Below are 270,701 nucleotides of genomic sequence, written 5' to 3'. Positions count from 1 at the left end.
TGTTAAGATTTGGTTTTCATTGAGCTGCTTATACTGATAGTGATAATTTCGGATGTGTGCGACTTGGGACTGGTTGTTTTCCTCATTGGATATGATCTGGATGTCTTTCTCCTTCGGCCATGGAGTGCAAGCAAACAGGAATTGTTCGTGGAGCTTCCCCTGGGCTTCTCTGTTTGGGCAGGACGCTGGCTGACCGCAGGTATTTCCAGTTGTTTCCCCAGATCTCAGTCATGTTACTCCAGTCAAGACTGAGCTCCTCCAGCCTTCACCATCCAGGGACTTCTGCAATGCTGTGATGTGAGCCAGTTTCCAGAAGGATGGGGTGTTAAGATCATTGTGTGCCAGCGTCACTCCTTATCTTCAGACTTCAGCCCCAAAGAACCAAAGGGCAGACAGGAGTTGGGGAGGATGGATCCTCCACTGTTGAGTAGGTGGGCGGTCCTTCCTTCCTTTCTGATCTCAGGGTTTTCATTCACTCTTCAAATGCTCCTGAATGAATGCTATTTCCCAGCAGCTCTCTGGCCTCTAGTGTGATCTGCCACTAAGTGAGAATGTTTAGTCTGGTCCTGAAATATCTATGAAATTAATCTCCTCAGGGCCAGGGCTACCTGAGTCTAGTGGTGCAGGAAACACAGCTGCTGTGCTGTGTAGGACAGTTTTTACCTTTCATTCAGTGCTCCCAGATAGCCTGCAAACCTGGAGCCAAATAGCGCTGATACTCCCCGCCCCACGGCCCCCCGCAAGTTTACAGCTAATGTTTGGCCTTACTCTGGCACCCTAAACAAGCCTTTCATGAAAAAGCATCTCCCCTCACTCCTGGGCATGTTAGGCGTCTTGGAATTGTAAGAAGTGCCCTGCTGGCCTGCGTTGCGTGTTGACCCGGAGCCAGAGAGGGAAATGGAGGCGGGCCTCTCAGCCTTTGCTGACAGTCCTGTTGCAGGCTAGCTTTGCGTTTGATGGGAGTGCAGTCAGTTCCAAAGGCTATGTTGACTTGCTGGCAGGCAGACACTGGCAGTTGAAACTGACAACAGTTGGTGGTCACAGATTGTGGTCCCTGAGAACATGTCCTGTGGAAAACTACTTGAGTGTGTGTTTTCACTTTTGGGGGTAGATAGATGTCTCCGCTGCAGGTAGAACAATTGGTTATTTAGCTTGAAAAGGACAAGGTTTTTTTTTTTAAGTCTAATCAAGGCCTCACTGAATGGCTGCTCCTTACTTCCATGTATCGTGAGGCTGCGTGGAGAAGTATGTAGTATCATGACTCTGTTGTTGCTCCTCAGTCTCCCCACTTCTCCTATCATTCCAGAATTGTTAGCCTCCCTCTTTTTTGTAGTCCCTTCTTCCTTCCCTCCTGGTCCCTTATGTCTGGTCCTGTCCATTGGAAGGGAAATACATAGCTCTCTAGGAAAATTACCCTCCCTCCTGCCCTGATACACAAGGTTTACATTCACAACTAAAGATTCAGATGCAATTTTCAACTGAAACCAGCGGACACACCTGACTTTTAATAGTTTCCTTAGCTAAAATTATAGATGGTTTTTCAGTTTTAACTTATGAGAAAAGTTTATCCAATGCATTTTGTGTTGACTTCCCCTTAGTGATTTATTTTGTCTTTTTCTGCCCATCTGTCTACTAATAAAAATGTGAAATAAAATACACCTGTATTGCTACTTCCCCATGGGTCCTTAAAAAATATATTTCACTGTCACCTCGACAATAGCCAGGTCTCAGCTAAAATATTAAAACTAAAACCTAAGCCTTTTCATAGACACTACCTTCACTCAATAACCTTAGTTAAGGCCACTCGTTTAACTTGCCTGAAGGGCAAACGTTTGGTTTGGTGTTCACTGTCATAGTCGCGCAGGAGAGCATGGCACTCATGATGTGGAACAGGGATGCCACAGGAGACAAAACGCGTGTCTGTCTCAGTTGGCCAGGATCCTAAGCTACGGGTCAAAAGCTGCAGGTGTGTGATGGCTGACCACTCTCGACTGCAGGAGAAGACACTGGTCACTGTGATCCCCAAACCATCCAAGCTTCAAAGATGGTCGGTCCCAATGAAATAGATGTGGCCCACTTCAAAAGCACTAACCCCAATTCTGTCTGGGTCCCGGGTCCCCGCCCCCCAGCATTTTAAATAAAGTACACAGATGTGGAGTTGAAATGAGCTGTGACACTTGAGGACACTGAGCACTGACTCAGCAGCTCCCTGTCCCACCACTGCCTGTGACAGCAAAGGACAGGCACGCACAGCTCAGGCCTTGAGCCCTGGCACTTGGCTTTCCTCGGGATCCTGGGTCAGCTGGCGCTTGGACAGCACCACCATGATAGCTAGTGGACACAGCCTAGGCCCTGAAGAGAAAGACAGCAATTCAAATGGCCATCCCTGTGAGGTCCGGTGACTCTCCCAAGCCATCCTTAGAGTACACAGAGACCCAGCGTGCTCTCAAGAACTTTATTAGGTGGAGTTTGGGTGAGAGAGAACCCTGAAACAGTTGCCCGCCTGGTTCAGGACAACTGGAATAGAGGAGCCTTTGTTTGGAGACAGGCTTTCACTGAGATGGAAGCAACCTTTGATTTCTTCACAAGGGAGCTGACTGGCTGAACATCTCTGAGACCCAGTTCAGATTCTTTAAATGGTTGGTCACAGGTAAGGCCGAGGGCAGGACCAGACCAAGAGCAGGGCGCCTGGCTGTACAGACAGGCATGTCACCTCTGCTATCCCAGATAAGATTTGTTAAAGGGGACCATGACAAATGACAAAAGGATCAATTTCTCAACAAGTATGAAGTAATTACAGAGGGAAAAACAATGAGATAAAGAAAAGTCGTGATTCTTCATTGGTATCTGACCCCAGTCCCCAAACCACCGTCCATCCCTTCAGTGGCATACCAAGCAGCCACTGGGCTGGGAGCCGCGTGGAAGGCCCGAAAGCAGAAGGGGCGGGGTGGGGCAGACGGCTACAGTGAGGTGTCCAGACGGGGAGCACACTTGCATGCTACCCGGTAGCCACACCCCAGCGCCTCCAGGCTTCTGTCACATTTACAAATACATACATAAATACATTACATACAACAGTGGGTCTGGGAGCAGGCTTCCCACAGAGGCTCAGCTGACAGTTACGTCTCAGAATTCTAGGAAAGGGCACTGGGCTCCCAGAAATGTGCTCCATGGTTTTCTCCTGCACAAGAGCCCACCCTCTCTTTTTTCAGGGTCTAGTTTGTCCAGTACGGAGAGTTGCCATAGGTGGGTTTGGAGGCTTGAGACTTGGGCTGCATGGAGCTGGGCTGGCTGCGCTGACCAGAGCCACTCTGAGGAGGAAGAGGAGAAAAGGCTATAGAGGCTGGCATACAAGCCCAGGCCCATGGCAGGGAGGCTGCCTCCATGACTGCGCTCACCGGGGTGTCCTGGGGGAGGTGGTGCAGCAGCTGGGAGTGCGGCTGCTGGTGGGCAGGCATGATGTGCAGGAATGGTGCGGCTGCGTAGCCGGGGGCGGCCCCAGGGGCCAGGGGCCCAGTGGAGCCCAAGGCAGAGGGCAGGTTGAAAGGTGGGGGTGTCCCTGCGTGAAATCCCTGCTTGTCAAACGTCTGTAGGACACAGATGACAATGAGAGGCCAGGCTGAACTGTAAGTCCCCCGCTTCCCAACTACCTACCCGCCTTTGTTTACCCTCACCTGTGTCTTGTTGTAGACAGACCCAGTCATATCTGGCAGGCCAGTGGTGCCTGAAGACACTGATACTCCTAGGACAAAAAGCAGTTGTTCCCCACAGCATTCAGCCCCAGTTCCAGAGACCCTGGGCTAGCCCTGCCTCAGAGTCAGACAGGAGACAACTATTCCAGGTGAGGAGCTGATACTACCTTTGCCAGGCCCAGATCCAGCCGACTTGTTTGGTGCCTGTGATGATCCACCATAGCCACCCTTGGTATAGTCTCCTGCCGCTGTCCCCTGGCTCAAATCATCATAACCTAGCATGGCAGGGTACAAGAGAGGCATGTATGGGCTAAGCAAGTTTGTCTCCCCCTGCGCCCCTCAGTAAAGGGGGGATGCCCTTACCAGTGCTGTAAGTGTGTTGCCCATAGCCACTGGCCTGCTGAAAAGGGGGAGTGCTGAGGGTCACACCGTGCTGCTTCGCTGAGGTTGGCGGGACCTAGTGGACAAACAGGTGAGGTCTGAGTATAATAAGGCAAAGAGGAGTCCAGGCAGCTTCGGCCTGAGCAAAACCAAGTCACAGCCAAGAGAGTCAGTCTCTTCATGAGGAGTGCAATCCAAGATGGCTCGAAAGGCAGCTGGGGAATGGAATCTGACCCCTGAGCAATCCTCAAGGCCAGATGGTGGAAAGCATGTCCAGGGTTTCACCTTTGAGGAGCCCACAGCCCAGGGAGCGACTTGGAGAAATACTCACAAACATAGTGGGCCCATACTGGAAGGCACTGGGCACGCCTGTGTAATAGGGGAGGCCGGTGTAGCTGTAGCCAGGGGGCAGAGCAGGATTCAAAAAGGGCTGCTGTGCCGCGTGGTGGGTCTGGGATTGGCCCTGCTGTGCCTGAGCTGGTGTCGTTGGAGGTGCAGGGGATGCAGAGTCTCCTCGGCCAAACTTTGTGATATCACCTAGAAGAACCAGGTGGCTGTTGCAGACATGAGCGGGTCTAACTGCCAGCTCAGGACTCACACCTTCAGCACCTCAGCCCTTCTGGCCTCCCACTGCTAGCTCCAGGCCAGCCCATCCCTCCCACTCCCGCCCAATGTGCAACTAACCTGAATACGGATTACTAGCTAAACTCCCATCTCGGCTGGCAAGGGCTGTTGGTGCTGCAAAGGGAATTCCATAGTAATCCTAGAGAAGACCAAGGAGACTCACTTAGCAAATGGTCTGCCTGCCCCACCCTCACAGAGAGCAGATCCAGCTGGCAGACAAGCATGGGCACTCCGGGTGATGTCACACTCAAGAGTGACCATTGTGGGCAGCTGTCCCAGAGAGCTGCAAGTGTGACAATCCCCTTGGTGTGTGCTGCACACAGCCCTCAGCTGACAAGGTGTGGCAGACTGCAAACCCTAATGCTTGTAACAGACATAGCCAATCTCACACACGGAGCCTCGGTAAACGGTACAGATGAAAGCAACTTTACCGCTCTTCACTGTGTGAGACCAGGAACAGTGACTGGAAAGGAGAAGGGGCAGAGCCTGGAGGCTTGCAAGTGGGCAGGAAGCAGCGCCAGGTACAGGACCTCAGGACACTGCAGAGCTACAGGAGGTGGAAAAGGTTGTAGTCTATGGATGAAGAAATCCTGCCCTAGCCCTCATCACGCAGGGTTCTGAGCTGCCCTAGTTCTGAGGTCAAACCAGACAAGAGCATCAGAACTGGCAATGGCACTGGAATCCTTTGGTCACAAGTCTTGGTAAACTCCAGGAAAAACATGGGAATCTCAGAGGCACAGAAAGCTGCCAGAGCTTGCAGAAACCCAAATGGAGCACTGCTGGAAAAGCAGACAGCCCCATGCTTGCCATGCTTGGGTAGAAGTCTACATTCTGTGCCTGTCACCGGCTGATGCTCTAGAGAGCAGTGGTCTAAGACTGGCTAACCAGAGGGCAATCCTGCTTCATACGGAGCCGGCCACTCCCTGTTGCTCTGCCCATCACTGGCTTCCCTACAAACCCATCGTTTTATCCCGAGACTCAGGGTCAGAACAGACAACCCAGAAAGTGAGCCAATGGTACCAGGGCCAGCGTTCTTGCAAATAAATGTGAAAGGCTAAACCCATATGACAGTTTAATGACGTCACTCAAGCCCTGCCCTTACTCTCCAGCAGGGAGAAGAGCAGTGTTGCAGCCATGGGCACTACAGCCCAAGGAAACACTGGTGCTCTGACACAACATTGTATTTCAAGTGCAACTCTCACGACTTGGACTGTATGATATCTGTTCTGAGACAGGATCTTGGCATATAGCCTAAACTGGTCTAACTGAAGTTTAGCCTCTCAAATGCTAATGGACCTCCATGTTCAGCTATTTTTAGTTTTCTAAGGAAAAAAAAAAGGAGCAGGAAAATAAGGGACTAAATTTGGTACAGGGCATGGTTTATATGTACTCCTGGTCTAAAGTCTCTCAAATTCCTCTGAGGATGAACACTGCTCCCTATCCGTCCATTCTGCCCCCCCCCAGGTGAAACCAAGCATATCATTACCAGACACAGCTTCTCAAAGGTAGAGTGGGAGAGTGTCATAGCTGTGGTCTTGGAGGTCCGATGTAGTGGCAGTCAAGCAGGTTAAGGAGCCCCAAGAGTCTGGGCTGCCCAGGTTCACTTTTTTTTTGGTTTTACGAGACAGGGTTTCTCTGTGTTGTTTTGGAGGCTGTCGGTCCAGCCCAGCCTCGAACTCAGAGATCCGCCTGCCTCTGCCTCCCGCTGGGATTAAAGGCGTGCGCCACCACCGCCCGGCCCACTTCGCTATTTTGTACTCACCATCGGCAGCCGCGACTGCAGCATCTGGAGCTCGTCATATCCATAGATCTGCAGGAGATTCACAGATATATTAGGGGCCACTCACACCAATGCCATCTTGGGGGTCAAAACAGACACACTGAGGAATTGGACTTGGGTCAGGTGCTACAGAATCTGTCTACACAGTCTAGACCGAGGAAGATACACTGGGTATCAGGTGGATAGAAACAGGGAGATAAGCTGCCTCAGGTGGGCAGTCCTGTCCTAAGTCACAAGCCCTTACCAGGTCCTGCAAGGTACCACGCCCTGAGGCAACCAGGAGCTCTACTATGTGCTCACCGGGTAAGCAGGAAGCAGCCCTCCAGGGCCCACGAGGTACTGATTGTGTAGCAGAGGAGGCACCCCCTGAGGCAGGTTTGGGGGTGCTTTGCCTATAAGAAGAACAAAGCAAACACGATAGATTACACACGTCGCTGTGGGGCAGCTCAGCTGCCTGGAGGTGGAGCACATGTTTGTAAGTTCACTGCTGAGGGTAGGTAAGGGGCCTGGAGCACATACCTGAGGGTAGGTAAGGGGCCTGGAGCACATACCTGAGGGTAGGTAAGGGGCCTGGAGCACATACCTGAGGTCACCAAGGCTGTGGCCCTGGTGCTGTTGCCGGCCACACTCACAGTGCTCCCACCCAGGCACAGGCTACTCCCAGGCAAGACAACCCCCGAGGATGCGGCATTTGGGGCAGAGGTGGCAGCTGTTGAGAAGGTGGCTGAGGATGGGGTGCTCTCCACACTGGCATGCTGGCAAAACAAAAGCCAATACATGTGGGTTTGATCGCAAGCAGCCCCTGGGACAGCTAGGACTCCTACGGCTCAGCAGGCAGTGAGCAATGCCAGAACTCGGCGACTGAAGATGAGTGAGACACCTGTCTTAGGGTCAGTGCAGCCTCTAACTGCAGGGCCAGATTCAGCCATGACTCACAGTCCACACGAAAACTACGGAAGCTGGGCTGGAGGCTGGTCTCGAGAGCATACATCTTTATTCCCATCACTTCAGGGACAGAAGCAAGGCGATCTCTGGGAGTTCCAGACCAGTTTGAGACTGTCTCAAACAAAAGCCCCAGAGGTTAAGAGCACACACAGCTCTTCTAGAGGGGGAGTATGTCTGCCCCATCCCACTACCACTAAACGGCACCCACATCAGAGGGCTCATAACCGTCATGCCAACTCCAGGGGACCCGACACCCTTTTCTAGACTCTATGGGTACCTGCAGTCACACACAGACACAGACAGATGCACACATATAGATAAGAAGGGAGCTTCAGAGGATGGTTCAGTGATTAAAAGTACTGGCTACTCTTGCAGAGAACCTAGATTTGGTCCCAAGCACACACCTGGTGTCTCATAATCATCCGTAGCTGTAAAGTGAGGGTATTTAAGCCACTTCCTGACCTGTGTGGGCAACAGGCACAAATGCCATGCACGTCCCTAAATGTGAGCGCACACCTAAGGGCAGTCCCTAGCTGACACCTCCACTTTGAAACTCTACTAGCCGCTGGGCGGTGGTGGCACACGCCTTTAATCCCAGCACTCGGGAGAACTCTGAGTTCAAGGCCAGGCTGGACTGCCAGCCTCCAAAACAATACAGAGAAACCCTGACTCGTTAAAAAAAAAAAAAAGAAACTCTACTAGCCTACATTTCTTGACGTTCTAAAGCCATCTCTCCTCAAACTGTCTGTCTCTTAGCAGGCAATTTGGTATGAAGGCCAATCAAACTGGACTAATCACTACCACTAGCAAAGTCCCAATAACATCACATAAAGGAATGTAATTTAGTTATATCTTTTAGGCCACGAGGCAGGACAATGAGACACAGGAATAAGAAACAAGCCTGTTCTTCAACAACAACAATAACAAAAACTGTGAAATAAAAAAGGGCAGGAAACAAAACTGTCTCTGCAAGGAAAAGAGCACTCTAAGTCCTTGAAGACAAGCACAGCCCGGACATCTGTGTGAGAAAACGCATAAGGGTCTAAGGCAATGAACAACCATGAGACTCTGGCTCATCTCAGATCAAAATTAAGCAAGTTCCCCACTAATCATGGGAGATCTGGGTGCACTGTGCAGGAGATGCGGGCACTTACTGTGTGGGGCGAGCTTGCGGGACGCGCTGCATGTGCAGAGGACAAGCTGTTCTGGTGGCTGGAGAGAGAACTGCAAGATAAAGAGGAGCACCGCATCTCAACACGTCTCTTCAGGGAAGCCTGACCTACCTGGTTTAACAGGCTATAACCAAGGTCAACCCAACCCCTAAGGATGGCTGGGCATTGGACTTCATGCCCTTAGAATCCTGTGACAAAGTCATCCTGATGGTCAAAAATGGTCTACAGAGTTAAATATCTGATACATCTTGCTTCAATAAATTATAACCACTTTGGCTATAGAAAGAATAAAACCGCCGGGTGGTGGTGGCGCACGCCTTTAATCCCAGCACTCGGGAGGCAGAGGCAGGCTGATCTTTGTGCGTTCGGGGCCAGGCTGGACCGATAGCCTCCGAAACAATACAGAGAAACCCTGTCTCGTAAAAACCAAAAAAAAAAAAAAAAAAAAAAAAAAAAAAAGAATAAAACCAGGACTGCTTACCTGGAGAGCTCAGAAGACTGGGAGTCAACAGAGGTTCTATGTGTAGCTCAAATTCCCATCAATCCAGAGTTCAAATCAACCATGTCTGCTCTTAACTAAATGGATCAAAGAGCTCTACCCAGAAGGCATGGGTGCCAAGCTAACCCCCTTTCCGGTATCCTAGCCCAGCAATCTGTCTGTGGAATCAGGACAGGCGTTAAGGCAGACACAGACTCCCTGCACATTCAAGTATGTCGGGCAGTCAGCCGGGCAGTAGCTGCTTGCGTCTCTGCAGACCTAGGGCTCTGCTGCAGAATCCAAGCAGCAGCTAGGGCTTCATATCTAGTGATGTCGGGATGGGACCAGGGCAAAGTCTAAACTAGTGTACCACAACTGAAGTCTACATGACACTCCACCAGAGGTGACAATTGGATTTTGTTCGTGGCACCGTGAGACAGGAGCCCCCAAGTCTCCGCCCCTCTTTTCTCTTCTTGCTGTCACCACATACCTGCTGAGCTGAGAAAGGGGGCTGCTGGGCAGGTCACCAGACTGGGACAAGGAGGGCAGAGCGGCCGTGTGCGGGGATGAAGAGGGCAGGAGCGCGGGGCAGCAGCTGGTGCTGGGCAGGGAGCCCACGGACGGGAGGGCGGGGGGGTCTGTCGTCTTTGCAGCCGGAACGCATGACGGGGCTGCAGGAAACATCTCTGTTTAGCCTCAGAAGCAACCCTCAGGACTACCTGGTCACATTCACATGTGCTACGTGACATTTTCCTAGGATAGAGCCTAAGCATGTCACCAGACAGCTCCATTTCTTGCAAATAGGACTACACAACCAGATTTGAAGGGTATGAACAAAAACAGAGAATGACACGCAAACATAAACTGTCATGATGCAGACATTTCTCCCATTTTTAGTCACACCCAGAAAAAAACGATGGGTCAAAACATGTGTATGTAGTGAAGTGAGACAGATCTCCCTTAAAACGCATGGCAGGAGGGAGTGAAGAGAGAAGGCCCCCTCAGAGCGTTTCCATCCACTTGAAGCCAGTCAAGGCCCAGGCTCCAGAGTGCACTGGAACTTCAGGGGAAATGTGGGAATTGGTTCATTACCGCAGTAAGAATTCACATTAACGTCTACTCGCAGATGCACAGCGGAAACTTCCTTGGTATGTGTTTCAAAGGGTTAATCACAGAGCACAAATACAAGTTTTACGTCTCAGAGATGACACAGACACAACTGATGGCTTTGGAAAAGACTCAGTTTGATTGTCATCCACACATAAATCAGATATGTGCTTGGAAAAACATCATCGTCTTTTCCCTCTTGCAGAACTCCCTGTGAGGAAGCACTCCACTCTAACAGGAGAGGGTACAGCGGGCAGGGAACAGGTCGGCCTACAGTTTGGCCAACTTGGTTTCTTTCTGAGATAAAGTCTCATGTAGCACAGGCCAACCTTGAACTCCTGACCCTTCTGCCACCGTGACCTCTTGAGTGCTGGAATTGAAGCATTCGTGCATAACAACACACTGAGGAGCTTCTGATTCTCGTGCCTGCCTTCCAAGTGCTCCCATTACAGGCTTTGCCAGCGCTCCTGGTTGCATGCGGTCCTGGAGACTCAACTCAGAGCTACATATAGCCTAGGTAGGCACTCTACTGACCAAGCTAATATAAACAGTGTAATGGGTGTTTTAATTCATATTTGTGAGAGGGAAATAACCAATGTCCAGGAGCAAAAGGAAAGGGGATAAACACTGAAGTTGTCAGGATAGTAATCATTGGGCTAAGGAGCACGAGAGTTGGGTTGTAAGGAAGGGCAGTAATAGTCCCACCCTATCTGGGAAATGGAGGAGCGGGCTTTATCTTCCCAGTTGGGTCTAGTTGAAGCCTTTCAATCTCTGATATGATCTGATACGATTGTGAAAAAGATGACTTAGCTAATGTTGATTATGGTTTGCCAGACAGTGGAGGCACACACCTTTAGTCCTGGCACTTGGGAGGCAGTGGCAGGGATCTCTGGATTCCAAGACAGTCAGGGCTACACAGAGAAACCCTGACTTGAAAAACCAAGTACCAGTTTGGAGTGCAATACCTTGTGTTATGTTGGGAAATCAGGAGAGGAATGGTGCCAATCTGAGATTAATTGCTAGGAAACTAAAGGATAGGGTTGGGGGAGGTGGGTTTGCAGTGAATCACATTCCTAAGACTTTTTGCATCTGATTCTGAAAAAGAAATTGGTTCTTAAAGAAACTGGATGAAGACTCCAGTGAAGCATCTCACCCCAAATTAAGAGGCTAAAGGTCAGTTCCACAACCAAGGGTGACTTCATAAAGGACTCCCAGAGAAATGAACCCTCAAAAAAGAAGCATGGAGCATGGGAGAGGCTCCTGCATGCACTGGGATTCCCAGGTAACTTCACATTCAGTGACTAAAACACCCCCTCAGAAAAGTAGCTTTGGGGTGTAGTGTGGTGGTATACATCTTTAATCCTGGCACGCAGAAGGCAGAGGCAAGCAGAGGTATTATGAGTTCGAGGCCAGCATGATCTACATAGCAAGTCAAGTCAGGTCAATCAGAGCTACTAGTGAGACAATCTCAAAAATAAAGAAAAAGTGGTTTCCAGGGAAAAGTCAAGTACTGATTTTGGAGAATTAGCCACTAGTCAATGAATTGGTGTTTTCTGAATTATGTTAGTCTTTCCCCAATTGGTTTTCACTAGTTGTAATGAGAACGTAACACTTACTGTCTACTGTGTGCTGACTTCGGCCACCACCATGTCCATTCTACAAAGAACAGAGAGAGTTAACACATGGACGTTTCCAGACAATCACCAGGGTGACTCTCACCTGGGACTGCAACACCCATATGAACAGGTTAACAAAAGAGCAATTATTTCTTTTCAAAGAGTTTACCCACGTGTGTGTATCATCAATGTGAGTGCACGTCACTCAGGTACCAGGTGGTGTCATAGGCCTAGGGAGAATGCAAGAGCAGGGAGGCTCTGAAAACTAAGCAACATCTCCATCCGCATCTATCTCATTCCTTTGTTTTCATGGAAAAGGAAAAGGAAAATAAAAGAAGGGGACAAAACGCAACTAGCTTAATAAATTACAAGAAGCGGGCACAGGAGGCTAAACACTTGTAAAACAACTATCAAGTTGTTAAACTGAATAAGGAAGAGGAAGTCTCATTATAATCCAATCACGTGATGCTTCCCATCTCTCATGTAAATTCGCTAAGTAAGCTTCTAAATTAAAACAAAAACAAAAAAAGTCAAGCTCCTTTTTAAAGGAAGGGTAACGTCCATACCAGGAAACATCACACTTTGAGAACTATTTTGAAGCTGTGACTATGCTCTCCACAACTGTAGACCCTAAGTCAACTGGCTTGAACCCAGCTAACACACTGTGGTGGGACTGACTAAAACACTAAAATGACACCTGCCCTACAGGCTGGGGAGGAAGTCACAGAACGTGACCCACAAGGCTAAGACACTATGTCCAGAACAGAGCAACAGCAGGGAAAAGCTGACGCACTCTTGCATTAAAATGTCCAACTAGGACCGGAGAGACGACACAGGAGAAAGGGGCCTGGTTGCTTCTCCATAGGGTCCATATTTGATGGCCAGCATCTACATGGTGGCTCACAGTCTATTGCAGTTCTAGGAGATCCACCACAGCCAGCTTCACACACACTGGGCTTCACCCCCACTTCTCCAGAACCATCTACATGGTGGCTCACAGTCTACTGCAGTTCTAGGAGATCCACCACAGCCAGCTTCACACACACTGGGCTTCACCCCACTTCTCCAGAGACTCCTGTCCACAGCTGCTTGACAACCTCTCCCCTCATTCTTCTCTATCTGCTGACCAGCAACTGCCAAGATTTAGACCTTGTTTTGCCCTGGTGTTCTTCTCTCAAATTATTAATAGAATGGTGCCTCAGTTTATTTGAATGGAGATGTCCAGTATTCTTAGAAGCAATAGCTTGGAAACAAAATCCTCAGTCCTGGAAGCTGGATACCCTATCCTACAGTTCTTGACCAAGGCCCCTAAAGCAACACGAGCAATTTTCATTATTGTTGATGGATCTCATCAGAGCTGGATTCTAAGACACTATTGCTATGGCTCCATGTGTTATCAACAGTCTTACTTAGCTGTGGACCTCGTATATATACAACAATCCAGACCAACCAGGCAAGAAGAACTCTGGGTTAATAATGATAAGCCTCTTATGGGAAGAAGCAATGCTTTTCTGTTAGATTTGATGACTGTTCCCCAGGAAACGCTTCTGGTATTGTACATCTGGTACTGTAGAGCTCATCAAAAGCCAATGTCTGGCCAGGCGGTGGCGGCGGTGTACACCTTTAATCCCGGCAGAGGCAGGTAGGTGGATCTCTATGAGTCTGAGGCCAGCCTGGTCTACAGAGCTAGTTCCAGGACAGCTAGGACAGTCACACAGAAAAACCCTGTGCCAAAACAAAAACAAAATAAACAAAAAAGGCAGTGGGGTAGGAAAGCACCAGTCTTTGGTTTGCTAAAAGCTCTAGGAGCAAAGGCACCAGCTGCCAAGCCTGACACCCAGTGTTAGATCCTGGACACAAGACAAAGAGAGAACAACTCCTGCAAGTTGTTCTCTTGACTTCTACATGTCTATGTCTCCCCACACACACTCCTCATGGTTTCTGTTTAGTCCTGGGTGTCCTGGAACCTACTCTGTAGACCTGGCTGGTCTTGAACTCAGAGATCCACCTGCCTCTACCTCCCGAGTGCTAGGATTAAAGACGTGTGCCACTAATGCCTGACTAATAAATACATTTTAAAGCATAATTTTCCAAAGTGCACATCCCAAGAAAAGAAGCCCATGCCAGGCGGTGGTGGCACACACCTTTAACCCCAGCACTCGGGAGGCAGACGGATCTCTGTGAATTCGAGGCCGGGCTGGACCGACAGCCTCCAAAACAACACAGAGAAACCCTGTCTCGTTTAAAAAAAAAAAAAAAGAAAGGAAGGAAGGAAGGAAGGAAGGAAGGAAGGAAGAAAGAAAGAAAGAAAGAAAGAAAGAAAGAAAGAAAGGAACGAACAAAGAAAAAGAAAAGAAGCCCACGAGAAGCACTTACAGCAACAGAGCCTGGAGTTGAATCCGGGGGGTTCGCAGGGCTTTGGTATGCAATCCTTGTATGTACAGAACTCTGGTCATAAGAGGAAGACGTTGTTACTGGACTAGTGGAGCTCAAGGACGAGCTGGTCAGACTGGAGGAGGTAATGACTGAAGTTGTGTAGGTGGAGTTCTGTACAGCACTGGTCATTGGTAAAGAGGCATTCAAAGGGTCACTGAAAAGAGTACACTGTGTTAATGAGACACACACTGGCATCATATGACAGCCTCACTCACCAGGCCAGCTCAGTATCACATTCTAAAGTGACATTAACTACAAAGCTGCACTACAGTCTTTAATTTATAAGGTTCTCCCTCTAGATATGGAAAAATCTACAATAAAAAACTCAAATCTTTCTATTAGCAAAATATTCCTCTGAGGTGTTGGAAAGCGGTGCACAAGCTGGGCCCCAGTAGACTCCTGGGGAATGAAGTGCTGCTGCTGTTACCCTGCAAGGCTGGCCACAGCCAGGTGCTTATCACATGATGCCGCTGTTCTGCTACAAGGAGCGTTGTGATACAACAGCGCCATTCACCAGAGTAAAGAGAGAAAAGAGCCTAGAAGTCTACCAACTAACTACGAATGGGGCACATTTGCTCAATGAAATGGTTGGCAATAGAAGCCATGATGGATAGCCTCTGAAAACTTTTAAATGAAAGTGAAGAGACACAAAAGCCACATTTTGCAGGATTCAACTTACATGACACATGTAGATCATACAAGTTCTGATATACACTTTATCAGAGGGAAGGGGCAAGAGAAATGAGTGCATGTTACAGCAGAATCTGTGAAACTCAACACGGCGAGAGCTGCACAAAACCATTAATAGGTTGTCTTCACCAATTTCTTAGACTCTGTTTTGTTTTACTTTGCAAAGAGGGGACAACGTCCTGTCAAACTAAAATGTGAGGTCTGTACCTTAAAGTCTTCGGGTACAAGCTGACAGGCATCTGATTGTTTTTTTCACTGGCTGAAGCTGCTGATCCAAAATCAGAGAGAGATGGCTCTGTCCCAAATTCCAGGGCCCCAAACTGAACATTCAACCCTGTGACATCTGCAGAGCCAGGCATTTCCACTGCTGAAGCAGGAACCTAGAAGAGCAAAGCATCAGGAAGAGAGGCCATGGCTCCAGGCCTCAGGGCTTACAACAGACTGGATCAAGTAGCTTCCGTGGGCTGCAATGGCACAAACAGCGGGAAAAACAGGAAAAACAGAACCTTTCAAAAAGTGAGGGAAATCGAGCCAACTTATTGGTTTGCAGGGGAATGGTCCACGTTAATACTATAAATTAAGTGGCTTTAGAGTTGTGGGGGGATATAGCAGGGGAGTTGGTAGATGAGGACATTCAGCTATTTTCAGGGACACAGCATGAAAAAAGGCATTATCTGGTCAGGTAGTCACACACCTCCCCACCATGAGATGCCAACACTATAACAAAAGTGCTTTCAATTAGACCCTCAGGTCTGTACTTGAACTAAGAGGCTCTGTCTCCCAGTATGAATGCACTCTCTCTCTAATAATTAGCCTAGTGCCTGAGAAATGGCCAAATCCTCCCAAGCGATGATGAGCTATGCTTGAAGACACTGTATCCCAATGTCTAATACTCAGTTTTCCAATACTTGAGCTAGTGTGAAATAAACCCTTTGGGACAAAGTTCATGATGGAACGCTGCTGACCTTAGAAGCTGGAGGTATCCGGCGCTTAGGGAGTTTGATGTGTTTGGGCTGTGGTTGGTGGGCAGATACGATATTTTCAACAGCCATGTTGGGAAGCTGCAAAAGTCTGTTGACAGAAGACGAGCCATCTCCAGGTGTTGATTCTCGGTGTTTTGCCTGGGAAGCAAAGGACTCCAAACCAGGAGGAGGAACACTGACTGCCGGGGTCTGGTGTTGCTGTCGCTGGCTCAACTGGCTAAGAACTGGGGATGGCTCGGGCTGAGATTTGAAGTCTATGAGATGTGGAAAGAAAAGATAAGCGGCAATGAGTAATTCTGCAACACACCTGGACTTCTGTCCCTTTACTTTCAGGAGGCTTCCATTACTACCAGGTTTTGAACCATCTACTGGAAAAGAGTGAAGAGTGTGGCATCGGGAGGACAGGAAAACAAATGCACACTTGGTAACTGGAAAGGTGCCTGAATGGTTTGTTCCTTATTTTTCATCAAGAGTGAGTGACTCTCTGCCTTCTTTTGCTCTCTCACTGAACCTGGAGGAATCACCATTCATCGAGGCAGTGAGCTCCAGGGATTATTAACCTGACTGCCTCCTCAGTGCTAGGGTCCCAGATGTGTGCCACTGCACACGACGCTGACATGGTGGAGAGCCACAGACATGTTCCTCCTCACACAGCAGGTACTTTACACACTGAGCCATGTCCCCAGTCAATTTGACACATACCTCTAAAAAACTATTTTGATTACTATATATCATGAGTAATACTATAAAGCTGTAAAGAATGTGTGTGACAAACACATTGCACTCCACTGCATTTTTGCTCTAGAGAAGCACCTTTGTACCTGGGTTCTTGACTATGAAAACCACACAAACATAATTATGTAACTTCATTTCCTTTCCCAACCCTGCTCAATTTTAATGTGCACATAGCATCTACTCTACCTTTAGGGCATTAAACTCAGCATATAGTCTATTTTTTCATACTCATATGGATGGGCTATGAAAAACAAAAGGGTAATGAACGAACACACAACTCTTTTCTCACTACAACAAAAATCAACTATTGGAACATGCCAATTGCAATTTGTTTTTGGTGGTGAAACTTGGTTTCTCTGTGTAGCCTTCACTGTCCTGGAACTCACTCTGTAGACCAGGCTGGTCTCGAACTCACAGAGATCCACCTGCCTCTGCCTCCCGAGTGCTGGGATTAAAGACGTGCACCACCACTGTCCAGCTCCACCCAATTAGTTTTCTAATTTTACTGAATAGAAATCATAAATGAAATACCAACTGCCAGGCGATGGTGGAGCACGCCTTTAATCCCAGCACTCCCTAATTAATTTCTCTAGTCCCAAATGTAGGGGAAAGGGACCAGCCAAAGAAACACACCCTGAGCAGAGCCAAAGAAACACACTTTGGCCCTGCAACCAGAACCTGTGGTAGTCCTTGGCTCCCGAGCTCCAGAATACTTGTCCCAACCCGATCCGTCTGAAATGCCTACACCAATTGCTTAATTTCCAGCTTTTTTTTTTTCCGGCATTTGTTGTCGGGTATAGTCCTGGAATGCAGAGCAGCTGGGCTCAACAAACTGATGGAGATCAAAGGCATGTAACAAGCCAGCCCAGAGAGGCTGGTGCTTGTTTTTTTTTTGTTTTTTTGCAAGATTCTTACTCTATACTAGGTTGGTCTCAAGCTTATGCCCCACCTCCTGTGTGTTGGCATTCCAAGCATCAATCGCCATACAGCACTTTTGCTCTTCTCTTCTAGCTAGGAATCCTAACCCTAACCCTGTGGATTGTACAATAAACAAATGGAGGCACTTAATAAGACAACTAACTTGGTTGTTCCTTCATACTGTTCATATACAACATGAACTGCTAACTGCCTCAATACAATAAACCAGCTCAGAAAACATACACTTACCAAAATGATTGAGGACCGAGGACTGGGATGCTGAGGGCTTGAGGTCCCAGGAAGCAGTAGTGGCTGGGGAACTTGTACTGTTCTGCTGTGCAGTTGAAGTGGCAGCAAATGCACTCAAACTTGGTGCTTTCAACTTGTCCAAAATCTGGGAGCTGGAGATATTCACCATCTTTGATGGGGCCAGTTCTCCAAATCCCGAGCCCAGGACGGATGACTGTAAAGACATGGAAAGAGCGCATGCTCTGAGCTTTCTTCCCCTCCAGGCTTGCAAACACCGCGGTCTTCAGAAGTAAGGACACTGCGCTTTGGATCATCTGAACATGCAAACCTTGCTTTCGAAAACAGTACATGAAAATGTGGCTATGCCTTATCAACTAAATAAAGCAGCATTCCTCCCTGGTTCTGATGTGAGGTTAAGAGAACAAAAGCATTTACTACAATCTTGAAAAAATTTTAAACTATTTTATTTAATGGTACTAATTTATTATTTTTAATTCATTAGTACTGAGAATCAAACTTGGATCCTCTGCAAGAGCAGTAACTGCTTTTATCTGCTGGACCTTCAACAAACAACTAATGACAAAAATATGCTTGATAGACCTAAACTGCAAACAGTAATCTCTAATGACAGGAACAGCAGAGGTCAATGCTGAGTGCTCCCTGCAACATTAACGTGAAGTGAACGTTAAAAGCTCATAGTTAAAACCAGACACCGAGACACACAGGAGGCAGAGTAAATGCCAACAGTACTGTGCTCGGGTTGTTCAGGTGACTAAGAGCACCAATCATTCTCCTTAAGAAAGTAAAAGCAAAAACAAAAAACCCAAAAACAATGATCCCCTCCTCCAGAGAGTGTGTGCATCTTACAGAAGTTAAATAAAAGAGGGGTAAATTGTTACTTTTATTATCAATACTCTTTGTTTGTTTTTGAGACATGGTTTCTCTGTGTAGCTGTGGTTGTCCTGGAATTCTCTCTGTAGACCAGGCTGGCCTCAAACTCATGAGAGCCACCTGCCTCTGCCTCCCTGGTGCTGGGATTAAAGGTGTGTGCCTTTATGCCTGGCTATTATCAATATTCTAAGGTGTGGAATAGCAAAACACACTAGGTCGTGGGCAGCTGAGGCCCATCAATCACAGTCCTGCCTCTAAGTGCATCTGTGCAAATGGTTATTTCGCCATCAAGGCCCCACTCAAACCCATCTGGCTCAAGTCTACTCAAGCGCTAGTTTCACTGACACAGCATCCACCATCTATCCACCAGCTCCTATTACCAAACACTTTTCCTCTGCAGCCACTGCTTTGCTCTCTGTAACACGCACTACAGTCTCAGTTCCATCTGCTTCCCTGAACCAGCGAGAAACAAATGAGCATATATTAATGTACACGTGTACAGAGTCCAAGTCCTAACCACAGATTTGACTCATTCTGTCTTATGTTAACACATGCTTACTAGATTATTATTGTTGTTATTTAATTTCACCAGTGATTATAAATAGCAGCAATGTTTAGAGCTACAACACAGTATAGTACTAACTTGCTCTCAATACAGTGAGGTCCAGCTTTACCTGTGACCTCTGTGACCAGACACTTTAGATGTCAGAAATACCATGTCAGCAGCAAATGGAAAAGCGGGGAAAGCACCCTGACGGTCTTTGTATTTACTTCGCATTACAACAGACTCTAGCTGTCCCCTGTACCTGCTTTCCTTCCCTGGCGACACTCCAGCTTGTAGCCCACCTGCCAGTGTCGTTCACTACCAACCCTCAATGCTTCCTATGGGAACTCACTGAAGCACTGAGAAGTGACAGTCACTGTGCCTGTCTAACAGTGGTGACATCATTTCAAGGGAAACATACTGAGTAAGGGACTCTGGCAATTTAAGAGAAAGGAGTATATTTTAGGGGATAGAAGGGAAGCACACAGCAGGAACCCCTGGACAGACAAGACAAACATCTGCATTTTATCCAATTTTTAAAACATATTCAATACAGAAAAAAGGCTTTAAAACAAAATCCAGGGGAAACTAATCAGAGTGGAACTGACTCCATGTTGTCTCCGACTTCTTCAAGTGGGTCATGGTGTGCACACGGGCATACCTGGGAGCACACCCACAATAAATAGGAAATTTAAAAAATCATTACTACGGATACCTTTATCCCAGTTATCACTCATTGACAAGGACTCATAAAGGAGTTCTGATCTTGACCCAGGAAACTCAGTAGCTGAGCTCTGCACGGAATCATCAGATATGTGCTTGGAAATCATCACATCATTGTTTCCTGGACAAGGATCTACTGCCAGCTTTACTACTTGTGAGAAATAACTTCAAGGCAAGAGCCCTAAATTCTTCACGACTGTTGCTAATGGGTGCATTCCTGAAGACCCCAACTTGAAACAAAAGTGAGTTACCAGTCTCTGAGGAGAGTAAGCGTTGGCAGAAGTGGAGCCGCCAGTCCCTTGTGCCGTCTGATGGCTATGTTGAGAATTTGTGAAGACAAGGGCTTGGCCAAAGCCCTGCTGCTGGGATGCTTCAAAGGAGTTGGCTTCTGCGGCTTGAGTGGGAGGGACAGGCTTCTGGAGCAAGGCCACCAGATCAATGCTAAGCAGACGAGACACAAACGAGCAATCAGCTGTCATGAGCAAGTTGCACCAGCTAGCAAACTGAAGAGCAAATCAATATAAAGGAAACCTAAGCCAGAGATTGAATAAGCAAAACCACGAGGAAACGGAGTTTCAGAAAGAGTAAAAGAAGCCGAGTAGTCACCAAACAGGTTACAAAGCCAGAGTGAACCTACTGAGAAATGGGCGCTCAGGGATCCGAGGATAGCATGAGAGGAGCGGCGTGTCTTACAGATGCCATTACTTGACTTCAGGTTTCTTCAATTCTCTTTTCAACTCTTTGATTTTTGTTTGCTTTCAGACAGGGTGTCACTATATACATCAGGCTGGCCTCTAACTCAAGAGTTCCCCCTGCCTCTGCCTCCTCAGTGCTAGGATTAAAAGCATGTGGCACCACCCCCAGCTTCAGTGTTCTTGAAACAGAGTGAATCAATATTCTTAAAACGTCATGTCCCGACCATAGAAGCTCATGTCTTACATTTAAATAGCCATATAAATTCTGTATTCTATCCCATAACATATATAGCCATGTATAACTTTCTCTCTAAAATATGTAAGAATAAAGGAGTAACAAACTAATAAAGCCTTTCAAGAAAGGATTTCTTTGTATAGTCCTGACTAGCCTAGAACTAGTTCTGTAGAATATGTTGGCCTCAAACTCAGAGATCTGCCTGTAAAGGCATGCAACACCACACAAGATTATCTTATAATGTCCCCACACCCTCCCCAAAAGTCACCAAATAGTTCAATTTAAGAGCATGGCCTCGGGCCGGGCGTTGGTGGCGCACGCCTTTAATCCCAGCACTCGGGAGGCAGAGGCAGGCGGATCTCTGTCAGTTCGAGGCCAGCCTGGCCTACAGAGCGAGTTCCAGGACAGCCTCCAAAGCCACAGAGAAACCCTGTCTCGAAAAACCAAAAAGAGCATGGCCTCAAGAAGAATGAAGTTTGGGAAAAATGCTTCCTACAACATGAATGACTTACCCAGTAGAGTAGGAGCTGCAGAAGAGTTTGCCAGGATGGTACTCCGTGAGTCCTTACAAAGTGCTCCCAACACTCTAACTGAAACTCTCATCACACCAGTGAGACGGGCTCTGAGTAGTTAAATTATTCAGGCTTTGTTCCTGTTACAGAGCAATATCCTAGCCCAAGTTCCTTTCCTTATACAGAAACATTTTTACTATCCTGAAACCAATTTCAATTTTGAGGCTAATAGTCTAAAGCCTAAGTTAGTGTTCTAAGGTGTGATATTCCAATTCCAGTGATACAAATAGTTATGTGTATTACATACAGTGCTAATAAAACTTGCAACACTACTAGAATCAAAGAGAGTTCTATTCCAAAGGTAAGATTCAAGTGAGAAACAGCACTGCAGGGTCTTTTGGAAAAGCACTAAGCCCGCTGTGGTGATACACATCTTTTATCCTAGCATTCACGAGGCAGAGGCAGGCAGCTCTCTGATCTACAATTACTTTTGGTACAGTCAAGAGCTATGTAGAGAGAGAACCTGTCTCACAAATAAATAAAAGAACTACAAAAAAGTTCAGGTTTTGACCAGTGAGACAGCTTAGAGAGTAAGTAAAGACACCTGTCACCAAAGGCTGACAAACTGTCTACCTGCAGGGACCCACATGGTGGAAGGAGACAGGCAAGGCTCATAAACTCTCCTGACCCCCACTCATGTGTGGTGGCACATCACACCTACACCCAAAATGAAAATAAAGTAAAATGCACACACACACAATGAGTAAGAAGGAGTCTTTCATTCCAGTTATTGCTCACTGATGAGTAAAGGATTTCTGACCTCAGCCCAGGAAACTCAGTAGCTGAGCTCCGCACGGAATCATCAGATATGTGCTTGGAAACCATCACATCATTGTTTCCTGGACAAAGGTCTGATTCTACTGGCAGCTTTTTACTATTGCTGCAAGAATTTATGAGCCATAAATTCTTCATGACTGTTGGCATATTCCTGAAGACCCCATACTGAATGAAGTATGTCACACTTGGAGGCCACACCTTTAATCCCAGCAACTGGGAGGCTGATGCAATTGGACCTTTGAGTTCAAGGAACCTGTGTATACCTAGGTTCCAAGACAGCCATAGGGTTACAAGGTGAGGCCCCATTACAAACAAACAAAGGCAAACACACACGGTACTGAAGTAAGAGTGAGTGGCAAATGCTAAGGATAATCATCACTGGCAGCATGGAGTTTGCAGTCCCTGGTACCATCTGATCAGGTGTGTTGAAAGTTTGTGGAGACAGGGCCTCCCCAAAACAGCAAGTTACTTTTTGTTTGTTTCTTTGAGTATTTTTTATTTAAGAGGTTTTGGTTGGGTTTGTTTGTTTGGTGTATTTTATGAGACAGGGTTTCTCTGTGTAACAGATCTGGCTGTCTTGGAACTTATAGACCAAGCTGGCCTCAACTCAGAGATCCACCTGCCTCTGCTTTCTAAGTGGTGGAATTAAAGGTGTACGTGCACTACCACCTGAAACACAAGATATCAGGTAGTCAAGGTTAGTTTCACATTTACTCTGTATGTGAGCCTTGCTTTGGAACTCCTGATCCTTCTACCCCCCCTCCTGAATATCAAAATTAAATGCATTTAATATGCCTAACTCAATTATCTTTTCTTCATAGTCACTTATTTTATATATGAGTATTTCACTTTAATGTATTATTTATCTGTGTGCGACATTTATGCCTGGCGCCCATGGAGATCAGAAGGAAACAGATCCCTTGGAATTGGAGTCATGGACAGTTATGACCAGCCATGTAGGTGCTGGAATCTAACCTGGGTGCTCTTACCCACTGGTTCACCTCTCCAGCTCTCTCCATTACTTTTTTGAGAAATTAAAGTACCAACAGTAAATTAGTCATTTTTCACTTAGTCATAAACTCAATGAAGGTTTATGAACCTTTTGTCTCCTATAATAAAGCTGTCTCATTTAGCTTGGTTTTGAGAAGCTAGATTCAGACTCTCATACTTCTTAAAGATACATACACACATATCTAGGATTTAATCTTTCTAGCATTTAAAATGTTTTTAATTTCAAAATTTACTACCTTTAGAGCATGTGTACACACATGAGTTTACTTGCATATATTAAGGTCAGAGAAGAAGCTATAGGAACCAGTCACACAGACTCTTACAACCAGTATCAAAGGGTGTGGTGAACCACATCTGTAAGCCTAGGGGCTGAGACAAGCCTAAGACAAAATTATGAGGAGGAAAAGAAGTAATTCAGCCACGTATACATTCATTTTGACCAGTCTCACTATATAATACAAATTATGTTTAAACCCATGACCACTCTGCATCCTCATACACACAAAGAATTTTAACCACAAAGGCCCTTCTTTTGCTGGGATTTAGCTTATTATAATAACATGCACATTTAAAATGGCAAGTTTGAATTAGGTTAGAGACCATCTAAACAAATGCCTGAAGAAACTAAAGAATATAACATAGTAAGTTTATTCTGTAAATGAATTGTTTTAGCCAGGAATAGTGAAATACACCCAGAACTCCAGAGGCAGAGGCGGGAAGATCTAGACCAGCCTGGACTACATATATAGTAAGACCTCAAATCCAAGGGCAAAGTCAAAACTTTACTGAAGAGTAACTGCACTATAACTAGGTTTGGTGCAGTCTCTGGCCGACTGCCATTCAGTGATCACAGACACAACTAATACTATGTGAATAGAGCTGTGAGTGCTGCAGAAGGAGAAACGAAGGCTAAATTAAAGGAACAAGAGAAGCTGAAAGATGAGAATAAAAGATGCAAATAGTTGCCCTAAACAAAGTTTCAATTATGGTTTGAAAGAAAAAACTCGCAAACCCTTACCTTTGCCCAGGGGTGATGTGGTTCTCTGCTGGAACGGACGAAGCAGTGAAAACCTTGGTTTCAGAGAGCTGTATGGGAGTTCAAGAGAAAGACTTTACTCTAGGTCTCAACTACAAGCAAGGCATATTTAACCTTTTCAGGCAGCAGTGTTCTTATTGTCACCTAGAGGGTGTCTGAAGGAAATAAACATACAAAACCATCAAGTAACCCTCGCCAGGCAGGGCAACTGTGATCAGGAACAACCCAATACAAAGGGGACCAGCCTTCAAGCGCTAGTTAGTACTCTGCTTGACACACCACCGGGCAATGACCGTGCTAAAAAGCAGGAAACTTTGAAAAGGTTGATGATTTATTTCTCTAAAGAGAGATATCTTTTCTACTTCATTGATTAGTAATCTTTATTTCAAAGTTACGGGCTTATTATCCTTAGATTCATTTTTATTTTATTTGAGTATCTGCCTGCACATGTATGCCTGAGGCATCAAGTTTGCCCTTGACATAACACTTGAACGCTCAGTTCTTCCTCCACCGCTAAATAAAAAAATGTTTAAAAAACAAGCCAGTATCTCAAGCCTTTAATCCCAGCACTCGGGAGGCAGAGGCAGGCGGATCTCTCTAAGTTTGAGGACAGCCTGGTCTACAGAGCGAGCTCCAAGACAGCCAGTGTTTAAATTATGACTCAGGTTGAGCAGCTTCAACATTTTTAAGAGTTCACTTGACAGGCAAAGGCAGAAGGATCTCCATGAATTTGACCAGTACAGAGTTCCAGGATATCCAGGGCCACATAAAACAGTGTCTCAACAAACAAACAAACAACAACAAAACCTGAAAACCATTTGCTGAAAAGCCAACTCTTTGAGAAGCAAGAGACAGATGTCAAAGAGGAGGGACGAGGAGGGGGAAGCAGGAGCAGCAGCTAAGATAAGATAAACGGCACTGGGCTTTTTCTGAGAGATGCCGAGGAATACCAAGAGGAAGAAAGGTCTGAATAAACACTTACATCTTCAGTCCAGTCTTCTGTTGTCCACTCTTCCACAGAATTTTTCCAGGCACCTGACAGGGAACAACAATAGTAGTACAGTCAACCATGCTGCTAATGTGGTGGGGGATGTTCTTCTGTGTGTATGTTTCTCTTATTGGTTGATGAATAAAACACTGATTGGCCAGGCAGGAAGTATAGGTGGGGCTACGAGAGGAAGGGGAAGGAGAGAGAAGGGCGGAGGGAGACACCATGTAGAGACTGGGAAGATAGGATGCGCCAGGTGTTCTTGGGTAAGGTAAGGCCATGTGGAAATACATAGATTAGTAGTTATGGGTTAATAATTAAGACAGAGCTAAGCCAATAAGCCCTAGCCATCAGTCATCAGTTTAACAATTAACATGCCTCTGTGTGCTTATTTGCAGCTGAAAAGCGGCAGAGGGACCTGACTGGAAAGAAACTTCAAGCAACACTATGAAAAAAAAATAATTCCTCATTCCTCATTAGCATTTACTTAGATCTATTCTCATCTTAATAAAAAATAGATTCTATATAAAATATCCAGAGCTATATACACTGAAATCAGATTAATGCCTCAAACTGCACTTTAAGGATATTTTAGCAACTCTGCTGTAACAAAATGCAAACATGCTTAAAAAACTAAGACAGTCAACAATGGATTCATTCTATTCCTTATGATACATATTATTTTACAACTGAGACATGGTAGTATATGCCTTCAATTCCAAGAGAGTCAGGAGGGATATTTTTGAGTTCTAGGCCGCCACCCTGGCATATACAGTTGCAGCATAGCTAGGACTATGTAGTAAGACCCTATCTCAAATATTTAAAATAAAAAAAAAGCCGGGCATTGGTAGCGCAAGCCTTTAATCCCAGCACTCAGGAGGCAGAGGCAGGCGGATCTCTGTGAGTTCGAGGCCATCCTAGTCTACAGAGTGAGTTCCAGGACAGCCTCCAAAACAATACAGAGAAACCCTGTCTCGAAAAAACAAACAAGGAAAACCAATAAAACAACAACAAAAAAAAAAGAAGAAGAAAATGGAACATCAGGGCAGGTTACAGTTTAATAGAGTGCTTGTCTAGCATGCACAAGGTTTAATTTCCCATAATGGAATAATAATAATAAAAGGAGCTGGTGAGTTAGCACAGTCAGTGAAGTGCTCACTGTGGAAATAGGAGAACTTGAGATCAATTCTCAGAACCCACTTCAAGGGTCATGGGGAGAGGTAAGAGTATTTGGCTGTGTAAGCATGGAGAACAGAGCTTGAATTTCCAGTAACTCATGTAAAAGCTGAGCATGGCCAACCCAAAGTTGGGGAATGGAAACAGGCAGATACATATTTGATCCTTAGGAGGTGATGACGGGAAAATCTCCGAGGCACACAGGCAAGCCAGCTTGGACTATTGGAGGCCCCAAGCTAAGTGAGAGATCTAGTCTCAAAACACAAAAGGTATGGTTCCTAAAGAAATGACACCCAAATCTGACTTCAGCCTCCACATGCATGTGTGTTTGTGCATGTGCACCACATGAACATATAATTAGATCTGCACCAGTCCCTTTTTTAAGTAGATTACTGATTATCAGATATAGAGAACAAGGTTAAAAAATATTAGCTATACTGCACAATTTCCAACCAGGTACATACAATGTCATTATTGTAACTGTCATCCTGCTCAAGGTTCAGGAGCAGGAATATAATTTTAAAATTACATAAAAGAAGCCGTGCATATGCAGGTAAGAAAATGAGTTTGTTTTGCACAATGATAGTTGTAGGCAGGAGAGATGTAGCACCATGAACTGGTGTGTTCAGAAATGCGAAAGCCAGAGGGCAGGTGCAGTAGCATGCCATACACGCTAAATCGCCACACACTGGCTATGGAAGGAGATGAACTCAGACTATTCTTTCCTCCAGTTTTTTGAGACAAGGTTTCTTTATGTAACAGCTCTGGAACTTATTTTGTAGACCAAGTTGACCTCAAACTCACAGAGATCTGCCTGCCTCTGCCTCCTGAGTGCTGGAATCTACCATAGCCAGATTTTACAGCAAATGATTCAATTTCCTATCTATGGTCCTATTCCCCAAATAACTTTGATGACAAACAATATGTCTCAGCTGAGCTGACATCTAGTCTGACGGTAAAGTATTTGGATAGCATATAATGTTCTGGCTTCAGTCCCAGCTCGTCAAAAACTGAAAGCCCAGAAGCAAGAAGCATAAGGGAGAGCCACAGGGAAGAAAAGAACAAAGTAAACACATACTTGTTCTATAAAAATGACACAATCTCCCTCGCTCCCACTCCTTCTTTCTATCCCTTTCTTTCCTTTTTGGTCTTCTGAGACAGGGTCATACCACACAGCTGTGGCTGTCCTGGAACTCCCTATGTAGACCAGGCTGGTCTTGAACTCAGAGATCTACCTGCCTCTGACTCCAGAGTGCTGAGATTAAAGGCGTGCAGTACTACACTCAGCCCCAAAACCCATTCCTTTGCATAGGAACGGAACAACTTTTAAGTTTTCAAAATTTTATTAGTTTTATTTATTTTGTGGTAGAGTAGGATGGGTTACAGGTATCACAGCATGAGTGTGAAGGTCAGGGGTCAATTTGTAAGGGCCACTTCTCTCCAATTATGGATCCCCAGGATTAAACACATCAGGATTGGGAACTTTACCTTTACCATTACTTGACTGGCTCACAGGATTCTTTTTTTGAGTTTAACCTCAAACTCTGCACTACCTGTACTCTACACCACACCTATTTTATACAGTTATAGGATTCTTTTCTTATCTACCCAAAATAAAAAAAAAAGGGGGGGAGGCGTTGGTGGCACACGCCTTTAATATTAGCACTCGGGAGAGTTCGAGGCCAGCCTGGTCTACAGTTCGAGTTCCAGGACAGCCTCCAAACAATACAGAGAAACCCTGTCTCGAAAAATCAGACAAACAAAACAAAAACAAACAAACAAACAAACAAAAAAAAACAGGAAAAAAACAAAAAGGCTCATCATACCTTTGAGTCCATAAGACCTTTTATTTGGCAGCTCCTGAGATATACTGTGAGGCTTTCCCATCCCTTCTGTAGAGCAAAAGGAAAGCTTTTAATGGATGAAAACAAGAGAAATGTCAGCACTTGAGTTAATGTATCACAGCAGTCACCCTCAGGGAGAGACCAAGGCCCAAAAATATTAAGTGGAAAATTCTAGAAACAAAACATCAAGCACATTCATATAATACTTACGGTTTTTACTTCATTGAATAAGTTCTAACTGTTAAGTCTCTTACTATGCCTGATTTACACATTAAACTATTGGGGTCGGCAAGATGGCTAAGAGAGTAAAGGTGCTTGCTGTTAAGCATGATGTCCTGAGTTCATTCCTGGAACCTACTGGTAGAAAGTCTCAAGACCTCCTCACACCCATTCACACAGGAAGAAAAAACTGACAAGTAGAGAGCAATAAAATAAGACACATGGTGCCCAGTTCTGGTTTCTGCAGGTGTACACATGGGCACAAGAACCCACACCTACACCCACACCCCTATACACTCATACCCACACCCACACCCCCCCATGACTAAGCTTACTGGGATTTTTATAAATAGCTTATCCCAAAGCTGATAAGATTTGTTCCTGTCTCCTTTGTCAATGTGTGTAAGCCTCACCTGGGCCGTCTTCCCACTCGGGTCGCTTTGCTGTATTCACTGTAATAAACAACCCTGAACTCATGGTTCCGGTAGGCTAAGTTTCTCTGTGTGGCTCTGTAGACCAGGCTGCCTCAATCTCCATAGATCCGCCTGCCTCTGCCTCCCGAGTGCTGGGATTAAAGGCTGCGCCACCAATGCCTGGGCTACATGAGTTTTCTTAAACAGTTCATTATGCCACCTCCAATTTTCCCCGATTTTAAAATATTTTTCTAGATAGAAGTTTGCTAGTCCGTTGTTGCCATTAGGTTTATTACTTAGTACTGATGTTTTCTGTTTGTTTGATCTGATTTTTGAGACAAGATCTTACTATAGTCCAGGCTGGCTTAGAATTTACATAATCTTCCCATATCAGCTTCCTAAATACTTTGAGACATTAGGTATGATAAACTGTCCATCACATTTTATGAGGTTATTACAATTGCTTTCATTTTCTGTTTGCTGATACTCTGTTGGGGATGGGAATACACCTCAGCTGGTAGATTATTTGCCTCACACGTACAAAGCCTAGGTTCAATCCCCAGCAGCACGTTAGCCAGGCTGGAGCAGGAAACATGAAAGTCCTGCTGCAGGAAGTCTATGAAGCTGCCCACATGTTACCAGGAGAACAGCAGCCTCAGCTAAAGCGCCAGGTGTGGAGGAGGAGTTCACTTGTATGCAAAGGCTTCTGGGAGCAGGAACGCAAGGCCCCAGGACTGCACTGTGACTTGGAATTGGTTACCTGACACAGGCATTTCCACACTAAAACACACAAACAGGGAGTGGAAGGTAATACCCTCAAGGGTGATCTACTCTGTAGTGTTTATCCTGCATTGCTTTTTATGCCTAAAATCTCACTGGTGGGTACTCCTTATTTTGGGTTATAATTCATTCGTTGCATAAATTATATAACATATATAAACATAGCTTCAGCAGCTAGACTACCATGAACTTGACAGCAGATGATCTCCAGGTAAAAAAATAGTTAACAACCATTTACTTATATATTTCAGAAAAACAATACAAAAAGGTAAGCATGGTGGCACATGCCTTTAAATCCAGCTACTCAAGAAGCAGAAGCAGGTAGGTCTAAGCTATAGGCAAGCCTGGTCTACAGAGCAACTTCAGGACAGTCAGGGATATACAGATAAATCCTGTCTTAAAACACCAAAATAAGTAGCCAGTTGCTGGTGGCACATGCCTTTGGGAGGCAGAAGCAGGTGGGTCTCAGTGAGTTCCAGGTCATCTGGGGCTGTTATACAGAGTAGTAACTCTACCTCAAAATAAATAAATAAATAAGAAAATTTTCTGTTTAATTTTTATAGTTACCACCCAGAATACTAAGCACTTTCAGTAAACTCTTCTCCTAGGGACAGAAAGATGATTCTACAGTTAAGATCAGTGGCTGTTCTTCTGGAGGACCTGAGTACAATCTGAAGTTCCTAAACATCAGTGAACCAGCACCTGTAACTCCAGTCCAGGGGATCCAATGGCAGGACTCTTCTGGCCTGCCTAAGCATTGACACATGTGTTCCCCAAACATATATGCATGAGAAACACCAATGAACATTAAAAACTGATTCTAGCACTTGAGTGGCCTGAGATAAGAAGACTGGTGGTTCAAAGACAGTTTATGATACAAAACAGGACTTCATCACATCCTTAAAGTAAAGGCAGGGCTGGAGAGATGGCTCAGTGCTTAAGCACATAAACCTAACTTGGATTCAGGAACTAAATACAGGTCATGCCCCATCATACTCAGATAAAACAAAACATTTTAAAGCCATCTCTAGGAACATTAAGGATTCCCAGCACACAAGTCAGGTGGTTATCATAACTCGAGGAATGTGACACCCTCTTCTCTCCTCTCCAGGCACCCAAACTCTCAGACAGACAGTCTGTCTCTGTCTCGCTCCCTAAAAAAGTCTTTGAAGACAGTATAGATGGCTAAGTCTAGTAATCCCAGAGTTCTAGAATGAGACAGGAGGACCAAAGTTCAAGGTCAACTCAGACTATAAAGTGAGATCATTTCTCAAAAACAGGAACAGAACAAAACAAAGACTTCAGAGAAAAACAAAACACTTACCAGTGCCCTCATCTGTGCCATTCTGAGCAGCTTCCCAAACTCCCGACTTTGTCCCATTGCTATCTGTAGATGCGGACTCTGAATAGTCTGCAGGGTTGAATGTCCTGGGGTTTGAAGTAAAGAAACAGGCAACTAAAGCAAGCATCAAAATCAAAATAAACATTATGTACAAAATTTTCCATACAAAATATTTCAAATTTGGCTGGGTGTGGTGGCACACACCTTTAGTTCAGCCCAGGGGAGGTAGAGACAGGCAGACAGATCTCTGTGAGTTACAAGTCAGCCCAGTCTACACAGAAAGCATCAGGACAGCCAAAGAAACATTGAAAGGCCCTGCTGTAAAAGGCTCTTCCCTCCTAGCATTTGATTGAAGACAGTTGACATTTTAAGCTTTTGCAACATAGACTCTTTAAACATTTTTTAACTTTATGCATACAGGTGTTTTATCAGTGCACCACATACTTGAAGTGCCCTGAGAGACCAGAAAATGAGGATTTCCTTGAAATCACCAGGCCAGGACTTCCTGCAGGTGGTGGGTGCTGGGAATCAAACCCAGGACCCTCTGGATAAGCAGCCAGTGTTTTAACTGCTGAGCCATCTCTCCAATCCCTATAATGAAGATTTTGTTTGCTTTGAGACAGTCTTGCAATGTAGCCTTGGATATCCTGGAACTGAATAAGTAAACCAGGGTAACCTTGAACTCACAGAAATCTGCCTGCCTCTCAGATGCTGGGATTAAAGGCTTATGTCACCACAACCAGTCTGATCCAGATTTTTTAGGTGTTATTCGGTGTGTGGAGACGCACACGTTCAGAGAACAAGTTCTTTCAGGAGCAGGTTCTTTCCTTCCACCATTCCACCATAAGGGTCTCAGAGACACAGGTCTTGGCAACAAGCACCTTTACCCATTGGGCCCAATGATGTGAATATTTTATTTTATTGTTTTTCAGACAGGGTCTCACTTTGTATCACATAAATATGAGTGCCTCTGCCTCCCAAGTACTAGGATTATAGAGATGAGCTTTCACCCCTTTTTATCATTTTTGAAGATAGGATCTGCCTCATGTATCCCAGGTTACCTATAAACTCACTCTGTAATCGAAGACGACCTTGAACTCCTGATACTGTTAACAGGTCCCCAAACCTTAAAACAAATGATACCATGATAGAAGTACCATTCAAGCCTTGGAACCCAGCACATAGGCAACACCTGCCAAAACAAGAATAAGACCTAATCCATCAAATCCAGTTCCGGGAAGACTCTAAATGTACTAATCTTGTTTTTCGGCGTCTGTGGTTCCTTGTTTTTTGGCGTCTGTGGTTCCACTTCTGGCTAACTGATGTATGCCAACCCAGGGTGTGGTTTTTATGCTTAAAAGCTCAACCTGAGAAAGGCTCAGGGCTGCAATGTGTCTCAAATACCTAGAGTAGTTGCTGGCTAGCTAGCAAAGACTCTCTGTTGGTGTATACCTCATAAACACACTCCTGGAATTACGAGTTTGTACCAGCATGTCCAGTTTTATGGCGTGCTGGAGACTGAACCCAGGCCTCTCTTTGCCTACGCTAGGGAGGCACTCAACCAACTACATCTACAGCCAAGCATGCATATCTTCTACAAAGAAAAGGCTACTTCAGGAGCCTCTATCTACTCCTACAGAAATGGCTCTCAAGTTTCTACAGTTTGGTCTTCAGCATCCTAAGTAGTTATGAGACCTGGAAGCTTTTCCAGCCAAGAAAGAACACCAGGAAACAATTTTCCAAGGTAGAGACTAGAGAGATGGCTCAGTAATTAAGAGCATTTGCTGCTCTTGCAGGATGTGGCAGCAGGTTCAATACCTAGCACCTACATAACAACTCAAAATGGGCAGAACTCCAGTACCTAGAAAACATCTTCAGGTCTCATAGGCGCCTTCCTGGACATGGTACACAAATAAGTACTGAAGGATCAAAAAACATCTTTTAAAAAATTTACAATCTCTCCCTCTCCCCATACTTCTTCTAAACAGGCCTGTACCCTTCTCCCTTTCCCACTCTCTACTAATAAAACTCTTAAGAGTAGTTAAAAAAAAAACAAAACAAACCCTCCAATGAGCAGTAATAGCAAGAGTTAATACAGCTCTTTTCCCTTGTGTCAGACTCTAAGCCTGGCAGGTTTATTCGAGGGTGGTCAGTTTTCTGAAATAAGGTCTCTTGATGTCACTATGACTGTCCCAGAACTTGCTATGTAGGCTAGTGCCATGTACATTTTTAAATGTAGAAGTGTTTGACCTACATGTATATATATGCACCATATACATGCTCCCTGCCCATGGAAGCCAGAAGAGTGCATCAGATCCCCTGAAACTAGGGTTCAAATGGCTGTGAGGCACAATGTGGCACCTGGGTACTAGAACCAAACACAAGGTCCCTCCAAAAAAAGCAGGTACTCTTAACCACTGAACCATTTCATAAATACTCCCAATCTAGCTTTGAATGGAATTACATTCTTCTTCATGTATAGCTATGTTTTGTTTAGCGCTTCTCTCTATTTTCAATCCTAACTGAAGGGTTGGTGAGATGGCTCAGCAGGTAAAGGCCCAGCTGCCGAGACAGACAGGCTAAGTTCAATTATGGGACACAAATGGTGGAAGGAAAGGACGTCCTCAAAAGTTGCCCTGATTCCATATGGACACCATGCATATGCTCATAAATACATAGTATATATATATCTATATACATAAAAAAATAAATTCTAACTGAACATCCATAAGGCATCATGATCAGGTGATTAATGAAGAACAAAATAAATCCAATGTTACAATATACAAAGAATATGAAGTAAATTTAAAAGAGAGCAGAGAGAGAGAGAGAGAGAGAGAGAGAGAGAGAGAGAGAGAGAGAGAGAGAGAGAGAGAGAGAGAGAGAGAGAGAGAGAGAGAGAGAACCTAGAAATAATGGCGGTTAATTGTAACACCTACTTGGAATGGTCAGCCTTTACTACTATCACTCAGGATAAAAGTATTATTTTTACATGAACATATTGTGTATAATGACTGGATTTAGCTGACTTTCAACTAGGCAACTCAGGATAATTATGCACATATGCCTGATCCCTAGAGGACATTTGGCAGTTGTCTGCAGACATTTTAATAACTTCATGGGGGAGGGGTTATACTAGAAAAGTCGATGCTACACATCAACATGCATGAAATCTATCCTCCCATAAAGCATTATGCAAGCAAAACCACCAGGAGTACAAAGGTTAGGCCCCTGACTATTAATCTCTGGCAATATCAACACTCCAGGTGTGATAAATAAATTACAGACAGGTCACAGGGAGAGAAAACTAGAATAACTAGGAAATAGCTACAACAGGATGGCTGTGACTTACCCCATGCTTTGAGCAGAGAACCTTCCTGCCCCTCTGCCTCTGCCACGTCCAAATCCTTTAGAAAACACAATTGTGGAATACAGTAGTATTTATATATGTATATATTATTGAATGATTTAATCACGAAGAGCTTCAGGCCAATTTGAGCTACATAGTGACTTCCAAAACAACCTAGAGTATGAGACTCTTTTTAAAAAAACAAAAATAAACCACAAGTTGCTAGGAGGTGGTGGTGTACCTCTTTAATGCTAGCACTTTAATCCAGAGAGACAGGCAGACCAGTAAGTTCTAGGATAGCCTGCTCTACACAGTAAGTTCCAGGACAGCCAGGACTATTCATACAGAGAAACCCTGTCCCGAAAAACCAAAAAAGGGAAAATCACAAGTGCTAGAGAGAGGTTCCAGTGGTTAGGAGCACTGGTCAGGGGATCTGAGCCCAATCCCCAGCACCCACTGGGTAGCTCGTAACCAACTGTATGGACATCAGTCCCCAGTACCATCCAATGCCCTCTTATGGCATCCACAGGCCTACATACACATGGCACATGGATATATATGCAGGCGAAATATCCATATACATAAACCATTTTAAATAAATATTGCCCAGTGGTGGTTTAATCCCAGCAGAGGCAGGCGTATCTGAGTTCAATGTCAGCCTCGTCTACATATGGAGTTCTAGGACAGCCAGGGCTGCACAGAGAAACTGTTTAGAAAAAAACAAAACAAAAACAAAAACCCACAAAAGCCCAAAATAAAGAATAAACTATTTTTGCTTTGTTGACAGTCAGTCTATGTATACTAGAACTGTCCATACCGCACCTGCCTGACTCCCACCACATCTGACTATCAAAGTAGTTTTCAAAATCCATGAGGCAATAACCAATAGGATTCCAGGGTCTGGGTGTAGCTCAGCAGTAGAGTACATTCTTGTCAGAGATAGGCATTGGGCTCAATCTTCAACACCAAAGTAACGGAACCAAAGTAAAAAAAAAAAAAATCTGGCATAAACTAAGCAGTTCCATCACAGGCATCAGTAGCTACATCAAAACATCATAATGCATTACCACACAATCTCAAAGCCCAGTAAAGCACCAGCCCACCTTCTCCTCTGGTGGCCAGCGTTCCTTTTGGGTCATTCTCCCTTACCTCTGCCTCGGCCCCGCTTGCCTCGCTCTGAAGGCTTGTCTGCTTGGTTGCTATCAACTCCATTCTCCTCACCTTTGACTGAAGAGGAAAAAGCAGAAATGCCAACTTCTCATTCATTTCCAAGCCTTTGTGCCTTTGTATCAGGCACTTACAAAACCAAATGCATAAGGAACAAAAAGTAAAAATGTGAAGTATGGTTGTACTCTCCTCTGGTCACACAAATTGAAGGCCAGCCTGGTCTACAAGGGAGACCCTGTCTCCAACAGCAGGTTAGAATGTAAACAACATTTAGAAACTAGGAAAAGTACCACAAAACTGGAAGCATAGGACAAAACACTTCTCCATCATTGGGATGAGGAAACAAAGAGAATCATGAGTAGAATCATGAGTTCAAGGCCAGTTGGACAACACAGTGAGACTTAGTCTCAAAGGGGGGGAGAGGGATGACACAAAAAACTGAATGGCAACATATGCCAGATATCACAGATACACAAATGAAATTAAATTAACATGGTGCTGGACATGGTGGAACATGCCTTTAATGACGGCACTCAGGATACAGAGACAGGATCTCTGTGAGGCAAGCCTGGGTACATATGGGGCTACAAGACATTCAATCTACATAGAGACAGATAACATGGTAATTTTACTTTCTCTGTATGGATGTGCCTTCATCTACAATATATTTAAACAGTAAGAGCAAAACAAACATTCATTATGTAACGATGTTATACATCACAGAATGTGTTCCTTAGTTAAGCTAAAGGATGTAAAAAGTTTTTAAATCAATAATATCACATAGATAACAAACACAGATACAGACAGGCATGCACGCACGCGTGCACACAATGTTAGCAGGGGAGAAAGTGACAACCTGAAGTTGTTCCCTGAGTCCCATGTGTGTGCTATAGCATGTGTGTTCACAAAAACATATTAGATATTTTATATATATAAATATATTAAAGTAATTTTTATTTGTTTGTTCTGTTTTTCGAGACAGGGTTTTGGAAGCTGTCCTGGAACTTGCTCTTACAGACCAGGCTGGTCTTGAACACACAGAGATCCTCCTGCCTCTGCCTCCCGAGTGCTGAGATTAAAGGCAATCGCCAACACGCCCGGCTACAGGTAATTTTTTAAATTAAAAATTTAAAGTAAATTTTTAAATTAAATTAAAGGCAGTGGTAGTGCATGCCTTTAATCCCAACACAAGAGGCAGGTAAATCTATGTGAGTTCAAGGCCAGTCTGGTCTACACAGTGAGTTCCACGACAGCCAGGGCTACACAGAGAAACCCTATCCTCATAAACCCAAAACTAAAATTTAGAGCAATACATAGTGATAGGTGTCTATAGGTGTCCACACTACACAACAAGTAGTTGCTAAATATCAATGGAATAAAACTAACTATAAAATGTCTCCTGGCTGTCCCAGGTAAAATGGTGTCGATATGGAGTCACAGGAAACAGGCACGGCACACATGTGGACCTCAGACAATAACTTTGGGTTGTCCCTTTCTCTCCTTCTACCTACCCACATGGACTGAACTCAGGTCATCAGGCATGGCAGGTGCCTTTACCTACTGAGCCATTTCACCAACCCTATTTAGAAATGGAGGTTAAATTAAATAAAAAGCCCTACCTATTAAACTTATCTCCTTTAGTTTTTTCTTTTTTAGTTTGTTTTTTCTGTTTGGGGGGGGGGGGGAGACAGTATCTCACTATATAATCCTAGTTGATCTGGCAATTATGATGTATACCAGGGTGACCTCAGACTCCCAGAGATCCATATGACTCTGCTTAGGATTAAAGGCATACCTCGCTACCTCTTATTATTTTGATCTATGTCTATACCATGAGTGTCTATAAATGGAGAAGAAAAACCAGCTTCATTTATCAGTGACTGAACACCTATACCCACTCCAATCCCAGTTCACTTGATGTCTAACAGAAACCAGTTTTGTTTTGTCTGTTTGGTTGGGTGGTTTGGTTGTTCATTGACAGTGTTTCTCTGTGTAACTTTGTAGAGCAGCCTGGCCTCGAATTCAGAGATCCTCCTGCCTCTGCCTCCTGAGTGCAGGGATCAAAGGCGTGCACCACCATCGCCTGGCCAGAAGTCAGGGTTAAAGGCTGCAAAAATGAAGTACCTGCAGACCAGGCCAGTGCTCACAGGAAACCCTATCACAGCACCTAACAGACACTGTTAGTGACTAGGACAAGAAATTTTTACAGACAGACAGATTGGTGGAAGTTGTCTGGGCTGCTCCTCGGCTCTCGGAGGGAAGGAAACGCTAAGCAGAAAGGCCGTACTCACACTCTCTGCCTCTGCTGCCACCTCTTCCTTTGCGGGCGCTGCTTCCCCGTCCACGACTTGTTTCTCTCTCAGTTCTCTTCTCTCTGTTTTCTTTGTTTTCTGAGCTTTCTTTTACAAAATTCTTCTTCTTCCCCCCTACAGTCTCCCATGATGTCTACCAAAAAGAGTTCTACAGTCATTAATTTGTCATACACCTTTCAACCCCTACATTTTAATTCTTTCCCATTTAGTTCTACTTTCCTGGAAAAGACAAAACTTGGAGGGACGGCTCAATTGCCAGCACCCACATTGGGTGGCTCACAGCTGCCTGTAAATCCATCTCCCAGGGAATCTGACACACACACAAAATACAAAAAAACAAATCTCAAAAAAGACAAAAGGAAATATACACATATTTCCATATATATTTCTGTTTTAAAACTATGTGTGTATAGGGGCTGGAGAGACGACTCAGCCTAAGGGTACTGAATGATTCCCAGCATCAGAGTAGTAGCTCACAACAGTATATAACTTCAGTCCCATAGGATCTGACACCCGCTTCTGGCCTTCACAGGCACCAGACAAGCAAGTAGTGCACATATACACATACAAAGAAACCTCTATACACACCGAATACAATACATAAATCTTTTAAAACAAAGTCAGGCTTTTGTGCATGTGTGCATGCGTACATGTGTAAGTGCATTCAGAAAAGGTGTCTGAATCCCTGGAGCTGGACATATAAGCCACTAACTCAGGTTTCTTAACCACCAAGGCAACTCTCTAGCCAAGAAAGTCATTTTGGGTGCAATCATCAATAAGCTTTCTTTTAGGTGAAGTATTATATGTTTTAACTTGCTCTAAAATAGTTTCCTCAATTTACAAATACAAACCAAATATAATCCAATTTCAACATAGAGATCAAGGGGGAAAAGCTCATAACTGCCTGCTACAATTTTCTCTGTGTATTATAAGTCTTATGAGAACTTGCTTATGGAATATTCATTAATTTAAAAAAGTTATCAGCAAATCCTGGTTTTCTGTTAGTCTAAAGATGTAAGTAGGACAGAAGGGGTTGGAGAGATGGCTCGGTGCTTAAGAGTAATTGTTACCCAGCACTCTAGAGGCAAAGGCAGGCAGAACCGAGTTCAAGGCCAGCCTAGTCTACAAAGGGAGTTCCAGGACAAACAGGGCTATACAGAGAAATCCTGTCTCAACAACAAAAAAAGAAGAGTACTTTTTTGCGGGCACAGTGGTGGCAAACGCCTTTAATCCGAGCACTCAGGAGACAGAGGCAGGTGGATCTTTGTGAGTTCCAGGATAGCCTCTAAAGCCACAGAGAAACCCTGCCTTGAAACCTGCTTCCCCCCCCAAAAAGAGTACTTGTAGGATTTGCAGAGAATCTGGATTCAGCTCCTAGCACCTATATGGTGGCTTACAAACACCCAAAACTCTAGTTCCAGGAGATAGAATGCCTTCTTCTGACCTCCTAGGTTATCAGGTACTTGCGCGCGCGCGCGCGCGCACACACACACACACACACACACACACACACACACACACACACACACACACACACACACACACACACACACACACACACACACACACTCCCCAGCCCAACATAAATCAAGCATGGTAGTGGATCCTATAACCTTAGCACAAAGGAAGCGGATACAGGCAGATCTGAAGTTCAATGCCATCCTCAGAGCAAGGTTGATTCTAGCCTGGGCTAAAGTAAAAAACCAATAAGGGGTGAGGGGAGGTTAGAGGTGGTAATGAAGATGAAAAACTGTGAGCAGTCTGAAGCCAGAGGTTTTCAGCTGGTGTTAGTACCCACAGGCTGGGGAACTCCAGGTGGTATTAGTGTCCACAGGCCCAAGTACTGTGGGTGCTGTTAGTGTCCACAGGCAGGGTCTTCTAGGCAACGTTAGTATCCATAGACCAGGGTACTCTAGACAGTGCTAATTAATGTCCACGGGCCAGGGCACTTTAGGTGGTGTTAGTACCACAGGACGGGGTGATTTAGGCTGATGTTCATGTTCACGGGTCAGGGTAGTAGAAACTGTTTTGCTGAAAGAATACCTAAGTTACTGCTCTTGCTGGAGCTTTCCTGTAGTGCTTGTCTCAAATATGAATGACCCTAGATTTATGTCCCAGAACACCCCCTCCAAAACACAGCATGCCCCAACCACTCTACCACAACGTCCATACAAGGTTAAACGTGGGGGAAATGATACTTACTGTGTCTGAGTCTCCCTCCAGCAGCACATTGATGGCTTTGTTCACATCCCCATTGCAGTCATGAAGGGCCACTATGCTCTCATCCTGATTTTTCCCTGTCACTTCCATAAGCTGCCAAAGTATCAGAACACGGTTAAAGGGAACCAAAAAGTGGCATTCAATATTAACGTTGCTAATTCTTCTACTGAAATACACAATCATGCTATTCTTCCACATAAAGGCCTTTTCCAGACTCCAGTGGGTCTAGGCTCTAAGTGCAGGTTGACTTTCCCATGTTCCTCCTTAATACTAGTAGACTGGCCCACAAATCAACTTCCTCAAAGACAAGTCACTTTTTTTTTTTTTAAATAGAATCCTATTATATAGCTATGGCTGGCCTGGAACAATTTACTATATAGACAAGGCTGGCCTCAAATTCACAGTGATCAGCCTATCTCTGCCTCCCGAGTGCTGGGATTAAAGGTGTGCACCACAAACCCCAGCCTACTAATCAGCAACATATGCACAGACCAACATCTCAGAACTCCTAGATCATGTTCAAACTTAGGTCAATAGCATAGAACTTGCAAAGTTTTGATTCCTAAAACATTAACTGGGACTTCATTAGCAGATGGTCACTATTCACAAACTGCGTTAGAATACCCACAAGCTACTCTCCTAGACATAGTAATAGTATTGTCTCTGGAAACTTAAGCATGCATTAAAGCTGAAGCCAAAGGAAATCTCAGCCCATTCTCTTTATAATCATATTCCTCAGTAGAACAGTCAAATATCAGACATAAATTCCTAAATTCAGTGAACAATCTATATAATGTAAATATTTTGTTTTAATGGAATTTAATGTACTTAAGTTCCAAACAGTCTAAGTTCAACATTTCACGAGCTTTGTGCCTGTGGCCCAAAAGCTAATTAATAGGAACACCTGTCTAGAACACAAATCTTGTGGGCTACAGCTGTACTTTAGTGGTAGTATTAGCCTAGTACATATGAGGCTTGATCCCCAGGACAGTAAAAGTAAATAAGTAAGTGAGAATGCAGACTTCTTGGTCTAATAGCGATAAGCACAGCTCTTTGCATTAGACCACTGGATCTCCAGCTTTAACTACTCTTCAGTTTCCCAATGCTTTATGTTCAGTTTTTTCTTTTCTTTCACTTTGGCTTCTGCCTTCCAAGTAGCCAGGACTAGAGGACGCAACCATGTGAGTTCTGTGGATTTTAACTGATTACTTTCAACAACTTCAAAAAATTACTGTGTACCTGATGGCAGCAACTGTAAACACAAGGGCTCCACAGGCATAAAAGCACACTGTGGGGCATTTGTTCTCGACGTTAGTACGAGAGCACAGCTAGGACTGAAATCTCTGACATTGGGATAGAGGGTAGTGTCTGACTTCTAGACACTAGAAAGGTGGAAAGCACTAAGAAGGGATTGGAATTAAAGTTAACAAAAAGATTTCCTATTGGAATTTGAAATAAAATTATCACTCTTTAAAAAAATTATACTTTGTCAACTTAAATTTGAAATCACACTGGTATCTGAAAAGGCATCTCTTTCCTAGAACAAGAAATAAATAATGAAAATGGTCCTCACATCCCAAAAGTTATTCTTTCCAAATACAGGTATACAAAAAATAAAATAACAGCGAGCTTTCATAAATGTCTAGCTGAGGGTCATGTGCAAACACACTAATTACTTAGTGTCAAGATAACCATGCTGTATTTCATCATCTGGTTACCAATATTAGGTATTTCTTCACAAGCCCAAAATTCATTATCAAGTACAAATTCAGACTAGGTAGTAAGAGTATTTCAAAACTAAAGCTCTCTAGTAAAATGATCTCCTTAAGATTATTGAAACTCAAGTGCAGGGGCTGTAAGGTGTCGCGGCAGTTATGAGCACAGGCTGCTGCAGAACACAGGCTCAGTTCCCAATTCATAATCATCCATAACTCCAAGCCTGGGAAATCTGATGCTCCCTTTGCCCTCCCTGAATAACAAGAATGCATGCAGTGCACATATATACTGTAGGCAAAACACTCACATTCATAAAGAAAATATTTCTTTTAAATAATTTATTTTTTGGCTGGGTGGTGGTGGTGCACACCTTAAATCCCAACACTGGGAAGGCAGAGGCCAACCTGGTTTACAATGTGAGTCCCAGGACAGTCAGAGCTATTGTTACAAATGGAGAAACAAAACAAACAATATTTATTTTATGTGCATTGCTGTTTTGTCTGCATGAATGTCTGTGAGGTGTCAGATCTCCAGGAACTGGAGTTACAGACAGGTGTGAGCTGCCATGTGAGACCTAGGAATTGAAAGCAGGTCCTCTGGAAGAGCAGCCAGTGCTCTTAGCCCTGAGCCATCTCTCCAGCCCCAGTACACAGTATACTTTCCTAGAAACATACCTGCTTAACTTTAGCTTCAAAATCTGAATCATTCTTATCAAAGATCACTTGTGCGAGCCGCATCTGTTCAGCTGTTGCCTAGGAAGCAAAAAAAGTAGTGGATTTCAGCAGCTAAAATACTAAGATATTAGAAGGCAACAGTCAAACAGAACTCTCCATCACCAAGTATCACTTTGAGAAACACTGATTAACCAAGTGTGGTGAGCACACATTCATAATCCCAGCACCTGAGAGGCAAAGGCAAGAGGATTAAGGTCATCTTTGACTACAGGAGAATTTGAAGACACCCTGAGTTGAGGGAGGGAGAGAGGGACAGGGAGGAAAGAGCTTCTGAGCTGGGCATGGTGTTATGTACCTTTAATCTCTAAGTTCAAGGCCAGCCTAGTCTATAGAGAGGGTTCTATCTAGGACAGCCAACGTTACACAGAAGCCCTGTCTTGAAGAAGAAAAAAAAAGAAAGAAAGAAAGAAAAAAGGAGAAAACAGACTTCTAAATTTTTAAGGTTTTCTTCTATATTACTTATAGCAATTAAATATTAGCAGCATTGTGCAGTGACACACTATAAAAAGTTCATTTGGGGTCTGTAGTGATGATCTGATGTTTTGCTTCTGTGTCTTTTTATTGTAAAAGAAATTGAATCTAGGACCTCCTACATACATGCTAGGCAAGCACTGTACCTCTGATAAATAGATTATTTTCCCTCTCTGTTGTTGTTTTTGAGACCAAGTCTTACTCAATTGCCCACACTGAAGCCAGACCTGGTGGAACATGCCTTTCCCACTTTAACCCAGAACTCCAGAGGCAGAAGCAGGAACAACTATGTGAATAAGATGTCAGAGGCCTACTTAAAGAATTCCAGGACAGCCAGGGCTGTCTCCAGATCCATAGTAGATACATAGCCTAGGTTGGCTGTAAACTCACTCTGTAATGCAGGCCTTTGAACTCATGTTAGGCCCTGAGTAGCTGGTATTAGAGGATTGTGCCACCAAGCCTAACTAGATTTTCCTTTATTTTCTTTCAAGATACCTTGCTGCATAGCCCATATAGAATTGAACTCTTCTTTCTCCAGCCTCAATCTACAAAGTCATGAGATTATAGGCATATGCACCACTATGCTTGGCTCCTATAGAGTATCTTAAATTTGAGAAAGAGAGACCGGCAGTGGTGGTGTACACCTTAAATCCCAGCACTCAAGGAGGTAGAAGCAGGTGGATCTGTGTGAGGAGTTCAAGGCCAACGTGGTATACAGAAATTCAGGACAGCCAAAGCTACACAAAGAAACCCTGTCTCAAAAAACCAAAATATTTAAGAAAAATACCAGGATTAGGCCAACAAGTAAATTCTCTACACAAGCTTTTAGTAAACCTAACATTACTCCAAATGTTCTTCAGTTACTTGTCTGTTTGGCTGTTCTGGGGCATGCATGTATGGTGTGGTGTGAACAAGGCGAGAGGAGGAGTTAGCCTCTCCCCGACCTGGGGCCCATGTCTCCTTGGTTAATGGAAGCCAGAAAACACCAAAGCTCCAGCCTCTGACCCCTCAGAGCTAGGGATAGCCATGTGGCCGGGAGTGCCAGCACGTCACATGGGTGCTGGAATCCGAACTCCAGTCCTCATGATTGTACAGCACGTACTCTTAGATGCTGAGCCATCATTCCAGGCCCAGGGTATTGTCATGAAGGGAAGTTTTGTTGCTATTGTTTGTCAAGTTGATTTTGGGGCAGTCTTATTATATAGCCCAGCCTGGGCTGGAAGTCACTACATAACCTAGACTGACCTCAGATTCAAGATAACTCTCAGGCCTCAGTCTTTGAAATGCCAGGTCTACAGGTGTGAACCACCTTGACCAACGAAATGTCTGTGTATTTAGAAGCAGCCGATGGCACCCATGTGGAGACTGTTTCTCTCCTCCCACCATGCAGTCTTGGTAAGTGAACTCGGGTGAGATTTTGTCAGAAGCACTGATCCTAAATTACCATCGGTTGTCCTTGTTTCTTTTCTTTTCTTTTTTTGACAAGCACACCAGGCTGGCTTTGGAACTCTCATAGATGCCTGTGCCTCTGCTTCCCCAGTGCTGGGATTAAGGTTGTGCACCACCATGTCTGGCTAAATAAGCATTCCCAACTGAAGTCTGCATGAACTCCTGAAAACATTTAAAACCTAAACATGTGGTCAAGTGTGGCATGAGCTGTGAAACCATGACTGAGGATCACAGTTTAGGAGTCGGCCTAAGTGACAGAGTAAGACACATTCTCAGTCAGTACAGCACCAAAGCTTTCTTAGGTTTGTTTTAAGAATCAAATAAAGGCTACAGCTAGGCTCTAACTCACTATATAGTCAAAGATGATCTTACACCTCTGACTTTCTGCTTTTACCTCCCAGTTAGATTACAAGCTTGTGTCGCCACGCCCAATTTATGTGATACTAGGTCTTAGGCATATTAGGCAGGCACTGTACCAACTGAACTACAGCCCAACTCCATTCAGCTTTTATTATATATTTCACTCATTACAAAGAACACTAATCAAGATGCATGGGGGAACTGGCAGGTCCGCATCATAGAGCACCTTTCACAAGGCTTTTCCATTTCCTGTAGGTGGGTGGTAACAATTCCAGCAGCTGTGACCTATTATATCCAATCTAAAGGCCAATCCTGTCATCCTGATCTATGCATGCTGCCAAATACTACTGCATTACACCCAGAAAGATATCTGTACAGAAATTCAATGCCCATACTTGCCAACAATGTTAATGCAATCTTTCCTAGTATATACAAAGACCAAATACACTTTCATTTATTCCTACTACACACCAGATAACCATTCACTGGATCCACCATCAACTGAGAAGTCCCAGTACTGTAGACAAAGTGCCAAAAGGAGCTGCAGCCTCTGAAACGGAGCTTTCATGTTGCACCGAATTTGGTTGAGAGTCATTTCTGAGCTAGACAAAGCCACGAGTGCTCCTGGTCCCGTTTCATTAATACAGCACCTTCCACTGCTGCTCATAGAAGATCTAAACATTGTCTTATCACTTTCAGTTTAAAGTGGGGTAGGAGAGAGGAACTGGAGAGATGACTCAAGAGACTATGACCAATGGATGCTCTTGCAGAAAACCCAGGTTTAGTTTCCAACACCCACATGACAGCTCACAACCATCGGTATCTCCAGTTTCAAGAAACCCAATCAATATCCCTTTCTGGTCTCTATAGTACCAGACACATACAGTACACACACATACATGCAAAAAATAAATAAACCCACACATATAAATGAAAATAAAATATTAAAGATTGCCATGGGGCAGAGAAGACAGCTCCTTTGGTAAAAGTTCTTGTGCAAGCATGAGGTCCTCAGTTTAATACCCAGAAGCAACAGAAAAAGATTAATATAAGACAGGCTTATAATCCTCCCACTGAGGCCGAGGCAGGCAGATCTTTGTGAGAACAGCTTGGTTTACATAGTGAGGTCAACATAGTAAGAGCTACGCAGTGAAACCCCATCTCGAACAAAACAAGGAAAAAACCAAGGTGAATGCACTAGCACTATGTTTCAGCAGGTAAAGGTATGGTGATTATATGAGCCTAGTAACCTAAACTCAATCCCCAGAACTCTGATATAAAGGTAAAAAGAAGGGAACAACTCTACAAAGTTGACCTCTGACCTCCATATTCACACCATGACATGCTTGCCTTGTGTACATGCATATGCACATACAAGCTTTTTATGCCTTCACGCACTCATACCCCCCCACACGATTCTTACTTTTAAAAATAACAAAGTATAGGGTGGGAGGGAGGGTGGAAGGGGAGTGCGGGAGGAGGGGAGGGAGAGGGAACTGGGATTGACATGTAAAACAAGCTATTTAAAATTAAAATAAAAAAAAATAACAAAGTAGAATAAAATAAAATACACATGATGGCAGTGCTGGTCTGAAATCTCAACACTCAGGAATTGAGGGTAGGAGGAGCATGAGTCACAGCCAATGAAGTTATGAAAACCCCATCTCAAAACTAAACAACAAAAACAGAAAGAAAAGATTACTCCTTAAGAAACCTTTAAAAGCTGGACAGTGGTGGCACATTCCTTTTTCTCTCTCTCTCTCTTTTTTTTTTTCTCTGTATTGTTTTGGAGGCTGTCCTAGACCTCGCTCTGTAGACGTTCAAATAGCCACCTGGTTTTTTTTTTTTAAGTTTCTTTCTTTTTTGGGGGGGGTGGTTTGTCAGTGGCTTTGGAGGCTGTCCTGGTACTAATTCTTGTAGACCAGGCTGGCCTGGAACTCACAGAGATCCGCCTGCCTCTGCCTCCCAAGTGCTGAGATTAAAAGCGTGCACCATTCCAAAAAGAAAAAAAAAAGCCTGGCATTGGTGGCACACGTCTTTAATCCCAGTACTTGGGAGGCAGAGGCAGTCGGATGTCTGGGAGTTCTAGGCCAGCCTGGCCTATAGCACCAATTCCAAGACACCTATAGTTGTTACACAGAGAAACCCTGTCTCAAAAACAAAACAAAACAAACAACAACAACAACAAAAAAAACCCAGCTAATAATAAGCCAAAGTCAAGCAGAGAAGTAACAGAAGACAGAGAAACTAAAATAAATGAAGATTAGAAAGGGGGATGTCAACCAGGCAGTGGTGGTGCACGCCTTTAATCCCAGTACTTGGGAGGCAGAGGCAGGTGTACCTCTGTGAGTTCCAGGCCAATCTGGTCTAGTGAGGAGTTCCAGGACAGCCTCCAAAGATACAAAGAAACCCTATCTCAAAAAAAGAAAAGAAAGGAAAAAAAAGAAATGGGGATGTCAATCAGATTAGAATTTAATTCACAACTGGGTCTGGTCACTCACACTTTACTCCCAGCACTGGTGAGACTGAGCAGGAGGATCTTGTCAAGTTCAAACCTACCCAGGCTGTGTACTGATTTACAGATCAACTGAGTTACAGACTAAGACTCTGTATTTAGGGAGGGGGGTCTTTGCTTTTTTTTTTTTTTTTTTTTTTTTTGTCCTAGACAGAACCCAGAGCCTCTAGCAAGGTAGGTGGTCACACTTTTCCTGAGCTCGCTACAGTACTACTGCCTGCTCAAAAGTTGACTCAAAGCCGGGCGTTGGTGGCGCACGCCTTTAATCCCAGCACTCGGGAGGCAGAGGCAGGCGGTTCTCTGTGAGTTCGAGGCCAGCCTGGTCTACAAGAGCTAGTTCCAGGACAGCCTCCAAAAACCTCGGAGAAACCCTGCCTTGAAAATCAAACAAACAAACAAAAAAGTTGACTCAACATGGAATGGAGACAGGAGGTGAGTGTCACTAATAGATAAAATACTCAGCTATAAACAAAATACAAGATTTAAGAGTGGTAGTATTAGGGCTGGAGAGATGGCTCAGAGGTTAAGAGCACTGGCTGCTCATCCAGGGGTCCTGAGTTCAATTCCCAGCACCCACACGGTGGCATGTAGGCAGAACACTGTATATGTAATAAATAAATAAATCTTTAAAAAACAAAAAGAGTAGTAATATTAGGAGTAAAAGAGAAAGGAACATTATTACTAGAGAAATTGCAAGGCATGGCCACACCATGGAGTGAAGCAGTAGTGAGTTCAGGGACAGCCTAGCAAGACAGTGAGACCTCATCTCAAACAAGTAACAATAAAAGTGAAACTTTAAGGCTTATAAAAGAAAACCTGGAACATACTTGTGTCACCAAATTAGACAGCCTAGACAAAATAAAAAAATCCCTGGAATGTACATAATCAGGATGCAATAGCATGAATCTATAACCCTAGCATGTCTACCAAAAGATGTGATGGGAGAACTGCTTAGGAAGTTCAAGGACCCGCCAGCCTGCAGCAGTGCAAACATGTCCTGTCTCAACAAGGGGATGGACATCCAAAGATGCCCTACATATCCACACCATGGCTTGTGCCTGCCCACTTCACATCCTACAAACACAGAAAAGGGGGGGGGGGGGGTGCCTCATCTACTAAAAAGGGAGACTCATAATAGGTTAAGTAACTAAACTAATCAGAAACTAGAACACGGTGGCTCACACCTATAATCCCTAGCACTCATGGGACTGAGGCAGGAGGATTGCAATGTGTTTGAGGGCTACCTGGGCCACAGTGAGTTCAGCCTGGTTTACAGTGTAAGACCCTATCTCAACGAATTAATGAATGAATGAGTAAACAGATCCTGAAAGCAAAGCAAAAGCAAAACCATAGTCAGTTTTCTAGTTATCCTAATTCACAAACTCTGAAAACTGACAAGAGACACTTTCCAACTTTATCCAAACCAGGACTGTAGTAACATCAAAGACAAAGACATAAAGAAGCATAATTTATCAATAGAAAAAAAAAAATTATCAAGCCAGGTGCTCGTGATCTGTTGGGGACTGCTAGAACCTTGAACAAAATGGAGTCTGTCAACCGTTTCTTGGCCTTCCGCCTACGTGACTGCGAGCACACATGCCCTTGAGACAAAGGAAAAGGCTAACCATTAAAGTTAAATTTACACAGGGCAGCCCACCCACCTAGCCAGGGGAAATACCCTTACAGAGCAATTGTCTTTGTTAACAAGATTATAGCGTTCTGCTGTACACTTCCTACCCCTCCCTAATTCCTGCACCTGACTTACGCTGACAAGCATTTGTGGAATGTAACTAATGACTGATGGAAAATTACAGCTTTGTCTTTACCGTATTTGGTGTATATTTGAATTGAGACTTGATTGACATGCTTGTACCACCCCTGAGGTCCTTCCTCTATAAATTCCAGCGCCCCCAAAAATAAAGGCTCTTGATCAGCGAATGTTGTCTTGAGCCTGTTTCCATTAACCTCTTGAAGTTCACTTTCCAGATCGGATCTGCTCGTGAAGGCCCACCAAATTAGTAGCGACCCTCATCACCTCACCCCCGCGGGTCGGGGGTCCCTTCCCGGGGGTCGCAACTGGCGCCCACGTGGGACACGAGTTACAGACCACCGATCGGACGGCAGAGGCGCGACGAGTCCGGAGCCCACTCATAAGGCGTCAGGTAAGCCCCATCCGGGTGGCGCAGAGTAGGGTTAGTCTAATGACCTAGGTTAACACCGCCGTCCCATCCGTCCCGCGAAAATGGGGACTAGTATCAGCACAGAAGCTAGATTTATTAAAGGAATTCAGAAAGAATTAAGAGATAGATACACTGAGGTTAAAAAAAATAAGGAAGCCATATTTATTAAAGGAATTCAGGAAGAATTAAGAGATAGAAACATTGAGGTTAAGAAAAAGATTTACTTAAGTTTTTGCTTTTTGTACATGAAGTCTGTCCCTGATTTGTCATTACCTGTCCAAAAATAGTTTGCAGTACTTGGGAACAAGTCGGGGCCGAATTAACTAATTATTTCGAAACCAAAGGCTCTGAAAGCGATAAAAAGATTTTGCAGCAGTATTGGGATCTCTTAAAAAGTATCATTGTTTACGCGGAGGAAAGCCCCCAAAATGAACAAATTCTTAAAGATGCCCAACAACATCTAGAGGTCGCTTCCTGAGGGTGTTCTAGTGCAGCTCCAGGGCAAGTTCTGTCGCTGATCTTTCTAAAGATTGTTCCTCTTCCTCTGCTAACTCTGACTTTGATAAGCTTCCTCCTTCTCCTTCTGATCAACCTACTTCATTTGCCCCTAAAGTTCGCTCTCTAGCCACCTGTATCTACCCCTCCCTACGGGCTGTCGCCTCTGCTCCTCCTGAGGAACCTCTCGATCCTGGGGACGCCCAGGAGCTAGAGGAAGAGGCTGCCGCATACCTTCGGGTTCGGGCGTGAGGTCTCTCTGGCCACGAGACCTTCTGCCTACGATCCTTCCTAGCTCCCTGATCTTCCTCAACCTTTTGCTCCCAAATACTCCTCCACTGTTGATTCTCTTGCTTCCTCTCTCTCGTTCAAGCTCTCAGCGACAAGTTTTCACAGCTCCTCTCCTCGGCATCACGTAAACTCCAGTTCCCTCTTTTGGCCCTGAAGGGTAGGGAGCTGAACCGCCTCTCCCTGCTAGACCTCTTCCTGCGGCACAGGGGCAACCACGCACTAGACAGGCGGCTTGAGCCGAAGAAGCAGCTCGCCAAAATCCCGATGATAGAGCGGGCCTTGGCTATAGCCCACCTGCTCAAAATTTTCAGTAGTGGTTACTACCTCCCCTGTACCCCACCCCACTCCACCCCCGCCCCGGCAGATAAAATCACCTGGATAAAAGATGATCCTGTCTGGGTAGGGCAATAGCCTCTAGTCAAAGAAAAATTAGAAGCAGCCCAGCAGCTTGTGCAGGAGCAATTCAATGCTGGCCATATAGAACTCTCCACATCTCCTTGGAATACCCCTATTTTCGTTATCAAAAAGAAATCAGGTTTGTGGATGCTTTATTTTTGGAAGCCACAGATGTAGTTTTTCTGGATGAATTGTTTTTCTTATAGATGTATCGGTGTGGTATGCTTTTGCATTGATCTACAGGGTGATTTAAATTTTATTTTTACAAGCAGTTTTTCAATCAAATTCTATATTTGATACAATGTGTTAAAGGTAGATCAGCCTAGAGTCACACAGCTAACAGCTGGGACCCCTGAGTGTCTAGGAGTCCTTAGAGGCTAGGTGGCCTCTCTTGGTAGTCCCTGTGGTGGTAGCGCTGGCTGGTCACAGGAACGAACCTTCAGGGCCCTCAGCATGGCCCTGAACTCTTGGATTGTTACAAGGATTTTTCATGGGCATTTTGCTACACAGGCAGTGGACAATCCCAGTAGTCCCTGGCATGCCATACGCAACCTTTCTGTGATCTCTTCCTAACTCATTTTTCACACCTATGAAAAAAGGAATGTGCCCTGAGTAGATGTTACTCTCCCTTGGTGTTCATATGCCTCATTTGCAAATGCAAACATTTTGTTTATGTTTTAAACCCTTCCCCAAAGTAACTGTGCTGGCTGGCTCACCATAGACAGTACACGTGTAGCTCTGTCATGGGCATCCTGTGGCAGGCATGTTGATCCTGTAAATTGCACTGATCTTGTGCTGGGACATTGCCTTGCTTTTACGATCCCAACACATTTCAGTATTATATGTTAGAGTGTGCGGACTCAGACTCTGCTCTCTCGAGCTCTGTGGACTGGCCTTGTCTGACTTTCCAACAAAAAGTTTTCCACCTCTGAACAGCATGCTCTTTAAGACCTAAAGAGAAGGCTTGAATGTAAATGTATTAGTTAGGAGTCTTTGTGGCACTTTTGGTCTGTTTAGTTTTCTTGTGATCGGCCAGGCCCCCAAAAGTATGCTCATTCTAATTCCATGTGACCTTTGTCAGCTTGGACAGCATCTAAATGGCCCAGCTAGTGTTACCAGGCCATCGCTGCATTTCTTTAGCCAGTCCTAAACTTAAAGCTGTGAGGTCACTGCTGTGTCACACTGTCGTTTATGATACATCCATGGGTGGCAGGGGCACCTGAAGCCTTGTGACCCTGCTGGGTTCTAAGTCCATGCTCTATTCAGCCCCACACAAACTGTCTGTGGTCAGGGTACCCAGTGTCTGAAACTAAAGGAGCTTTTACACTCAAACCGCTGTATGTGTGTGTATGTATGTGTGTATGTGTGTGTGTGTGATCAGTGCCATTACAGAGCCTTCACTTTATGTCTTTGGATTTGTTCTGCCATTTTATTGTCTCAAGTTGAATGTATCAGCTTAGCCAAATCACTACAGAAGGTGGTTTCTAAAAACCTTTCACATAGATGCATAAAAGCTACCTCTGACTTTTCTTTGGTTTGTGTTTGATCAGTCTAACTCTTTACAGTTAGCACAACAAGCTCATAGATTACATCACCGTAATGCACAAACACTTAGGCTACAATATTCCATCACTCGTAAACAGGCTCGAGAGATAGTTAAATCATGCAAAGCTTGCCTCTCCCTTTTGCCTGAGCCTCATACAGGAGTCAACCCCCGTGGTCTTGTGCCTGGTGAGCTTTGGCAAATGGATGTTACTCATTATTCTGCCTTTGGCAATCTTAAATATATTCATGTTACAGTGGATACCTTTAGTGGCTTTGTTTGTGCCTCTCTCCAAACAGGAGAGGCCACCAAAGACGTTATTGCCCATATTTTACATTGTTTTACTATTATTCCTGTCCCTATCGCCATTAAAACTGACAATGGCCCAGGGTACATTAGTTCTAAATTTAAGTATTTTTGTAAAAAATTTGGCATTACCCACAAAACAGGAATTCCCTTTAACCCTCAAGGACAGGGAGTTGTAGAGCGAGCTAATCAGACCTTAAAAAATATGCTCTTTAAGCTTTCTTCCGAAAGCGAAACCCTGTACGCTCGCAAAGGCAAGCATCGCCTACTTTTAAATCATGCACTTTTTGTGCTCAATTTTCTCTCTCTGGACAACAATGGCCGATCAGCTGCTGATCGGCTCTGGCACCCTTCCACCCGTGAAAACTTTCGACAGGTATTCTGGAAGGATGTGCACACGAGCCAATGGCTCGGTCCTCACCCAGTCCTTATCTGGGAAAAAGGACATGCTTGCGTTCATAACACCAGCAATGGAGAAACGCGCTGGCTTCCAGACAAACTGGTCAAGCTTTATAACCCTCCCAGGGAAAGAGCCCCTGAGGAATCTCTTGTTTTCTCTTTCAGATGCTGTTGATAACAAAACTCCCAGTAAAGATAACACCGCATCGCCTGCTACTTCTTCCATTTCTCCTTTTGAATTTTAGTTTCCCTCCTTACATCCCCCGGCCAGACAGCTTAATTCTGGCCCACCACCACTTAATCCCCTTTGTTCACGCAGTTGGTACAACCTCTTCCATATCCAGTTTACAGCTGCAGGAAAAAGGTTCCTCTGGGAAGGTTCCCGAGGCGCTTACTGGGGTCTACGCCTATATGTTTCTGGCACGGACCCAGGCCTCACCTTTTCCATTAGACTTTTGAAGGAAATCCCTTCCTTTAGCCCTATTGCTGTTGGCCCCAATCCTTTTTATACCCCTCTGGTGGTGGCTCATTCCTACCCAAGGCTGCCGCCCTCGCCCTCTTCCTAATCTCCATTCTCCAGCTCCCACTGCCGCCACCACTGTTTATCAACCCACCATGCCCGCCGGTCCAGTCTCCACCGCGGACCTCATCCTTCAGATGGTCAACGCCTCAGCCCAGGCACTCTCCAACACCACCTATGAGCGCTGCTGGATTTGCTATTCGCCCATCCCTCCATTCTACGAAGGTATTGCAGCCTTCGGCTCACCCATCTACACCAACGACACCAATCTGCTTCGCTGGGGCACGCAGCCACAACCACGCGGCATGACCTTAGGACAGGTCGTGGGATCTGGACTCTGCCTTTTGGGACCACGTATGCTTCCCCCCACCCCGCTGTTAGAAGCATGTACTCAAACCATGCAAGTTGCTACTCATGCTTCCTTCCTTATTGCCCCCAACCTCACCTTTTTTGCTTGCTCCACAGGGTTATCCCCACATATTATTGTAGATGTTTTTCTTGCGCACAAGGACTACTGCGTCCTTGTTGTACTTGTGCCCAAATTGACTGTTCGCCCTGAATCTGATTTATTGCCCCAAAGTGATCTAACTGTAACTCTCTCTCGCCAAAAAAGAGAGCCGGTCATCGCCCTCACATTAGCCATATTGGTTGGTCTGGGTGCAGCAGGTGCTGGCACAGGAATTTACTCCCTAATCCACACAAAGGACTCTATTAATGCTCTAACCCGCACTGTTATTAGAGATGTAGATGAGCTAAAAAGAGGTTTAGATTACTTAGAACAGACTGTTGGTTCCTTAGCTGAAGTGGTACAACAAAACCGCCGAGGTCTCGACCTCGCCTTTTTGCGGGAGGGAGGAGTTTGTGCCGCCCTTAAAGAGGAATGTTGCTTTTTCAAAGACAAATCAGGATTAGTTAGAGATAGTATCAGAAGAGTTGAACAGAGTCTGGAAGAAACAAAAAAATTTGGATCAAAGTGAATCTTGGTACAAAAATTGGTTTTCTACCTCTCCCTGGCTATCGACTTTGCTGCCTAGTTTGTTAGGACCTTTTATTGGCCTTATGTTACTTATTTCCTTTGGTCCTTGGGCATTTCGTCGCCTTACTGGTTTTGTTAAAAATCAGGTTGATGAGGCTACCAAAAATTCAGTTCAGGTTCACTATCAGCAGCTCTCTCAACAAGACCCCGAAGAACCTGAGGCTGTAGACAAACCTACATTCCAGCCTTTGAGCTTTCAGGAGTTTGAGTACCTGGCCAACCGCCCGCGTTCACTCTGCTCCAGGCTGTGGAGATGCTTAAGACGGGGATAGCTTGGTGCCAGAATCTGGGAGCAAACATGGCTCTCTAAACATTGCCGGCAAAAACTTAATTCGTATCCTCTCTCGCCATGTCCAGAACTGGAAGCCCACCAGGTAACCTAAGCCAGGCACTTCACCCAACTGCTCTCTTCTTTTACTATATAGAAAAGGGGGAGATGTTGGGGACTGCTAGAACCTTGAACAAAATGGAGTCTGTCAACCGTTTCTTGGCCTTCCGCCTACGTGACTGCGAGCACACATGCCCTTGAGACAAAGGAAAAGGCTAACCATTAAAGTTAAATTTACACAGGGCAGCCCACCCACCTAGCCAGGGGAAATACCCTTACAGAGCAATTGTCTTTGTTAACAAGATTATAGCGTTCTGCTGTACACTTCCTACCCCTCCCTAATTCCTGCACCTGACTTACGCTGACAAGCATTTGTGGAATGTAACTAATGACTGATGGAAAATTACAGCTTTGTCTTTACCGTATTTGGTGTATATTTGAATTGAGACTTGATTGACATGCTTGTACCACCCCCTGAGGTCCTTCCTCTATAAATTCCAGCGCGCCCCAAAAATAAAGGCTCTTGATCAGCGAATGTTGTCTTGAGCCTGTTTCCATTAACCTCTTGAAGTTCACTTTCCAGATCGGATCTGCTCGTGAAGGCCCACCAAATTAGTAGCGACCCTCATCACCTCACCCCCGCGGGTCGGGGGTCCCTTCCCGGGGGTCGCAGTGATCCATGCCTTTGATCCCTTCACTCAGGAAGACCTCGGAGTTCCAGGCCAGCATGGTCTACAAAGTGAGTTTCAGGACAGCCAAGGCTACACAGAGAAACCCTATCTCAAAAAAAAAAAAAAAAAAAAAAAAAGTTAGGTAATGGTGGGCACCTTTAATCCCAGAGACCAGGGACAGAGGCAGGTGGATCTCTGAGTTGAAGGCCAGCCTGGTCTACAGAGTGAACTCCAGGATGGCTCCAAAGCTACACTGAGAAATCTTGTCTCAAAAGAACAAGGGAAAAAAAAAAGGCCAGGCATGACACATCCCTTTGATCTCAATAGAGATAAGTTGATCTCTGTGAGCTTGAGACCAGCCTGATCTATGTAGTGATTTCCACAACAGCCAGTGCTTCATAGACAAACCCTGTCTCAAAGACAAAAACAAAGAAACCAAGGATATCCCTTCTTAGCACTTACCTAAATACTAACAAAGGGTAAAGTCAACAAAAAAGGAAATTAGGCAAGAAAACTAAACAATACGACATGATCTAATTCCACATCTAAAGATATATTGTGTTTATGTGTAAACAGAAAAATGAACCCTAAAAAAAAACCCTCAAATATGCATAGCTTCTTGAGAATAACATTAAACGGTTAAACAAGGTAGAGATAACAATGATCTGGTATTTCTAGAAAATAAGGAAGTACCTATCTTTACTAATTACAAAACCAAAAACAGAACTTCTATTTCACTGATAGACAGGATCCTGTAACTCATGTTTGGGCTATCATGCCAGACCCAACTGACACTATTTGTTAATGGCTCAGATCTTAATGTACACAGCAGAAAATACATTAATCACCATGCTCCCTGCTAGGCACTGATTTTAAACATCTAGCAATGAGTCAACAGGAACCTGGAGTAGTACAGAAGGCTTAATAAGGAAGCAAGGTATACAGCGTTTTGTTTTTATTTTACTAGTTGATTCTGTGTGTATACGTGTTTCTGTCCAGAAGTCCACAGAGAACTTCTCTCGATATTCAGGTGATGACAACAGAATTCATCAAGTGTCTCTACATGAGCCACCTCACTGACTGAAATATGAAATACTTCTGGTATTTAATACTGAAGACTGAGTAAAGTGCCTCTATAAGGGCAAAGACTGGGATCAAAAACCCGCAAGATTATGAAGTGAAAAGGAAACAGAAGTGATGGCTGGAGTTAAGAGTCTGGTAGGGAGAGAGGTGGTTGCACAAGCATGAAGACCTGAGTTCAAATTCCAGCACTTACCCTTTGTGTGTGTATGTTTCCACACAAAGTAGCCCTGGCTGCCCTGGAACTCACTCTGTAGACCAGGCTGGCCTCAAACTCAAAAGATCTGCCTGCCTCTGCCTCCAGAGTGCTGGGATTAAAGGTGTGAGTCACCACTGCCAAGCTAACTTCTCCATTTTTATGAGGGGCAGGGAGCTAGAGGTGGGAGTTTAGTATATGGAAATAGCTCTGAAGGAGGCTACAAGAAAGGGGACAACGCCGGGCGGCACGCCTTTAATCCCAGCACTCGGGAGGCAGAGGCAGGTGGATCTCTGTGAGTTCGAGGCTGGGCTGGACCGATAGCCTCCAAAACAATACAGAGAAACCCTGTCTCGTAAAAACCAAAAAAAAAAGAAAGAAAGAAAGAAAGAAAGAAAGAAAGAAAGAAAGAAAGAAAGAAAGAAAGAAAGGGGACAAACAGGTATTAAAGAGGTAGAAGAGATGAGCCCTGGCTGAGCTACATCAATGTCCCATCGGGAGGAAAAAGGGAAATACAAGAAGAAACAATTTTAACTGAGTAAAATAATGGATCACTTGGAGCTCCTCACTGGCAACGTGATGAAATTATTATAAAATACACGTGGTGGGGGCTGAAGAGATGGCTCAGAGGTTAAGAACACTGGCTACTCTTCCAGAGGTCCTGAGTTCAATTCCCAGAAACCACATGGTAGCTCACAACCATCTGTAATGAGATCTGGTGCCCTCTTCTGGCCTTCAGGCAGAACTCTCCATATATAATAAATAAATCTTTAAAATATATGTGTATGTGTTTGTCTGTATGTGTATGTGTGTATATACACACACACATACACAGCTGGTGCCAGGAAGGAGGACAGAGAGTTATAGCTATGTTACAAACTGACACACCATCACAAAAAGTAAATATGGACTGGGAATGTAGCTAGCTCACTAGACAACTTAATCTAGCATGCATGAAGCTCTGCATTTGACCCCCAGCACCACACAAAACCAGAAGAAATGAGCGTGCAAGTATATGCCTGTGATTCCAGCATTCAGGAGGTGGATGAAATGGGTTCAGGAGATCAAAGCTAGCCTCTGCTACAGAGAATTCAAGACCACCATAGGGTGGATAAGACACTGTCTCAAGGCTGGGTGTGGCGGCACACATTTTTAATTCCAGAACTTGGGGGGAAGAATCAGGTAGATCTCTGTGAGTTTGAGGCCAGCCTGGTCTGGAGCAAGCTCCAGAACAGCCAGGGCTACACAGAGACACCCTGTCTCAAACACCCCCCTCCAAAAAAGGAGAAAAAGACACTGCCTCAAAATAAATAAATAAATTTGTGGGGGCTAGATAGATGGTTCAATGGTTGAGAACACCTGTTGCTCTTACGAAAAGGACCCTCGAAACTGTAACTCCAGTTCCAGATGAGATTCCCGCTTCTGACTCCACAGGCACTTCATAAACATACATGCAGGCAATACATTAATGTTCAAAAAAATACATAAATCTTAGAAAAAGGGAGAGGAGAAACAAATAAACTTAGCATTCTACCACTTGGAAGGCACAGGGAGATGGAACTCTATGAGTTCAAGCCAGCCAAAGCTATATGCAGAAACCCTGTCTCACAAACAAAAACATATATACGTGTGTGTGTGTGTAATACATGTTAATACTCTCTATCTGTGTGTGTATATATGTATACACATACATACACACACACACACACACACACACACACACTGGTTTGAGAGTTTCCAAAAAAATATTTCATGGGGTAATGTTAAAATGTCAGTGTGCAAGGGGCTGGAGACGTCTCAGCAGTTAAGAGCACTTGCTATTTATTCTTTCAGAGGATCAGAGTTCAACTCCCAGCAACCACCAGACAGTTTATAACCACCTGTCACTGCAGCACCAAAGGACTGGACATCCACCCCTGCCCATGCTCCACAGTTGCCTGCCAACACTTCAATGTGCACATACCCACAGATAGACACACATGCACCATGTTTTAAAAATGATAAAAATAAATCTTTTGCTTTTTTTAATCTCAGAGCCCAACAATACAAAGGATAACAAACAGAGCCATGAGATGTGGGTTAGCTTTCTGGAAAGGGGCATTAAAAACTAAAGGAGTCTGAGCAAACAAGAGCGGCCACTGCTGGCTCCACAGAGAATGCTAATTTGTTTTGTGGTGCCAGGGAATGCACCACGGGCTAGGCAAATACCCCTCCACTGGCTATGCCTCCAAGATAAGGCAGCAACATTTAAGCCTAAAAATTCCTTAAGGAATGTCCACTGTCTGTAATTATAAACAACTTACAAAAAACCTTCTATTCCTCAACCCTATAAAAATATCATATAAGATATTAATTTTGGGGGGCAGAGAGATGGCTCAGCGGTTAAGAGCATTGACTGTTCTTCCAGAGATCCTGAGTTCAATTCCTGGCAACCACATGGTGGCTTACAACCACCTTGAATGAGACCTGGTGCCCTCTGCTGGCATGTAGGCAGAAGATTGTATATATAATAAATAAAATAAAAAATACTAATTTTGGGCTGGAGAGATGGCTCAGAGGTTAAGAGCCCTGGCTTCACTGCCGAAGTTCTTGTGTTTAATTCCCAGCCAACCATATGGTGGCTCACAGCCATCTGTAATGAGAAATGGTGCCTTCTTCTGGAGTGCAGGCATGCATGCATGTAAGCGGAACACTGTACGCATAATAAATCAACCTTTAAAAAACATATATAATTTTTAGCTGGGCATTGGTGGCACACGCCTTTAATCCCAGCACTCGGGAGGCAGAGGCAGGCGGATCTCTGTCAGTTCGAGGCCAGCCTGGACTACAGCATGAGATCCAGGACAGGCTCCAAGACAATACAGAGAAACCCTGTCTCGAAAATCAAACTTTTAAAAAGGCATCTGCATCAACAAGCATGGACAAAGATTCTCAGTAAAATAATTACCAAATGGCCTCAAGCATCATTTGTCGGTAGGTGTGTTTCTGTATTTTCACTTTGAATTCATACATTTCTAACTATAAAGACACTATTCCTTGTTTTACTCATAAGCATCAACTACTGATCTATGAAGACTTGGCCTTTATAGTTTAAGTATTAAGTACAGACTAGACAACTTCTGAAAGCACAGCTGATACACTTAGCAGTTGTTAATAAGCACAGTATTACAACAGTAATGCTTATACATCAATAGTCTCAGTCAAAATGTTAAATCGTGTTACCTTTTATAAACCTTATCTACAAACCTTAAGATACTTTATTCAATAAACAGCTTAATTATTCAATAAACAAAGCACCAAACATAAGAGTATAATAGGGAAGTTACCAGGCTGAGCTCAAGAAGTGTCAAGAGGTCTGTACAGCTTAGGGAAAAAAGAGGAAAAAGCAGGGTCAACTAATAATTCCAACTTAAAACAACGTTTGTGCTCCCTCCCCAACAGTTTGTAATTCCAGTTTCACGGAACTCTGCTGCCCTCTTCTGGCCGCCAAGGCAATAGGCACACAAGTGGTGCATAGATAAATATGCAGGTAAAATAACCATATACATATAGTTTTTAATTTGTAAGAAAACTATGCTGGAAGATTCCCTAATGAACCCTTTTCTTTAATTGGACTGTTTTCCAGAAATCTTTGAATACTTTATTGATATCTCTTTGGTTTAGAATTTTTGGTTTATCCAGGAGCAGAGGTTTAGACAGGTCTCTATAACCCAGGCAGCCAGAAACTCAATTATGTAAACTAGACTAGCCAGGCACTCACAGCAATCTTTGCACATCATCCTAATATTAGACAATAAAACATTCAGTTGGCCTATTTTTGACTATTTTAATTTTTCAATTACATGTGTCTATTCTTTGTGTATGTGCCCATTCACATACATGCACACATGTACATACACAGACAGTCAGCTCTCTCTATCCACCATGTGGGCCCTGAAAGCCCAACTCAGGTCATGAAGATGGGCAGCAAATAACTTTACCACTGAGCTCCTATTTTATTTTTTAAATCATCCTTATAGATGGAAATGGGGAACTGGGGGGGGGTGGGTGTAAAGGCAGAAGGATATTAGTAGTACATTTAAGAGCAGTCTTCTCTAAATAGTTGACACTGCCTCAAAACAAAACAGAAATAAAAAAATCTATAGGCATATTATTTTGCCTAATTATTATTATTAGTGTTATGTAAATACATATTTTCTTAAACAGAAGCCACCTGTTTTCTATAATATTTGATATTTTTTATTGTTTTTTGAGGTGTACGTAGCGTGGAAGTCCTAGAACCCACTATGTATAAGTAGAGCAGGCTAGCCTCTAACTTGCAGAGGTCTAGCTGCGCTGCCTTGCATGTGCTGACTGAGATTAAAGGTGTGCACCAGCACATCCTGCCATCTTGTTTTTTACATTACCTTATTTACTATGTGTACAAGGGCATGCATGTCCCCCAGAGCACCCACATGGAGGACAGAGAATAGCCTGCAGAAATGCACCCCTCCTTAGTCATGTGTGGCCCAGGATCAAACTGAGGCTATCAGTCTGGCAGCCAGGACCTTTACTGGGAGAGCCTTTTCGCCAACCCTGACTTATAGCTTGTGACCCTCTACCTTAGCCTGCCAGTGCTGAGTTTAGAGGCATGGATCACCATGTCCTCCTCAAATTACAAACAATAATTTTATAATTCATGTGGGATATACAACAGAAATTACCACTTGTTGATAGCAATTGCATATAATTTCTAATTCTTTACAATAATTCTGCAAAGAATTAATATTCTTTTGTTATTTTAAAACCAGTTGGCCTCTCCAAGACACTGGAGGAATCCTAACTACTTTAGTCAACCTGTAAAACTAAGAACAAACTCAGACCCTATTACACCATAATATGATATGTTAAATACAAACACATCCAGTTGAGGCTATAGCTCATTACCTAATATATGCAAGCTTCTGAGTTTGATGCCTACCACTGAAAAGGGGGGGAAAACTAATAGATCACATTTACTTATGTCAAAAGTATGTAATTAATTCTAATCATAAGGAAGTATCACATAAAGCCAAATTAGAAGACAATGCAGAATGTAACTATCCTATACTCTTTAATATGTCAACAAGAAACAGAAGAACAAGCCTATCCTACTAATAGCAGACCTGAAACTCCAGCTATTCAGGGGAGGGGAGGGGAAAAAAAGGAGGGAGAAAAAGAGAGATGGGGAGGCAGCCAGTCAGACATGGAAGAAACATGAAAAGACGTACAGAATAAGAGAAAGTTAAAAGGCCTCAAGGTAAAATGTAGATACAGAGAAGTCGGTTAATTTAAGTTATAAGAGCCAGTGGAAAGCCGGGCGTTGGTGGCGCACGCCTTTAATCCCAGCACTCGGGTGGCAGAGGCAGGCGGATCTCTGTGAGTTCGAGGCCAGCCTGGTCTACAAGAGCTAGTTCCAGGACAGCCTCCAAAGCCACCGAGAAACCCTGTCTCGAAAAACCAGAAAAAAAAAAAAAAAAAAAAGAGCCAGTGGAGCCAGGCGGTGGTGGCACACACCTTTAATCCCAGCACTCGGGAAGCAGAGGCTGACAGATCTCTGTGAGTTCCAGGCCAGCCTGGTCTACAGCCTCCAAAGCCACAGAGAAACCATGTCTCGAACCCCCCCAAAAAGAGCCAATGGAATAAGTACAGGGCCGAGCATTCATAACTAATAACAAGTCTTTGTGTCATGATTTGGGAGCTGGCTGGTGGCAACAGAGAAAGCCTGTTTTTGTTTTTAATGATGCCATTTCTTTTTAAAGACTAGCTTTTTTATTATCATCATCATCAAGCCTTCATTTATGGTTATTCTAACCTATATTTCTTCATTAATACAAGACAATTAAACTTAAAAAGATAACCTATCCGTAACAGTTCTGTAGCAACAGGGTTTCCTACATTGTTCTGTTTTGGCTAGCCTGAACTTGTATGCAGACCAGGCTGGCTCAAACTCAGATCGGCCTGCCTCCACCTTGCTGAGACTAAAGGACTGTGTTACTACACTCAGCATGGCAGTCTTTCTTTGTGAGGAATACTAATCAGAGTAAAAAGAACTTAGGGGTTAGCACTAACATAGCAGATATTTATCTGTTAATAGCATCCAAACAGAAAGCTAATTTTAAATAAGGGGACATAACAAAACCCTGTGTCCCAACCCCAATACCAGAAATAAAACAAAGTATCATCAAAGTGAGCCACAGTCATCCAAGTCCGAGATACCCCAGCACCTGGGAAGCTGAAGCAGAGGAACAAAGAATTCAGGGCCTGATTGGCTGACCTAGAAAGACCCAATCTCAAAAAGAAATCAAAAAGAGCAACAAAAATACATCAAGCCACGGATCTGAAATTAGAGTGGACCAGATAAAGTTCATTTTCCTCTAAGAGAATGCTTCTGAGGAGATGGCTCAGTAGCTAAAGGCTGTCATGGCCACCCGACACCTGAGCTCCATCCCTGAACTCACATGGGAGAAGAGAGAACTAGCTCTCTCCAGCTGTCCTTTGACCTCAAAAAGCTAGCGATATATGTGCGTGTGCACACACAAGCTTGCACACACCGTTAGTAATGAAAGGGTAATAAATGCTGGGCGGTGGTGGCGCACGCCTTTAATCCCAGCACTTGGGAGGCAGAGGCAGGCGGATCTCTGTGAGTTCGAGGCTGGGCTGGACCGACAGCCTCTAAAACAATTCAGAGAAACCGTGTCTCGTAATAGAAAGAAAGAAAGACAGGGTAATGAAGCATACGGGGGGAGACACTGCTTCTGTTAAGAAGCGCGCCAACTGGATCAGTATAGTACAGACACGCTCAGGGCTGCGCTTGAGTTGTCTCACTTCATGTGAAAGAACAAGAGGAACTAACTGGGCGTGTGGTTCAGTAGTAGGGTGCTGGTGTAGAACACAAGGGGCTCTGGGTTTAATTCCTGGCGTTATGAACTAGACCATAAGACAGAGAAGGAAACTGCTGAAGCAGAGGGTAACCACTGAAATTCAGGACTAAACAACGGCTCTCCGGGAACAACATTCGATTGCCCCATCACCCCATCACCCATCCTACACTACTCACCCAGTCTGTAAACACAATGCTAAATCCCAGTTTCCTAGGAAGGGGACTATTAAAACATCCCTCCTCCCTCACCCTTTTCTTCTAACCAAGACAGAAGCTCCATGAGACTTACCTGCACCACTTGTTTCTGTGGCTGTGCTACATGTGTTGTTGGCATCTGTGGTTTTTCCCGAGCACCTCGGCAACGATCGTTGCTCACCGAAGTCATCATATACAGAATATACAAAATAATGTATGTACAAAATACAAAATCTGCAAGAAAGAAGGCATTGTAAGCAAAACTTCCAAATCATGGCAAAAAAAAAAAATCTAATGGGGGTGACACAAAAATAAAACATATTCAGAATATTTTTTTCAAAAATAGTAAGTATTGTAATGCACACCTTTAATTCCAGCACATGGAAGACTGAGGCTGGCAGATCTAAGTTGAGGCCAGCCTGATCTACACATAACATAATGGCTATAGAGAGATTCTGTCTCAAAGAAAGAAGTGGGTAGAGGGAAAGAAGGGAGAGGGAGAGAAAGGAAAATAAAAAGAGAGACTAGAGAGATGGCTCAGAGGTTAAAAGCACTGACTGCTCTTCCAGAGGTCCTGAGTTCAATTCCCAGCAACTACATTGTGACTCACAGGCATCTATAGTGGGATCTGATGCCCTCTTCTGACATAAAGTTGTACATGCAGATACACTCATAAATTTAATTGAAAAAAAGAAAAAGAAATATCTAAAGCAGTATGCAAGTACGCATTATTATTTCCCTAGCAGTTTTCCCTCTCCCTTATTCCCATGTTCCTGTAATCTTCTCTTTGATGTGGGGTTCCAGTATGCTGCCCAGACTGACCACAAAACCAACTGCTTTGCTTTAGCCCTGGTATATGATCGAACTCTCCTTGTTTTCCTTTGGCTTCTTCAGGACTTGTCTTCATAATCCTAAGTGTTTGTGAGACCAGAGGGCTGGGGTGCAGCTTAGTTGGTAGACTACTGCTCATCTAGCTGAGGATTCAATCCTCAGCTCCCTAGAAAACTAAATATAGTGGCATACATATGAACTCTGGGCCTGGAGAGGTAAAGACATCAGAAATTCAAGGTCATCCTCAGTTACACTGAGAGAACCAGGCCAGTCTAGGAAAAATGAGACCCTGAGAGACTGGCTAGAGCAATTATTCTTCCAGAAGACAACATCCTGAGTGCTGCTTACCAGGCATTGAAAGCTCAGAGGCTACTAGGAACAGTGTCCCTATATCTTATCTTAATTTACATGGTTCAGGCCATAGAAACATCACTGCACCAACCAAATACTTCCAGGTATCCTTTAGATCTGAGTATCATAAATTACAAGAAACTGATGGTTTAAACGAGAGTGGTTCCCACAGAGTCATATGTTTGAATACCTGATCCCCAGTTAGTGGAACTTTGGGGAAGGGTTAGGAGGTGCAGTGCAGCCTTGTTAGAGAAGGTGTGTCACTGGGGATGGGCTTTGAAGGCCCAGTGTCTCTCTCTGCCTGGAACTCGTGGATCAGATGTGAGATCTCAGCTACTTCTCCAGCACCATGCCTGCTGCCTACCGCAATGCTCCCCACCATGGTGATAATAAACCATCCCCTGAAACTGTAGAGCAAAAAGTAACTTTCTAAGAGCTGCCTTGCTCATCCTCTTTTCACAGCAATAGAACAGACACTAACCAAAACTCATTCCACTACTTCAGACACTGCTAATAAGATGCCTTTCAAATGTGTTACACAGACACCCTGATATTTACTTTCAATGGCAGGTCCTGTACTAACTGGATATGTTACTGTACAGCTTTTTACATTATGACAGCAAATAACAAACTAACCAGAACTCTCAAATACCCTAATGGCCAGCTTAAACATTTTATCTTACTTCCAACTGCCTTTCAGTAGTATGAACCACACTCTACATCCTATCTTGTGCTTAACAGCTTTCAGATTGTAAACTTGGTTGTTTTCATTATACAGAGTAAGTTTGTTTTACCATAATTGTATTACTTTAAATTTTTATTTTACTACGTTTTTGTGTGTGCTCATGCCTACAGGTGTGTTAAACCCAATGTGTGGAGATCAGAGAACAACTTTTAAATGTCAGTGCTCCTTCTACAGTAGGATCCAGGAAACTCAGGTCTCAATTTGTGTAGCAAGTGTTTTTACCCACTGAGGCATGCTGTTCTCTGAGATTGAAGACCTCAGTAGGAAGGCAGGTAATCCCAGTACTTGGGAGGCAGAGGCAAGAAGATTTCTCAGAGCTACACAAAACCCGAGAGAGAAAGAGAGAGCAAAGAGAAAGAGATAGCCAGCCTGGGGACTGAAGCTAAGGCATATAGAATAAGCACTCTACTTCTGACCCTCTACTTTTTTTTGCTCTGTTTTTCAGTAGTTGTTTTTTGTTTTGTTTTGTTTGTAGACAGGATTTCTTTGTGTAGCCCTGGCTGTTCTGGAAATCCATCTGCCTCTACCTCCCGAGTGCTGGGATTAAAGGCCCCCAACTATCTCTTTTTTTGTTTTGTTTTGTTTTGTTTTGTTTTTCGAGACAGGGTTTCTCTGTGGCTTTGGAGGCTGTCCTGGAACTAGCTCTTGTAGACCAGGCTGGCCTCAAACTCACAGAGATCCGCCTGCCTCTGCCTCCCAAGTGCTGGGATTAAAGGCGTGCGCCACCAACGCCCGGCCCCCAACTATCTCTTATAACTCAAATTAACCTGCTTTTATTAATCTACACTCTGCCATGTGGCCTTTACCGTTCCTCAACATGATACAGACTTGATCCACGTCTCCCTCCTGCCTTGATTCATCCCTCTGACTTCCTCTGTGCAGAAGTCCTGCCTATTCTCTCTTGCCTAGCTGTTGGCCATTTAGCTTTTTATTAAACCAACCAGAAGGTGCCTTAGGTAGAGACACATCTCTACAGTGTAAATAAATATTTCATAACAATCTTGCTCTTTTTAGGAGGAATAGGGTCTCCTGTATTCCAGGCTGGTCTCAAACTTACTTTGTAGGTGAGGACGGCCTTAAATCTGAGGTTTTCTCTCTCCTGAATGTAGAGTAACAGGCATGCTTCAGTGTGCCCTGCTTTATGTAGTGCTGGAGCATCACTCGGGGCTTCATGCAATGCTGGCTGAGTATACTACCTGCTGTGCTACATATATATCCTCAGCCCCAATTTTTAAAAAATACTCTTTAGGAAAATAAAACATTTATTTTATGTGTGCCATATTGGAATGTCATAGGAAAGCTTTCAGGAGTCAGTTCTCGCCTTGCATTAAATGGGTCCTGGTGATTTAACTTGGGTTGTGAGGTATGGTAGCAACTACCTTTAATTACTGAGGCATTTTGCTGGCCCCCAAATTATTGCATTTTGAGTTCCAGGATAGGCTCCAACTACAGAGAAACTCGGAAAGAAAAAAAAAAAGGAAAAGAATGAACTAGTTGGGGACAAGTCTAAAAGTCTAAGCTAAAGGCAAAGCTTTCATAATTAAGATGTCTCTGTGTTGGCTAGCGGTGAAAAGACAGTCTGACAACAAAGCTAACTACATAAGATGGCTAAGTAAGAGTGATTGCTGAGAAAGCCTGACACCTAACTTCAATGAGGGTGGAAGAAGAGGGCCAATTCCCTATAACTGTCCTGGCCCACAGTAATAACATTTTAAATTAAAATTAGGGGCTGCTGCTGGTGCTGTCAGTGGCACAGGTCTTTAACTGTAACACTTGGGAAACAGAGACACGTGGATAGCTAACTTCAAAACCAGCCTAGTCTCCAAAATGAGGTCCAGGACAGCCAAGGCTACACAGAGAAACCCTGTCACAAAATAAATAAAATAAAAATTAGGGGCCAGCAAGATGGCTCAAAGGCACTTGCTGCCATGCCTGACAACCTGGGTTCAATCCCTGGAACCACAGGTAGAAGGAGAGAACCCACTCCCACAACCTGTTTTCTGCCCTCCAAGTTTGCAGCACGGCACGTGCCCAATAAGCATACAAATATTAACTGCACTATTTTTAAAAACTAATTCAGGGATGGAAGGACAGCTCAGAGATGAGGCGCTCAGACTGCTCCTGCAGAGGAACCAAGTTCAGTTCCAAACTACTTACAACTGCCTTAACTCCAGTTCTAGGAGATCCAACGCCTCTGGTCTCTAACGCACCTGTACTCCCACACACAAATCCACACATTAAATAAATAAATGAATGAATAAATAATCTTTTTTGAGTTAAGTCCTGCAGAGGCAGGTGGATCTGAGTTCAAGGTTGGCCTAGTCTACATAGTGAGTTCCAAGCCAAAAAGGACTATACAGTAAGACCCTATCACAAAAACAAAAGACCCCTTCATTTAATTTCAGGTCTGGTGGTGTTGGCGCACGCCTTTGATCCCAAGCACTCAGGAGGCAGAGACAGGCAGATTTCTATGAGTTCAAGGCCACCCTAGTCTACAGAGCTACTTCTATGACAGGCTTCAAAGCTACTAAGAAACCCGGTCTCAACAAAAAACAAACATTATCATCATCATCGTTTAAGGGCTGTAAAGATGGGACAGAAATTAAGAGCATTGGCTGGATCAACTTCTGGCTGGTGTGGGGTCTGCAGGGCTGGTGGGGCTGTGGGGACATTTATGGCCTGTGGAGATGGCTTGGGCAGCCGACCAGGACAGGGTTATTCGCATCTACCCAGCTTATCTGAGTAATAAAAACACCATAGCTGAGGGGGAGGCGGATTCCCATACGTAAGGCTGTAGAAAACCCTACTGCTACAGAGATTCAGGATGTCTGCTTGGCAGTTGGACTGAATGCATTTCTGGAGAAAAACAAAAATGTACTCCAGATAGTGGAAGCGTGACGTTCAGTACAGAGGCAGAGTTCGGGTACAGCTCAAACAGGAAGATGGCAGCCTGTCTTGCACAGTTCCCATTGGTGATGCTGTATGTAGCAGAAATGATACCCAAGCTAAAAACAAGGACACAAAAAACGGGAGGTGCTGACCCAATCTTCAGCAAGGAGAGGGGAGTAAAACAGGAAAGGGAAGAAGAAATGATGTGGCGTGAACATGAACACAGTCCTACTGTGAGAGACATGGAGTCTGTGTCTGAGGGAGCAGCTTTTTGTAAGTGTGTCTCCCATCTTCATCAACAGAGTTAACAATGAGATAAGTTTACATCAAAAGTTTGCATCTAGCTTTTTTATACTGTAAAAAGGAAATAATGACTGCCCCATAAGTTACTTGAAATCCTGTATCTCTTTCTCCTCTATGTAAACATATATTTCAGGTAAATAAGTTTAATAAAATTTAAAATACACATTTTGTTCACTTTCTAAGTTAATGAAAAAAATTTAAACTGGAAAAAAAAAGCATTGGATGATCTTTCAGTTTCAGAGGATCTGACACCCTCTTCTGGCCTCCATTGGGCATTGAGGCACATGGTGCACAGACAAGCCTACAGGAAAAACATCTATACACATAAAACAAAATTTTTAAAAATTTTCACTAATTCACTGAGTATAAACAGTAAAAAAAATATTTCGTTTGTTTGTTTTTTGAGACAGGGCTTCTCTGTGTAACAGCCCCATCTGTCCTGGAACTCACTTCGCAGACCAGGCTGGCCTCAAACTCACCCAGATCCACCTGCCTCTGCCTCCCAAGTGCTTGGATCAAAGGTGTGCGCCACCACAGCCTGGCTTAAACATTAAAATTTTTTATCTCCACTTTAATCAGCAAGTAAAGCATCCTTAATGAAGATATGATTATTAGATAAAAAAAGTCCCTAGTTCCAGGAGCAAAATGCTCTGTTTTGAGGCAGGGTTGCTCTAAGTCCTGACTGTCCTGGAGCTATAATTTTGACCAGACTGGCCTTGAATTCAGAGATCTTCCTACTGCTGCCTTAAATACTAGGATCAAAGGCATGATTAACCACAACCAGCCAAAATAGTTGCTTTGTAAAGAACACCACTCAATTTAGAGATTATAGTTTGTTTTTGTATTTATTTATTTTGTATTTGTTTGTTGGAGGTAGTCTTACAAACCACAGGCCTGGCCTCCAAACTCCATTATGTAGTTTAGACCGACCTTGAATTCTTGATGCCTCTTCCTCTCTAGTACTGGGATTATGGGTATGTGCCACCATCACCAGCTGTTTTTAAGTTTAAGATGTTTATGTGTGAGCACTTTACCTGCATGTATGTGTATTCACTTGTGTGCCTGGTACCCTAGGAGGAATATTGCCTGGAACTGAAGAGTGGTTGTGAACTGTTACAAGAGTGCTGGGGGGCCGGGCAGTGGTGGTACACGCCTTTAATCTCAGCACTCGGGAGGCAGAGGCAGGCGGATCTCTGTGAGTTCCAGGCCAGCCTGGTCTACAAGAATTAGTACCAGGACAGCCTCCAAAGCCACTGACAAACCCCCCCCCCCAAAAAAGAAAGAAACTTATATAAAAAAAAAAAAGCCAGGTGGCTATTTGAACGTCTACAGAGCAAGTTTTAGGACAGCCTCCAAAACAATACAGAGAAACCCTGTCTTGTAAAAACCAAAAAAAAAAAAAGAGTGCTGGGGACTCCTCTGCAAGAGCAGTAAGTGCTCTTAACAACTGAGGCATCTCTCCAGCCTGGGCTTTATTTTTTGAGATAGGCACTTGCAATACTATAGCTCAGGCTGGCCCAGAACACAAACAATCCTCCTGTCTGTCTCCCAAGTGCTGGGATTATTGGTATATACCAGCACTCTTAGCTTTATATTGCTTCCTTTATGTTTAAGTATTATTTGAAAAATGACAGGTCCTTTTTTTTCTGTTTATCCTCAGGCATACACATACACGCATGCATTAATTTGCTAAATTACACAGCTCAGTGGCAGAACTCTTTCCTAGCATATGTGAAGTCCTGGGTGCTATTCCTAATACACACACACACACACACACACACAACACACATGGCTACAATTTTATGAGATTTAGCAAAACAAAATAGAGGTGGAAGGGGCTGGAGATGGCTCAGCTGTTGAGAGCACTGGCTGCCCCTCCAGAGGTTTTGAGTGCAATTCCCAGCAACCACATGGTGGGATCTGGTGCCCTCTTCTGGCATGCAGACATACATGCAGGCAGAACAATGTATACATAATAACTAAATAAGTCTTTAAAAAAAAAAGAGGTGGAGGGCGAGACAGCTCAGAGACTAAAAGCCCTCACCACCCCAACTCCTCCAACCCAGCTAAAAGCCATCTGTAATTGCAGCACTGTTATTCTGAGATGAGAGACAGACAGAACTAGCAGGAAGATCAAGGCCAGTCAGCCTGAAATACACAGCATGACAGGACATGAGACTGCCTCAACAGGTGGGAAGATAAGAATTAACTCCTACACAATGTGTGCGTGCACACACATACACAAATATCACTCACACCTTTCACCCCCCCATACACACCACAAAAGGGAGGGAGGGAGGAGAGTAATCACCAAAACCCCTTAAAATTGCATACAGCTTCTAAACTGAAAACAGAGGGAATGGAAACCTGATTAAGAAGAAACACCTTCAACTAACACACCAAAACAACACATGGGGAAGCTCTGCCTTCCTTTGGAAATAGAACCTCATGTAGTAAACAGAGCTGTATCTGCAGCTCACACCCAACTGCCAGGCATAGAAGCTGCATTTACACTGGTTTCCACCAGCTCTACTACTCTGGAACAAGTTCCAAGAGAATTCTTAGAATAGAAACAGACAAGAGCAAGACTTCTAAAAATAATCTGTCAGGGACTCTTACATATCTTAGGTTGAGCTACAGAAAGCATGAGGTTACTCCCATCTGACCAGTGAAATTTCAAAACACAAATGAAAAATAAGATAGAAAATCAAACACCAAATGAAATTTCTTTTACCTTATCTTATTCAAAGTAAACTAAAAATGTGATACATTGACAGATCTTAACTTAGAATTGCTGATACATTTTTAACTTCTTTAAAAGAAAATCAGAAATTTCCTCTATTACCTAAAGTACAAATGGTCTACAGTTGTGATATACGGAGAGTGCACATGTGTGGGAGTCAGGTCTACTTTGGGGAGTTAGGTTTCTCCACCCACCATGGGTTCTAGGGGTCAAACTCAGGTCATCAGGTTTTGAAACAAGTGCTTTTAACCCACTGAGCCATCTCAATGATCCTAGAAAAAGTTTAAACTGATAATTATTTTCCTTTGCAAGTAAGGTACTTCAGACAAACAACTGTTTCCAAGAGATCCCAGCAGAGATAATCCAGCTCAGTGACAGATTGCCTAGCATTCAAGAGGTCCTAGGTTCAATCCCTGCTGCTGGGGGCAGGGAGGAGGGAGTCATGAAGACTCTTTAAGGCAAAACTTAAAACTGCTATCATAGCACACCTTGTTAACAACTCAGAGCCTATGTACAGTAGCACACACCTATAATTCCAGTACTAAGAGGCAAAGACAAAATCAGATATACATAAGCAAGGTCTAGGCTAGCCAGGACTACACAGCAAGCTCATCTTAAAAACAAGCCTATGAGCTGGGTGGTGGTGGCGCACGCCTTTAATCCCAGCACTCGGGAGGCAGAGGCAGGTGGATCTCTGTGAGTTCGAGGCCAGCCTGGTCTACAAAGCGAGTTCCAGGACAGCTTCCAAGACAATACAGAGAAACCCTGTCTCGAAAAACCAAAAAAAAAAAAAAAAAGTACTTGCTGTTTTTGCAGAGGACATGTTTGGTTCTTAGCACCCACATCAGTCAGCTCACCTTTAAGACCAGTTCCAGGGCATCCGATGCCCTCTTCTGGCCTCCTTAGGAACCTACATACATAGAGTGCACATATGTCCACTCAGGTATACATACACACAAACACATAGAATACATACAGTACATTTGTCTGTATATTTTATCTGTACATGCCTGACCAGAGGAGGACAATAGACCCCTTGGAACTGGAGTCCGAAACGGCTGTGGGCCATCGTGTGGGAATCAAACCTGTGGAAGAGCAGCAGTGCTCCCTTCCAACAGTAAGGAGGTCAAATGAGGCCTGCCACAAGTGCCAGGCCGTCCTGTGAGTTCCAGGCTGCGAGGGATATACAGGAAGACCTCTTTCCAGCAACAATGCTCAAAGAGGAGCCGGGGATATGGCTCGCCTAGTGCTTGCTTGTCCCATAAACATGGTAATGCCGGAGTTCAAGGCCCAGGACTCACATAAAACCAAGCATGGTGGTGCACACCTGTAATTCTAGGGCTGCTGAGATAAACATAAGAATCTCCGGGGCACGTGGTCAGTTAATCTAGCTAAACTGACAAACTGGGTTCAAGGAAAGACTCAGATAAAAATTAGGTGGAGAACTAAGGAAGACATCCAGCATCAACTTCAGGCATCTACACACAGAGACAGCATTAACTCAGTTCTGAGTCTCTTTCTTTGGAAAAGATGATCCCAAATGGACACTCATCCCCCAACTTGGCCTCCTCCTTCTACAAGGCAGTAACTGTTGACATTACCTGAATGTTTCATCCCAAATCCAATCCTAGTCTGGACCAGAATTCCACCAAGATACAGTCTTTAAAATACCCAACCAATACTCCCTTTGTGACTTTAACATTATACTGAACTCTTGTGACCAATTCTGTTTTATTACTTTCATCTAACATCCAATCTGCATTTTTGCTTTTTCTATCAGAATCCATTATTCGTAACCTCTCACTGCTTGGGAAATTAATTTGGTAAAAAAATCTCTACTGGTTTAAAAAGTCCAGGACAGACAACAAGAAGAAATCAACACTGCCAATCTGGGACAGAATATGGCAACGAGGGTGCCAAACACTCACTTATGAGACCTAATTCCATGCAGCTCAACCGCTAGTGTTCCCGTGCCAGGAGCTGACCAAGCTGATACTTTTATTCTCCACAGCTGCAGAGGGCAGGGTCAAGCCTCTAGCAGCTGGTGGACAAGGATGAACTCCTACACCCACACAATGTTACCAGCAGGGCTGTGCTTATAACCCGCTTGTGAAAAAGATGAGTGCTGGTGAACTCTTGAACATTAGGGGGCATCAAATTCTATCCAGCTACCCACAGTCAAAGAAGGAAAAGTATTTCATTGCCTGTGGCTTCTTCCATAAATGTGTCCCATTCCTAACCAGCTTTCTCAGCTCTAAAACCTCATCTTTTTTCTAATTTATTGCTCTCATCTTTCAGGGTGCTGGGGATCAAATCCAGGACTTCATATATGCTAGGCAACCATCCAATACTGAGCCACATACCCAGCCTTTAAACCCTCTCTAAGGAGGATTCGCTGCCCTTGAAAAGTCACTCATTATTCATACCAATCTTCACCCCTAGTTCTAACAGACCTGTCTACAAAACAAACAAAAAGCCCACATATACACACACGGTATTTCACAGGACCTATGATGCAGAAAGAGCCTTGGAAGTGTATTCACTCAGCTGTTTATTTGTTCTGAGACAGGATCTCTCTTTGTAGTGCTGACTCACCTAATACATATATCTGACTGTCCTCAAACTTGTGGTGATCCTTCTGTTTCTTTGACAAAGTTCCCAAGACAAAGTTGAATATAATCTTCCTACAGCATGCATGAAGGACCGAGGCCTGGGTTCAAGTCACAGCATACACACACCCACACACAAAATTTTATATTCACTCAAACAAACACTTCTCAAATAATATCCAAATGGTATTGTCATTAGAATATTATATTATGCTGGGCACACTGGCCTGTGCCTAAAATCACATCCTCCCTTGGGAAGATGAAACAGGATGAGTTCCAAGAATATGAGGTCAGTCTGAGCTACACAATAATTCCAGCCTGAGCTTCAGAACCTACCTTTAAAAATAAATAAATAAACAAATAAGGTATAGTGAATTCAGGTGTAGTAACTCCTGCCTGTAAGTAGTGAGAAAAACAGAAGGATCACCACAAATTTGAGAACAGTCTGATGCATGTAGTAGGCCAATCAAGGCTCAAAGAGAGATCCGGTCTCAGAACAAATAAACAGCTGAGTGAAATGTACTTCTCCAAGGTTCTTTCTGCATCAAAGTGATGGCTATCCATAAATAAACTAAAACATAAGCCAGGCAGTGATGGTGCACACCTTTAGTCCCAGCACTTGGGAGGAAGAGGGAGAGGCAGATGGATCTCTGTGAATTCAAGGCCAGCCTGATCTACAGAGTAAGTTCCAGGACAGCCAGGACTACATAGAGAAACCCTGTCTTGAAAAAATAAAAAATAAAAGTAAAATATAAAAGCAAAGTAGCATTATAATTATAGCACCTTGGGGTTGGAGAGATGGCTAGAGGACACAGTTCAGTTCCCAGCACATTAAGACAGCCAACAGACAATCACGTGTCTCCTGCTCTAAGGGACTTGATACCCTCTTCTGACTTCTGCAGACACCAACACACATAGACATATCTCATAACTAAAATGTATAGCAAACTTCAAAGGAATCCTAGCATTCAAGAAACTGAAGCAAGAGATGGTAAGCTCCAGGCTCACCTGTGCTACACAGTTAGATCTATCTCAAGAAATAAAAAGCCAGGCCAGCAAGATGGATCAAAAAGTAAAGACCCCTGCCACCAAGCCTGACAACTCAGTTCAGTCACTGGGACACGTGGTTTTCTGATTTCCACATATGTGCCACGGTGCACACAAGCACACACTCACTAAATATTTCTTTAAAAAAAGAAAAGCTGGGCATTGGTGGTGCATGCCTTTAACCCCAGCACTTGGGAGGCAGAGGCAGGCGGATCTCTGTAAGTTAGAGGCCAGCCTGGTCTACAGAGAGAGTTCCAGGATAGCCTCCAAAACAATACAGAGAAACCCTATCTTGAAAAAAACAAATAAATACAAAAAAAGAAAAGAAGGAAGGCAGGAAGGCATAGGCAGGCGGATCTCTGTGAGTTTGAGGCCAGTGTGGTCTACTGCCAGACTTCGAAAAAGCCTCCAAAGCTACAGAGAAACCCTACCAAAAAAAAAAAAAAAAAGAAAAGAAAAGAAACAAACAACTCTTGTCTAGTTACATAGCCTTGGCTGGCTAGAACTCCCAATATAAACCAGGTCAACCTTTAACTCACAGGGATCCACCTGCTACTGTTTCCCAAGTATGGAGATTAAAGAAAGGCTTGCGCCACCATGCTGGGCCCAAACTTTTTGGTCTCACTCTTTTACAATACAAATTCTTTCAAAAAGCAGTGTTGGCAGCCAGGCGTTGGTGGTGCACACCTTTGATTACAGCACTTGGAAAGCAGAGGCTAGTCCCAAGACAGCCTCCAAAGCCAGAGAAACCCTGTCTTGAACGCCCCCTCCCCAAAAAAGCAGAGTTGGCAAGCATAGTTATGCATGCTGCCTTCAATTCCAGCATTATTGAGGAAGAGGCAAAAGCCTCCATGAGTTTAACACCAGGCTGATCTATCTACAGAGTTAAATTGCAGAATAGCCAGAACTATATAGAGAGGAGACCCTGTCTCAGATAGACAGACGGACGGACGGACGGACGGACAGACAGGCAGGGCTGGTGCAGTTTTTTCCTTCCTTGGCAAAACAGAGTATTGCAAACACTAATTTTAAGACTCCTACTGGTGACACACTCCTTTCATCCCAGCATTTGGGAGGCAGAGGCAAATGGATCTGAGTTCAAGGCCAGCCAGGTGTACAGAAAGAGTTCCACAGAGAAACTGTCTCAAAACACACACGCACGCACGCACGCCTTTAATCCCAGCACTCGGGAGGCAGAGGCAGGCGGATCTCTGTCAGTTCGAGGCCAGCCTGGTCTACAGAGCGAGTTCCAGGACAGCCTCCAAAGCCACAGAGAAACCCTGTCTCGAAAAACAAAAAAAAAAAAAAAAAACACACACACACACAAACCAACAGTAATTTTTCTGATTCATCAGTTATTTTAACTTGTGTAATGAGTGACAAAGGAAATAATTCCATATTTATTTGAAGGCATACCTAAGAACTTGCTTTCCTAACATAAATTCATCATATCTTGTTTTCTTATCCTCAGCTAATTTCTCAAAGTGGCAGTACTTATGGCTACGTAACTTCTGGGCAGCATAAAGTGGCTACTTTCCAAAACTAAAATTCCAAACTCAAGGACAATGCAATTCTCCAAATGGTTTTCCTGTCATGCATTTCTTAATCATCTTCACTGTCTTAAATCACTGATTCACAGACCTTTCTTAAAGTAGGAAGGGTATTTTTAACCCTAACATTACAGAGCAAGCCTTCAAACAATCAAAACACCTCTGATTTTCACCAAGTTGCAGAATGAATTCCCTGCTGATTTGGATAATTAAGCTATCTTCCTGCCTGGCGTGGTGGCCCCATACCTCTGCTTTTCTTTCTTTCTTTCTTTCTTTTTGGTTTTTTTTTTTGAGACAGGGTTTCTCTGTGGCTTTGGAGGCTGTCGGAAGTAGCTCTTATAGACCAGACAGGTCTCCAACTCACAGAGACCTGACTGCCTCTGCCTCCTGAGTGTTGGGATTAAACGGTGCTACACAATGTCAGCTAGAGTGGGGACCTTTTCAGGACAAAAGTATATAATCTCTAGATAGTACTATAAAGTTAGAATTTTTTTCTCTTTTCTTTTTCGTTTGGTTCTTCAAGACAGGCTTTCTCTATGAATCCCTGGCTGTCCTGGAACTCACTCTGTAGGCCAGGATGTCCTTAAACTCTTCAGAAATCCACATGCCTCTGCCTCCCCAAAAATGTATGGTTTTTTTTAAAGGAAAAATGTGTTTATTCTATTAACATCCTTATTACTGTTTCACTGTTCCAAAACCAATTTTTAAAATGTCAAGCTAAAGAATGTGCCAATCAAGTCATGTGATCCATTTAAATATCAACACACCTGCTACTGCTACTTATATACCTACCAGTGTCACATTTTACTAAAACACCAAAACACAAAATCCCTTAAATAAGGAAATGTCCCACCACACTACTCATAAAAAGTATTCCTGACCTATTTCCCAGATGGTAATGTAGAAAGACCTGCTAAACTGTTATCTAGGTGCACATTAACCTCAAGAATGAAAGCTCAAAGAAATACTTCCTTCCTTTCACTAGTGGAAACTGAATGCTCCGCTGCAAGCAATGACTGCTTAAAGAATACAATCACTGTCTCCATTCCTCTCTAACCACCTGCATAATCTTCACCTTATCACTCCAACAGAAGAAACGCTACCTCCAGGTTATGATCCCTGTTTGCAGACTTCCCATTTTTTGTCCTCAAATACTCAACCCTATTTCATTCTCTTATCCCTGAATAATAAAACTCAGTTCTTGAGTGTGCCCCCTCGCCACACTCTGTAATTACCTGGGGAAGAAAGGTAGCTCAGGATAAGGCCAGTGCTGGGGCATGAGCAAGGCTGCGGTGGATTGGAATGCCAGCATGTAAAAAGAAATGAAGAGGGCTGGAGAGATGAGTCAGAAGTTAAGAGCACTGACTGCTCTTCCAGAGGTCCTGAGTTCAATCCCCAGCAACCACACGGTGGATCACATTCATCTATAATGAGATCTGTTGCCCTTGTCTGGTGTGCAGACATACATGCATGCAGAATGTTGTATTCATAATAAATACATAAATATTTTTAAAAAGAAAAGAAGAAGCCTGGGAGTACAGCTCCTTTGAGAAAACAAAGCCCTCCTCAATATATGTGTCTGACCACTTCATAGGATACATATGAACTGGCACAGGGCTTGGAGATCAGTTCACCACTGATCTCAAAAGCTACCAAAATCAGAATGGAAAAACTGAAGGAAAAGTTCAACTCTAAATGCCTCCACATAGAATAAATAAGACAGCAAAAATAGACGTGTAAAGTCTAGTGAAACTCTACACGGTTCAAGGACCCCACCTCTGTATCCAACTCCTAGTCCGTACGTAGGATCGAGACACAGCCTTTTACACTAAAGGTGTTAAATTCCCTTTCCTTTGCTTGCTGGCTTTGATTTATCAGCTAGCACCTGGCTGTACTCCCAGATAGCAGTAATTCAGACAAGCAAAGTAGTAAAGTAGCATGATTAAGACTCAGACTTGAAATCTACTAATTTTGAGATTAGGAAACCTTGATCAAATACTGTTTCCTAAGCCTGTGGGGAACCTAAAAAAGATAATGGACTTCTAATGCTTGGTTATCATAACTGGTAATAATTATAGGCTAATTTAGCTTTTTGAATTTTTTGTTTATCTGTTCTATCTGCTTACCTCACAATATCTATTCCCAAAAAAAAAGTTGAGTAATTTTACTGGGGGACAGTCAAAACATAAAGTCCATAAAGTATGTAATTAAATGACTTTCAGTGTATTTGCTAAGCTTTGCAATTATCACAATCTAGCCAGCAAATAAAGCCGGCCACTTCCTTCCGGCTCCCAGCCAGATCATTAGAGCACCTGCCTCAGTTTAGGTCCACCTCACTGTGCCAGCTCTACCACATCACGGTCTTTTGTGTGTGGAGGTGTTCTCTGTGACTTTGGAGGCTGTCCTGAAACTAGTAGCTCTGTAAACCAGGCTGCTCTCGAACTCACAGAGATCTGCCTGCCTCTGCCTCCCAAGTGCTGGGATTAAAGATGTGCGCCACCAATGCCCGGCTGCACCTCCATCCTTCTGTTACTTTTTTTTTTTATTGAAATAGGGTCTATGTAGTCCTGGATGTCCTGGAATTCCCTATGCAGATCAGGGTGACCCAAACTCTCAGTGATCCCATGCCTTTACTGCCTCTCGAAATGAGACTGACACCATTAAACAAATAAATAAATAAACAAAACAAACTTATAAAATAGGCATAGTAGGGCATGCCTTTTATCCCAGCACTTCGGAAAACAGGAAGATCTCTAAGTTCAAGGCCAGTCTGGTATATATAAGGAGAGTTACAGGCCAGCTAGGGGGACACAATTAGTCTGTCTCGGGGGAGCGGGCTCCCCTCCTCCTACCCCCACTAGAAAGACAGCTCAGCAGTTTAAGAGTATGAGCTCCAAGTTTCCAGTACACTTGTCAGGTGGCTCACAACTGCCTGTAACTCCAGCTGGCCTAAGGACAAAAATGAACAAAAGGTAACCTATCCACAGTCCAAGTGCACACACACAGCATATACTTATATAAGCAGATATACGTTAAAAGTTTTTTAAATGTGGAAAGAGTCAGATGGTTGTGATCCACACCTTTGATTAATCCCTGCACTCGGGAGGTAGAGGCAGGCAGATCTCTATGAGTTCCAAACCAACCTGGTCTACAGAGTGAGTGCCAGGTTGGCTACTGCTATTATACAGAGAAACCCTGTCTCAAAAAACAAACAAAAATGTAGAATACCAGATATTACTTAACTGTGTATACACAATAGAAATTTAATATAAAAAGGTTCTAGTAAATACAAGTTAATAACACCAAAAAGGTTTCAGCAACAAGTCTAACACAGTGATTCTCAACTTTCCTAAGGCTTCTACCCTTTCATACAGTTCCTCATGTTGTAGTGAGCCCAACCTAACTTTCACTGCTACTTTATAACTGTGATTAATTCTGCTGTTATGAATCATATGTAAATCTGCTGTTTTCTGATGCTCTTAGGCATCCCCTGTGAAAGAGTCCTTCAAAACACATAAGTCCTGACCCCGGGGTTGAGAACCACTGGTCTAAATCCAAATGAAATCACAGGATTTGGAGCACTCTTGTGTCCCTGCACTTGAGATACAGGCAGGAGGAATGCCACAAGTGACACACCCGAACCTCCTGCCTTCCCCTCTTGCCCTGAACTAGAGTAGTTCAGCCTGGTCTACAGAGTGAGTTCCAGCACAGTTCAGGCTACACAGAACTATCCTGTCTTGAAAAGTCAGAAAGGGGGAACATCTGGGGGAAAAGTTTGATGGTTCAGAATTGCTTGCTAGTCCTTCCTCTCTAATTCCACTTTCCTCCCCATTTCCTTTGTACACACACCCTTTTCCCTTTACCTCCTATACAAAAACACTCCAAATAGTCACTGAACCCAACCTGAGAATATTGTTGGCCCCAGTATCATTGTGAAATGTGCTCTGACATTGTAATTATCATAGCATGCTGCTCCTTTAAGTTAAGCATACTAACACCCAATATTTTTCAATCTCACAGATAGAAGCAGTATGCTTAAACGCCTAGATTATATGTGTCCATCAGGTACACTCTAAGGGGTAGCATTTTTTCATTGTAAAAGTTTTGGCACTGTTCAATTATTAAACAAGAAAATAAGTAGGCTTCTGCTTTGGTTTGTTTTTTTTTTTTTTTTTTTTTGAAACAAGGCTTCACTATATAGTCATGGCAGGCTTGGAACTCAAAATGTAGAAAAGGCATCAGCAAATTTAAGATGACCCTCCTGCTGCAATCACAAACTGGGATTACAGGTGTGTATGACATCCAGCTAGGAGGCATTTAAAATGCAAATTTTAAAACAGGTGTGGTGGCACTTGCCTTTAAGCTCAGCCAGCATTAAGGAGGCTGAGACAGGAGGATCACTATGAGCCTAAAACCAGCCTCAGTTACATAGTAGTAGGCTCCACGTCAGCCATAGCTATACAACAAAACCCAGACTCAAAGGGCTGGAGAGACGGCTCAGCCGTTAAAGGCTAGGCTCACAATCCTCACATTTTAAAAAGACATTATTATTTTATTCATGTGTGTGTGCACATGCCACAACGTAAAACAGGAGCCCAGTCTCCTTTTCCCATGGGATTCCAGGAATCAAACTCAAGGCATCAGACTTGAAGAGCTCTTAATCTAAGCTACTTCTCCAGCACTCCTAACACTTTTAATTGATGGTTATTGTGGAACTCATTATGTAGACTAGGCTGGCCTGACCACACAGAGATGGCCTGCCTCTGCCTCCAAGTGTGCTGGAATTAAAATCGTGTGCCACCACACCCAGGCCTCTAACAACTTTTCTTTTGCTTTTTGGTTTTTGTTTTTTTGAGACAGGGTTTCTGTGGCTTTGGAGGCTGTCCTGGAACTAGCGCTTGTAAACCAGACTGGTCTCAAACTCAAGAGATCCTCCTGCCTCTGCCTCCCGAGTGCTGGGATTAAAGGCGTGTGCCACCAACGCCCAGCACAACTTTTAAAAGAATATTGCCTAGTCTTAACCAAGGCATTTCACTCCTCAACACAGCCTGTTCCAGGCCTCAATTCTAAATACTTAACTGGGTACCAATTAAAACTCAAGTCAGTCCACAAGCAACTATGTCCCACAGCCAAAAATTCATAAAGTCTGGTCTTGAATGCCCATATCAAAGAATCTCTGAAGTGTCCCTGTGGAGCACAGCTGTAGGAGGTAAAGGTGGAGGCAGGCAGGGAAATCAGTTGAAGCTTACCCTGGGCCACCCAGCAAATTCAAGGCCAACCTGCTTTACTTGTAGGCCCTGAATTTAAAAAGACTTTTTTCAACAAATTTCCTTTCATTAAAAAGTACAGGGAGTTGAAGGTACAGCTCATTTGCAGAGTACATCGTCAGCCCTGGATTCAATCACCAGCACCCCCATCACCCCCCAAAAAAGGAAGAAAAAAGGTAACTTTGGAAGAAAACAATGCCAAAGAAGACAAAAATTGTTATTTTTTAAAAAGGTTTTAAAAAACCCACAAACATAGGCTGTTTGTGGGAACTCAGAACTGATAAATTTAGTTTACTTTGTAAAGAGAAAGATGAGAGATGGATTTCTCAGTCAAAACTTGCAAAACTCTACCACAGGCTTTTTGGTGACATTTCCTAAACAAATCTTCCTTTGACTTCCTCTAAGTTCATCTCCACTCCCCATTTTGCAAACAGCAACAGAACAGCTGCAAAACTCTATCAGATGCCGAGCACGGAGGCTCAAACCTAGAATCCCAGCACTTGGGAGTCTGGAGAAGAGAATGCAACAACTTTGAGACTACACCGAGTTGGGAACCAGCCTGACTACAGAGTATGACTGTCTCAAACATCAAGGCTGCATTCCAGGTGATTATCTCTGAATTTCAGGCCGGTCAGAGCTAAGTAGTGAGAACACCTCAAACAAACAAAAGCAATGTCAAGGCTAACATTTTTAAAGTAAAATCACTTTAGACCATGTCTACATTGCAAGACAGGATTTCTCAATGCATTTTATAATCTTAAAAGGTAAGCATCAAAACCTAAAACCAGGCCAGAATGGTATGCCACGTGCCTGTAATCCCAGCCCTCAAGAGACTGGGGTAGGCAGACTTTGGGTTTGAGGCCAGCTTGGCTTCACAAACTTCATCCCAAAAAAATAAAAAGTTCATTAATTAAAATAAATGCATTCTTGTAGTCATGTTCTTCCACCATTCCTCCCAAAATAATAAAGCTCATATAATTCAAACTAATATAAGAGACTCCTGATGAGCACGTCATATGACTATAGCTAGCCCAATCCACATTTAAGGAAACCAGAGCAGCAGGAAACAGGCCGGAGAAGCAATTACCACAATCCTTTCTCATGGCCTCATTCTCCATGCTACTACTTCCACCCCTGTTTCAAACAAAACAATCTCCCTTTCTGTGAAATGTTTAGTTTTTGAAGGTCAGAGACAGCAAGGAAGCAAGTGGGGGAGGGGGCAGAAGCGTGAGAAAAACACAGGTCAGGCCCTGAGGGGGAGGGGAGAGCCTTACAGACATGAATGAGCCCAAGTAGGAAAACACAGCAAGACTTGAAGTCCGCAAACAAAGAGTGGAATGGGAAACTAAACACCTCTGTTCAGTAAGACAAACTTCGCAGCAACTGGAAAACAGGCCTAGCCAAGAGGCCCTGAAGACAGGCAGTGTATAGTGGATCATCATTATTCTTTCCTAAAATAGGTGGAGAAACATTCCAATGTCTAAGCTACACTACTGAACTTAGGTGTGATATTCACCTTCACTAAAAGAACAGGCACCAAGAAGTTGTGATACAGGCCTATAATCCCAGCACTCTGGAGGCAGAGGCAGGGAGATCTTGGTGAGTTCAAGGCCACCCTGATCTACAGCGCGAGATCCGGGACCAGTAAAGGCCACAGAGTAACCCTGTCTCAAAACACACACACACACACACACACACACACACACACACGCACACGCACACGCACACGCACACGCACACGCACACACAAAGAACGAAAGTAAGAACAGGTAATTCCGAGGGAGTGTTACACTGGCAAATTCATTAGTTTTTACCGAGCGGGGCGGTGGACGCCTTTAATCCCAGCGCTCGGGAGGCAGAGGCAGGCGGATCTCTGTGAGTTCGAGGTCAGCCTGGTCTACATAGTGAGTTCTAGGACAGCCAGGGCAGTTTCACAGAGAAGCCCAACCCTACCCCCCCACCAAAAAATGAAGTTTTACCAATATAAGAGAGATGTATAAACACAACTCACTTAAGAAAAAAAAAAGTTCGCCGGGGATGGGGGTAGGTACGCGACTTTAATCCCAGCAGAGGCAGGATCTCCAAGTTTGAGGCAAGCCTGGTCTACAGTGAGAGTTCCAAGCCAGGTTCCAAAGCTACAGAGAAACCCTGTGTCGAAAATCAAAATAAATAAATAAACAGGCACAGTAGTGCTTTCCTGGATTCCAAGCAGCTTGAGACCCCACCATAGAAGAACTAAGGTAAGGGGATCTTGAGATGGAAGCCAGCCTTGGCTTAGTAGTGCAAACCTCTCTCAAGACCAAAATATGCCACCCTCTTCAAATAAAAGATGATCTCTGAGTATCTCATGGAGAGACCTTGAAAGCTCTAAATTGTTACAGTACACAACTGCCGGAGAAAGTCAAAATGTAGGCAAATGTGCATCTTGAAAATAAAGTAGAAAGGTTTAGAGGTGGTTGTAAACTACAGGGTTATATTAAAAAGGAAACAGCAGGAATGATGCGAAAATCAACCCCAAGAGAAAACAAGAGTCCTGAGTGGAGACAGTTGGCATGCCTGGACAACGAAAACTTAGAATTCAGGGGGAAGGTGGTAACGAAAACTGGGTTGGAATTATCATTTGAACTCTATAACAGCACGCTTTACAGTTTACAAAGTACTTTTAACTTACGTTAAAGAATAAACTGTGACACATCCAGACTACAAGAGCAGGGCATGAGGAAGAAAACTAACATCAAGGCCCTCCGGAATGAAAAGAAGTAAAACTGAGCTATGCCTTCAGGTTAAGTAGGGAAACAGTGGAGCGCAGAAGTTGGGCTTTAAGACCAGTCCCAGGACCGGAGCCAGGCGTGAAAGCGGAAAGGTGGTCAGAATGAGGACGACAGCGTGGCGGGGGAGCTCCAGCCTACACACAGGGACCGAGGTGGGAGAGAAAACCACACCCTCCAGACAGAAACCCGGAGGGGGGGAGGGGAAGGCGCCCCCTGGGGCTGGGTGGGGCCCGGCCAACTAGGATGGGGGGAGCAGGAAGCACCGGGCAACCTGAGCAGCAGGGGAAGGAGGGTGCCCAGGCCTGGACACACTAAGGAAACATGAAGCCAGCGAGGGAAGCTCGGCCGGGTCCACCCGGGTAGACCCTGGGGCATTCCATAGGGGGTTGGGAGTTCAGAAGACGTTAGCCCAGGTCTAGAAAGCACACGCTGCAGGTTCCGTGGCCCTGGAAGAGCGACCAAAGGGGACAGGGTGGCAATTACCGCTGCTGCTCTCGTTGGACTCGGGACGCGCCGCCGCCGCCGCCGCTCGTTACCTGCCAATGTGCCTCTTACAAAGCGGCGGCGGCGGCAGAGGCGGCCCTGCCCGTCACGTGATCCCTACGTCACGGGAGAGGGCGGAGTCATTACTCGAAGTTTGAGTAGGTCTACCCAGCTGGTGAGTACTGCTCTGGAAGCTTGGAGAGATGGACTATATGGAGGCGGTGGGGATGCTGGCATTGCTCGTGGTTGGAGTTTCAGGGTCGTTTTATCCGCTAACTACAAGGAACCCGCTAATAGAGCGTGCTGTCGCGCTGTGATGACGTCATATAGTTGGAAGTTGCTCGCATGCGGTCGCCTCTGCCGTCACGTGACATGGTCCAACCACTCAAAGCGAGCCTAGCCTCTAGACGTTGCCGGAGTGGACTACAACTCCCAGCGTGCTGCGCGGCAAAAGCACTCTGTAAGGCCGCCTTTTCCCGTCGTTGCAACTCCGGACTCTGGCTTCTACAAGTACAGTAGGGCTGGCTTCCGGGCTAGTACTCGTGGGTACCACCTGCTTAGCGGGCCAGCGTGGTTCCTGCTGGGAGGTGTAGTCCTGGCGGAGAGTGGGTCCAGCTACCACGTTGCGGGACTGGTGCTCCGCCCTGCCCTCTGCGCGGGAAATCGCCAACGGCCAGCCGCTTGGTTGAGACACGGAGAACGTCCTCCGGCTGGCGGGCCTCGAGACCTCAGTGTAGACAAATGCGGATTGCTTTCTGGGTTACCAACACTCTTCTTCAGGAAACGACTAACATTGTCAGAGGTTTATAAAATCGTATTCTAGCCCAAGAGGCTGGGATCGACCCGGTTTTGCGATAAGGAAAGGGAAAGTTACTTCCTCATGTAAGAAACCCGAATCGGATTTTGTGTCTGTGGAAGGTACCTGAGCCACCTCTTAGTGAAGAGGTTAACCTCGAAGGATTAAGCACAAAGAATTTTTTTTGGGCGTGGGGGGGTTAGTTGGGTGGTTTTTGTAGTCCTTGCTGTCCTGAAACTCCTTCGGTAGACCAGGCTGGCCTCGAACTCACAGAGATCCGCCTGTCTGCCTCGGTAGCGCTGAAGTTGAAGGCGTGCGCCACCACCACCCGGCTCAAATAATGATTTGTGGTTTTAATATATCTTTGAAGGCGGGCGGTGGTGGTGCACGCCTTTAATCCCAGCACTTGGGAGGCAGAGGCAGGCGGATCTCTGTGAGTTCCAGACCAGCTTGCTCTACAACAGCTAGTTCCAGGATGGACTCCAAAGCCACAGAGAAACCCTGTCTTGAAAAAGCAAAAAAAAAAAAAAAAAAGTTGAAAACAGTTTTGCTTCAGCCCAAGCTAACCTAGCCTCATCATGCAGTCCATGATGGACTCTTACAACAAACTGCCTTGGTCTCCCAAGGGCTGGGATTACACGCAAGAGCCACCCCCCATGCCTGGTTAATAAAATTAATTATAAGTAATTTTAAGAACATGTTAATATGTATAAATTCCTATATGCACTATGTAGGTGCCCGGTCAGAAAATGGTATTGGACCCACTGAAACTGGAATCAGATCGTTGTAATCCATCTCTGAGTGCTGGGGATTATGCCAGTTTCCTCTGCATGCTTGGCAGGCAAAAGGCCAGGGTTGCAGTGCCTAGCGCCAGAAGTTACACATTTAAATGGAACACAATGAAAATTCTTGTGTGTAGTTTACTAAGTTAGATATATCCGCAACTTCGGAATCCAGCAAACATTATGTCCATTTGAGTTTTCCTAGACTGTGAAAGTTAAGTTAGGTATCGGTGTGTGTTACGATGTTCAGGGGAACCTTGGCGGATTCCATGGCGGGTGAGGGTGACTGAGACAGGCAGACAAATATGTCAGGCAGACAGCTTAATGGGAGGCGGAAGGAAAGAGAACAGAGGTAAAGAGACAGGAAAAGTCCTATCTGCCCCAGGGGAACAACAGGAAAGAGAGCGCAAGTGGACAGGGGTCTTTCTTTTAAACGGACCCTTATGCACCTGGGCTGACCGGCATACCTCCTGAGTGCATTCTGCCAGATGAGAGGGGCAGGCCAGCTTAATGCCTGAATCATTACAAGCAGGGCATGATATCGCAAGCCAGGCAGAGAGGCAATCTCAGAGTTCAAGGCTAGCTTGGTCTACAGATCCAGTTCCAGGACAGCCAGGAATATACAGATAAACCCTGCCCCAATCCCAAAACCGAGATATGTAAAGTATCCTTGTGGCTCACAACAAGTCCTCATCAAACAGAATTATGTTCACATCATCTTATTTGTACCCATAAGGTGCAACTGGTTTAAATAAGATAGAAAAGAAATTAGCTTATACTGAGGGGGGTACAGTGCTACTTACTAACTTGCTGGTTACTAATAGACTTGTTCTATTTAAATTACTTGTCTAAAACAATTGAAATTTTAAACAGTCTTGCCCAGTTCAAAGGAAGCCTTTGTTTTTCTGCCTGAATTAATTAAAGAATGCTCAGGCTGTACCTCTAACAACAAGAACTTATTATCCTGATTATTCATGTGTAACTGTATCATATTTCTCTCGGCTGGTGATCTAAGATTGTGTCTGGTCCATTCTGTCTCTTTTCTTGTTTTATAAAAATGTTTGGGCTAGGCAGCAGTATTGCATGCCTTTAATCCCAGCACTTGAGAGGTAGAGACAGGTGGATCTTTGTGAGTTCAAGGCCAGCCTGGTCTACAGATTGAGTTCCAGGACAAGCTCCAAAGCTAAAGAGAAACCCTGTCTCAAAAGAAAAAAAAAAAGAAAGAAAGAAAGAGAGAGAGATGTTTGAGTCAAAGATTAAAATAATTAAATAAAATCCACTATTGAAAATCAAAGGCTTAGCCAGGCAGTGGTGGCACTTGTCTTTAATCCCAGCACTCAGAGGCTGGCAGATCTCTGAGTTCGAGGCTAGCCTGGTCTACAAAGTGAGTCCCAGGACAGCTAAGACTGTTATACAGAGAAACCCTGTCTGGGAAAAAAGAAAGGAATAGCCCCCATAGAGTGGCATTAGTTGTGGAATTGTTGAGTAGGCGTGGCCTTATTGGAGGAACTATGTCACTGGGTATGGGCATTGGGGTTCTAAATGCTCAAACCAGGTCCAGTGTCTCCCTTCCTGCTAATTGTGGATCTCGATGTAGAACTCACCATGCTTGCCTGCTGCCATGATTCAAAACATGACAATAATGAACAATGAATTAAACCTCTAAACTGTAAACCATCCCCAATTAAATGTTTTCCTTTATAAGAGTTGCTGTGAACATGGTATCTCTTCACAGAATGGAAACCCTAAAAGCCCCACCTTAAAAAAAATGCAGCTGGGCCTTGGTGGCACACGCCTTTAATCCCAGCACTCGGGAGGCAGAGGCAGTAGGATCTCTGTGAGTTCAAGACCAGCCTCATCTACAACGGCTAGTTCCAGAACATCCAGCCTCCAAAGCCACAGAGAAACCCTGTCTTGGAAAAACAAAAAAGAAAGAAAAAAATCTTGGAGGGGCTGAGCATGTGGCTGGTATAACAGTACTTACTTAATACGCCCAAGGCCCTAAGTTTGATGCCCATTACCACAGACATACACACAAAGAAAGTTATAAGGAACTTTTTATTACAAATAAAATATTGTTCGAGAGGTGCTAGAGAGATGTTCTGCCAGTCAAGCTCTTTCCTTATAAACATCACAGATAGATAGATAGATAGATAGATAGATAGATAGATAGATAGATAGATAGATGAATAAGTAGAGTCTGTGAGATGGCTTTGCAGAGCTTACCAACAAGCGTGGCACTTGAATTCAATCACTAACCCACATGGTAAATGGAGAAAACAGGATCCTGCAAGTTATCCTTTGACCACTTCCATATGAAGTATGTGTGCATTACATATGCAAGAAATAAATTCTTAAAAACAATTGGGGAGGCTGGAGAGATGGCTCAGTGGTTAAGAGTACCATCAGCTCTTCCAGAGGACCTGGGTTCAATTCCCAGCACCCACATGGCAATTCACAACTGTCTGTAACTACAGTTCCAGAGAATCTGGGACCCTCGAATGCAGGTGAAACACCATTGTACATAAATAAGAATAAATAAATTATTTAAAAAAAACAATTGGGGGGGAGGCTCTGTGTAGCCCTGGCTATCCTGAAACTTTCTATAGACCAGGCTGGCCTCCTCAGAGTTCTGCCTAGTTCTGCCTCCCTCCCAAGTGCTAGGATTAAAGGAGTGTGCCACCACTGCCTGGCTATGCTAAAAAAAAAAAAATACATATATATATATTGTTTTGTTTTACCAGACAGGGTTTCTCTGTATTGTTTTTGGAGGCTGTCTCCAGCCCGGCCTCGAACTCACAGAGATCTGCCTGCCTCTGCCTCCCGAGTGCTGGGATTAAAGGCGTGCGCCACCACCACCTGGCCTATGCTAAAATATTTTAAGAGCCTTGACATCATGATACAATGTTTTATGTGCTAAATGAAAAAAAAAAAAACCAAGACTGGGAGAAGATGGGTTAGCAGATATTCCTAGCAGGGGAAATTTTGTGAGCCCCATGCAGAAAAGAATTCAGTTCAGTTTATCCAAAGGGATAGTGCTTTGGGAGTCAGTGTAGTGCAACCTAATCATAGGGGTTGGTGTTATCTGTGCCGTGTTTTGCATGTCAGGCTAAAGAATTTATTTCCTTGTTACTAATCCCTGCTTTTTCCATAAGAACTTTAATGTCAGTAGGGGTCCCGAGAAGCAGAAAAAAAAAAAAAAGCTCCCTAGAGACACTGGGGATTAAGCTCGAATGGCAGAGTGACAGGTGTGGTGTGTTTTAGATGAGGAAGTCACCCCCTCAGATCCTCTGCTGCTTATATCACTGGTTCTGCCAGCTTGAGGGTAGGCCAGCTGTGATCACTAAAGAAAACATATTTTCCTTGACTGCTTGTAAATTTTGTTCAAACTGAAAAACTTTTCTGTTGGATTTCTAAGATTCCCTAATGTTACTGCCAGAAGACAGCTGCTCTGATCAGGGTGAGCCATTTCCAGCACAACTATAAGATAAAAGGGAAAGAGAGGCTCTTGACAGTCTGTTGAGTCTGCCCTTGACACTCCTCCAGACCAGTGCTAATCTCCCAGCACCTTGGGACCAGCTCCAGGCCAAAGAATAAAGTGGGTACACCTATCTTCTTCCTAAAGCAAGACCAAGTGCCTTTTAGTTAAGGGTAAACCACAACACTCTCATCTTTGCTGACAATGGGCTTACTCTGAGGGAAACTGAAGTAGGTCATCCATGAGGGAGATGAGGAAGGAAACAATGTCCTTTTTTTTTTTTTTTTTTTTGGTTTTTCGAGACAGGGTTTCTCTGTGTTGTTTTGGAGGCTGTCCTGGAACTCGCTCTGTAGACCAGGCTGGCCTCAAACTCACAGAGATCCGCCTGCCTCTGCCTCCTGAGTGCTGGGATTAAAGGCGTGCGCCACCAACGCCCGGCAACAATGTCCTTTTTTAATTTAGTGTGTGTGTGTGTTTCTTGTTTTGTTTTTGAGACAGGGTCTCAATATGCAGCCCTAGCTGTCCAGAACTCAATATGTAGACCATCCTGGTCTCTCTGTTTTTTGTTTTTTTCTAGACAGGGTTTCTTTGTGTAACAGCCCTAGCTGTTCTGGAACTAGTGCATACCAGGCCAGCCTCGAACTCAGGAGATCTGCCTGTCCACACTCCCACACCCCCCACATCCATCTCCCCGCCCCCTGCCAACCCAGGGCTGGAATTAAAGGCATGCACCACCACTGGTGACCAAGCTGGTGTTAAATTCACAGAAATTCACCTGCCTCTGATGCCTAGTTCTGGAACAAAAGGTGTGTCCCACCAGGTCCAGCTTTGTATTGTTTTGAGACAGGCCAACCTGGTGTGGAACTGTCAGCAATCCTCCAGCCTGGGCCTCAAAAATACTGAGATTCCATGTGTGAACCATAAACTACCTTTTGAGATAAGTTTTCATGTATCCCATCCTGAAACTTCAGTATGTAACCCAGGGGGATTAACTTGAAACTCTGGTCTCCCTACTACCACTTCTCAAGTGCTGAGATTATGAATGTGTACCGCTACAGTTGGTTTTATGTGGCTCTGGGATCAAACCCAGGGCTTCATACATGATAGGTGGAGGCTGTTACCAACTGGGCTACATCCCCAGCCCTAGCTCCCTTTAACTTTACAGAAGAATGTGCCACCCAGGAAGGCCAGTTGTTATTCCTGCCTTTTTGCTAGCCCCTTGGACAAGAAACTGCCAAATAAATGACAGAGACAAATAATCACTGTCTCTGAGTTATACACATGCATGTTTGTTTGTATTATCAATCAATCACTGTCTTTGAGTTATACACTTGCATGTTCGTTTGTATTATCAATCAATCACTGTCTTTGAGTTATACACTTGCATGTTCGTTTGTATTATCCTTTTTCTTTTGAAACCAGGTATGGTGGTCTGACCTACAATTCCAGTTCTTGGGAGACCAAGGGAGGATTGCTGTTCACTCAAGGAAAGCCTGGGCTATCTAATGAGTTCCAGAGCAGCCTGAACTACAGAATATGACTCTCTATCTCAAGGGCTGGAGAGATAGATGGTCCAGAAGTTAAGAGCAATGGCAGTTCTTCCAAGTAGCCAGGTTCAATACCTAGCTCCCATGTGGTAGTTCACAGCTGTCTATAATTTCAGTTTTAAGGCATTCAGTGCCCAAGCAACTCACAGATACACACCCATAAACCTGGAGGGAAGGTGGCACACGCCTTTAATCCTAGCACTAGTGAGGCAGAGGCAGGCAGATGTCTGTGAGTTCAAGGCCAGCCTAGTCCACATAGTTCCAGGACAGCCAGGGCTATGTGGAGAAACTTTTTTCCCCTTTATTATACAGCTAGATTTTTTTCTCACAACACATTACATTTAAAAGTGTAGGCAGCAGCAAGAGGCATCAGAAGGGGAGAATGTGGCTGAAGGAAGTATTCTAATGGTACAAACCAAGAAGTTAACACAGGGCCTTTTAACTACTAATAGGTTGGCTACTAACTTGCCATGTGGTCAAGACACGTCTCTCTTCTGCTTTTCATTTTATGTAACAAAGGGATTTATTGTAAACAATCTTAGGGTCATCCATAGCTCCAGTTAAAAAATTGTAGTCTACATCTATAAATACCATTCCTTTCAGGAAATCACAGGTATATGACACCTGGGTGGCTCAGGAGACAGCCAGGCGGATTGTATCCAAAGCAGACTCAATCCAAAGAACAAAGTTAAACCAATTGTCAGTCTTGGCTTCACTCAGTCTGGGAAAACTTCTCTGGGGCCAAAACTTTGGGTGGGATTCTTTTCCTTAGAGTGACAGCCCCAGGTGCTGGTCAATTCTGGCTACTTAGTTTAGAAGCAGGCCAGATGGTGTGCTCAGGGATTTACTTATCTCTGGTTAAATGGGGCACCAGGAGAGGGATGCCTTTTATCTTTCCTTTACTTTGCTTAGTTTTAATGGTGAGAAATGGAAAAAGAATTGTAGAGAGGTAGAAGCATGATTCATAGATATCAATAAAAAAAAAAAAAACAAGCTTCCTGACATTGTGTAACAGGAAGAGATAAATGCTAACACAGCTGGATAAAAAAATAAAAGCTAGCTAGTTTCAGGCCTAGAAGGTGGTTCAGGAAAGAAGGTAAGCCGAGGGGCTGGAGAGATGGCTCAGAGTTTAAGAAGGTAAGCCGGGCAGTGGTGGCGCACGGAACCCCAGCACTAAAGAGGTAGGGACAGCCGGATCTTTGTGAGTTTGAGCTCATCCTGGTCTACAGAGAGAGTTTTGGCACAGACAGAACTACACAAAAACCCTGTCTCAGAAAACAAAGGGGGAAAAAAACGGTAAAGGCACTTACTGCCAAGTCATAAGACTTGGGTTCCTTCCACGGACCCATGTAGTAGGAAGAGGGTTCCATCCGTGGACCCATGGTAGTAGGAAGAGGGTCCTTCAAGTCTTCTCAGACTGTGCCCTTGCACATCTCAGTCCCCAAATATGACAATTTACAATAAGTTTACTAAAAATATTAAGTTTTTTTTCCAGCTGAGACAGCGAGAAAGATGGTTTATTGAACACGAGTTACACTTGGCCACAGTGAGAACAGAATGAGTCCAGAAGGCCACTGGTCCGCGGGCTGGCAGGGCTATCTGGGTTGTAGGTTGTGAGGAAGGCAGGCAAGTCTCAGAGGTGTCTCTGCGAGCAGACGGTGAAGTTCCAGGTCCATGGAGACTATGCCGACAGTAGCACACAGTACCAGCATCCGTCCTGGCCTTCGGCATCCCTCACTTCCCCGCGGCCTCGCTGTGTGGACCAGCCCGCTCACTTGGACCTCTGCCTCATCTTTCTTTTGCGCTTCAGCCTGCGCATTGGCTTCTCCCTCCGATTCGCTCTCATGGCGCAGGAGTCCCAAGGAAGACATCACTAAGGCCGAGAGCTAAAGCATATTTTTTATAGCTAGAGAGTTTCTTAGAAACGACTATGTCGGAAATGAATATACATTGTAGCACAAAAAGAGGTATTTGTTGCCTTTCCTCTACCAACTCTTTTTCTGAGACATTGTCTCATGTAGCAAGGATTGGAATTTTTTTGTTGTTGTTCTGTTTTGCTTTTCCAGACAGGTTTTCTCTGTGTAGCTGTAATTTTGGAGCCTGTCCTGGAACTTGCTCTGTAAACCAGGCTGACCTCAAACTCACAGAGATCCTCCTGCCGCTGCCTCCCAAGTGCTGCTGGGATTAAAGGCGTCCTCTACCACCACCACCACCCTGATGGCCTGGAATTTCTGATCCCCCTGATTCTACCTCCTAAGTGCTGGAATTACAGGCATTCTCGACTATGTCTGGTTTTCTAAGGAACCCAGGACTTCTGCCTGGTAAACTCCTTAACAACTGAAGTATAGTCCCCAGTATAAGGATTCAGGCATCATACTGGCCTGCCCCCGGTCACCTGGCAGAATGCACTCAGGCGGTACTCTGGTCAGCTCAGTGTTCCATGAGTACTGGTCTGCATGTAGGTGCAAAGGACCCCTTTAAAAGACAGACCTCCACCCGTTTCGCTCTTTTTGGCTCTGCTCTTTTCTTTCTCTGCTCTTTTCCCGCTTTTCCCCTGGGGCAGACAGGACTTTTCCTGTCTCCCTCTTTTCTTTTCTCTGTGTCTCTTTACCTTTTTTCTTTTCTCCCCCCCCCTTTTTTTTTTTTGTTTTGTTTTTTGAGACAGGTTTTCTCTGTATTGCTTTAGAGCCTGCCCTGCCCTGGAACTCGCTCTGTAGACCAGGCTGGTTTTGAACTCACAGAGATCCACCTGCCTCTGCTTCCCGAGTGCTGCTGGGATTAAAGGCGTGCACTACCAACTGCTGGCCTCCCTCCCTCCCTCCCCTTTCTAATAAAACTTCTCTCTTAAACTCTGTCTGCCCGGTGTATTTGTCCCTCTGCCTCAGTTACCCTCTCCTGCTATGGAATCCGCCATGGTCCCCTATCCAAGGTCCCCCTTCAAGCTTTATCCTAACACCCAGCCCACTAACTTTTATTTGTTTGTTTGTTTTGAGACAGGATCTCTCTATACATAGCCCTGGCTGTCCCAGAACTCAGTTATGTAGATCAGGTTTGCCTCAAACTCAGATCAGAGATCTGCCTGCTTCTGCTTCCAGAGTGTTGGGATGAAAGGCTTGCACTACCAACCTGGTTTGTTTTGCTATGTATTTCTACCCCATCCACCCACTCACCCCAGCTGAGGACTGTACCACGGGCCTTAGGCTTGCTAAGCAATCTCTACCACTGAGCTAAGTCCCCAACCCCCCCATTAATTCTTAACACTGAGATACTTTGAACATGTATACTCCTTCCCCCAAACCCAAACGTTCCCACAAGTTAGTTGTACTTAATTTTCTACTCAGGCCCATGTTCTTGTTGAGTTCTTATCATTTTTTTGTTTTTGAAACAAGATCTCATGTAACTCATATGTAACCAAGAACTCCTGACCCCCATATCTCTGTCTCCCAAGTGCAGGGATGACAGGTGTGGGCCACAATGCATGGCTTGGTTTGTTTTTTGACAGGACCTTATTGTGAAGGCCTGGCTAGCCTTGAACTCACTATGTAGGTCATCAGCCAGGTCTTGGATTTGCTGCCATCTTCTTGCTTCTGCATCCAGAATGCTGGGATTACAGGCATGCACCATCATGCCCAGATCTTCGTGGCTGAATTCGGTAAGAGTTAAATAATCACCTTGTTACCAACTTAGAACCAAAGATGACCTTACAGCACCCTCTCCTCCTGGGGATATTTACATATGAGGAACAAAAGCACAGAGAAATGGGTAACTTGCCAAAGTCCGGCTGACAGATCTCTGGGACTATATACATCCTACCAATCAGAGCCCATCTAAACATTGATGGATAACTGATGTGTTTGATGAAGAGAAGTCACAAGATTTGGTCCAGTACCTCAGAGCCGTTTTCCAGGGAAGAGACTAGATCACTATTGGGTCAGAGGGGACAACACAGAGAGAGCAAAGATCAAACGGGAAGGGCCTCCTGATAGGGAGGTGGAGGGATCAAACGGGAAGGGCCTCCTGATAGGGAGGTGGAGGGATCAAACAGGAAGGGCCTCCTGATAGGGAGGTGGAGGGATCAAACGGGAAGGGCCTCCTGATAGGGAGGTGGAGGGATCAAACGGGAAGGGCCTCCTGATAGGGAGGTGGGGTATGCAATGAAGAGAAATAACCACAGATGCTCTCCTTACTCCTGCCCCTGGTCCTGACTCCCCTACCTCCCTAGTGCTGTCTTTCCAGGCTTGCTGAATTTCAACCATTGCGGTTTACAACTTTAGTTTGGCCTTGAAATATGTAACACAGTAAACTTCTGGGAAATAAGATAACAGAAAAAACTTTAGAAACTTGCAGGGTAGGGAGCCAAGTCTTCATGTACTAACAAAATCAGAACTAAGACAAGCATGATGCCTGTAATTGTAGCACTGGAGAGGTTGAGGCCAAGTATTGCTATGAGTTCCAGACTTGTAAGGGCTACACAGGGAGCCGTTTTCTAAAAGAGAAAAGGAGACTGTCAGGATGGGATTTTTGAGAGACACTGCTTACTCCATGGCCCAGTAACATCTCCGCACACCTGACAGATTTAGACAGAAGCTCAGGCCCTGCCTTCAAGAAACCTAAATCTAGAGCGGGGCAATGATGGCCCACGCCTTTAACCCCAGCACTAGAGAGGCAGAGACAGGCAGATCTCTGTGAGTTCCAGGACAAGCTCCAAAGCTACAGATAAACCCTGTCTCAGAAAACAACAAAACAAGGTCTAGTTGGGAGGTGGTATCTCACGCCTTTAATCCCAGCACTCAGGAGGCAGAGGCAGGCAGATCTCAGAATTGTAAGCCAGCCCAGGACAACCAGGGTTAAACATTGAAACCTAGTCTGGAAACCCCACTCTACCCCACCCCACCAAAAAACAAAAAACAAAACAAAGAATAGCAATGGGAACCAGAAACAGATATGACCTGAGACCTGACTTTGAAAATCACTTCTCCAGAGACTTCCTAGTTAACAACAGATTTCTTTCTTTCTTTTTTTTCTCTTTTCTTGAGACAGGGATTCTCTGTAGCTTTGGAACCTGTCCTGGAATGCTCTCTGTAGACCAGACTGGCTTCGAATTTACAGAAATCCACCTGTGTCTGCCTCTCGAGCACTGGGATTAAAGGCATGCACCACCACCACCTGGCACAACAGATTTTTTTTTCAGATTTCTTAAGAATAGATAGATCTCTTAGGTTATTTTGGGTCTTGACCCAGAACCCCTCCACTTCCCTTCCCCCAGGCTTAAGGAGTCTGAGGTGAAGTCAAGACTCTCAGAAGCAAGTTAAACCAGTTCTTGCAGGCCTGGACCTGCCCTGCTAGAGAGGAGCCCTACTGTAAACTCCTTTCAGCCTTAGCCAGAGCCAGTTGCTGAGGCACAGGGAAGAGATACCACAAGCAGCACACAAATTAGCGCCCATCTCTATAAACAGCCAGGAGCCCAACTGGATCCTTAGCGCCATGGTTCCCATGGGGAAAATGGACACATTGCCTCTGCCTTGCTCTGCACAGTGGTAGCTGATATCTCCTGTGAGTCCCTGATCTGCTTCATGGTGCACTGTGCTTACTAGATAACCCAGCTCCTCAGGGAGCCCAGTTTTCAATTTCTCATACCAAGTTGCTCAGGTCCCCTGAGTTCTACAGACAAGCCATATATTTTCCTTCAGTGGCTGCCCTCTTGCCTAACTGTGGTTATATGGGGTAGACTACAACCAGAAGGAATTACGAGGCTCCAGGTCAGAGGCTGGATAAAGTGCCTGGTGGGAGCCTTGAGGGCTTGAAGCTGCGTGTTAGTTATCTCTAATCAGTCCCTCTGTTCCTTGCTGCTCATGGTTACTCTGGTTGAGTTAAAATAAAGAGCTGCCATCTCCCCAGGACTGTAAAACCCACTCTAAAATCTCAATAAATGACTCAGGCTGTTCAAAGCTTGAAGAATGCCTTTGGAAGCAACTTCATTCCCTGATCAAAGACGGTCATATTCATACAGAGAGATCTAATGAAATGCTTACTTACAGTCAGAGAGATCTAATGAAATGCTAACAGTCAGAGAGATCTAATGAAGAGCTTACTTACAGTCAGAGAGATCTAATGAAGAGCTTAATTACAGTCAAACAGCTGCGTAGAGCCAGCAGGCAGGGAGACTTGGGAGACTGAGGCAGGAGAGTTGCAACTTGAAGGCCAGTTAAGATAAACCAAAGCTGGGCATAATGGCATACACCTTTAATCCCAGCACTTGGGGAAGTAGAGGCAGGAGGAACTCTGAGTTTAAAGCCAGGCTGGTCCACATAGTGAGTGGACCAAATAGACCCTTCTTTAAAAGAGGGGGGGCACCTGAGTTTGTCCCCTGGAACCCACACAGAAGGGAGGGACTGACACCTACAGGCTGTCCTCTAACTTCTACATGGGCGCCAATAATGCTCCCTCTAATAAATAGTGTAGTTAAACAAGCAAACTGCAAACTCATCACACTTACCAATAAAAGAACATCACCCAAAACCCAACTGCTGGAACCAGCCTCTCGAATGCAGTACTATTCCTCCAAAATGCTACCAACCTAACTCCTACAAAATTCCATTCGTTGGAAGTGGTTAGTAGCCCATTCCTTACACGGTAAGATCACTCTGGCTTTATTTTCTAATTTTCATTAGTGCTGTTTTACAGTGCAGGGCCCTAGGGAAGTACTCCAGCCTGGAGCTCACCCCAGTACCCATCTGGCATTGGGGGGGGGGGCAGCATAATGCAGCCATGGAAGACTCAGGACAGCGTTTACATAGGTTCTGCTGTTTTTACCTCTCAACCACCTTGCTGGTCCATGTTTTACATATCTGTTTTCAGACAGGGTCTAATGATACATCACAGGCTGACCTCAAACTCTTGGTGACCCTCTCTGTTACAGGTTCCTGTGTGATGGGATTACAAGCATGTCATCATACCTGGCTTCCCATATGGCTTCAAATTTTACACTTTTTTTTTGTTACACACTTTTGAGAAGCTGTGTGCTTCTTTTTGTGACACAGTAATAGGGTCTTGCTATGTAGCTCTGGTTGGTCTGAGCCTCTAGTTATGTAGTCTACACTGACCTTAAGAGTATGACAATTTTCCTGTCTCTTCCAAATGGGATTGCAGGCCTGTGCCACTGCACCCAGCTAAAGGTTGGCAGAAGTAACTTCTGCCCAGAGACCAAGTATTGGCAGACCTAGTGATATTTTAGGTTTCTGTTATATGTATAGATATGTATGATTCTGCAGAGTGCAGAGAAGGAGGGAAGAGGGACAAAGAGAAGGAGAATGCTTTCATTGTACTCATTTTACACTGGGGGGGGTGGCCTGATACAACCAAAGATGACCTTGGCCTTTTTGTTTTTCCAGACAGATTTTCTCTGTGTAGTAACCCTGGCTGTCCTGGAACTCAACTTGTAGACCAGGCTGGCCTATGCCTCCCGAGTGGACCTTGAATTTCTGATCCCTCTGCCTTTGTATGCTGCGCTACAAGCAGGTGCCACCACCACAGCACCCAGTATGCTATACTAGGATTGAACTCAACTTACAACCCCTGCCTCAGTTTCCCCAGTGGTAGAATTACAAGTGTGTGCCATAGTCCTGACTTATTTGGGGGAACTATTTACTGTTTAGTTTGTTTGTGCTGGGGATTAAACCTAGGCCCTTATGCATGTTAAACAAAAGTGCTTTACAGGGGTTGGAGAGATGGTTCAGAGGTTAAGAGCAGTGACTATTCTTCCAGAGGTCATAAGTTCAATTCCCAGCAGCAACATGGCAGGTCACAGCCACTTATAATGAGACCTGGTGCCCTCTGGCCTGCAAGCATACATGCATGCAGGCATAACACAGTACTAAATAGATAAATATATTTCTTTTATTTTTTTTAAACTTTTTTAAAGATGTATTTATTTATTATGGATACAGTGTTCTGCCTACATGTCAGAAGAGGGCACCAGATTGAATTGCAGATGGTTGTGAGCCACCATGTGGTTACTGGGAATTGAACTCAGGACCTCTGGAAGAGCAGGCAGTGCTCTTAACCTCTGAGCCATCTCTCCAGCCCATCTTTTTTTTTTTTTTAAGTGCTTTACAATTGGGCTATATTCCTAGCACTTGTGTGTGTGTGTGTGTGTGTGTGTGTGTGTGTGTGTGTGTGTGTGAGAGAGACTCTATGAAACAAGGTATCACAATATGGCTCAGCACTCACCACGTAGACCAAGCTAGTCTCAATTTGTGAGATCCTCTTGTCTGTTTGCTCAGTGCTGGGATTACAGGTGTATGCTACCATACCCAGCAGATTTTTTGAGCCTATCTCCTGTTACCCAATCTGTCTTTGAACTATATAGCTACTCACAGATAACTAACTGTTCATCCTGCCTCAGCCTCCGTGCTGGGATTACAGGTGTGCACCACCATACCTGGCTGCTGGTCCAAGCACTTCCTTCTTTACAGACATGATCTGCACATTGTTGCTGTCTGGCTAGCACTAGACAACTAACCTTAACCATCTGTGCTGGCATGCCTGCCTACCTAGAGTATCTGCCAATTCCCAGAAATAAAACATCTGGGTTGATGGAGACATTTTCTACATTTTTGATAGGCTAGGAGGTATTAGTAAAAACCCTAACTACCAACCCTCACCATTGCTTATGTAAACAACCCTCACTATTTCACTAAAATTAAACATCGCCCAGTAACTAGTCAAAGGAGTAGTTTGGAAACTTAAAGTCAGTGGTCCTCTAGCGTCCTTTATCTTTTTCAGGCAGGGTCTCATGTAACCCAGACTGGCTTCTGAGCATGACCCTGCTTCACCCTCCCCAGTGCCCAAGTGTGGGATTGTAAGTGTGTGCTACCACACCCAGTTTTGTTGTTTTTGTACTAGGGGTTGAACCCAGTTGTGGCGGTTTGAATAAACATTCCCACCCCTCCCCTTTCCCTCTCCACTAGCACTTCTAATGTGTTAATGACAACCGTTAAGAAAATTCAGGCAGAGGCAGGCGGATCTCTGAGTTCCAGGCCAGCCTGGTCTACAGGGCTGGTTCCAGGACAGCCAAGACTGTTACACAGAGAAATTTGGTTTCAAAAAAGAAAAAAAAATTCAACTGGGAGGAGTGGAGGGAGGGAAACTGCAGTTGGGATGGAATGTACGACAGAAGTACAAGACTATGGGGCCCTCGAGATGGCTCAGTGGGTAAAAGCACTGGCTACAAAATCCTGTCCACCCGAGGTCAGTCTCCTGTACTCAGAACCCACAGTGGAGCAGGACAGACTCCACCCACAGACCACTATATGGATACATGCACACACAATTCAAAGGTAAGAGACTCTGAAGCCAAGGATAGTAGTACATGTCTGTAATCCTAGCACCTGGAAAGGCTGAGGAAGCAGTAAACCTGGGAGTTCAAGGCCAGCCTGAACTATATGAGACTCTGTCCCCCACCACACACACACACACACACACACACACACACACACACACACACACACACACACACACACACCTGCACCACCAAAGAAAACAAGCTCTTACCCACTGAAGGGCCTCCTTTTGCCCTAAGCAGCTGTACAGCTAGAACAGCCCCTTCTCTCAGTCCGTACTCCCTGTTGGCAGACGGCACCTCGGGTGGGCTCCTTTCTCAGGAATCTGTTACCACTCCACATCTTTAACGTAAAAGGCCCAAGCCGGGCACACACACAATCTCAGTACTTGGATTCTGGAGGCAGGAGGAATTAGTTTAAGGCTAGGCTAGCCATGGCTATATGAGATCTTATCTCAAAATCTATGATAGAACTCTAAGTGTGATCATTAAAGTAATAATTTTGTATTCTTAGGGTAACAGAAAAGTTGCTATGAAGATGTTTATCAGGCAGCACCCTGAGGACCCAAACCTGCCACACACCGCTCAGCAAGGCAGTCAATCATGCTATTGGCAAATGCCCTCACCACAGAAAAGCAGACATACAGCATTTATTGGCCTGACAACTTGTGTTTTGTTGTTTTAGATGGAGTCTCACTGTGTAGCCCTGGCTGGCCTCCAGCTCAAGGGATCCATCTACCTCTCTTATACTGAGATTGAAGTTGTATATGTCCATGTCCACTCTTCTGGCATCATTGTTTGTTGTGCCGGGAGACAAGGTATCATGTAGCTTAGGCTGGCTTTGAACTATGTAGCTGAGACTTCCCTTGAATTCCTGATCCTTCTGCTCCCATCTCTCAAATACTAGTTACACCAAACCTGACTTGTTTAATTTAATATCATTTTCTTCTTTGAAGCTTTTGGGCATCCTTTTTTCTTGAAGCTACTCCATGGGCAGCTGAATCCACAGTTTTAGGCCTATGGCAAAGCTGAACATCATAGCTATGATTGTGTAGCGGGGAAAAACAGATGGAGATTTGAGATTTGAGTAGAAAAAAAAAAGAAAAAGATAGGCTGCTATATCTTCAAGTACAGCCCCATGATCTAGTTTCTTTCCACTGCCTAGAAGACCCTACCACATGTCAATAGCCTACATGAACCTTGGGGGGCACTCGGAGAACAGTTACTTCATTATTTCCAGTCATACTGGGCTGTCACTCATTAAGTGAAGGGAGGGCTGGAGAGATTGCTCAGTGGTTAAGAGCACTGGCGGCTTTTCCAGAGGACCCCAGCAACCACATGGTGGCTCACAACCGTCTGTAAGGAGATTTGACATTGTCTTCTGGCCTGCAGGCATGGATGCAAGCAGAATACTGTATACATAATAAATCTTTTTTAAAAAAAGTGAGGGGATTTTATAGAAGGCTGTAGCTGACAGTTGGTTTTCTTCCTGCCCACAGCACTAGGACGTTAATTACAGATCTAGATACAGTTAATAAGTAGCTCAGCAAACATGTGCTCAGCTCAGATAATAATAGTTCTATTACCCTCAAAAAATTCTGAACTGGTTAGGCATGGTGGATCATTCACTCCTGTAAACCCAGCATTGAGGGGGCTAAGGTAGATTACTTTGAAGTCAGTCTGTGCTCTTCAGTGAATATCAGACTGGAGAGGACCTCAACCCCCTCAAATAAGCCTGTTAGGGGAAGGGGGACATGATTGTTGATGGGCTAGCCATTCTTCTGCAAAGGACCCAAGGGATGAGCCAGCAGCTCATCTGGAATGAGGCAGGCAGCACGTGGCTTGAAATGAACAAGGAGATTCTCTTATGGCAGGAGGCCCACAAAGCCCTTCTGGGCTATGTACTTGGCTACAACGTCTGACTGGAAAATGGAAGTAGGACTCCATGGAGGCCAGAGCGCCAGGAAATCCACTGTTTGCCTTTCTCTGAGCATGTGCCATAGAACTGAGTCCTACAGCCACATACTAAAAATTCAAGAGTAAGGTAAAAGCCGTGTATGGGGTACATAGTAATCCCAGCACTTAGGAGGCAGAGGCAGGAAAATCAGACTTCAAGGTCATTCTTGGCTAGATAGTGAGCTCAGTGCCAAGGTCATCTCATAAAAGCAGGATCTTTTAAAAGACTTATTAATCTTTGTGTGCATTGGTGTTTTGCCAACATGTATGTCTGTGTAAGGGTGTTGGAACCCCCGGAACTGGAGTTACAGACAGTTGTGAGCTGCTATATGGGTGCTGGGATTTGAACCCAGGTCCTCTGGAAGAGTAGCCAGTTTTGTTAACCGCTAAGCCATCTCTCCACTCCCCCCCAGTGATCATTTTTTTAAAAAATATTTTTAACACTTATTTGATGTGTATGTGTATTTTGCCTGCATGTCCATGTATGTCTGTGCACTGCATATATGCAATGTCCAAAAGAGGACATCAGATTCCCCTGGGACCAGGGATAAGACAATTGTGAGCTGTTGTGCGGGTGCTGGAAATTAACCCTGGTCCTCTGAGAGCAGCCAGTGCTCTTAACAGCTGAGCAATCTCACCAGCCCATCAGTGATCTTTGTGTGTGTGTGTGGGGGGGGGGGGGCTCGAGACAGGGTTTCTCTGTAGCTTTGGAGGCTGTCCTGGAACTCATTCTGTAGACCATGCTGGCCTTGAACTCAGAGATCTGCCTGCCTCTGCCTCCAGAGTGCTGGGATTAAAGGCATGTGCCACCCACACCTGGTGTCAGTGATCATTTTTAAAAAGTAATTTTTAAAAAGAAATTAAGAAGTTTTTTGTGTGTAGGAGTGTTTCACCTGCATATATGTGTGCATGTGACATGTGAATGCCTGCTGCCCTCAGAGGTCAGAAGAGGGTGTCAAATTCCCTGGAACTGGAGTTACAGATGGTTGTGAACCACAAATGCTTTTAACTACAGAGCCATCTATCCAACCCCAGATGTTTGTTTTATTCTTCATTTCCTCCACACAATAGAATATTATACAAACACCAACATTGTTCAGAGTCTTGTACTCCAATTCATCTTAGGAGAGGCTCGTTCCAGGTCTGGTCCAAATGTCATTCTTTTCTAGGAGTATTCTCAAATTGCTTCAACTAATCCTCATATGCTTTTCCATCTTGCAATCTTTGACCATTGAGGTCCCAATGTGAGACTGGTCTGAATTAGCCTACGGTACAAGTGTGAACACCAACTGTAGCTTTTTTTTCCTCTCGAAACCAGTTAAATGCCATGTGGCAGAGGACTAGGCATCACTTCTGAGGTTCAGTGCCCTAGTGCTGCTGGGTCTCCCAGAGTTAGCTGCATGAAGCTGGTATGGCTTAGTCTCCCCCGCCCCAGTTTTGAGAAGACCATCTTTTACTATGACCACTGTGTCCTACCTTATAAAGAACATTGAAGATCCACGGCTCCAATTACAAAAAAGGCCACTATGAAGACACTTCCCAACATTCTCGGGGCACCACCAGTGAGGCAGACAGGGCCCATCACTGACCCCGACTTATACTGGAGCTGGTCAGGGTTTGTTTCTTTCAGGTGCTACGCTACTCCCCTGGCACAGCCACCCTCAGCTGTACCCCAGAGACACCAGTGTTGCCCCAAAGTTGGGGAGCAGGAGCGAGCCACTCTAGGAAGGTACTCTAACCTGGACAAATCCCAGCATGCCCTCAACCAGTCCTTTGGGGTCTCTTCCCTGCAGCTTCCTTGCCAAATACATTCACTCAAACAGCACTGCACTAGGACAGTATTTATTTTTCCTTGGCAAAAAGTCAAATGCTACATTTTTAAAACAGAAAAATCTCAAACAAACACATCACAGGAGACGGTCTGGCCACGGCACAAAGCATCCTACTCAAGATTTTTGTTTTTTAAATATACAAGTCAGTTTTAAAATGACAAGTTCTGTGAGAACTAAGAAATCTACAGCTTGTAGTTTAATAATAGAAAAAATTAAGACAAAAGATTCATAGCATCCAGCATTTTGCTTAATTTCCTGTTCATAGCACCTATTTATCTAGATTATAGGATGATTATTCTAAAACCTGTGGCATATGCTGTGTACTTACACTATCAAGGAGGCTTGCTGCTGCTTCCCTTCCCAGCAACCCCTGCCATTATGAGGACACTCTTTGACACAAGGAGAGAACGGGAAGAACTGGGAGCAATGAGACACGGGCAGCGGGACTCCATTTCTCAGGCCTGGGCACGGCTGGGACAGCGCTGCACGTTTCCGAGCAGGTGGGGTGGGAAAGTCCCTTTTGACATGATATGTGAAAGAGGACAACTGCCCTGACGCTCAGTGCCTGTAAGTTAAAAAGCCTCAGACTAAAAAAGTTCAAGAGAGGAACAAGCAAAGTACGAATCACATCTTGGCTGCCACATGCAGTGACGCTGTCACAGCCACCCTGCCGCTTCCCCAGGTACGAGCCAACAGAGCAGGAGGGTGACTTCCAATGCTAAGCTCCACTGTACTGAGAAAACGGATCTCCCCCACACAAAGTCCTCACTACAGATCACACCTTCCTGGACAGAACCAATTAGAAAATACCAGCAAAACCCAAGAGCAGAATAGTTCCTCCTAGAAGTCCTAGGAGACTATGAATGGCAACCATGTCGAGCTCGGCCAGATCAGACCCGAGCAGAGGCAGGAGACTGGGCAGAGGATACTCTTTACCTAAAGCAGGAAGCCTTCTGCAGTCCCCAAAGAGGCACCTGAGGTTTAGCCAAGTGGCCTGGGCTAAACAGACCAGAGGTTAGGAGTAGAAGTAACACACACACAGGCATTCTTAATGGGGATACACAGGAAGGACAGGCAGGGGCGGATCACTTTGGAATCCTGGCATGCAGCCGACCCTCCTGCTCCAAGTCTGCTACTCTAACTCAAGGGTTTTCCTGGTGGACTTGTTTCTCTATGTTTTCACTTCCTACAATGTCAGACTTTTAAAAAGATACAGGCTAGTCCCAAAGCTAGACTCTGAGTAGAACTGTTTCCTTCATAAATACTTTATACAGATAACCCTCACGCTGAGTAGTATCAGTGACACAGTACCATCAGGCACACAGGTTCACACGCACACACGCTCACGGCTCCCAAACTTTCACGGAAAGTCTGACAGCTACCACACAGTTATAAGGGGCCCTACCTCTCAAGTGAAGGAAGGGTGAGGATGACCTTTCATTTCAGTGTAAAGAAGCCAGAGAAAGGAGATCTGTATCAGTCAAGGGAAAAACAAAAAGGGGGACTTATAACAATGTTCGGTGAGAAAGCTGGGAGTATGTGTGTAAAATTCTGATTACTGAAAGGGGAAACAACAAAAACATCTACCAAACTAATGAAAAACCTGCCGGTGGTAGTGGTGGCGCCTGCCTTTAATCCCAGCCCTCGGGAGGCAGAGGCAGGCGGATCTCTGTGAGTTCGAGGCCAGCCTAGTCTACAAGATCGAGTTCCAGGACAGCCTCCAAAGTCACAGAGAAACCCTGTCTCGAAAAACCAAAAAAAACAAAAAACAAAAAACAAAAACAAGAACAAAAAACCAAAAACTAATGAAAAACCCAAAGCACCAAACCACTAACCAACCAAAGAAAAGCCCCACCTTTTGGATTTCTGCACAGCTTCCTCCTAGTAACTGCCCGAGCCACATGCACTACACAGGAAAGCTTCCACAGTGGGGGAATCAAAAGACCAAACAAGGAAACGGAGGGTGGAAGTTAGTGTAAATCTGCATTTTTGGGAGAAAGTTAGTTGTCATTAACTCCACAGTCCAGCATAGTTTCCATGGAGCCCAGAAGGGAGGGGACCTCCTGCCACAAAGAGCTTCGTTCCGGACGAGTCGTAGCAGTGGGTGTAAACAGCATTGGGGAAGAAGTCAATGTCCGAAAAGTAATTCCTCCAGGTTTCATCATGGTTCTGTGGGAAGAGAAGGAGACCGTTAGCATCAGTAGCAGAGAGCAGGCAGGACAGAATGCCTTCCGGTCTCTGCCTGAGGAAGGCTCCATACCTACCACCTGATGTCACAGGACTATGACATTGTGTCATTTTCCCAACTAAACAGGGTAAAGAATTATTTCACTGAAAGCAAGTCTTCACCTTCAGCTTTTCAGAAGCAAACTTGTCAATGACAACTCACTGGCAGCAACAACAGAAGTTCCTTACCCTTCCTGCTGTTGTCACTTGGAGAAAATCTTAAGGCACCAGCATATTTTAAGGTGTCTTTCACTTTTGTGTTGCAATCCTCCTTCAGTTTATAGAATACTGAGATTACAAGCATTTACCACCACTGCCAACCTCTTTCTCCCCAAAGGACAAGTCAGGGGAGAGCTTTTCTTTGCTCTAAGGAATGTCAGCAGCAAGAAAGTGAGAGAGGAGGGCGAGCCGAGGGAAGACAGTTTCCCTCCCTGTCAAGCAACCATTATCTCAGGTTGGAGCTTACTTACCAGCCAGCCCTTGCCAGTAGTTAGTTTCAGATTCTCCCCTGTGAGCCTGGGCTTGGACCCATAACAAGCTGAGAGCCTCTCTTCCAGAAATCTCTGCGCTCGGATGTCATAGAAGAGCAGGGAGCCCTGCCCTGTGCCCACAGTGATAATGTGTTCATAGAAGCTCACTGATCGGATTCCTGAGAGAGAAAAGCACATAGCAATCACAGGGATAGTACAACCCAGACACCAGACAGAACTATGCCAATGGCTACACAGAGCTCATGGTGACTAACAGGACTCTCTGCTAGTAAGCCAGATTACTGTTTTCTGAAATTCTCTGTGTGTCACAGCCTTGAGTAGCACTGGAGTCATTGTTCATAGCTATCAGTTATTGTCCATCACACGTTACTTACACTGCAGCTCACTAGTCTCTTCATATTACCAGCATGGCCCTACAGGAAGTATTTGGTGCTATGTTTTTTATGGCAAGTTACCAACTACTTTGGATTAAAGGGAAATACATCTAGCCGGGCGTTGGTGGCGCACGCCTTTAATCCCAGCACTTGGGAGGCAGAGGCAGGCGGATCTCTGTGAGTTCGAGGCCAGCCTGGTCTACAGAGCGAGTTCCAGGACAGCCTCCAAAGCCACAGAGAAACCCTGTCTCGAAAAAAAAAAAAAAAAAAAAAAAAAAAAGGGAAATACATCTGCTGCATCTATAGATTAAGTAAATACATGGGATACATGTGTCTCTCTTGGCATCTGTGTGGAGCTAGGGACCTTTGTGAACTAGGATTTCCTTATGTAAGCTACCTCCATTATTAGTAACCAAACCCTTTAAAAGCTAGGAATGGCAGATCTCTGTGAGGTGAGACCGCCCTGGTCTACAAGAGCTAGTTCCAGAACAGCCTCAAAAGTCACAGAGAAAACCTGTCTCAAAAAACCAAAAAACAAACAACAAAAAAGTACTGAGCATAGGTGCTTGCTTCGGTAGCACGTATACTAAAATTGGAACCACACAGAGATTAGCGTGGCCTCTGCATAAGGATGAGATGCAAATTCATGAAGCGTTCAATATTACAAAACAAAACAAAAAACTGGCCATGGTGGTGTTTTCCTTTAATTCCAGTACAGGGGAGGAGGAGGGCAACAGACCTCTGTGAATTCAAGGCCAGCCTAGTCGACAGAGCAAACTCCAGGCTAGCCAAGGATGCTAGTGAGACCTTGTCTCAAAAACAAAGCAATATAACAATAATGATATAATAAATAAAACTTTTCATTGCACACCATCCCAGCTAAATCTTTGTTGTTATTGTTTGTTTTCGAGACAGGGTTTCTCTGTGGCTTTGGAGGCTGTCCTGGAACTCACTTTGTAGACCAGGCTGGCCTCGAACTCACAGAGATCCGCCTGCCTCTGCCTCCCGAGTGCTGGGATTAAAGGCATGCGCCACCAATGCCCGGCCTAAATTTATACATCTTAACTACTTAAAAATAAGTCTTTGACTTCCAATTAGCATCATGGTACCCACCTTCCCCAACAATAAACAGAAAAACAAAAACAGCTTTTGTAGCATCTACACAGAAATAACACTATTTGGAAAAGAGGCTAAATTGTTCCTTTTTCCCACTGTTTCTTTTTGTTTGTTATTTGTTTTTCAAAACAGTTTCTCTATGCAGCCCTGGCTGTTCTGGAACTCACTTTGTAGACCAGGCTGTCCTAGTGCTCAAGCAGTTTTGCCTGATTTTGCCTCCTAAATGCTGGGAATAAACAGGTCCACCGGGGCTGGAGAAATGGCTCAGCAGTTAAGAGAATTGGCTACTCTCCCAGACGACCCGTGTTGAATTCCCAGCACTCACAAGATTGCTCCAAACTGTCTATAACTCCAGTTCCAGAGGATCCAAGACTCTTACAAAGATACACATGCAGCCAGGCGGTGGTGGCGCACGCCTTTAATCCCAGCACTCGGGAGGCAGAGGCAGGCGGATCTCTGTGAGTTCGAGGCCAGGCTGGACCGACAGCCTCCAAAACAATAGAGAGAAACCCTGTCTCGTAAAAACCAAAAAAAAAAAAAGATACACATGCAGTCAAAACATCAATGCACATAAAAAAAGTGTGCACCACCTCTTTGGTTTCTACGTGTGTAAATATGTGCATATGAGTGCTGCTGGCCATGGAAGCCAGAAGAGGGTGACAGATCCCCTGGAAGAACAGTAAGTAGTCTTTTTTTTTTTTTCTTTGGTTTTTTTCGAGACAGGGTTTCTCTGTATTGTTTTGGAGGCTGTCCTGGAACTCGCTCTGTAGACCAGGCTGGCCTCGAACTCACAGAGATCCACCTGCCTCTGCCTCCCGAGTGCTGGGATTAAAGGCGTGCGCCACCAACGCCCGGCCAGTAAGTAGTCTTAATCATCTGCTTTCCACGGATTCTTGGTGAGAGGAAGAGTTCTTAGAAAAAAGTATTTGAATCCTTAATGTAGTACCAGCACAAGTCTCTTCCACTAAACAAAGTGAGTGATGGCTTAGAATACGCTATGTGAATAGAAGCTGGGGTCTATTGATACAGCTCAGAAGCAGAGGAGTTCAAACAAGCACAGAGCCCTGAGTTTACTCCCCAGCAACAATCCAGTGTTAGGTGCTGAGACCTTGCACCCACTGATCAGAACTAAAACAAGTACTTTCTTCAGCTTCTTGAGGTGAAGCTGTCTGCCCCTTACTACGTATTTATCATCACATCCAAAAGTGACCTCATAGTCTTCTAACTCCTCCCCCAGTGTCCGCTCAGTACATAAGGATTTTATCTCCTCACAGTGGATCTACCAAAGGTTTCTGCAGCCTGGACATTATGTTGCCTCAAGCATGTAATTAAGTTCCTCTCTTCTGTCACCAGATGCTTCTACAAGCTACACACTGTTCTTGTTTGGAAGCCAAAGAAGAAACAAAAGGTGAAAACCCTTTTGTTTTGTAATGTAGCAGTAAGCCTGAAGGAGCACACAGGGACTTACCACTGCCTCGCTCCCTGGAGCAGACAGACTTGACGTTGGATGATGGCTGCCGTGGATCCAAGAATGAGACATGTGCTTGAGAGCCCACAGCATACACTGACCATTCACTACCATACGCCAGACACACATTCTCTCGGCAATATGGCAATTTGGTGGAAAAGAGCTGAAAGAGACACATCCGTAACCAGCATAAAATGGGCACTCTTGTGCTCCTCCCTCTGTGGCTTCCGTCACACATGAATTACCTACCTAAGCCAGGGACAGGACAAAGGAAATGAAGTAACTTCTGGGTCAGGGAAAAGGTAAGGCTGGAACTGAATAATCAGAATGCCAGGAAAAGCCAAGAGCTGTAGTTTCTCGCCAGGAACAAGTCCAGGGCACTAAAGACTAAGTCTCACCCTGTTCATTCTACAAGATGACCACCACTCCTTGTTGCTCTTCAGATAAGGACTCATTTCTAACTACCTTCAGCCAATTTCCCAAAGAAATGAGAATTGTACACCAGAGACAGTATACTGCCTAGGACTGACTCTATCCTAGCTAATCTGAGTCAGCTTGCATCTTTGACCCTGTGAACTAGCAGTCTCTGCCTGCTATCTATAAGACACTATGTAGGGCTGCTGTGATATAATGGAACTATCCATTCCCAGAGCTTTGCTTTCTCTTTAGAAGAAGCTAGTCACAGCTGGGCGGTGTTGGTACATGCCTTTAATCCCAGCACTCGGGAGGCAGAGGCAGGCGGATCTCTGTGAGTTCGAGGCTGGGCTGGACCGACAGCCTCCAAAAACAAAACAGAGAAACCCTGTCTCGTAAAACAAAAAACAAAAAACAAAAAAAAAAAAAAAAGAAAAAGCTAGTCACAGATATAACTACAAGCAGCACAGACAAGACATGGGCTAATGACCCACATATACACTTTATTGTACCAAAAAGTTGCTAGCAGGTATTATTGATAAATCTATTTTCTCCTAAGTTATGTTATTGCAATCTTGGGTCTTTTTTAAAGAGACTTTCGTGTCTGTGACTCTAGCACTGAAGGCTGAGAGAGAACCCCGAGTTTGAGACAAGCCAGGGCTACCTAATGAGATAATCTTTTAAGAAAGAAAAACAAAACAAACAAACAAAAAAACACATTTAAATGCTGGGTGGTGGTATCACAAGCCTTTAATCCCAGTACTTGGGAGGCAGAGGCAGGCGGATCTCTGAGTTCGGGGCCAGTCTGGTCTACAGACTGAGTTCCAGGACAGCCAGGGCTACGCAGAGAAACCCTGTCTTAAAACATAATAAAGTCCTTTTCTTGCTTAAGCATGGTAGTAGCTTTCAGTTTTTCCAGTCTTTGAGAGGTATTTTACAAGGGAGAAGATCCCAATTTTAAGACCAGACTGGGCTACATTAGAGATCATGTTTCAAAAACAAACATAAAAGATACGCAGATTTTTCCTCAAGAGAAGGAAGATTTACAACTTCCTGTACTATGCAATTCTATTCCCAGACCTTGGGATAATGATGTTTTGGACAAATCCAACAGGACTCTGGGAGAATGACAGTGTCTAAACCTATGATAAATTATACAAAACTACTAAGTCATGTTCACACCTTAGACAATGTATTTTCAGCCTTCCAGAGATGAAAGTAGCCATCCAGTGATACTGCTCCCAACTCCTACAAAAGCAAAGAAAAGGAAGTTATAATATGATGTGCAGCAAACTAAAGTACCAGAACACACAGGGGAAGTCAGGCAGTGGTGGCGCATGCCTTTAATCCCAGCACTTGGGAGGCAGAGGCAGGCGGATCTTTGAGTTCAGGGCCAGCCTGGTCTACAGAGTGAGTTCCAGGACAGTCAGAGCTGTTACAGAGAGAAACCCTGCCTCAAAAACAACAACAACAACAACAACAAAAACAAACAACAACAAAAACCATGCAGGGGAAGAACTCGAGGGATGGGTTCTCTTGTCCTCCACTTCTAACCCAGTCATCAAGGATGCTTTCACCTCACCCCACAGACTACAGCGGGCAGTGTATTCAATTCCACAAAACAAGTGTAGCCTCTATCAATCACATGGACACACATCTGTGGGTGAAAATGTCCTTCCTATGTCACTGAGTACCCTGACATCCTTAAGACTGTCAGAGCAGAGCTCAAAGTGAAAGGCTGTTTTTCTCATTCCCAATGTGGGAGCTGTGGGTGCAGAGAGGAACCACTTTCTGGAACCATCTTTCAAATCATGGTACATACACCCATGCGACATGTGCAGGCCACACATACACACCCATGCACAGGTGCAGGCCACACACACACACACACACACATGCACACATGCAGGCCACACACACACACACACACCCATGCACATGTGCAGACCACACACACACCAATGCACAGGTGCAGGCCACAAATACACACCCAATGCACATGTGCAGGCCACACACACACACACCTATGCACATGTGCAGGCCACACACACACACACCCATGCACATGTACAGACCACACACACACCCATGCACAGGTGTAGGCCACACACACACCCATGCACAGGTGCAGGCCACACACACACACACACACACCCATGCACATGTGCAGGCCACACACACACCCATGCACATGTGCAGGCCACACACACACCCATGCACATGTGCAGACCACACACACACACACACACCCATGCACAGGTGCAGGCCACACACACACACACACACCCATGCACAGGTGTAGGCCACACACATACACACCCATGCACAGGTGTAGGCCACACACATACACACCCATGCACAGGTGCAGGCCACACACACACACACACACCCATGCACATGTGCAGGCCACACACACACACACACACACACCCATGCACAGGTGTAGGCCACACACACACACACACACACACACCCATGCACAGGTGCAGGCCACACACACACACACACACCCATGCACAGGTGTAGGCCACACACACACACACCCATGCACAGGTGCAGGCCACACACACACACACACACCCATGCACAGGTGCAGGCCACACACACACACACACACACACACACCCATGCACAGGTGCAGGCCACACACACCCATGCACACATGCAGGCCACACACACACACCCATGCACATGTGCAGGCCATATACACACCCATGCACAAGTGCAGGGCCACACATATACACCCATGCACATGTGCAGGCCACACCCACCCACCCAGGCACAGGTGCAGGCCACACACACACACCCCCATGCACATGTGCAGGCCACACACACCCACCCAGGCACAGGTGCAGGCCACACACACACCCATGTGCAGGTGCAGGCCACACACACCCATGCACATGTGCAGGCCACACACACACACACACCCATGCACATGTGCAGGCAAAACACTCATACACATAAATAAAATATTTTACACAATAAATCAGATTGGGGCCTTTTTCAGATTTTGCAGAAGCCTGTCTGCTTTCTGGGCTCTGGGTCTAGTCTTAGATCCTGCTTACAACCTCACTGTTAGGAGACCTGGCAGTGATTTAGGTGACACTCAGTGGCAAGTGTGGGATAAAGGAAGCAGGGGAAAACGAGAGTCTTAAAAACAAGTGATGGCTTTCAGAGGTATGAAAATCGAATCCAAAACGAGCACATAAAAAGGCACATGCAAATGAGGCAGTGTCAGGTTAGAGTGTCTCAGGAAAGATGAACCAGCCACAAACATGGTCTACCCAAACAAACACAGCAGAGACAGAGCCCAAGCTTCACAGCCCATTAGAATTTCTTACCAGTCTCTAAAGAGTGTCCTGTGAGTTTAAAGCAACATCACGCAGCAAGCAGTGCCTTGGAGGAGAAAGGATCCCCCAAAATAAAGTCAGTAAGTCTGAGATCCCTTGCTGAGTTCATACCTTGTTCTTGTTGTTGAAGGCTAAAGCCCGCACCTTGCAGTTGTCTGGGTTTGTGTCCTCCTTGGGGATATCCTTTAAGGCCTTGTGGGTGATGTGAGCGTACACCGGGACTGGTGACACATTATGTCTTGCATCGCTTTTGGTCAATACATCATCTGTCACCTCCCAGAGTCCCATAGAACCATCCCGTGAGCCTGCAGCATAGGAGATTCACAGGTGTCAAATAATCTTAACCCTCTATGAGAAAACCCACAGAAGACTACACAGGCCCTTACTTTTCAACACACTGCCTGGCACTGAAGCTTGGCTGCATGGTCCACCCGGTGTATTAGTAGCTTTGTTTTTTTGTTTTTTAAGACAGTGTTTCTCTGTGTAGCCCTGGCTGTCCTGGAACTCACATGGTAGACCAGGCTGGCCTCCAACTCACCGAGATCTGCCTACCACCTGTGTGCACCACCATTGTCACCTGGCTGGTATACGGTAAGACCGATCTCTCTCTGTAACCTAGGCTGGCCTTAAACTTGTAGCATTACTCTTTCCTCAGCTTCCTGAGTGCCGGGATTACAAGCAAGGGCCATCATACTCAATTCAGATTTCTTCATCTAGACTTCTCTCTCTAGAAATGTCTCTTTATTCAATTTTAGGGAGGTCCATGAGCCAATTTAAAGAGATCCGCCTGCCTCTGCCTCCCTGAGTGCTGGAACTAAAGGCATGCACCACCACACCTGGTCAAGAATGAATTTTTAGTGCTGGAGACATAACTTGAGAGCACTTGTCTAGCATGCAGGGAAGTTCTAGACTCAATCCCCAGAATCATAGAAAACCTAGTATCATGGTATATTCCTATGATCTAAGCCCTCAGGATGTGGAGACAATTGGATCAGGTGTTCAAGGTCATCTTTAGCTACACAGTGAGTTTGAGGTAAGCATGGACTATATGAGACCACCTCAGGTTTTTAAAGAAAGAAGAAAAGGAAAAAAGACGGCTGGATTCTTTTGTCGTTTCTTTTAGATTTTATGCTCATTGGTGTTTTACCTACATGTATGTATGTGCAAGATGTCAGAAGCCCTGGAACTGAAGCGACAGGCAGGTGTGAGCCACCATGTGGTTGCTGGGAATTGAACTCAGGACCTCTGGAAGAGCAGCCAGTGCTCTTAATCTCTGAGTCATCTCTCCAGCCCCGAGATGGCTGTTTTTTGTGCTGGAAATGTAACTTGAGTTCTGTTCATCTGTCTATCTATACTTATTTATGTATATTATTTATTTTCAATAAAGGCAGGGTCTCACTCTGACCCCCTAGCTCTCCTGGGCCTCTCTGTATAGAATGAGCTAGCTTCAAACACACAATGATCTGTCTGTCTCTGCCCCAGGAGTGCTGGGATTCAAGGTGTGCCCCATTATGCTAAATTTAATTTTAAATGCCATATGCCAAAGAAACCCATTAATTCAGCCGGGTGGTAGTGGTGTACACCTTTAATCCCAGCACTTGGGAGGCAAAGCTAGGCAGATCTCTGTGAGTTGGAGGCCAGCCTGGTATATAAAGTGAGATCCAGGCCAACCTCCAAAGCTGCAGAGAAACCCTGTCTCAAAAAAACCAAAACAAGCAAACAAAAAACCCATTAACTCTTCTCCTTAGCAAACAATAATGAACAAGACGTTTTCTTTTCTTTATCACACTGCCCCGTGCTGAGTTCATTCCCAGGGCCTCACACATTCAAAGAAACCTTGTCTTTGAACCTATCCCTGATTGTTTAACAAAATAAAATGATGTCATCTGTGGCACCACTGAACATTAGAAACAATTCACAACATTGAAACCCATATTTATTCACTTACGTTTCTGTTCTCTCACTCTTCTCTATCACTTCATGTTTTTCTAAGATTTATTTAATTTTATATATGAGTCCTTTATCTACATGTATGCCTGTATACCAGAAGAGGGTACTGGATCCCATTACAGAGGGTTGTGAACCATCATGTGGATACTAGGAATTGAACTCAGGTCTTCTGGAAGAGTAGTCCATGCTCTTAACCACTGAGCCATCTCTCCAGCCCTATTTTCCTATTTTTTAATTTTTTTTGGGGAGGGGTTTCGAGACAGGGTTTCTCTGTATTGTTTTAGAGGCTGTCCTGGAACTCACTCTGTAGACCAGGCTGGCCTCGAACTCACAGAGATCCACCTGCCTCTGCCTCCCGAGTGCTGGATTAATTTTAAAAATTAAGGTGAAATGATTGAGGAAAACACAAAGTCCCTTAACCTGGTCATAGTACATTATACCCATAGTATCACCAGAGAAGAGGCTTAGGCGAGGGACTGCTGCAAGCTCAAGACCTGTCTATATCACATGAGTTCTCTACCAGCCTTGGCTACAATGTGAGACTCTCTAGCCCTCAAATAAAAAGTGGTGGTGAAGGGGTGACGTAGGAGAGTCTGAGAAATATAGCTGAGTGGTAAGGGTACCCAATCAGTATACCCAAGGTCTTAATTTCAACCTAATACCACCTAAACAAATGAATAAATAAAAGTAAGAAAAGATAAGGTACCCTGGTCCCCATTATAGTTAGTTGGTTACTTTATATCATACTACTATAGTTTTTGTTTGGTTGATTTTTGGTTTTTTGAGACAGGGTTTCTCTGTGGCTTTGGAGGCTGTCCTGGAGCTCACTCTGTAGACCAGCCTGGCCTCAAACTCACAGAGATCCACCTGTTTCTGCCTCCCCAGTGCTGGGATTAAAGGTAGGAGCCACCACCACCCAGCCACACTACTATAATTTTTAAACTTCCTCTGTTTTTTGTTTGTTTGTTTGTTTGTTTGTTTTTGAGGCAGGGTTTCTCTGTATTGCTTTGGAGGTTGTCCTGGAACTCGCTCTGTAGAACAGGCTGGGCCTCGAACTCAGAGATCTACCTGCCTCTGCCTCCCGAGTGCTGGGATTAAAGGCATGCGTCACCAACGCCTAGCTTTAAACTTCCTCTTTGCCACACCAAATCTTCTTAAAGGAGGGCAACCTTACCAGACACTGCCATTGTATCGTTGATCCATGCAATGGAAAAGATCCAGTCCTTGTGTCCATCCTTAGAAGGGTACGTGACATGTACAGAGAGGAAAACACAAAAACAACAAAAAAAGATTCGTGATATAAGGATCATAATGATTTTTGAAAAGCATAGAGGTTTGACTAAAAACACTATGTTTTTAGTCAAGTACAGAAGCATGGTTGCATATGCTTATAATTTAGGAAGTTCAGACAGAGGATTCCAAATTCCAGGACAGCATGAGCTGTCTATGGGGATCCTGCCACAAAACAAAACAGGGCCGACAATAGCTCAGCAAGTAAAGGTGCTGGCTGTCAAGTCTGATGACCTGAGTTTGATCCCCAAAAACCCACATGAAGGAAGGGGAGTACTGCATAATTTTTCAATGTCCTCTGACTCCACATGCACACCAACATATGTACCCATACACATATACAAGTAAATGTAAAATAACAACAAGCAAACAAAAACCTGGTCTCTGATGATCTTAACCTGTAGGGTAAGATCCAATAACATCTGGGAGAATCAAAGATAGGTCCTGAGTTCAATTCCCGGCAACCACATGGTGGCTCACAACCACTTTGAATGAGATCTGGTGCCCTCTGCTGGCATGCAGGCAGAAGGCTGTATACACAATAAATAAATAAATAAATAAATAAATTAATTAATTAATTAATTAATTCCAAAAAGGAGCTCACACCTTTAATCCTAACACTGGAGAGGCAGAGGCACGAGGATCCCAGTGAGTTTGAGACCAGCCTGGTCTATAAAAGGAGTTCCAGGACAGCTAGGGCTAAATAGAAACCCTGTCTCAGAAAACCAAAACCCAAAAACAAACAAACGAAAACCTCACAGCAACAACGACAACAACAAAATATCCAGAGGACACAGCTTCTAGTCTTCTACCTCAGAGTCTTATCTTCTGCTTGGAACATTCCCATGCAATGCCCATGTTTCCTTCAAATCTCCTTGCTCACATATCTTCCCAATGAGGCTTCCTGAGTCCCCCCGACACAGCACCGTCCCCTCACTTTCCATCCCTCTGCCTGCTGCTACCCTCTACGGTGTATGTCACACATGCTGCTTCACAGGTCACACTCAGCACTATACTAAGGGCGAGCGCTTTATTAATTTTATTCATTGCTATGCTCCTGGAGCCAAAAACAATGCCTGATTGTAGATGGATTGATAAGTTTACTTTCTGACGGCAGTCAGACACATGGACTCTGTGAATTGAAAAACAACCCACCATTAGCCACAGAGATGTGACATCTGTCCCTCCTATCAAACACGTGTCTCTGCTTCTTACCTATGGCCTCCCAATCTCCACTCTGCTCTCTTTCACTCCTCACCCTCATGCCAGGGGAAATCGAGAGAAAACCACCCCTTTCTAGGTTAGGAGAGCATCCATGTTTTAAAACAAGGCTAGTTCTCACGAAGACCAACGGAAAAACTTACATCACCCACACACACAGGATCTAATGTAGGCAGCCGATAGATGGCGAGGCTGTTTGGGTTGTCTCCTCCAGTGGCTAGGAGTGTTCTAGAAGGATTCAGCTCTATTGCATGGATACCACAGCCCTGCTGAGACACACCTCCGGGTTCCCGGTCTTTCAGAATGGGAATCTTGGTGATCTGGCCTGTCTGGACATCTACTACAAAAAGCTGTAAGAGAAAAGAGACACACAAAACATAGTTGCTACTTAATGTGGTCAACACTGGGCACAAACACCCATCTGTTCAATTATCTGTGGAACGTTTAATGAGAGTCTACTATATAGCAGACCCTGGGGATTTTCATTGTTGTTTTCTGTCTTGAAACAAGGTCTCACTATGTAGCTTTAGCGAGTCTGGAACTCACTATGTAGAACAGGTTGGCCCCCAATTAACAGAGATCAGTCTTCTGTCTCCCAAGTACATATACCACCATGCCTAGCATTCATTTATTTTTGGGACAAGGTCTCACAGTATAGCCCGTAGTGGCCTGGAACTCACCGAGACCAATCTGGATCTACCTTCCTCTGCTGAGATTCAAGGCATACACTGCCAAACCCAGCAGGACTCTTGGAGTTATTAATGACATAGCTAAGGCCATTAGTCAATGGAACATGAAATAACATAAAATGATTTAAGATTAAAGTTTAACATTTTATACCAACAGATTAGAAACATTCTGTCTGTGGTCAAACCACTCTGAATTCACCCGCTCTGATCTCATAAGCTAAGCAGGGTTAGTACTTGGATGGGAGATCACCTAGGAATACCAGGTGCTGTAGGCTTAAAAAGAAAGGACAGAGGGAAGAAGGGAGGAAGGGAGGGAGGAAGGAAGGGAGGAAAGAAGGAAGGATTAAATTTTGTCCAAGCTTAACATGGTACTAATTCTCTCCTGTTCTGGGGGGTTCAGCCCAGCGGTGGTGGTCCTCATCTTTAATTCCAGCATTCATGATGCAGAGGCAAGTTGATCTCTGTAGGTCAGCCTGATCTACAGAGCAAGTTTCCAGGACGGCCAAGGCTGCACAGAGAAACCCTATCTTGAAAAAAACCAACTCCCCCCCCCCAAAAAAAACCCACCAAAGCAAACGAACAACCACCCACTCTGGGTGGATTGATCAGGTCTGTCTTCACCCTGAGACGCAAACACTTTTACCCACTCAACTTTCTTGCTGGCCCCTCAATCTTTCTTACTGGCACTACAAACACTTGGCACATACCTAGAATCCTAGCACTTTGCAAAGCAGAAGCAGGAGGTCAGACTGGACTACATTAAGAGCCTATCACAGAAACAAGGAACAAGGGCTTAGAGATGTCCCAGTAGTTAACAACACTAGGAACACCAGCTCTTGCAAAGGACCCAAGTTTGGTTCCCACCACCCATGTAAGGTGGCTCACAAACACCTAGAACTACAGCTCTAGGGGGCATTAATTCCTCTGGCCTACATAGGCATCTTCACTAACATGCACATATTTATAAACACACACACACACACACACACACACACACACGTAAAAGAAATCTTAAAATAGTAGTATACAATTATTTTATTCCTTCCATAGGGTATTAGAACGGCTTAAAAACCAATGAAAAACTGAGGTAACATGGAATGCAGAGGGCTCAGAAAAATACAATCTTTTTTTTTTTGGTTTTTCAAAACAGGGTTTCTCTGTGGCTTTGGAGGCTGTCCTGGAACTAGCTCTTGTAGACCAGGCTAGTCTCGAACTCACAGAGATGCACCTGCCTCTGTCTCCCAAGTGCTGGGATTAAAGGAGTGCGCCACCACCGCCTGACTCCGAAAATCAAAATCTTATCTACATCTTCCCCTCACTGTCCTGCCTTTTCACAGGGAAGCCTGAGGATGTGGGTAAAACTGGCAGAGAATTGCTTTCCACGTTTGACACAGGCAGAAGCTTCAGTGCAGATCCCTGTTACACGCTCAGAGTGGGCTATTCCACACTAACTTACTGGGACAGTGCCAGGGACTGGCAGCACATCGAGAGAGGTTTCAGGCTCTGGCTCCCTGAGTCTTCCCTTCTGGGACAGGGGAAGAGCAGGCAAAGGCTGTTACTGAGAAAGACGTAAGATGACGCAATCACCCAGGTGGGGGTGTGAAGACACATAAATACACCCACAGGACAATGGTTTTCAAAGTCACTAGAAACAGTATTCCATTTCTAGAACGGAACCTACTACAGAAAGAAGGCAAATGTATGCCAGTTTCCCAGACACTAAGATAAACTGCATCGGGCCATCCAGATTCCAATGTCCACGTGGTGGAAGGAGGGAATCAAGTCTCACAAATGTTTTCCTCAGAACTCTACACCCACGAATGCAAATAAATAGAGTTCTTGATACTGACATTAAAGAAAAAGTTAAATTATCAGGTAGAAAGGCAGAAGAATTCAGTCTTTGTATCAAACTAAGACAACAAAGAACAAAGCTAAGATCAAGAAACAACAGTGTGTGCCAAGAAGGAGAACAGGCTGTGAGTCACGTGACTCATTGCTGCAAGGAACCACCCAACAAGAACAGCACAAGGAAGGGGTTTCTCTGGCTGCCTGTTCCAAGGTCCTGTCTTACGGTGATGGCAAAGTCATGGCAGGAGCCTGTGGCAGCTGGTCACACTACACCCATGGTCAGGGGACAGAGACGATGCTAGTGCTGCTCACTTTTTTATCCTGTCCTAACCCATGGAGTGGTGCTGCTCACAATTAAAGTAGGTCTTTCCACCTCAATTAACCTAACCTAGATAATCCCTCCCAGTTATGTATCACATATGTATTTGTGCTCATGTTTGCATGTGTGCGCTTGTGCATATACACACAGGTAACACGGCATACCCTTGGAGGTCACAGGACAACCTGCATGAGTTAGCTCTTTCCTTCTTCCAGTGAGTCCCAGGTATTAATAAGTGCCTTTCCCTGCTGAACCATCATGCTGGCGCACCACGGTTCATTTGTGTATGTCTATTCTGGATCTGAACCAGGGCTTCATGGTATTTCTACACATTTGGGGGGAAGGGTGGAGTGTCCTCAGACATTTACACTGTCCAGAGCTAGCCTTGAACATTATATAGACCAGGCTAGCTTTTATTTTGTCTTTTTTTTCTTAAGACAGAGCCTCAGCTAGGTGGCAGTGGTGCACGCCTTTAACCCTTTAATCCTAGCACTTGGGAGGCAGAGGCAGGTGGATCTCTGTGAGTTCTTTAACGCTCTGCCCAGTGCTGAGTTCACACCCAGAGCCAGGGCTACACAGAGAAACCCTGTCTTGAAAAAAACTGGGGGGGGGGGATGGGGTGGTAGACTAGATTGGTCTCGAACTCAGACAGCTGCCTCCCTCTAGCTCCTGAGTGCTGGGATTTTAAGCCTATACCAACAGATTTTAATTTACTGTTTATCTCTTTTTTTTTTGAAGCAAGGTCTCATGTAGCCTCTTAGCCTCAAACTTGCCATTCAGCAGATGACCTTGAACTCCTGATTCTACCTCCCACATGCTAGAAACATAGGTACATGCCACTATTCCCAGCTTTCTAGTTTTTCATGGCTATAAAGTACTTTACTGCATATATAAACTATCATTTAATGAATAAATTCCCTGTTCTTCAACATCTATGCTGTGTCCAAATTTTTATAATATAAATGTAACATGTATATGTATTTGGTGCTTTGGTTTCTGCTTTCTTAACCAGTACCTCATCTGGGAGCACTCATTTGATGAGTAGACAGAAGTTTCCACACCCCATACAGTACTCAAGGTGTGTGTATTGCCAAGGACCAAACTCTGAGCCTCATGGACTTTCCTGAGACACATTCCCACAAACAAGGTATTTTTATACTAATACAATGACAAATACACATTCACATATAATAGAGCAAAATATACAATAATTTGTTTTTCGAGACAAGAGTTTCACTGTGTATCCTTGGCTGTCCTGGAACTAACTCTGTGGACCAGGCTGGCCTTGAATACAGAGATTGGCCTGCCTCCCTGAGCACTAATTAAAGGTGTGCACCACCACTGCCTGGCTTACAGTATTTTTAAGATTATCTTAGAACTCCAAGGCTATTTCACAGTCAGTCTAGGGGTCTTTCAGTGAAAGGTCTGATAAGTATGGTTTAAAGAACCCTGACTATCCAGATAATGTTTCTCAAGAGCAGGAAAAAGCCATTCTGTGCTTCAGGCTCAGGAAGGGAATACTTGATGTCCCAGGACAAATTCTTATTTGTGTAAGCTCCCATTCACTCTCTTTTCATTTTCGTTGCTGGTGTCAGGCATAGTAAGTCCATGTTTGGTCACTGAGCTATATCTCATCCTAATTTCTTCAACCCACTGGGATCCAACAGAAAAATATCCAGCTGCTCGGTGGCACACCTGTGATCTGGTACTGACTGCAATGCCTACCAAAGATCCATCTTGGATCAAGGCTATGAGCACCAAAGGGGTCAGGCAACATGTTTCTTCTCTATTCAGTACCCAGCAGCTGAAACCACAAATAAACTACTCCTGAAATAACGGGCTCAGATCAGATACAATTATACAGATGTTATTTATCAACTGGAAGTACCCGTGTTTACAAGCATCTAAGCATTATAACTGGAGATGTGGAGAAAGAGATTTCTGTCCCTGCAGAGCCGAGGTCTAACATCTCCTGCATTGTGGCACAGTCCTGGACAACAAAGAAACCATCAAAATCCCAAAGGAGGAAAGCTGCCCTAAATACCACTTGTCTCCTTCCTCCTACTCCCCATGACCAGACCCTACCTTAGTTCTTTGCAGTGTTGGGGACGAAACCAGGACTTCATCATGCTAGGCAGAGCTTTTCCGAGCTACATGCCCGGCACACTGGGGAACACAGGAATCTCATTAGTTTCCTTACATACAGAGGATGGCCTAAAAAGAGCAAAGCACTACACTAAACGTCCAAATCTCATCCAAGCCATGCCTTCCAAAAGACCAAAGGCAGCAAGAAACAAGTCTACTGCAGAAACTTAGTGAGTACAGAATAGGGACATTCATGCACACCAAGAGAAATAACTTGCCAACCTGGCAACCCTACACCTAAATATCCTCCCAATAAAATAAAACTGTCTGCTCTAATTCCAGCACTCAGAAAGCAGAGGCAGGTGGATCTCTGTGAGTTCCAGGACAGCCAAGGTTACACAGAGAAACTCTGTCTCAAAATACAAAAACAAAGCAATCAAGATCAAGTTGTCTGACTGGAAGTGGTAGCACATACCTTTAATCCCAACCCCAGGAAGGCAGAAGCAGGAACATCTCTGTGAGTTCTAAACTAGCCTGTTTTATATATCAAGTTCAAGGCTACCCAAGACCACTTACACCCTGTCGCCAAAACAAAAACAAAATTAGTTCTAAAAATAAGGAAGCCACTAATTTTGTAATCGAAGAGGGAAGGAAGAAGGATAATTAGGTTTCTTGCCTAACTATAAAATATGCTCACCTGATTGTACTGCTGTGTTAGCCTGTGGGAGTGGGGGGGGGCATAAAGATACATGCCTGGTGGCAAAGCCCAATACAATTGTTTAAATGTCTGCAGAGGTGCAGTCTGTATCACCCAGGCTTTCTCTTAGAGAACCTCCTTCCTCACCTCCTGAATAGCTGGGATTACAAGCGTGCCACCTTTTTTCCTAGGGGGTGGAGGATATTATACGGGTCTAAATCAGGGCACTGCATTGCACTAGGCAAGCACTTTCTCTTGAGCTGAGCTGTTACCATAACCACCTGTCCCTCCAGAGCCCATCAACTGCACTCAAGTGCTCCATCTACACCCGCACCCTCTCTCCAATGCTGGGAGACTGAAGCTCAGGTTTTGCATTGTACGACCCAGAGTGAGTGTGATGGCGCACGAGCGCGCGCGCACACACACACGCACGCACACACGCGCGCGCGCGGCTGTACACGTGGAGGTCAGAAGACAACACTAGGAAGTTGCTCATCACCTACCTTGTTTCCACTTGCACAGCATGCACTGTACCCACTAGTGACCTCAACAGCCCTTACATTTTATCTGCAGACAGGGTCTCACTAACTTGCCTGGGTTGGCTCAGGCTAACAATGAATTTTTACCTTTTATTTATTTCTTTGTTTGTTTGTTTTTCTTTAAGACAGGGTTTCTCTGTGTATCATTGGCTGTCCTGAAACTCACTCAGTAGGCCAGGCTGGCCTCAAACTCACAGAGATCCACCCGCCTCTGCCTCCCAAGTGCTAGGATTAAAAGCATGTGCCACTATCATCTGGCCTTATTTTTATTATTATTGTTTTCTTTTTTTTATTAATTTATTTCACTCCCAGTTCTCCCTTCCTTCTCTCCTCCCACTCTCCCCTCCCATCTGCTCCTCAGAGGGTAAGGCCTCCCCTATAATGTCTACTAATTATTAATTTCTTAATTTATTTTTATTTTATGTGCATTGGTGTTTTGCCTGCATTTATCTCTGTGGGTGTCAGATGTTGGAGTTACAGACAGCTTCGAGCTACCCTGTGGGTGCTGGGAATTTAATCCAGGTCCTCTGGAAGAGCAGTCAGTGTTCTTAAGCCCTGCGCCATCTCTCCAGCCCCTATTTTTATTTATTTATTTTTTAACAATAGGGTCTAACATCATCTAAATTGGCCTCAGATTTGCTATGTATCCAAGGACTGCCTTGAATTACAGATGTTCCTGTCTCTCTCTACTAATACTGGCATTACAAATGTGCAATACCATATATAGTTTTAGAAGTGCTCAGGAGGCAGAGGCCAGCCTGGTCTACAGATTGAGTTCTAGGACAGGCTCCAAAGCTGCAGAGAAACCCTGTCTCGTAAAATAAAAAGTACAAAGAGAAGTGCTGGGAATCAAGGTCAGTGCTTCCTGCTGATAGGAAGGCACATGATCTAGCCCTAAACTTTTCACAAAAGCAGGCAAGTGTTCTTAACCACTAAGCCATCTCTAGCCCTGCTGACCAAAAACTTTTCATCTTCTTCCCTCAGTCAGTCTCTGAGGTAGTTGAGATTATAGGCCAGCACAGCCACGTCTGGCCAATAAACCCTGCTCTAAAAGGATGTATCCCACTATTGCACACGCCTTCAATCTCAGCACTCAGGAGGCAGAGGCAGGCAGAGCTCTGAGTTCAAGACCAGCCTCATCTACCTAGCAAGTTCCAAGCTACCCATGGCTACACAATGAAATCCAGTCTCAAAAACATTAACAACATGCGCGCACACGCGCGCGCCCACAAACACACACACACACACACAAGGGAAAACTACTTGTACTATTTGTTGCATGTGTCTCAGTGACTTCCATGTTATGCTTTTATGATTTTGGTTACTCTGAGCAGATAATCTCAAAAATCATTACTATTACAGCCACTTTCTCAGTCCTGATGCTTAAACCATCCTACCTCCAAAACTGGCTGCAGCAACTAATTTGTATACTTCATGACCATTTGTGAACTCAGCAGTGTATCTATGACCATGACTTTAGAAGACGTCGAGAAAGAAAAGCAGCCTGAACCGCACAGCTGGCCTGACATCTGGCTTGGTGTTCATCAGCATCAGAACAAGCTGTCCTCTACCCATCAAACATGACTACTGTCAGAGCCACAGCAGATTAGCCGGTGGGGGAGAGCGCCTGCTTCAGCATTACCAGCTATAGCTTTACCTTCCTTCTAGACAAGATTAGAAGGAACTCACCTTTCACTTCCCAACAGTATCCCATCCGGAGCAGAGTATTTCCTTAAGATTTCCCCCCAAAGCACCTGGCACAAATCCTTCCCAAGTTCTTTCTGTTACCCCTTAGGGGGAGGCCCTCTCCTGCTACGTACAGATTATCTCTACCTGGAGAAATGATGTTACCTCACTTGTTCTACTACATGGCTCCCTGGTAGTTTTTGGCTAGAGGGCATCATAATGAGAAATGAATTCTGCTCTAACTTAAATCTCTCTGCCAGGTATGGTGTCTAATCCAGAAAGCAGGGGCAGGAGAACCACTTTGAGTTATAAACAACCTCGTCTACAGAGGAGCACGGGCTACATTGGAAAGGAAACCCCAACTCAAAAACTAACTAGCCCCACATGCAGTGACTATGCCAATAATTCCAGTACTTGAGAGCTAGAGCCAGGAGGCAACCCTAACACCACAATAGTTCACAGGTCATCCTAGACCATATGAGATCCTGTCACAAACAAACAAACAGCCACAACATAAACCTTTCTAAATAAACAAAACACCTCTACTGCACATCAGACCCTTCTATTTCAACACCTGCCCTCCCCCCTTCCTGACTGTTGTCTGTGCTCTATTTTCCAGGCTCCTGGTCTGCTCTGCAGTAGTTCTGGCCTTGTAAATACAAGCATTCCCTCCAAGGTTATGCAAATAACTCCTCTTTTAAAGATCAAAGGTCCTTAATCATTTTGTCTCAATAGTGCTCACCTTTGAAAAAAAACTCACAAAAAACAAAAAACATCTTGCCCAGAAAATACACATACAAAATAAATTTTGAAATTTTAAGTAAGTGTTATGGGACTGAAGCCAAAGGAGTCTTTTCATCTGGATTCAGTCCATTCTCTCTCATAGTAAAATTCATGGCAATTCCTCCTGGACTTTTCTCTCCCTGGAGCAGTACCCTAACTACATCGTCCCCATGTCTCTCAAACCCTATAAAGTAAAATCTTAGATGGTCAGGCTTTAAGTCTAGCCCATTCCAACTCTCTTTAGATACCTGAAGCCTGTCATTCTGGAATCAAAATCTCCCTCACAGATCATAGTTTTCTTTTGTTTTCAAACAGGGTCTTACTATGTACCTCTGGCTGGCCTAGAACTCAAGAGATTCACCTGCCTCAGCCTCCCAGATAGTTTGCAACCCTGAACTGGCACACCAGATAATGAACCCCTCAGGAGACCCATGCGCCTCAGCTTCAAGTGCTAGGGTCTCACCCAGCGGGCTTCCAGAGGACTAGCAAACCAGACAATGCTAACAAATGCAATACCCACTTCCAGCCCCCAGATGCTCCACACACACACACACACACACACACACACACACACACACACACGCACGCACGCACGCACGCACGCACGCACGCACGCACGCACGCACACACACAGGCGCAAAGTATCCATACACATAAAAAGGAAAAAAAGAAGTCAGCCAAGTGTGATAGTACCTGCCTATAATCCCAGCAATTATCAGACAGGATTGGGATTTTCAAGGTCATCCTTGGCTATATAGCAAAATATAAGATGCCAACTTGGCCTACATGAGACACTGTCTCAAAACACAACAAAAGAAGACAGTCTACACTACCCCAAGCATGAAGTCATGAAGGTATGGGAAGACAGAAATAGGTATTAGGTCTTAGGGGTCAGGAGTGATTACACACACCTGTGATCCCGGGATTGGGGAGGCAGAAGCAGACACACCTGTGTGAGGTCAAGGCTAGCCCGGTCTACACACTTCCAGGATAGCAAGGGCAAACAGATGAAGTCAAGAGAACAAGCAAAGGGCAGATGAAGTTAGGAGGGTACTGAGCTCAGTAGCCTGAGGACCTGAGTTCCATCCCTAGGGCCTACATAGTAGAAGAGAACCAACACCTATAAACTGACTCCCACACGCTCATTGTGGAAAAGGTGGCACCCACCAACACACATGAAAATCTTAAGAATGAAAGTTGTTTGTTTGGCTGGTTTTGGTTGTTTAAGAGACAGGGTTTCTTTGTGTAACTCTGGCTGTCCTGGAACTCAGAGATCTGCCTGTTCTGCCTCCCGAGTGCTGAGATTAAAGGCCTGGGCTACCACCGTCCGGCTAAAATAGATTTTTAAATTAGGAAAACAGAAAAACAGGTATTAAGAGTAAATTTTTAAAAAAATTATGTATGTCTAAACAGCAGCATGGGCCTGGTGCCCTCACTGGCCAGAAGAGGGCATCAGATCTCCTGGATGTAGAGTTAGATGACTGAGAGCCACATGTGGAGCTGGGAATCAAACCTGTGTGTGCTCTTTACTGCTGAGCCATCTCTTTAGTCCCGAACAAACTCAATTATTAGTTAATATGGTCACCTTCAAAATATTGTCAACAGATTAAAGAAACAGGAGACACTTTTTCTACCCCAAGAGTCAACAATATCAGTTTCCTAAATCACAGGGACACAACGGTAATCAGAAAAAGGAAGTTTTGAACAGACTTGCTACCAGCACCTAGTTTTGAAAGTGTTATGTGAAAACAACCATTAACAGAAGTGAAAATTTGGCCCCAACCACCATAGTATTATTTCCTTCCTCAAAATTAAAGTTTTGCCTATGGTCTTTATAAAGACACTCAAGGTACTTAAATAGTTTGTTTTATATTTGGCAGTAGGTACACATGCCACAGCAAGCATGTGCAATTCAGCCCATAGAAGTTTGTTCTCTTTCCATTTTATTTTTATGTGCATTGCTGTTTTTCCATGGGTGTTGGGTCCCCTGAAATTGCAGTTACATACAGGTGTGAGCTGCCATGTGGATGTTGGGAATTGAACCCAGATCTTCTAGAAGAGTAGTCAGTGTCCTTATCCCCTGAGACATCTCTCCAGACCCATCACATGAGTTTTGAGGGTCAAACTCAGGTTGGCAGGCTTAGTAGCTTTTGCCCACTGAGCACCCAAGATTTTCTTTCTCTTTAAAATATATTATTAGTGTTTGTGTTGTCGGGTGTGGTGTGTCTCTGAGAGTGTGTGCCACAGCAGGCATGTGGCAGTCAGAAAAAAATCAACTTTAAGGAACCGGTTCTCTTCTTCCACCCTTCATGTGGGTTCTGAGGATCAAACTCAGGTCGCAAGGCTTGGGTGGCAAGCATCTTTCCATTGAGCAAGGTCACTGGCCCAAGATTTTCTCGCTGTAGAGTAACCCCAAGCATGTTGTGGTGCAGTCACCATATAACTCACTGCAACATCACCTGTCTATTCACAAGGGAGGAGTTAAAAATGGAGGGGAGGCCCTCACTCTTCCAGCACCCACCATTTCTGTAATGTCTTGCCACTTGTATCCTTCTACTCCAGTCACCCCAAACACTCCCAGATTTGTGTGTAAACCTGGTGCGGGGACACGCTAACCTCTGTAGCATCCAATTTTAGTACACACAATCAGGCAAGCACCACCCACTCTCTTGGTTTTTTTCTCGACTGTAACCATATTGGCTATATAGCCTACTGGTAACATTTCCCTTCCAATTATAACTGCTACTCTCATGTCAAATTTAATTTTCCTCTCTTCTTGACAAATGCTCGTACCCTAAAATATACCACCAGGTCCCATTTCTTGTCCCCCCCCCCTTTTTGTTCAAGACTGGATTTTTTCATGCAGCTGTGGCTGTCCTAGAACTCTCTTTATAGACCAGGCTGGCCTTGAACTCCAGAGATGCACTTTTGCCTCTGCCTCCCAAGTGCTGAGATTAAAGGTGCAGTGGCACTGCTGCCCGCCCCCCCCACCAGTTCTTTCTTTTTGTTTGTTTTTGTTTTCTGAGACAGGGTTTCTCTATGTAACAGTCCTGGTTGTCCTGAACTTGATTTGTAGACCAGGATAGCTTCAAACTCACAGAGATCCACCTGCCTCTGCCTCTCTAGTGCTGAGATTAAAGGTGTGCCACCACCGCCTTGGCTTGTCTTTCTTATAGGAAACTACTCATTTTTTCCTTTTTGTTTCTTCAGAGACAGGGTCGAAGTATACAGTCCTGTCTGGAACTTAAGCAATTCTACTCCCTAGCCGTCCAAGTGCTATGTTTGGATTCTATTACACGGAAAAGATATTTGCCTCATCTACTTTCAGCCAAGTTCCAAACACTTCTGCATGTGTCAAAAGCTGACACACAGCAATTGAGTTGTCACTACCATGTATCCTGAGCATCAATTTCTGTCCTTGCTTTGGGGTCTCTTGCTTAGAAGGCGAGGCTAAAACACCAGAAGCAGAAGCAAACACAGAGCCAGGGCCTGAAGACACCTGCTCATCTGCCGCCATCAGAAGTTGCAGACGTGAGAAGGAGCAGAAAAAGAAGGGGTGAGATCATTAAGGAGGAATGGAGAGTAAGGCGAAGCCGTTCTAAGGAAACGGATGGGGTGCTTCTCCCTGAAGAGCCCAGACCCACACTTGGGTTTGTTCTTTCTCTGTCCTAACACTTCTGCCGAAAACCTCCTAATAAATTCCAAATCTGCTTACGCAAAAGAAATGTAGACAAATGCGGGGGATGCACAGAGAAGAAAGCTCTAGAGAAGGTGAAGCCATGCACCTCAGACCCAGGAGAAAAGAGCCCTCGGGCCACTTACCGTGTTGCATTTTGTACCACACACCACTTGCCTATGATTCAACCACTGAGAAGCAAACACTTTATTAAGGGTCCCAAGGTGAAACTCCCTCTCCTTCAGGAGACTGGGAAGTTGTTGCGCTGCGTAACCATGTAACACTCGAGAGTAGTTGGTTTCACTGTGCAGCCTGACCTCCCGGTTCTTCAGGTAGTACACTAAGGATCTCTTCACTGGGGGGAGTCTTTTCCGCTTGTGCAGTGAGTGATCCCAGCCAAACTGTGGAAAGCAACATCAGAAATCAGATGTTTGGCCACTTCCCTCGGTGACAAGAAATCCCACTGTATTAGAGAATAACAATCAAGAATTCGTCGTCCTTCAGGATTTACACAATCAAAAACGTAACGGAAGATTCACAACCCAGAAAGTATAGCCTAACTCGTCTTGCACTGAAATAAGGTTCTCGCGGGGATGCCTACTTGGAAAATGGGCAAACAGGATGAACGGTTTACTAGACCTTTGAGGAAAGCGGAGGGCTTAGAAACCCTATATATTCAGGTGTCATTGAGAGGGAAGGAAATGAGGTGCAGATTACCGAACCCACCTGGGCTGCATTTCTACCCAGCCCCCTTCTCCCTCTCCGCCTGTGCTCCCCGTAGATCATAAAGGGTATTCAAAGAGCCGGAGTGGGATCCCGGATCTTCCAGGGATGTAGACTCAGTGGCCGCTCATCTGACACCGCGCGACTTGCGCTGCGGGCAGTTTTAGAATTCGAAAAATCAAATACCAACGGGGTGAAAAGAGTAACCAGCGTCGGAAGTCCGACGGGCCCTCCTCTCCAAAGGGGGCAGTAGAGATGACACCTGGAGTTTCTTCTAGGTGTCTAAAAGGACCGGCCCCCAGCTTGGGAGATGGTTTCCTAGATAAGAGACAATCGGGCCACATTCTCGGTGTGCCACTGGGAGGCTGGCTTCGGTCTCCTTCCCAGATTCCCCTTGAACTCAGTTTCCTGCAGGACCGAGGTGGTCCTGGCTTCTCCTCCAGCTCTATTCCTAGCTGCAGACTTTCAGCGGAAGGCGTCATTTTGGAGTTTCCTTTTGGCTCTTCACCCTTCCGGCCCGCCTGCACGTCAGTAAACTGCAGAAGGACCGGCCACGGCTCTACAGTCCCGGACCCCGGCTCTTGTTCCACCCTGGTCCCTGGTTCCCGTCCCCAGCTGGAACTCCCTAAGCCTCTGTTGGGGTTCTGGCCATCGCCCTAGCCTGTAAGCCCTCACCTGCGGGCCCTGAGCGTCGCTCCCGGCTCCAGGCGAGGCAGGCGCTTTCCGCTTCCTGCTAACTGCTTTCCGGGCCATAGTGGGCAGCGCCGCCGTGGCTCCGCAGCCACATGGGGCGGAGGAAGCGAGGGGCGGCAGGGCGACGGGTCATATACCGGGCCCCGGGGCCGCGCGCTTTCCTGCGCCCGGCCCGGAAAATGGCCCGGACCCGGGGCGGCAACTGATCAAAGAAATGCGCGTAAAGGGAAGGAGGAAAAATCCGGGTTGGGAAAGGGAAGGGAAAGAGAAGGTAAAGCAGAATCAAGCAGCTTTCAGACAGCCAGGTCTGGAAAGGACGGCGAGCGGCGAGAACCAAAACACCCCCTCCTACTCGCCCGAACCCCGTCACTCCTGCGCAGCCGCACATCGCAGCACGTCGCCACGGAGACGCCGCCTAGATCAGAGGGGTGGGACTTAAGGGCTGCAAGGAGAATTGGCGTCGTCGTCGAACTTCCGCTTGCCTCTTTGCCAATGGTGGTGTAGCTGTGGTCAAGCTGTGGCCAAAGGAATCCAGCCTTCTGGCGGGGCATTTCCGACCTCAGCCAGCTCATCCTCTGGCATGCGGAAGTAAGCTTGAGCTACCTCGCTGCGGGTAGGAATCCCTTCCAATCTTAAACCTCTAACCACCGTGGCTGGATTAAAGATATTCTAATATTCTAAAGATGGATGCCTCTTTGCAATCCGACTATTAAAACTGGACTCTCCAGAGATTGCAATTTCCCTGGGAGTCTTATGCAGGGAGAAGGAAAAGACTCCGTCACAGATGCCAGCCAACAGAGGAACTTGACTCCAGGAAGGATATTTCACAGTTCCGAAAACTTGTCAGACTACCTTACCAGAGAAACTAGAAATGAAACCATGATGGATGCGACCACACCTTGACAAAGGACTGCTTAGTTGTGTATACCTGTTGTTTTCTATGTAAGCTTAAACTAAATCACTTATCAGAACCCTGGAAATGGACTTGGAGTAGAGAATGCCACCAGATGTCATTGTTCTTTCCAATTAGAGTATCTCTTTTTTTCCACTTCAACTTTTGTCTTTTTAATTGACCTGTTAAAGATGAGTGGCCCACCCTGGTTAGTTAAGGCTGCCAAGGCTCAGTCAGGTTCCAACTCTGATAACAGTTTATACTCCTGCAACTAGTTGTCTTAACAAGCACATTTTCCCAAATCTCTCACAAGCTACCATTGGGCACACGTGATTGGGCACCTTGAGGGAGGCAGAGAACCCTATTTCACGTTGCTTCAAGATGGGTTCAGGGTAGAAAGCCATAGCAGCATGGTCAGATTTTCCCACGTCCAAGTACCTGACCAAAGCTAACCCAGGCTGCCTCACACACTGGTGACACAGGTCACCCACATGCAGGGGAGTTCTCAGATTCCATTCTCCATTTCTTCTTCCTCACTCCCTAGCCTCCTCTCCATCCTGACTCTTTACTGAATCCCAAGTCATTTCCCGCCCCCCCCCCTTTTTGACAGAGTGGCCTGGAACTCACTATATTATTTAGGTCAGACCAGACTCCTACAAAGAGATCCATCCTCCTGCTTCTGCCTCCACAGTACAAAAGTGAAAGGTATGTTCCACCAGGACTGGCAAGTCACTCTCCACTCAACATCACCGCCTTTTAGGTACCCAAGATCTGTTGTCACAGTTACACTGTCCTTGTGCTTCAGGAAACAGGCCCAATGCTATAATTCATGTCATTGGCTGCCTCTCTTGGAGCCCAGGCTCTGTCTCCGTTAAGGAGTGAAATCCTGAACCACAGAAAAGAGTTGGTCGTTTTGGTGTGTCGGCATGGTTTGCACTGGCACTGGTCACCAGACAAAGTGGGTAGGACTTCAGGGTCACCCTTGCCTCCATTTTCTGAAGATCCTGAAGGAATGTGAGTGCCAGCTTCCACTTTCCTCAGGCAAAGAAACCCTTGGAGGAAGCAGGATGCTCTTGCTGAGACTGACTGGCCTCAGGCTGTGGTGCCCAGTTACCTGCTGGTCCCTTCAGACTTCAGGCCTCACACCTCCAGGGAACTGTGTTGGCCCATCTGCAGTTCTGCCTACAAGAAGATTTTATTTGTTTTCCAGATTGAAATGATGTACCACCATCCCAAATCAGCTCTGCAGCCAGCCCCTAATACCACCTTGGGAAGGGCAGTCCCATCTGTCTGCTTAGTTCTGTCCCCGCAGAGGTAAACACATTGTGAATGGGCAGGGCCGTGGCAGCTTCCTTTTTTGAGTCTGTTGTTCTGGTTCTGCCTTGTGCCTCACAATGCTCTGGATGACCCAGGAGTCCACTCAAGAATCTGGAATCCTTTGAAGATCTCTCTCTAGACTCAGACTGAGTGGGACTGGGATCTTGATGGCTTCGGGCCTTGTTAGGGCACACTGGGCACTGGTGCAGCTTTGTTCTATAAGGCATCCTGCACACACAGGTCATTGTCTGTGTGGAAATGAGCAAAGGCACTCACTCAGAAGAGTGAAAGTTCATAGTTGCTGATTGTGCTGGGGGCTCAAACTCAAGCCGTTTTTTTTTTTTTTTTTTTTTTTTTTTTTTGGTTTTTCAAGACAGGGTTTCTCTGTGTAGCCCTGGCTGTCCTGGAACTCATTTTGTAAGTCAGGCTGGCCTTGAACTCACAGAGATCTGCCTGCCTCTGCTTCTAGAGTGCTGGACTTACAGGCACGATCCATCACTCTTCTTAGGCCTTTCTTAGGCTATTCTTACGCAAGGAAGTTCTTTTCCAGGGAGCTATGCCCTCAGCCTTACTGATCAAACCTAAGTTTTCTTGCACAGAAAACACTATGACTGAGCTACAGTCCAGACTCCCCTTTATTTTAAACCTTTCATTTTTCTTCTGCCTTCTTTTCTACTTCCTTTTTCTTCCCCAACCCCCTGATTCTCTAGCCTGGAATAGACTCAGATTCCCTATGTAGCCACGGCTGATCGTGAGCTTGTGATCTATTTTTTTTGTTTGTTTGTTTTTGTGTTTCTATTTCTGTGATCACAGACATAAGCAGCCAAACCCAGTTTGTACAGTTCTGAGGATCAGACCTTGTGTGTGCTAGGCAACCTCCCAACCAACTGAGCTAAATTTCCCTCTTGTTTAGTTTTAGAGGGGCTCATGTAGGGCAGGTTGGCCTCGAACTCCAGGCACTCTTCTGACCTCAGCTTCCTGAGAGCTTGAATTACAATCATGAACCACAATGCTTGACTTTTCTTCCTAAGAAGTACTGTTTTTGTTCCCTGAGCTGGCCTTAACATTTCCACCCTTCTTTTTTTATTAAAGATTTACTTATTTGTTTATTTATTATGTATATACAGTGTTCTGTCTGCATTCATTCCTGCAGACAGATGGTTGTGAGCCACCATGTGGTTGCTGGGAATCGAACTCAGGACCTCTGGAAGAGTGCTCTTAACCTCTGAGCCATCTCTCCAACCCAAATTTCCACCCTTCTGTCTTAAACATCCCAAGTAACTATGATTATAACAATGCCTGGCTACCCACAATATGTATGTACATAAGTATGTATATAGTACATGTGTATTTTATGTGTGTATGTGTGTACATGTATGTGGACACATGGGTGTTGCCTGTTGTGGTTTGAAGGAGAATGGGCGCATACATTGAATGCTTGGTCTCTAGTGGGTGGAACTGTTTTGGGAAGGATTGAGGGGTGTGGCCTTGTTGGGGGAGGTGTGTCACTGCAGGGGGCTTTGTTTGAGGTTTCAAAACTCATGCCAGGCCCAGTCTCTCTCAACTACTGCTCAGTGCCATACCTGCTGGCTTGCTGGCTTGCTTCATGCCATGATGGTCATCAACCTGCCCCCTGAAACTGTAAGCAAGTCCACCGCCATGGTCATGGTGTCTCTTCACCGCTGTAGATAAAGACACACATGGATGTGCCTGGGTATGAAGACCCCAGGTTGATGTGAGAAATCATCCTCCATTCTTAGCACCTTATTCAATGAGGCAGGGTCGCAGTCAAGCTTGCTGATAGTGCTAGTCTCACAGGCCAGCTTGGTTTGTATAAGATTTTCTGCCACAAAGTGGTGGCACATGCCTTTAATCCCAGCACTCAGGAGGCAGAGGCAGGCGGATCTCTGTGAGTTTGAGGCCAGCCTGGTCTACAGAGCAAGATCCAGGACAGGCTCCAAAAGCTACAGAGAGAAACCCTGTCTGTAAAAAAAAAGTATATAAATTCTTACAAGATGAGGAGGTAAAAGCATTTTAATTCCTTGTCCTAAACACAAGATTTAGTGTTGTGAAATAATCCTTTTGTACACTGTGAAGATGTGTCTTTGCCAAGGTGCTTTCTGATTGGTTTAATAAAGAGCTGAGTGGCCAATAGCTAGGCAGGAAGAGGTTAGGCAGGACTTCAGGGCAGAGAGAAAAGAAGAGATGAACCTAGGAGTGGGAGAGATGCCAGAGGACACAGAGAGGAAACAGGAGGTGCAAGTCAGAAGAGAAGTAAAATGCCACAAAACAAAACATAGATTAATATAAATGGGTTAATTTAAGTTATAAGAGCTAGTGGGACAAGCCTAAGCTACAGGCCGAGCCTTCATAATTAAGAAGTCTCCATGTGGTTATTTGGGAGCTTGATGGGAGATGTCATTCTGAAATCTGTCTCTTATTGGTTGTTGAATAAAGCACTGTTGGCCAATAGGGAAGCAAGATAGGTGAGACTAGGAGTCAAGGAGGACTCTGGGAAGGAGAAACACAAGGGGTCATCATGTAGCCGCATAGGGGTAAGAAGTCTGGACCTTTTCTCCGGTGAGAGAAATACTTAGATTAACAATTATGGAATAAATACTTAAGTCAGAGCTAGCCAGTAAGAAACAAGCAAGGCCAACAGCTTCATAATTAATATAGTGTCCTGATAATTTGGGATTGATGCGGCTCTGGGACCAGGCTGGTGGGAAGGCTTCTCTCTACAGGAGCTGACTGCTGGTACAGAGGAAGACTCACTACAATTTATAGTATTTGATAAAAAAGACTCCCATTTGTTATTTCTTACATGATGCAGAGACTTTAGAGTTTTTTTTTTAAAGAAAAGGATTTTTTAAAGGTTTATTTTATTTATTACATATACAGTGTTCTGCCTACATACCAGAAGAGGGCACCAGATTGAATTGTCGATGGTTGTGAGCCACCATGTGGTTGCTGGGAATTGAACTCAGGACCTCTGGAAGAGCAGTCAGTACTCTTAACCTCTGAGCCATCTCTCTAGCCCCAACTTTAGAGGTTTTTGAGGCATGGGAATGTAATTACTTCACCCACCTAGGAATACTTCTGAGGCCCTGGGCACAGCATATTTAAGGTGAATGTAGTTGGGTTTAGTGGCACATTCCTGTAATCCCAGCACTTTGTAAACTGAGGCAGGAAGGTCTGTAGCTGGAAGTTTCTCTCCTGTCTGCCAGTTCCCAAATAACCACTCTAAGACTTAATGTTAATTACAAATGTTTGACCAATGACTCAGGCTTATTACTAGTGAACTCTTACATTTAAATTAAACGAGACCTTACCAGTGATGCTCTGGCAAGATGTTCCTTGGGCAACTGGATAGCATCTTCCTAACTCCACCTTCCTTCTCTTGTATCTATCTCTGTTTGGATTTCCTGCCTAGCTATATTCTGCCTATTTATTGGCCAAATCAGCTTCTTTATTAACCAATTGTAATAAAATATATTCAGAAGGGCATTCCACATTAAAGGTCAAGGTTCCAGTCCAGCCTGGCTATATAAAGAGAGTCTGTCTTTTATTCTTTCATCTATCTATCTATCTATCTATCTATCTATCTATCTATCTATCTACCTACCTACCTATCTATCTATTTCTCTGTGTAACAGTTCTGGCTGTCCTGGAACTTGCTCTGTAGACCAGGCTGACCTCTAACTCACAGAGATCCACCAGTTAAGAGCTAAGGCCAAGCTTTCAGTATTAGTTATAAATCTCCATGTCATTATTTGGGAACTGGTGATTCAGAGAAAGTCCATCTACATACAGGTACTTAGAGTTTGTGACTTCTTTTTCTCTCAACACTAAAAATGGAACACCATGGTACACAGAGCAGTCCGTGTTCTTTTTTTTTTTTTTTCGAGACAGGGTTTCTCTGTGACTTTGGAGGCTGTCCTGGAACTCGCTTGGTAGTCCAGGCTGGTCTCGAACTTACAGAGATCCGCCTGCCTCAGTCCGTGTTCTTAACCTATTCTATAGTTGAAGTCTGTCCTAGATTTATTTATTTATTTATTTATTTATTTATTTATTTATTTATTTATTGGTTTTTCGAGACAGGGTTTCTTTGTAGCTTTGGAGGTTATCCTGAAACTTGCTCTGTAGACCGGGCTGGCCTTGAACTCACAGAGATCCGCCTGCCTCTGCCTTCTGAGTGCTGGGATTAAAGGTATGTGCCACCACCGCCTGGCCCATCTAGATTATTTTTATTGGGTTTTATTTGTTTGTTTTTTGTTTTTGGTGGTGGTGGTGGTGGTGTGTGTGTGTGTGTGTGTGTAGCGGGAGGGGATCTGAGACAGGGTTTCTCTGTATTACAGCCTTGGCTGTCCTGGAACTCACTCTGTAGACCAGACTGGCCTCCCACTCACAGAGATCCACCTGTCTCTGCCTCCCGAGTGCTGGGATTAAAGGCATACCATGTGCCACCACCCCAGCTATTTTTATTCTTTTAAATCATGTATATGCCTGTATCTGTGTGGCAGTTGTGCACATGAGTGCAGGTGCCCTTTGTGGCCAGAGGAGTCAGATGCTCCTGGAGCTGGAGTGTGCAGTGAAACCACTGACCTGGACCACTCCGTGCCTACAAAGATGTGCAAACTTCCAGTCTGCTTTCATGAATAGAGGACCGCAGCTTGGGAGGAAAACAAGCAAACTTTATATGATAGTCAGCAAGATGGGTCTTTCAACTAGTGAAGCTTTTAGGATTAATAAAGGATTAGATACCCTTGCCTGAGGTAGGTTGGCCTTCATGGGTGAAGAAGGGAGGTAGTGGTTTTTCTAGTAAACAGAAACTTACCCGTTGAGATCCTGAGGAATGCTGAGTTTAGGTTTCTGTTTACTCAATAACAATCCTGTTTACCTGAACAGAATCCTTCTGTTTAAGACACCAGCACTGCCATTTTGTAGGTCGGTCCTCTTTGGACCTAACAGGAAGCAAACTCAGTTCTTTTAATCACTTAATCATTCATCTAACCCCCCTCACCTCCTTATGTGGATGGATGGATGGATAAAGTAGATAGATATCTAGATCTCTGTATTTAGACATAGTCGTGCTACTTGCCATTGTGTGGGAAAAGTTCAATTTATCCTTGGTCATAAGGATAAGTCATCCTAGCAAGTAAAATGACTGCTTATTTTCCTCTTGATTCCATGGCAGTATTAATTTCCAGTTCATTGGAATCTTTGATGCGTCTTCTATAAAAAACCTGTTTCTGGATAAGCAGTAGGTCATGGGAACAGAAAGAAAAAAATATTTCTGCAGGGTGAATAATGGATTAATGGATCACTGTCATTTCTATCCCTTGATTCCTAGACCTGTGGCCTTTGGCTATTTAAGAAACAGCATCATATATTAGATGCTGACTTAAAACATGGAGGATGTCCTAGGGAAGACAGAAGAAACCTCCAGTGCTACAGGGCACACATCCAGAAATAAGAATACCATAATAGGCTGGGCATTGGTGGCATATGCCTTTAATCCCAGCACTCGGGAGGCAGAGGCAGGCAGATCTCTATGAGTTCAAGGCCAGCCTGCTCTACAGAGTGAGAGAGGCCACCATTGTTAGCACTGACTTTAGTTGGGCCTGCATATGTCCAGTAGGTAACTAAAAGCAGAACAAAAGCTGGTACCTCATTTCCAGCTTAAACTTTGAGTCAGAGCTGGGATACAGGCCTTTAATTCCAGCAGGAGGGCAGAGACAGGCAGATCTCTCAAGGCCATCCTGGTCTACAGAGTGGGTTCTGGACAGTCAGGACTGTTACATAGACAAACCCTGTCTCAAAAAAAGAAAAATGTTCATAGGCTCAGGGATCTATACAGAAGAGGAGGTGGGAAGATTTCGAGAGACTGAGATCATGGAAGACTCCATGGATACAGTGTTTTCCAGACACAATAGGACTGACACACATAGGAACTCCCAGAGACTGTGACAGCAGACACAAGATCTATACAAGTCCAAGCCAGACAGATTCCCAGCACAGAGAGTTGAAATGAACAGACCTAACCAAGAAGCTATTTGAAATTAATAGCCGCAGGACACTGAAAAATCAGTTTCTTCAATGAGGTGACACTGAGTATTGGGTTATGGGTATTGGCCAAGATAAAGCAATTCCATGTTGTTCTGTTTTGTTTCTTTGGGGTGTGTGTGATTTGTTTTGTTTTGTTTTTGAGACAGGGTTTCTCTGTGTAGCCTTGGTTGTCCTGTCCCAGAACTTGCTCTGTAGACCAGGCTGGCCTCGAACTCACAAAGATCCACCTGCCTCTGCCTCCCAAGTGCTGGGATTAAAGGTATGTGCCACCACTGCCCGGCTGTGTGTGTGTTTTGTTTTGATGTTTTATTTTTTTTTAAGAGGGAGAAAAAACATAAAGCTGAGTGAGTGGGAAATGGGGGAATAGGAATATGATCAAAATATATTGTATAAACAGTTTTTTAAATTAAAAAATAGTCAGGCCTAGTGGTACATACCTTTAATCCCAGCTCTCTCATGGTAGAGGCAAATGGATCTCTATCAGTTCAAGGTCAGCATTGTTTATGTAATGAGTTCCAGGATAGCCAGAGCTACTCATTAGAGAGACCCTGTATCAAAGGGAATAAATGAACAAATAAAAAAGTGATGTCCAGCACAGTGGCACATATCTTTAATCCCAGCCCTAGGGAGGCAGTGACAGACAGAGTCTGTGTTTGAAGCCAGCCTGCCTCAAACAACAACAACAACAATAAGAGAATAGTTATTAAAAAAAAGTGTTCAGGGGGCCTGGGGAGGTGACTCTGTTGGCAAAGTGCTTGTTGCACGACCATGAGGACCTTTGATTACCAGCATCAACATAAAAAGCAAGGTGTGTTCGCCCACCTGTAATCTCAGAACTGAGCAGGAAGAGACCAGAAGAACCCTAGTTGAATCAATGAGCTCCCGATTCAGTGAGAGACTCTGCCTCCAGACAAACACACAAACAAATAACAAACTGTAAAAGCAGGGCAGAGAGTGATTGAGAAATATACAGGACACCCACTTCTAATCTCCAGATGCATGTGCACACACAGGTGCATGAACATTGACACACACACTTCACACACAAACACACACAGCTAATACACAAAAGAAGTAGTCATCTTAAATGTCTAACCCTCCCCCACAACATCAAGACACAGGGATATAGCTCAGTTGGTAGTGATTGCCTAGCATCACAAAGCGCCGCCTTCTATTCTAGCACCACATAAAACACATAAAACTGTGCAGCAGTGCAGTGCAGCCTGCAGACCTAGCACCTCTTTGGAGATAGAGGCAGGAGAATCAGGAGTTTAAGGCCACCCTTGATTACATAGTAAGTTTGAGGTCAGCCTGGAATACACGAGACCCTGTCTTAACAAAAGTGGCATGGGACAACCATTCATTTTCAAGATTTGTAGCATGATGGTTAGTGTTAACTGTCAACTCAACAGGATCTACAATCGCCTTGGAGAGGGACCCCTGGCCTCCCTGGGGGTGGTTATCTTGATTGTGTAAACTGATGTGGAAAGAGTCACTGTAATTGCACAGAGAACCATTCTCTGGGCAACAGATCCTGAGCTCTCTACAATGAAGAAAAGCTGAGCACTTGCTTGCATTCATGCCTCATTGCTCCTGGTAGAGTTTGATTACCCCGCCATGACAGACTGCATCTTGAACTAAGAGCTAAAAGAACCCTTTTCTCTCTGAAGTTGCTTTTTTGTTGTTTGTTTTTTCATGACAGAATTTGTGTAGCTCTGGTTGTCCTGGAACTTGCTCTGTAGACCAGGCTGGCCTGGAACTCATGGAGATCCACCTACCTCTGCCTCCTGAGCACTGGGATTAAAGGCATGCGCCACCACCTCCTGGCCTGAAGTTGCTTTTTCAGGGTATTTTATCACAATAGAGAAAGGAACTAAGCCTTGGGGCACCCAGATTACCGCTTACCAAGGATGACTCAGGCATTGCCCAACTAACTTCACTTTTGTGTCTTTGACCTTGCCCAATGGTATTCCTTCTTTATCCAACCCCAGTACTTTTGGAAGCATCATAAAAGGCAACTCCCAGTTGCTAAAGTCCTCTCACTGCTTTGGACACAGCTGTCCCTGCCACCATGCCTTCTGTGACATGGAACACTAGACTCCCTGAAACCATGAGCAGAAATAAACTTCCCATTAGTTGCTTCTGCCAGGGATTTTGCCATGGTGATAAGAAAAATAATGAGTTTGAGCTAAATATGCCCTACAATGTGCCTCCCATTTTTCCTTGTTCAACATCACTTGAAACTAATCATATCAAGAACGTGCCTATCCATCAAAGTACTTCCCTGCATGAATGTGCACAGAATCTGCCAGCAAAATCTTTACCTTTCCTTTGGGGATAGAATTGCTTTAGAAACAATCCCCACGAACTCCTTCAGGTAATCATTTTTTTCTGTTGCCTCATTTCTTGGCCATGCCATCTTTGTTTTGTGAACAGGCTGTGCTTGGTTATAACTAAATTGTGCCTCTAGGACCATAATCCTAGTACTAAATAAATGGTTATAAACATTTTAAGATTAATTATGCCAATTGTTCTCCAGAAACAGCATATCAAGGTCAACTCTTTATTTAGGGATTTTTATTTTAGATTTACATGAATGAATATTTTGCCTGTATATATATGGATGTGTACCTTAAGTATGTCTGGTGTATAAGAGTATGCCAGATTCCCTGGTCTTGGAGTTATAGAAGGTTGTAAGCTACCATGTGTGTTCTGAGAACCAAATCCAGGACCTCTGAGAGTAACAAGTACTCTTTACTACTAAGCCATTTTTCCAGGCCCTGTTTGTTTGTTTCTTGAGAGAGAGTCTCAAGATAACTCTCTGGTGATGGGGGATGTTCTTCTGTATATGTTTCTCTTATTGGCTGATGAATAAAACACTGATTGGCCAGTAGAGGCAAGAAGATAGGTGGGGCTAAGAGATGAGGAGATTGTTTGGGAGGGAGGGAGAGAGAAGCCATCATGAGGACACTCCATGTAGAGACCAGGAAGATAGGACATACCAGGTGTTCTCTGGTAAGAAAAGGCCATGTAGAAATACACAGATTAGTAGTTATGGGTTAATAATTAAGCAAGAGATAGCCAGTAAGAGGCCCTAGCCATTGGACAACAGTTTAATAATAAGTCTCTGTGTGCTTATTTGGGACTGAAGGGTGGGACCTGGTGGGACAGAAACTCCATCTTCACTCTGCTGTATAGGAAATTCAAGGGCAGCCTAGGCTACAAGAGACCCTGCCTCAAAAGAGAAAAATAAAAGTAGTGTAATATTAGCAACTTTTTGCATAGTGGGGTAACACACCTGTAACCCCAGCTATTGGGAGACCCAGGAAAACTCCAACATGGTTTCCTTCTGGGTCTGTGAATTTTCATTTGTCTCCAGTTCAGTTCCCATGCCACAGTGGTATAGTTGTGACCATAATGTTATGATCAGATCATAAGTAACAGGACCTGACTGTGGCTGACGTGGAGGACACAGAAGTGTTCAAAGTCTTGATAGCATAGCTGAACCTGCAGGCCTTAGAAAACAACAAAAGGTTGGTGTGCTGGTGATGCCTATAATCTCAGCACTGGGAAGGTGGAGGCAAGAGGCCCAGGAACTCAGGGTCATTCTCCGTTATGTAGTGAGTTTGAAATCAGTCTGCGCACTAGAGACCTACGTCAAAAGAGTGAGGGAAGGGTGAGGCAGGCATGCCTTTTGTCCCAGCATTTGGACTAAATCTACAGCGTGAGTTCCAGGACAGCCAGTGCTCCCTCCTGCAAAATTGATTGTTATTTATTCGTGTGTATGTGTGGGGGGTGGTCAGAGGGGCATCAGATCACCTGGAGCTGGAATTACAGGTAAGTGTGAGCTGCCATTGTGGGTGCTGAGAATTGAGCTCAGGTCCTCTGCAAGAATAGTGTGGGCTCTTAACCACTGAGCCATTTCTCCGGCTCTGAGCCCTCTCACATTCATCATGAATCAAGAACATATCCGGTAGGCTTGCCTACAGGCCAGGCTGATGGGGGAATTTTCTTCCCAGATGACTGTAGTTTGTGTCATTTTTTTTATTGTTGTTTTTGTTTTTTTGTTTTGTTTTTACGAGACAGGATTTCTCTGTATTGTTTTGGAGGCTATCGGTCCAGCCCGGCCTCGATAGTTTGTGTCATGTTAACAAAACAAACAAGTCAAGACTAAAGGCCTGAATTCAGTCCAAACTACTCCTGCAAGCTGTTCTCTGACCTCTGCATGGGTGCAGCAACTATTTTTCTTCTGTCCTGACACAGGCTGATTGTTAACTCAGTGCCAGAGATGATTCAGAGGCCTAATTAAAGTATTATGCAACAAAAAAAGGACAACTTCTGACTTAGTCACTGTTCTATTGCTGTGATGAGACACCATGACCGGTGCAACTTTTTTTTTAAATAATTTATTTATTCTTGGAATTGCAGACAGTTGTTAGCTACCATGTGGGTGCTGGGAATTTAACCCAGGTCCTCTAGAAGAGCAGTCAGTGCTCCCAACCTCCAAGCCATCTCTCCAGCCCCACAGAAACTATTATAAGGAAACATTAAACTGGATCTGGCTTACAGTTCAGAGATTTAGTCCATCATTGTCATCATGGCAAGAAGCATGGCGACAGGGAGGCAGACATGGTGCTGGAGAGGTAGCTGAGAGTTCTACATTTGCGGCAGGGACAGAGTGACACACTAGGCCTGGTTTGAGTAGCTAAGACCTCAAAGCCCTCCCCCTCTCCCTACCCACTGTCTTCAACAATCATGCCACTCCCTCTGAGCCGTGAGGTCCATTTTCATTCAGATCGCCACACCTCCCTTGTGCCTGATTTGCTTTATGAATGCAGGCATGCCCTCAGTGAACTGGTAAAATCATGGTCCTTAAATCTATTTCTGTTCATGCTCTTTTGATGCCTTCTGAAGTCAATGCATGTCTCTAATCTCTTTTTTGCTGGGTAAGAATCTAGGATAAGGGATTAATTAACAGTTCTGTTCTAAAATACAAAGGAGTTGTGGGAGAGAAGATGGGTAAATCACATTCAGTTCTCTCTTATAACCCTTAAGGATCTCTCTCTCTCTCTCTCTCTCTCTCTCTCTCTCTATCTCTCTCTCTATCTATCTATCTATCTATCTATCTATCTATCTATCTATCTCTATCTATCTATCTATCTTGAGATGGGGTCTCTAGTCCTGGCCGTTCTGGAGCAGGCTATATAGCCAGGCCGGTGTGAAACTCAGAGATCCACCTGCCTCTGTCTCCCAAGTGCTGGGAATAAAGATGTGCACCACTATGCCCGGCCTTAATGCTACTTCTTTCTTTTTCCAGAGATGAGGGTTCAAGACAGGTATCTTTGTGTAGCCCAAGATGTTTTGGAACTTGCTCTGTAGACCAGGCTGGCCTTGAACTCGGAGATCTGCCTGCCTCTGCCTCCCGAGTGCTGGGCACACACCACCTCGTGTACCTCTGTCTCTGTGTTCTGGTGTGTGGTTAGGTTTTCACATGAGATACAAACAACATGACAAGTGTGGGGCGGTGGTGGTGCACGCCTTTAATCCCAGCACTTGGGAGGCAGAGGCAGTCGGATCTCTGTGAGTTCGAGGCCAGTCCTGTCTACAGATAGACTCCAAAACTAAACAGAGAAACACTGTCTCAAAAAACAAAAACAAAAACAAAAAACAAAACAAAATAACAGCATCTGGTTTGAGCCTTCCAAAAATCCCCACAAAGAAAAATTATCATTGCCATTCAAAGGGGAATTTGAGCCTCAGAGGCTAAGCAGAGGTCAGGCAAAAGTCAGGCAGCAACAAAAGGTCAGTTGTCACGCCAGTAGCATGGTGGGATCAATACTAGAAATGGCCCATCACAAAGCAGGAAATTGTCCTAGGCATTTCCTAGCTTAGTTTTCCAAATTTTTAAAAACATTTTTTAATGATTTATTTATTCTTATTTTATGTGCATTGCTGTATTGTCTGCATGTATGTCTGTGTGAAGGTGTCAGATCCCCTGGAACTGGAGTTACAGACAGTTGAGAACTTTTCGCCATGTGGGTGCTGGGAATTGAACTTGGGTCCTCTGGAAGAGTATCCAGTGCTCTTTACTGCTGAGCCCTCTCTCCAGTCCACCTCCCCATTTTTTTTTTTAATAAGAGAAATCCCCAGCTGGGCAGTGGTGTTGCACACTTTAATCCCACCACTTGGGTGGCAGAGGCAGACAGAATCTGAGGCTAGCCTAGTCTACAGACCATGTTCCAAAACAGCCAGAAAAACCTGTCCTCAAAAAAAAAAAAACAAAAAAAAAAACAAAAATAAAAACAAAACCCCACAAAACAACAAGAACAAATAGTGTCTCAATATATATCCCAGGTTGGCTTTGAACTCACTATATATAATCCCCCCCTCCTTTTTTTTTTTGAGACAGGGATTCTCTGTATTGTTTCGGAGGCTGCCCTGGAACTCGCTCTGTAGACCAGGCTGGCCTCGAACTCACAGAAATCTGCCTGCCTCTGCCTCCCAAGTGCTGGGATTAAAGGTCTGTGTCTCCTTTTTAAAAACTTTTTGTTTATTTATTTGAGATAGGGTCTTCTCTATATAGTCCTAGCTGGCCTGGAACTTACTATGGAGGCTAGGATGGCCTCAAACTCACAGAGATCTGCCTGTCTCTGTCTCCTGAACTAAAGGTGTGTGTCACCATGCCCCCTAAAAACAAACAAACAAACAAACAAACAAAAACAAAAAACAAAAATCCAGCTATTTTTGGTTTTTCAAGACAGGATTTCTCTGTGTAGTCCTGGCTGTACTGGAACTTGTTCTGTAGACCAGACTAGCCTGGAACTCACAGAGACCTGCCTGCTTCTGCTCCCAAGTACTGGGATTTTCAATTGAAGTAATAAGAGACAATTTCTATTTTATCATGGTTGTAAACATCTGTAATTCCAGCACTTAGGAAACAGAGGCAGGATGATTACAGCATTCCAGGCCAGCCAGGGCTACATGGCAAGTCTTTGTCTCAAGTGCTTTAAACTCTCTCTCTCTCTCTCTCTCTCTCTCTCTCTCTCTCTCTCTCTCTCTCACACACACACACACACACATACACACACAAACACACACACAAAGAGAGAGAGAGAGAGAGACAGAGAGAGACAGAGACAGAGAGAGAATTGATATGGGCCAGTTTATAGAGTGGAACTACAGGAAGAGACAAAAATGAAACTCAGGAAATTATGAAAGAAGACAATGGGTGCCTAGGATTCCTGGGAAAGAATGCTGAGATGCAGTATTTTGCCAAGCAAACAGACCTAGAGGTTCAAGTTGTGTTCTCTTTCTCTCTCCTCCCTCCCTGTCTTTCTTCCTTTCTCTCAAAGCCCCTTCCCATCTCCTCCCTGCACCCACACTATGGCTGTGTGAGGATTCAATTGCTGTGGATTTAATTTCTCAAATTACTTGGAAGACCATCTGTACTCTGCTTTGACGCACAAGTCCCTTCTCTGTGCAGGGAACCCTACGCTGACCTACACACCAGGCCTTCCTCTCTGTGCAGGGCGCCCCACGCCGACCTAACCACCAGGCCTCCCTTCCTCATCCTTTGCTGTTCTCCATCCCGTACCACCTGACTATGGGGTCACTTTTGTCAGAGAGTGGGATGGGGACATGAAACACTAGGCAGAAATCCTCTCCACCTGCTGTGGGGTCCCTGATACTTTGCGGCCTGGCAACCATCAGAGGACCATTTGCCATCAGCCATCCTTGGCTGGCAGCCAATAGCCAAGAGTTGTATCTGGACGGAAAGTTTTTCCTCTGGAGGAGATTTTTGCACTTTTATCTCATCTCCTCAGACCTGACTTGAGTTCAAGGTTGAGTCATTAGGGTGGGCATGGGGATAATTTTGTTACATGAAAGTACAAATTATGATAGAACTCTGGTAGGCTTACAATGTGCTGATCCAATTAAAATGTATTCTCTAGAATGAAAAGTCATGAGGAAAACTGAGTTTCAGTTTTATTATCTAGAAGATGATAGATTAATGGCTGTTCAGAAGGATAAGAATGCTGACTTAAATCATCACATGTTTTATTTATTTATTTGTCCTTGAACAAAAATTTCCTTTCAGTTTCCTCTACCCTTCTCAAGGATATGAGGAAGAGCCGGGCAGTGGTGGCGCGTGCCTTTAATCCCAGCACTCGGGAGGCAGAGGCAGGCGGATCTCTGTGAGTTTGAGGCCGGGCTGAACCGACAGCCTCCAAAACAATACAGAGAAACCCTGTCTCGTAAAAAAAGAATATGAGGAAGAAGGAAACAGTGCTAGAGAGGAGGACAAAAGAATAGGAAGAGGGCTATTTGAAGGATGCCCTGTCTTTCTTCAGCTTCCCTCCATGAATACTACTGTTCATTCCAGCCAGGCATTTCAGTAGCAGACATGCAGCCTCCCCTTCCTCCAGGCACACAGAGTGCCCTCTATACAGGAATAAGGCACACAGCTCAGTCCAAAGCTCACAGCTGTCTGGGGTGCAAAGTTCAGTAGGTGAGGCTTGAACTTCGGTCTTCATGCATGCTGGGCGAGCTCTCTACCACTGAGCTTTATTCCCAGCCTGCTGCCGCTCCTGTGTCTGACACAGAACTCAGCTCCATGCCTTTCACATAGAGATCAGAGGCAGGGACAGAGACAGACCTTCCAGAATCCAATGCAAGGTCAGAGAAATGAAAACAATGATGCTGGGCAGTAACTTCACTCTCTAAACCTTTTTCTGTCATTGAAATTACAGATAATAATATTGTCTGCTTTGTGAGGTTACTAACAGAATTGCTAGGGCTGCTGAAATGATTCAGTGGACAAGGGCATTTGCAGTCAGCCCTGACCTGAATCAGTACCTGGAACTTACGTAGTGAAAGGAGAAAAGTGACTTCCCCAAATGTCCCTCTGATCATGTCCACACACACGTAAGAAATAATAATGTGTAAAGAAGGTAATATAAACATTAAAAGATAACATATTTATGTAAGCATGTACTCATATATTTTATTATATAGTATTTTTGTGCTATGTATATATACTGTATATGAAAAAATATATTTATAAAAATTATTCGATAAGCCAGGCGTTGGTGGCGCACGCCTTTAATCCCAGCACTCGGGAGGCAGAGGCAGGCGGTTCTCTGTGAGTTCGAGGCCAGCCTGGTCTACAAAGTGAGTTCCGGGACAGCCTCCAAAGCTACAGAGAAACCCTGTCTCAAATAAACCAAAAAAAAATTATGTGATAAATAGATAATGCACCTATAGTCCCAGAGACTGAGGTAGAAGGGTCCCCTAAACCCAAGAGTTCCAGACTTACCTGAAAAACAGCAAGATTGCCTTAAAAAATTTTTTTCTTGAACACAGTAAGTTTTTTGTTTTGGTTTTGAAATAGTATGTAGCCCAATCTGGTCTTGAGTTTCTGCTCATTCAACCTCTGTTTCTCCAGTGCTAGACTACAGTCATGTGCCACCAATTCCCAGTTATGTCTCTTTTTAGTATGATAGACAGGTTTCTTTATTTGCCCAGGGTGGTCTCAAACTCCAGGTTCAAACAACCTTCTCATCTCAGCCTCCTCAGTATCTGGTGTTTGAGGTGTGATCTCTTACTAGGCAAAAAAAAAAAAAAATGTTAACATTATATGTTTTGTTTAACACACCATATTTTTTCTTTTCTTCCTGATCAATGACAAAAATTAAAGGACCTATTGAGGCTGTGTTGATGCACACCTTTAATCCCAGCACTAGGGAGGTAGAGACAGGAGAATCTCTGTGAGTTGAGGCCAGCCTGGTCTACAGAGCAAGTTCTAGGACAGCCAGGGCTACATAGAGAAACCCTGTTTCAAAAAAAAACAAAAACAAAAAACCCTCAAAACACAAAACATTCCTTAAACAAAGGACACAGAAAGCCATTTAATTCCAGTGGAGTCTTGGGACCACAGATACTTGGCAAACCTAAGTTCTTTCTATAGATCCAGAAACTGCAGAATAGTTCAGTCTTCTATCCTATGTAATTAGATTGTTAAATAAGAAATATACATATAGATATACATTTGCTCTTCTATTTAGGATGAGGTTCCACCAGAAAAATCCATCATAAGTTGAAAACATAAAATCAAAAGTCCATTTAAGTCAGGCAGTGGTGGGAATACCTTTAATCCTAGTGGGAAGGCAGAGGCAGCTGGAGGCCAGTCTGGTCTACAGAGTGAGTTCCAAGACTGGCAGGGCAACACAGAGAAACCCTGTCTCAAAACACACACACACACACACACACACACACACACACACACACACACACACGCACACGCACACGCACACGCACACGCACACGCACACGCACACGCACACGCATGCACGCACACGCACACACAAAGTTCATTTAATAATCTCAACACTGGCCCAGGTACCATGGCTCATGTCTATAATCCTAGCACTTGGGAAGCAGGAAGAGGAGGCTCAAAGATGATGTGGAATCACAAGGCAGACTTGAAGAAAAGCAGGATGGGCAGCAAGGAGAGGAGGTAATGCCACATGGCAGAATGCAGATTAATAGTAATGGGTTAATTTCAGCTATAAGAGCCAGTTGGGAACAAGTCTAAGGGAAGGACAAGCTTTCAAAAATAATAATAAGTCTCCATGTTGTTATTTGTGAGCAGAGGGACCCAATGAGAAAGTACTGCTGAACATTCATATACCCCAAAATAATAAATAGTCTACAAACAGCTTCAAAAACCAGCTGTAGAAATTGTCTCTTAAAAAGAGAGAGAGTTACAAGTCACCCTCTGGTATATAACAAATTTGAAGCCAGCCTGGACTACTTGAGACTGCCAAAACCAGGCTCCAGGCTGGGAGGATGACTCAGCAGGGAAAAGCACTTTTCTCAAGACTGCTGAACTGAATTTGACCCCTGGAACCTGTAGTGTGGATAAAGAAAACCGACTCTCCCAGGTTATCTTCTGACCCACACCCACACCAAACAGTAATCTGAGCACTTGGGAGGCAGAAGCAGAAGCAGAAGCAGAAGGCTTCTAGAATCTGAGGACAGCCTCAGCTACCTAGTGAGACTGTCTTAAAACAAGGCAGTCCGTGGTCACAAGCCTTTAATCCCAGCTATAATAACACTCAAGGCAGAGACAGGCAGAGCTGTGTGAGTTCCTGGCCACCCTGGTCTTCACAGCCAGTTTCAGGCCCCCTACCGATGCACAGTAAGACCCTGTTTTAAAAAAAAGGTGGGGGGGCTGGGTGGTGGTGATGGCCCACACTTGGGAGGCAAAGGGAGTTCCAGGACAGCCAACCAGGGCTACACAGAGGAAACCCCGTCTCAAAAACAAAACAAACAAACACAACCAAAAATGCATCCGATACACATAAACTGCAGAATAGCTCAGCCACCACACTGCACAGGGCATCAGTTGCTCACCCCTTGATTGTGTGACTGGCTGGGAACTGCAGCTCCCTGCCACGATCAGAACTACAACAGAGGACTGTGCCCAGGAACATCTAAATTCAAAGTACTATCCCTTCCTCCCACCCTTCCCCTCTACCTCCCTCTTCCCTTCCCTCCCTCCCTCCCTCCCTCCCTCCCTCCCTCCCTCCCTCCCTCCCTCCCTCCCTCCCTCCTTTTTGCCCATCTCTACTTTTTTCTCTTCCTTTTTCTCCTTTTGTAGTTAAAAAACTTGGGAGAGAGGTTAGATTTATTTCATGGTTGTATAAACGTACACTTTGTGAATCATAGACGGTTGTGAACCACAATGTAGGTGCTGGGAATTGAACCCAGGTCCTCTGTAAGAGCAACAAGTATTTTTTTTCCTAAGACAAGGTTTTTCTGTGTAGCCCTGGCTGTCCTGGATCTCACTCTGCAGACCAGGCTGGCATAGAACTTGCAGAGATCCACCTGCCTCTTCCTGAGTCTCCCCAGTGCTGGGATTAAGGGAGTGCTCCACAACACCTGGCTTGCAACAACTATTCTTAACCACTGAGCCATCTCTTCAGGTCCTCTTTGGTAGTTTTTTTGAGTCAGGGTTTTACTATGTATCTCAGTCTGGCCTTGAACACAATATACTCCTGCCCAAGTCTCCCAAGTCCTGGGATGAGAAATGTACCACCACACCGCTCTGAGTGTGGTTTCTGGTGAACAGGTGCTGTTTTTATGCCATCATAAAACCAAAAAATTGTCAGCCATACAGTGAAAATCAGGAGCCACTGGTATTGTCCTTGGCCCTGGTTCTTGATGAAGAATTCTCTTATTTATTTGTTTGTTTGTTTGAGACAAGGTCTTATTATGCAGTCATGGCTGACCTGGACAACGTAGACCAGGCTGTGTTTGTACTCATGAGTGATCCCCTGCTTCTGCCTCCCAAGTGATAGGATTCCAGATATATGCTATTATGTACCACAGAACTTTTTTCTCTTTCTATATTTTCTTTTTATTTCTGTTATGTGTGTGCATCTATGTGCGTGTGCCCACACAGGTCAGAAGAAGGAGTTGAATCCCCTCAACTGGCGTTCACTAACTGGTACTGGGAACCAGTCTGATTCTCTGTAAGTGCTCTTAACTGCTAAGCCATCCCACAGCTCCGGAACACTTAAGACTGTTGGATTTTGTCAGATGGTAGTGGCCCATGCCTTTAATTCCAGCATTCAAGATGCAGAGGAGGCAGACATCTGTAAGTTCAAGGCCTACCTTCTGATCTTAGCTTGGCTTATCCTGAGTAAGAACAGTACTTGTTCTAATGAGGTGACTGTTAGTGGATGAGCACTGGACCCCAGAAAGATGAAGCCATGATGACATGGAGACAGACTTAACAGTCACTCACACCTAAATGATACAGCCTCCTCCTAATTGCAAAGGTATATTCTCGAGAGCTTGGATTGGTGAACACAGTTGTGTTCAGAGCTGCCCGTCCTGGGGCCCCTCCAGAACTTGCCCATGAACCCTTGCTTCTTTTTTTTTTGTTTGTTTGTTTTTTGAGACAGGGTGTCTCTGTGGCTTTGGAGGCTGTCCTGGAACTCACTTTGTAGACCAGGCTGGTCTTGAACTCACAGAGATCCACCTGCCTCTGCCTCCCAAGTGCTGGGATTAAAGGCATGCGCCACCAACGCCCAGCTTCTTATTGTCATCTATATCCTAGGTTACATTCTTTCTAAAAATGTGTGTGTGTGTGCATGTGTGTGGGTATATGTACATGTGTTCATATGCATGTATGTGTGTATGTTTGTATACCTGTGTGTGTGTGTGCATTGTGTAGGGGCGTGTGTGCATGTATATATGTGCATGTGTGTAGGTGTATGTACATGTGTTCATATGCATGTATGTGTGTATGTTTGTATACCTGTGTGTGTGTGTGTGTGCATGTGTATGTGTATGTTCATGTACAACTTTGAGTTGTCATTCCTCAGGAACATCATCCCTTCATTTTACAGGGTCTTCTATGACGTGGAACTCACCAATCTAGACTTGCTGGTCAGTGAACCCCAGTGATCCTCAGAGTTCTGTTTCTACAGCACAAGAATTACAGGTAGCTGGGTGGTGTTGGCACATACCTTTAATCTTAGCACTCAAGAGGCGGAGGCAGGTAGATCTCTGTAAATTCAAGACCAGCCTGGTCTGCAGAGTTAGTTCCAAGACAGCTAGAGCTGTTACATAGAGAGACCCTGTCTTGAAAAACATAAAACAGAACAAAACAAAAAAAGAATTACAGGCATGCACCACCCTGGTTGTGAGATAAACACTTTGCTGACTGAGCCATCTCCATAGCCTCACACCCACAATAGCCTTCATAACAAGCTGTTATATGTAAATACACTGCCTCCCTGAGTTCTATAAGTCACTCTAGCAGACTTATCAAACATAAGGAAACGGTGATGGGAGTCACCAATTCTAGTCAGTGGGCCAGAAGTTAGGGGTGTCAAATTTGGGGGTGACATTTAAAGCAGAGAGGTGGGGGTAGAGTTGGGTAGTGGGGATGAACAGTTTTATGGAACTGAGCTCTTGATCTCTGTCTGAGACTGGATTCTGACTATGTAGATAATGTCATAATTGAATTGCATTATAGGAAAACCCATTTGTATGCATGGAGAATTAATGCGTGGGGAAGAGATACACATACATCTAATCAAAGAAATGTTCTGTGATATGTTATGTGTATAGTAGGAGAAACAAGTTGATTTGGACTAGGAGGCCCAAGGCTATAAGTTCAATGCTTTGTTGTGCAACAAATATGCAAACACACTTGTTTTTCCCAACATATAGGTGATATTAGTGAGGGTCTTGAAAGTTGAGGGATAAAAATTTTTAATGATTTATTTATGTTTTATTTTATGGGCAGAGGTGTTTTTCTGGCATGTATGTGTGTGAGGGTGTTACATCTTGGAGTTACAGACAGTTGTTAGCTGCCATGTGGGTGTTGGGAATTGAATCGGGGTCTTCTGGAAAAGCAGTCAGTGCTCTTAATCCCTGAGCTACATCTCCAGCCCGGATTAAAATTTTTTAATTTATTATTTTGTGAGCATGAGTGTTTTGCCTGTATGGTTGTGCACCATGTGTGTGCAATGTTTAAGGAGGGCAGAAAAAGGTAATGAACCCCTGGAACTGAGGTTGCAGACATTTGTTAGTGCTGGGAATTGAACCTATATCCTTTAGAAGAGCAGCCAGTGCTCTTAACTTCTGAGCCACTGCTTCAGTCCCCAGGGGTTTGTTTTTGTTTTTCCTTTTTCTTCTTCTGTTTACTGTCTATGCTGCCTAGTGGCTGGAAGCTTTTCTTGGGGATAGTAATACCTACTATAGGAGGGCCATTGTGTGGATCATATGAGAAGATCTATGTATTATCTCAAACATATGCTAGGTTATTATGAAAGTGATTTATTTATTTTTTATTTAGGGTTTCACTATGTAGATTTTTGTAATTTTTGCATTATTTTTATTCCATGTGTGAGAGTGTTTTGGCTGTATGTATGTATGTGCACCATGTGTGCCTGGTGCCCATGGAGGTAAAAAATGGCAGGTGGATCCCCTGGAACTGGAGTTAAGGGCAGTTGTGAGCTGCCACATGGGTGCTAAGAACCAAACCTGGCGACTTTGGAAGAGCAGCCAGTGCTTTTAACTGCTGAGCCATTGCTCCATCCCTCCTCATGCTGTATCTCTGAATTCACTATCTATGTGGCTCAGGCTTGTTTATAACTCATTATCTACGTATCCCAGGTGGCCTCAAACTCACTAGTACTGGATTCCAGGCATGTGTTAGCACATCCAGCTACCTTTCTGAACACTGTAATTATGGAAGTGTTGGTTAAGATGCCCTGCCACTCACCCAGGATATCAAAACAAACAGACAACAAATGCCCAACTGCCCGGGCTGTGTGTTATTAAGCCAAGTTAGGCCAGCCACACCCTTGACTGCTGTGATCTGAACCCTTTCAGAGAAAACAGTGATAGCAAATGGCTGCAATCAATTCATTCCAAGTGTCAGCACCAAAAGATCTTGGTTTGCTTATTTTAGAACATTTTGTTTTTGGTTTTTAAGACAGGGTCCTACTCTGCAGCTCTGGCTGGCCCAGAACTCTCTATGTAGACGAGGCTAGCTTTGAATTCACAGAGGTCTGCCTGCCTCTGCCTCCTAAGTGCTAGGATTAAGTGCCACCACTGCTGGCTATTTTTTATTTTATTTCTTGGCAGTGTTGGGGATGGAACCTGTGTACTCATCCTCATATGTGCTAAGCAAGTGCCATACCATTGAGCTGCACCTTTAGTCCAGTCCTTTAAAAAATAGTTATCATTACTGTATACGTACGGGCACAAGCAGGCAACAACCCACATGTTAAGGTCAGAGGACAGCTTTCAGAGCCAACTTGCCTTCCACCATGTGATCCAGGGAACTAACTCAGGTCCTCAGGTTGCCTGGCAAGCGCTTTTCCCCACTGATTGAAGTGGGGTGCGTCAGCATGCTCCATTTTCTTTTCTTTCCTTCTTCCCCAGCAGGGTATCTTAAGACTGGCTATGTGGTCGAGGGTGACCTTGAATTCCTGATCCTCTGCCTGCATCCATCTCCAGAGTGCTGAGGTTACACTGTGCTGAGTTTACTATGGTGCTAGGGATTGAACCCAGGCTTTACGAACCAAACCCTGTACCAACAACACTGTATCCCTAGCTCTGCCTGTGTATGTGTGTGTGTGTGTGTTTGTGTCTTTAAAGATTTATTTTTATTCATGCATGTTTGCGTCTGTGTGAGTGTAGGCTATGTGTGTCAGAAGAGGGTGTTGGATCCCCTCGAGAGAGATTTACAGGCAGTAGTGAACTGTGTGACGTTGGTTTGAGAATTTGAACATGGGTCCTCTGGAAGAGCAGCAAGCACTCTTAACTTATGAGCTGTCTCTCTAGTTTCTGTTTCTTGTTTTTGAGATAGTGTCCCATGTAGCACAATCTGGCTTTAACCTGCTGTTTGGTCATATAGCCAAACACAACCTTAAACTTCTGATCTTCATGCCTCTGCCTCTCAAGTGCTGGTATTACAGGGTTATAGGTGTTACTGTGCTGGCTAGATTTATGACAACTTGAAACAAGCCAGAATCATTTGGGAACAGGGAACTTTGACTCAGAAAATGTTCCCACCAGATTGTGGTCAAGCCTGTGGTGAATTTTCTTGGCTGATGCATGATGTGGGAGGATCCAGCTCACTGTAGGCAGTGCCATTACTGAGCTGGTAGTCCTGGATGCAATAAGAAGGCAGGCTAAGGACTGGAGAGATGGCTCAGTGGTTAAGAGCACTGGCTGTTCTTCCAGAGGCCCGAGGTTCTGTTCCTAGTACCCACATGGTGGCTAGCAACCATTTGTAACTCCAGTTCCATGGGATCTGATGCCCTCTCCTGGCCTTCACTGGCATTGTACACACATGGTATAGGCAAAAGAAATACAAATAAAAGTAAGTAAATCTTAAAAAGGAAAGTGTATTTCATCTTTTAACCTTCAGGGGTATCATGGATTTCTGCCCTTACCCACAAGATGTGATTTTGTGTGTGGTGCCCAGGGCCTTCCTTATAATAGGCAAGTGCCCTGCACTGAGCTACATCATCAGCCTTGTCCCAACCCCCCACCAGACAGGGTTTCTGTGTAGCCCTGGCTGTCCTGGAACTCACTATGTAGACCAGGCTGGCCTCAAATTCAGAGATTGACCTGCCTCTGCTTCCTGGATGCTGGGATTAAAGTCATGTGCCACTATTGTCCAGCCTCAGCAGAGCTTTTAATTACTATCTTGGCTGGTTTAGGAGTTTCTATTTGACATTTTCCATAGTTGACATAGTTCTTATTGAAAAGTGTCTACATCTGCATTAGGTCTCCATTGATAATCCAAATCAGACCAAATCAAACTGAATTAGAAAAAGGCCAGGTTTAATGGATACAGCGCTCCTGGGTGGTCTTCCAGCCCCCTAGAGAGGAGATGGGAAAGAGAGATCAGGAAAACAACGAGTCTGTTCTTTGGGGGGACAGTTTAAATACCCTGTGGGAGTGGTCTTGAGTATCTCTGGGGGAGGGGTCATAATTTGGCTGGCTTTCTGAGATGCAGCAGGGTTTGGAGGGAGATGGGTGTGGGTGTGGGTGTAACCTCCACCATAACATCCCAGGCTCTTTGGGTATATGAATGCCAGCGACTGGGGCAAAGCTTTTATCATAATATCCCAGCTCTTAGGGAATATGGATGTCAGGGGCTGGGGTGAAGCTTCCACCTTAACAGGCATGTCACAAGTCATGTGACCAGTGTAGTTATTCTGTTAACTACTGAGAAAACAATTTAATTTAAATTTTTTTCTATTCTTTTCCTCTTTCTTTCTTGCTTTCTTTCTTCCTTCCTTCCTTTCTTTATTCTTCCTTTTTCTGTGTAGCTTTGGAGGCTGTCCTGGCTAACAATTTAGTTTTTTTTTTTTTTTTTTTGGTTTTTCGAGACAGGGTTTCTCTGTGGCTTTGGAGGCTGTCCTGGAACTCACTTGGTAGTCCAGGCTGGTCTCGAACTCAACAATTTAGTTTTTTAATGACTTATTTTTATTTATGTATATTGGTTTTCTGCTTATATGTCTGTCTGTTTGAGGGTGTCAGATTCCCTGGAACCAGAGTTACAGACACGTGTGAACTGCCACGTGGGTGCTGGGAATTGAGCCTGGGTCCTCTGGAAAAGCAGCCAGCAGAGCCATCCCTCCAACCCCAACAATTTAATTTAAATGTATGGGAACTGAAGAAATTGCCACTGGATTTATCTGTTCATGCAGTGGACTCACTGTGAACTAAACTTGGGCCAGGATTCTGCACTTGCCTTCTTGCAGACTCTAGAGATATACTGCATTCATTCATACATACATACATACGTACGTACGTACGCACGCACACACACACACACACACACACACACACACACACACACACCAAACATACATCAACAACTCTGACTCTACATCTAAGAGTCCCTGACTCTACATCTAAGAGTCCCTGAATTGCCTAGGCGGCACTGCCCTTTGTCCTTTGTTTGGTTACCTGACTCCAAAGAGGTTGGAGCTGACCTCTTTGAGGAATAACTGAGGTTTTAACTACTGTAGACATTTATCATGGTGTAATAGGATCTTTCCTTCTGGGGAGTTGGTCTATCTTCTAGGCATTTGGGTTCCGGATATGAAACTGGTTCTGGTCAGAAACTGGACAATGAATCATGACTCAGCATCTTGATCATCTCTTCTTTCGAGAGTCTAGGTTGAATAGCTTCTTTTTAAGACCTTTAGAGACATTAGGTCCAGCCTTATAGCTCATTATGGTAATTGTATCTTCCATCGGCACTACTTCTATTCTTTTTCAGTTTCTCCACTCTCATTTTTATCAAGGAACCCTGTTCTGAAAATACAGGGGCAGCTACAACTGAGTTTCTTGGTTATGTTAATGCCATTTTCATCAGACTCCTCCTAAGGTTATTTCTTGATAGAAATGGACTTTTTGTGAGTTTTCTCAGTATATCTATTCTGCCTAAGCTTTGCTGTGTGTGCATTTGTTTTGTTGGTTTGGTTTCTTGTTTGTTCATTTTGAGATAGGATCTCAGTATGTATGTAGGTCAGGCTGACCTGGAAATCACTATCTAGACCAAGCTGGCCTTGAACTCACAAACTAGCATTTGACTCCTGAGTGCTGGGATTAAAGGTGGAGGCATGTACCACCAAGCCCTATGAAGCTTTTATTTTCTTTTGTTATTTTATTGAGACAGGGTATCAATATGTAGGCCTGGCTGTCTTGGAACTTGATATGTAGACCAGGTTGGTCTCGAACTCACAGAGATCTGCCTGCTTCTGCTTCCTGTTTGCTGGGACTAAAGGCATGCACCACCTGCCCAGGTTGTCCTAAAAAAAAAAGAGAGAAGGGAGGGAGGGAGGGCGGAGAGAGGGAGAGATAGAGGGAAGAAAAGAAGGAAGGGCAAGAAGAAGGGAGAGAGGAAAGGAAGGGATGGAGAGCATAATGGTTTGAAAGAAAATGGCCCCCATAGGCTCATAGGAAGTGGCACTATTAGGAGTTATGGTCTTGGAGTAGGTGTAGCTTTGTTGGAGGAAGTGTGTCCCTGGGGGCATGCTTTGAGATCGCAAAAGCTCAAGCCAGGTCCAGTGTGTTTCTGTCTCTTCCTGCTGCCCGTTGATCAGAGGTAGAGCTCTCAGCTCCATCTCCAGCACCAAGTCTGCCTACATGCCACCATGCTTCCTGCCATGATCATAAAGAACTAAATCTCTGAAGTGTAAGCCAGCCCCAGTTAAATGTTTTCCTTCATAGGAGTTGCCATGGTCCAGCCAAATACTGGGTTGAGCACTGGGCTGAGCTCCAGAAGTCCCACTGAAGAGAGGGTGGAGAGATTATATAAGCAAGTGTGTATGTGGGGGCCATCACTACATGACAGGGAAACCCACAGACAGCTGACCTGAGCTTGCGGGAGCTCAGGGACTCTGGACGGACAGCCAGGGAGCCGGCATGGGACTGACCTAGGCCCTCTGCATCTGGGTGACAGTTGTGTGGCTTGGTCTTTTGTGCGGCCCCCGGCAGTGGGACCAGTATCTGTCCCTGAGGCATGAGCTGGCTCTTTGGAACCTATTCCCTATAGTGAGATGCCTTGTTCAGCCTTGATACAGGGGGAGAAGCTTGGTCCTGCTTCAACTTGATATGTCAAGCTCTGTTAATTCATTCAGGAGGCCTTACCCCTTCCGAGTGGTGACAGAGGAGGAGTAGGAGGGGGAGAAGAGAGGTAGATGGGAGGAGAGGAGGGAGGGGAAACTGTGATGGAAAAAAAGTTGCTATGGTCACGGTGTCTCTTCAAAGCAATAAAAACCTAACCAAGGCAGGGGGAGAGGGAGGAATGAGAAGACTGTAGCGCCAGCTCCAAACTTTGGGCTCATACCGCAGCAAGGGAAACTTCCCTGTCCTAGTGTAGGACTCAGTTGTCCATGCATTTGCGCTGTCTTTGGGCAAGCTGTGTACTCCACTATCTTTGGGCAAGGAAGCCTTTCGGAGCTGAAAACACAATCTTGAAATCCAGAGGGAAACATCTGGCACTCAATCCTGACAGGAGCAAAGCTGTAAACACCATCTGTCAATTCTCCCCCTCCAAAGGAACCTTTCTACATTTCTGAGGGTTTTTTTTTCCTTTTCTGTTTGTTTGGTTCGGTCAACTCCTTGTCATAGATAGTGGGCCTCAGAAACAAATGAAATCATTGAGGTCTCCTGATGTTCTGAGCTTGGAGAGGTGGCTTTCAGGAATTCCTGCCACCCATGTCTTCCTAAAATGCTTCCACCTGCCCCCTAGATGCCAGGCTCCTCTTCCCCAAGGAAGGCATCCGTGTTGAGATGTGTGCACTGTGCTTCGCATGAACGTGGCTGTGGGTGAGAACAGAGTCTGCATCTGGTAACACTGTGCACTGAAGCCCAGTGGCGGGCCACCTCCTAGAAGTCACGGAGACTAGTTCTCCTTATTGTAATTATGTTTTCACATATTACCTTCCACTGATATATATTTTTTTCCTGACTGAATTTCTCTGTGTAACATCCCTAGCTGTCCTGGAACTCAGTAAATTAGGTGGTCTTGAACTTACAGAGATCCTCCTGCCTCTGCTTCTGGAGTACTGGAGTTAAAGGTGTGCACCACCACCGCCCAGCTGTTTTCCTTTTTTTGATATTGGGTCTCACATGATAACTTCGGCAGCCCTCAAAACCACTGTGTTGCTCAGGTAGGCTTTAAGCTACTGGCAAATCTTCTGTCTTGGGCTCCTGAGGAGGTAGATAACCGACTTGCCAACAGACCACACTTCCTTCAGTCTACATTTTCACTCTGTGTCTTGGGCATTTGAGCAGCATAAAGTCTGGCTTTTGAATCCAGTGTTATGATTAAACAGTGTCTTTTTTTTTCCCTAGTACAGAGCCAGGGCCATGCTGAACATGTGAGACAGACGCTCAGCACCTCACCATATCCCTAACCTTTATTGATTAACTAAGGGTTAATTGGTGTAGATTAAGGAGTAATCTCTAAATCTGCTTGTTTTGTTTTTTTCTTTCTTTTATTTTGATGAGTGCTGGGAAGAGCAGAATGTATTCTTAACCACCGAGCCATTTCTCCAGCCCACCAATCCTGTTTTATTCAGTGCTAGTGATTCCTGGGACCCTTGTAAGGAAGGAAGGAGTCAGCCACTTCCACAAAGCTGTCATCTGATTCCCACATTAAGCTATGACACACCCACCATTATTATGCTATAATAATATAATAATATATTATGTTATAATAATAACATAAAACATTTAGAAGCTGGGCCCCTTCCTTTCGTGCTAAGGCATTCTGTTTTATATTGAGAGTTGCTGGGCAGTGACGGTACTCGCCTTTAATCCCAGCATTTAGGATTTGTTTGTTAGAGGCCAGCCTGATCTACAGAGTTCCAGGGCAGCAAAGGCTACAAGTCAGGGCTACAAGCCCACTCAGAAAACCTGTCTGTGAAGGGTTTCTATAAAACAAAACAAAGGTGTCGGGCAGTGGTTTTCAACCCTTTCAATGAAAGGTTAACCCTTTCAAATGACCCTTTCACAGGGATCTCATAAGAACATTGGGAAACACAGATGTTTATATTACAACTCATAACAGTATCAAAATTAGAGTTATGAAGTAGCAACAAAAATAATTTTATGTTGGGGTCATCACAACATGAGGAACTGTGTAAGTATCCCAGCATTAGGAAAGCTGAGAACCACTAGTGTAGGGTGTAAGGGGAACTAGAGACATTTCCCTAGGAAAACAAATACTCCTTCACCTTCCTGGAAGGTGTCAGGTTCCGGGTGTGAATCCCAGTGGTGACTCACATAGGGCCAGGACAGATCATGCAGGATCCCTGTCTTCATCCTGTCTTTCCGTCCCGGTTTACCTACACGGAAGTACATGTTTAGGCCTAAAGCAGTACTCCAGAGCAAGGGACACCAGCTTATACTTTCTCTATTTTGTCCCTTCATCCATCCTTTCATCCACTAGGCATCTGAAACGTTTAAAAGAACATGTCAACCAACTATCTCCATAATCTATCGCTTAGCCGTCTAGCACTGACTGAATCCCACTGTGCTTGTCATCATAACTCTACAGAGATAATTTCAGGGGACTCAAGAGGTGGCTCCGTGGGTAAAACCACTGACGCATGAACTTGAGGCTTCCCAGAACCCACATAAAAATCATGAACGTCAGGAAGATAAGACATCTACCGTAATTTCCACACTCACTTAGAAAGTGGTGACAAGTGCTTCCAAAGTTCAAATATCATCTTGTCTTCTCCTCAAGTTCTGGAGACAAAATGTGGCTAGAAAGGCAGACATGGTAGTGTACACATGCTTTATGTTCCTAGAGGTGTAATTCTTGATCAAAGCACCTGATTCCAGCTAAGGATGCTTGAGGCTCTGGTTTGATTACTAAGCACCTGTCACACAATCATCTGACTAGAGTTAACTCTTTAGGATATCATTTCTTCATTGGTCATGACATTTTAGGAAAAAATCAGTTACTACAATTATGAATTCTCCATGCGCCTATTTCCAGCAGATATCTAATACACAGAAAGCAGTGAAGGCTTGGGATTGCATTTCTGGTTTGAATGTACTGGAAGTTAAAATTGAACAGACATTTAGAGTTACTTCTTAGAGACTTTTGTTTGTTTGTTTGTTTTTCGAGACAGGGTTTCTCTGTATTGTTTTGGAGGCTGCCCTGGAACTCGCTCTGTAGACCAGGCTGGCCTCAAACTCACAGAGATCCGCCTGCCTCTGCCTCCCGAGTGCTGGGATTAAAGGCATGTGCTAAAACGCCCGACTAGACACTTTATTTATAAAGTGGGTTTGGGATACATAGGACCCAGTCTGAAAAACAACAAAACCCAAAAATAAATGCAGAAAGTGAGCCCTAACGAGAATGAAACTGGTCCTAGGGTCTCAGAGGTTTTCTAATACCAAAGAGGATTCATGGCTAAGCCCCTGGGTGTGCCCTCGCGATTCGAGTCTCTAGGGTTCTCGCTTTGGCCACGTCTCTAACCCTGAGTCTTACCCTCTCAGTGACCCCTCCTTTCTTCTTTCTCTTTGGGTCAGCAGGGCTGTCATCTCAGAATTACAGCTCCAGGTTGCAGGGATCCTTCGGCTCTAGAGGAGGGATTTAGTTACGTCACGGCCGGCTCCTCCCATTGGGCCGAGCGGGTGGGGCGCAGCGCCATGATGTCAGACGCCTAAAGGGGCGGAGCGGCGACGGGAAGGAGGAGGGAAGTAGGCCTTCAACATGGCGGCTGTGGTACTGGCGGAGGCTACGGTGACGGTCTTGCCCGGGGTGGATAGAGTTGGAAGAGGGGGCGTTCGCTCTCCCTAGGGGCAGCGGGAGCCAGGCGGGGACTGAGCCCGGGAGGCCGGGCGGGGCCGGCACCTTTCAGCTTTCTGGACGGCAGCGGCATTCAGGTGAGGGGGGCCTGTCTCTGGGGGAGGGGGGCGAGGGGCGGAGTTGGGGGAAGGGGCCGGTACGGGGCGACGGAGGAGGAGGGAAGCTGGGGACTGGTGCCGGGGCCCCCCCCCGAGATGAAAGGAGCTGGGGTCCCGGGGAGGGAGGGAGAAAGAGCCGGACGGCGACCGACGTCTTGGGGCGGATTCTGGGCGAAGGGTCAGAGTGACGGGACCAGAGTTGAAGGGGCGGACGGCAGACGGGATGCGGGCAGATGAGTTCGGATTAAGGGGACTAATGCTCTCCTAGGAGACGGACTCAGTAGACTTCTCTCCTGCTTAAGTGAAAGCTCGGTGGCAGCTAGAGCAGGTCGAGGAGAGAGGAACCCGGCTTTAGTGAAGACGGTAGAGCGCTGGGGAGTTGAGGGCGAGCTTGGAATGTGAGGATTTAGTTATTTGGGCGATGAGAGGAGGGAGAAAAAGAGATCAGACCAGGGTGAATGCTTATGGGGGATATCTTTGGCATTGTCTGGTCTTCTCTAGCAATATCTTCTCTCTGGTCTTCTCTAGATTTTTCCTTTTTTTTTTTTTTCTGGGTGGAAATTACCTGGGCTACGTACCTGGGTCTCATAAACAACCCCAAGTCTTTCTTTTGAAGCCAAGCATTTGCTCTTTACCAGCGATCCCTGACCTCTGTGTTGTTGCCTCATGTAATTGTTTTCTGACTTGAGACTTAGAAATATGATTGCCTAAAACATTTTTGTGTTGAACCGCAGTAAGATTTTGATACTTTTTAGACATTATAGAATGTTGTAAACCAAAATATGCCCTGTATTCTATATTCTGCTCTAATTTCACTATTAGTGCTTTATTTATTTCCTCAGTTCTAATTGTTAGTATTTAGGAATTTAAATAAATATGGTGATGCTTCTCTGTTGAAGTTTTTCAGATTTGATGGTAAAACAAGGGATTTCATTTTCATTGGTAAATAACTCTTCTTAGGAGCTCGGTAGAGGGCTGAACAATTAAGAGCCCTTACTCTTGCAGAGGACCTGAGTTCAACTCTGTCCCGTGACTCACAGTCATCTATAACTCCAGTTCCAGGGGATAAGATGTCTTTTTCTGACTTCCACTGCTACAAGGCAGGAATCTGGTGGATATACATACAACATGAAGGCAAAACACTCATACGCATGAAATAAGTCAATCTTCTATAAATAACTTCTATTTTTTTCTACTTTCCAAGCCCAGCCTAAAACATTTTTTTTTTTTTTTCTGAAACAGGGTTTCTGTGTATAGCCCTGGCTGTCCGGGAACTGGTTTTTGTTTCTAGTTCATTATTTTTTAAGACGGGGTTTCTCTGTGTAGCATTGGAGCCTGTCCTGGAACTCACTTTGTAGACCAGACTGGCTTGGAATTTGCAGAGATCCACCTGCCTCTGCCTCCTGAGTACTGGGATTAAATGAAAGGTTTTTGCTCCTATGCCCCACTCTGGAACTCTGTAGACCAGGCTGGCCTCGAACTCACAGAGATCCACCTGCCTCTGCCTCCCGAGTGCTAGGATTAAAAGCGTGCACCATCAACTCCCAGCCCCTTTTCTTTTTTATTTGAGACTGTCTCAGTATGTAATAACCCTGGCTGACCTAGAACCCTGTAAACCAGACTGGCCTCAGACTCAGATCCTCTTGTTTTCTGTGAGAGTTTGAGGATTAAAAGTGTTTACAACCACACTTGGCTGGTTTTATTTTTTCATTTTGATTTTGAGAAAACAGTATCCAAATAAGATACATTAGATAAGCATCATCAGTGGTTATCAGTGCACATTTCTTTGACAAATGTCACTGTGTGTGTCTTTGCCTATTTTTAATTTTTAAAATTAAATGACTTGTGTGTGTAGGTCAGAACAACCTGCTGGAGTTGGTTCTTTCCTTTCCCCATGTGGGTCCCAGGGATCAAACTCAGGTTGTCAGGCTTGGGTTCCTCTTTTATCCTTTTGACTATGTTATTTAAAAGCTGTCAGGAGTGGTGTCATGTTCCTATCACCTCAGCACTTCTGAGGCTGAAGGAGAATTGTTAAGTACAGTACCCACTTGGACTATATAGTGAGACTTTACCTCTCCTACTGCCCCAAAAAGCTTAGGGTTCCTGAAATGTAATTGATGGTATAAGTTCTTGTGAATATTTTCAGCATTATAAATACATCATTATTTCTGAGTATAGACACTGCTATCTTTTTTCTGTTATATTGTTGAATGTTTTGTTTGTTCGTTTGTTTGAGACAGTGCTTTTTTGTGTAGCCCTGGTTGTCTTGGAACTCTGTAGACCAGGCTGACCTCAAACTCATAGACCTGCCTGCCTCTGCCTCCTGAATGCTGGGATCAAAGGCCTGTGGGTGCACACACAGAGACTCACACACACAGACACACACACCCACACACCCACCCACCCACCCACCCACAGTATTAAGATTGTGATCAGGATTAAGTGGAGCCTGGGAGAAGTCTCAGGCTGTGAATTGCTTGCCTCTCAAGCATGAAGTTTGGGTCCACACGTTAAAAGACTGGGTATTGCCAAAAGCCTAGGTGTTGTCAGGCGGTGGTGGCGCATGCCTTTAATTCCAGCACTCAGGAGTCAGAGGCAGGTGGATCTCTGTGAGTTCCAGGCCAGCCTGGTCTACAGAGCACAGGCTCCAACCTACAGAGAAACCCAGTCTCGAAAAACAAAAAAACCTGGGTCTTGCAGTGGTGTGCCTTTATAGTTTAGCACTGGGGAGGTGGGGACAGGGTGTTATCTGGGGCTCATTAGTCAGATAATGCAGCCAAATTTTTGAGCTCCTGGTTCTCTGAGAGACCCTGTCTTCAGTGCAGTTCCTCTTAAGCACAACCTTTTTTCCTTCAGTAAACAGAAAAAATCATTTTTTTTATCATTGATAAGGTGGATTTTTATAGTAGCATTTCCTTCTTTTTCTTTTTTTTTAATTTATTTGTTTGTTTTACTATGAACTGGCCATATCCGTGGAGATAAGGACAATTTGCAAGGAGTTTGCATCTTCCTTCAATGATGTTGTTCTGGGGAATTGTGCTTGTCTTGGCAGCAAGTGCCTTCACCTGCTGAGCCATTGGTAGTACTGATGATAGTCCTTTTTTTCTTCAATTTTCATTTTTATTTTTTAATTATATGTAGGTGTGTATGTCTAAGTGTGGGTATGTACACATGAATGCAGTACCTGTAGAAGCCAGAGGTGTTATATCTCTTAGAGCTGACATCTGATAGTCTTTCTTGGTAAAGATTTATTTTGATTTTATATTTTTGGTGTTTTGCCTGTACCTAGGTGGGTCTGTGCACTGTGGGTGTGCCTGGTGCCTGTAGAAGGCAGAAGGCATCAGATCTTCTGGAGCAGACAGTTGTTAGCTTCCGTATGACTGCTGGGAACTGAGCCTGGGTCCTCTGTAAAAGCAACCAGTGTTTTAGCTGCCATTAATTCAGGGCACTGGTGTTCTTAAGAAATGTGTTTTTTATTTCTCTATCAAATGCTTTGTTTTGCTTTTTGAGATAGGCTTTCTCTGTATTGATTTGGAGCCTGTCCTGGAACTCACTCTGTAGACTATTCTGGTCTCAAAGTCACAGAGATCTACCTGCCTCTGCCTCCTGAGTTCTGGGGGTAAAGGCGTGCACCACCAACACCGGCCTTCCAAATTCTTATTTAAAACGTATAATAGTTTTACTTTTTTTAAATCTCCTCAGGAGACAGAGTTTCTCTGTGTAGCCCTGGCAGTCCTGGAACTTGCTCGGTAGACCAGGATGGAATGAGAGGCATGGGCTGACACCTCCTGGCCAGATTACAGTTTTAAGTGTTGAATCTGAATCTGAACTTAAATTTGTTCAGTGTGACTGCTAATTCTGAGTGCCCCTCTTAGGTAGTCAGGGACGTTTCACTTCCTGTAATGTTTAAGTGCTAGTTTTTTGTTTGTTGTTTTGAGACAAGGTTTCTCTGTAACAGCCCTAGCTGTCCTGGAACTCCCTATGTAGACTAGGCTGTCCTCAAGCTGTTCTCCTGCCTCAGCTTCTGGTCTTATAGGCTTGTGCCAGCAGCTTTGCTCATTACCAGTTACTTGATGCTTATTAAACACTTCCCATATTTGAGTAACTGCATTGGCTCATGGTAGAATCTTGTCATGACTGAGTCAAGAGGCTACCGGTCTGTGTTTTGGTTGCTTCATTTTCCTCTTCAGCACTTGATATTGGGAAACTTTACCTTTTTTTTTTTTTTCTAATCTGGGGGGTTTTAAACGGTATCTGTTGTATGATTTTTTAAATTGGTATTTCCTAACATTGAGCTTGTTTTTGTTTTCATGTGTTTGTTGGCAACTTGTGCTTCTGGGAAGTTTGTATTTTTTATTTTTTTGTCATTATTTTGGATTCTTTCTGTTCCTGGTTTAGTAAGATTTCTTTATTCTGGTTATCTTTTGAGACAGGGTCTTGATGTAGCCCAGGCTGGCCTTGAACTCCTGATCCTTGTGCAGGTGCTGGGATTACAGGTGTAAAACTACACACATTCACACTTAATTCACCACCACACATTTATTTTTTAATGTATGACTTATGAATATCCTCTTGTATTATGACTATCATTTTTTTTTATCAGTTTATGCTTTTTGGTAACAGGAGCTCATGATCTTTTTTGTGTTGATTTTTTTAAAAAGAATACATGACAGAGCGTGTGTTTGGAGGTGAGAGGACAAGTTATGGGAGTCTGTTTCTTCCACCATGTGGATCCTGGTTTGAACTCTGCTAATCTGGCTTGCTGAGCCATCTTGCTGGCCTTGTTGATTTTGAGACAGAGTCTGATCACCTAGCTGTGGCTGGCCTGAACTTTAGTCAGTGTACTTTTCTGTGCCTCCTCAGTGCTGGGACTAGATGTGTACTCCCACATCTTGCTAAAACTTTTGTTGTTGTTGTTTATTTTGACAGGGGTTTTTTCTGTAGCTTTGGAGCCTGTCCTGGAACTCACTCTATAGACCAGGCTGGGCTCAAACTCACAGAGATCCTTCTGTCTCTGCCTCCTGAATGCTGGGATTAGAGGTGTGAGCCACCATTGCCTGGTGCTAAAACTCATTTTAATGAACTGAGCTTTTCAGTCTTTTATAACTGCTTGTTTGCTTGCTTGTTTGTTTTTTTTTTTCCCCGAGACAGGGTTTCTCTGTATTGTTTTGGAGGCTGTCCTGGAACTTGCTCTGTAGACCAGGCTGGCCTCGAACTCACAGAGATCCATCTACCTCTGCCTCCCAGGTGCTGGGATTAAAGGTGTGCACCTCCACTGCCCAGTAGTATACCTTTTTTAAAATTTAATTATCGATAGGTGGTTGTTCATGCCTTTGATTCCAGTACTCAGGAGGCAGAGGCAGGTAGATATCTCTGAGTTTAAGGCCACAGAGTTCAAACCCAGGAGTTTAAGGTCTACAGAGCTGGTTCTAGGACAGCCAGGGCAGTTACACAGAAAAACCCTATCACAAACAAACAAACAAACAAACAAATTCTTTCTTACCAAGCCATGCTATTTTAAACAATTTCTTCTTTTAATGTTGATACTGGGGCTTGACTTAAGGCTTGTACATGCTAGGCAAGTGCCCTACCACTAAGCTGCATTGCAACCTGTGTGCCTTTTCAATAAATATAATACTACATCAATGTTGTATGCAATTTTACATTTGAGGCCAACCTGCTCTGTATGAACCCTTGACTCGAAAGAAAGAAAAAAGAAAGGAGAACTTACCAGGAATTTTGGCATCACAAGACCAAAGAGTGAGTGAGTGAGTGTGTGTGTGTGTGTGTGTGTGTGTGTGTGTGTGTGTGTATAGGATTTATTTCACTATTTTTCTGTGTATGTGTCTATGTCTGTATATGTATGCCACATGTATGTAGATGCCTGCAGAGACCAGAAGAGGATGTCAGCCCTGTGATGATTGAATGAGAACGGCCCTCAGAGGTTCATATATTTGACTACTTGGTCCCCGCTAATGGAACTGTTAGGGAAGGGTTAGGAGGTGTGTCCCTGGGGGCAGGCTGTGAGGTTTCAAAGACTCATGTCATCCTCATGCTTGGGGATCAAGATACAAGCTCTCAGCCACCTTTCCAGTGCCACATGCCTGCCCACCTGCCACCATGCTGTGTGCCATCATGGCCATGGACTCTAATGCCTGAAACTGCAAGCCCCAGATAAACTCTTGAAATCCAAGCTCCTTGGTAGTGGTGACCGCGACAGACAGATCTTCTGAAGCTGAAGTTACAGGCTGTTGTGAGCTATTTGACACGGTGCTGAGAGCCAAACTCAGGTCCTCTGGAAGAGCAGCAAGTGCTCAAAACATCTAAGCCGGCTCCCGCTCCTCTTGGTTTTGTGTATGTGTGAGTGCCCATGTGTGGTCGTGTACCATGTGCATGCCTTGTGCCCTCAGGAGGCCAGTAGACCCGTCAGGTCCCCTGGAGCTGGAGTTACAGACAGTTGTGACCCACCATGTGGGTGATGGGAACCCAATATGTGTCCTGGAAGAGCAGCCAGTGCTCCTAATTGTTGAGTCATTGGTCTATGCCTTTTTTTTTTTTTAAAGATAAAAAGGGATTATTTTATTTTTTGTGTTTTGCCTGCACGATGTCTGTCAGAGTCTCTGAACTGTACTTACAGACCTTTGAGAGCTAATTTGTAGATGCCGGGAATTGAACCCAGGTGAAAAGCAGTCGGTGCTCTTAACCAGTGAACCATTTCTCCAGCCCGTTTGTTGTCAGTAGAGGATCTCATATGCCCCAGACTGGCCTGGAGCTCTTGTATAGCAGATTTTCCAGTCTTCTTGCCGTCACCTCCTGGGATTGCAGGTGTGTGCTGCTGGGTTAGGGTTAGGGTTAGGGTTAGGGCTGCGGCTGCCATGCCTGGTTTTATGAGGAGACAGGTTGGAGTTGAGGGCTTTATATTTGCTATGTAAGCACTGTGCAGTTTGAACTATGCTCCTAGCCTAAATCAGATAGTTTTAAAAATAGAATAATTAGTCCGGCAATGGTGGCACACACATTTAATCACAGCATTGGGGAGGCAGAGTCAGGTGGATCTCTATGAGTTCAAGGCCAGCCTGGTTTACAAAGCAAGTTCGTACAGGCTCCAAAGCTACACAGAGAAACACTGTCTCGAAAAACAAAACACCCCCCCCCAAAAAAAAACCAAAAACATTTTCCAAGACAGACACTGATGAATTTATGAGTGACATAATGACATGTACATTTAAATGTTAATATGAGTTGACAGATTTTTCTTTATAGGTAGTATTTGATAACATTGAAAGTAGATTACTCAGTGTAAACTGTAAACCCTTCTACTAAAGTAAGTCGGCTTTGGATCCCCTGCAAGTGGAGTTATAGAAGGTTGTGGGTCACTGTGTGGGTGCTGGGAACTGGACCCAGGTACTCTACACGAGCAACAAGGGCTCTCTTCAGCCAAGAGATTGCTCATTTGGCAAGTACTTGCTGTGCAGTCATGAGGACTTGAGCTTAAATGCCCAGTACCCAGGGGGAAAGCTGGGCATGGTGGTTTGTGCTCTGGGTGTGGTGGCACACAGTTTTTTTTTTAAAGATTTATTTATCTACTATGTATACAGTGTTCTGTCTGAATGTATGTCTACTCGTCAGAAGAGGGCACCAGATCTCACTACAGATGCTTGTGAATCACCATGTGGTTGCTGGGAATTGAACTCAGGACCTCTGGAAGAGCAGCTGGTGCTCTTAACCTCTGAGCCATCTCTCCAGCCCCCTGGTGGCACACACTTTAATCATAGAAGTGTGAAAGTCCTAGAAAGTTGAAGACAGGCAGATACTTAGCACTTGTTGGGTTTCAACCTAATTGGTTAGCTCAAAGTCCCAGTGAGAGACTTTGGCTCAAAAAAACAAGGTGGATGTCTCCTAAGGAATGATGCTGGAGGTTGATGTCTGGTCTTCACAGGCACATGCCCTCCCCCATGCACACCTCCATCCTCAGAGTTTGTTTTCTGTAATCCTAGTACTCAAGAGGCTGAGGCGGGCCTAGGCTATAGAATATGTTCATGTCTCAGAAACAGACAAAAGCCCCTAAAGTTCCCAGGAAACAACAAATCCAAACTCTTTTTAAATTTTTAACAGACCAGGGACCATTACTGTACTAGTTAGCTTCTTATTACTATGACAAACATCTGACATAATAAACAGAGCAAGAAGTGTTGTAGAGCACTTACAGCATGACAGGAAGCAGAGGGATTGAATGCCTGACTTCCTCTCTCTGTCAGTGGGTGTCCACATTGGATGAAGTTTAGGGTGTGTCTTTCCCTCTCTACTTAATCCTCTCTGGAACTGCCTTTACAGGCACACCCCTAGGTGCTTCTCGCTTGGGTGTTGTGAAGATTAATCATCATAAATACTGTGAAATTAGGGATTGTTCATCTATCAAGTTGAATGTTTGATCTTGGTAAAGACCATTGTTTTGTTTCTGGGGAAAGACATGAACTACTTTATTAGTCTTTTCACCTTGTCAGTGACATACTAAAGAAATGATTCCACCCAACTCGAGGACCCACATACAGCTTAGTGAACAGGGAAGGGAGGGAGGGAGGGAGGGAGAGAGAGAGAGAGAGAGAGAGAGAGAGAGAGAGAGAGAGAGAGAGAGAGAGACACAGAGACACAGAGACACAGAGACACAGAGACACAGAGAGAGACACAGAGAGACACAGAGAGAGACACAGAGAGACACAGAGAGAGAGAGAGAGAGAGAGAGAGAGAGAGAGAGAGAGAGAGAGAGAGAAAGTTGTTGTTACTTACAGGAGCATGGATGCCTAAAAGGCTGCTCCTAGAAAGCTGCAGCCCTGGTGCTCTCTTCATAACTTGCAGGGAGCCAGAGTCTCGTCTAACTATATAAGTATATATAAGTATAAGTATATACTTATATAAGCTTGGGGAGGGGCTGTAGGCCTTGGGAATCTTGTAATTTTTGAATCTCTTGAGCTTCTGAGGCTTTTTGGTAGTGCTAGGGATTGGACCCAGGTGAGCATAACTGAGCTACATCCTCATCCCATCCTTTGGTCTGCTGAGTGTAGCTCAGTTGGTTGAGTTCTTATGTGGTACACATAGACCCCTGGGTTTGATCCTCTGCATGGAATAAGCTGGGCGTGGTGATACATACCTGTAAACCAGCACTTTGGAAGTGGAGGCAGGTGGACCAGAGGCCATCTGTGGTTACATTGCTGACTGGACTTGTCTCCAAAGACTGGGGCTGGGGAGTGGAGGAAAAGGAAAAAAATAAAATAAAAACCAACCAACTCAGGAGACAGAAAGGTGGACAGACATTGGAGGTGTTGCTCTTGGAAGGAATGAAATACTTCCCATGGAATGCCCGTTAGATCCCGAAAGAGTTTGTGATCATAATAGAGTAAGAAAAAGGGATAGGGAGATAGAGATGGCTTATGGAAAAGCTCTTGCTCTTCAGAAGACCTGAGCGTGGTTCTCAGCACTCACATCAGGAGTCTCACAGTTGTGTGTAACTGCAGCTCTGGGTGACTGTGTCTAGTCTCTGTGGGCACATGCACCATGTGCACACACCCATGTGCAGGCACTTACCTACATATAATTAAAAAGCAAAACAAACAGCAAAAGTGGCCTCTTCGGCTGCTTTCCTGTCTTAACTGTGTGATGCCTCTTTGGCAAGTGCTGCTGTCACAATGAGGTCCTCAAAAAATCTGGTAAGCTGTTGGGACTTTTCAGCCTCAAATTGAGGTGATTTTCACCTCTTTTTTAAAAAGTGCTTTATCGTGTTGCTTAGACTGGTCTTGAATTCATGGGTTCAAATGCTTTTCCCTTCTTAGCATTCCTAATAGCTGGGACAGCTATCTTTTGTTTTTGTTTTTTTGTTTTTTCGAGACAGGGTTTCTCTGTTTTGTTTTGGAGGCTGTCCTGGAACTAGCTCTTGAAGACCAGGCTGGTCTTGAACTCACAGAGATCTGCCTGCCTCTGCCTCCCGAGTGCTGGAATTAAAGGTGTGTGCCACCACTGCCTGGCCCAGCTATCTTTTGCATATCACCCAGCCTTAGATTATAGCAATAAAAAGCAAACTAAGAAAATGCTAAAGCTGGGTGTACCAGTTGCTTTTTTGTTGCTGTGATAAAACTGACCAAAAGCAACTTGGGGAGGAAAGAGTTTATTTCATCTTACAACTCACAGGTCACAGTGCATTATTGAGGGAAGCCAGGGCAGGAACTTGAGGCACATGATAAGACATAGATTAGTAAAAGCAGGTTAATTTAAGTTATATGAGTTAGTGGGACAAGCTTAAGCTAAGGTCAAGCTTTCATAATTAATAGTAAGTCTCCATGTCATTGTTTTGCGTTGGCGTCCCAAAGGAAAGTCTGACTGCATGACTACATGTGGTGTCCAGCATGGGCATCAAGTGGTGATTTTCTGTCAACTTAGTGGCTGCAGATGAATCTACTGATATTTTAAATATTGTCTGCCGTCCCATGGCCCCTCGTTTAGTGCCCCACTGGTCACTTAGGCAGACACTGCAGGACTGGAAGCCCTACCAGGCTTCAGCCACTCAGGCCTGTGGGGCGTTGACTGGGAACCATGGACCGGAGGACGATAATTAAGATATCATGGATTAATCTGCAGCCACTAAGCTGACAGAAAATCATCACACACCTGGCTCTTACTTATGTTTTGCTTAGTTGTGAGCTTAAGAGATGTATACCAGGCATAATTTTGCACACCTTTAACCCCAACCCTTGGGAGGCAGAGGCAGGAGGATCTTTGAGTTCAAGACCAGCCATAGTGAGACCATGTTTTGGGAAAAAAAAGATGTTAAATTACCCACATATTACATTTATTTTATTTATTGTGTGTGCATGTATGTGTGTGAATATGGGTGGCATATGCCGTGGTATATGTGTGGAAGTCAGAGAACAACTTCTGAGAGTTGATTCTCTCCTTTGACTGTGGGTTCTGGAGATGGCACTCAGGTTGTTTAGGGGGTCTCTGTCTCTGTCTGTGTGTGTGTGTGTGTGTGTGTGTGTGTGTGTGTGTGTGTGTGTGTGTGTGTGTGTGTGTGTGTTAACAGCTTGCAGCTGGGATTTGGTGGAACCAATCCATATGCTGTCTGTTGGAGACTGAGTAGGCTTCTGGCTGGACTCTTGTTGGTGGGTCTTTTGTCTGAGCTTCATGTCCAGGATGCTCCTGACTGAATTTTGTGATGGGAGGACTGTAGGCAGGGCAGATTGGGCTGTAAGCTCTATTTCATAGATGAGCTGGCTGTAAACTGGGCTCTGCAATTATGTGAGCTGCATGTTGTGCCCTATGGTTGACTGGGGTCCCTTGGGTAGGGCTGTTGGCAAGCAGTGTTCCAAAGTTTGGTGGGGTTGCTGGCTGTTCTGGCTCAGTGTGTCTGAGCTTGGCTCTGTGATCAGATGGAACTGCAGGATGTGCTCTGCAATCTGATTTTTGGATTAGGATAATCAACCCAGCATTTGGGTGGCAGAGGCAGGTGGATCTCCAAGTTCAAGACCAGTCTGGTTTACAGAAGGAGTTCCAGAACAGCCAGAGCTAGAAAGAAAAACAAACAAATACATAAAAGGAAAAAGAAAAAAAAACTTGGGAAAACTGCCAGGAATTTTGGAGAATGGGCTTCACTTTTGGCTTATCTGTTTTTGGAAAAATACAAGATCTGAAGTGGGGCATTAGCTGTTAGGTGACCCCAGTATGAGCCTAAGTGCACTTACTCCATTATACTTTGGGTTAAAAATTCTGCACTGCTTTCTGAGACTGTTTCACATTGAGCATGGGGGATGCTTTTCAGATTACAGTAGCCTTAATTAGTCATTTCTCCAGAGAGTGGGGCTAGGACTTTAGAGTGTTTATCAGGCTGATATTGATGACTTTTTACTTTACTGGACAGTCCAATTCTAGTAAGTAGAGGGTGTGTGTGAGTTTGTGTGTGTTCCTGGGGGAGCACTTCTAACCATATCTTCAGCCCCTCTCTGTATGGGCACTGGGGGTCTGAGCTCAGGTCCTCATGCCTGCACAGCATTTTAGCCACTGAGCCATCTCCCCCCTCCCTCCCTCCTCCTCGTGTGTGTGTGTGTGTGTGTGTGTGTGTGTGTGTGTGTGTGTGTGTGTGTGTGTGTGTATACCCCCCAGGTGAGAAGACTTTCAAACTCAGAAAAGATGATTTTTGTTGTTTGTTTTTGCTTTGAGTTTTTTGTTTTTTGTTTTTAGGTTTTTTGAGACAAGGTTTCATTGTGGAGCCTTGACTGTTCCAACTCTATAGATTAGGCTGGCCTTGACCCCCTAGAGTACTCAAGTTCGGCTCCCAGAAATCATTTCCGGTGGCTCTCACATTCCCCAGTAATTAAAGCTTCAGGGGATCTGATGCACTCTGCGTGCTTCTGTACATGTGTGGCAGAGACATTACAGATGTTAAAATAAAAACATAAAAGGGTATTCTGATAGGTTGTGGTGGTGCCTCTAATTTCAGCATTTTGGAGTCAGAGATGGGAAGATTGAGAGCTTGAGGCCATCCTGGACTAGCTCAGAGTGATCTCACCTCAAAAACAAACAAAACCACCCTAACACCAAAGACTGGACTTAGACTTAGTGCTTGCGTAGTTACTATCTTTGGCAATTTGAGAGGACATTTTATGTATTGTGGCAATTCGTAACTGAGCTCTTCATGGGTTGTTCCCTCTACAGTTAATAATAACTGTTACATCTCTAAGACATCTTCATCCCACCTCCAGTATTGGGTATTCATACTGAACTAGAAGTTACTGGGCCCTTTTTCATTTATTTTTCTTGTTCTGAGGTGAAAACTTTTGATTACTTATACATCACTGTGTTTCTTTTTAGTTCTCTAGGTGGGTTAAATGATTGGTTCATATAGAGATACATACTCAATATAGAAAACCGAAAATAAATGGTACAAAAAGAAAGCCTGAAACCCACCTATGATCTCAGCACCCATTATTATAAGAATGTCTTTCTTTGTTTCTGTAGTATATTGGCTCCTTTTCTAAAATGTCAGAGCTCATCAGATCTTATTCTGCAAATTAATGATTTAAATTTTTCATCCTAGTTCTTCATGGAACAGTGATGCTTAAGAAAGATCTGAATAATCAGATTCTGAACAATCTGAACATTTAAGAGAAGAGATTAATACATAAAGAGCTTCCTGGGACCCAGTATCAGTCAGGATACTGTGTTGACCTCTTGACTGATGTTTACAGTCTCTAATAAGGAGGTCTAGTTTTCAAACAGAGCTTGTGGACAGTGATAGATCATGAAAGTGGTGTCTGACTTGTTATTAGACTTAGACTAAAATTCAGGCCCAATAAACAGTCTTCAGAGACATGTTTTTAACTCACACAATCAAGATTCTTTTGTTTCTTGTTTTTTTTTTTTTTTTTTTTGAAACAGGGTTTCTCTGTGTAGCTCTGGCTAACCTGGAACTCACCCTGGCTTCAAACTCACAGAGATCTGACTGCCTCTGCCTCCCAAGTACCGGGATTAAAGGTTAAGCTTCCACCACCACCACCACCACCACCACCACCACCACCACCACCACCACCACCACCACCACCACCACCACCACCACCGCCTGGCTGAAACCAAGATTCTAATACTGTTACATCCACATCCAACTAAAAATTTACAGTTTCTGTCCATAGATATACCAGTTTAGTGGTTAGGTATAATGCTTAAAAAGGATTTTTTTCTTTTGCAAGTTACTTCAGTAAAACCTTTATTGAGTTCTGCCTGCATGGCAGGCAGTTTAGAAAGTAATTTTTTTTAGGGTTGGTAGAGTGCTGTCTAGCAGGCACAAAGCTCTGGATTTGATCCCAACACTGTAGACTTGGTATGGGCACTTGTCCATGTCCCAGCACTGGAGGCAGTGGGATCAGGGTTTCAGGGTCACCCTCAGCTCTATAGTTAGTTTGAGACTAGCTTAGTCTATACAAGAGCATATTTCAAAAACTTTTTTTTTGGTTTTTACAGACAGGGTTTCTCTGTATTGTTTTTGAGGCTGTCGGTCTAGCCTGGCCTTGAACTCACAGAGATCCGCCTGCCTCTGCCTCCCGAGTGCTGGGGTTAAAGGCATGCGCCACCACCGCCCAGCCATTTTTTTCAAATTATAGTAAGCTTTCATCTGGCATGGTGGTGCACACCTTTAATCCCAGCACTCGGGAGGCAGAGGCAGGTGGATCTGAGTTTGAGGCCAGCCTGGTCTACAGAGTGAGTTCTAGGCCAGCCGGAGCTACATGGTGAGACCTCACCCCAGAATAAGTGAATAAATAAACAAAACAGCTGAATCCGAGGTGTGTATTGTGTATGTGCTAGAGGAAAATAATTTCCTGCTTTCTGATTTCAGGGTTAGTGATACTACCAAGTGATCAAAATTAGACTGATATGTAGTTGTCAGCCTTTTATTTGTAAATGTTTTCTTTTTTCCTTCCTTCCCTGCTCCCTTCCTTCTTTTCTTTTCCTTTCCCTCCTCTGTTCCTCTCCATTTCCCTCTCTTCCTCTCATCTGATCTCACATGTAGTTCAGTTGGCTGCCAGATTGCAGTCTTCCTGCTTTGGCCCCCAGTCGCTGGGATTTCAGGCATTTGCCACTCATCACATCTGCCTTAGGTAAAGATACTACTGTGTGTAACTTGGTAGTCGTACACAGTGTCACTTATTTGAACATTCATTTTGGAAATAGGAATGCTTTTCCATTATCCTCTCATTCATGTGCGGCAGAAGGTTGTAAGGTGTGCATTCCCCCATTTCAGAAATTTTAGTCTTGACAATTATGAGCCAGGTAGAGATCTACATTTGCTTAACTACACAAAGTAAAACACATTTCTTACTTGGTGTTTGCTTAGTTTTCTTTTGTGGCCAGCATATGAATTGGTTGGTGGCTGCCAGTATGCTGTTCTTCTAATATTTCCTCAGACCCTGTCCATTTAGGAATATTTAAATTTCCTTTTAGAATTTTTTGTTTTCAAGACAGAGACTCTTCTGTTCAGGTTAGCCTGAAACTCATTGCATAGCCCAGGCTGCCCTTCTGCCTCTGTCTCCCAAGTGATAGTAATATATGTGTGAATCATCCTACCTAGCTTGATGGTTTCCTTTTAAAAGCCTTATTTCTTTGGGCTGGCAAGATGGCTTGTCAGTTAAAGGTGCTCTCTTTGCCAAGCTTGGCAGCCTGGATCTGATCCCTGAGACCCACATAATGGAAGAGAGAATTAACTCTACAAAGTTGTCCTCTGATCTCCAGACAAGCATTGTATGCAGCACACTTGTATGTAACACACACATAAAATGTACCTTAAAAAATGAGACCAGGCGGTGGTGGTCTTTAATTCTAGTCATCGAGAGGCAGAGACAGGCAGATCTTTGTGAGTTTGAGGCTAGGCTGTTCTACAGAGTGAGTTCCAGGATAGTCAGGGCTACACAGAAAAACCCTGTCTTGGAAAACAAAAAACAGAAACAAAGGGAAAAGAAGACAGAAAGACAAACATGAATTTCTCCTATATCTGGCCTTCTTTTGGAGGACTTTAGGAGTGAGAAGTGAAGACTGTGTGAGCCCTGAAACATTAGTACTGTTTCTTGTTTCTTGTTTTGTTTTTGGTCTCTATTTTCTGGTTAATAATGTCTCAAGACATAGTGCCTAAGAAATCTTTCCTTGTTTTTTAGGTTCTAAATGGCTTCTAAGAAGTTGGGTTCAGATTTTCATGGTAAGTGAAGTGTTAAATGTTATGGTTTAAGCTATGATTTGATCAGAAAATTTAAGTTAACTTAGTATTTTGTTGTTGTTGTTGTTGTTTCTTTATACTGAATGGCCTGAGTCAAACAATGTTGTACAAAACACATGTACATTCTAGGACCTTCAATAACTTAAGTGTTTCTTCAAATGGCTATTTAAACTGTGGTCTTCAGAGTCTTTCTGGGTTTGTACCTAGTTACTAGAGCTGCACATGGGCCTGCCTCTTCTTCTGAGGCCAGTCTCCCCCTCCCCTTTTTCTGATCCCTTTCCCTAATTAAAAAAGAGAAAAACCCTCTACTTGAGCCCTGTTACATGGGTCTTTCTCTTGCCAGCTGCTTTTCTTAAATTACAGCAGTTGGGGTACCCACTAACTTATAATTTAATCCCCTTTCTTTTGCCCTTGCTTGTTCTCTCTTCCTTCTTTTCTCCTACTTAATCCCTCTGCCCTCCAGGCCTGCCTATCTCCCTCCTGCCTAGCTATTGACTGTTCAGCATTTTATTAGACTAATCAGGTGTCTTAGTCAGGCAAGGTGAAATAAATACAACACATCTTTGCATAACTAGACAAATTCAGTACAAACAGATGTAACAAATCTTTACATTATTAAACAAATGCAGCATAAACAAATGTAGCACACCTTTACACCGTTACAGTAAAATTCCTCAGCATAAAGAAGCCGGGCATTGGTGGTGCATGCCTTTAATCCTAGCACCCGGGAGGCAGAGGCAGGCTGATCTCTGTGAGTTTGAGACCAGCCTGGTCTACAGAGTGAGCTCCAGGACAGCCTCCAAAACAATTCAGAGAAACCCTGTCTCGAAAAAAAAAACAAAAAAAAAAAACAAAAAAAAAAGAGAGAGAGAAATAGAACACATCTTCACGTAGTTAAAGTGTGACATTCCACAATAGTTGGATGCTTCATGTATTTGAGACATGGCCATGGATTTGATTCTCTAGTACTGGGGATGTGGTAGAAATCATGTTATTCTAGAAAATAATAAAATTCTTATTCTTTGTGTTGAAAAAAAAGATTGTTTCACTGATACTTACTCCCTCGCCCCCTTCACTGATAACTTACTCCCTCGCCCCCTAAAAGGAAAGAAAAAAACCTCACAGAGAACTCTAAATCAAAGACACCTATTGTGAGGCGTCTCATCAATTCAGACAGACGTGTGTGAGGGTCTGAGAATACAAGCTGGGTCTGGTGGCACACACTGTAATCCCAGATGCTTGAGAATGAGGTTGGATTGTGAGCTCAAGACCAGTCAGGACTGGTACCAAGACCTTAACCTTATCTTCCAAACAAAACAGGACAACCCAAACAAAATGCTTTTGAGACTACATCTTCAAATAAGACTTAAATTGACTTGGCTTCAAGAAGCTTGTGTTTCCTTGGGCGAAACAAACAGTAAATATAATAACCAGCTACATAGTGTGCTAGAAGATAATGGGTACTGTGAGGCCACGTCAGACTGAGGAGTGAGGTAGGCAGTCATTTTCTGTAGGATGCTCAGGTTAACCCTGGCTGAGAAACCTTTGAACAGAGTTGAAGAAGTGAAGGAATGAATTATGTGAATCCAAGCGAACAGCATTCTAGATAAAGAAACAGCCAGTATGTTGCATTTTTGAGGCAGGTTTGAGCTTGATATCATTTCAGAAAGAGGTCCCCATGACATACTACAGTAAGCTAAAGGTCAGTTGTTAGGAGACGGGGACAGAAAGATCCTAGGAAGCTTTTTAGGCAGCTGTGAGTACTTTGGATTTTTTGTTTTGTTTTTTGAGATAGTGTTTCTCTTTGTAGCCCTGGTTGTCCTGGCTTCGAATTCACAGACCTCTGCCTGCCCCTGTCCCTGGAGTGCTGGGATTAAAGCCTTGCACCACACCCAGCAAGGTTTTTAGATTTTACTTTGAGTGTAATTGAAAACAAACCCTCATAGTGAAGTAGACTGAGTTGACTGGTCTCAGGTCAGAGAAGCTCTTGGAGAAGGGACTCAGGTCTTAGGATAGCATAAATGAATGTGTCCACAAAGCCTGAGGTTATAGCAAAATAAGTACTAAGGTCATTATTTGCTCATGTTTCTGCTTTTTTATTATTATTGTTATAGGGACTTTCAGTTACCTTGATGATGTCCCATTCAAAATAGGAGACAAATTCAAAACACCAGCTAAAGTTGGTCTACCTATTGGCTTCTCCATGCCTGATTGCTTACAGGTTATCAGAGAGGTGCAGGTAAGTGGCGAATTTTACCTAATGTTTAGTGCATTAAAGACTTTAGATGAAGTTGTTCCTACATCTCTTTAATTTTATCTTGTTGCTCCTATTAATGCCTGATTCCCAATGGTACCCAGACCTCCATCTGTATGTTTTAACACATGCATACGTTTTGTTTAACTTATTTGATTATATATTTTTTCTGGGTTCCTATGCCTTGCACAAAATAAATTCAAGTTATCCATCTCACTTCTTTCCTTTGTTGATATCTCCATTGTCTTTAGATAATCTTTTTTGAAAAAAATTTGTTATGTATACAGTGTTGTGCCTGCATATATGCCTGCAGGCCAGCAGAGGGCACCAGATCTCACTATAGAGGGTTTTGGGAATTGTAGTTGCTGGGAATTGATCTCAGGAAGAGCAGCCACTGCTCTTAGCCTGTGAGCTATCTCTGCAGCCCCAATATTTTTCTCTTGCTATGTGTCACACTTCATTTCAGCCCTGCCTTAGCTTCACCCAGGCTGTTAGAGGAGCCTCTTTAGTTGGCTTTCCTTGCAGGGTTTTCCACATCAAGTCTAAAATAACGATTTTAAGGTTTTAAAATTAATTTTGAAAGCTTATAATTCAATAATTATTACTAAATCAAACACAGGGACATAAGATTTTGTCAGCACTTTGGACCATCTTCATGTTCTGAGTCAGCAGGCGTTTGTGGATCTACTTTGTTCATTACTCCCAATGCCTGGCTTTCCCTATGGCTGTCTCAGAATGGAGTGGTCTGTCTCTGACTGTACAGAAAACTGTCAGTCTGTTAGAACTTGCCTAAATGCTCTCCAGAGCTTCTCTCTCAACCCTCTCATCTTTAGAGCAAGTTATATATAAATATGTGAAATTACTTCTTTTTTTCCTCTATTTTTTAAATTTAAATTAGAAACAAAATATTTTACAAGTCAATCCCAGTTCCCTCTCCCTTCCCTCTTCTTCTGCCCCCTATCCTGCCTCCTTTCTGCTCCCCGAGAGGGCGAGGCCTTCCATGGGGGAATCTTCAAAGTCTGTCATATCCTTTGGAGCAGGACATAGGCCTCCAGCATGTGTCTAGGTTGAGAGAGTATCCCTGTATGTGGAGTGGGCTCCCAAAGTCTATTCGTATGCTAGGGATAAATACTGATCTACTACTAGAGGACCCATAGATTGCTGAGGTCTCCTCACTGACACCCACATCAGGGTGTCTGGATCAGTCCTATGCTGGTTTCCCAGCTATCAGTCTGGGGTCCATGAGCTCCCCCTTGTTCAGGTCAGCTGTTTCTATGGGTTTCTCCAGCCTGGTCTTGACCCCTTTGCTTATCACTCCTCCCTGTCTGCAACTGGATTCCAGAGTTCAGCTCAGTGTTTAGCTGGGTGGATGTCTGCTTCCATCAGCTACTAAATGAAGACTCTAGGATTGTATATACGGTAGTCATCAATCTCATTATGGGGGAGGGCATTTAAGGTGGCTTCTCCACTATTGCTTAGATTGTTAGTTGGTATCATCCTTGTAGATCTCTGGACATTTCCCTAGTGCCAGATTTCTCTTTAAACCTATAATGACTCCCTCTATTATGGTATCTCTTTTCTTACTCTCCTCTATTCTTCCTCTGACTCAACTTTCCTGCTCCCTCATGTCTCCTCCCCCCTCCTCTTCTCCCCTTCTCTTTCTCCTAGCTCCCTCTCCCCTCCCCCCATGCTCCCAATTTGCTCAGGAGATCTTGTCCCGTTCCCCTCCTCAGGGGACCATGTATGTCTCTCTTAGGGTGCTCCTTGTTTCCTAGCTTCTCTGACAGTATGGATTGTAGCCTGGTACTCCTTTGCTCTATGTCTAATATCCATATGTGAACGAGTACATACCATGTTTTTCTTTCTGTGTTTGGGTTACTTCACTCAGGATGTTTTTTTTTTTTCTAGTGCCATCCATTTGCCTGAGAATCTGAAGATTCCATTGTTTTTTTTCCAATGAGTAGTATTCCTGTGTAAATGTACCACATTTTCTTTATCCATTCTTCAGTTGAGAAGCATCTAGGATGCTTCTAGGTTCTGGCTATTACAAATGCTACTATGAACATAGTTGAATAGGTATCCTTGTTGTATGAATGTGCATCTTTTGGTTATATGCCTAAGAGTGGAATTGCTGGATGTTGTGATATGAAATTACTTCTTGAAAGCACCAAAAAACTGAGTGTTACTTCAGTAGGCACTTATCAAGTGCTTGCTCTTGGGGGTGCTCTTCCAGCGACAGGAGAGAGGTGTGTCAGCTTAGAGGTGCTCACACACCTTCCTGTCACCACGGAAGACTTTACTCCACCTTGTTTGAAAAGAAGTTTAGCTTCTGGGAACTCACTAGGGCATCAGCCTGTCACTTTAAAAGTATTTTGCAGCCGGGCATTGGTGGCACACGCCTTTAGCCCTTAATCCCAGCACTTGGAAGGCAGAGGCAGGTGGATCTCTGTGAGTTTGAAGCTGCCTGGTCTACAGAGTGAGTTCCAGGACAGGCTCCAAAGCCACAGAGAAACCCTGTCTTAAATCCCCCCAACCCTCACAAAGTACTTTGCCTTCTACATTCTGCTTGCAGGAGAATTCAGTTGCTTTGTTTTAATGGCTTTATTGAGATAGGACTCACAGACCTTGAAGTTCACCCTTTCACCCTATACACTTCAGTGGTTGCTTTGCCTTTTCTTTTCTCTCTCTCTCTCTTTTTTTTTTTTTTTTTTTTTTGAGACTGGTTTTCCAGCCCTGGCTGTTACAGAACTAGTTCTGTAGACCAGGTTGGCCTCAAATTCAGAGAGCCACTTACCTCTGTCTCCCAGGTACTGAGATAAAGATGTGGCCACCACCACCAGACCTGTTTTTTTTTTATTAGTTAATTAATTTTTTATTTAATTTAGGTACTTTGATGTTTTGCCATGAGTGTTGGGTCCCCTGAAACTGTAGTTACAGACAGTTGTGAGCTGCCAAGTTGGTGCTGGGAATTGAACCTGGGTCCTCTGGAAAAGCAGTCAATGCTCTTAACCACTGAGCTATCTCTTCAGTCTCCCAGCCAGGGTTTTTAATATAATCACAGTTGTGTTAACTTCTGAAATATTTTATTCCTCCCACTACAAAAGAAACCCACTGTGGTCTTTGTGTTAGGTATATTTAATTTAGGTTTTTGTAACTGGAGTCTAGGCCAGAGGTCTGAATCTGGAGGCTCTCAGTGATCCAGGTCTGTTCCTTCATCCCAAAAGGCCAAATGAAGAGATGAATGGTGGTGAAGACATGAAAGTAATATATTTCAGGGTGACACCTACTGGCAGTTTAATACTAAATACCAGCAGTTCCTAAAGCCTGTCTATCCCATGAGGCTGATAGCTGTCCTGATTCTGTAGTATAAGCTGGAGGCTTGCACAGCTAGACAGCATGGTCTGCTTGAGCGTTATTTCAGAATGGGAACCTGGTGTTGAGAAGAACGTGCTATTAGACATACAGAGTATGTCTCCCAAGTACCTCTTTTTCTCCTCACCAGTATCATTAGTAAAATGTTCAGCTCTGCTTAGAAAAGAAAAGAAAGAAGAAAAGTTGCTGCTGCCTGGGAGGGCAGTTTCAGCCTTTAGAGCAAGGCGTTTGTACTTTAGACTTGTTCCTGGAGCCCAAGTGAGTGTGAGAGAGACTGCTTCAGAAAAGGACCAGTTTACACTTCTGTCTTGCCTTTACTTACTCATCAGACACCTACAGACCAAAACAAAGAGTTGGTGGTTTTAATAAACTAGCTTCTGTGTCCCTGTTACATTACTGTGGGTCAAGAAGTATTTCTTTTGTATGGCTATGTCACATTGTGTGTATTCATCAATTGATAGACATTTTGGTAGTTTCTGCTTTGTTTTGAATTCATACTACCACGCCAACTTGCAGTAACTGTCTCTTTGTTTTTTCTTGTTTTTTTGTTTTTTCCTTGAGACCAGGTTTCTCTGTAGCTTTGTAGACCAGACTGGCCTCGAACTCACAGAGATCCGCTTGCCTCTGCCTCCCAAGTTCTAGAATTAAAGGTGTGCACCACCATGGCATAACTTTCTTTTTCATTATGTACTTTGTGGGTGTGAAGTTGTATTGTGTGGCTTTGATTTGCATTTTACTAATGATGCTAAGCATCTTATGTAGTTTTAAATACAGGATAATATTTTTTTAATGGATACTTCATTGGGCCAGAAGGTACATTTTACCTTGTTCCATTTTCTTGATAACAAATAATTATTAAATACTTTTCTGTGTGTGCAGTCCTTGTAACAATATGATTTAAACACCCCTCCCCAGAGATGTAACTCAGTGGTAGCATGTGTGCTATATGCATGAAGTCCCGGGTGTATCTCTACAATGCACGCACGCGTGCGTGCACGCGCACACACACACACACACACACACACACACACACACACAAAATAAGAATAAGAGGTGTGCTGATTTTTGCTGGGAGCAGACACACATGCTGTACTTCCGTAGGCTTGGCAAGCTGAGGCAGTAGGTTCACTTTCATACAGCAGTTTGAGGTCAGCATAGCAGCATGGAGAGACCCCTGTGTTACTTACTTTCCTTACTGCTGACAGAATTCCTACAGAAACTACTTGGGGGGGGTGTTATTTGGGTTATGATTTGGGGAAAATAGTTCATCATGGCAGTGGAGGTGTGCTGTGGGATCAGCTTCTGTCTGCTGCCACATGAGTGTGAGGTGACCAGTCACACTAAGAAGTCAGATAAGGGACTGTGCTCAAACTAAATACCTCAGCCCCCATCCCTTCAGCCATCCTCCAAAGCAGCAACATTAGCTGTGCAACTGTTGAAGCACATAAACCTGCCAAGTGCATTTCACATTCAAACCTTCATATTCTACTCTTGGCTCCCATGGGCTAGCCTGGGATCTGAACTGGGCTGTATCCCTCAAATTCCCCAGATGACCTTCCCTCAATCAGGCCCGCCTAACTAAAGGTTCCACAGCTTCATCAGGCAGCTCACCCGGGGACCGGGTGCTAAGCCACACTCAAATCATAGCGGTGTGCATCTAAAGAGAAGGATGAAAGCACCTGTACCTTGTTTTTTCATTCCTTTATGGCTCACTGATGCTTCAGAAAACTTGCTTTGAATTTCAATTTTTGCCACTTTAGATTTTGCTGGGCACCTCTTTTTTGGCTGCCGAGAAGCATTGATAAATACATAGGACTATGCTCAGAGCACTCACTGTGGAGAAGAGGATGGCTGGGCTCTAATCCTGTGTAAACCACTTAGAGGACTGTTGTTGTGCTCTCTTTCTCAAACAACAAAAAACCAGAATCTCACTATGTACCCCTGACTGGCCTGGAATTCATTATGTAGAAGAGACTGGCCTCGAACTCAGAGATCTGCCTGCCTCTGCCTCCTGAGTGCTGAGATTAAAGGCATGCCCCACCCACCACTGCCAGGCTCTACTGTCATTCTTACATGGGCAGACATTGTACAATAGCTCTCCAGATGTTTAACTTCCCAAGGCTGTAACATGGGATAATTGGCTTTTGAGATTGTTACAAAGAGCAAATAAAAAACTGCCTTGATTTGTGTTCTTTAATGAAATACATGAAGCTGTGTGTTTTACACAGAAAGGAAGGTTATGGTGCTTACAGTTTGGGAGACTGGAAACTGAAGACTGGGTAGTGCAGTCTGTTTGCTGTGACCCTGGCAAGGCCAGAGCACGACACTGGGGAAGTGTAAAGGGACTGGCATTCAGGTCAGCTCAGAGACCACACGCTAAACAGGGAGCAGCGATTTGTGAGTAGGGGTCACAAATCCCCTTCTCTTTTCCTCTCCTTAAAAAGAGTCGTGAGGGCCGGGCGCTGGTGGCGCAAGCCTTTAATCCCAGCACTCGGGAGGCAGAGGCAGGCGGATCTTTGTGAGTTCGAGACCAGCCTGGTCTACAAGAGCTAGTTCCAGGACAGCCTCCAAAGCCACAGAGAAACCCTGACTCGAAAAACCAAAAAAAAAAAAAAAAAAAAAAAAAAAAAAAGAGTCGTGAGGTCGATAAATGGTTCAGTGTGCAAAGGTGCTTGCCCCTAACCCTGACAACCTGAGTTTAGTTCCTGGGACCCACATGCTGGAAGGAGACAGCTAACTTCTCTAAGTTGTCCTCTTACCTCTGCCCACGCATCATTGCAGACCTAACCCCCCAAATATAACTAAAGAAAAGGGTTAGGAATGATTATAGTTTTTGAGACAGGCTGGCCTAAAACTTACCATTGTAGCCTAGGCTAGCCTCCAACTTGTCGTCCTACTCTCTCAGCTTCCTGAGCTGCTGGAATTGTAAGTATGAACCACTGGACACAGTTCAGATTTTTTCTTTTTAAGATTTATTTATGTATTTTATGTATATGTGTTGTGTCTGCATGTATGCCTGCATGACAGAAGTGAGAATACAATAGATGATATCAGATCCCATTACAGATGGTTGTGAGCCACCATGTGGTTGCTGGGAATTGAACTCAGGACCTCTGGAAGAGCAGCCAGTGCTCTTAACCTCTGAGCCATGTCTCCAGCCCCCAGATTTTATTTTATTAATGCTTTCTCTGGAAGTTCTGAAAGATTGAGAAATACTTCCTATAGGAAATGCACTACATTCTGCCATCCACTAACCTTCCACCTCAACACTAGGATCAAAAATCCTAGGGAGCTGACCATAGTATGCCCCCATTATCTGTGAGATGTGTTCTGCAACCTCTGGAGGATGCCTGAAGCCTCAGGTAGTGTCAGACTCCACACACAAGCATTGCAGGGCCACACAGTGGAACTAACTGCTAGTTGTCACACACTGGATGTGCTGGACACTCATCTCTGGCAGGACCGAGTGAGAGAGGATGCCCGATTTTATCACACTGTTCAGAGTGCCTGTTACCTACAGAGGTCAGAAGAGGGCGTCAGATCTCATGTAACTAGAGTTAAGGATAGTTGCTGGGCAGTGGTGGCACATGCCTTTAATCTTAGCACCCAGGAGGTAGAGGCAGGCCAAACTCTGAGTTCAAAGCCAGCCTGGTCTACAGAGCGACTTCCAGGATAGCCAGAGCTACACAGAGAAACCCTGTCTCAAAAAACAACAAACGAAATTAAAGTGGTGGGTTTTTTTTTCTGTAATTTTTGTATTGTAGTTGATTATAAACAAATGAAACTATAGAAAGGAAACTGTGGCCAAGGTGAAGCCTCTAGTGAATTGATAGTACTTGCCTCTTCTTTTTTTAATTTTTTAAAAATTTTTATGTGTGTTGCTATTTTGCCTGTGTGAGGATGCCGGATGCCTTGAACTGGAGTTACAGTGGGTGTTGGGAATTGAACCCTGGTCCTCTGGAAGAGCAGCGAGTGCTGTTAATCAGTGAGCAATCTCTCAGCCCCTTGCTTGCCTATTCTACTCCATATTGTACTATTTCTTTAAAACTTTTTTTGTTTGTTTTTTGAGACAGAGTCTCTCTGTATTGCTTTAGAACCTGTCCTGTAACTCTCTCAGTAGACCAGGCTGGTCCCGAACTAACAGAGATCCAAATGCCTCTACCTTTGGAGTGCTGGCATTAAAGAAGTGTGCCACTACTACCTGGATTTTTTTTTTGTACTATTTCTTGCCCTCCTTTCCCTCTCTCCCTCTCCTCCCCTCCCCCTCCCTCCCTCTTTCTCCCCTTCCCCTCCTCCCCTCCCTTCCCTTCCCTTCTCCCTGCCCCAGGGAGAGAGGGTGGGTGTCTGTACCCCACATTGTTCTCATACTCCCTGTGTAGCAGAGGTTGACATTGAACTTATGATGTTCTTACCTCTACCATCCCAGTGCTGAGATTAATGGCATGTACTATGAGTGGGTTTCTGTAGTGTTGGGGATCAGATCTTGCCTTGTGTGTGCAGAAAGAGGCAAGCCTCCTACCATCTGAGCTCCAGCAGCAGCAGCAGCACCTTCCCAGGGCCTTCATACCCTCTGCCCCCGAGCAGTTACTCCAGTCTCATGTCTAGGCTTCTCTCTCCTGTCTCCTCTCAATGTCTACTGGTTCAGTCTGGCCTAAAATTGTGATCCTCCTGCCTCTGTCACATAGGTTATCACGTGTGGCTTCTGCTTCTCTTCCCCTTTTCTGTTTTGGAAACAGTCAGGAGACTTACTGAGTGTATCTTGGAAAGAGGCACAGATAGCAGATAAAAGGACCCCGTGACCCCATATTCATTGCAAAGTATAGACTGCTTCATAGTTTAGTATGTTTGTCTTGTGCAGAGCCATGCTAATCTCTTCCCAACTTTAGCGTGTATACTGCTGAACTGAGCACTGGGGCTCCATGCATTTTGACTGAATTACTGTCTGTGGATCAAGGGCGTAGAATCTGGACAGACTACCTGGCTTCAGATCCAGGCTCCAGTATTTCCAGGGTTTAAGACTGGGTGTAACCCCCTGTAAAGTAGGGATATTGATAATTACTAAGGAGTTTTAGCTAATTTAGAGTCAAACCATGAAAGGTGCTCATGGGCTGATGGTAGAGCTCTTAGTATGTATAAGGCCCTGGGTTCAGGCCCCCAGTTCCTCTAAAAGAAGCAAACCAAAATGGTAAATTCATTCATGGTCCCTTCTAACTAATTCTTCAATGTTAGGTGCTATCATTATTGAGCGTGGGAATCTATGTAGAACATTGTGCTCTGTGGGGTTGCTGCCAACAGTAGGAAGTGTTAAGGTTTGCACATTAAGTACATGTGCTTACATCCATGCACTGGTAGATGACTGATAGAGATGTCATACAATTTTAGGACAATTGGGCTATCAGGATAGCCTCCTAGAGTAGGTAGCTAACCCCTCCCCCAGCCATGTACAATTAAGAAGGAATAAACCAAAGGGTGTGGCACACTCCCCGTGGTCTGGTGTGTAGGGTTAGTTCATAGAGCTAATCTGGGAACGTGGTTTGGACAGTGGAAGTGTTGGTGCTCCTCAGGAGGCTCAGCTATGTGCTGAAGTGCTGCCTCTTTCACTTCCACAGGATTGAGTTGGGTAGGGGAGAGCAGCCCCTGGGCTCACATTCCTCTCTGCTGTGTCTCTGCAGTATGACTTCTCCTTGGAAAAGAAAACCATTGAATGGGCTGAAGATGTTAAGCTGCTCCAAGAAGCTCAGCGAGAAGCAGAGCGCAAGGCTGAGGATGCTGAAGCTAAAGTGAATTCTAAGAGCGGCCCAGAGGGTGACAGCAAGATGAGCTTCTCCAAGACTCACAATACAGCCACAATGCCACCTCCAATTAACCCCATCCTCGCCAGCTTACAGCACAACAGCATCCTCACTCCCACGCGGGTCAGCAGTGGTGCCACAAAGCAGAAGGTTCTCAGCCCGCCCCACACAAAAGCCGATTTCAACCCTGCTGACTTTGAGTGCGAAGAAGACCCATTTGATAATCTGGAGTTAAAAACTATCGATGAGAAGGAGGAGCTGAGAAACATTCTGGTAGGAACCACTGGACCCATAATGGCTCAGTTACTGGACAGTAGCTCACCCAGAGGAAGCTCGGGGTCTGTGTTACAGGACGAGGAGGTCTTGGCGTCCTTGGAGCAGGCAACCTTAGATTTCAAGCCTCTTCATAAACCTAACGGCTTTATAACCTTACCACAGTTGGGCAACTGTGAAAAGATGTCGCTGTCTTCCAAAGTGTCCCTCCCCCCTATCCCTACAGTAAGCAATATCAAATCTCTGTCCTTCCCCAAACTTGACTCTGATGACAGCAGTCAGAGGACAGTCAAGCTCACGAGCACTTTTCATAGCACATCCTGCCTCCGAAGTGGCGCGTCCCGGAATTTCCTAAAGCCTTCCACCCAAAGCAGTGCCAGTGAGCTCAATGGGGACCATACTCTTGGGCTTTCAGCTTTGAACTTGAACAGTGGCACAGAAGTGCCAACCATGACATCCTCCCAGATGCCTTCCCTGTCTGTCTTGTCTGTGTGTACAGAAGAACCATCACCTCCAAATACATGTTCCACAGTAAGTCTTTAGCCCTAACTTCCAGCCCCAAAGATGTCTCAGTGATCCCGTTTAGCAGAGGTCTCCCACAGCTTTGTGTTTGATGGGGCACTGTAGAGTGGCCTTTGTTACCTATAGATAGAATTCTGGTTATTTTCCTGAGCATCAGGATTATTAATTTTGAACCCAGCTTGGATATTTATTTACTTTTGGTTCCTTCTTAGTGCTGGGGATTAAACCCAGGACACTGCCGTGTACACGAGCACTCTGCACTGCATCCCCAGCCAAAACTTGGTTAATGTTCACCTCCCTGCATCTTTAAAATCGTTACTTTCCAAATATAAGAGATAACCCTTGGGGGCTGGAGAGATGGCTCAGTGGTTAAGATCACCGACTGCTCTTCCAGAGGACCTGGGTTCAATTCCCAGCACCCTCATGGTGGCTCACAACTGTCCGTAACTCCAGCTTCAGGGGACCTGACACCCTCACAAACATCCACGCAGGCAAGACACCAATGCACATAAAATAAAAATAACTAAATCATTAAAAAGGAAAAAAAGAGAGATAACCCTTGGGAATGGTATTTCTCTGTCTAATTTTGGTTCTTTTTTGTGCTGTTGCGTCGGAGGTTTTTTTGTCTTTGTTGTTGGTAGTTTTAGTTGAGACAGGGTCTTACTGTCTGGCCTAGATCTCCTGCACCTCGTGAGTGCTGAGATCTCAGGTGTGCGGCCCTGTGCCTGGCTGTTTGGCTGTTGTCTCTGTACCTGTCTTCCTTGCAGATGCTCCTTGCCACACCCTTCTAGCTTCCCATTCTCATTGTACCTGGTTTTGTTTTTTAATCATAATGCGGCTCTTCAGGACTTACATTTCTTCACACCAAATGGCTCCTAGTAACTGGCAGGTATCTGTCATTTTAAAGTCTATAGATTGTAATTGTGTGATTCTTTTTATCCAGTTAATACTATGTATTAGGCAGTCTTGAAAGGAAGGGTCAAAGGATGTATTAGGATGGACTGATAAAGATTACAACTTTTCTTTTTCATTCTGAAGAAAATCTGAATTGTTTTTTGAGACTGGGTTTTTCTGTGTGCCCTTGGCTGCCCTGGAACTCACTCTGTAGACCAGGCTGGGAAACTCACAGAGATCCACCTGCTTCTGCCTCCCGAGTGCTGGGATCAGAGGTGTGTGCCACCACCAGGGTAGGTGGCTGTTTAGTCTTGTTGCTCCAGTTTTGATTTCATGGTTCACTGTTCATATAAGATAACATTAGAAGTTAAGGAGCGCCGGGCAGTGGTGGCGCACGCCTTTCATCCCAGCACTCGGGAGGCAGAGGCAGGCAGATCTCTGTGAGTTCGAGGCCGGGCTGGACCGATAGCCTCCAAAACAATACAGAGAAACCCTGTCTCGGAAAAACCAAAAAAAAAAAAAAAAAGAAGTTAAGGAGCTTGGGTTCCTCTTAAGAATAGTCATGCAATGGGCCCTTGTTCTTAGGCTAGTGTAGAACTGCCTCAGTCCTTCAGGAGCGATGCTCTGCTTCTGATCGAGACTCGTTACACCCAGGTCATTTATCCACACATATTTATTTGCACACTCACACTCAAGCTCCTTGCACTTGCAGTTTCTTCAGGAAGTCACTTTCCACTTAAATCTCTCTGACGTGTGAAATATTAGTTGCAGCAAATATAAAAAGAATAGCACCAGCTGTCTTTACATTTCTCTTACCTCTGGGTTTTTGAGACTCAGCCCTGGATGCCTGGAACTTGAGGACAGTTCTCTTCATACCTCATGAATGCTGAGATCATATAAATTTGTCTTTTAATTTGCTTCTGGTGCTGGCAGTGGGGGTGCACACCTTTAATCCCAGCACTTGGGAGGCAGAGGCAGGTGAATCCAGCCTGGTCTACAGATTCAAACCATATAATACTACACGGAAGTCTCTGCCTCGGGAAAAAAAAAAAGACATAAAAACAAACAAAAAGGGTGAGTGGAGATAACAAAAACTCAAGTGATCCTCTTGCCTGTGCCTTCTGAGTCGTGGACTATACGCATGTTCCACCAAGCCTGGCAAAATGGCTCATCAGGTTAGAGGCACTTCCCATACAAGCCTACGCGCCTGATCAGAGTCCCGGAGGGAGAGGAGGGAGGAGAGGCCAGGCTCCAGAGCGTTCTCCGACCTCACACAGAGGACTTTGGGTTTTTGTTGTCGTTTGTTTTGTTTTGAGACAGGATTTCTCTATGTGGCCCTGGCTGTCCTGGAACTAGACAGCTCTGTAGACCAGGTTGGCCTCAAACTCAGATCCACCTGCTTCTACCTCCCAAGTGCTGGGATTAAAGTCGTGCTCCATCACTGCCGAGAGAGAGGGAGAGGGAGAGGGAGAGAGGGAGAAGGAGAGGGAGAGAGGGAGAGGGAGAGAGGGAGAGAGGGAGAGGAGAGAGAGAGCACAGATGTGGATGTTCGCAGTCTTCTCCAGTCACTTTCTGCTGTCCCTGAAGGCTGCAGACGAGCCCTGGATTACAGGTGTGCTCGGGATCTCAATGAGAATCCCATCCTGTGCTGGGAGCCTTGTACCAATCATGCCATCTCTCCAGCCTCAGCATCTGTAAAGTGGCTGTAAAGGTCAAAAGACAGCTGTGGGAGCAGGCTCTGTCCTTCTGCCGAGTGGTTTCTGGGGTCGGACTCAGGTGGTCAGGCCTGGAGGCAAGTGCCTGGCCTGACTCATTTCCAGGCCCTTCTTTCTTTCTTAAAAAAAATTATGGTCATTTGCCTCCATATATATGTGTGTATCATGTATGCGCCTGGTTCCTGAGGAAGTTAGCGTGTTGGATCCCTGGGAACCAGAGTTACAGACAGTGTGAGCAGCCATGTGGACCCTGGAATGCAAACCTGAGTCCTCGAGAGAGCACAGATACATCACCAGCCTCACCGAAACCCACAGCTCTAGCATTTCAGTTATTCTCAGGCTGGTTTTGTGCACGTCTGCTCCCACCTGTAGAAGCCTTTGAGACCCTCCTTCAGTCTCTGGAGAGTTTCACATTTACTAGAGATATGTCTTATTAGTTACTGTGGTGGGCCCTCCCCAAGCTGAGGGTTAGCCCAGTTTTTAGTCACTGAATATGAAAAATTAAAACTGTATTTTATGCTTGCCAATATGTACATTTTATCTTTTTACTGAAAGAATTCCTAACAAGAAAGGACTGCTTAAATGCAGTAATGATGTTGTAGCTGAGTAGTAGTGTCACACCACACAAACAAAATTGTACCCATGTTATTCATAATCATGGATTATTAACCTTGATGGTTTGAAATACTCTAGTATTAGTAATTCTGACAAGGGATCCTTTCTTATTTTCTTGGAGTTAGTCTTGCTGTGTAGCTCAGGCTGTCCTTAACTTCAGGATCCTCCTCCTTCCTAAGCCCCAGTAATAAGGGATCCTTTTAAACATTGTCCATTTAGGGTCTCCTTAGTATGGTGCCTGTTTGATACTAAAATGTTATGTGGAGACATTAATTTGTCTCTGTTCAGAAGTATTCTCAGACCTAATATCTGAAAAAAGAAAGGATTCTTTTCTCTGTCCTAGTATTTAAAATCCCATGCATTGAGCTGGAGACATGGTTAAGAGTTCTTGCTGCTCTTAAAGAGTACCCAAGTTTGGTCCCAGGATCTACATGATGGCTAATAACCCTGCGTAACTCCACTTCCAAATCTCACGACATCTTCTGGGCTCTGCAGTCACCAGGCATGCGTGTGGTATACATACATAAATGCAGGCAAACAAACAAAAATCTAAAAACCTTTTGGGTTGGGCATGGTGTGGCAGTATATGCCTTTAATTGGGGCACAGAGGAAGCAGAGGCAGGCAGGTCTTGTGAGTTTGAGGCCAAATTGATCTACTCAGAGAATTCTAGGTCTACATAGTGAGACCTTTTTTTTAAAAAAATATTTATTACTGTGTATTCATGCAGACCAGAAGAGGGCACCAGATCTCATTACAGATGGTTGTGAGCCACCATGTGGTTGCTGGGAATTGAACTCAGAACCTCTGGAAGAGCAACCAGTGCTCTTAACCTCTGAGCCATCTCTCCAGCCCCCAAGACCCTATTTTTAAAGTAAAAACTGGGGCTGGAGAGATACCTCAGTGGTTAAGAGCATTGGCTGCTCTTCCAGAGGGACTGGGTTCATTTCCCAGCAACCACATGGTGGCCATCTCTCCAGCCCCTAGGTTTGCATTTTAGTATTCCCAAAGACTAGGTCTCTAGAGGTATATACAGCTAGATCAAAGAATTTTATCAGCCTTTGTTTTGTTTTGAGACAAAGTTTCTCTGTGTAGCTTTGGCTGTACCGGAACTCACTCTGTAGACCAGTTGACATGGAACTCAGTGATCTGCACCACTACCGCCTGACTCTTAGGCTTTTTAAGGGGAGAGGCACACGTTTTACAATAATCCTGCCTGGGCTCATGTGAGAGCAGCCTTGACTTTTTCAGAAGCTGGTGCTCTGGAGCCCACAAAGCCTGGTCTTGAGAAGGCTTATATAATCTTATGTCTGCAAAGTGGCTAGATTGAGGAGCCCCCTGCTCTCCATGCCTCCTATAACTCGCTGAAGCCCCTGGAAATGGACTGCTTAGAGTATGTTATAGGTCATATTTCAATGGAAGTTGCTAGTCTACAGGCCTGTGACCTTCCTGGCTTTCCTCAGCAAAGTTTGAGAAAATCTGGTTATAGCAGAACTTACTTTAGGCCAGAGGAGTACTCATTGCTTTACTCTACCCAATAGAAAAAGAAAACAAGGGGAAACACTGTTTTCTTTGGTTTTTGGAAGCTGAGCTTGTGGTCTTGTTCCCAAGGTGAATGGGTCCTTTGGTCTAGGAGTGAGCTGCGCTAACCCTTACATCAGAGATGTAACCAGTCAGATGTGAACTAGGGAGGTTCCAGTGGCAGGCGGCAAGCTGCTTGTAGCTAGTGTAAGTATACTGTGGCCAGGAGTTCAGTCTGTGTCTTGGTTCCAGAGGACAGCAGCGTTAGCAAGGAATGAAGCAGAGTATGTTGTGTGGGGCAACGGTAAGTGCCCCCAAAATCCTGATGCCCTGCGCTAACTGCATGGGAAGCCCAGACCAGTGATAAGCAGGAGTGAGGCTAGGACAGAGTCAGTTCCAGAGTGGGAAAGTTTCAAGTGAATGATCCTTAAGGACTTTGAGATGCAGGGCTGATGGAATGCTAGAAGTCTGCACAGCCTGCTGTAGCATTAATCCTGTAGGTAGGTTCAAACTCCGGACTGCTTTTTAAGTCATGGATCAGGGCATGGAGCAGCATGTGTTGTCTGTGAATTCTTACATGCAGGGGCTGTGGGCGAGTGCTCCCAGGGCTGTAGGCGCTTTAGCTTTTCTCCTTGTCTAGTGTGTGGTACCACTCTTCCTTCCATCCCACGATGCTTGGTCAGCAACCTGGGCCTCAGCTCATCTGCTTTGATCTTTTCTATTGCCAGGTCACCCCTCTAAATTTCTCAGTGTCACAAGTGCCCAACGTGCCCGGCTGTCCCCAGGCCTATTTGGAACTGCAGGCACTGTCTCCCAGTGAGCGGCAGTGTGTGGAGACAGTGGTCAACATGGGCTACTCATACGATTGTGTCCTGAGAGCCATGAAGAAGAAAGGAGAGAATATTGAGCAGGTGAGGTGCTGATCTGCAGTGTGGGGGAGGAGCATGGTGGCCTCAAGCCAGGGCTGTGATCGCCTGCAACTCCAGCTTCCTCCCGTGTTGGTGGGGACCTGTCGTGGGTACTGTCAGGGAAGCTGAAGCTCAGTGGTAGTGCTTGTTTATGCTGGGAGAAAGCTTGGGGGTGTGCACTGGAGCTGCTGTCGTCACCCACCCCTTTGTTTCTATGTCCAGAGAGGACAGAAATGAGCATATGGTACGGTTAATGTCTCAATCGAGACCTTTTCTTCTTTGAGATAAGGTCCTATGTAGCCCACACTGCTCGGAACTGAGGAAGCTGTGGCTAGCATTGAGCTCATGGTCCATTCCCACCTTCTGAGTGCTAGCATATAGGTGTGGTCTACTACTCCTGGCTTACCTCCAGAAACTTTTGTCATGGCTGCACAGGAAGTTCTGAATAACGTCTTCTACCTTGGGGACATTTCCTGACATCTGCTGTATATTTGAAGAGGACTATCATCTTGCCCTGAGTGTTGAGTTGACATTCTGGGAGTTGAGTCAGCTGTGACAGCACCTCCTTTGGGAAGTGGCTGCTCATTTCTAGAAAAGTATACAGTCTGTTTACCAAGTAATGACTGACCAGGATCTGATGACTGGGGCGGGACAGGGCTGACTTCACACAGAGGGTCTAAAACTCAGCACAGAGGCATGGCAGTAGGACATCAAACCTTGTTTCTTTCCTTAGATTCTCGATTATCTCTTTGTACATGGACAGCTTTGTGAGAAGGGCTTTGACCCTCTTTTAGTGGAAGAGGCTCTGGAAATGCACCAGTGTTCAGAAGAAAAGGTAGGACTTTGAACATTCATGGAACAGTTGTCTGTCCTGGTGTTCTCCCTTGGCCCTCTGTCCCCTTTCCTTACCAGTGACTGCAGGCAGAAGCAGTCAAAGACGGAGTCCCCTGTATCCAGACAAGATGAGTCCTTCCTTACCATAGATGAAGCGTGGAGCTGAGTCCCAGTGATAGGAAGGGGAAATTGAGTTGGGCTAAAAGCCAGGCTTTTGGATAGCTTTGGGCCATTGCTAGAAATTTTGCCTTCTCTTTTACCTAAAGAGCAACCCCTAGGGGTGTGATACCTTGTCTTGTGGGATATTCATGTGGGCAGTGGAACTCTTATAGAGGTCAGCAAGTGAGTTGAGGCTAGCTTCACAGCCTACCTGTGCATGCTAGGGAACTTTAGAAAGATCCACAAGAGTCAGGTGGAAGGATATAGACCCTTCACCTGCAGTGTACCTCTATATTCAGCTGAGCCCTTTTTACCATGTGTTCTCCTTTATCCCGTAGATGATGGAGTTTCTTCAGTTGATGAGCAAATTTAAGGAAATGGGCTTTGAACTGAAAGACATTAAGGAAGTTTTGCTATTACACAACAATGACCAGGACAATGCATTGGAAGACCTCATGGCCCGGGCTGGAGCCAGCTGAGACTAGGCCCCGTCATGGCCCTGCCACAGCAACACCATCCCCCAGGAGGCCCTGCACAGCTCACTTGTGGGGAAGAAGGGACGTGCTTCCAGATTTTCTTTGGGGTTAGGAGGTCAGGCATGGAGATGACATTTGCTAGTCTCTGTGAGCCCTGGCCCATGCTGGGGGGAAGGTAGGAAGATTTGAGCGTACAAATGCCATACTGGTTCCTTCAATATTAAACGTAGCTGTATTTTGAGAAGTGTCCTTCCCACATTGGCCTTTCAGAAAGAGTATTTGGATCTTTCTGGGGTCTCTTATTTCCTCAGCCAAAACCTGACCTGGCTCCCAAGAGGACCGGGAAGAGGAGGAGGAGGAGGGGCAGACTGCTGCTGTTTGGGGGCTAGATGCTTTTCTCTCTGCCATACCACAGGCAGACTGAACTCTAACCTGAGTCTGGTTCTTCCTGGCCCACCTTCCCCAGCAGCCCTTAGTGTTACACTGGTTCTGGATGTCTCTGCGGTACAAAGATGCACTTTTCCTCATGGGGCAAAGTCTTCTGCTAGGCAGTTCCCATGTGTCCCTGTCCAGACTGTTTGTTTTGGCTTAGGCCATAATCCTCTACTGTGCAGGGCAGTGGAGTCCCTGCACTGAGGCTGGTGTCAATTTGAGGAATCATTGGCTCCTTCTCAGCACACTGAATCAGTGAGCAAACAGGCCACGACTAGTCACTCAGCACTAACCCCAGTTTTTGAACAGCCTCCGCCAGCCCTGCTTTAGGATGACACAATGAGTAACACCTAGGCATAGAAACCACTCTGGTTTGTTTGTATTATGTTCTACACCATTAAAGATCTAAATACAAAGGATATAATACAGTCTTGAATCTAAAACAATTTGCTAACTATTTTGATTCTTCAGAGAACTACTAATAAAAACCTAAAAGGCGCCATTGTGCTTCTTCAACTTCTTCATTTTGGAAAACAGCTTGACTCAGGACGGCGGCAGGTGCCAGCCATTTCCGGCCTGCATTTCAGTGCAGTCTTCCCACTGGAGGCCTGTGGGACCCGAAAGCTGGCCACACTGTCTTCTCTGGTTTTTTGGTTTACAAATACAGACCAAACAAAGATCTAAACCTTTAAGCCTGATCTAGTGCAGTCTCTGGACCAAGGGCATATGCTTTCTTGCCAAAGTAGAGAGGAGCAGACTAGGCTTCAAGGTATTCTTTAAAAAATGAAAAGTTGGTTGGGTGGTGATGGCACACGTCTTTAATCCCAGCACTTGGGAGACAGAGGCAGGTGGATCTCTGTGAGTTCAAGCCAGCCTGGTCTAGCAAGGTCCAGGACAGCCAGGGCTACACAGAGAAACACTCTCTCGAAAAACAAAAGCAAACAAATCTGGGGTTGCTAGGTCCTGGGTTTGGTCCTCAGCTCCTGGGGGAGGGGAGGATTCCTTTTGCCTGTATATGCCACCATGAATACAGCCACAGGCAAGGCTAAAGTGCTTTTCAGTTCTCAGTGGCATTGGTGCAGCTGACAGAATACCTAAAGCTTCTAGTTCTTACCTTTAGTAGAATCCCATGGAGTTCTTGGTCTGTGGTTTTTAGTGGCCATCTGAGGTTCTGTACAGGCCTAAGCTAGGAACAGGCTGCCCTCTGGTGGCTAGTTCAAGCACTGCCTGTGGCCCACTGTAGAGCCTTTTAATACAGCCCATGTTGGCTTCAAGGTCCTCATTCTGCCTCAGCCTCCCAAATGCTGGATTACAAGTGAGCAATGCCATACCTGGTTTATCTTGGTCTTTTAGACATAACTCTTAAAACCTTAGAAAGTTCTTAAATTCATATGATAATGGCTCCTGGGTCCACACTGTAACACATGAAACCTAGGTTAACTCAGGGAGCCCTCTAAAACTAATGGACTCTTGGAGGCTCCTGAGGTGCTTTCTGTCACTAAAAGGTGATACAGGAGATGGGAAGATGGTTCAATCAGTAAATGCACCTATGCAGAAAGCCTGGGCCAGCTGGATGTCATGGTTTACATGCATACCTTTAATCCCAGCACTTGGGAGGCAGAGGCAGGCGGATCTCTATAAGCTGGTCTATACAGAGCTCTGAGACAGGATGACCCATGGGACTTGTCTAATTAGTCTAGCCAAATCAGCCACTGAAACAGCAGAGAATGTGGGTAACACCTGCCCTACACACAGTATACAGCAAGAATTCATTTGAAGAGTACAGTGTGTTTGTTCCTGTATCTGAAGGTTCAGACTATTGACTACACACTCTACCAAGACACCAAAGGCTGGCTTTTGAGTGTGGCTGGCACAGGTGTCCTGGAAATTCAGTCTAGGCAATGGACTCATCTGAGATCCTCCATCATAATTATTCAGAGGGACAGGGAGTGAGGAGTCATAGACAGGAGCTAGGTTTTGCCACAAAAAATGAGGCCTAGTAGGTACTGTCCATAGGTCTGTTGTCTTAACAAAAATGAGAAAAATGTGCTGCCAACAGCCCCTACCCTAATCTCAAAGCTGGGTTCCAGGGAAAGGAGCCGCAAGCATAAAGCCTAACTCCCAACCCAGTTGCTCTTAAGGCATCGAGCTATTCAGTTTATATTTTCCAAAACTAAATCTCCACTTTGGTGGGAAGGCGCTCACTCAACTGCCTGCCTGGCACCAATGCTGTAGTCTTTGAAGGAGAAAGGCAATACGGCTGTTGACTGAGCATGTCGTCCCTAATCTCTGACCCCTAGGTTACCACTGAACACCCCGATTTCATCCTCAAACTTAGGAACATCTACCGTTATTAGACCAAATATATTCCTACAGACATGGTCAACAAAGCAAACTCTGAGCCCCAAAGAGAAGGAGACATGAAGGTCTTTGGCCTGGTCCTTTCTTATAGGGGGTCCTATAGTTGGAAATGAGGTAAGATGAGGTCTGTCCCTGAGTAGTGTGGCCATCCAAGGCCATGTGTGATGTGTGGCTAGAGGCAGGACAGAGAGTGGTTGTCCGCAGGAACCCAGGGTAAGTCTTCCTCTAAGACAGCACGGTTGGTTCTCTTGGGAGCTGCAGCGGGCCTGTGGCAGGTGAGACACAGCTGCAGCTGGCTTCTCAGACTCTGTATGCACCTGGACTTCAGGGCCAGGACTTTGTCCAGCTGGGTCACGAAATCCTCAAAATCCTGACAACAAACAAGAAAGTGGAGGTGTTTCTCTTAATGACCATCTCTTCTAGATTGTTTTTGTGTAAAGTTTTTTTAAAGTTTGTTTGAATGTTTTGTCTCTATACCATGTATGTACTTGGTACTACCCATGGATTTAGAAGATGTCAGATCTCCTGAGACTGGGGTTCTGGATGGTTGGATCACCCCGAGGGTACTAGGAACCAAATCTGGGTTCTCTACAAGAGCAATGAGTGTTCTTAATTGCTGAGCCTTCTCTCTAGACCCCTAGTCCATCTTCCCAGGAGAAAACCTTTGAAGTTTCTATGGCTTTTGTTGGGAACGCCTTCATAAGTAGAGGCTATACTCTGCAAAGGGGCGCTTATAAACAATGCTTGGGGTCTACAGGTTGTAAGCAGCAAAATGGCCACTGCTACAGTAATCACAGGGAGGCCTAGACAAGCTTTCAGGAAAGCAGAATGGCTAAGGACAGAGGCTGGAAACCAGTTAGCTTGGTCCCGAGCAGTGTAGCACCCACCTCTCCCAGGCCCCAACTGTCAGTGCACAACAGCAGAACTTGATGTCATAAATACCACACGTGACCATCAGACCACAAGCTAGCTGTCAATAGCCCATGTGGCTATTCTACTTACACTGGAATCCATCTGGTTCATTAAGGTCTCCTCCCTGAAGTCCAGCTCTGCCATTTCATCCAGCTGTTCCTGGTGTGCACAGATGACCGCCTGCCTAGGAACATAGGGAAGAAACTGACCCTTCTGGCTTCCCACTCAGGGACAGCCTTTGGAAACTGAGCATCATTTTCATACAAGGCCCTGCCTCTGCCCAGGGTGGTAAGGTCAGCTGGCCGCTCCTTGCTTTCTCCTCTGTTCTGTTCATAACTAGTCAAGGGGCTAGGGAGGACGCGGCAGGAACAGCATTTGCTCACTGAAGAGGCAAGCAAACTGGGAAGGGCACTAGAAGGGCTTAAGCCTTAAAAACAAAGTCCAACTTACTTCGCCTGCTCCAGCGTGAGTGGACAGAGTGTCCCTGAGGCCTTGGGAGAACAGCTGGGGACCACAGGAGTGTCTAAAGAGATTGGCCTGTGCTTGAGCCACAAGATGTCCTCGTCTGAGGGCTTGACGGCGTCTGTGGAGGAAACACCCTCCTGCCAGCTGAACCCTGCAGGATGCCCTCTCTCCTGGGCCCAGGGACTGCCAGCCTCACGACTACTTCCTGTACATGAGGCGAGCAAAGGTGAGGAGTAGGGCACCCCAGCGTGCATGTTGGAGAAGAGCTTCCTTGGGAATGACAAGGAGCGCCCCGGTTCAGTCTCGTCAGCACTGTCATCGTCCGCATCACCACCCACATGATTGTGGGGCAGGAGTGCAGGCCTTCTGCTCTGGCAGGCCCCCCTAGTAGACGGGTTGTCGGGTGAATGCTGATGGATAGGTGACGGGGACAGAGCTGGAAGATCACTACTAGGCCGATTGTCAGGGGGAGATGAGGACAGCCATAGGTGTGCAGTTGCTGAAGACACTGGCAAGGCAGCCTCTTGAGTGCAAGATAATACTGTATGTCCCACCCCAGGCCCTCCTATGATCTCAGCCATGAGACCATGTCCAGCTCCATCCTGGGCAACCTGCTCCAAGGAAGAAGGGTCCTCCTGATTGGGGGTCTCCAGGAGGGACATAGTGAGAGGAGCCATGAGTCCAGAGGCATTTGCAGAACACGCATGGAAGTGCTCTTCAGAGTCTTCTTGGAAAGGAGCACTACTGCTCACTGTTCCTGGTGCCTGTGTCATTTTGTCTTTACTGACTTCTCTGTCTCTTAGGTCTGGGGATCCAGAAACTGCAATGTGGGATAGTGGGAAAGACAGCCCATTTTCTGGGGATGGCAAGCTGCTCTCAGCCTGCCCAGGAACCTCACTGCTGAAGGCCTCCAGTCTGATGTCAAAGGCTTGAGCTCCACCCATTTCTTGGTGATGTCCAAAATCTACCTGTGAGGAGGAAGGGTTCTGGGCCAGGTTGTCCTTAGGAGAAGGCCCTGAGGAGGCAGAGTCTTCCTCTTTGGGGCTGTGGCTTTGACTGAATGCTCCTTTTCTGTGGTTTATGATAGGCTCCTTGGAACACACCCAGCTGTCAGCTGGCCCTCTCTCATCACCATCCGTCTCAGAGCTGAAGCGCAAACACTGCTGCCTTTCTGCCACCTGCTCCTCAGGGTTGTGCTCCCTGTTCTGATGCAGGAAGAATGAGCTTCCGCTCTTCTCCAAGGTGGTCTTCTGCATGTGTGAGAAAGAATCCTCACTGAAATCACTGTCGTCCTGGTCCTCAGCCTGGACTCCATCATGGCTCTCAGGACTAGAGTGTAGGGGAGAAACAGTCTCATTCGGGAGCTGACTTTCTGAGGGCCTGTGCTGACACAAAAGCCTTTGCAGTGGTTGGTATTTTAGCTTCTGCTTGAGGAGTGGTGGTTGCTGGAATTGCTGGTGGTAAATCCTCAAATGTTCCTCCCTTTCCTTCTGCTGGGGAAGACAGTTTGTCCAGGCTTCGAGGGCAAGCCTGGCAGGTGTGCCCACCTTGCTGTCCTGACTGGCTTCTAAATGGTGGCTGTTGCCAGGGAGCCGAGCTCGTGACAGCAGCTGCTTCTGCACGGGCTGTACGGGCTGCACCTTCTTCCCTCTGGCAGGCATCCTGACACACAGTAGGCCTTCTCTTGGGCCCGAGGCCCGGCTCTCCCATCCAATAGAAGTCTTGCTGACAATGTGACTTTTCTCAGAGCACAATGGTGCTGACTCTTCTGCTCCCTTTTTGATCAAATGGTCAGACCTCATGGTTCCTTTCCAAGGGCTAGTCTTTGTGTCCCACTCCGGGGCAGGACTCCCTCGGGAGCTACCCCTTTTACTGGGGGTTTTAGGTCCAGAGGCAAAGGGGATATTGGCAGCATGGCTGGCCAAAGGGTGGACTTTAAGTCTTGTGGGGCCTGAGGCCACGGCAAGTGACTGCTGAAGTCCTAGTCTAACTTTTTTGGGGGAGCACTTGTCCCCCGGCAGGGCAACAGGGGAGCTCTGAACTCGTTTTGGAGAAGAGTTTGCAGACGTCCGTCGACTGGTGGCTGAAGCACAGCACTTAACACCTTTCTTTAGCTCCTTCACCCTGTAAACAACATTTCATGTTAACTGTATTCTTCTGTATATGTGATTCCTTTCCTACCGTCTTCAGGGAATTAAAACAACAAACAAGGGAAGTATGGCAAGGACTGTAAGTTCTTTCTCACTCTGGGAGAGTGTTACGGAATATTTAACTAAGCAAAGATGTGGCACGTTTGTTTATGCTGTGGAATATTTAAGTATGTGAAGGTGTGTGACATTTGTCTATGTTACATTTGTTTAGTGATGTAAAGAGGTGCTACATTCCTTTCACCTTGCCTGCCTAAGCCACCTCATTGGTTTAATAAAACGCTGAATGGCCAACATCTAGGCAGGAGAGGGACAGGCAGGGCTGGCAGGCAGAGAGTAAGCAGGAGGAGAAATCTAGGTTCAAGAGAGAAGAGAATGAGAGACAAAGAGAGGGACATGCCCAGGGCCAGAAGCCTGGCAGCTGTCAGCTGTCAGCCAGCCAACCACCTAGCCATGGAGACATCAGGAAAGTAATATATATATAGAAAGAAGGAGGAAAGGAAGGAAGGAAGGAAGGAAGGAAGGAAGGAAGGAAGGAAGGAAGGAAGGAAAAGGCAGGCAGGCAGGAAGACAGGAAGGTAAAAAGCCCTGAGGTAAAACACAGATGAAGAGAAAGTTAAGTCATAAAAGACAGCAAGAAACGGGTCTAAACTAAGGCTGAGCATTCATAACTAATAATTAGTCTCCGTGTCATGATTCGGGAGCCGATTGATGTTGGCCCAAAGAAACAGCCTGGTGCAGGAGAGAGAAAAGGGAAGGCACACCCTCCCTTACATGTGTGCCCACTGTACTTGAGCTAAGAGAGCAGTGCCTGATACACTCACACAACAGGATATGAGTGGAAGTCTGAAATCACCACAGCCCCACGTGAGGGACAAGCTAGGAATCACAATCATGCGATATTCATGTAGTGCCTGCCATGGATCTTGAATATAGGCCAACTCTACTCTTCACCCACAGTCCCACAGATTTCTGTTGTCTTGCAAACACCCTGCCAGGCTTCTCTGGGAAGATGAATTCTCTGGGCAGTTCAGAAAGCAAAACCTCCAAAAAGCAGCAGACCGTGTTTGTTCCACTGAGGGAAAGATGACGCATTCCCAGCATCTCCTAACTTAGCACCACTGACATTATTATTTTAGAGGCTCTGTGTATTGGAGATATTTAGTAACATCTGTGTTTTTTACTCACTAGATGCCAGTAGCAACTTTCCTCAGTCATGACAATCAAAAGTGTTCTTACTTCTGGGGCTGGAGAGATGGCTCAGAGGTTAAGAGCACTTGCTGTTTTGGTAGAGGATCTACCAGGTTTGGTTCCCAGAACCCACATGGTGGCTCACAACCCTCTGTAACTACAGTTTCAGGAGATCTGACTACTTCTGCTGGCACCAGGCATACATGTGTGCACAAACACACATACAGACAGACAAAACACTTACATACATAATGTAAAACATTTTTATAACATGTTCTTACTTCTGTAAGAGACTAATTGTAAGTAGAGATGGGAGGGATGTTGGCAGACACCAAAGTCTTTTCAGAGAGAAGCCTAGCCAGACAGCTTTAAGACCAGCAAGATGGTTCAGTGGTAAAGACACTTGCTGCCACGTCTGACCATCTGAGTTTGACCCCTGAGACCCATATGGTAGAGAGCACTGACTATCAGAAGTCTACCTCTGACTTCCACACATCCTCACCCCCACGCCTCCTGCAATTTTTCTTACAAGAGGTGGTACCTCTGCCACCAACTTTTAACAAGTTCTTGGGAAGTTCCTCCTCCTCTTTGTGCCTTTATCTTTTTTGTTTGTTTGTTTGTTTGTTTTTCAGGACCGGGTTTCTTTGTGTGGCTTTGTAGACCAGGCTGGCCTCGAACTTACAGAGATCCGCCTGCTTCTGCCTCCCAAGTGCTGGGATTAAAGGCGTGCACCACTACAGTCTGGCTTGGCATTGATTTTGAACAGGGACATGTGCCATCTTTCCCTTGCCACACACACAAATGTAGGGCTCACTGGTCATATTTTTCAAAATGCTAGTACAGTATCTCCAAGAAGAGGACTGTGGAGTTGAATGCCAGATCACTATGTCTGAGAGCAGGTGCACAAACACATGTGACCTACACACACAATCTGACATCTTTTTTTCCTTTTTCTTTTTTTGGTTTTTCGAGACAGTTTCACTGTGTACCCCTGGCTGTCCTGGCCTCGAACTCACAGAGATCTATCTACCTGCCTCTGCCTCCCAAGTGCTAGGATTAAAGGCTTGTGCCATCACGTCTGACACAACCTGATATTCTGTAGCCAACTTACCGGTCAGCATAGCGCAAGGTATTCAGTGTGTGCTCTGTGGCTATGTGGCTTGGTGAGATGTTGGCGATCATGCAAGTTTTAGCATTGCCAATGAAAGAGTCCTTCAGGACCTGTCAAACCAAGAGGCAGGCCAATGAACAAAGGGAATATTGATTATGTATGTGTGAAGATGCTGGCCATAGCTTGCTCTATTCACAAAAGAAGAAATACATTATTAGACTGGAGAGATGGCTCAGTAGTTAAGAGTGCTTGTTGCTCTTGCAGAGGGTCTGGGTTTGATTCCCAGCAACCACCTGGTGGCTCACAATCATCTATAACTTCAGTTCCAGGGATTCTGAGGCCTTCTTCTGGTCTTCGTAGACACATGTGCACATAGCCTTACAAGGAGGCAAGACATACACATGAGTAAGAATAATTCTAACACAAGGAGTAAGAAATAACTAATCAATAAACAAAGCTAAAGGTACTTACCAGTATTCAGAGAAACACAAGCAACTAGAAAAAACAATATTTATGGTGCTGAGGAGATGGCTCAGTGGGTGAGGGCAAGTATGAGGACCTGAATTCAAATTCCCGCATGTAGAAAGCCCCTGTAATCCAGTGTTGCTGAGAAGAGATGGAGGGTGACGGAGCTGGCCGGCTACCAGTCTAGCTCCAGGTTCAAAGACAGATCCTGCCGGGCGATGGTGGCACAAGCCTTTAATCCCAGCACTCGGGAGGCAGAGGCAGCCGGATCTCTGTGAGTTCGGGACCAGCCTGGTCTACAAAGAGAGAGTTCCAGGACAGCCCCCAAAACAATACAGAGAAACCCTGCCTCGAGGAGAGGGAGGGAGGGAGGGAGGGAGGGAGGGAGGGAGGGAGGGAGGGAGGGAGGGAGGGAGGGAGGTCCTATCCCACAGGAAAAGGTGGAAAGAAAGAAGAAAGTGACAGAGCAGAGCAGGACACCTGAGGTCTTCCGGTACAGGGGTGAAGATATGTACAACTAACTCATGCTCATATACAACCCCACACACAAATAAATATAAAGGAAAAATCATTTTAAAAGAAAAGCCACCATTTTTGTACATAGGATTAAGAAAGTCTGAAGAAAATCTGGGCAGGTTAAGGTCCAGAAGTGGGAACTTCCCTACACTACTGCAATAGTTAACTTTAGTCAGTTGTCAACTCGATTAGACTTTATCGTCTACTATTTTTTTTCCCTAAGTGGAGATAAAGTCTCACTGTGTGGCCCTGGCATGCCTGAAACTCACTACCAGGCTGGTCTCAAATTCACAGAAATCTGTCTGCCGCTGCCTCCTGAGTGCTGGGGTTGAAGGTGAGTGACCATGCTTGACGCTATATTATACGTGTTGTTGAGATTTTTCCGTTTTAAAAGTAGAAGCATGTTTTCTAGGGATGAAAACTTATTTAAAAACAGAAAGTTCAATGTCAGAGTGAGGAGTGAACAGAAACTTCACTGGGGTTGGAAAGATGGCTCGGTGGTTAAGAGGGATTCAGACTCTTCCAAGGGACCCAGGTTCAGTTCCCAGCACCTACACTAAGTGGTTCACAATCATCTTAACTGCGGCTCCAGGGGATCAGACACCTTCTTCTAGACTCTGCAGGCACCTGAACTCACTCCACTACATTCCCCCCCCACACACACATATACACACAGTTGAAAAGAGAGAAGTTACATTCAGTGCAGAGAGCACTTATTCTGACTATGGTGGAGCTGCTGTGGGCTCTCACTCAAGGACTTCCTCCTGGCTCCCAAGACCTAATCTATTTTTCCCTGTGTACAGGATCTAATGTTGGAAGGAGCTCAAGACAATGTAACAACTTCTACATCTCTTTCTTCCTAGGCAAATCCCTCATTAGGCTGCTCCTCTGCAGCTCATATAGATCTGACATATCTAATGGTGCCTTCAGTCATTTCCATCACAATAGAAAGAAAAAGGTCCCTATACTTGTATTACTCAGAATAAACATGGCCTGTATTCCTAAATGCTCAGAAGACTGAGGCAGGAGGAACCCCAGTTCAAGACTCAGAAACTCTACTAAGTCGTATGTATGTATGTATGTATGTATGTATGTATGTATGTATGTATGTAGTGTATGTATGTGTTTTCCCTGGTACTGAGGATTAAAACTAGGATCTGGTGGTACCACTGAGCTACAGCCCAGACTAGTCCCCACTGTGCTGTTGCTCAGGGGTAGACAGTTGGGATCTCATTATGTTGCCTAGGGATCTCCAGTGTACGGGCTCAAGCAATCTTTCTGTCTCAGCTTGTTGCTGGGAACATGGATACACACCACAATATCCAGTATTTAATGCTTTGAGATACAGTCTTCTGTGTATCCAGGCTGGTCTTAAACTCCTGGGCTCAAGTGATCCCCCTGCCTCAGCATCCTGAGTAGCTGGACTTCAGGAAGATGCCACCACCCCTGCAGTAAGGTAGGTCCTTTACACTGGGAAAACATGGAAAGGTGGCATCCTGGTTAGCTCTGTCAAACTGATACAGTCATCTGAAAAGGGAGAAGGGAGTCTTTTTGGTTTTCTTTGTTAGGTTGGTTGGTTGGTTAGTTTTTTTGAGATAGGGTTTCTCTGTGTAGTCCTGGAACTTGCTCTGTAGACCAGGCTGGTCTTGAACTCACAGAGATCCACCTGCCTCTACCTCCCGAGTGCTGGGATTAAAGGCCTGTGCCACCACTGCCCGGTAGAGGGGAGACTTAATTAAGGGATTTCTCAGATCAGATCTGCCTGTGGGTGACTGTCTTGTTAAATGAGGTAAGAGGCCCCAGGTACATGCACTGCACCATCCAGGGCAGGTGGTCCTGGGCTGTATGAGGAGGCTTACCTGAGGAGCATGGGCCTGGGAGCAAGCCAGTAAGTGACAGTGCTCCATGGTTTCTGCTTCACATCCCTGCAATGACTCTCCTCAGCGGTGAACTATGAACTGGACAGAGTATTTTATCACAGAACAGAATGAGACTACAGCAGGTGGTATCAAGAAGAACATGGATGCCCTCTTAGGACTGTAGCTGCCCTGGTGCTGCAGATATCTCTGCTGAGTACACTGAGAGCTCCTGAAAGGAAATTCTTTCTCCCCCGTATGTTTAGCATCATGTCTTACTAGTAGTGGATGCTTGACTAAATTAACAAAGTAATGGAGGAAGGAACAATGAATGAACCAGAACAAACTCAAGGCTCTTGGTTAGCGTTACCTGAGTCAATTTGCTCTGCCTGAAAGGCGTATGGGTGTGTTCCTGGTCCAGTGCTCGAATACATTCTTTCAGCTGTAAAGTGGGAGAATAAACAGCATTTCAATATGACAAAAAAAGTAAGCAAAGTCAGCTGCTACATCCCTAAGAAGCTCCTTTCTCTTTTAAAGTTTGTCTTTACATATTTATGGGTGTTTTGCCTACACATATGTCAGTGCACCATGTGTGTGTCTAGAGACCACACTGGCAAGAAAAAGGCACCAGATCCCCTGGGACTGGAGTTATAAATGGTTGTGAGGCACCATGTGAGTGCTGGGAACTGAACACTAATCCTCTGGAAGATTAGCCAGTGCTCTTAACTTCTGAGCCATCTCTCCAGGCCAGGAAGCTTACTTTTCTTAAATAAAGCACAGCCAGGAGTTAAGAGTGCTGACTGATTGATAGGCAGTGGTGGTGCACTTTAATCCCAGCACTCTGCAGGCAGATCTCTGTGAGTTCGAGGCCAGCCTGGTGTACCAGTTCAGAACAGCCAGGGCTCTTACACAGAGAAGCCCTGTCCTGAAAACCTAGAGTGCTGGCTGCTATTCCAGAGGACAGGGTTTGGTTCTAGTACCCAACCTGGGCAGCTCACAACCACTTATTAACTTAAGTCAGGCCTCTTCAGACATGCAAACATGTGTGACACACATCACACATACACATAAGTAAAACATTAAAACAAATGTCAAGACCCTGTAAAAGAAACAGGCAAACTACACTCAGGAAATTTTCCTAAGAGAAAGTCAAATGCCCTGCTTTTTCCTGTTCAACAAGTAAAACCAAGCAAGATTGGAAAAACACCATCCTGTGCTGTCTTGCTAAGGATCCTAAACTTAGAGGCTGTGATCCTAGATTAGCCCTGAGTTCACAGTGAGACTGATGAACCCAGGAACCCAGCCTCAAGTCCCGAGTCCAAGCTCATGCAGTGGTTAAGCCTGGCTCACCTGTTTTTTGCCTCTTCACAACTACTAACGAGCTCAAGTAGAGAACAAGCCTAAGCTTCTCTCCTCTCCCCCTCATACATGTACACGTATGGATCCAAGTGCAGATTTAGATATGAACTGATTGGGGTAGGAGAAATTGGAGCAGCAGAGACAGAACGGTACTGTCCTGTTTTTTGTTAACTTGACACAAGCTACATTCCAGCTGCTAGAGCTATCTGGGAAGTGGAATGTCAACTGAGCTGCTGTCTTGGGCCCCTGATGATGGACTGTAACCTGTAAGCTAAAACATCCACCTTCCCAACTTGCTTTTGGTGATGGCGTTTCTATCACAGCAGTAGAGACCTAAGTGCTGAGAGACTACTGCGCACGACCATCTCCTTTATTTTTCTTTCAAACTATTACTGTTAGTGCTGTGAGCACACACATGCTTGTACACAGGATGGAGCACATGTGAAGGTCAGAGAACAGCTTCGTGGTGTTGGTCCTTTTCTTCCACCTTTACATGGGTTCCATGGAGTAAGCACATGTTGTGGGGCTTTTATGGCAGGCGTGGGCCATCTCATTTTAAAGAGGAGGGACCGCAGTAAGGAAATACTATCTGTTCCTGGTTGAACTACAGTTTATGATGTCAGAATCACACATTTTGCTCAAAGGCCATGGGCACTTGACCATTTCATTCAGCCCACCTGCACCTGCACCTAATCTGTAAGCGAGGGTGAGAGTAATTGACAAACTTGCCATGCAGAGTCGAGAAAACCAAACTAACTGGCATAAGAAACACTAAAGGTACACTCATGGCTGGTGGAACAAACGATAATTATATTTTATTTAACCTATGATATTCAAAGTATTACTTTTGGATATAGTAACTATGGGAACATATTGCTGAGATATTTAATATGTTGTTTTGATAACAAATTTCAAAATCCTGTGTGTATTTTACTTTGGAGACATCTTAAGTAAGACTAGCTATGGGGGGGGGGGATTGGAGAGACGGCTCAGTTGTTAAGTGCACTGGAATGTTATTATAGGTGTACACAACCATACTCAGCAATATCCTTCTTTATTAAATATCAATCCAGTACCTACCATTTTTAGCACTGGAAATTTTCCAGAAGGGCATATAGTGTATGCTTCTTTTGATAACAATGAAGCAATGACCTAGGTTTGATTTCCAGTACCCATATGGTGGCTCACAACTGTCTGTAACTTCAGTCTAGGGGATCTGATGCCTTCTTCTGGCCTCTGCCTACACCAGGCACACATTACACAGACATATATGTAGGCAAAACACTGATACAGGAAAAATAAATAGATTAAAAAACAACCTAGCAAAACTGAACAGTAAGTATACAGATCTTAACTACTTTTAGGAAGTCTAGAGAACAGACTAGCACATTAAACATCAACATGGAATATAGTTATCCATGTCTAGAACGTGGGAAAACATACAGGCAAGTGATTACCCACTCCACCCCACCCCGCCCCCACCCTAAAAAATTATGCTGATATAGAAAAACAAGGCAGACTCCGGAAAGTGTCTTCATCTTCCTAAGCCAACTGTGAAAGACAGTTATGGGGTAATCTGAGATTTTTAAATACTTAACAAGAGAATGAGAAAGTCTATTGTGGCTACATTAGGATACACTAAAGAATAAAGGGCTCCTTTCTTTTAGATATATAGATTATTTATAAGACGGCTTGAAAGTAGGGTTTCCTTTGATCTAAGCAGGAGTTGGTGAGATGGCTCACTAGGCAAGCCCTCTTGCCACACAAGCATGCCCACCTGAATTTGGCCCCTGGAACCCTTGGTGGAAGGAGAAAACCAACTCCCAAAAGTTGTCCTCTGACCTCCAGACACCTGATATGTGTGTGCCCGTACACACACAGCAGTAATAAAATAAAGTAATCCGGCTATGGGAAGGGTGGGGCTGCTTAGGTTCTTTTTGTTGCTGTTGTTGGTTTTTTTGAGACAGGGATTCTCTGTATAACCCTGGCTGTCTTGGAACTTGGTTTGTAGACCAGTCTGGCCTCGAACTCACAGAAATTTGCCTGCCTCTAGTTTCTTAAGCTTTTATATTTATTTTGTGTGTGCCTGTATGTGGTGGCATGTGTGTCATGGTGCACATTGTGAAGGTCAGAAGATTGCTTGTAGGAGTTGCTATCTTTCCACCACGTGGGTCCCAGAGATCGGACCCCAGGTGTTAGGCTAGGCAGCAAGAATCTTTACCAGTGTTGCCACATTCCTGGCCCTGGTTAAGTTTTTCAACTGTTGAAACTGAGTGACAAGTATCTGAAAGATATATCACTTTCTATGTTTGTATCCTTGAAGTACATTTTAAATTTTAGGGAGCAAGAAAAAGCTCTCTTAGCCATTTAGCAACCGCAGAGCATTGCTCTGTCTAATTGGTAGGGACTGAGGAAGAGAGGCGAGAGAGAAGAGTAGCCCGGCGCTGGGCAGAGCCTGCCTGCACCTGCAGTCCAGCTCAGGACTCCCACTGCCAGGAGACAGCAAGCATAGTGGTCTCCTGATTTTACCCTGACTCAACAACTGGCTTCATGTTAGGGCAAAATCTCCCAAAAATAAATAAATAAATAATAAATAAATAAATAAATAAAATCATTTTTAGATTCCGAACAACTCACAGCCAGAAGACTCTGGTTTATTTCCGCGCCTTCCATCTTTGTCTGTCTGTCCGAGTCCCTGGCATCTGCTGCTCTCTCACTGCCTGCCAGATCAATGAAAGAGATCCTAGAAAAAAAAAAAGACACAGCAAGAACGAATTCTTTGGGGCTTTGGTTTATTTTCATAATAGCAACATTTTGTGACCTCAGGAAGAAAAGGAGCATGGCTCACGCTCAGGAAATAAAGGACATTATTGTTAGTCTTCCAAAAACATCACAAGATCCTGATGTGTCAGCTGGAGCCAGCACTGCTCGCTTAGACATGCCTATTGGCTCTACTCGGCTGTGAGGAAGTATGACTGAAATTAATAAAGCATTTCCCCACAAGGCTAAGTGACCATAATGCAAATCAGTTAGGTGACTACTTAGATAATTAAATAGAAACTTTTATTGGCTATTTTCTAACAAGAAAGGATGAAAAAGAAGAGAAGGACTCATTACTCAGAGGTGAGACAGGCTCATCCATCAGCATGGCAGAGTTTGCTAAGACAGCACCAGAAAAGCAATGAATGTATCAATTGTCTTACATCTTCTTTCAAGAAGAATGGATCCCCACCCCCATTTATGGCCTGCAAGCTCTCCGAGATGCAGTACTTGCTGCTTCTCTGCTGATACTGTGTTTCACTTTAGAAGTAATCAATGTCCCTTTTAATAACTTCGGGTTGACCAACAATAGGTCATTACTTCATGGTTAATCAACTGATGGCACTTTATACAATGATTTATTTCAGGGCTAACAACGCTTCCTCTATAACCCTGCAACAACAAAGATCCATGGTGGCTGGGAGTCTCATATAGAACATTTTTATTTCAAAGTTACATATGGAAAGGCAAACAATGCAATTCTGCACATAGTTCCAGCTCACCTGCCAAATGTCCTCTTGGCCGAATCTTTGATCTGAATTTGGATGATAGCGTGGGATCGGGAGGAATCTGCATTGACGCCAGTGGCCCCCGTGCTGCGCTCCTTGCTGCCCTTTAAGATCACCTGGAAATAAAATGCACAGGATGACTTCCTCTGGGAGGAAACAAAGCCCTCTGGCTCCAGAAAGTTGGCTAAGTAAGCAGCAGAGACCAGGCATCTAATGTTATTAGCATACTGCAGTTTCTGATGTCCAGGTGGAAGTCTGCCCAGACACTAAATCACACAGAGTAAGTACCCACAGCAGTGAGAACAACGTGGAATACTAATCTTGTGGGAAATATTCAATGGCTCCAGAGCTAATCTACTTCTTAATCTTACACACTCTTTTTAATATCTTTGATGGATCTAGCCTAACTAAGATCCCCAGGGCAAAACTTGGCTCAGAGTAAGGTCTCATAGCATTCATCTATCTTAGTAACTGGAGCAGAGGACAGACGTGCACATCACAGAATGACTGACCACATCCACCTGCTCTGCCAGAATGCAGGCATGAAGGAGGCCAAACCTGATATTCATGAACAGGGAAGTGAGTTATTTCATGTGCCTGTAACTTCCCTTGACTCCAGTACTCCCTTACCTCTGCCTGGGAGTCAAAACTAACTGGGATTTTTTTCGGCCCAAAGGAGGGGAGGAGGGAAGGAGAAGTCTCAGGCCTCCAGTGCCTAAGCAATGAAAATATACTCACACATAAACTTATTACCCTGATCTTTAAAATTGTGGCACAGTACTGAGCATGGCACCCGTGATCTGAGAAGCAGTGGTACTGTGTACAGTCTCTACCTTCCATACACAACTGAGATCCACCAAGGGTGCATCTTCCTGTGTGGAGCAGGTATCACAAGTCTTGAGAATAAAAACTTGTGACTATATGAAGCAGCTGTTGGGCTATGAGTCTGCTGCTCTTGAAGAGAATTGAGCTTGGTTCCCAGCTTCCACACAAGGGGTGGGAACTTGTACTCCTCTGTAACTGTAGTTCAAGGTATCTGATACTTTCTCGCTTCTGTGGGAACCTGCAACCACATGTCATACATTCACACAAATACACACATAAACACAAATGAAAATAAATCTTTTTTAATGTTATTTTTATTTTGTGTGCATTGGTGTTTTGCATGCATGTATGTCTGTGTGAGGGTGCCAGATCCTCTGGAAGTGGAATTACAAGACAGTTGTGAGCTGCCGTGTAGTTGCTGGAAATTGAACCTGGGTCTTCTGGAAGAGCAGTCAGTGCCCTTAACCGATCAGCCATCTCTCCAGCCCCAAAAATAAATCTTTAAAACAAAACAATTGGAATGATTTAAGTCAATCAATCAATTAACTAATTAATTAAAAACAAACAAAATCTTGAGGGGCTGGAGAGACGGCTCAGCAGAAAAGCACTTGTTCCTCCTGCATAGGATCCAGTCTCAGTTCCCATCACATAGATGCATGCAGGTAAAACAGGTTTTTTCCTGTTTTTAAAGATTCATTTGTTATGTATACAGTGTTCTGTCTGCATGTTGGTCTGCAGGCCATATGAGGGCACCAGATCTCATTACAGATGGTTGTGAGCCACCATGTGGTTGCTGGGAATTGAACTAAGGTCCTCTGGAAGAGCAGCCAGTGCTCTTAACCTCTGAGTCATCTCTCTAGCTCCCCTAACCAAAGTTTTTGTTGTTGTTTGTTTTAAAGAATATAAAAAAAATTTGAATCCATAGATGGGCAACATATCAAGGCAGTTCTTCATAAAGGCAGAATAGTCCTGGTGTCTGCACTAATGAATTGAGGTAGTCAGAGACCTGGAAGGATAAATTTCTGAAAGAAAGGAGAAGTCTGTTTGAAAAATGAAGCTGCCAGTTGTACAGGCAGTATCAGGTAGCCATGCTAGAGTGAGCCTGAGGGTTAACTGAGGGTAAAACTTGAAGATGACACTTCAACAAACACATGGGTGACACCTGAGTGGCACCAACAATAACATCCAAGAGAGTAGGTGTAACATTTAAGTAAGCAAGGGCTGTGCTTTCAAGTCAGTAAATGTTTATGAGAGTAACTGTGTCATGTATGCATAATTCATAATAACTTTCCACCTGGATCTCTGATGTCTTCCTGATTGTAGCTCTGTAGACTAGGGGGATCAATGACAATAAAACAGGAACAAGTTAACAGACAAAATCTTCATGCTTTTTAAAGGAACAATATTTTAGGATAAGACAATGCCACATACTTTTCCAAGAGAGGCTCATGTGACACAGACTGCCCTTTAAGTACAGTTGTGGCACTGGTGGTGTAGCTCAGTTGACAGAGTGCTTGCTAAGCATGTGTGTGGCCCTGGGTTTGATCCGCAGCACCACAGGGAGGAAACAGCACAGCTGTGGCTCCAAGGAAAGAAAAGAGATTTCCCTAAGGGGTTTGTTCCTTTCCCATTTAAGATCCTAAAGACTAGAGTCACCCCAAACTCCTCAGGGAATGTCTGGGGGAAAGTAGGGCAAGAAGATGACAGAGAATACACATGTGAGAGAAACACCTTCCTTCCAACTCCATAGCAGAGGGCATTCTGGACAGCTTGTTCTGTGCCTGCCTCTGTAATCAGTAGAAAGGGGCCTTTACGTGATCTGCTACAACAGTCTCACAGATGTTATCTCCCTTCAGATTTCAGATCCCAAGACACAGGAATGTGATTAGCACACAAATATGCTCAACCCTCAGAGAAAGCAAAATCTACCTATTTATCTTGAGAAAAACAAACTCAGAAACTAGGGTTTTACTAATTATACCTCACCATTCCACACAGTATTTAAGATCTATTTTTATTTTTAATTCTGCTTATCTGTGTCTGCAGGTGTCCAGGGAGGCGAGAGGTGTTGGATCTACCATAAACACAAACTAGAGTTACGAGTGGTTGTGAGTTGTCTAACAGGTGCTTCTACAAGAGCAATAAGTGTTCTTAACTGTTGAACATCTCTCCAGCCCCAATACAACCAAGTCTCCCCTTCAACTGCCCTCTCCTCCTTGTCTCATTATATAGCTCAGATTGGCCTGGTTTATGATCCTCCTATCTCAGCTTTCCAAGTGTTAGGATTATAGGCATGTACCACCATTACCAACAATTTTTTTTTAAAGATTTATTTATTTACTATGCTCTGCCTGCATGTTTGCCTGCACGCCAGAAGAGGGCACCAGATCTCATTATATGTGAGCCACCATGTAGTTGCTGGAAATTGCACTCAGGACCTCTGGAAGAACAGCCAGTGCTCTTAACCTCTGAGCCATGTCTCCAGTCTACCAGCAATTCTTAATACTTTGTTTTGAAAAAGCAGTAACAAAATTGCCCAAACACCCTATTTGTGGTTAAAAACAGCCTGTAAATGCTTGATTTTAAGCAAACAACCCAGAAGATACTGCTATAAGTGTATTAACTCAGTGAATATTTGTTTTTACTTTCTTAAGAAAAACAGATCCCTTGGCTGGAGAGATGGCTCAGAGGTTAAGAGCACTGACTGCTCTTCCAGAGGTCCTGAGTTCAATTCCCAGCAACCACATGGTGGCTCACAACCATCTACAATTCAATCTGGTGCATGCCCTCTTCTGGCATATAGACAAACTGTATCTGTAATAAATAAATAAATCTTAAAAAAAAAAAAAAAGAAAAACAGATCCCTAATAATCCTCTATAGATAGTGAAGTATGGTTAAAATGGTGTTGCTTCAGAGTTGAAATATCTGGGCTGGAAGCTGGCTTTTCAGGCCTTGGCTCTCTGATGACCAACTTCCAATTTTAGCTCCAGTTTGCTCATCTGGAAGATAAGCTTAAATCACACGATATTTGGGGGGCATCTAGCCAAATATTTGTTAGTCAAGTGTTCAGTAAACATTTGCAGTGCACGCCTTTAATCCCAGCACTCGGGAGGCAGAGGCAGGCGGATCTCTGTGAGTTCGAGGCTGGGCTGGGCTGATAGCCTCCAAAACAATATAGAGAAACCCTGTCTCGTAAAACCAAAAAAAAAAAAAAAAGCATAATAAAAGTAGGGTGTGGTGGTTTACACATTTAAACCCAGTGCTTGGCAGGGAGAGGCAGGCTCACATCTGTGAGTTCAAGACAAGCCTGGTCTACATAGTGAGCTAGCTCTAGGACAGCCAAGACTACATAGACACCTTGTCTCAAACAAACAAGCAAACAAACAAAGAGCTAGATATGGTGGCTCATACCTGTAATCATTTTACTTGAGGAGACCTGAGGATCATAATTATGTTCACGGTCATCCTTGGAAGGCAGTTTGAACTATATAAGACCTTATTTTAAAAAAAGTTGGAGCCCATTCCTATGCTCAGTCTAGACACAGGGGGGAGGACCTTGGTCAGGCCTCATCCAACAGACTTCTTTGATTCCCATGGGAGGCCATACTCTGAGGAGAAGATTGGGGGTGGGGTGAGGGAGAACTGGAATTGATATATAAAATTAAAAAATAAAATAAGTAAAAAGCTACTTTTTAAGCAAAGAAAAGGGCCATGACTGACGTAACGTAAAGCTGGGGTGAGCCAGGGTAGCCCAGAGCTTGGTGGCAGAGTGCTTGTTAGTGTACAGCTCTGTGTTTGATCCCCAGCATCTGCTCCTCCAAGAAATCCAGGCTTGAGCATCATTAAAAGAAGGTTCACTAGAAACAAATTTGTACATAAATCAATAAATAACCTCTGAACAAGAAAAAAGCAACAACCAATTAACAGTGGATATCGGAGAGACTGTTTCTGTGTGCTAAGGATAGTCAAAGGGCACTTACTTTCTAACGCTTTATATATTTTTGTAATATTTAGATTTAACAGTGAGCAAATATTATATTTGTTATAACAAATGGATACCTTTTAATAAAGTAACACTTCAAAAATTCTTTGGAAGGATACACAAAAACTAATAAAATTAGTTGCCTTGGGAACAGGGAAGGAATGGGTATTTTCCAATTCTCTGATTTTGAGAGCGTGTGAAAGTATTGCTTGTTAAAATTTTATTTAAAATAAGAACACTTGCCTCTAGCAGCTTTCTCCTCAGCCCACTGCCACAGAAATTATAACTGCAGCCTCTGAAACTGGCCCAAGAGCATCTCTGCCATGCATTAGTTTCTGCCACATGCCATCTCCCGCTCTAGGACACTGGAGAAATAAGTTAACTTCAAAAGGTGGCTCACATTTCACAAAAGTGAGTGGCATCAATGTTCTCCGTCTCTATCTGAGCCATCACACTTGCTAGAAAGCAAAATGAAGCCCCCTGCGCTGAGGCTGCTGTGGGGGTGAGCAGGAGGATGACTCACCTGGAGGAGGAGCTCCACACTGTCCACTTGGAGCTCTCGAAGGCCGGCTATCTGCACCACATGCTTGCTATCTTCTCTTGCGAAAAGCCTGCAGATGAGAAAGACTGTGGTGTGTCTCGCTTCCCCACACCGTCTATGAATTTCCCATTACACAGTCTTGCCATTTGGATGGGATGGACATGCTTCCCCTCCCCAGCCCTACTTTCAGACTTCCATGATGGTCCTTCCTTATTGTTAACAAATCAGTATCTTGATTAAAATCAAAAGGATGAGCATAAACCCATATATATTTCAAACCCTGGATGACACAGTCCTGGCTAGCAACCAATGCAATGGTGGATGCAGGATCTTTGCTGTCTAATCAACTACAGCTCTGGTCTCCACTTAATAGCTGCTTTCCTCTTCTCTTGAAGAGAAAACATACAGTCCTGGGAGCAGCAGCAGATATTCTCTATCTACAAAAAACTAGGCAATATTCTCCTTTAAAAAGTTGTGTGTGGTGGTGGTGGTGGCACACGCCTTTAATCCCAGCACTTGGGAGGCTGAGGCAGGCGGATCTCTGTGAGTTCGAGACCAGCCTGGTCTACAAGAACTAGGGGCTGTTACCTTTAGTAAGATACCGATGAAGGCTAAAAGTAAAATTCTATTTGTAGCAGGAAGAGGTATTGAGAGAGAATGAATTTAAAAAGTGGGGGATGCAGGTGTGTGTGTGATGAGGCAGACATGTATCTGTGAGTTCAAGGCCAGCTTGGTCTACGAAGCTTGTTCCAGGCCAGCCAGGGATACACAGTGAGACCCTGTCTGAAAAACAAAACCAAACAAACAAAAAATATTTTTTCTCAGTGTAAGCTTCATTGCAAGTATCCAAACTTCACAGTATAAGAGAAAACCTGTCTTGTCAATGCCCGGAATCTCTCAGTAACCAGCTACTGAAATGCTCACGCTTCTGAAATAAAAGAAACCAGTCCTCTTCATTTCACTCCTGAACACACCACCTAGACTTGGCATCTAAGCTGTTCACCCCAAGAAGAGTCATAGGCCTAAAATGCTCTGCTACATTTTAAAGTCCAGGAATCAAGAATTATAATCTGGGGTTGAAGAGATGGTTCAGTGGCTTCTCGGTATAACAGCTCTAGCTGTCCTGGAACTCACTTTGGAGACCAGGCTGACCTCAAACTCACAGAGATCTGATAACTTCTGCTTGCCAAGTGCTAGGATTAGAGGCATGAAGCACCACCACATCTGGCTAATGAAAGACTTAAAGCTTTCAATCAGGAGTTAGTACATTCACATCCTTTGTTTACTATTGAAGACTACAAACATACAGGGTGGTAATTGATATACGTCATTAAAGAGTTATATTCTGAAACAGCTGGATATTGTCTTTTCATAAGAACACATGCATGCGCACACACATACACGATTACATGTACAGTGACTTTTACTAAAAAGAAGTAGGCATTATGACTACAGAGAGCTTTGGGGGTATAGGAGATGAGGCAAAGTTTCACTGTGTAGGCCAGGCTTTGAAACTGTGATACTCTTCTTTTTTTTATGAGACAGGGTTTCTCTGTATTGTTTTGGAGGCTGTCGGTCCTGCCTGGCCTCGAACTCACAGAGATCTGCCTGCCTCTGCCTCCCAAGTGCTGGGATTAAAGGCGTGAGCCACCACCACCCGACGAAACTGTGATTCTCTTATCTCTGCCTGCTGAGTGCTGGCATTACAAGGTCAGTGCTACCATGCCTGGGTAAAGTTTTTCTCTCCCTCCCTCCCTCCCTCCCTCCCTCCCTCCCTCTCTTTTCCCCCTGAGAATTGAATTCAGGGCCCTACACAGATTAAGTGTTATACCACACAACTACATCCTCAACTTGCAAAGGGTTTTTTATGAGGATGCCTGAGGTTAACAGCAAAGCCACAATTGAGCTACATGGAGACTTAAACACCACTACAAAGATGGTGAATGAGAAAACTAACTCTTGCCCAAAGTATTCACTGAGTAGCACTACCTTCATTTGACATCTATACTTCAGAGATGAACCCTGAACACTGACACACCAGCATAGATATTTGTTGGAATGGTCAACAGTGCGATGACCTGTCTACACACACCGCTGGCTTCTTCAGTTATGCCACCCAATACCCTAGTGCCCTCCCTGCTGGAGCCTTTCCCTACTCAACAGGAACTGTCCCACACATGAGCCTGAATGTCACACTGGCCACCTCCACAGCGGCTTGCACACCTTTGCTGTGGTGCTGGTCAAGCTTTCCTAGCTTTCCACCCACTCCTCCCCATATGTACCAGGGTTAGTTTACTCTGCTATGTCAATCCTTCTTCACCTTCTGACCTCCCTCTCATCTGTCTATGCTCCAGCTAAAAGCTACCTTCACAACCTTGTTGCCTGCTTCAGTTTAAGTCTCATGGTTATTCTTGAAACATATATAATAGATAAACTGATACACTTCTAGATTACTTTTAGGCTGTAAGAACAATAAGCTGAAGCCTGATAACAGTTAAAAGTTGGAGGTGGGACAGCTCCTGCCACCAAGCTTGAGAAGCACGAATTACATCCCTTACTTAGGTCAGTGGTTCTCAACCTTGGATCGCAACCTTTTGGTGGGGAGGACTGAATTACCCTTTCAGAGGGGTCACCTAAGATCATCAGAAAACACTAATGTTAATATTGCAATTCATAACAATAGCAAAATTATAGTTATGAAGTAGCAACAAAACTAGTTTTATGGCTGGGCTCACGACAACATGACAGACTGTATTGAAGGGTGGAAGCATCAGGAAGGTTGAGAACCACTGCCTTAGATGCACACAGTAGAGAGAGAAATGACTCCTACAGATTATTCTTTCACCTCCACAACCCATCATGCACATGTCCATCTACACACACACACACACACACACACACACACACACACACACGGCACATGTACATCTACACACACATGGCACATGTACATCTACATACATACACACACACACACACACACACACACGGCACATGTACATCTACACACACACACACACACACGGCACATGTACATGTACATACACACATGCCCACAAAATAAAGAAATTAAAATGTAATTTAAGACTCAGGCTAATTCCCAGCACTCACAAGGTAGCTAACTGTCTGTAACTGCAGTTCCAGGGATTCTGATACCCTCTTTTGGCCTCCACAAGCACAAAACATGCATGTAGTACAAAGACATATAGGCAGGCTAAATACACATACATAAAATAAAAATAAATCTAAAAATTGAATATGAAGAAAAAAATTTTTTTGCCAATTTCGGGAAAACTGTCATTAAGTTTATGCTAACATTATTTAAAGGGAAAATATTTAAATACATGCTGATTTCCTGACTTTCTAAATTAAAATCTTTTTCACAGGAAAAAAAGGGAGGAGTCTTGGTAGATGCTAAGTTTTTTCTTCTAAACAACATTAATGGGAACTGAAGATGTAGTCCAATGGCAGAATGCCTGCAAACATGTGTACAGAGCTAGAGATTCAATCCCCAGCACCGAAGACCTTCATGGATGGCTAATTTACATTTTTCTCTAGCTGAGTTAACATTTTAAAAAATGTTATGTATAGTGGCAAAATCTTTAATTCCATCACTTGGGGTGCTGAGTCAGGATGACCACACAAGTTCAAGGTTGCCCACACAAAACAGCAAGGTTTTTTTTTGTTTGTTTGTTTTGTTTTCGAGACAGGGTTTCTCTGTATTGTTTTGGAGGCTGGCCTTGAACTCAAAGAGATCCGCCTGCCTCTGCCTCCCGAGTGCTGGGATGAAAGGCGTGTGCCACCAATACCTGGCAAAATAGCAAGGTTTTTTTTTTGGTTTTTTTCGAGACAGGGTTTCTCTGTGGCTTTGGAGGCTGTCCTGGAACTCCCTTGGTAGTCCAGGCTGGTCTCGTACTTTCAGAGATCCGCCTGCCTCTGCCTCCCGAGTGCTGGGATTAAAGGCGTGCACCACCAACGCCCGGCTAAAATAGCAAGTTTTATACCAGACAGGACTACACAGTCAGACAGTCTCAAAGCAGAAAAAGGAAGGAAGGGGAAGAAAGAACATCCCATGCAGGAAACTGTCATCTCACTAAAGTCATGTGAGCAGAGGATTCTGTGGATGTGCATGGAGAACAGCGCCCACTCTTATCTAGTACCGTTTTCTTCCATTCAGGAGGTCATAAAGCTGTCCACAGTAGACTTCATAGAAGCTGATCCACACACAGAGGCCCCTTCTTGACACTTTCAGCCGCCTGAAGATGTCTTTGGCAGCCAGAGCATACAACCCTGGGTTTTCATGAGTTCCTATCATGGTGTAGGTTTTCCCAGCGCCTGTTTGTCCATAGGCAAAGCAAGTGGCATTGCCTCTGGGGAAGAATAATTAGAATTACTTATAAATACCTAAGTGATAATTTACATAGAGATGTTTAGTAACAAGTCAGGAAGAAATCATTGAAGAAATCTAGCATAAAATTCCTTAAGAAGAACTTTGTATTATGAAAACACAAAAAGTAAAAAATCTTCAAACTAAGATGTGTTTTCTTAAAGGAATTATTTTACAGAACTTATAATACTATTTAAGACAACTATTGAATATAAGGAAATAAGGACTTTGAACACAACTTGAGCTAGAGATATAGCTCAATTTGTAGAATGCTTGCCTTACATGTAGAGACCATGAGTTTGATTCCAGCACTGACACACACACACACACGCACACGCACACGCACGCACAGCAACAAACACCAAGTTTCTGTTTTACATAAGATGCTCAGATCCCAAGGATTTCGTCTCTTCTTTCCTTTGCTTTTGCATTCTGTTGCATTGCTGCTGTTGTTTTATGACAGCTACCACTGTAATCCAGGCTGGCTAGAGCTCCTGGAGCTCACTGTGTAGACCAGGCTGACCTTGAATTTGTGTCTATTTTTCCTCTTTAGCTTCCCAAGTGCTTAGAGATTCCAAGGTTAAAGCTAATTATAACCCCTTACCTATTTTATTCTGAAGATACTGACAAAATTAAACTTTTGAGAGCTTATACTTTCCTAGGAAACAGAGAAACAGTATCTCTAATGTAAAAGGAAAATGTTACAAATTTCTCAATATTTGGTAAATCTAAGTGGCAACATAAATTTATATTTAATTCAAAATAACTAGAAAAGCACCCACATATTAGTAAATGAACACAGTTTATAGGGAACAGAAAACTAAAAGAAAGAAGGAATCAATCTCTCACCCATTGAAAATATGCTGAATGAGCGGGTGAGCAGTCTTCAGGTATACATCTCGATTGGTGCAAGTCTCACCAAAGACTTCATCAAAATAAAACACATGCTGAAAAATAAACTTGATTTTTATAGAAACACATTTGTTTTTTCACCACCACTATTCTATTAACACATGGGAAACGAGAAGCACATTTCAAAGCAATAGTAACTGACTGACAAACTCAGAGAAATGAATAACTAGAAACTGTTAAATGACTGTCTTTACTTTCCACCTCTGTCCTTACATGTTCTTACAGTGTAACAACTAAAGTAGAAAACTTTTGTTCTCTCTTAAGAGAAGTAAACTGGAGAGAGAGAGAGAGAGAGAGAGAGAGAGAGAGAGAGAGAGAGAGAGAGAGAGAGAGACAGAGACAGAGAGAGACAGAGACAGAGACAGAGACAGAGACAGAGACAGAGACAGAGACAGAGAAGTAAACTGATGAAGGCAAGAGTGAGTCAATCCTCTTTGCTCTGGGAGAGAAATGAATTCTATAAGGATTTTCTTACAGACCAAGCAAGGTCAATGTACATGAAAATTTGTGTGAATCCTAGGGATCAATTTTCATTCTGCAGGTTGCATAGTTTAACTTGTAGTTCCACAAACATTCACCGTTAGCTGGTGGATGTACACTCTAACAGGAGTGTGCAGGAGCACAAAGAAAGACATTATCCTACCCCACGCCTGAAGGTACTGATCTACACAAATACACAGATGACCTGTCTGACAGCAGAGCTTTAAGGGAAAGTATGGGTGAGATGAATGACTATGCACCCTGATAGTTGCTGTACTTGCCCATCTTCAGTGTCTCTGATACTCTGAGTTGGAGTTATTATTTATTTAGCTATTGGGAAAGTCCTAATTTTTGTTTTAGTGGATTTGATTATTGTTATTACTATTTGAGACATGGTCTTATGTGTCCCAAGATGACTTTGAAGCTATACAGCCATAGATGACCTTGAACTGTTCTGCCTGTCTCCAAAGTGCTAGAATTACATGAATGTACCATCCTGCCTGGTTTATGTGGTGCTGTGGATTAAACCCAGGGCTAGATGGTAAGAAAGATCCTGTCTGACCCCTACTCACTCCTCCCTAAAAAACTCAACCAATGAACCACAAAAAGTGCCTTTCTTGAGAAATGTGTGTCTTTTTTTCACATGAAAATAAAGACATAGCCCTGCCAGGCATAGTGGCACACATTTAATCCAGTACTTGAGAGGCAGAGGCAAGTGGATCTTGTGAGTTCCAGGTGAGCCTGACCTACAGAGTTAAGTTCTAGAACAGCCAGGGCTGTATAGTGAGACCCTGCCTTAACAAACACACACCAAAACCAAAATGAAACAGAAAAGCACAGGCCTTTTGCCAATATGGTAAATCCTAGAGTCCCTGCACAATTTTATTTTTACTGATAAAATATATGAGTCTCTACTGCATGCATATGGGTGCTCATAGAAGCCAGAAGAGGGTGTCGGATCCCCTGGAACTGGACTTATACACTGTTGTGAGCTGCCTGACACAGGTGCTGGGGCTGAACTCAGATTCTCTGGAAGAGCAGTGAGTGTTCTTACCCACTTAGCCAACTCCCTGGAGCCCTGTAAAAATTGAAAAGGACTAGTTGAGCATTGTAGTACACGCCTGTAATCTCAGAACTTGAGTTGCCAGGGCAAGAGGACCACAAGTATATAGCCTGGGCTTCAAAGGCAATTCCAACCCAGCAGACTAGATAGTGATATATTCCCTCAATAAATATGTACATAAAATAATTTTTTTAAACTGGAAAGTTGGGAAGAGCTTGGGATGCATCTCAGTGATAAAATATTTTCCTAGCATAGGTGAGGCCCTGAATTAAATTTCCAGTATTTGAGGGCAGGAGGGTTTGTGGGGGGGTGGGGTGGGGGTGTAAAAGTAAAACAAAAAGAGAAAAGAGAACAAAAATAATTTGGAAAGGAAAATAATTTTGCTTTTACTTATTGTGCTTGTATAAAATTTTTTGGGGTGACGTTTTGAGACAGGGTTTCTCTGTAGCTTGGGAGACTGTCCTAGAACTCGCTCAGTAGATAGGCAAGCCTTGAACTCACAGGGATCCGCCTGTCTCTACCTCCCGAATGTACCACCACCACCACCGCCTGGCTGTGCTTGTATAAAATTTTTAATGGATACGTAGCAGACATACTTGATTTGAAGAAGACAGGATATTTAACTACATATACAATGTTCTGTTTTACTCCCTGAGTTAAGAATCTAGGATCACTTTCATTTAGCACCAAGTTCGATACAGACTTCTTTTTGAGAAAGGAAAAAAAAGAGAGGATGCAAGTCCTTACAGTATTTTTATATCATAGCATTGACAGATAAGGACTCTGACCTATGAGATCAAAGGTCCAAAGTTCAACAGCAGAGAAAATGCCATGGAATCTATGGGTATTCGATAAATATTGATCAATGGCAGTGACAAAGTAAAGTTATTGTGTCTGGGGATAATGGAAAAATACAAAAGATAATATGATGTCTCCTGGAGGGAATTACTGTGACTGAAGCATCATTAAGGAAGCCTTGGGTAGATGGTGATTGGGCAGAGCTATTACTCTGGCTATAGTAGCTGTGGAACTAACTAGCCTTACAACTAATTGGTCATTTAGACTATCTTTAAAGTAAGTATCCCCCACTGAGACCTAATAGACTATGCATTGATCAACAATCGATGAAGCTGTTAAAATGATTGGGTTGGCTATACTGTGGCCTAGTAATTTATTGCCCATAGAAAGACTATTGGATTACTCTAAATGTCACTGTGAAACTCAATTTTTGGAAGAACAATGCAAGTTTGAAAGAAGGGGTAAGTTTCAACAATTTGACTTCAATGTTACAGGATTTACTGCAAGAGAATAATATTTCAGCTGACTAAGGTGAACTGTTAGCACAGCCCATTAATCACCACACTTTTTTCTTGTTATCAGTCATAGGGTTTTGTAAAAGAACCAGAGAAAGAACCAATGTTCGGTAAGAATGTTTATGAAGGCAGACTCTTTTAAGAAGGCAATTCAAAGTAACAGAAACTACGCGTTCAAAGTCCTTGCGTGTACGTACAGGCGTATACACTTATGCGTGCACACAGAAAGGGCAGAGATTGACGTTAGGAGTTTTTCTGTCACTCTGAGTCTCATCTTTTGAAACAGGATAGTTCACTAAACCTGAGGTTTATCAATAAACTATACCAGTCAGAAAGCAGATCTCATTTCCATCTCCCAGGGCTGGGGTTACAGCTATCTGCCACAATGCCCAACTTTTTGTGTGGATGCTGGAGCCTGAACTCAGCTCCTTATGTTTGTGCAGCCAGTGCTGTAACCCTCTGAGCCATTTCCTTAGCCCCTAAGACTCCAAAATCTTAACGTACTATGGATTATATGACTTTCTCTCATTTGTAGAGTTTGTTGCTTCTCTATGAGAATTGGTACAAGGGTACCTGCTAGCTTAGAATAAGGTTGTTTTCAACACCAAACCTTTTTATACACACTTTGAAATTTTTTATGTGTCTTAACAGTATTTTATTAAACCCTTAGATGTTAAATGTGGGAACATATCCCTAACAACATATTATCCATAATTAAATACAAGACTCTTACTCAAGAGTTGGACATAAGAGTACTTGCCTATAACAGCACTTAGGATGCTCAATCAGAAAATTAGTGAGTCTAAGGTCAACTTGGGCTATACAGCAAGTTTTAGGCTAGCCTGGATTACAGAGTCATACCCTGCCCTCAACAATACTCACACTGAGCAGTGATGAGCGGACATTACACATTGAGCATGAAAAGCATATGCCTGTAATCCCAGTATGCAGGAGACAGAGGCAGGAGGACAACTGCAAATTCAAGTCTTGACTGGTATGCCTGCCTAGCAAAGTCTAGGGGGTGCCCAGCAAATTCTAAAGTCAACCAGGGCTGCATAATGAGATTTTGTTTAAAAACAAACAAGACCTCAGTTGACATGTGCCTTTAATCCCAGCATTAGGGAGGAAGAGGCAGGCAGGTCTTTATGAGTTAAGGCCACCCTGGGCAAGTTCCAGGACAGCCATGACTACAAAGTGAGATCCTGACTCAAAAACAAACAACAAAAGGGGAGAAAAAAAAAAGCAAGAAAGCAAAAGCAGCCAGACAGTGGTGTCACACACCTTTATGCCAGCACTCAGGTTCAGAGGCAGGTGGATCTCTGTGAGTCTGAAGCCAGCCAGGTCTACAGAGGACCTGAATCCAATTCCCAGCACCTGCATGGCAGCTTACAGCTGTTTGTAACCTCAGTTTAAAAGGACCTGACATCCTAAAAATGACACACATGTAGGAAAAACACCAATGCTCATTAAAAAAATATTTAAAAATTCACATAAACATGTTAAGTGAATCTATGGTAGATTTTCATTGCATAATGCAGGAGTTATGGTTTTCAACTATGTATATCATAATCACACTACATTTTTAAATAAGGCCCCAAGTACCAATAATTCAGATAAAAATCAAGAGCTGAGCACAGTGGTACATGCAATAAATCCCAGCATTTGGTAAGCAGAAGCAGCCAGACGTCTGTAAATTCTAAAGGAGGTAAGAGCCTGTCTCAAAATAAATAATAAATATTGAAAAATTAATACCTGGCCGGGCGGTGGTGGCGCACGCCTTTAATCCCAGAACTTGGAAGGCAGAGGCAGGTGGATCTCTGTGAGTTCAAGGCAAGCCTGGTCTACAAAACTACAGAGAAACCCTGGCTCAAAAAAACAAAACAGAAAAACAAAAACAATACCTGAATCAGAAGGTGAATTTTAAAACAACCATTTAAATGTAAAGCAGAAAACTGACATACTTGATAACACTAGTCTGAAACACAGTAAAAGATTGTACCTGAAGAATATACTGTGTGAGGTCAACTGCTTCTTTTTTTTCATGTACAAGCAGAGTTTCTTTATCTTCTACAGTAATAATATTAACTTCTCCACGACGTACTTCCCTCACACCTAACGGCCGTTTGCGAACACAAACTCTGATTTTCTCCATTTCAGTCCACGGATTCTCTGAGGTGATCTGTCTGATATATGTTTACAGAAAGACGTTAATTCTTAATAAAAGAATTCAAGTTTGGAGACAAGGTAGTGCAGGCTGGCTTGGGGCTCCCGTCTCTCTTGCCCTCACCTCCCATGTGAGGGATTATAGGCCTACACCCCCAGACCACGCTCATGTAAACAATTCCACATTAAATGTCAGCAATGAGAAAGTCTTTACTGGGAAACCTCTGGTTTCTATCCCTTACCTACTCCACCTCATTCTTTGACCTCCCCTTCCCCCAAAAGAAGAAGAAAAAGGCTAATAACTAAACTGTTATTTTATTTTTTGGTTTTTCCAGACAGGGTTTCTCTGTGTTGCTTTGGAGCCTCTCTTGACATTCCCTCTGTAGACCAGGCTGACCTTGAACCCTGCCTCTGCCTCCCGAGTACTGGGATTAAAGGCTCGTGCCACCACTGCTCAGCTAAACTCCGTTATTTTAGCTCTAAGACATGTGTGGTTGGCTTCTAAATATAGCCTCCTAGTGTTTTCTGTGCCCCCAAACTCCAGTTGATTACTCATCAGAATCTATCCATACGCTGCTACTAGGACTCCAAGGCCTCCCCAAAACCCAAATCTTACACACTTAACATTTTTCTTGATCATTAATCTAAATTCTTGTTTGGTGTTTGGTGTGTATGAGACAACAGATTCTTTGGTAAAGCAGGCCCCAGTCATAGACCACTAAGCCCAGTTTATCTAATGCTGGGGTGCAAACCCAAGGTTTGGGGCATGATAAGTAAGCACTCTACCAACTGAAAGACAGTAAGAAAGAAAATAAGATCCATTTCCCCTCATTTTATTTCCCTAAAACTCTTTTCATAAGATTTTTGAAAGCAGTTTTAAAATTTTTATTATTATTATTATTTTGATTTTTCAAGTCAGGGGTTCTCTGTGTAGCTTTGTAGACCAGGCTGGCCTCGAATTCACAGAAATCCGCCTGCCTCTGCCTCCCAGGAGCTGGGAGTAAAGAAAGGCATTCGCCACCACTATCCAACAAGAAAGCAGGTGTTTTTATCAGGATTAATAGTTTTGGTCTATGTAAAAGAATGCATTAGCTAGACAAATTGTTCCCTCCTTTACACTTTAAAATTGATTTGATAGCCCCTTACAGAAACTTTAATAATAGGTTTTACAAAAAATCTAATACAAAATTATCCAGCTACCTAATTGCTTCATATAAATTCGGATTTTCTGAGCCTTCCAGCTAGCTGGAAATTTATTTATTTATTTTTGCCAGGATCTAAATTAATTTTTACAAGAAACAAACAAAATTTCCAATAAACCATAGTGCATGATTTTTAAGACACCTTAAAGCATGTTTTACTGCTTTAATTAAAACATGAAACTAGGGGCTGGAGAGATGGCTCAGAGGTTAAGAGCACTGACTGCTCTTCCAGGAGTCCTGAGTTCGATTCCCAGCAACCACATGGTGGCTCACAACCATCTACAATTCAATTTGGTGCCCTCTTCTGGCATGTAGGAAGAACAGTGTATATGTAATAAATAAATAAATCTTAAAAATAAATATGTAATAAATAAATAAATATATTTAAAAAAACATGAAACTAATGTATCATTGAGGCATGAGACTTAATGATGAGCATATGCTTAATCTTTTACAAGAACAAAAGAAAGTTTTAACCTATTATTTTGTAATCTACTCTACTTTCTAGTTTTATATTATTATCTGTTCCTGTATAAAATCTACTTTTTTTTTTTTTTTTTTTTTTTTTGGTTTTTACGAGACAGGGTTTCTCTGTATTGTTTTGGAGGCTATCGGTCCAGCCCAGCCTAGAACTCACAGAGATCCGCCTGCCTCTGCCTCCCGAGTGCTGGGATTAAAGGTGTGCACCACCACCGCCCGGCCTACTTTTTGTTTTAATGTTATACTCTAATCCACTATTTTAACAGGGTTTTGGGTCAAAATCTCTAGATCCTTAGCATTAATAACCTAATCATAGGACACTAATCAAAGAGGCCAGAAAACGCTGAGTCCTTTTTTCTTTTTCTTTGGGGACTGTCTTGCAAAGGTCTTGCAGTGTTGCCTGAGCATCCACAGAGCTAGGATCACACAGTACTACCATGGCCAGCTAGTCATTTTTAGAATTGTGCAGGGATTCCAGGATGAAATCACATGGACAGAGGACAAAGGCTCATGGTTTGTGGTTTTTAAGTTAAGAGGCAAAACGCAAAGTGTGCTCTTTTCCTTGGGTACCTTTTAGTTCGTTTGTTTTTGAGATAGGGTCTTCCTATGTGGCCAAGGCCGGCTGAAGCTCATTAGCCTCTTGTCTGTCTTGTGAGTGCTGGGTTTGTGGTGTGCCCACCATGCCTGGCACAAATGGTTATATGTGTCTCTTACCCTGACCCCTAACATCTAAGAGCCTGCAGATATCTTAATTATCTTCATACCTCGAGTCAGACATCTCAGTTATTACTTAATATTTGTAATATAAATGTAATGGCAATATTTAAACTAAAAACATACTATAAGTCATGATGTGTTAAGCAGTGGAAAGTAGTATTTTTATAAATAATTCTAATTTACAGTTTTCTGTATTGCTCAATGAAACACAAAAATAGTAAAAAGTTTGCTCTCCTTTACCTTTCATATTTACAATCTATAATTAAAGAAGAAAAATAGGACTAAATCCTCTGTGCTCTGCTAGAACAAGCATTTCAAATTACTATAGGTACTTTCACTTATAAAACAAGGAGAAATGGCTGAGTGGTTAAGAGCACGGGCTTCTCTTTCAGAGGATCCAGGTTCAATTCCCAGCACCCACATGTGGCTTAGTTACCTGTCTGTAACTCCACTCCACTCCCAGAGTATTTGACATGTTCTTCTGGCCTGCATGGGCACCAGACACACATGCAGTGCACAGTCATATAGGCAAAACACTCATACACATAAAATTAAAAAAATTAAAACCTAAAATCATCTAGCTTGGGAGAATAAAAGAACTTTACCTAATATAAGACCAGAGGTAAATACTTTATCTTGCCACAGGTGGTGGTGGCGCATGCCTTTAATACCAGAACTCAAGGCAGAGATGGGGTATGTGTGAGTTCAAGGCCAGCCTTGTATACAGAGTGAGTCCCGGGACAGCCAGGGCTATCCAGAGAAGCCCTGTATTCAAAAAGACACAGAGACACAGAGAGAGACCCAGAGACACAGACAGAGACACAGAGAGACAGAGAGAGAGAATTTATTTTCTCATAACTCATATATATTACTTTCATAATAACACAAGTAATATATTTTTAAAAAACATATTTTCTATTATATCATTGTTAGCATTCGGGAACTACTGAGTATTTCACCTCTCAGGAATCTTTTTTAAAATTCTATCTTGAAGTACTAGGTGAAAATAGCTTACTGTCATTCTGATTCACAACCTCTGATTGAGATCAAAAGGTCTTACTCTTTGTAATCACCAAAACCCATCTGTTTTTCCAGAGCTGCATTTAAAAAAAAAAATCGCAGTCAATTTCAGGATCCTACTTCAATTGTGCAGACGACCATCCTACTTGTTCAAAGAACTACTTAATTTAACTACCTGCTCTCTGGCCTTACATAAGCTGTAGGGCATCTGGCTCCTATGAATTTGATGGCCTTTAAAGAACATCCTGCTGGGTGGTGGTGCACGCTTTTACTCCCAGCACTTGGGAGGCAGAGGCAGGTGGATCTCTGTGAGTTCCAGGCCAGCCTGGTCTACTGAGTGAGTTCCAGGACAGCCCCCAAAGCAATCCAGAGAAACTCTGTCTCGAGAAAAAAAAAGAAGAAGAAGAATATACGAGGTGTGTCATGCTACATAGACAGCAGACCCTGGGAAGCAGCAGTTGTTTGTTTATCTGGAAAGCTCCACTCTCATTATTCTGTCTCTACCCACTTACCTTGACTGTTAATGCAAAACTTGCTAACTATCATTCATATGTTACAGTCAATTACTGGGAATAAAGAGTACTTGTACTCCTCTGGTCACAAAGGAGAAATCTATCTTTGCCTCTCCCAAAAATGTAAAAATAATTACCTGACACAAGAATGAGGGATTCCATAGTTATACCCCAAAACATGAGAGACTCTTTGAATAACAGGGATATCACCATTTCCTAGTTTTGGAGAAAAGTAATTTGATGAAAAGAGGGGAGTGTCAGTTTCTGTTTGCATATAAGCACCAGCAGCAGAGGCATTCAGGGTTCTTATTTTTGTCCGGTCCTGGGAGTCATCAGGTAGCATGTGTCCCAGCACTTTCGACTTCTGCTCCTCTACAGAGAAGCCTGATAAGTTGCACACTTCGCTGCAGACTGTTCTGGCTTTGCTACCAGCAGGAGAATCAAAATGCAGTTGTCTTCGGGGACCAGATCTAAATTCCTGAGACTTGCTGTACAGGCTGCTTGTCTGAAGAGGGTGCTCTGGGCTACTAAGGGCTTCATCTTCCTCCTGCATAATCTTAATGATTTTGATAAGTTGGAAAAGACGTTTGCGGTCATTCATATCATGGACTCCCAATTTGGAATAGTCCTTCATTGTAACCTTGGCTAACTCATCTATTTTCTGAAGACCAAGTGCAGTAAAATGAGGATAATACTGTGCAAGTTCAGCTTCACAAAGACATTCATATAACCAGGATGCCATTTTTGCGACTAGGTTTATATGAACTCTGAAGAAAAAGAGAAAAAGAAGTCATCTATATGAAGTCAACAGAATATTCCTTTACAAATTAAAACACTGCCGGGCGGTAGTGGCACACACCTTTAATTCCAGCACTCGGGAGGTAGAGGCAGACAGTGAGTTCGAGGCCAGCCTTGTCTACAAAGCTACACAGAGGAACCCTGTTTCGAAAAACCAAAAAACAAACAAAAGAACGAAGCAAAAAACAAACCCTAAAACATCGACAAATATGCAAAAAATGTTTATCATCTCAAGTTTCCTATGTACGTTTCTTCTGAAATGATTCATTAAACAGTAGAGTTTATAAGCAAAGGTATTTTATATATAGCATATGAGCTAACAATTATAATTTGTTCATTTGTTTGATGTTTTTAATTATATGTTTAAGTAAATAAACGGACACAGACATAACATAAATCACTTACTTACTGCTTGGGAGTTCCTTCTAACTCTTCAGTGTCTGCTTAACACTGCAATACACTGCTGAAATCCTGTTCCCAACTGCTGATTGTAGCAGGACTAATTTTAGATGTTCAACTCAATGTCAAGGCATGTTGCACAACTGTTTCCTATGATTAATGAACAAAGGCTAAGGAGTCTTTCAGAATAGAAAGCAGAATAAAATAGCAACCACAAGGATAATAAACCAACACAGTCAGAGAAAATTGCATTTTTATCTGCTGTGTATTGATAAGTTAGATAGAAGTAAAAACAACCAATTCAGAATCAATGCATTCAGTATTTCAGATAATTCTAAAAGGTATTCAGTCACAGATGTCTACCTGAACAGAATATTAATCAAATAATTTTCCTAGGAATTAGTACTACAGTCACAACTTAAACAACTATACAATAAAACAGTTAAAACCAGCAATCTAATTAAACACTAACAAGTGATGTGGCAATACAAAACCTTTGTCTATTATAAGTCAGAATTCTGAGTTGTTCTCCATTATTCCTGTTAATCAAGCTCAAGTTCCTAAGAATATTAAAAAATATTGCGTTTTAAATATTCAATCAATACTTTGAATGTGTGTATGTATGTTCGTGTGTCCCTGCTTGCACATGCACACATGACTGCAGTGCCAGAAAAGGGTGTCCGAGTCCCCTGGAGATGAAATGCTAGACCTTGACATGAATCCTCTGGAAAAATAGTACACACACTGTTAACCATTGCACTGTGTCCTCAACCTCTGTTCTGTTCGTTTTGAGGAGGGTTTTTCTGTGCAGCCTGGGCTGCCCTGGAACTCACAGGCTGGCATCCAACTCAGAGAGATCGCCTGCCTCTGCTTCTGAGCGCTGGGATTAAAGGTGTGCACCAGCCAGCCTGTTTTTTGTTTTTGTACATCGAATAGAGTATAGGCTGGTTTGGAGTTTTCTCTACAGTCCAGGTTGGCCTCAAATTTATGGTAATCCCCTTGCCTTGGTCTCCCAATCTCTAGGATTGGGCACCACCATGTCTAATTAAAAAAAAAAAAAACGCCTAAATTATTATGTATTTTATGTGTATGAGTGTTTTGTCTGTATGTATTTCTGAGCACCACATGTGTGCCCGATGTCCATGAAGGCCAGAAGAGGGCAATGGATCCCTTGGGACTAAAGTTACAGACTGGAGTTATGAGCTGTCATGCAGGTGCTTAGAATTGAATCCAAGGGCTGGAGAGATGGCTCAGAGGTTGAGAGCACTGACTGCTCTTCCAGAGGTCCTGAGTTCAATTCCCAGCAACCACATGGTGGCTCACTACCATCCATAATGAGATTTGGTGCCCTCTTCTGGCGTGCAGACATACATGGAGGCAGGCTGTTGTATTCATAATAAAGAAATCTTAAAAAAAAAAAAAAGAATTGAATCCAAGTCCTTAGCAAGAGCAGCCAGTGCTCTTAACTGTGGGGCCATCTCTCCAGCACCTTATATTTTCTTTTTCAAAATGGTCTGGTCCTTCAGTTTTCAAAACTCAAGTAACTATTGAAAAGTTGCTTTCATTTTAATTTATTTTTGTCCTTTTTAGGAGAAACAGTGTGTGTGGGTACATGTATGTAAGCTTAAAGACAGGATAATAAGGACAACCAAGGAGCGCTGAATAACTAAATTTGGAGCAAATACTATTTAGGCAAAACAAAAGACCAAAGGATCCGAGTAACACATCCTAAACTGATCCTGACATCATCTATCAGTGATAGTTTCCCCTCTGCAAAAGCCCACAAAGTTTTGCAGTCCTTCCATCAAGGGTAGAGTCTATTTCCTTCCCACAATGCATCTAGAATAGCTTTCTAATTTCTTTGGGGGCAATAGAATGCCGTGAAATAGACTGCCATGCCTAGGTCTAGAGAGCCATCACAGCTTTTACCTTTGTTAGAATTCTACTGCCATGTGAAGAAGTTTAGCCAATAGCCAGGCGCTCATACACTACTACTACTACTACTACTACTACTACTACTACTACTACTACTACTTCTTTGATGGCCAAAAACAGATGTACAAGAGAAGCCATCTTAGACTGTCCAACTGGAGTGGTGACTCTAGATTAATGGTTCGCAACCTTTCCAATGATGTGACCCCCCTCAACTACAAAATTATTGTTGTTGCTAGTTCATAAACTTAATTTTGTTACTGCTATGAATCACAATGTAAATATCCGTTTTCTGACACTTTTATGTGACGCCTGTAAAAGAATGATTTGACCTTCCCCAGCTCCCAAGGGGTTAAGACCCACAGGTTAAGAACCAATGTTTTGAGCCACCAAGTTTTGGGCTAGATCATTATGTGACAGTGGTTATAAGTTTGATTGCCCTAAAAATCCTGGGGTGGGGCAGGGTCTCACTGTATAGCACTGTCTAGCCTGGAACCCACTATTGTAGATCAGGCTGGCCTTCAACTCACTGAGGCATACCACTGCCTCCCCACTTTTGGGATTAAAGGTGTGAGCCCCATACCTGCCCAATGATCTTTTTACTGCTTCCACCGTGCTTTTCCAGAATGTCACACAGTTGGAAGCAAGCAGCATGTCAGCTTTTAGACTGGCTTTTTCATTTCTTAATTTATATAAATTTCCTCCCCATCTTTTTATGGCTTGTTAGCTCATTTCTTTTCACCGCTGAAACCCATTTCACATGTGAATATCCCCTGGTTTATTTGTTCACTTAATGAAGGACATCTTAGAGGCTTACAGTTTGGGTAATTATGAATACGGCTTCTATAAACATCTATGCAGTTTTCACATGGACATAATTTTCAACTCCTTTATATAAATACCAAGGTTCATGATTACTGGATTGTATAAGACATGCTTAGTTTTATAAGAAACTGCCAAACTACCTCCTTAAATGGCTGTACTATTTTCATTCCTACAAGCAATGAATGAGAACGCCAGTTGTTTCTTCTCATTTGTCATTTTGTGTGTGCCACACCCATCTTCTCAAGACAGCTCAAGAACTTTACCCCAAAATGAGATTTTCATCTCTAAGTTAAAAAAATATGTATTTATTACATGTACAGTGTTCTGCCTGCATGTATGCTTGCAGGCTAGAAGAGGGCACCAGATCTCATTATACATGGTTGTGAGTCACTATGTGGTTGCTGGGAGTTGAACTCAGGACCTCTGGAAGAATAGTCAGTGCTCTCAGCCAGTGCTCTCAACCTCTGAGCCGTCTCTCCAACCCCATCTATATTTTTTCTATCATTTTATCCCCAACACATTATACAGTATCAAAACTAAACCAACCAATCCCTTTTACTGTTTTATTTTTCTTCTTCACTAGAATATCTGTCTTTGCTAGAAGGACACTGTGTTTTTCTATCATGAAAGACATGGGCCCTAACAGGGAATACACAGTACTCTGTGCTTCAATAACCATAACTGCATCTAGTATTTACTGAGCATTTAATATATAACAGACACTGTTCTGGGCATTGTATTTGTTCATCTCCATACAATCCTATAAAGGAGGTAACTGTGTAACAAGTTAAAATCACTTAATGTTTCAAAAACTCACTTTTTTCAACTGTGAATTAGGAATGCCATAGAAGCTGGGCATCTGAAATCCCAACCATGAGACAAGCGGAATCACTGCAGTTCAAGGCCAGCCTGGGCTATATGAGACCCAATGTTTTTGGTTTGTTTGTTTAAAAAGCTATCTGGGAACTGGAGAGACAGTTCAGTTAGTAAAGTGTCTAACTTGCAAACATGAAGACCTGAATTTGGTCCCCTTAAAAAAAAAAAAGCCAAGTGTGGTAGTGTTTGAGCTGTCAGTGCTGGGGAGGTGGGAACAGGAGGCTTTCTGGAACTCACTGGCCAGCCAAACTGACTGAATCCCAAAGTTCCAGATTCAATAAAAGATCCTGTGCCAGACAGAGCTCTGTCTTAAGAAAGAAAAACAGGAAAAGTTGGAGAACTTAGGGAGACACTCACTGCTGACTTCATGAGCATGTGCACATCCCTCCACCCCTCAAACAGGTGTGAGTTGGTGTGGTGGTTAGACCTATAATCCAAGCACTTGGGAGGTTGACATAGGACTGCCTTGAGTTTGGCTGGTCCTAGCAACAAAGCTACAGAGAAAGTTTGAGGTCAGTTTGAACTACATAATGATACCTTGACTCAAGACACTGAAGGGGGAAAAAAAGGCAATAGAATCCCTAAATTCTTCAGATTGAATATGGGAATAATTTTAAGGGTTGAGGGTTGGAGCTCAATTTATATCATGCTTGACTAACATGCATAAAGCCCTAGATTTGCTCCTAAGCGCTGCAAAACTCTAGGCATGGTAACATGTACCTATAATTCCAGCACTTGGAAGGTAGAGGCAGGCATATCAGAAGCTCAAGACATTCTTGGTTACAGAGTGAGTCTGAGGCTTGCCTGCCTGAGTAATGGCTGGGACACATTCGGCGTTCCCGATTTAATAAGTGTTGGCAGTTATTATCATTGCTATTGTTATTTTTGCATTTCTCCTATCTCCACCGCCTAGCACAGGACCAAGAACAGAACTCATTCTACCTTCAGTGTTTTGGTTTAAGCAAATCGTAAGCAGCTGCACTCTCTTCTTGGCTCATCTTACCCACGGGAACAGACTGTAAGTGCTATGCACAAGCTGTGCAAGATTCTGTATTTTGCACACCAATTCCCTTGGTGCCATACCGAACATTTCTCAGTTCAACTCTGATAATGACAGCTTCCACTGCATTCCTAATAAGTAAATGAGACTAAAATTTTAATTTTATAAACCTTGTATAACCTATAAGATCACGGGAAGAGAAAAACGTAATAATAACTTTTTAAAATAGAAGTAATTTGAACATGCATATTAAGTAGCCATGGTCAGGCGTCTAGCACAGCGGCAGCCACCCCACCTTTCTGGGCACTATAGTCAGCCTATGGTCCTTGTTTTCAAACATGTTTCTCTGCAATCACAGTCCATTTTACAGAGGTTTATCCCCTCCTTTAACTCATGAAATAGGCTTCAGAATCACTCCTGCAGCTGAAAACAAAAACATCTGAACTCTACCTGAGCCACACACACACACACACACACAAAACCAAAACAACAACAAAACCACAAAATAAACTTCCAGATGCACTGAAAATTTTGCTCAGATGAAAATTTTCTTTACTCATCTATCTCTGTCAAAAAGACAAATGTAAAGGCAGTGGAGTGCATGCTTAGTGTGAGCAAGGCCCTGGATGCTGGAGGTAACTGTTCAGAGTTAAGAGTGATTGCTGTTCAGGCAATGAAGTTCAGAGGCCTGGAGTTCAGATCCCAGCCCCACATAACAAACTGGGCAACCTGCAAATGCCTATAACTCTAGTTCTGAGGCATCTGATGTCTTTTAGCCTCTGCTCACCACAGGTATGTGCATATATACAAATATGCACACATCACAATATGTGCACACAGAAGTCAACTATTACACAGCAATAAGTATTGGTAGCTACTGTCTTTCCCAAGGTGATTTGTACATATCACTCACACAGTTGCACAATACATATAAAAATAAATTTTTATAGATGGGCAGTAGTGGTACATGCCACCTTTGATCCCAGCAAGTTCCAAGACAACCAAGGCTATACAAAGAAACTCTGTCTTAAACACATAAATAAACTTATTTTCATAAGCAAATTCACTACCCAGCAATTCTTTTTTTTTTTTTTTTTTTTTTTTTTTTTTTGGTTTTTCGAGACAGGGTTTCTCTGTATTGTTTTGGAGGCTGTCGGTCCAGCCTAGTCTTGAACTCATAGAGATCCGCCTGCCTCTGCCTCCCGAGTGCTGGGATTAAAGGCGTGCGCCACCACCGTCCGGCACTACCCAGCAATTCTAACTCTAGAAACATCCTACAGCTACTGTGTACAAATATCAAATAACAGAAGCACAAAGTCATTATATCACTGTTGATAACAGCAAAAGAAGAGACTGGTTACATGAATTACAGTTGTCTTTCATGTGGAATAATAATATGAAGCAATTACAAAACTTAACTAAACTCTCCAATATTTATTGAAGAAAAAGAAAGTTTTCCAATATATTGCTAAGTGAATAAAGATACAGAACTGCTCATAAAGGCATCATTTGTTAAAGAGAAAGTTAATTGATCTAAAACAGAGCTACATCTCTGCTTATCAGGCATAAATATCCTTAGCTGGTTGCACAAGTAATGACAGTAGTCTCTTGCAGAAAGGAGAATGAGTAAGTATTAGTGGGCGACCAAGAGAAGTAGACTATTACACAGCAATAAATGTTAGTAGCTATTGTCTCTCCTATTGTGATTTGTATTTCACTGATGTTTCCATTACCCAACAAGATCTTGAACACTGTTGTGCTTGTGCTTAATTCTGAAACTATTTTTAAAAATTATATATATTACTATTTTGTCTGAAATTATATCTGTGCATCATAAATGTGTTCCTGGTGCCCTCCGAGGTGAGGAAAAGGTCATTGGATCCCGGGAACTGGAGTTAACAGACAGTTGTGAGCCACCATGTGGGTGCTGGTAACTGAACCTGGGTCCTCCCAAGAGCAGCAAGTGCTCTTTAATCAATGAAGTATCTCTCCAACTCCATGATGCTATTATTAATTAAAAAACAACACTTTTGCCAGGCGGTGGTAGCGCACGCCTTTAATCCCAGCACTTGGGAGGCAGAGGTAGGCGGATTGCTGTGAGTTCGAGGCTGGACCGGACCGACAGCCTCGAAAACAATACAGAGAAACCCTGTCTTGTAAAAACAAACAAACAAACAAAAACAACACTTTTCAGGGTTGGAGACATGGCCCAGTGGGTAAAGTGCTTGCTGCACAAGCATGGAGACCTGAGTTTGGGTCTCCAGAACCCACATAAAAACTAGGTGTGACAGAACATGTCTGCAATCCTGGGAAACAAAGACAGGAGGATCCTCAACGCTTGCTGACCAGCAGTCTAAGCTCCAGTCTGACTCAAAAAATAAGTGGAGAGCTGGCAACCTGGTTCAGTGGGTAACAGAGCTTGCTGTACAGTCTAATGACTTTGAGTTTGATCTCCAGGGCCCACGTGGTGAGAGGAGAGAATCAATTCCAATAAGATGCCCTCTGGCTTCCACACCTTCCCTGTGCAACACATGTCTACACACAAAATAAATTAAAATGTATCAAAAATATATGCTAAATATAGAAATATAGGCAGAGAGCATTCTTATATTAAGATGTTAGATGAGACAGATCTTCATTTTAAATACCTGTCAATAACCCAAAGAATACTAATACAGATTACTAAATTAGGACACAAAAACCCAGCGCCCACCTGTGGTTCTTCACTTATCAAAACCTACCACACCTGCTTTCTTGATCAATTTTTTTCTTTCTTGAAATATTTTAAAGCAAACTGCAGATAAGTAAATTTTATCTGTAAATTCATTTTAGTACCATCATTATATATGGTTTATTACAGTTATAATAGTTAAAAGTATTCTTTGTTACCTTATATTCAGTCCATAGCCTTATATCCCCAATTACCATAAACATTTTTATCAATTTTTTTGTTTGTTTCAAGACAAGCTCTCCTTTGTAGCCCCGACTGCCCTGAAACTCGATATGCAGACCAAACTGGCCTCAAACACACAGAGATCCTCCTGCCTCCGCTTCCACAGGGCTGGGATTAAAGGTATATGCCACCATGCCCAGTAAAAACACTTTTTGAATATGCATTTTAAAATATCTTTTAAACTCTATTTACTATTAGCGAGTCTGTGTGAATGTGGTGTGCCCATGTCATGGTATGCAGGTGGGGGTCAGTTCTCCCCATCCACCCTGGGCCCCAAGACTGAAACCAGGTAGCCAGACTTTTGTAGCAATGTTTTTACCCAATAAGCTGTCTTGCTGACTCTAAAATAACTTTTTACAAAAATACATTTTGTTCAAATCAGAATCCATACAAACTCCACAAACTTGAAGGCTATGTTTGAGGTTTTTTCCTGTAAAGCAGTCTCATGTCCCTCTCTCAGCTCAAACTTCATCTCCTTTTCTTTCTGTTCCTCTGACTTCTTATAGAAAGACAAAATAAGTATGTTCCAAGCATAGAGCTTAATACTAAAGAAATCATTCACTGCTTATTTGAAATTCAAATTGAATTTTGTTTGGTCTAAATCTGGCAAGCCTACGTTAGAAGCAGCATCTACATTTCTGGCAAATGCTCTGTTGGTGTTATTTAACAGGTTTCATGCACATCGAATCAGAACATACACAAAGTCTGTGAGGACTGCAGCCGGATCCCCTTGCTGAGAGATTCTTTCTTTAAGTTGAGAGAGTTGGTGATCAATACCTCCTTACTTATTTCATTAGGAGTCACAAACTGGTGACTTTCTGATCCTCTCCTTTAAGAAATTCTCCTTAGACTACCTTTCTGGGGACTAGAGAGATGGTTCAGCATTTCAGTGCACTTCTGCTCTTGTGGAGAATTTGATTCATCTCCTAGGTACAAACATGGTGGCTCACAACTGGCAATAACTCCAGCTCCAGGGGATCCAACACCCTGTTCTGCCCTCCAACAGCACCAAACATATAAGTGGTACACATACATACATCCAAGTACTTAAACATACTCATAAAAGACCTGGGAGGTGCCAGTGCATTTCTTTGTTTAATCCCAGCACTTGGGGAGTTCAAGGCCAGCACGGTCTACAAAGTGAGTTCCAGGACAGCCAAGGAACTCTGTTACACAGAGAAATACCCTCTATACTAGGAACTAAACCCTGGTCCTTTGCAAGAGTAGTAAGTGCGGTAACCACTGTGCCATCTCTTCAGCCCTCTTAATGGTAATTTTTTTTTGTATGTTTGTTTTGTTTTTAGAGACAGAGTTTCTCTGTATTGTTTTGGAGGCTGTCCTGGAACTTGCCCTGTAGACCAGGCTGGCCTCGAACTCACGGGAGATCTGCCTGCCTCCTGAGTGCTGGGATTAAAGGTGTGCACCACCAGCCCAGCTCAATTCTTTTTTTTAATGGTAAATTCTTAATTCCAGTGTGTAAGGAGGTGGATAAGAAGTAAAAAGACAATTACTTGTTATTCTGGCCTGAAGATCAGAGCTCAGAGCTAGTTAGCCATAGAGGCCAGGCAGTGGTAGCACACACTTTTAATTCTAGCACTTGGGAGGCAGATGGATGTCTGAGCTGAGGCCAGTCTGGTCTATGGAGAGAGATCCAGCACAGAGAAACCCTGTCTCACACACACACACACACACACACACACACACACACACACACACACACACACACACACACACAAGAAAGAAACAAACAGGATGAGAATTTTGAAAGCTAACCTAAGTTATAGCATGAATTCTAATTGTTCTTAATAATAAAAACTCTCACTTATCAGGGGATGAAAGTTGAAGGATCATAGAAGTAAAGGAGCTGCCATAAGAAAGACCTTTTACCTCTACTGCATCCTCAGACTATAACCTCAGACTGTAACCTCAGACAGCATCCTCAGACTATAACCTCAGACTGTAACCTCAGACTGACTCCTTCAGACTGCCTCCTCAGACTGTAACCTCAGACAGCATCCTCAGACTGCATCCTCAGACTGACTCCTTCAGACTGCCTCCTCAGACTGTAACCTCAGACTGCATCCTCAGACTGTAACCTCAGACAGCATCCTCAGACTGCATCCTCAGACAGCATCCTCAGACAGCATCCTCAGACTGACTCCTTCAGACTGCCTCCTCAGACTGTAACCTCAGACTGCATCCTCAGACAGCATCCTCAGACTGTAACCTCAGACTGCATCCTCAGACTGTAACCTCAGACTGCATCCTCAGACTGTAACCTCAGACTGACTCCTTCAGACTGACTCCTTCAGACTGCATCCTCAGACAACATCCTCAGACAGCATCCTCAGACTGTAACCTCAGACAGCATCCTCAGACTGTAACCTCAGACTGACTCCTTCAGACTGCATCCTCAGGCTGCATCCTCAGACTGCATCCTCAGACAGCATCCTCAGACTGCATCCTCATACTGACTCCATCTCCACAAATCTTCAGACTGCCTCTCTTGTCTCCTCCCACCTTATATTCCTCTCTCCACCCAACCATATCACTCCTGTCTTCACCTCCCTAGTCCATAATGAATCTGTGTGTTGACCAGAGTACCAAGTGACTTCCAAGATTGGAATTTAAGTCTTCTCATGTCTGACTCTTTCCATTACCACTGACAAGCCCAGTCACTTCCCCCTTAGCTGACCCCGATGCTCATCCCGGGAGTAGCTTACAGCTGTCACTACCAGAAAAATGAACTACAGATTAGTGAGCCCCAGAAAGAGGGAGGATGATCAGCAAGTTTTTTACATACTGGGTCTCCTGGTATTCACAGCACAAATATGTGGAGCTCTCCTTTGTGGCAAGCCTGGAGACTGTTAGTTCCCAGTTGTTGAGGTGACAATCAGAAATAGTCTTGGTATGCTAACAGCAAATTATCCTTAAAAAAAAAAAAATCAAGAAAGCAATTCCATTTACTGTAGCCTCAAAGGGGGGAAAAAAAAGAAAGAAAAAAGGGAGAGAGGGAAGAAAATACTTAGGGATAAATTTAACCAAAGAAATCAAAGACCTTGCTGGGCATGGTGTTGTACAACATTAACTCCAGCAATCTAGGGGCAGAGGCAGGAGGATCTCTGTGAGTTCTAGTTCCAGATCAGTGCCTGGTCTACATATCAAGGACAGCCAGGGCTACATAGAGACCTGTCTTTAAAAAAAATTATAGAAAGGAAGGAAGGAAAGTAGGAAGGAAGGAAGAAATAAGGAAAAAAGAAAGGAAGGAAAGACCTCCACAATGAAAACTATTAAAACATTGATGAAAGAAACTGAAGAGGCCGGGCAGTGGTGGCGCACGCCTTTGATTCCAGCACTCAGGAGGCAGAGGCAGGAGGATCTCTGTGAGTCTGAGACCAGCCTGGTCTACAAGAGCAAGTTCCAGGACAGCCTCAAAAGTCACAGAGAAACCCTGCCTCAAAACACCCCCCCCCAAAAAAGAAACTGGAGAGATCACTGAAAACTGGAAAAACTTTTTCATGGACCTTTTAGAAGAATCAACATTGTTAAAACAACCCAAAGCAAAGATTCAATACCAAAATAAAGAAATGAAACCCTATAAAAGACGCCAAGTCCAGATTAGCTTCAAACTATAAAACCTACCTGCTGTTAGAAATAAGTTTGGGGCTGCAAATAAAGGCTGCCACACCGATTGAAGTGTCTGGACAGAGCAAAACTTTACTCTGGATCAAGAGAGTGCACTGCTTGCAAAAGAAGAGCATGCGCACCAGGGCAGGAAGTGTGCCTGCTTTTTGTTTTGTCTTGTTTTGTTTTTTTCTGAGACAGGGTTTCTCTGTGTAGCCCCGACTGTCCTGGAAGTCGCCCTGTAGACCAGGCTGGTCTCACACTCACAGAGATCCACCTGTCTCTGCCTCCCGAGCGCTGGGACTAAAGGTGTGCACCACCTGGCATGCACCTGGTTTTGCTTCTAATTTAGGTAGTGGCTGTGTCTTTTCCTGGTTGGCCTGACCTCACAGTCTTTCTCCATAAGTTAGCTTTAAAAGAATTGGCATAAAGGAAATGAAGAAAAAGGGGATGGAAGACCCCTTAAATCATTCAAATTCCAAGACTATAACAGGGCCTTTGTGTAAACAAAGGCTTATTAACTAGGTGGTGGTGGGAGGTAATTTAAAACATTTGTATATAGTTTTAAAAGGTAGGGAAGATCAAAAGATTTGGATTTGTTATTAAAAAATTCTATGTTGTTTAACAGGAAGACTAATATTTAATGTTTCTTATGCTCCCAAGTGCTGAGTTTATAAATGTGCAGCCAGGTCTAGCCAGAGTCATTATTTTACAATCATATAATATGGAGACAAAACAGAGATTTCCTATATTGTGGAAATTTTACTTTTTCTTTCTTAGGACTTTGGAAACAAGTTGAAATGATTCTATTGTTTTTCATACCTGTTTTAAATGACAGCTGCTAATAAAAAAGAGGCATTTTCTGAGCATTTATACCAATAAGACTTATAGCAACCTAAAAATAAAAAAGCCCAAGTCTGTGAAACAACTATACACTGAATGACTCTGAAAATGTCAGCTGCTCGAAACCGTCCCAGGGGCAGATAGGATGGATCTTTGCTAAGTGTTTTTTCAGATTTATCTGCCTTTAAGTGGGGGCAATTAGTAAGCATGAGGAACCCTAGAGTGAATATCAAAATTCAAAGAATGGTATCAGACTCTGATGTTGCCTGCTTATATGTATCAACACACACATACACACACACACACACACACACACACGTTAAAAACAGACACAATATAAGCTAACATTTTTAATCACTTTCCATAAAAAATATTTCTATATCTCAGGTTAGGTATTAGATCCCTAAGGACACACAAGAAATTCCATATTCCAAGAAGCCAACTAAAGCTAAACAATAGAGTATATGCTTCCCTCTCGAGAGAACCAGTTACTTCGAACTCCAGGATTATCCTATCTATAGATAACTGAACTTTACAGAGGACCAAGGACAGGAGACAACTGTTTAAAGCAACAGCTGCAGAGGAATTACAACAGATGGTACTCAACGGAATTCCTAAAGCCGGGTGTGGATGTTCAGACACTGATCTGTGAGTTACTGTCATATTACTAAAGAAGAAAAAAAAAAAACTTTGAGATTATTTCTATTTGTAACTTTTTTAAAAAGTTCATTTACAGTTAAGTATAAATACTATGTGATTTGCTTATGACACCCCCACATCCTTAACAGGCTTAAGTTTTTAAGTTTAGTGGTAATCACCTAAAAATAAACATAACAAAATTGATGAACCCAGTCATCTTAAGTCAATGCAGGTATACTAGTCTCTAAACACAGAGGTTTAAACCAGGCGTTGGTGGCACACGCCTTTAATCCCAGCACTCGGGAGGCAGAGACAGGAGGATCTCTGTGAGTTCAAGGCCAGTTTGGTCTCTACAGAGTGAGTTCCAGGACAGGCTCCAAAACAATACAGAGAAACCCTGTCTCGAAAACAAAACAAAACAAAACAAAACAAAATATGGCTAACACAGAGGTTTAATTCTGAATGCACTCCCAGTGACAGGTAGTAACCAATGCTTGGTTATTCCGTGGCTTATGTTTAAATTTTTGGTCTAATGCAATCTCAGAAGTTGTCACTTAAGATTTTTGCCAGTTTGCAGCCATAACACCATGTCGACAAACTATGTCTCATGTGTTTGCCTGGAAAATAATGGCTACAGTCTTTATAAATTTCCAGGCTGGCAGAGAAGTGGCACATGCCTTTAGTCCCAGCACTCAGTAGGCAGAGCCAGCAGAATCTCTGAGTTCAAGGCCAGCCTGGTCTACAGAGTGAGTTCCAGGATAGCCAGAGTTATACAGAGAAACCCTGTCTTGAAAAGGCAATTTGTTTTTTAAAGTTAAAAAAATGTAAATAACTTCATTTAAATTATTAAATGTAATTGAGCTATTCAATTAATCTTTCTTTTTTTAACAAGTGAAGAAAGTGAGGAACAGTTTTATTTATTTAAAACAACTACACAAATTTTCTAAAAGAGTGAATGAATAGCTATATGTTTGCTACACTAATGTATACCACTAGTTTTTGTCTGTTTGGTTAGTTTTTTAAGACATGGTTATTCTGGAACTCTCTGTACCTGCCTCTGCCTCCGCCTCACATGTGCTGGGATTAAAGGCATGCTCCTGGCTAGAACCAATCCTATGTCAACATAGATGGCTAACTAAAAATAGACTACAATAGACAGAGCTTCACTCCTCATTGCTGGTAAAATCTCAGTTGGAAATTGTGGTCTATTTCAGATGCACTATTCCAGATACTAGTTAAATGCCAGTATTATTCAATGTAAGTTCACTTTACAGAAAATAGACAACTGCATGCTTTTTGTTGTTTTTCATTGTTTTGTTTTCTGAGATAATGTCTCATGTAGCCCAGGCTGACCTTAAATTCCTAAAACCCAGGATGGCCCTGACCTTTTCATCTGCTTCAAATGCTAAGCATTTGCGACCACGCCTGCTACTTTTATGTGGTACTGGGGACTGAACCCAGGTTTCATGCACGATAAACATTCTATCAATTGAGCTCTATCTTCAGCCCATCATAATCAAAATGTTTCCATGATTGAACATATGAATCACGTAACAATAACAGAACTTATTACTTCCTTATTAAAAACAAACAAAACAAAACAAAAAACTCCTTACTTCCTTACAAAAGCCAAGGGTAGTGGCATACCCTTTTAATTCCAGCAGTAGGGAAGCAGAGCAGGCAGATCTAAATTTGAGGTCAGTATGATCTAGAGAGTGAGTTCCAGAGCTGGGTAGTCAAAGCTACAATGAGAAACCTATCCCAAACCATCCATCCATCCATCCATCTATCCAATCGTCTGTTCCTCTGAACTCTTCTTTGAGGTTGGGGAAGTGGGTAATGGCGCCACTCAGACCTGAATTAGAAAGCATATTATGAGTTCTTCTTCCCCTTTAACCTTGAACCTACATCAACTACTGCTATTAATGTTACTCCACTGCTACAACTATTACTACTACTATTTCTGCTGTTATTACTACTACTAAAACTATTTCTTGTTTGGGATGTAGCACAGTAGTGAAGCATTCACCAAGCATGCTCAAGGCCCTGGGCGCCCCCACTAGCACTGCAGGACTAGGTCTTGGCCAAGCTTTGTTACTTACACTGACTTCAATTCTTTGATTAGGGTAATTCTCCTGCTTCAGCTTTCACGCAGCTCAGACTACACACTACAGTCTATGTATGGTTATACTTGGTTCCAATACTCATTTAACTAAATGTGTGAGTGCGTGCGTGTAGGCAGGGTCTCTCTACGTATCCCTGGTGGCCTGGAACTCATCATTTAGACCACACTGGTCTTGAACACACAGAGATCTGTCTCTGTCTCCAGAGCACTAAGATTAAAGGTGTGTACCACTGCCACATTACCAGACTCATTCAACAAAACTTTTTTTTTTTTTTTTTTTTGGTTTTTCAAGACAGGGTTTCTCTGTGAAACAGTCCTGGCTGTCCTGGAACTCACTCTGTAGGCCAGGCTGGCCTCGAACTCAGAGATTCTCCTGCCTTTGCTTCCTAAGCACTGGGATTAAAGGTGTGCAACATTTTTTAAAACTAATTTTAATGATCTATATCTTTGTATTTTATATGCACTGATGTTTTGCCTACATGTATATCTGTGTAAGGGTGTCAGATCCCCTGGATCTGGAGTTACTGACAGTCATGAGCTGCCATGTGGGTGCTGGGAATTGAACCTGGGCCCTCCAGAAGAGCAGCTAGTGCTCTTAACAGCTGGGTTATCTCTCCAGCCGGCCTGGCAACATTTTTAATCCTTTCATTAAAGTTAACTCTGAGCTATGAATTTCATGTAAAGAAGAATAATCAACAATAATGCTGTGAAGATATAGGCCACAAGTCAACAATGAAATAGTGCTGGAAACACAATAGGATTATGGATTCCTAATGAATGTATAGAGGCTGAGCTGTTAGTAGACACTGAAGACAGTGGTCATAAAAGTCTCCCCGTGGGGCTGGGCGGTGGTGGCACACGCCTTTAGTTCCAGCACTCGGGAGGAGCAACAGGCGGATCTCTGTGAGTCTGAGACCAGCCTGGTCTACAGAGCTAGTGCCAGGACAGGCTCTAAAAAAAGTCACATGTGGTAGTACATGTTTGTAAGCCCAGCATTCCTATGGAGAAATGGGACGCATGACTGGAATCCAGCCTGGAGAAACAAACTCAAATAATTGATTACATTTTTTCCAAAGCATAGATAAAATGCGACAATAGTTGTAGGTCAGGAAATAAAAAGAGAAAATCCTCTCGTATATAACAACAGAACGGTCTGCTTTGAGGAAATACATTTAGGTATTGGTAGACTACAATGTAGGAGAATTGCTGTAACCAAAAGATGGAAATCCCAATTTTTTTTCTGATTTTTTTTCTTCCACCTGCCCCCAAATCATCTTTGAATGGAACAAGGCATGGAAGAAAAACTAATCTATTTGTAGTGAGTTAAATTCGACTGAACAAATATTTCCTAAGAATCTGCTATGTGTATAGGATATTGTGAAAACGCTTATCTTAACTCAGAGTTCAAAATTATATGAGAAAAAGAAGAACGAGGTTTCCGGAAGTACACAAAACAATCCAAAGTGGAATAGAAGAGCTCTGAAGAGTGTGTTTCAAAGGCAAGAGGACTTTGGGCACTCAGAAAACCCCGAGAACGGTGGTTTTCGGGACAATTGCTGAGACGTGGGGGAGTCTGTGAACCGTAGAAGAACCAGAAGACGCCTTCTAGCTGTCCAGAAACGCCGCTCTGCGGACAGGCGCACCCTCTCCCGCGCAGGCGCGGGGCTTGAACCCGCTACCCTCTCTCACCTCGAGGGCTCCTGGGCTCCTCTTCCGCCACTTTTCTCGGAGGACACGAGAAATAAAGCAGTCCGGAGAAAGCCCGAAGGCCGGCTACCGGAGCGTCCTGTCACCCCGCCATCGGCGTCGGCCAGGCCACATCCCCATGGCAACGCGGCCACGCGCCAGTTCGAACGCGCGCGCTGACGCCCGCCGGGCCGCGGTCCTGCAACGCCGACCAATGGCCATTCGGGAAGCCTGCCGTCCTTTGCCGCCTTCTCCTCCAAAAAACCAATCAGAGATCGGAAGGAGCAGGGGGCGTAACCCCCAGGCCCAGCTTTCCACCAATGGGCCCACTTGAGGAAGATCTCGCGACATTCCCAGTCAGAGACCCGCGTCTCAGGGGCGGGTCGAAGAGCCTGATGCCCAATTGTGTGGCTCGCCCGAAGTCGAGCCGGGCTCTTCTGATTGGCTGGCGCGCTTTCTCCATTCAAGGACCGCCTCCCACCTCCGTGCTGCGGGTGAGTGCGGTGGGGCTTGGGGGCGGGGGACGTGGGTAGTGTGGTGTACTGCTGACTCGTTGCTGCGTGCCCAAAGCTGGCGGTGAGGCGAGTGTAGCCCAGACCCCACCCACTCGCTCAGTCTCCGTTTATCTCTCTGCGTCGGAGCAAAAAGGTTCCCTGGTCCCCGCCACCTTCTGAGTGGTGATGGTGTGGGTAGAAGAATCCCAGGGTTCGGGATTTAGCGGGCCAGTCAATATTGCTTTGTTGTTATCAATTAAGCCCTGCCTGCTTTCCAAGAGATCATATATACATGTATATTTACATTTTTCTTGGTGTGTGTGTGTGTGCGTGCGTGTGTGCGCGCTGCCTCAATTTATATGCACCAAGTGCGTGCGGGTCCCTCGGAGGCCAGAAGACATTGGATCCCAGGATCTGGAGTTAAGGGAGATTGTGAGCCACCTAGTGTAGGTTCTTGGGAACCGACCCAGTTCTTTGGAAGGGCAGCAAATGCTCTTATCCACTAAGCCGCCTCTCCAGCCCCCAAAGATTTTTTATTTCCTGTTCGCACTGTTCATTGGATAAATGCTGAGACAGTTAAAGCCACAAGACTCCCATTATAGAAAACAATCAAATTGTCAAACACAAACTGTTTAATATCTAATGGAGGTTAAGATAATGATGTTAGGAGTTTGACTTCCCTGTGTTTGAATAACTGAAAATTATTTCTGAACCACAGTTTTTTCCTTTTCTGAAAGATGGTAGTAATGCCTCCCCAGTTTGCAAAAAAGGCCAAGTGAAGAAATGTGGCCCAATGCCAACACATATGCAGCACCGTGTGTACTTTAATGGACTGCTCATTTTAGCTCAAAAATTGTCAGTTCTGAGGGACTGGAGAGATGGTTCAGCCCTTACTTGCTCTGTAGACCAGGTTGGCCTCGAAATCAGGAGTGCTGGGATTAAAGGCATTTGCCACCACTGCCTGGCTGGGGGGAAAAAAAGGTTTATATGGCTTACTCTTCCACAACACTGCTCATTATCAAAGGAAGTCAGGACAGGAACTCAAACAGTGCTGGAATCTGGAGACAGGAGCTGATGCAGAGGCCATAATGCTACTTACTGGCTTACTGCTTGTGGCTTGTTCAGCCTGCTTTCTTACAGAATCCATGACCACCAGTGCAGGCGATGACCCCACCCACAATGGGCAGAGACTTCCACATCGATAACTAATTAAGAAAATGCTGTACAGCTTGTCTACATCTTATGAAATCATTTTCTCTGCTGAGGCTCCCTCTCCAGTGAGTCTAGCTTGTGTGAAGTTGACATGAAACCAGACAACACATGGGTTGTCAGAGTATCTATGATGAAAACAATTATTTTTCTAATAAAAAGTATCCAGTTTAGGAAATTACAAATTGAGTGAGATATTACTGAATTTCAGACCCAGTTTCTATTTACCTTATAGACAGTCTATAGAACTTCAAATTCAACTGAATTCAAACGAAAATGAGTAGCTACTTCCTCTTCCCTCCAGTTACCCGAACCTCCCTGGTTCCCTTGAGCTTAGGAAATTTCTCCTTTAGACGATGAAATACGAGCTTTGTCAATGTTACTTATGATGTCTCATACTCACCCCTTCTTTCTCATAGGTTCTCTCCTAATCTAGTTTCCTGTCACTTACAAGCTGTTGAAATAAGCTTGTAACAAGTCTCTTTGCCTGCAGTTTTTTTTCCAATTTGTTCTCCATCTTGCTTACTGTCAAAATGCTTTTGTAAAATATCAGTCTGACCAAAATACAATTTACTTAAAACCAGTAGTCCTTATTGTCTACAGGATATAAATTAACCCAGGCATGGTAGCGTGCCTTTAATACCAGCGCTTCAGAGGCAGAGCCAGATGGATCACTGAGTTTGAAGCTAGCCTGATTTCCATAGAGTTCTGGGTCATCAAGGGCTATGTAGTGAGACACTATCTAAAATAAAAATAAAATTACAAAAACAGTATAAACTAAGTTGCTTACCAATGGAATGCCGTTTAGTGTGAGGTCTTTATGGCGGTGCTCTAGTGACAGCTTAGTCTAGACAGAAAGTGTATGAGGGATCTATCTGAGTTTGACCCTAACACCCAGGTGAAAGCACGTTTGTGCACACATGCACATCCTTATGGGGTGCCCTTTGACCCAAAGGTTCTCTTTCCGTGTCTTTCTGTCTTTTTACCCACAAGACAGGGTTTCTGTCTATAGCCCTGGCTGTTCTGGAACTCGAACTCACAGAGATCCACCTGCCTCTGCCTCCCAAGTGCTGGGATTAAAGGCGTGCGCCACCACTGCCCAGCTTGTCTTACTGTCTTACGTACATCCTTATGTTGTATGAAACACTGCATAACATCTCTTTGCCTTTTGCTTTCACTAGGCTGTGAACCTCTGGATGATTTACCCTTCAATCCTGCCATAGAGAACTTACTTAGCAGACAACAGATGACCTAAGACTAATGGTTCTAGTAGTAGAATCACTGAAGTCTGCTTTCCGTAACTAAACAGCAGATGGCGCTAAAGGGCCACATAACAGCATTTCCCTAAAAAATATTTTTGTCCCAACCTTGTCTGACTTTGCCCTGATCCTAGAAACCAGGATGTCATTGCAGGTAAAACCCTCCCGTTTTTTCCCTCAGCCAAATAGCAAAGATTACAAAATGACTTATCAACTTGATCTCCCAGAGAGGAAGCAGAGGCCCAGAGAAAGGTATAGTTGAGGGAGCATTTTCTTTGTTTCTAATTTTTTCGTATAATTTTTTCCTGTTTTTCTTTTTTTCTCCTTTTACTATTGTTACAAGAAAGCATTATCTGGACAGATGCCTCATTATTCCTGCAAAAACACAGAAGGAAGCTGGCGAGTTGGATTGAAGGCCGTTGTGCTTTGGGAAGAGAGAGAAAGCAGGTGGTCCCTGGGGCTGCTTGAGAGCAACAGGGTTGATCTTCCCCTTCCCAGGCCTGTGCAGACTTTCTCGTCACTCTGTTTAAACAAAACGTGGTTAGGTTCGTATTTCTTAGGAAACAGTCATGGACACCCTTGTCAAATAGGCTACACTCTCCCCACCTGAGTTGGCTTTGGTTACCTCCATCCTCCCCGCCTAAAACCTGCTTGGTGGAGGAGTTTCCAGCCAGACACCCTAAACAGTCTCCAGATGAGTACAGATTAAAGTCCAATGGGTTTTTAAACTGGTGATGAGTTTATTAACCACTTGAGCATGCTCTCAGAGCTGTGTGTATGCTTAACCCTATTTCATGATAAAAATTACAGGCTTTGGAGTTAGATTTCTCTGGCTTCAAATTCATATTACCAGCCACATATGTTTACTTCTTCCTTTTGGTTTTTTGTTTGTTTGTTTGTTTGTTTTTGTTTTTGAGACAGGACTTAAGTGGCCCAGAAAGACCTCACATTTCTATGTAGTGACAGCCGGCCTTGACATCCTAGTCCTGCTGCCTCTGCCTCCCAAGTACTGAGGTTACAGGTGCAGGGGACGGGTCACTGAGCCTGGCTTAATCTTTTTAAGATTTCAACTGGGAGGAAAGTACATTAGTATAGCCTTTGTGTTCATTTGAAAGGCAGAGAAGTGATCTCTGAGTGTGAGGCCAACCTGGTCTACTAAGTGAGTTCCAGGACAGCCAGGGCTACACAGAGAAACCCTGTCTGGAAAAAAAGAAAAAGAAAAAGTTTGCTTGCTTGTTTATTTGTTTGAGACAAGATCTTTAGCACAAGATTCTCCTGCTTCAGTCTCCTGAATGCTAGACTTTAGGCCTGTGCCACCATGGCTGGCATTAGAAGGTTGCCTTACAGCATTAGAAACTTTAGTTGTCAACAAACTTGGCATAGTGTAGGTGACACAGTATTGTTATGACAACATGTTGGCTTGAAGCACTATGCTTTAAGGGATTTAGACCATCAGAAATGTGAGGTAGATTAGGGAACCTGTTCTGTAAAGGCTGAAGGTATAGCTCATTTGGAGAGAGAGCACTTACCTCACTTGTTCACACAAGTCTGAGTTCACGCTCGGGGCCACAAAAATAAGCAAGCAAATAAAAATATGTGTCTATGAGAGCTTTTGCAGGTGACTGTTTGCATTCTTGATTAAGTTGATGGGTGTTGGACTGTGGCAGCATAGCAGTGATCTGTAAATCCCCCCCACACCCACACACACACACACACCCCACACACACACACTCACACACACACACACACACACACACACACACACACACAGGTCCTGAATGTCCTAGGCTGTGAGGAAATTCTGTCTGTGGAGAAAGCCAAGAACATTTTTCCTTAGCTTCTAGAACCTTCTGATGACACTGAGGGTTTGGGTGTTTTGTTTTTTGGTTTGTTCTTAACCACCTCAGGCACTCTGCCACTTTCCTGAAGTGTGAATTGCCTGCTGTCAGCCTGGAGTTCTCACCTCCGCAATCCTGGCTGCAGTCATATTTGCATACTGGATGCTGTGTTCTTTAACCCCCTGAGGTTTGAATCCACTTGGAGAATGTATGAGAGCTGAATCCTTTCAAGCCCTTGGATCTTTCAGCTCCCTCTTATCCAAAAAACCAGAAAACCAACAAAAGCTCCATTGACTTTTATGCAAATGGCACTCTTCAAGAAAACACTGGGCTGTTTCCCAGGGCCCCAGAACATACTTAAACATTTGTTTCAGTGGGAGGTGGGGAAAGAGTTCTGTTGAGTCAATGAACATCTGTTGAGCTGCTGAGTTGGGTCCCAAGGATCCCAAGGAAACAGACTGAGTCTGATTCTTTCCTGCCAGAAGTACCTGCCAGACTTACCTTACAAAGGATGCATACTTTAAATGGCTTTGTATTGGGTCACTTTAGCTATGCTGGAACTACATTTCCCAGAATTCTTTTTTTTAAAAAAAGTATTTTATGTGTATGAGTGTTTTGCCTGCATCAATGTCTGTGTACCACATGCATGCCTGGTGCCTGGGGAGGTGGGGAGCCTCCATGTGGATGCTGAGAATTGAGCCTGGGTTCTTTCCAAGAACAAGTGAGTGCCTTTAAGCACTGAGTCAATCCCCTTCTGAATGGTTCTAGCTCAGTGCTGACCACAGCAGACCTTTGGGGAAGATCTGGAAAGCTGGAGTGAACGTGCAGCCCGTGTGTTGTGAGGCAGAGCCGGCATGGATGCAGTGCATACGCTTTGATACCAGTCTGGTGACTCGCCTCGCTGCTGCAGCACAGCATCTAGGCCTGACAAAATGTCAGCTCATACTGAATCCTCCCCTCAGCTGTTGTGCATCCTGGGTCAGCTGGCTTTCACCTCTGGGGTCTCTGGTTTTACCTACTGGCCTTCTGTGTCACGAATCCCAGTTATCCTCACAGGTCTCGACGTGTTCTCTCATGTTTTAGTTTTGTCCTTGCTGTCCTCTACTTCAAGTCCACCCCGCCCCCAGACTGCTATTATTATTAGTGTTTAGGCTCAGGTGTGGAGGTGACTGACTTGCATGGATTTCTCTACTAACTTCCAAAACACACAAAATAGAATCCTGAGCTGGACACAGTTTGTGCTGCGGTAGGAGGATCTCAAAACTGAGACTAGCTTGAGCTACACGATGAGCTCAAGACCAAGCATAAACTAGATATTAATAGCCTGTCATGAAAAATCAAGGGCTAAGGAGGTGTCTTAGTGGTTAGAGGGTTAGAGTACCTGCTTCATATGTGCAAATCCCAGTATTTGCTTCTCCACAACACACATACATTCTTTATAAATCCCAAGTTTCTGTGAGTCAAAGTCCTCCCTGATGGAGTCTTATAGTAGAGATTTATAGGTTATTACAAGCAAGAAGACTTCATTAAAAAAGGTGACACTTGAGCTACATCAAAAGGTAAAAGTAGGGCTGGAGGGATGGCTTAGCAGTTAAGAACTCTGTTCTTCCAGAGGACCTGGGTTCATTCTCAGCACCCACATGATCTCACAACTGTCTGTAACTCCAGCTCCAGGGGACCTGACGCCCTCACACAGACACATATACAGGCAAAACATCAATGCACATAAAATAAAAGAGTAAGTTAAGAAAATTAGATCGGTGTGGTGGTACACACATTTAATCCCAGCACTCAGGAGCCAGAGGCTGACTGATCTCTTTGAGTTTGAGGCCAGCCTGGTCTACAGAGCTAGACAGCCAGGGCTAGCTATACAGAGAAACCCTGTCTTGAAAAAACAAAACAAAGTTAGAAGTAGGAGCCAGCAACATGGTTTAATAGGTAAAATGTTTGCTATAAAGCTGGACAATGAGTTCAATCACTGGAACATATAAAAATAGGAGAGAATTTCACACATGTGCCATGTCATGCCTACACTCCATAATAATAATAATAACTATAAATAAATAATAACAATTTTTCCTGACTTTTTGAGACAGCTTCTCTGTGTAGCTTTGTAGCCTGTCCTGGAACTCACTCTGTAGACCAGGCCGGTCTCGAACTCATCCGCCTGTCTCTGCCTCACAAGTGCTGGGATTAAAGGTGTGCACCACCAACAGAGGCAGGCGGATATCTGTGAGTTCGAGGCCAGCCTGGTCTACAGAGCGAGTTCTAGGACAGGCTCCAAAACAATACAGAGAAACCATGTCTCAAAATAAGAAAAAGAAAAAAAAGGTGTGCACCACCACTGCCCAGTAATAAATAATAATTTTTAAAGGGATCAGTAGGAATAGTTGATTATATGAAGTTGGGGATAGGCTTCTAATACACAACTGACAACGGGGAAGCTCTCCTTTTCTAGAAGTTTGCCTTCTCTGTGAGGCCAGCATACATAGAATGCGCATCTGACTTCAGCTGTCTGGCCAGATTGTAGGCCAGACTGTTTCTTCAGCACAGCCTTTTTACACACTGCTAGAACGCATCTTTTCTACCATCCTAAGACTTTTTCCCTACTCCCATTCCTCTCCAAAGGAAAACACTAGCCTTTCCTCCCTTTATGGGTCTACGTGGCCACCCAAGGCCTATCATTCTTGTCCTTCTGAAGCCATCTTTCTTTTCACGTGCTCTATTTGTGGTGGTAGTGGAAAGGAGGAGTATACTAGGGCTTCCTGTGTTAGGAAGGGCATGATCCTTTCTAGTCTTGGGTTTCTAAGCTTACCTCGGACTCCATTCATTATATGGAGCTTTTCAAGAGAGGCAAGAGGAAGGTACCCTATATTTATTACTTTGTAACCATCTTTGTAGGAAGGACATAGGACCAGTTACCTGTTTCTACATGAACTCTAAGCCAGTGAGTAAAATACTTGTTCAGTATTCTACAAAGACAAGGTGTTTCCTTGCAGCTCCAGAATGGGGAATGTTCTCAGCATAAATAAGGAGTCACGGAAAATAGAACATGGTGTTTTGTAAAAGCCTATGTACTACTACTTTACATATGAATTTTTTAACTCAAAAAAGATCTCATTATACATATTCTGTACCATACTTTTTTCAATTAATATATCCAAAAATATTTTCTTACTGCCAGAACATTTGGTTCTACCCCATTCTTAATAGTGTGTGTGTGTGTGTGTGTGTGTGTGTGTGTGTGTGTGTGTGTGTGTATGCCTCAGAGGTAGATATTTATACTGAAATGTAACTAACCATTCCCATACCAGTGGATATTTTTTCTGCTTTAAAAAAGTGATATACCCGGGTGGTAGTGAATGCCTATAATCCCAGCACTTGGGAGGCAGAGACAAGCGGATCTCTGTGAGTTCAAGGCAAGCCTGGTCTACAAATCAAGTTCAGGACAGCCAGAGCTGTTACACAGAGAAACCCTGTCTTGAACACCCCTCCCCAAGTATATTACCACACCCAGCTACACAGACTTAAAACACTGAGTCCATTTCTAATCATTAAAACCTTCCCACCCACCAGTTTGGAATGCTTTGGGTGTCTATTTGTAACTTGGTGATAAAGCACTTGCCAAACATGCATGAGACCTTCCTTTTGATTCCAACCACAACAGTATCAACAAAACCAAAAGAAGGAGAAGCAAAAAAGGAGAGGTGAGGCCGGGCGTTGGTGGCACACACATTTAATCCCAGCCCTTGGGAGGCAGAGGCAGGCGGATCTCTGTGAGTTTGTGGCCAGCCTGGTCTACAGAGTGAGTTCCAGGACAGCCTCCAAAGCCACAGAGAAACCCTGTCTCGAAAAGGGAAAAAAGGAGAGGTGAGGAAAAGGTGTTTGGTTTGTCCATGAGGGAAGGTGCTCTTCTCTAAAATAGCAGTCCTGAGAATTGCTCTGGAAGAGGCGGTGGGCCTGATTTTATGCCTTGGACAGCCGAGAGTGGCTCGTTTTGTTGTTTGTTTATTCTTTTGTTTGAGACAAAGTTTGCCGTGTAGCCCAGGCTGGCCTCAGATTTGTGGTGCTCCTCCTGCTTCAGCCTCCATAGTGCCAGGATTACTGGTGTGCCATCGTGCTTGGCAGCCCATCTCTTGATACCAGCAAGGGAAATAGCATGTAGCTGTCTCTCGGGTCTGCTGTCCTGCTTTAGGACTTTGTCCAGGGCGGCACCCTGCACCTGAACCACCTTTCCCACTTACCTTTTGACTCTCTCCTTTCTCTTCTTGCAGTAAGCCCACCATAATCTCTCAAAGGGGGTCAGATGGTGGCCTAGCACATGTTTTTCCTGTGTGACCTGGTTAGCTCTGTGTGTGTGTGTGTGTGTGTGTGTGTGTGGTGTGTACGCACGCTGCAGGGCACATGAACAGAGAACAACTTTTCTGGTATCAATTCTTTATTTGGGTTGTTAGGCAGGCACTTCACCCCCCTGACCACCCCTTGAGCCGCCTCAGTGCCCCCCTCTGAATTTTTTTTAGTATCTTTTTTTAAAAAGATTTATATATTTTTGAGCCGGGCGTTGGTGGCGCACGCCTTTAATCCCAGCACTCAGAAGGCAGAGGCAGGCGGATCTCTGTGAGTTCGAGGCCAGCCTGGTCTGCAGAGTAAGTTTCAGGCCAGACTCCAAAGCAATACAGAGAAACCCTATCTCGAAAAACCCAAAAAAAAAAAATTTATATATTTTTAGTCAGGAGTTGTTGACGCACGCCTTTAGTTCCAGCACTCTGGGAGGCAGAGGCAGGATCTCTGAGTTTGAGGCCATCCTGGTCTACAGAGCAAGTTCCAGGACAATGTATACAGTGTTTTGTCTGCATGTATACCTGCAGGCCAGAAGAGGGTATCAGATCTCATTACAGATGGCTGTGAGCCACCATGTTGTTGCTGGGAATTGAACTCAGGATCTCTGGAAGAGCAGCCAGTGCTCTTAACCTCTGAGCCATCTCTCCAGCCCCCTCTTCTAGATGTTATTCCACAGAAATCTACTGATATTTTAGTGTGTACCAGGTACTGTATAAAGTACTATAGTATTAAATCACAGTTAGGCACACACTTCAAGAACTTTGGAGACAGAGGCATGTGGATCTCTGTGTGAATAAGTTCCTTACATGACAAACTATAAACTTTTGGTTATGATGTTTACCACAGCAATATAAACCCTAACTCATACAAAGGAGCATCCAGGGTTTGGGACAAAGCTTTGTGTGTAAATACTACAGGACCCTGGTAATTATTCTAGTCAAGGGGCTTCTACCTTGAGCTCCAGGTCTCCCTGGGAAACTCAGGGCTCACATGTATGTGTTATGAGACTACAGGAACTTAGCAACTAACTCACTGAAACAGAAAAGATGCTAGGAATGTTAAGTGCTATAGTCAAGCTCACAATCCCATGTCCCTCAGCCTGTATCCCGAGCCCTTAAAGCAGAGACTTCAATCATGTGTTTTTTAATTATGTAGACAGTGTTCTCCAGCTATGCCCCATATGTGGATTTTTCCTTTTGTGTAGAGCTTCCCAGTGTCTCACATCATTTTTAACTTCATAGACACATCATGGCCCTGAGAGCGTGTGGCTTGATCATCTTCCGAAGACACCTTATTCCCAAGGTGGACAACAGTACAATTGAATTTCTGCTGCTGCAGGCATCAAATGGCATTCATCACTGGACTCCTCCCAAAGGTTCGGGAATAGTGGGATTAGCTTTTGGTGAAATGCCAAGCTTGACTCAGGAATCCACCCTACCAGGACCCTACAAGCCTTTTTCCCAGTAACTGTACAGCAGGAGGAGGAGGGAGAGACAGGAGCACTTAATCTAGCCCAGACCTAGAAATAGGGTTCTGCGACTGACCCAAGGCAGACATTGCACTTGGTGTTTCTGTGTCATTCACCTGGGCTCTCGCCCATGAACGGCTAGATAGGAGAAGCGCTCCTGGCTTGGGAATGGAGAATGTTGAAATTGAGTAAAATGACTGGGCTACTTGCCTTCCTTCCTGAGTTTTTCATCTATCAAAATAGAGCTTGACTTAAAAATCCCATGTTTTCTTCCTGCCCTTTTCCTGATTTAATGTGATAAATTCCTTTGCTTCTTCGTTTAGTGTTCTTTTGTGAATCACATATCCAGGGAGTGTGACTTCTGGGGCTGTTAGAGGCACAGAGAAGATGGGTTTCCTAGTCATAGGTAATCTACATACTCTGGTGGGAGCAGCTGGGTAAGAATGGGAGGGTCCTTCTCAGACCAGGAGGCTATGCAGATCATAAGTACCTTGGGGCTGTAGCCTAGCAGCTACCTTACCCTGGCTTCCTCCTCACTTAGAACCCAGGGTAAAGCCAGTCAGGTCTTCAAAAGGCAAAACAGGGAAGACCAGTGACCTGGAGGCTTAAAACATGGCCAAGATGTGTTTGTAAGCAGGTAGCATTCTGGGTGCCATCTTGAGGGCACAGAAGAGTCTCTCAGAAGTCCCTGAAGGGGAAGGCAGGCCACATTGGAAGTGAGCTGAGTGGCTGTCCCTTGAGGAGCCCATACCCACTTGAGTATGTATTTTCATGACTCTTCTTTGAAGCCCACCCATGCTGTTGGGTGTGTCTTACTTTTTTCTAACTGCCTCTTTTTCTATTAATCCTCATGTTGCCAGGCAGTGTTGGTGCATGCTTTTAGTCCTGATACTCCAGGAGGCAGAAGCAAGCAGATCTCTGAATTGGAGGTCAGTCTGGTCTACAGAGCAAGTTCCAGGACAGCCAAGGCTCCACAGAGAAACCTGTCTTGAAAAGCCAAAGAAAGAAAAACAAATCCTCATGCTACACTTAAATTAAAATGCCATTATTTAATCCAACTCTGCTTCAGATGGGGATGGCATGCTGAAGCCTTCCTTGATTGAGCAAGAACAGATTGGCTCTGGCAGTGGCTGGGATGAGCCCCAGAGTCGACAGCCCCTACAGATTAAAAACAGTGGGATGAGGAGACACGGACAGGTATCTGAAATTGGAAGAAAGCAAGACCTGGCGACAGGAAGGGAATTTTTCACATTTGAGTTGCACAGGAAAGAAGAAGGTAGATGAGAGGAGTCACAAGTGCTGTAAATAGTATTCACACTTCTCTCCTGATAACCGGCATCTCACTTAGAGATGCCAGAGGACCTCTCCTAATCACTTCCGGTTTTGGTCTGGGATGAAATTACCCTGCTAGCATTGGTAGGCAGTAAACTGAATAGACGTTACCAGGAAGGGTGTACTAAGATTGGCAGACAGCTAGGAGGAGGGGGCACATCCTGAATAGTGTTTCCTGTTACCACCAGTGTCCCACCTACTTTTCCTCAACGCACTGTCAATTGGTTTGCGCACACTATAGGAAGTGTTGTGCAGAAAAACTTTCTCCAGAGAAGGAACTACGTCCTAAATTCCTATTTTCCATTCCATGGCCACTAGGCAGCTGTGCAGAGCCCTGAGCCCTGGAAAGTATAACTTCTAGTGTATAGCTCCACCTCCAGGCCAAGAAGGGAACAGCTATCAGTCCCTACTCCCCATGAGCACCCGAACCAGGAGGGCCCCTCAGCAACTTGGCAGAGCCAGGAGGAGATACAGGTTACCAGAGCCCTCTCACTGCTTCTGGGCCCTTCTGGGACACTAAGAATCTGTGGGAAAGGCCTATGGGTAAAGCTCAGGGCCACCACAGTCTGCAGAGCTTCAAGTGTTGCTGCAACAGTTTTTTGGCAGCTGTCGGCTTGGATTTGGGTCTTGCCAACAAATTTTCTTAGAACTGGCTCTTGGCTTGTCCTTAGTCTTAAGTTCCCATCAGGACTTTCCCTGTGAGTCTGAAATCTGGCCTTGCTCAGTTAGGAAGATGAAAACAATTTGAAAAAGCCTTGATGGCTACTTGGAAACAGCTGCTGGAGCAGCAGTGCAGCGTTTGCGCCTGTTAACTGTAGGGTGCTGAGTCCTCACTGGGTTTCAGCCCCCCCTCTGCCAAGAGACTCTGCCTCTCAGAAAAATCACTTTAGTCTCCAGGAGAAAAGTGGTCACTGTGCATATCAGAGGGCGAAAATTCAAAAGATCAGGAGAGTAGAGATCCGAGGAAAGCCATCTCAACACCAGAAGGCAGACCGTGTTCTGCAGTGGTGGTGTAGCTTGGTGAGAGACACCTCCCTCCTGTGCACACCGCCCCAGTTTAACACTTAACAGAGCAGGAATGAAGCAGCATCTGACTCTGCCTTGCCAGGCACATTTGTGTCACTCTCTACAAAGATGGAGCAGGAAGCAGGGAGTTCTCAGACCCTGAGAACCAGGCACTGTCTGCCCTGTAGCCCTTCCTAGGCATGTTAGGATACTGACCAGCTGTAGACTTCCTTTAGCCCAGGCATTCCCAGGAAAGTCACTGAAGACCCTGATGTTATATCATGTGTCCTGGAAAATCCAGCTTCAGTTCCTATTGAAGATTTCTTCTCTATTTTCTCCTAACCAGGCCATGTGGACCCTGGAGAGACTGACTTGGAAACAGCCCTTCGAGAGACTCAGGAGGAAACAGGCATAGAAGCAAGCCAACTGACCATCATCGAGGGCTTCAGAAAGGAGCTCAACTATGTGGCCTGGGAGAAGCCTAAAACAGTCATTTACTGGCTGGCAGAGGTGAAAGACTACAATGTAGAGATCTGCCTCTCCCAGGAGCATCAAGCCTACCGCTGGCTAGGGCTGGAAGACGCCTGCCAGTTGGCTCAGTTCAATGAGATGAAGGCAACGCTCCAAGAAGGACACCAGTTCCTCTGCTCCACACCGGTGTGAGCTGACCAGAGCACATGCTGCCATTGCATCCTTGAGGGTCTTCTGAGATGAACCCACCTCCCATCCAGGGGAGGATGTGCTGTCTTTGGTTGCTACAGCCCAGAGCAGATAGGTTGGTGAAATTAAAATTAGTTCAACACTCTCAGGTGAGAGCGAAGAAGCCCTGGATTCAATCCCTAGCATAGAAAATAATTACTTTTAAAATAAGAGTAAGCAAGAATTTTAGCTAAGTTAAAAAGCAAAGGAGGGGTAAAATTTTTAAAATGCCAGCCCCAGTAACTGTATCCTTGTATTTGATAAATAAACTTCAAACAGCTTACATGCCTTTTAACCTGTGTGCTTACTTCTTGGACTCATGCCATGGGTTGGGAAAAAGAAAACTGAAGTTCCTGGGCATTGGTGGCACTTGCCTTTAATCCCAGCACTTGGGAGGCAGAAGCAGGCAAATCTCTGAGTTCAAGGCCAGCCTGGTCTACAGAGTGAGCTCCAGGACAGCTAGGGCTACAGACAGAAAATCCTTGTCTTGAGAAATAAACAAAACAGGAAGCAAGGAAGGAAGGAAGGAAAGCCTGAAGTGAATTAGAGCTCTGGATTTAACCAGATGGAATCTTTAGACCACTTGGTCATTCTGACTGTGTAGTCCAAACACTATACCCCAAAGCCAAGGGCTAGGGGATGAGACTAGAAGAAATCCAGCACATGTGGGGTTACCCTTCTGCTCCCGAAACTCCAAGCACATCCTCACCCACAGACAGACCCATGGAGTTGGGATTTCTAAGCCAGTAGAACTGGAGTGCAGAAATTGAATGTTTTGTTCTGATATCTCTCCAGCACCCACATATTTGTAGTTACATAGGAAATATTTCAGACCCAAAACTTTGGGCTGCCTGGGCCAAAACAGAGGTGGGAAGCAAGCATCCCTGGACCCTCAGGTTAGTAGCACATGTATCCTCGCCTTTTAACCTGGCCTGTCTCCCAGAGTAATGAGCCTTGTCATCATGATTGAGGTAGAAAATGAGGCAAGCCCAAGTTCACGGGCGTTACCCAGGTCGGCACACGTGTGCTCCTCATGCAAGTTCACATGCTTTACATGCAAGTTCACAGGCTTTACATGCAAGTTCACAGGCTTTACCCAGGTCGCCACACGTGTGCTCCTCATGCAAAGCTACCCTCCCCATGTGCAGCAGACGTACCGCCGTTTCTTCCTAACCTCTGCCTATTGGCTTTCTTCACAATGCCTCTGTAAGACCCCAAGGCGCAAGAGTTGGGTCTCAGCCTTCTTTTGCCTTGCTACTAGGGCTCTAGGAATGCTGAGGCAGGTGTTAGATCTTAGAGCCCTTCCAGAAGCCGTTAGCAGCTGGGTTCATGTGGATTTTATTAGAGGGCTGTTGCCCAATGAAGTGCAGAAGATTGGAGGGGAAGGGGGCATTGGCAAAGGTCAACCTGGATTACCAGAGTCGAGAACAGCCACCCTGAGGAAGGAGAGCAGAGTCACCCCGTCTTAAGCAGGCTTCCAGATGTTTCCAGTCACTGGCTCTCTGTGCAGACAGGGCAGGAACACTAGTGAACAGATCTTGGAGCACAGCCAAGGACCTAAATGGTTTTGTTCCTCACCCTTTTGCACAGCACTCTCCAAAGGAGGCCTGCTGCAGGAAGTTTTTGGAGCTTAATGTTCTCTTCCAAGCCAGCAGGGACCACATCCCACTGATTTAATAAATGCCTGCTGGGCAGTGGTGCCAAACCACAGACAGGCTGCCTCCTAACAAGGCCTGGCTGGTCAGCCCTGTGCTCTTAGAGTGGGAGACTGGAATCTGAACACTCTTAAACCTCATGCATCATAGTGGAAGGGACTGAAAATGACCTGATTTTGCTGTTTATTTTTATTGCAGGGGAAATGTATGATGCCTGGCAAGGCATCATATACTTGTAACCCCAGCACTTTAGAGGCTGAGGCAGGAAGATTGCTGAGAGTTTAAGGGCAGCTTGAGCTACAAGAAACCAAAGCGGGGGCTATAGAGATGGCCTAGTGGTTAAGAGCACTACTTGCTTTTCCAGAGGACACGGGTTTGATTCCCAGCACCCACACCCACGTAGTGACTCACAGCTGTCTGTAACTCCAGTCCCAAAGAATCCGATGTCCCCTTCTGGTCGTGGCATGCATATGGTACACACACACCTGTGAAAGCAATATGCCCACACACATGAAATATTTTTTTAAATCTTAAACAAAAAGAAACAGCTGGGTGTTGGTGGTGGCACACACCTTTAATCCCAGCACTAGGGAGGCAGAGTCAGGTGGATCTCTGTGAGTTCGAGGCCAGCCTGGTCTACGGAGTGAGTGCCAGAACAGGCTCCAAAGCTACACAGGGAAACCCTGTCTTGAAAAACCAAAAAACAAACAAATAAAAAACAAGTAAATGGCCGGGCGTTGGTGGCGCACGCCTTTAATCCCAGCACTTGGGAGGCAGAGGCAGGCGGATCTCTGTGAGTTGGAGGCCAGCCTGGTCTACAAGAGCTAGTTCCAGGACAGCCTCCAAAGCCACAGAGAAACCCTGTCTCGAAAAACCAAAAAAAAAAAAAAAAAAAAACAAGTAAATGAACCCTGGTCCTGGAAGTTGTCTAATGTGGGAAGCTTTGAAAATAAGATGCCACCCAGAAGATCCTTTAAAATATCTTTTTTTTTTTTTTTTGGTTTGGAGGCTGTCCTGGAACTCACTTTGTAGACCAGGCTGGCCTCGAACTCACAGAGATCCGCCTGCCTCTGCCTCCCGAGTGATGGGATTAAAGGCGTGTGCCACCAATGCCCGGCCCTTTAAAATATCTTATATAGAGGCCAGTGGGTGAAAGTGCTTGCTTCGCAAGCCTGACAACCTGGGTTTGATCCCCAGATCCCGTGGGGAAGAAAAGAACCAGTTTCTTAAACTTGCCCTTGACCTCTTCACACATGCCGTGGTATGCACATGCCCACACTCATATTTTATATCATCGTCATCAATTAGAATATCTTAGTTTTGGAATCATTCCTCTGATCCTCCTGTTCCATTAAAATGTAGATACAGAGGTTTGGAGAGATGACGCAGTGGTTAATAAATAGTACTGTTGCTCCTGCAAAGGACCTGGTTCCATTCTAAGCACCGACGTGGTGGCTCATAACCATCTGCAATTCCAGTTCCAAATGATCTGATGCCCTCTTGTCACTTCCATGGGCACCAGGCACACGTGTGGTATGCACATGGTACACACACAT

General features: G+C 44.4%; 5 protein-coding genes and 4 non-coding genes across 15 annotated transcripts; 3 read left to right on the top strand and 6 right to left on the bottom strand.

The window, feature by feature from the left end:
- Positions 1 to 2,441: 2,441 nt before the first annotated feature.
- Ubap2 (ubiquitin associated protein 2) lies at positions 2,442 to 85,580 on the bottom strand. The gene is made up of 29 exons (XM_040740069.1): positions 85,472 to 85,580; positions 63,977 to 64,116; positions 42,491 to 42,568; positions 40,083 to 40,193; positions 37,860 to 38,013; positions 35,551 to 35,628; positions 34,405 to 34,459; positions 31,035 to 31,138; positions 28,281 to 28,346; positions 25,273 to 25,325; positions 24,273 to 24,340; positions 20,216 to 20,405; positions 17,807 to 18,020; positions 15,887 to 16,158; positions 15,129 to 15,301; positions 14,172 to 14,385; positions 11,796 to 11,835; positions 9,563 to 9,743; positions 8,577 to 8,646; positions 7,061 to 7,232; positions 6,778 to 6,869; positions 6,460 to 6,507; positions 4,758 to 4,836; positions 4,405 to 4,610; positions 4,056 to 4,149; positions 3,860 to 3,967; positions 3,675 to 3,742; positions 3,399 to 3,587; positions 2,442 to 3,311 (listed from the first exon to the last, which is right to left on the bottom strand). The coding sequence occupies exons 2-29, from the start codon at positions 64,073 to 64,075 to the stop codon at positions 3,216 to 3,218; spliced, it is 3,372 nt and encodes a 1,123-aa protein (XP_040596003.1). The 5' UTR covers positions 64,076 to 64,116; positions 85,472 to 85,580; the 3' UTR covers positions 2,442 to 3,215.
- On the bottom strand, positions 10,301 to 10,377 carry LOC121139065. Its single transcript, XR_005875917.1, has one exon. It is a non-coding gene; the product is annotated as a small nucleolar RNA SNORD121A (small nucleolar RNA).
- Positions 20,011 to 20,091, bottom strand: LOC121139064. The gene has a single exon (XR_005875916.1). It is a non-coding gene; the product is annotated as a small nucleolar RNA SNORD121A (small nucleolar RNA).
- LOC121139063 lies at positions 22,231 to 22,311 on the bottom strand. Its single transcript, XR_005875915.1, has one exon. It is a non-coding gene; the product is annotated as a small nucleolar RNA SNORD121A (small nucleolar RNA).
- A 21,586-nt stretch (positions 85,581 to 107,166) lies between the features above and the next one.
- Positions 107,167 to 133,232, bottom strand: Dcaf12 (DDB1 and CUL4 associated factor 12). 2 transcript variants are annotated; one of them, XM_005078852.4, is made up of 9 exons: positions 132,826 to 133,232; positions 131,574 to 131,828; positions 119,249 to 119,455; positions 117,769 to 117,829; positions 114,756 to 114,949; positions 112,474 to 112,539; positions 110,878 to 111,040; positions 107,899 to 108,077; positions 107,167 to 107,371 (listed from the first exon to the last, which is right to left on the bottom strand). In XM_005078852.4, the coding sequence occupies exons 1-9, from the start codon at positions 132,901 to 132,903 to the stop codon at positions 107,213 to 107,215; spliced, it is 1,362 nt and encodes a 453-aa protein (XP_005078909.1). In that variant the 5' UTR covers positions 132,904 to 133,232; the 3' UTR covers positions 107,167 to 107,212. The 2 variants fall into 2 exon arrangements, with proteins under 2 accessions (XP_005078909.1, XP_040595995.1); XM_040740061.1 differs by lacking the exon at positions 132,826 to 133,232 and adding an exon at positions 132,154 to 132,299.
- Positions 108,856 to 108,959, top strand: LOC121139030. Its single transcript, XR_005875889.1, has one exon. It is a non-coding gene; the product is annotated as a U6 spliceosomal RNA (small nuclear RNA).
- A 31,668-nt stretch (positions 133,233 to 164,900) lies between the features above and the next one.
- Ubap1 (ubiquitin associated protein 1) lies at positions 164,901 to 201,115 on the top strand. 2 transcript variants are annotated; one of them, XM_013119696.3, is made up of 7 exons: positions 164,901 to 165,082; positions 180,793 to 180,833; positions 182,966 to 183,090; positions 192,150 to 192,542; positions 198,536 to 198,718; positions 199,449 to 199,550; positions 200,047 to 201,115. In XM_013119696.3, exons 2-7 carry the CDS (start codon positions 180,800 to 180,802, stop codon positions 200,185 to 200,187), a joined length of 978 nt encoding a protein of 325 aa, XP_012975150.1. In that variant the 5' UTR covers positions 164,901 to 165,082; positions 180,793 to 180,799; the 3' UTR covers positions 200,188 to 201,115. The 2 variants fall into 2 exon arrangements, with proteins under 2 accessions (XP_012975150.1, XP_005078906.1); XM_005078849.4 differs by having other exon boundaries at positions 164,902 to 165,082; positions 192,150 to 193,073.
- Kif24 (kinesin family member 24) lies at positions 200,974 to 254,012 on the bottom strand. 5 transcript variants are annotated; one of them, XM_021232263.2, is made up of 15 exons: positions 248,571 to 248,765; positions 247,732 to 247,857; positions 237,349 to 237,492; positions 236,283 to 236,912; positions 232,051 to 232,234; positions 227,133 to 227,230; positions 226,057 to 226,266; positions 221,879 to 221,966; positions 216,542 to 216,663; positions 215,637 to 215,742; positions 212,011 to 212,082; positions 208,804 to 208,913; positions 204,340 to 206,478; positions 203,980 to 204,073; positions 200,974 to 203,347 (listed from the first exon to the last, which is right to left on the bottom strand). In XM_021232263.2, exons 4-15 carry the CDS (start codon positions 236,885 to 236,887, stop codon positions 203,150 to 203,152), a joined length of 4,026 nt encoding a protein of 1,341 aa, XP_021087922.1. In that variant the 5' UTR covers positions 236,888 to 236,912; positions 237,349 to 237,492; positions 247,732 to 247,857; positions 248,571 to 248,765; the 3' UTR covers positions 200,974 to 203,149. The 5 variants fall into 5 exon arrangements, with proteins under 5 accessions (XP_021087922.1, XP_012975003.1, XP_021087924.1 ...); XM_013119549.3 differs by lacking the exons at positions 247,732 to 247,857; positions 248,571 to 248,765 and adding an exon at positions 253,849 to 254,012; XM_021232265.2 differs by lacking the exons at positions 247,732 to 247,857; positions 248,571 to 248,765 and adding an exon at positions 253,849 to 254,012 and having other exon boundaries at positions 237,353 to 237,492.
- Positions 254,013 to 254,217: 205 nt separating this feature from the next.
- Nudt2 (nudix hydrolase 2) lies at positions 254,218 to 267,785 on the top strand. Its single transcript, XM_005078848.4, has 3 exons — positions 254,218 to 254,339; positions 264,228 to 264,361; positions 267,138 to 267,785. The coding sequence occupies exons 2-3, from the start codon at positions 264,235 to 264,237 to the stop codon at positions 267,452 to 267,454; spliced, it is 444 nt and encodes a 147-aa protein (XP_005078905.1). The 5' UTR covers positions 254,218 to 254,339; positions 264,228 to 264,234; the 3' UTR covers positions 267,455 to 267,785.
- Positions 267,786 to 270,701: the final 2,916 nt, after the last annotated feature.

This window comes from Mesocricetus auratus, unplaced genomic scaffold, assembly GCF_017639785.1.
Source record: "Mesocricetus auratus isolate SY011 unplaced genomic scaffold, BCM_Maur_2.0 Super-Scaffold_6730, whole genome shotgun sequence".
Lineage (NCBI taxonomy): Eukaryota > Metazoa > Chordata > Mammalia > Rodentia > Cricetidae > Mesocricetus > Mesocricetus auratus.
The sequence above is the reverse complement of the archived record's forward strand: the minus strand, read 5'-3'. Positions and strand labels throughout refer to the sequence as shown.

Excerpts from the sequence above, each read along its gene's own strand:
- Ubap2 (XM_040740069.1), bottom strand. The coding sequence starts at position 64,075 with ATGATGACTTCGGTGAGCAACGATCGTTGCCGAGGTGCTCGGGAAAAA. Across the intron at positions 42,569-63,976 it reads CACAGAAACAAGTGGTGCAG|GCAACAGCTGAACAGATGCG; the intron begins GTAAGTCTCATG and ends TTTGCTTCCTAG. Across the intron at positions 6,870-7,060 it reads CACAGCCTTGGTGACCTCAG|GCAAAGCACCCCCAAACCTG; the intron begins GTATGTGCTCCA and ends TTCTTCTTATAG.
- Dcaf12 (XM_005078852.4), bottom strand. The coding sequence starts at position 132,903 with ATGGCCCGGAAAGCAGTTAGCAGGAAGCGGAAAGCGCCTGCCTCGCCT. Across the intron at positions 111,041-112,473 it reads CTGAAAATACATTGTCTAAG|CTCTTTTCCACCAAATTGCC; the intron begins GTGTGAACATGA and ends TGTCTCTTTCAG. Across the intron at positions 107,372-107,898 it reads CTACTGGCAAGGGCTGGCTG|AACCATGATGAAACCTGGAG; the intron begins GTAAGTAAGCTC and ends CTCTTCCCACAG.
- Ubap1 (XM_005078849.4), top strand. The coding sequence starts at position 180,800 with ATGGCTTCTAAGAAGTTGGGTTCAGATTTTCATG. Across the intron at positions 183,091-192,149 it reads AGGTTATCAGAGAGGTGCAG|TATGACTTCTCCTTGGAAAA; the intron begins GTAAGTGGCGAA and ends GTGTCTCTGCAG. Across the intron at positions 198,719-199,448 it reads AAGGAGAGAATATTGAGCAG|ATTCTCGATTATCTCTTTGT; the intron begins GTGAGGTGCTGA and ends TTCTTTCCTTAG.
- Kif24 (XM_013119549.3), bottom strand. The coding sequence starts at position 236,887 with ATGGCATCCTGGTTATATGAATGTCTTTGTGAAGCTGAACTTGCACAG. Across the intron at positions 232,235-236,282 it reads ATCCCTCATTCTTGTGTCAG|ACAGATCACCTCAGAGAATC; the intron begins GTAATTATTTTT and ends AACATATATCAG. Across the intron at positions 203,348-203,979 it reads TGAACCAGATGGATTCCAGT|GATTTTGAGGATTTCGTGAC; the intron begins GTAAGTAGAATA and ends GTTTGTTGTCAG.
- Nudt2 (XM_005078848.4), top strand. The coding sequence starts at position 264,235 with ATGGCCCTGAGAGCGTGTGGCTTGATCATCTTCCGAAGACACCTTATT. Across the intron at positions 264,362-267,137 it reads TCACTGGACTCCTCCCAAAG|GCCATGTGGACCCTGGAGAG; the intron begins GTTCGGGAATAG and ends TCTCCTAACCAG.